At 40.9% G+C, this 262,716-nt stretch overlaps 1 protein-coding gene across 1 annotated transcript; it reads right to left on the bottom strand.

The window, feature by feature from the left end:
- Window positions 1-32,257: 32,257 nt before the first annotated feature.
- Window positions 32,258-254,761, bottom strand: RAPGEF4 (Rap guanine nucleotide exchange factor 4). Its single transcript, XM_077829663.1, has 31 exons — window positions 254,697-254,761; window positions 237,604-237,746; window positions 235,475-235,563; window positions 220,936-221,082; window positions 133,630-133,702; window positions 132,230-132,294; window positions 108,712-108,765; window positions 108,418-108,524; window positions 105,573-105,694; window positions 103,877-104,060; window positions 94,787-94,871; window positions 94,278-94,338; window positions 93,465-93,541; window positions 87,163-87,309; window positions 85,851-85,966; window positions 80,661-80,749; window positions 78,150-78,228; window positions 68,264-68,414; window positions 67,011-67,099; window positions 66,447-66,477; window positions 66,121-66,199; window positions 61,310-61,456; window positions 60,482-60,579; window positions 52,331-52,456; window positions 51,697-51,875; window positions 47,198-47,288; window positions 44,909-44,959; window positions 44,254-44,341; window positions 43,827-43,891; window positions 34,413-34,467; window positions 32,258-32,385 (listed from the first exon to the last, which is right to left on the bottom strand). Exons 1-31 carry the CDS (start codon window positions 254,759-254,761, stop codon window positions 32,258-32,260), a joined length of 3,081 nt encoding a protein of 1,026 aa, XP_077685789.1.
- Window positions 254,762-262,716: the final 7,955 nt, after the last annotated feature.

Here is a 262,716-nt window from a genome sequence, read left to right as displayed (position 1 = left end):
GCAGCTGTTTGCAGAGAAATGGTTAGAAATTTTCCTTGGATTTAGTGATGTTTCCTGCACACACTGGAGCAGCACTGCAAAAGGCTAGTGCGTCAACAGGTCCCCTAACATGAAGCACACTGACAAACGGGAAATGCACTTTCAGCTGGAGCTTGCATAGGAGTTCTGGAATCTGGAGCATGCAATCTCTCCATGTTGTGTGATCACTTCACAGAAAATATACATAGCCTAAGCAACTGAACATTCTGGCAGGAGTGCGATGTAAGCCTGAGGCCCATGTACTCTTCTCCGCACGCTGAGAAAGGTAGAAAGACATGGAAAAAGATGGCCAAAATAAAAATCTCTTCCCAAAGTAACTCAGTTATGCTTGAATGTTATAACAAAGCATAAGTGGAAAATAATTTCTCAGTTTTAATATGTGAAATCCTGAGCATACTGCCAAGAATGGATTTTACAGTTTTAAGAGATCATACCATATTTGTTGTCAGAGGAACAGAATGTCCTTCCAGTAGATTATTAGTGATAAATCCTATGGCTGTAGTAGATTTTTTAAAATGTTATTATCACCTAAGTGAGTGGCTGATCACTCACAGCCATCACATTTGTGGATTAATTTTGAATCTATTTTTATAGTGTTGTAAACTAAAAAGGTTTTGATCCTCAGTGGCGCTGCCAAGCATGTGGGATCCTGCAGTTCTTGCAAGGTTTCTATAAGATGATTTGTCAGAGGCTTGTCTACACACAAACTTGCACCAGTTTAATTTGCCCTGATTTATCTAAACCAGTTTAAATCCTCTGTGGAAAATTGTATTTCAGTTTAAGAGTGGTTTATTTTGATTTAGGTTAAACCAGTTCCTAATTAACTTCAGCTAAACCAAAATAAGTGTGTCCAGGCAGCCTCTGCACCAATTAAAATTACACCATGAGTTAAACCAGTGCAACTCTGTGTTTAAATAAGCCCTTATGTTTTCTATAGTACTCCTCAACACAGGATCTAAGCATTGTGTACTGTCTGGGGCCTGGACTATCTTCTAGGTTACATGTCTGAATAGCGCCAAGCACAAACATCACTGATTGGGGTTCCTAGGCTCTACTGTAATACTAAAAAAATGATTATGGTTCCCCTCCCCAAGATTTCAATGCGACTGTGCTATGGATTTTAGATTACAGCTGACTAGAAATCCAGTTTCAGTCACTATTTGGTTACTGCAGGTCTCCAGCTGTGAAGCAGCAACTCGTTCTTTAAACATTGCCTAGGACTACCTGCAATGTCTTCTCGGTTTTCTTGCTTATTTTTAAACATTTTGATTATCCACTGACAAAGTCCTATAAGGCTGAAAGCATTGGTTGACTATTTACTCCATGATGCAAGATACAACATAATACTTTTATCGAAGGCATTTTTTTCGAGAGGCAAATTTAGGACACAGAATTTAGAGACAAACATAGTTTATCTCCCAGACCATCTGTGAGGGAATATGGGTTCTTTTTCTTACCAAACCCTCTGAGCTGAAGTGAACTGTTGCTGGTGTGTTGTGAGCTGGGATGAATCTTAATTATGTGGCAACCTTTGTTGGTTGCTTCCCTACGCAGGTCTAGTGTTGTTATTGCATTTACTTTGGTGTTTATTAATCTTATGTGGCTCAAATCCTTTGAAACTGTGCTGTATATAGATGAAATTTAAAAAAGAAAACTTTTGGGAACAGAGATTGGTCAACCTTCCCAACATTCCAGCCTCTTTTTGGATAAACTCAATTTTATTTTCCTGCTTCTTTGCCATCAGCCCCTTATTTCCTTGTGGCCAGAAACTGCCCATTTGTGCTCTTCCCTTCAATAGATTTCACAGCTAATTATTATTGTTTATGCAGTACTACAGGTATACATGGTGCTTTATAGGCAAATGAAAAGACAAGCTCCCTACCCTGAGGACTTACATCATAAAGCCACAGTCTTGCAAACACTGATGCACCTACTTAACTTCACTCACTTGAGTAGTCTCACTATAGACAATGGAATTATTAATTGCAGTAAAGCTACTTGCGTGCTGTCATAAATATAAAGGGAAGCGTAATCACCTTTAAAATCCCTCCTGGCCAGAGGAAAAATACTTTCACCTGTAAAGGGTTAAGAAGCTAAAGGTAACGTCGCTGGCACCTGACCAAAATGACCAATGAGGAGACAAGATACTTTCAAAAGCTGGGAGGAGGGAGAAAAACAAAGGGTCTGTGTCTGTCTGTGCGATGCCTTTGCCAGGACAGAACAGGAATGGAGTCTTAGAACTTAGTAAGTAATCTAGCTAGGTATGTGTTAGATTATGATTTCTTTAAATGGCTGAGAAAATAGCTGTGCTGAACAGAATGAATATTCCTGTCTGTGTGTCTTTTTTGTAACTTAAGGTTTTGCCTAGAGGGATTCTCTATGTTTTGAATCTAACTACCCTGTAAGGTATTTACCATCCTGATTTTACAGAGGTGATTCTTTTTTTACTTCTATTAAAAGTCTTCTTGTAAGAAAACTGAATGCTTTTTCATTATTCTAAGATCCAAGGGTTTGGGTCTGTGGTCACCTATGCAAATTGGTGAGGATTTTTACCAAACCTTCCCCAGGAAGTGGGGTGCAAGGGTTAGGGGGATTTTGGGGGGAAAGACGTTTCCAAACTACGTTTTCTCAGGAACCCAGATAAAGTTTGGTGGTGGCAGTGGAAGTCCAAGGGCAAAGGGTAAAATAGTTTGTACCTTGGGGAAGTTTTAACCTAAGCTGGTAAAAGTAAGCTTAGGAAGTTTTCATGCAGGTCCCCACATCTGTACCCTAGAGTTCAGAATGGGGAAGGAACCTTGACACGTGCATAAATGTATATAGGATTGGACCATAAATTAGACAGAGAATCGTAAACAGGTGATGAAAAGTGGTTGAGCTGGAGATGACAGAAGGAACAGAAACAAAGGCAAAGGGAAAATGCTCTTGGGGGAACAGGTAAACTATTTCCTGTATTCACCATTTGCATTAATAGCTGTCAGAGCTACCTAATTATTTTAAATTATTGTAGAACCTACAGATCCCATAACCCATACACACAGAATAAGTTACCCACACAGCTTCTCAAAAAATTTACTAGCACAGAGCAAGATCTTATACTATTAAGATTTTGCTATTTAGACAAAATATACCTCTCAACATTTACTAGTACATCACAAAGGATAAATAAAACTGAATCACAGTTGTCACATAACTGAACAATGTACATTTTGTGATGCTTTTCATTCCCCTTTGTTCACTCACTCACTAATTCCCAAAATCCACAATAGGTCTTTCCCCATCAATGAAAATGTCTAAAAGTTATTTTATGTCTCCCTAACTTTACTCCTTTCCAATGCAAACAGTTTATCTGCTACTGTCTACAAGCCTAGAGACATCTGAGTCACTGGCATACTATATCATTAAGACATTTTAAAGATGACACACTGGTTCATACTGCATTCTTCAAAATATATTTTCCAATGAGCTCATGGGAGATGTATGCAGGTAACTGCTATTAATACAGGTATCTGTAATTAATGCCAACATGAGTTATGCACAGTCGCCCTCTTCTGGATGAGAGAATAGACCTATTTGACTGTTATTTCATATCTACAGTATAGCTACAAAACAGCTAATCGTCAACTGGAAAGATTAATCCCTTTGTTTTGTGGGAGAAAACAATTGTTTGGGTGTATCTGTTACTACTATATGAGTATTACACGTCATTATTAATTAACTTGTTGTCGTGTTTTAAGAGATACTTTACAATTGTGTGCCAAATCTGGGTTTATACAGTGGATCAACAGAAAATTCTTATAGTTCGTTAGGCCCCAGACTGAGTTTTTATACTTCTACTCCAAAACAAGTGCTTCACTCTTCTACTCTTGAGCACTGCATTTTCAGATCTTTTCAGACAAGAGCATCTTTCATTGTAACAGTTTTCTGTTTTGCTTCTTTCAAAAAGAACTACCACAATAGCCTGAAACTTTGTACTCCACACAGTTCTATCATTCTAGCTGTTATTGTACTATAGCGGTGGGGGAAACTATGTTAATTGGCTTTGTTGTCTATGAAGCGAAGCTGTGGCAGCTCAGTAATACTGTGAATTGTAAGTATTTGAAGTAATGGTTCAGTCATTTTCTCTCTCTCTCTCAGGTATTTCTAAAGAACCTATCACCTTATGAAAATAAAGAGTTTTCCTTTCTTGAACTTCAATTTTGATTTCTATCAGTTAACATGAGCTGGAAGTAATACAACCCAAGAACTGAAGCCATCTTCTCTTTTGAAAGTTATTTTTTTCCCTCCTTACAGCAATTTCTGCAGCGATCTTAGAAATTGTTGACTTTTGCACCAAAGAGAAGAGGATCTAAGGAACATTCTGTTGCACTTTAGATTTCTATTTTAATTCAGTAACTAGCAGTCTGTTATTGTATGTCGCTTTGTATCCAAATTGTTCGGCAACAGCATGATCAGCTCAATACAGTAATAAATTCTCAGCATGCTTAACACCATCTGATAGCTAGCCACTGTTGTCCACATTTAACTATGGGCCTCATTCACTTCTAAGTAGGAATAACCAACCTATGAAAGACAGCTCTGTTTTGAAACTCAGAATTTCCTCCAAATTCTTCCATTGGGAATGGAGGCACAAAGGATGGTTTGCTCTCTCCCATGTTCCCTTAACACACGGATCTTGTGGAATCCACAGAAGACGAAAGACACCCGCCAGATGCCCTCTGCCTTCACTCTGTCATCGAGTCTCACTAGCTTCTACAAAGAGAAGTTTCCTGGAGTTGGATCTTCTCTAATGAATGAGGGAGTCCTGTAGCACTGAATAGGAAAAACAGTGCAAATTAATTCTGTCTCAGTGTGTTTCACTGTTAGAGAATGGAACCTGATGAAGCCCACCCACTTCCCCTGTCTCTCCAACTCTGCAAAAGGGCTTGGGGAAATGGGGAAATGCTAGAGAGGCAGAACTCCCCTCTTCGGTATGTGCATAGGGAAGCACAGAGCCCTAATATTTTATCAGTTACTATTTATATTGTAGATCGAGTTGCCACTGATGGTTTAAATGTGAGAGACACAAAAAGGAACAGGATTAGCACAACTTGCACAATATGTCTGTGTCCCAATATACTGGTGTTAGATTTGTGTGCATTTATAAAACAGAGTACTGAATCTGTCCTGTTGCACACATCCCTGGAGCTATTTTAATATTCAATTGTTTGGATTACTTCTAGCAATCCCATTGCAAATCATCATAGCGAGCTACTAAATTATTCACTCCCCTCACCGCACTTTCTGATTTTGTAACATGGTCAAAGTAGTTTTCAGTGTTTTTTTGGGGTCACATACTGCCAACACTTTGCCAATAAAGTAGGACTACATTTGTACTAGCTTAAAATACACAGTAGCATGTGCCAAGTTTCCTTATTTGGCAAAACAGTTCCTTGGCTTTCAAGATCTTTGGCCATCCATTTTTAGACCATCCTCAAGTCTGATACTCTGATACTGTCTCTAGTCCTAGAAGAGGTCAAATATATTCCATTCAATAGCAAAATTTAAAAATTAAAATAAAAACATAAAAAGGAGTTGTCCATTGCCTTGTCTGACTGGAAAAGGGGCAAGGAATCACTGTGGTAATCTGTTATTACAATTATGTAATTTATGTAAGATTACATTTATGTAATCTTCATTACATAAAGAAATAAATAATGCAGGAGAAACTCTGTATATAAAACAGAGCCATCATCACCCCATTGTTTATGATAAAAATTAAAAGGATAAGATGTAAATTCCATGCAATGTTCTAAAATAAACATTTTGCTAACCTTTCTCTAATTCTTACAATAAATTAAGACAAAATCAACACTGTGCACACCTTTATCACATGATTAATTATAGTTCTACCATCTCATGTGTCTGAAAACTAAGGAATTATAAAACCTCTGTAATTTATTTCTAATTTTGTCTGAATAGCTGAAGTTTATATATCTGTTAGTTTCAGAGAATGATCACACAATTTAGTGCTCAGTTTAAATGACTCAAAACTATTCTATTTTAGATCTATATTGCATTGCATGTGGAGATTTAAGACTCTTCATGTTTCATTTTAAACAGAAAATATACACTCAGAGATACTAAGTCACTTGCACCATTTTAGTTACTTTACACTATTATTTCCCAACACTGTATTCAACAATGTACACAACATGGGTAAGGAGTTTACAATACAAGGCTTTGATTCTGCAGTCAGATCTGTGGAGCCATGGGCCTCCACACAGGCATCAGCATATCTGATTCCAGGATCAATGTCTACATACTTTGTCAGGGTCTTAATTTGTTTAGCTTCATTAGTCTCAAGAAGCCTGATCCTACTCTCACTAAATTCAACCATGCAGGACTGGGCCCTAAAGATGATTCCAAATCACCACCCCACCGAGCTACATCTGTCCCAGTTAATCCAGTATTTGCAAATTAGTTCTGCTTCTGAATTAAAAAATTAAATATCCATTGTATACTGATGGTTAACCACTGAACCTCTACAAGAATCATGCTGGATGGAGGGTTTATGGAAGAAATATAAAAATAAAGTCATATTCGAGGCAAGAAACATTACAGATGTAGAAATACCACAGCACAGAAACAAAAAGACAAGAAGAATATATTGCTTTGCTGGGGGGTGGGGGGAGATGAAGGTTAAGTTCAAGTGTTCAAACTGAGGGAGTGCAAAATGCTAGGAAAAGGCAGCGTGTGTTCAATGTGTATATAAAATGAATTCACTTGAAATCTCATTTAAAAAGGGGAGAAAAAAGGAGAACTTTCTCTTTGTTAAATGTTAACTGTCCAAGTCCTACATATAATCAGAAATAAATATTATTTTTAAAGGTGAATTTCTTATTCTGAATGGTTTGTTATATCAGGGTATCCTAGCACACACTCTCTCTCTGCCACTCACAAAACATTAATAGGACCTAACACTTATAATGTAAGCCATTACACTTTAATTCAGTTCTGGGGAACTATATATGTGCCCTTACCAAAAGCAAAACCAAAACCAAATGCAAGGTTTTTGTTTTTCAAAGAAATTGGCCTCCCTGGATGCTGAGCAGAGGACTCAGCTCCAAGGAGGAAAGGTCAGGTCACATACTGGCATACAAAAATATCTCCAAGGACTTTCAAAGTTGCTATGGCTTAGAGGGGGGGACATGTCAGAACAAGAAGAGGAAAGAGCAAATGGCATCCTTGTGCAGAACTCTGATTTCAGTTGAAATCAGGGGTCAGTGGAGTTGCACTGATTTACACGGTGCAACTGAGATCATAAGCAGGACCAGCGGCCAGTCAGAAGGAAGCAATCATACAAAAGTTAACTGTGTGTGACTGAATGCCAGGCTTGCAGGGGAAGCGTAGCTCTTGCCTCCCTTGCTCTGACTGCCAATGCTGAAAGTTACAGGGGAGCAGGGCTGGAGTTTTGTTCGTTCCTGGCATGGGCTGGGCTGGGCTAGAGCCGCAAACCCGCCAGGGCAGCGCTCTCCCGCCCCCGGGCCCTCCCCAGGGGAAGGGTGGGCTCGGGACAAAACCGCAACCCCAGGGGCGGAACTGAGGCAGCTTGACCCCAGCCCTCCGCTGGCGCAGTGAAGCCGCGGCTCGTCACCGCGCGGGTCAGGGAGCTGGCTCCTGAGGGGCGGCTGTGCCCGGAGGCCCGCCGAGCGTCCCGGGCGGATCCGTGGGAGGTGCCGCGGCCAGGGGCTCCCCGCCGCCAAAGAGCGCACGGCTCCGGCCCCCTGCCGGGAGCAGCCCGCGGCGCTCTCCTCTCCCTACCTTCTCCCCGGGAGCCCGGGCCGGCGCGAACAACTCACCTGGGCGCTTGCGGGGAGGCTGGAACCGGCGTGACCGCGTCTGCCGGCGGGGTGTCTCCCACGCTTCCGGTTCGAGTCCAGGAGTCAGCCACACACCCCGCCTCCGTGCAGCCAGCCAGCCGGCACCACCCCGCGCGCTGCCCCAGCGGGCAGGGGGCCCGGGCACCACGCCTGTCACACAGCGAAGGCCCTCAAGCGAGGAGCTAAGTCCCCCCCCGCAAGCCCAGCCCTGAAATGAGAGACACCGAACTGTGGGGCAGAGACAAAATGGGAGCGGGAGAGAATCCTCCACATGCAGGGTGCGGCCAAGCAACAGGACGGGGAAGTTTCAAAGCGGACAGGTCTTTAGCTGTCCCAGACTTGAGCCTTGTTTTCAAAATGACTGGTTCCCTGGAGTTAAATAGAGCTGAGGAAAATAAGGAACCCGCACTCTGGCAAGTAACCTGTACAAGCCCAGGAAGAAGTTGAGAAGCGATGTGCTGAAGACGCAAAAACTAACAGTGACTTTGGTTTAAAGTCCATCAGAAGCAGGAAGCCTGCCAAACAGGCAGTGTGGACAACAAAGGTGCTAAAGCAGTACTCTAGGACGACAAGCCCGTTGCACCGGTCTTCACTACAAGGCTGCACAGGGCAGATACCCACATCAGAGGTATTGTTTTTGGGTCACAAATAGGAAGTACTGTCCCAAATAGTAGAGGTTTTAGAACAAATTGATAAGCCAACCAAAATAAGACACCAGGGCCAGATGGTATTAACCGCAAGTGCTGAAGAATGCAAATATGAAATAGCAGAACTGCTAACTATAGTATGTAACCTAGCACTGAAATCAGCCTCTGTACCAGATCTCTGGATCGTAGCTAATGTAACACTGATTTTTTAAAAAGGATTCCAGAGGAGATCCTGTCAGTTACGGGCCAGTGAGCATAACTTCAGTACTGGGGAAACTGATAGAACCTATAGTAAAGAACAAAATTATCAGAATTGAGGAAGAGTTGAGATGGCTTTTGTAAAGGGAAATTGGGCCTCACCAATCTTATCAGAAATATTTGTGAGAGTCAACTAGCATGTGAATAACAGTGATCCAGTTGATATACTGTACTTGAATTTTCAGAAAGTCTTTGATAAAGTCCTCACAAAAGGCTCTTAAAGAAACTAAAGGTCCATCAGACAGGATAGAAGGTCCTCTAACGCAGTGCTACTCAAAGTGGTGGTCCAGTCTGAGAGCCATCGGCTGCCGGTCTGCGCGCACATTGGAAAAAAGAATTGCCGGTCCCCCACATCAGATAGCTTGAGAAGCACTGCTCTAATGGATCAGTAACAGGTTGAAAGGTAGGAAACAGGTAGGAATAAATAGTTTTCACAATGGAGAGAGGTGAGTCGTCGGGTCTCCCAAGGATCTGTAGTGGGAACTGTGCTGTTCACAGGACTGGCTTTAGGCACCAGCAAAGCAAGCACATGCTTGGGGTGGCACAATTCCAGGGGCGGCATTCCAGCCATCCCTTTTTTTTTTCGGCTTGGGCAATTGCGCTCTCGAAGCTTGGGGCAGCAAATTTTTTGCTTGGGGCGGCAAAAAACCTAGAGCTGGCTCTGGCTGTTCAATATATTTCCTAATGATCTGGAAAAGGGGGTCAACAATGAAATAGCAAAGCTTGCAGATGATACAAAATTATTCAAGATAATTAAGTCCAAAGCAGACAAGGAGGAGTTACAGGGAGATCTCACAAAAGTGGATGACTGGGCAATAAAATGGCAGATGAAATTCAGTGTTGATAAATGCAAATTAATGCACATTTGAAAAAATAATCCCAACTGTACATATATAATGATTGTTTCTAAATTAGCTGTTCCCACTCAGAAAGGATCTTGGAGTCACAATAGATAGTTTTCCGAAAAGTTCCACTCAGTGTGCAGCTGCAGTCAAAATGCTAACATTATGTTAGAAAAGGGATAGAAAATAAAACAGAAAATATAATGCCACTATCTAAACCTATGGTGTGCCCTCACCTTGAATACTGTGTCCAGTTCTGGTTATCCCATCTCAGAATCAAGATAGTGGAACTGGACATGGTTCAGACAATATGATCCAGGGTATTAAATGGTGTCCATCTGAGGAGAGACTAAAAATATTAGGATTATTTATTTTAGAAATGAGAAAACTAAAAGGTGATATGACAGGTCTATAAATCATGAGTGGTGTAAAAAAGTGAATAGAAAAGTGTTTGTGTTCCCTTTCCTACAATAGAAAAATGAGGGGCCATCCAATGAAATTAATAGGCAGCAGGTCTAATAAAAAAAGTACTTTTTTTACACAATACACAACTAACCTGTGGAACGCATTGCCACAGGATGTTGTGATTGCTAAAAGTATAACTAGGTTCAAAAAAGAACTGGATAAATTAATGGAGGGTAGGTCAATCAATGACTATTAGCCAAGATGGTCAGGAATGCCATCCCATCTCAGGGCAACTCTTACTATGGATCCCTCTATAATTGCTCTGTTCTGTACACTCTTTCTGAAACTCTGCCATGGGCCACTGTCAGAGACAAGATACTGGGCAAGATGGATCATGGTCTAACCCAGTACGGCAGATTTTGTATTTCTATGCAGTCAAGCACATCTATTATCCATCCCTCTGGCCAGGACAATTTATCCTTTCATTGATATAAACGTTAAATAAGAGGAAACTGAGCTGAAAACACTTAAGGTTGTGAATGAAGATCAAGTTCCTATTATTCAAGTTTATAACTTATCATTCATATTATCAATTTTCGCTTTCCTGTACAGCAGCTGCACATGTTTAAAAAACACCTTATACTATGGACTGAATACTACAGAGAAACTATAGGTAAAATTTGTTTTACAGTTACAGCTTACGTTGCATTCAGCCTCCTAATGTCCTCTCTACACAAAGCACAGAAATGAACATACAAATTTGGTCAGCTGTCTGCACGTGCTGTTTGGCTCAGAAAAACATAGTTTTTCTCAATTAACAATAAATGGGAAACTTTATTGCAAATTGATATTAAGCTGTCACATTTCTAAGGAGGTGACAAAAGAGTTTGAAGCAAAGAAAATTGTTTCCAGTCAGGAATTGCATTAAGTGGGTGTGAGTGTACCAGAGGGAAGGAAGGTGTGGCCATTAAGGCATGGGACTAGGATTCCGGAGTTCTGTATTCCAGTCCTTGGTTTGCCTCAGACTTCCTGTGGAACTTTAGGTGAGTCACAAAAGGCCTGATCCAAAGGTGCTGAACATTCACAGCTCCCATTAAAGTTATTGGGAACTGAGAATGCTCAGCACCTCTGAAAATCAGTTAATGGGATAGCAATCCTTAGAAGAAGTGTTGAAAGGCTAAATGAATTAAAGATGATGAGGCATTTAGACACCACAGTACATGTAGATCAGTATGGGACAGAGGCAAATTGGAACTAAAATGAGGGCCAGTCCAAAGGCTCCTCCTGATTGTGTGAGCCCACAAATACATCATATTGTGTTTGGTTCAAATTCTATTACAAGGAAGATGAAAACACATGAAATAAAATGTTTGTTCATCTTTCCCTCCTTTTACCCCTTCACACTCATTAGAGCTGTTGCCGAAAGCTATAGTTACAGTTCCAGCTCATACTGTAGCATAGATTTTAAGTAATGTACAAACATTTTTCTCTATATTATGCAAGAACAATATGAAAATAGCATCATATTTGAAATAACGAGATTGTCTGAAACCACAGTGGTAAAGCTTGTGATGAAACTTGTGAGAGCTGGGGACAAAGCATGCCTGTGGAACAATCTTCAAGAGCAGATCAGATGAATCCATCTTTAGGAGACCTGCAAAGCCTTCCTCTTTGAGAAAGCCTTTCCACAATGAGTGACAGTACAAATACCTCCTTATGTACCCAGCTCACACCCCATAACAAACAAACAAACATACCCTACCCCAAGAAGAGTTTTGACCCTGAAAAGTGCCAAAGGGTATGTCTATGCTGCAATATAAGCCCTGGCTCAGACTCAGGCTTGAGGCCAAATCCCGCTTCTGTCTGCATGCAATTCTGTCTGACTCAGGCCCAGGACCTTGGGGTGGGGTTCAAACCTAGGTCCCACTAGGATTCAGGCCCACATTCCATCATTCTGCAGTGTGGATGCAGCTCAGGCCTGGGGCCCCCAACTCCGGCCCTGAGAGTCCACCAATCTGTTCTTTGTCCTCTCTATCCCAAGAGAAGCAATCATCTCCCAGAAAATGGAAGCTCCGTTCCTTATTCATGTACAGCAGCTCAGCATTTAACCTTTCCATTTTATTCTGATTGCTGAGCTGCAAACACAGTGAACCTTCTGCATTTGCCATGGCCACCAACTGGAAGAAGTCCTTTGCCAAACTGGCTGCTTCCTGGTCATGGGACCTCAGCAGATTTTGGTAAGAGTTCCAGGAACAACCACATGTACCAGGAGATAGGAAAGAGGCTGGTGGCACTGGAGATTCTCCAGACTGATGACCAGTGCAGGGAGAGGATAAAGCTGATCAAGACCAACTACCGGAAAGCCAGGGATGAGAATCACGCCTCTGGGAGCTCACCGTCATCCTGACCCTTTCAGAAGGAGTTTGGATGCTGGATACTGAATGGAGCAGAGCCAATAGTGCCTCATGATGGTCTGGTTAGGCAGGATGGCAACCTTCCGCCCCCAAATCCAGTATAGGACTGGAGGGGAGCCCGAAGGCACCAGATCAGGCTAGCCAGGTAACTCTAGTATTGGAACCGGTCTCCAAGTAGGCTTTACCGCTGAAGCAGATGCAGCACATCCTGGGTTTTTACTCGGAGGAGCTTTTTGATGCCCCACCCAAGGAGCAGCCTGCAACAGAACTGACAGCAGAAATGGAAGGGACAGAACTTTATTAGAAACTTGCACATTCTTGCTAAGATGTGCCAGGGTGTTAAAAATAAGAGCCTCATATTGCCTTCCCTGTTAGTACACCACTCCCTACTAACACAGCAATGTAACAAGCCGCCAGCAAACAGCTGGCAGGAGGTTGAAATGTAGTCCATTTACAAACACAGTCCATGTAAGCTAAATGTAGTCTATAATGTGACAAATCATTTGTCCGAAATATGGCTGGGGAGTTGTATGCTGTCCAGAAATGTGTTGGGGATGGTGGTGGTATGGCTGTGGAGTTCTTTACAAGTCTGTATTAGCATGTGTGCTTGCATGCAGTCATACAAGGCTGTATCAAAAGCCATGGGGAGACAGGAAATCCATGCAGATGCTAACACAGCATCCTGTTGATTGCCCCATGAATTTTGCCCAATCCTGGGTGATGATAACTGCAAACTTTTCCTATAGCAGGAACTCCAGATAGACAGTCACATTTCAGGGAAGAAAAGGAGTCCTTGTGGCACCTTAGAGACTAACCAATTTATTTGAGCATGAGCTTTCGTGAGCTACAGCTCACTTCATCAGATGCATACCGTGGAAACTGTTTCCACGGTATGCATCTGATGAAGTGAGCTGTAGCTCACGAAAGCTCATGCTCAAATAAATTGGTTAGTCTCTAAGGTGCCACAAGGACTCCTTTTCTTTTTGCGAATACAGATTAACACGGCTGTTACTCTGAAACCTGTCATTATTTCAGGGAAGGGCGTATTTTCCAGGGCCACCTTCACAGCTGATCAGCTCGTTCCATGTGTATGTGTGCTGTTCAGTCACCTTAAGTTTGACTATTTTGATGGCATAGATGGCTGGCTTGCCACCAGAAGCTTGGAATAAAATCTCTTTGCCATTCAGGAACCACAAGAATTGTCATGTTCTCCAAAATGTGGAGTACCTGAAATGATAAAGACAACTTATCTAGTATGCCGTGGCCACCTCCCTTCCCTCATAGTCCATGGTGGTCTGCAATTTTTTTTTTTTAAAACTTGCTATTTTTAACTTACCATTCTCTGTGTACTCTTTTCTCTGCAATTAACCCAGTTGTGTCCATGGAGCTTCTAGGATCTGAAGTGTTCCTCTCATAATATATTGAAAATCAACTTTACAAACTATCATTTTTGTCCTTGAGATTCCACAAGGATTTTAGGTTTTTTGTGCTCATGCACTGAACCATTTGTAAATCACTGAGACAATAATGTTCTGTTTTATGTCCGCTTGTAGGAACCTCTACCTCTGCTGGCTGTTGTACCTCGTCAGCTCTCACACACTCCAGCACACTGGGTCTCTGTACTGTCACAGACCGGTCCAAAAGGAGGTTTTTCCATGATGACCCTATGATTGACATTCTGGAAGGGCCTACAAGCAGGTGCAATTCCAAAGAGAGGAGGTTGCACAGCAAATGGGAAGGCAAGTGGAGAGGCAAGTAGAAAGGTACCAGCAGGCTGTAGAGCTTGAGGATAGAATTGCAGCTTGGGAGTAGATACTTGCATCACAGTTCCTGGAACAAGAATATCACGTGAGGGAGGAAGACAGTACAGCAGAAAGAACTGTTTGACTGGCTGCTTTCAATAATGTCTGGAAGAGTGCAGGGTCCTGCTTCGCCCATACCCCCGCCTGCGTCCCCCCCACGGTACCATGCAGTGCACACCAGGAATGCTTTGGACAATTCTATGGTTAGAAGACTGGGATGTAACAGCAGCTGGAGAGGACAAATTTACCCCCATTAGACTTCCACTCCCATGGCAACCCCCGTGTCTGCCTCCATACTCCTGTGCAGACCCCCTCCCTCTTGTGGTCCGCCACCTCCTGACAGGCCTCTACACCCAGGCAGCAGCAGGTAGTGCGAACTAAACACACAGGAGAGGGAAAGGAGAACATGCCAGGGGACACAAAAAATAAGGGGTTTTATTGATGGCACTGTTTGCACTGTTCAATGGTTGGTTTATGCACTTTGTTTTCTTACTGGTTGTGGTGTTGGTTTATTACTCGGTGTTCTAGTGGCAGCTGGCCTGCCTGGCAATACATTAATATTGTTATTTTTGTAATATAAATAAAGGCTTTTATTTTATTAAGGAAGAATATTGCCATCATTACATGGCATCTTATAATGTGTATTTTGAATACTAAAGATAAATACCAGGTAATTGTATCCAAACACAATTTCTCAATGCATCCATGTATATCAATTAATAATGTAAATGCACAGTTCCACCCCCACATTACATTAACAGTCACGTCATCCAAAATAAAATTCATAACAATCAGTACTCCCCCACATTTACTGTGTACAGTGACAGATGCATCTGATGAAGTGAGCTGTAGCTCACGAAAGCTTATGCTCAAATAAATTTGTTAGTCTCTAAGGTGCCACAAGTACTCTTTTTCTTTTAGTAACAGTACTGCCTCCCCACCCCCGAATTTCATTGTATGTGACAATACCTCATTTACTGCAAGCATTGCTGTACAGAAATATTCTAACTTACTATTCTCCCTCTTCCATCGGCCCATACAAGTCCATAATGTGGGAGCACAGAACGTCCCTAATTTCTTTTGCCCATGTGCATTCTGCTCCAGCGATGCTCAGTGCACTTTAGGGTGGAGTGTACTGGTTCAGCAATCCATTACTGTCATAGGTCCATTCAGGGACAAATGGTTCACCTTTGGCTTCACAAAGATTTGGCTTCACAAAGATGAGCAAGCAAGCCACAATAATGCGAACAGCCTTGATGATACCAGCATCCAAACTAATCTGTAGACAGCACCAGCAGGATTTCAATCTGCCAAACGTACATTCAGCCACCATTCTATTAAGACTTCTTTTGCCAGACCTTCTGAGATCACTATGTGGTTTCATAAGCCCAGACAAAAGGGGTTACACGGGGTCCTTGTTGGGGGTTGGTTGTGTGCTCCTGGCTGGCGGTACTGTCTGGTGGCAGTACTCTGAGGCATGATGCCTAATGGTGAGAGTCCAAGGGTTGATTTCTCTGGCTGTTACAGCTCGAGATAGTGTCACCTGCTGACAAGAGTCCAAAGCTGCTCCACCTAGCAGCTACAGTTCAGGGTAGTGTTACCCACTGGTGAGAGACCAGAGGCCATCTTGCCTAGCAGCAATAGTTCAGAGTAGCATCACTCACTGGTGAGAGTAAGAGGGATGGTAGGGGAACCTAGACCCACCCTACTCTACCAGATTCTGACCCAGGGCCCTTCGAAGCTGCAGCCCTTGTACAGGGTGTAGGGCCTGATACCCCTAAACATGCTCCCTAGGTCACTTTCTACCCTTGTTCCAGTCCCTCCAGCGGCATCTTGGACTGGAGGGACTGGACTTAGACTTGGAATCCCTCCTGTTTCCTGCTGATCCATGTTCTGAGTCTCCTCCACTGGCAATGGCAAGTCATCACCTTCAGCTCCTGCAGTCAACAGGCTTCCAGGGGTTTGGCTATGAGGCTTGGTCCTGGTGGCTTCCCAGCAGGAGGCTGCTGCACCTGACTACTCTCTTCCGCAGTCAGCTGATATGGAGCTGAGTGGCTCCCTTTTAAATGCTTCCTCCACGGGAAGCATGCCTAACAGAGGTGAGGGGGTGTGATCTCTTGGGCCCAGAGCAGCTCTTTAACCCTCATCTCACCAGTGTGCGGTTGGTACACCCCTTTACAGTCTCCCAGAATAATGGTAGGGACAGTAACTCCAGCCTGCCATGAAGGTAGACTCTTGATCAGCGGAAAACCCTGGCATCATGAACCTTTGCAGTGCAGCCTGCACTGGTGTTCATAAATTGGCTCTGTGGTCCACAAGGGCATGCATAACAATGGAGCAGTGCTCTTTGTGGTTACTGTACTAATTTTCTCTCTGAGGAGGGCAAACTACGGGCACGAACCCCATCAATGACCCTGACACAGTGTAGAAAACCAGCAATTACTTCAGGAATGTTATTTATGCCCATTACCATTGGGTAAAAGGCTGATCACCTCAGAAATCTCCATCACCATTTCACCCACAGTTGATTTTCTAACACCAAGCTGGTTAGCAATGGACCTGTAGCCATCTAGAGTAGCCAGTTTCCAGACGGTTACAGCCATGTGCTTCTGGACCAATATGGCTGCCCTCACGCATGTGCCATTATGCTGGAGGGTTGGGGCAAGCTGCTCACAAAGCTCCAGAAATGTACTTTTCATGTGAAAGTTCTGGACCCACTGCTCGTCATCACAGGTCTGCATGATGATGTGATCCTACCAGTCTGCACTTCTGGCCCTGATCCAGAAGTGTCGGGCTACATAGGTGGCATCGGCGGCTATACTGAAGTCACAAGCAGCGTCAGGCAGTGTGAGTCTTCCATGTCTGTATTGTCCTCCTCGTCCTCCTGCTCCATCATTAGTACGGTCAGCTGCCTTCTGAGAGTCAGAAAATGCTGCCAAAATGTGTATCAGAATCTCATGGAAGCTTAGTCTGTTCCCTGAAACAGGAGCGAAAGACCAAGCAAGAGAAATTCTTTAGCTGGTGGCTTCTCCACGTTGCTGGCTCTGGTTGCTGGGAGAGGGCAGATAAAATGATGGCTCAACAGGATATGTGACGTGCCGTGACAGCTGGCTGAGCTGTGTGAGGTCAAGTTTTCCCACACTGCACCACAAAGGGCTAGAGCAGCCAAATTTTGGGAGGACGCTAGGTAGTCTGGAAGACGATTGGTTGGACTCAGGGCTTCATATGCAATGTGATGCTGGAACCTGGTGTGGTGCCTGGGCTCAAGAATTCTTAACCGAGGGTCACCAATGACTGCATAGATGCTCAAGACCTGGGCCTTCAAACCCAGGGTCCATGGACTCAAGTCCCACTAACCCTGGTCCTACATTACAGTGTAGACCCGGGGTGCCAACCTGTGGCTCTGGAGCCACATGCGGCTCCTTGTCTAGGCACCGACTCCGGGGCTGGAGCTACAGGCGCCAACTTTCCCATGGGCCGGGGGGTGCTCACTGCTCAACCCCTGGGTCTGCCACAGGCCCAACCCCCCCCTCCACCCCTTCCTGCCCCTGCCCCTGAGCCTGCCCTGCCCTCTTTCCTCTTTCCCTGCCCCTGAGCCTCCTGCACGAAACAGCTGATCTGGAGGTGCAGGGAAGGGGGGAGGCACTGATCGGTGAGGCTACTGGTGGGCAGGAGGCGCTGGGAGCAGGCGGTGGAGCGGAGCTGATGCGGGGTTGCTGATGTATTATTATGGCTCTTTGGCAATGTACACTGGTAAATTTTGGCTCCTTCTCAGGCTCAGGTTGGTTACCCCGGTGTAGACATACCCAGAGACTCTGAGAAGTCCCCTAGAGACTTCCCTATTGCTAGTGATTTTACATGGAAGGAGCTGAGGTACTACAGTGACAGGCAGCAGTATAAAGTCCTAACATGATAGACGGACAGACTTGCTTAGCCCTTCATTCTCTGGCAAAAGGTAAATTGGGTTTCATGCAATGAGTTCTATTACTCTGTGTGATATATGTTAATGTGTCTTGAATGAGATACCTAGCTTCTGCCCGCTCTGTGTAGACATGAAAAAGCCCACATCCCTTTTGTATAAGAGCACGTCTTTGCTGAGACATCCTGGGCTCCCTCTTCTTGTTGCTCAGTGAGCTGTGTGACTTTTGTCTGCCTGGTTGATGCCTTACATTCCAGAGGTAGCTGCATTTCAGTGGTGCTCTGTATACACAGGCTTGATGCAGAAATTGCTGGGTGAGGTTCTATGGCCTGTGCCATGCAGGAGGTTAGACTAGTTGATCATAATGGTTGCTTCTGGTCTTAAAACCCATGCATCTATACATTTTGTGAAGTGTTTCCTGATCTTTTGGGCTGAAAGGCATGATGTATTATTACAATACATTAAAAAAACCGTGATGAACCATAAAGAGATGTACAACATCACATGGAATCTATACATTCATTGTTCATCAAACTGATTCACAAAGCAGTATGGTATTGAAATGAATCAAAGAAATATACAGCATACTCAAGAGGTGAATCAGGTGATTATGAATTACAATTGTTTCACATACAAAAATATCCTTTATCCAGGATATTTTATTTATCTGGAGTCAATAAGAAAAATAAAACAGTGATGAGGAAGCTCACATATGTGGGGGCAAGAGTGAAGCATATTTCTTATGGTGCAGCTCAGTGATTACCTTGATCCTTCTGAGTCTACATCCCATCAAGGTCCTAAACTCATGAGTTCTATATATATATGAGACTGCTGGGAAAGGCGTCAAGTACACATGAGTTACAGTGTCTTTACTATGCTGCTGATACCCTACCCTGCTCTATCATATCCAGCCTTGCCAGGGCAATGAAATGAATGATCCAGTGTCTATAGGACACTGTGACCTGGATAAGGGCTACTTAGCTGTAGCTTAAGCTAGATCATCAAAACTGAGTATTGTTGGTAGGTTTGGTGACACCACCGGAAAATAAATGATCAAGAATTATATTGTGCTGCATTGGATAAACCAGAGCTAATAGCACATGCAGATCACATGAAACTCATGCTCTGAGAGAGCAGAGGTGCTGTATTATTTAATATTTTAAATATTGTGAGTAACGTGTTTATCCCTTCTGTCTAGGCAATATGACCTCACCCACATTGTCTCTCTAGTGTGCTGGGATGGACATGACTACAACAACACTGCATACAATCCTTTACCGTGTACTTTCAAATAGGTGAGCAGAAAAGTCAGTAAAAGCAAAGAATTAGGTTTTTCAGAAAGTTCCGTCATATCCATATTTAGCAGTTAGAATATATTATAATCCACCTCATAATGCTTTATTAGGACTACCAATTCAGAGACTAATGGGCAGAAAACATAGTGCCAGCATCTAGCCAGCATCTGGAATCAAAGACAATTAACCCTGAGTAGATACAGGAGAGCTATATGCCAGAAAATTAGAACAGAAGAAACACTAGACAGGAATGACAGCTTCCCCCCATTACAAGTGGGAGAGAATGTTAGTTTCTGAACAGAAGGTGACCAGCAATCTGCCAAGATATCAGGACCTGAGGGTCACTCCTTAGGGAGCAGAAGACAACAACAGAAAACCAAGGAGGACACTGGCTATATTTCTTAAGGATATCTCCAGAATGCTTCTGTGACAGTGCTCTTATACAGACAGAAGTAACCCACATATTCACCCAGTCACTGACAATGAAAAACAGAAGGGGCAGCACATGCAGGTGGCATATTCATTTCAATGGCCGAACAAACCTCTGCAGAAGGAATTGTTTTAAAAATAAGAAGTGGTGGTGTAATGAGGAAACCATGAGAGGTTGAAAGCTTGTGGTTAGGGACAGAAGCAAAACAAGAAGCAGATTACTGTCTGTCAGGATGCTCATGTGTCTACCATCACCTTTATCCTTGACATTTCCATGTGTGTTTTGTTAAGTGACTGTATTGGTTTGAGATTTTTATTTTCAGTTAGTGATATGTTTAATTTGCATTTTTAAAAGGGTAGATATAACGCTAGCCACTAGCAGAGGATACTGACCCCCTGCCATGTAAAAGAGGATAGCTTTTTGTAACTCTGACCCATGTGGATTAGGGCAGGAAGTTAAGGTCAGTCTCTTACTAGCATCCCTGTGTGTCAGACATTTATTACTTGGTTTTCAAGAAAAATGTCCCAACTTGCATCAGTGATAATGCATTTCCATTCTGTTTTCTGAGTTTTTCATAAGTTAAATTGGAATGCAGAACCTATGAACAAACAAATGGCTCTTTCTGAGCTGTCCCCTGACATTCTAATTGGTAAATATATGTGGGACATGTACTAACTGCTCTCAGCATCAAGCTGACCACAGTATTTTGTAATTCTAAGAAACAGGAAACAAGACTTTACACAAAGGCAAATATAGCGTAATCACACATTCTGTGGGAATTCCTCTTGAGCTGCTGTGCATATCTACCAGGAAACTAAAGATGCCCTCCTCTGCAGGAGATACCTGCACTGTGGGCTGGTAAGATGGCAACTCCCGTGCTGGTGCAGATGTGTCAGGAGTGGGAGCAGCTGCCGTTCCCCCTTTTCACATAAGTAGTCAGACAGCAGCAGTCTGGGGCAGAGAGAGTATAGCTGAGCTGGTGCTGAGGGGAAAATAAACTGTGCTAGTATAGGGCTGATACAGCTCACTGCCACCCTGGAGCACGGAGGAAAGTGGGGACCAAACTGTGAGTCTCGCTGAATCACAAGCCAGTCCTTGGTATGTTCCTGGGAAAGCATAAATGTGTGCTGACCCCATACTCAGAGCTCTTGGTAGGTTAACTCCACAATGTAGTCCTAAGGAATAAGGGCTTGATCCTGCTTCCTTTGAAGTCAATAGGAGTTTTGCCATTGGATGTCAATGGGCACAGGATCAGGCCCTAAATTCTGAAAGTGCTTTGTACAAGGCTCATATTGCCTTGGTCTACACTAGGAGTCGAATTTAGCAGCATTAAATCGATTTAACTCTGCACCCGTCCACATGATGAAGCCCTTTTTTTTCGACTTAAAGGGCTCTTAAAATCGATTTCTTTACTCCACCCCTGACAAGCGGATTAGCACTGAAATCAGTCTTGCCGGGTCGAATTTGGGGTACTGTGGACTGTGGGGTACTGTGGGTACCGGTATTGGCCTCCGGGAGCTATCCCAGAGTGCTTCATTGTGACCGCTCTGGACAGCACTCTCAACTCAGATGCACTGGCCAGGTAGACAGGAAAAGGCCCGCGAACTTTTGAATTTCAATTTCCTGTTTGGCCAGCATGGCAAGCTGCAGGTGAGTGCATAGCTCATCAGCAGAGGTGACCATGCAGAGCTCATCAGCAGAGGTGACCATGATGGAGTCCCAGAATTGCAAAAGAGCTCCAGCATGGACCTAACAGAAGGTACGGGATCTGATTGCTGTATGGGGAGAAGAATCCGTGCTATCAGAACTACATTCCAGTTTTTGAAATGCCAAAACATTTGTCAAAATCTCCCAGGCATGAAGGACAGAGGCCATAACAGGGACCCGAAGCAGTGCCGCATGAAACTTAAGGAGCTGAGGCAAGCCTACCAGAAAACCAGAGAGGCAAATGGCCGCTCCGGGTCAGAGCCCCAAACATGCCGCTTCTATGATGAGCTGCATGCCATTTTAAGGGGTTCAGCCACCACTACCCCAGCCGTGTTGTTTGACTCCTTCAATGGAGATGGAGGCAACACGGAAGCAGGTTTTGGGGACGAGGATGATGAGGTTGTAGATAGCTCACAGCAAGCAAGCGGAGAAACCGGTTTTCCCGACAGCCAGGAACTGTTTCTCATCCTGGACCTGGAGCCAGTGCCCCCCGAACCCACCCAAGGCTGCCTCCCGGACCTGCCAGGCGGAGAAGGGATCTCTGGTGAGTGTACCTTTTAAAATACTATACATGGTTTAAAAGCAAGCATGTTTAATGATTAATTTGCCCTGGCATTCGTGGCTCTCCTTGATGTACTCCCAAAGCCTTTGCAAAAGGTTTCTTGGGAGGGCAGCCTTATTCCATCCACCATGGTAGGACACTTTACCACTCCAGGCCAGTAGCACATAATTGGGAATCATTGTAGAACAAAGCATTGCAGTGTATGTTTGCTGGTGTTCAAACAGCATCCGTTCTCTATCTCTCTGTGTTATCCTCAAGAGAGTGATATCATTCATGGTCACCTGGTTCAAATAGGGTGCTTTTCTTAAGGGGACATTCAGAGGTGCCCGTTCCTGCTGGGCTGTTTGCCTGTAGCTGAACAGAAATGTTTCCCACTGTTAGCCACAGGGAGGGGGGAGGGATGAGGGGGTAGCCACGTGGTGGGGGGGAGGCAAAATGCGACCTTGTAACGAAAGCACATGTGCTATGTATGTAATGTTAACAGCAAAGATTACCATGAAAGAGTGTAGCCATTGTTCTATAAAATGTGTCTTTTTAAATACCACTGTCCCTTTTTTTTCTCCACCAGTTGCATGTGTTTCAAGGATCACAGGATCTTCTCCTTCCCAGAGGCTAGCGAAGATTAGAAGGTGAAAAAAACGCACTCGAGATGAAATGTTCTCTGAGCTCATGGTGCCCTCCCACACTGACAGAGCACAGACGAATGCGTGGAGGCCGACAATGTCAGAGTGCAGGAAAGCACAAAATGACCGGGAAGAGAGGTGGCGGGCTGAAGAGAGTAAGTGGCGGGCTGAAGACAGGGCTGAAGCTGAAAGGTGGCTGCAGCATGATGAGAGGAGGCAGGATTCAATGCTGAGGCTGCTGGAGGATCAAACTAATATGCTCCAGCATATGGTTGAGCTGCAGGAAAGGCAGCTAGAGCACAGACCGCCGCTACAGCCCCTGTGTAACTAACTGCCCTCCTCCCCAAGTTCCATAGCCTCCTCACCCAGACGCCCAAGAATGCGGTGCGGGGGCCTCCGGCCACCCAGCCACTCCACCCCAGAGGATTACCCAAGCAACAGAAGGCTGGCATTCAATAAGTTTTAAAGTTTTAAACTTTTAAAGTGCTGTGTGGCCTTGTCCTTCCCTCCTCCACCACCCTTCCTGGGCTACCTTGGTAGTCATCCCCCTATGTGTGTGATGAATTAATAAAGAATGCATGAATGTGAAGCAACAATGACTTCATTGCTTCTGCAAGCGGTGATCGAAGGGAGGAGAGGAGGGTGATTAGCTTACAGAGAAGTAGAGTGAACCAAGGGGCGGGGGGTTTCCTCATGGAGAAACAAACAGAACTTTGACACCGTAGCCTGGCCAGTCATGAAACTGGTTTTCAAAGCTTCTCTGATGTGCACCGCGCCCTCCTGTGCTCTTCTAACCACCCTGGTGTCTGACTGTGTGTAACCAGCGGCCAGGCGATTTTCCTCAACCTCCCACCTCGCCATAAACGTCTCCCCCTTACTCTCACAGATATTGTGGAGCGCACAGCAAGCAGTAATAACAGTGGGAATATTGGTTTTGCTGAGGTCTAAGTGAGTCAGTAAACTGCGCCAGCGCACTTTTAAACATCCAAATGCACATTCTACCACCATTGTGCGCTTGCTCAGCCTGTAGTTGAACAGCTCCTGACTACTGTCCAGGCTGCCTGTGTATGGCTTGCACTGTCTGCTGCCAAAAGGCAATAAACTGCTGCTGTGTAGCAATGCAGTACTGCGTCTGCAAGCTCCCAGGAGACATACGGTGATGGTTAGCTGAGCGGGCTCATGCTTGCCGTGGTATGGCATCTGCACAGGTAACTCAAGAAAAAAGGCACAAAACGAATGTCTGCCCTTGCTTTCATGGAGGGAGGGAGGGAAGGGGGGCCTGACGATATGTACCCAGAACCACCCGCGACAATGTTTTAGCCCCATCAGGCACTGGGTTTTCTACCCAGAATTCAAATGGGCGGTGGAGACTGCGGGAACTGTGAGATAGCTACCCACAGTGCAATGCTCCGGAAGTCAATGGTTGCCTCGGTACTGTGGACACACTCCGCTGACTACATGCACTTAGAGCATTTATGTGGGGACACACACAATCGACTGTATAAAAACGCTTTCTACAAAACCGACTTCTATAAATTTGACCTAATTTCGTAGTGTAGACATACCCATTTACTCAACAGGCCAAGGTCTGCCCTTGGATGTTGCATGCAGCTCCCGTTGGCTTTAGTGGTACTTGCACATTTGAGAGCAGAATGTGGGAGTAGTTTGTCTAAACAGGTCTTGTAGTTTATGATATTTGATGTCACTCATGTTATCATAATATATTTTGTGTCACTAATATACGGGCGATCACAGTTTTATTGGCACCTCTGACCTTTGTGAAACAAATCAAGTTTTAGTAGATTCTTATCTCCCTTTTACTTGGTTTTAACTTATCTTCATCTCAAATATAAAGTACTGCACTGAGGGTTTATGCTCAAAGTGAAGATTGGATGTTATAGAAGTTTCTGATAGTATTTTTAATGATAACTTTTAAATCTGGTCATTATTTTCTTTGATTGCTAATACATTGACCTTTGGTGACAGCTGCTGCTTGTGACTGCTAAACTTTAATGCAGAATACAGTAAAGAACATAATGATTATTTGAAAAAGCACGGTGTAATGCATTTCAGATTAACAGTGAAAGAAAACCTATTCAAGGGAGAGGTTCACTTTGCCATATCACACTCTATGCTGCTTTTCTTATTATCGGTACAAAAAATGAAATGAGAATAGCACATCTTTTAATTTTCTTCCACTATTACCTCTTGATTTGCATTCAGGTCTCCCAGAAGAAATACAGCTGAATTCAGAAGAAGTCTATTTAAGCTGCGTGATGTTTAAAAATTGCTGCAAGAGGTTAAGGTACTATATATTATGCTGTTGACCTCGCTAAGAAGCTATGTTAACAATTTAGGCTTATAATTTTCTGCAGTTACATTGTTAAAATATTTCTTTTTCATTTCATTTCTTTAAGCAAAACTCATTATCTCTCTATGTACTCCTGCAGGTTAAACCTTTAGATTTCTTTCTAACTTATTTTGTACAATTTCTAAATTGTATTAAAAGTTCTTGTACTTTTCAGGATTGTTTGGTCCCTGTCTTTTTGAGTAGAGGGAAATGAATTTTTGTCTCTCTTGCTCTCTCTCTGTTTGTGCTTCATCTGTGTGCTTCACTGCCTGCATCTTCTTAGCAGCAGAAAACTGCGATTCATTCAAATCCAAATCTAGAATTCATTCAAATCCATTGCAGTATTTTCTCTGTAGCTCTCATTTTTATGACAGGTTAGAGTTGAAGAAGGTGTCCAGAGAAAATATTTTGGACACCATGCTCATTGAACAATAGTACACTGGGAGAACACTGGATGTGCTGTAATGGATCAAAACATTGTTCCATTGTCCTACCCAGCAATGGCTAACACCTGACATTTTCTGAGAAATTGAAAAAACAAAGCAAACAACCAACCACCAAAAGCAGCAAAATGTGTGTGTGAGACAGCCTCATTTTTTGCTATCAGTTGGTCCCCATTATTTCTATTGTGGTAGTGCCCAAAAGACGCAATCAATTTTCAGGCCTCATTATGCTAAGTGCTGTTCAAAATACACAAGAGGATCCCCATTCTGCAGATCTTACAATGTAATTGGTCCTCAGCTGCTGTTTGTCAGCATGCACTCTGTCTCCTGGATCATATACCCTAGAGCCTGGATCATATACCCTAGAGCCTATTCTGGGGTGAGGTTTGATGGACCCATAGGGGCTGTGTCTCCACTTCTGAGGGATCTCTTTTAATGACTGTGAGAATGGCAGTCCAGGTGCCTGCTCTTACCAAGGCTGTAGGCATCAGCTGAGTACTGGCAAATTCATAGCTGGAAACCAAACCAGTTCAGTTGTATGTATGTTCAGGATAGGTGTTAGACTTGTAAGAATGTGTTTAGTCTCTATAAAATGCTTGTAAGTGGCTGTGTGCATTAATCTTACTTGTAATGTATGTATCCCATGCTATAAGGTAATATGAAAGTTTTGCTTTATAACTGTAAAAATGCCTGCTCTGAATGAACCTGGGCAGGAGGATTGGGTCCCCCACCCACCAAAAACGACTATCAAGACTTAATAGGCCAAAAGTTTGTTGATTGTCCCATCCACCCAGGAAGAAGTTACGTGCAGGAGCTCTCATCCCATCAGTTTAAACTCCGGGGGAAGGTCAGATAAAGATGCTCACAAGAAGAAACATTTATCTCTGCTGTTTGGACTCTCACAGCGACTGAAGCTAAGAAACAAAAGCAGTGATCCCCAGAGTCAACTTGGATTACCCCTAAAAGACATTCAGTGCTGACAGATTACTATAGCTCTGTCACCTTTTGGAACCATAGATTGAAACACATTTGTGCTTATATGTTAACCTGGTAAATAACTCATTTCTTTTTCCTAATTAATAAATCCTTATTTAGTTTACTATAGGATTGGCTACCAGCATTGTCTTTTGTGTGAGATCTAAGGTACAAATTGATCTGGGAGAAGTGACTGGTCTCTTGGGACTGGGAGCAACCTGAATATTTTGTGATTTTTGCTATAAGTGACCATTTATCACTAAATCCAGCTTGCCTGGGTGGCAAGGTAGACTGTAGTGCCCAAGGGGACTGTCTGTGACTCCATGGCAAGATTGTTACAGTCATCCAGGAGTTCACATCTGTAACTGAGTTGGTGAAATCTAATTATAGAACATCCCACCAGTTTGGGGTGTTTGCCCTGCTTTTTGGCAGTCTGCCCTGAGGTTGGCACTCATGGTCATGAACCACTCCAGACAGCATGACAATGACCACAGAATCAGGCTGCATCCTATAGCTGCAGCTTCAAAATAATATAGACACAGGAATTGCTCCTTAGGCCTATTCAGGCTATCCCAGATTTTCCAATAATTCTTTTCGCCACTCCATGAGTCACTCAGATGCTGCACAGCAAGTAAAAGCAACCAAACACTCTTTTGGTCTGATTTCCAGCTGCAAATGCAATGAATGGAGTCAGAGAACCCTAATATCTCCTCAGTGTCTTTCCATGGCCAGACTGGAGTTCTGTCTATTGAATTTCAGTCTAGGTATTTGTACTGTGAGCAGCAGCATCATACCTCAGCTACTTGAGGCCAGTTAGACCCCCAGATAATACTACTTATAATTTATATAGCACCTTCCAGTGGAGGATTTCAAAATGCTCTATACCTCTCTAATTAAGGCATCAATCTGCATTCATGTGTTACCATGGGGATGCCATGTGGATCTCTGTTCATGTTCCACTGGAACAGAGCCACATCACAAGGATGATCCTAGAAAGATTTTAAAAAAGACCCCCCATACCCCTCCTGTAGATTTTAAGAGCTAATAGGGTAAGCTGAGGAAAACCCATATTGAGCAAATGAGGAAATAGCCTAGATACAGAGCAAAGCTTGGCCTGAGTCTGCAGCATTAAAAACCAATATACACAAGGAGAAAATGTGTCCAGACACCAGAATGAAGCCTTGGACAAAAGACTGAAGAAAATGATGAACTGACAGAAATCTTACAACTTAAAATTAAGGAGGAAAAAAATCTGATTGTTAAATTGTTTGTACATGGTTTAATTCACTTTGTCACATGCTTTGCTTGTGGACATGTCTTGTATCCGACAAATCTCTGTGTTTATTCCATTCATATAAATATATATAGATATAAAGCATCAAATAGCTTTCTCTTGGAAAAAAGAGGCCACTTTTTGAACATTTGTCTCTACTGTGTATTACTGGCAGATTTTTTCTAGATCATTTTGAATGTCTAGCAAGATGACAGCAAGTTAAAATAGCTTCTAGGTGATAGGTTAGAGTGCTAATAATTGTGCACTAACTGTAGAGAATTTCTTAGCTATTTGTAATTGCTTAACTTGCTGTATCCAGGGACAGAAGAGAAACTTACCGGTGTAGCATCTCAGCACTTTCCTGATGGTCTCATCAGTTTCTGTAGCATTTAAGCTTTGAGTAAAAGAATGAAGTTTCTAGGCTTTATGGGTGCAAAGATAACCTTTCAATCATGTACTGATACCATATTACTATACCAAGTTGTTGTTTTTTAAGAAGGTGTAGAATGTCTCCATATATGCTGTGACACTAGCATGCCAGCTCACGCCAAGGCCCCTGGGACTCACTGAACACTGACAAATGCATAACTGGAAACCAGACTGACTCATCTGTTAGTTAAAATAGGTATTAGATTTATAGAGTGGTGTTCGGTGTTGGGACTTTATGAAATGCTTATGAGTTGCTGCATGCATTTATCTCACCTATAATATCTGTATCACCTATAATATGCGTATCCTAGTTGTGACAGTATTCACTCACCACAGCCGCGCCTCCTGCTGGCTGGGGATTGGCTCTGCTAGCCAGTTCGCCGCCTTCTGGTGGTTCTCACCACTATCACTTCTGCTCCAGGACCCACATTACCCACAGGACCATTGCGTCCTCTTCATGACACAGCCTTCCGGCTATGTCACGCGCTGTTCTCCCCCATTCCAGGGGATCTGCAGTCTGCTGTCCAGCCGCTTCCCTCAGTGGCAACTGCAGCCAATTGTCTGGCCACTTCCTCAGAGGCAAGTGGGGCCTGCCCACTACTCGAAATCCCAGCCCAGGGACCCTGTAGATGGCCGCCACTTGCTGTGTCCCCTCCAATGCCTCAGTTCATTTCCCTGGGCCACTTCCCCGCAGCTCCTGGCACCCTCTTTGCCCTTGCCTCAGGGCCTCAGCCTGCGAATGCCTGAAGCCAATCAGGAACTGTCTTTAACTCCCCCCAGTCACTGCTAACAGCACTTCTCTGTCCAGGATGCTAGTTCCCTTCTGGCAGGCAGGAGACTGATATTCCCTCATCAAGCTCCAGTCAGCTACTGGACTTGCTCTGCCCTGCAGCTCTTCTTATATGGATCTGCCTGGCCCTGATTGGTTGCTCCTTGCAGCCCCTTTCCTATTGGCTGCTTTTTGTGCAGCTGCCCTAGGCCTTTATTAAGCCCTAATAGGCCAGTGTGTGGCAGGCGCCCCATCACAGTAGTATTTAAGTGTTTGCTCTGTAACTATGAAACTGGAAACCCCCAGAGTCAGGAAAGAAGCATTACTAAGTGTGAAATACTAGTTTACCATAAGAGATGTCATCTCCTGTCCTACAAAGACCTATAGACACCAGACAAATCAGTGGACAAAAGACTTTGTTGATTGTTTTCTCCACACCCATGGAGAGGGGACATGCACAAATACTCATTGCATCACAGCTTGAACTCTGGTGGAAGGGCATTAAAAACCTTGTCAAGAAGAAATAGTCATCACTATGCTGCTGGGAATTCAAAGAGGGCAATATTTCTAAGCATAAGCAAGGGATCCCCAAGGTGCTTAGCTTGGGTTAGCCCTAACAGACATACAGAGCTTGCACATTACAGCAGCTGCAGTTACATTCTGGAGCCTAAGACTAACTCATTTGTGAGTGTGTGTATGTTTACCTGCTTTAAACTTGTAAAGAAATCTTTTCTCCTTTTCTTAGTTAATAAATCTTTAGTTAGTTTTTTACAGGATTGGATACAAGCATGGTTATTGGTGTGTGATCTGAGATGCAACTGACCTGGGGTAAGTGACTGGTTCTTTGGGCTGGACATACATGAAAAATCACAACAATATTCAGCTTGAGGGTCCATCTCTCACAAAGGCAGCCTTTGGGTGGCAAGATAGACTAGAATGCCTGAGGAGATTGTCTGTGACTCCATGTTAAGGTTGTTTTAGTGCTTGAGGAGTTTACACTTGATACTTAGTTGGTGAAATCTAATGATAGAATACACAAGGTTCGTGAGCCACTCCAGACAGCTTGACATATGCCAGTGTGTGTTAGCTCTGAAGAATAATGATGACGATAATAGTCACTTTTAATTCACGGTTGATACATTTATCACAAACATCCAGGTACTCTGAGACTGTAGAGGTATGTGAGTGGAACAGAGAAGAATATCACTATGTCAAATGTCAGCACTATTTTGCAGCCTTCTTTTGGTCATCCACTAATGCCTGCACAGCACAACGGCTGTGCAGCTGCCCCCATGGATTATTCATGCTACCATAAGAGATCCCAGTCAGAGAAAGTGCATAGACAACCCCGTGGATACATGGTAAAACACATTCCCCACTCCCATCACAACCTAGTTTGTTGCTCTGACTGCAGAGGATCTACAGAATGTAAACTCCATGAAGGGTGGGAATCAAGAGCAGATGGAAAAGTAGTTGACACTCACGCAGTTGCCTCCCTGGCCTTGTCTTCACTGAGTGGAAAAAGCATGTTCTAACTTGAATTAGTTAACTCAGGGCAAACTCCTAATGAAGACAAGCCAGTTTGTAGTTTTCACAACTAGCAGGTCAAGTTAAAGAACTAACTCACTCGGGTTAAGAACACAATATTTTTATATTTACATTGCAAGGATTTGGCTTGGGATATTGTAATAATTTTCCCCTTTCTATAATAAAAAAATCTAGTATCTTATTTCTGAAATATTTGAAATGTATAAGGTTTCTAGCCTCATGTTGATTCAGAGGGGGAGTTTCCTCTGGAACCCCAAACAAATGAGCTAAAACAAACCTCTTTTCAAGCTGTTCAGCTCCCAGAGATGGTGATGGGGTTGAACAGGTTTAAATGAGGACATAATTGACTATTGCGTGTAGAAACAGGAGGACCCTATTGCAGTTCAACACCTAGCAAAGTTCAGTTGAAGTTCACTCCACAAGCCTGCTAACATCATCTGTTTTTATGCAGGAATGAAGACTGGAGTACACACAACAGATGTTAAGGACAGTGAACAAATCTTTTTAAGCATTTACATTTAATTAAGATACTGCATGTTATTTACAGAAAACACATTACACAATTCTTACACATAAAGTGCAGACTAAGTGTAAAGACAGAAAAACTGTACTTCAATTACATGCTAAATAAAATAAATAAAAAGCAATTATTTTGGCACAATACTATTACATAAACAAATAAATACTCTAGAACATGATGAATTAACTTTTCTATTTACAATCTACTTGAAAGTGCAAAACAATTGCTAAAAATTGAAATATTTGTAAATGTTTAAGCCCAGAAAGTATGTTTTAATCATCCACAACTAATTGTAGCTGATATTTAAAGTTATAATGTCCAGGAAAATATTGTCTTTGTGCATTTTGTGCTCTTTTTGAACCAGTCTCTTGCTACCTTTATGCTACTGATTTTATGAAGCTCATTGCTTCAAATTGAAATTTTCTAAAATCCTGGTTGGTAGTTTAAGAAAACCTCAAAAGAAGTAAAATTACAAATATTAATCTATTTATCATTGAAAATATGGCAGTTCAGTCCTACCAGGGTAACTTAAATGGCCAGAGTACTTTACAGTTGTATGCAAATGTGGTTAAGATGTGAAATTGTTATTAATACATGTAGTATTTAATAAGTAAACTTTTTTTCAATAGCTCCCTGAATACCAAACCCTGGAAATATACCATTGGACCTAGCTTGGGCCCAAATTATGTCACTGGTTTCTTACATACATCTCCCATTGAAGTTAACATGAACTGAACATGCAAAACTAATGGCAGATTTTGGCCCCAAACTGGATAATAAATCTTAAAATATTGTATTTTTAATTAGAGAAAAGAAACACTGCTACATTCCTTAGAACTATTAGGAGTTTTTGGTGCATGTTTCACCAGCTATTCTGGCTATTTTATCTCGTTTTTATTTTCACTATTTACAGGAATTTTGCCTCACCTTAAAATGAATTAAGAGTACACAACATGTGCACCCTCCCAGTTACAGTGTATAAACTCTTCATTAGTCAAACTTCTCTGAGGGCTGGTACATTGTGCGTTGCCTAGGATTTTAGAATATGTTTTTGCTTATTTTTGTAGTGGCAGTGCAGTAGCAGAATAAGTGGAATTAATAGGTGACCTTGACTGGAAAAAAATAATTTCTTGTAGTCACTTAAATGTTTATGCTCGACGTGGTTCTAGTCGGTGAGACATCTGTGATAAAGTTCTCTGGTTGTCAATCACATTTAATTGTCGTACATAGGTCCGTACATCCTGATGGTTCTTATTAGTTAGAGCTGCGTCTGGATCTGAAGAAACAGAAATGATGTAGGATTGGTACACTTGGTCAAACCCTGAGTAGAATATATAACTCTTCTTTTCAGAAATCTACCATAAGTAAACACCAGATACTGCTGCAATAACAATAAAATGGTTAGAAATCTATCTTCCACTATTCTCTTCCATTTGAATTCACTCTCCCCAGTGTATTTTTATTATCTTGTATTATTTTCCCCATAGAATAACTCTGCTTCCTGGTATCCTTGGCTACATTCTCTGAAATTGATGGCCCTTGGTGAAGTTTTATACCTAGCTTAATAGTCAATAGTAATAATTACACAGCTAGTTGGCATAGTTTAACAATTTAGTAATATCTACTGTTGACCTAGGAGAGTTCACCCTGGCCCAAAACTGTAAAATTGCTTTAAAAGCTAAAAAGTAATCCTTTTGCATCACCACAACTGTAAAATGAGCATCTAATAACAGGCACATCCAGTCCATAATCTGGTTTATGGTTGGAGAGCGCATGCCAGGAAAATTATGAACCAATGTAATGGTCCTTTATGAACCAATGTAATCCTTAATTCATTATTTAACATTTGCAATGCGGTGGTGCTTAGTGGCCAAGCAGCTTCAGACCCATTATGTTAGGTGTTGTACAAACATATAATAAGTGACAGTCACTGGCGTACAATCTAAAAGCTTCCTGGGCCAGATTTGTCAAGATATTTTAGCTCCTGTATATGGAGATAGGTACCTAGTGGGATTTTCAAAAGTGACTACCACCTAACTGATTGGTTTCAGAAGGAGTTAGGTGCTCAGATGCTTTTGAAAATCCCACTAACTGCTTATCTGCATCTTTAGGTGCCTAAATATCTTGAACAATCTGACAGCATACACTAGAAATGGAGTACATACCCAGGCTCCAAGTACTTGGGTGGCTAGCTTTTGCTGAAGCCTGTGCCACCACATCTACGTTATTATTGTTACTCACAGTAGTTAGATTAAAGTTAGCATGGGTACCCGTACCCAGACTACCATCACACCTTCACTTGCAGTGTAGCAAACCCTTAGGCGGAGCCTAAGCTACAACCTGATCCGCTAACACAATTGTAAAGGCATTAAACTGTGTCTACGTGAGGTATAAGGGCTGTTTTAAATCAACTTAATTTTTAAAAGCAATTTAGCTAGACATGCCCTAAATGACTACACAAGGCAGTAGCCAGAGGAGAATCAGGTCTTTTGTGTTTAATTTAATCACTTTTTTACTTTATTTATACAATATAATGTAATTGCACTGTATGCATTCCCGCAATATTTATTAAAGTATTGCTATATATTGTTCCATAGGCTGGTGACTTCAAAGCTGAGCAACTGCTGCTTCACAGCAATATGCACTAGGTGCTTTACAAATGTTCACTCTTCTTTTACAAAAGATGATGATGCAGAATCTACACCGGGTACAAACTAAAGGGTTTACTTTATTCTTAATATATGTGCATTTGTCTATGGACTTTAACTGAAGATATGTGTGTGTTTAGATTTAGAAGATAATGAGAGTATATTTTAATTTCTAAATCATTTATGTCTGAAGGTCTCAGAGTACTTAATCAATCAACATTAAAAAAGAGATATGTCCCAGAGATATGTCCCAAAATTAACAAAGAGATATGTCCAACTGAGATGCTGGCTGGAACAAAGAAAAAGTTTAGTCAACATGAGATTCTGGAGCTAGGATGGAAAAGATCCCATCCCATTATAAGTGTTTCTTTTTACACCATTTATTCTGCTTTCTGTGAAGAAGGATGGGAGGCTGCTCTGTTAAAAAGAAAATCAGAGACTGAGTGATGCTCTTTAGCAGAGTGAGGCTGAAATTATCCAGTGTAGTTGATCACATTTCTGCCATTGTGCATGACCACAAAGTATGGTGAAAATATTGAAACAATAGCCTCAAAATGCATTATCCAGTATGTCTCTATCATCCACAACAAACTCATTTTTAACATTCCAATTACCAGTGATAATTCTGACAATTCACATATTGCAATTCACTTACTGAAAGATTGGCTTCGGCAAAATTTCACTGTCCTTGCAGTGTTGGCGATCATACGCTGAAAAGAAAATGTATTTTAAGTGTCCTTCGTGGTGAAGGGTGCAAACAGAAAACAAACATCGTATTTCATCATTTGAAGTAAACACAGATCTGAAGACACTGACAAAATCAATTAAAACATTCAAATGATGTTAAAGTTTCAGAATTTTAACTTTGCCCTGACATTTTGGGTCTGATTCTCATTTACACAGGCTTCAAAGTGGGCATACATGTGATTTCCATTTCCTAAGTGGTGTAAAGGGGCCTTAATATAAGAGAAAATCAGTTCCTTTAATGTTTAACCTTGCTCACATCTTCAGATGAAACAAAGGGGTTATCCCAAACCCCTCTGCACGTGAATACTCAAATTTAATTTTAAGGTCACTAGTTCCTAACAGCAAGGACATTCTAGAACACATTCCATTAAATTGCTTAGCACTTTAAGATATTTCAAATTTTATTAAGGGTTTGAGTTAAAATGCAGCTCTGCTTTGAAAAGTGACTGTAAAAATGGCATTCTGGGGATCCATGTTTATTGATTTCCTGATGAAATGTGCTCAGTTTATGATTAAAAAGCTGATGGGTGGAAATCTGGCCCTACTGAAGTCAATAGGCGTTTTGCCATTGACTTCAGTGGCGCCAAAATGTCACCCATGATTTTTCTAACTACCAGCCCTGCAAATTCAACCTGGATTCTTTTTTTTCCCCCTACAGCTAGAGTTGAAACTTATTTTGTTGATAATTCACAGGAAGGAACAGAATCCAACTCAGTCCTTCCTAGATGTGCTTGCGCTGCAGTGGAAACAAGAGTAAAGTGTAGTAAAAAATTATTGTAGTTACTGAAGTAAGCCACAAAGACTCAATAAACATGGGGAGTAGATCTGATAAGGAAGAAATGCCATTTTACACTAATGTTTCAGAGTAGAATTGCTGCTGATAAAATAAAAGGAAGGAAGTTGAAATCTAATTCTGCAACCCCAAACTTAACTCACTGGCTCAGTTGTCACCTGATAGATAATGTTCTCCTGGCTGAGCAAAGTATCAATTAAATTACAACATCAGGAGTAAATCTGAGTTTCCATAGTTGGGGAGTTTGATTTAGGCATGAAGGCTTGTAGTTTAATTTACTTATGTAAATTAAGAAAAAGAAGTGGGAAAAAAGTTTCAAAAGGCAAAATTGCTATTGCTACAAGGAATCTGAAGTTTGTTCTCATGTGTTCCAACACATTTAACATGTTAAAACATGTTCTAATAGTTATATGTTAACATATTTTCACAGCATATTCTCAACAGGCTGTTTTACACACACTGGAAATTAAGATGATCAAGAAAATTATAAATCCATACAGTGGAATAGCCTATTTCCAACTAGTGAGTAGTGAGAGAATTTGTCTGGTTAAATTTAGATGCCTCACAAAAAAAAAAAAAAAAAATCCACAGATTAGGCTTTTATGTGAAAATGAAATAGCTCTTAATACAACAGCTCAGAGGCAAATGGTAAGCACTACTCCAGAACAGGCTTGTAACTGACATTTTTCATACACATGAATGGAGTAATCTCAGACATTTTAATGCATCATGTGAAGTATACCAAGACTGGCACGATTGTTGATCAGCATCAGAAATCTAATACCTGCACAATAGGTAACTAGCCTGTGATAGTGCCCAAGAGGTGCCTGAGTGCACATCACAACTTTGCCAACATTTTGGAGCATATGGACCAAGGATTTTTTTTATACTCTCTAGATAAACAGATGCACAATTAAACAGATAAAGAGCCCTCAAGTAAAAGTAATTTTAACGCTACATTACCTTAGTTCTTTTTACACTTCTCCAAACCATTATTATTACTTGTCTAGTACTACAGGTGTGCATGGTGTTCTCTTTTAGGAGTTTACAATATAAGGCTCCAATCCTGCAAATTCTCTTGCATGTGCTTAACATTAAGCACGTGAGTAGTCCAACTGACTTCACTAGGACTACTCAGATACTTAACGACAAAGACATATCTAAGCGTTGTGCTGGATCAACCCAGAGTGCACCGCGCCAAGTAGGATCAAGCCTGGAAGTCTAACCTAATCAAACTGGAAAACACTTGAGTATGCTCTGAAATGTTACAGACTTCTGTGGAAGTCATGTAGTTTTGGCCAACACACAAGTGATGTTGCTATTTTGATCATACTATTTCAGGAAATACTCCCTTAAAATAAGTACTTCCAGGAGTGGTATCATAAACGTTGAACAAGGCTGGCTGACTAATGCGTTGATGCAGCTTCCAGAATTGCTTCTTTTAGGGGAGGCACTTCTGAAAGTTCTGTCTTTCAAGATGATGGTTAAAGTTGCTTGACCTGTATATTGCTGGGTGTTTGTTGGAAACATTCAGTCTTATCTTTCTATACTTATAAATCTTCAGCGTCTCAGGCCTCAGTTCACAACAAATTTGAACTGAGCCATGAAGTTTGGATCTAGTCAAGAGCAATATTCAAAATTCTCCAAAGTTTGATTAGTTTTGGATCCAACTTTATGGTTGAGAATCTTTCCTTGTGGTAAGAGACAAGCATCACTAAAACTTTTTCACCCCATGTATTTTCTTTATTTTGCGGATGTTCTGTATATTGGAGTAACATTTGGGATCAGGATGAGTCTATTGTATGCAATTCAGAAAGATGAAAGAAATCAGGAGTATGAATTTCCAAAAGTTCTAACTCTAAGTTTCTGCCTTTATGGACTATCCAAAATTAGGAAACTGGAAGTTGTGCATTAGCCTCTTGTTGGGATAGGAGTATCTTCTCTCACTGAACTGTCTGAAGAATTCCATTTTAAGGAGCGGTGTTGCATGACTCTAAAGATAGTCTCATCCAATCCTTTTCATTCAGAAGGCTGCAGGCAATGATACAACAGCAAAGATTTTGGAAGTGGGAGTTAACACAGCAGAATATGTTGCTTCAACCCAATGAGATGACCCCAGAAGCACACCATACATTCTACATAAAGCCCCATTCCATGGCTCTTTGTTTGTCCCGTACACTCTACAAGTACTGACACAAAAGGTGTGAGTTGGACTTATCACTGGCTCATAAAGAGAAAACAGATTTCTTTTACCATTGCCTTGCAAATGTGGTGGATTCTCTTCTTTTGATCCATTAATAGCAGAGTTTTACTACATGTAGATGAAGGGTTGTATTACTGAGCAAACATTATCATAGAAGTTCAATTGTTAGCACCTTAAACTTTTCTTCATTTTGGGATTGCCTCAGGTTAATATCTCCAAAAATTAGCCTCTGTTTACTCACTATGCTAAGAAAGGCCATTATTGAAAAGCCATATATCCTAAACATGGAGCCATCTGAAATAGAACCAGCCACGTAACACAGTAGCAACTGCCACTATCAGCATGCTATATATATATATATATATAAACTATATATAACAATACTGTTTCAAGTTTTATGCTGCCTAGAAGAGTGGCAGCAGGCCAGCACAGTATCTGCTAATCCATTCCTAGCCTAAGCTTCTAAATGTTATAAATATTCATATATGCCATAGAAAACTACCAGGGGCTTTAGTCACACGCTTTCTGCATAATCTTTATGTTCCAAAAATGAAAAGAATGTTTGCCTTTTTTTTGCATAAGGATCAGAATGTGAAATCCCTTTTGTTCATAACCACAAAACCTGAAAACCAATATGCACAAATTCTTTAATCCTCATTTCACACCTCAAGGTTGAAGAGCCTCAATAAAAGAAGAACCAGTGACCAGCTTTGTGGCCTGATGGTATTGTCTTGTGGTGCCACAGGAAGGTAGGCCTTACGTTTCAGAGCCACCTTGCAACTTCTATTCCCTCTGCAGGTGCCACTTTTGTGACATACTGGGAAGCAGAGTGTGCAGAGGCTGCCAGGTAAATTGATCTCTGATCACACTGCCAGATGATTTAAGGAATAGTGTTGACATAAGCTCCAAAGGAAGTGCATCCCCTGCCTTCCCTTATGAAGACATGATGCTGCAATGACAGTCACATGAACTCGGGTTAAACAGGGAATGCGAGGAAAGGATGGTAAATAATGGCTTTCAAATGAACCATGAGGGAAAAGATAAAGACCATGTTTGAATTCATTTGAGGACACAAATGTGGTATGGAATATAGCATCTCCACATGGAGAGCCAGCCCCTGGAGCCTCCCACAGAACAACAGATCTAGAAAAGGGCCTGCCTGGCATATCCCATCTATTTACAAAAACCTGTGAAACTGGTAAAAAATGGACAGGTACAAAAGCAGTACAACTTGTATGTAATATATTGTTATGCACTGGTTTGGTAGGTTGCACGTTGCCCTCTAGTGGCTAGCCCACAGGGAGTAAACAGGAACTTCTACTACTAACAGCTACGGGACTTCTCCTTTGCCTCAAATGGTAGAGGCTTGTTTTTGGAGCTGAGAGATAAACGTGTCTGAGGTGCCTAATTGTTGCATTTGTGGTCTACTACAGTCCTCTTCACTACTGCTTTACCTTCCTGCAGCTCCTAAATTGTATGTGCTCAACCTTGCAACAGCAGCATTTTTACAACTTCACAAGCTTAACAATTCCTAGTTCCCCCAGATAATTATGGCTTCATTTTCACTGCCAAAAAAGATGCTTTTTTCCAGTACGAAAGCTAATGCATGGTGTGTAAAAATCCTAGTGGAGATAAGTCACAGACAGCTTTTACTGCAATGTAGTTAGGTGAGATCAAATCTGGGTAGAGGGTACAATATTGACGTTGTCTAGCTACACTGCACTTTTCTCCACTACGATTTTCAGCAAGATAGCAAACACATGGTAGTTATTGTAAAAACGGACCTTTTTGGCAGTGAAGACAAAGTCTATAGGGCCCTAGTAATGGTACTTTTCCCTCACTCACAACCATTTCAGATTTGGGGACAACTTATACCTTCAAGTCAGCGGCACTGCTTGGGTACCTGCATGGACCCACAGTATGCCAGTATTTTTATGGCTGACTTAGAACAACGCTTCCTCAGCTCTTATCCCCTCTCCTCTACTTGTGCTACATTGATGACATCTTCATCATCTGGACCCATGGGAAGGAGGCCCTTGAAGAATTCCACCTGGATTTCAACAATTTCCACCCCACGATCAACCTCAGCCTGGACCAGTCCACACAAGAGTTCTACTTCCTGGACGCTACAGTGCAAATAAGTGATGGTCACATAAACCCCATCCTGTACGGGAAACCTACTGACCGCTATACTTACCTACATGCCTCCAGCTTCCATCCAAGACACACCACACGATTCATTGTCTACAGCCAAGCCCTAAGATACAACCGAATTTGCTCCAATCCTTCAGACAGAGACAAACACCTACAAGATCTTTATCAAGCATTCTTAAAACTACAATACCTAGCTGGGGAAGTGAGGAAACAGATTGACAGAGCGAGATGGGTACCCAGAAGTCACCTACTACAAGACAGGCCCAACAAGGAAAACAACAGAACACCACTGGCCGTCACATACAGCCCCCAGCTAAAACCTCTCCAGCACATCATCAACGATCTACAACCTATCCTGGAAAACAATCCCTCACTCTCACAGACCCTGGGAGGCAGGCCAGTCCTTGCTAGCAGACAGCCCCACAACCTGAAGCAAATACTCACCAGCAACTACACACCACACCACAGAAACATTAACCCAGGAACCAATCCCTGTAACAAACCCTTTTGCCTACTCTGTCCCCTATATACTCTAGCGACACCATCAGAGGACCCAATCATATGAACCATCAGGGGCTCATTCACCTACACATCTACTAATGTGATACATGCCATAATGTGCCAGCAATGCCCCTCTGCCATGTACATTGGCCAAACCGGACAGTCTCTTCGTAAAAGAATAAATGGACACAAATCAGATATCAGGAATGGTAACATACAAAAGCCAGTAGGAGAACACTTCAACCTTCCTGGACATTCTATAACAGACTTAAAAGTAGCCATACTTCAACAAAAAAACTTCAAAAACAGACTTCAAAGAGAAACTGCAGAGCTACAATTACTTAGCAAATTTAACACCGTTAATTTGAGTTTGAATAGAAACTGGGAGTGGCTGGCTCACTACAAAAGCAATTTTCCCTTTCTTGGTATTGACACCTCCTCATCAATTATTGGGAGTGGACTACACCCACCCTGATTGAATTGGCCCTGCAAACACTGGTTCTCCACTTGTGAGGTAACACCCTTCTCTTCATGTATCAGTATATTTATGCCTGCACCTGTAATTTTCACTTCATGCATCTGAAGAAGTCAGTTTTTACTCGCGAAAGCTTATGCCCAAATAAATCTGTTAGTCTTTAAGGTGCCACCAGACTCCTCATTGTTTTTGTGGATAAAGACTAACCCCTCTGATACTGGTATGCTAATAATTCAAACATCTATTTACTGACAAAAATATTGATCATGCCCCCATGAACCTGGGGGCCAACTCCTGCTATCTGCTGCCCCCTCACAGCTTCCCATAACAGGATTACAAGGGCGCACAGAAAGCAGGCTATGATTTACTACTTAAGACTTATGAGAAAATAATATATGAAAGAGTTCTCACAAGTCTGAAAAAGTATCAGTCTTTTAAAAAATACAGTTGAAACAAACAGAAATGAGAGTGATTCAGAAAGCTGTGTTGGTTGGAGGGATGTAATTTATTCTGCTAGGTGCTATTTCCAGTCTGGGTAGCCGATTGCAAGCAGACAGTTGTCAGTAACCTATCGGCTGTTGGGACTGAAACTCTTTGGTGAGAATTCAGACACAGCACTGTAGTTACGCCAGAAGCAGAGGAACACCCTTTTTTAGAATTAAACAAGGATTTCAGTAGGGATCATCAAGAGATTTTTATTTGTAAGAAGAATAAAACTTAAAATCTCATAATCAGGGTGGATCAAAAGAAACTGTTTTCCAAAGGATGAAGAAATTCAGGACAGATCAATAATTCCTAACCATCAGAAGCAACTAGAGTTAACTATATCTGCTAGCACCATCAATCAGTGGAACAAATACCTAGAAATGACAAGTGGCTAGATATGGCTCCTAGAGAAAATCTGCCACTGCCTGTTTTCTGGTTTCTAGCTAAAACTACATGAAAGTAGCAGAATATTGACAATGGTGTTGGTCAGAATTTATACCAGTGTAAATGACAGCAGAATTTAGCCCGTAGTATGTGACTGCATGGCCGTGTCTTCACTAGGAAAAAAAGTATTTTTTAGCTTGTGTTTGCTAACACATGGTAACTAACATGTGACCAGGCAGTTGTAGTTGTAACATGAGTTAAAAGACTGAGATAAACAACAGTCTCCCCCCATTTATTTATCTTGACCTGATAACACAGGTGAAAACTACAAACTGCCTTGTCCACGCTAGCATTTTACAATGTGTTAGCTAGCACATGCTAAAAAAAAAAAAATCACCTTTTTTCTTACTGTGGATGTTCCCTGTTCATCAGGTGCCTTTTATAGCTGCGCACTAATCTGCTCTGTCTCCTATCTATTACAAATCTTTCTCCTTCCTTTCCCAATTTCTTTTATCTCTTAGCACATTAGCTCAAGCAGAACTAGCATGTGTCTGTCGACCCACGCTGAGAAGCACGCTCCCAGCTGTAGTGTAGACATACCCCAAGAGAGAGCACTTTTGGGTACAGTGTGGGCTGAAGAAGAGGCTTGGAACTGTAAGCCCACAAACTGTTTCCTGTTTGATTCTTACTGTGTTCAGGGGAACAGGACTGCATCAAAGAAATGTGTGACTCCATCATCTATTTCCATTCCTATCAGAAACAATCCACAAGACCCTAAATATTGGATAACTGCTTGGGTCAAAAGGGGTAACACTGTATTGCTGTATAAAACTACCTCTAAAATCTTCTAATCTACTACTAATAAAACCAGGTTGTGGAGATACACATTTGAAAAATTCCTTCTTATGGCTGGCAGACTCTATAAGTCTTGAGACAAACAATGGTCTGAAGTCAGTCGTCCGCTTGGAATTGACAACTGTATATTACAGCAATAGGCAGCCAACGTACACACATACACACACAAAATCTGAATGCTCTCCTGATTCACTGTTACAATAATTACCACCACAAATATATATGGTCACGGCAAAAGGTGTTAATGTTATGCATGTTATGAATCATCAATATATAAGCATTCAGTATGAAATCTTGCATAGCAAGAACTAACTGGATGGCCTGGACCTAGAGATACCGTACAGTAACCACATCCAGATTATCACTAAAGGGATTAAGCACTTTCTTTTGTCAGACTGGAGACTGACCAGAAGCCAACTCCAGGCAAACCTGTCCGAGGTTCCTGTGTATTGCACAGCTACTTCAGAAAGGAGAGCTAGCACCTATGCCCACCTAATTAAACCATGAAATTCTGGTCAAACAGTTCTTTCCCAGGAAGAAAGCTCTGGGCTGAGGCAGGAGAAGGGAACAGAGTGTGTTTATATGCAGTTAGGGTATGCTTTTACCGTAGAACTAACTCAGGCTGCTACCTGGGCATTACCCCCTAAGCCTTCTCCACCCCAAAAAGAACCTCTCACCTGAAGTTGACAGTGCTTTTAACCCAGGCTAGTTGGCTTGTCTGGGGCTGTAGGCTAAAATCTGAGTGATGCATTCAGTTGGGATGATAATCTGCCCACATTGCAGTGAGCACACAGGCTAATCACTCAAGTGCTGATAGTCCTTCAAGACCTTCCCACAATTCCCCCAAGTGCTTGAAGGGCAGACAAGTTCTCCCACAATTCACTGGGAAAGAATCAGAGTGGCTCAGCTTATTGCAGCACAAAGAACCATGGAATATGCTCCCACTAGTCCTAGTAGCACACATGGCAGAGTGCAGCAAAGAGGAGGACACAGTAACTTGGGTAGGACCTTGCAATGTGGTGGTTTACACTGGGGCTAGGCTTGATCATCTGAGTTAACTGTGAAGTGAAGACATACCCTGAGTAACCAATACGGACAATGACAAAACCCCCACTTTTCAGAAGCAGGAAAATGTCTCTTAGTTGAGATTTCTGCAAAAGGAAATTGCCTGCATGCAGTTGTTGCCACTTCTGTTCTAGGTAAACAGGACTTGTGTACATTTGTAAATACATAAATTACCCTGGAACATAACCCTGATGTTGTGTCACCGATTCCCCCTCCAACAGGAAGGAGAGCTACCAAGCCTGGAAGCTTGCCCTCAAAGGGCCAACAATGCAACTCAGATTCAGAAGAAACTGAAGTTTGTGTGCCTATTTTGTACATAGAAGTGTCTTATATAAAACCATCAGTTCTCTTTTGCACCACTGTAAATCTCAACATACAACCACAGCTGAGAACATACTGTACGTACCATTTTTTCAAAGTTTACTAGATTGTCAATGAATGTCTTGTTCCCCTCGTGAGTAAACGTCATGTCTGCATAGAAATAAATGCAATAGTCTTATAGATAATTGAATTATGACATACAAAACAGCAGAGCACTGTATCTCTATCTCTTCAGTTACAACAATCAGACCATTTAATTGTTAAAAAACATGCTCCTTCTATTAGAGTGAAACTTTGAAAGATTTCTCACTAAGGCTAATGCAACTGGAGTCTGACTTTCAGATTTACTGAAAACTCCTTCTCCGATCTCCATGTCATGATTTTTTTTTAATAGAAAAGAGGATTGCACCTTCCACTGAGATTGAATTTTACTTTCTCTTACTGCCTTTCACTCTTCAAATATCTGACAACTAACTTTCACATGAATAAGGCTGGCAGATTTTCTAGATTACCTTTTATAAGTAAGGGCATGAAGGGAATTATAGGAGGGTCCAGTTTAGCTACAGTAAGCCTGTAGGCCCTATGGTTTCTTGATGGATCCTTAAAAAAAGAAGAGATCAGACAATTATTAACATGGATCAAAAAGCAGACACTGTATAGCTTCATTTAAAAGACATGATGTTTATTAAATGTAATTACTTTGTCTTGCAGCTTTAAAAAGTGCAGCTTCAAAACAAGGACAGCTTTCATTAAATTTAACAGTTCTCCTATCAAATGGCAAGATATAAGTGTGATTACAAAACAGCTTATTTGAATAGAAACTTCACATTTTCCCTCCCTCTAATGGATTTGCAGACACCAGAATAAAAAAAAATCCATGTTAGAAAATACAATTTCCCATATGTACAATGGGAAAACATGTTATAAATCTTTTCAGAGTGTCCCAGATTGACCTTAAGTGATACAAAAATTCTGTCAAAGTAGGTTCCTAAGGGTATAATTTATTAGTCATACATGCTTATTTTAGCAGCACTAAAATGGGATCATAAACTTCTTAAATTCAAACAAGGACATATAGAATGTTCTGTATCGAGGAATTCAAATCAGTTACTCAGAAACTGAATTAGTACAGATTGTGCACAGAATAAAGGATCTATTGCCATTTACCATCAAGCTTTCAAACTCTGCATAGATCTTCTTAAACTTGCTTGGAAGTTTCTGTTAATAAAACAAAAACAACAGAAAACTGTGTTAAATTTAATCTGCATTCAGTATAACCATTTTACTGTGTATGTTTCTTGTAAACATCCTTAAAGTAGGAAAAACTGTTCTTTCTGGAACAATGTGGTAACATAAAATACAGCACATCTCCTAGCAACCAGATTATAAATAGAGATGGGACTGAGCTACAAAACCTGGATCCTGATTTGGATCCAATCCTGAAGTTACCCAGTTTGAGATGTTCAGATTCAGACATTGAATTGGCCCATTACTGTGACATGCTGCAGCCAAGTAATTCACTTTCATATCTGGATCCAAAGTGCAAATGAAAGTTTAATTCAGTGTTCCAGTTCAGTCCCATTCTTAATGACAGCCTGTTTGAACCAAAGCAATTTACAAAAATACCTTGGGCAGTATTATTTCAGCTGGATCATTCACATAAATGACTGTGTGCCTTTTGGAATATTCACAAGTCAGTCAAACCCCACCTGGGCATTTCCAGGAGATATTGTTAAGCCAAATGTATCATCAACTATTACACAAATCCTTGATTTGCCTGGCATCCAAGGGTCAGTATTCATTTGTTTGGGTTAAGTTAATTAATAACTTTTCAGTTCACAATAGACACTGAAAATGAACTTTTGTCAGCTATGCCCACAGTGAATAAAGGATATGGTGGAACATTACGAAATAGTTGCTTTCTATCTCACATTATACTATAATAAATAAATGTTGAGCAAGTATACTGGATGTGGATACTGGTATGTGAAAAAGACAGCCTCTAAGATCACAGTAACTTTCATATATCAAATTAAAACATGTCAGCTTTCTAATTTGCATTACAAATTTGAATATATTTTCTGATCAAATCACATTACAACATTTAGTGGGCATCATAAGCAATAAAGAAATATTTCCTTAAAGTCAATTCTGCAGTAAAGTATTCCTCTATTTAATAGGCATATTATAGCAAGATAGAGTACACAACAAGGGCCTCATTTCTAATGACATGAACAAATTGTGTGCCTATTTTCCATACGCATACAAATCAGGTATTTGTGAATGAAGTGGCCATATGCACCTGCAAATACCCGACTTGTGTGTGCAACTGACATACCTGCATATGAACATTAAGAATAAATATGTAGGACCTGCTTTTTACTAATGATGTTCACGTATATATCCTGAAAAAAACCAGTAGACATACTCTTAGATTATGTCTTGATAACCTGAGTGCTCTGCTGAACAAAAGAGTGTGAAAACATTTATCTGAATACAATATCATACCTCTTTCACTTACAAATTATCTCTTCCCCCTTCCAGCTCAATCCCCATATCTACTGTAAATTCCAGCTTGTTGTACACAGTAAATTAATTAAATTCCACCTCTTGTCTGCTTAGAACTTCTGCCCTCTTAAAAACCTCCAGCAGATAGAAATAAAGGGCCAGTTATTTAGAAATTAGCCTTCAAATTCATGCCTTCAGTGTTAATTGTGAGAAGGTTTATGCTGGTATTCAGAAAAATAAATGTAGGCTTCTCTGGCTGCAAATTGAAGGTGTACATTTAGATTTCAGGTTGAGGTCTTTTTGTAAACTGCTGCCTTCTGATGATACCTCGAATCCCCATTTTCAGGCCAGATTTTAGAAACATGTTAAATGCAATCGGTTATATTTTGGTTTCAATTACACCAGTAATATATCACTGACATATCACAGCAACCTGGCCAAACATTTTTCTATTTTTCATGAAAAATGTTCACAGAAATATCCAAAAAATGGGCAACCAGCATATACAGGTCAACATTTTTATAAAAATGGAAATTTCGATGAAAATGTTTTGCTAAAAAATTTCATGACAAATCTTTCAGAATTTTTGGAGGAGGGCTACACTGGGGTAAAGGAGAATTTGGCCCATGAAATGTAATTTCACCTTGCTTCCCCCAATAATTTTGCCTCTCTCTTTACCTCCTTTTTTGTAAAACAAAACAAAACACAGCAGCTCAGTATTGTGCTACACAAATGCTCATTAATGGTATGGGACGTCTCCAAGCTTTTAGCCTACAGTAGTAACCTCTCCTCTCAGGAACTGAATTACAGTCGTGAAGAATGGCATGCCTCCCTCTCTCCCAGTTAACCATGTTAATTCTAGCAATAACATGGATGGATGGATGTTGTTGCTTACTAAAAGCAGAAATTACAACCAAAGGTCTCAGAACTGTTGTAGCTATCACTTACCTCCCATGTTAGTGAAAGGCGGCTCACAGCAACATTACTCAGTCCCATGATAATAGCGAAAAAGGAATTAAGATTTTTGTATTCCTTACAGCTGAAATACAAGAGATCCAGACTTTTAATGTTATGCATATAATCAGAGGAGAAGTAAAACTGAGGTCCTGAAGAGAGTGGAATACAAGCCTTTGGTTTGAGTTTGATTACGTTCTGGCAAACTTCACCAGTGGACTTGAGACACATCATTTTGCAACCTCTTTCCCCCTGAGTTTTGTTTGAATCTCAGACTCAAAGCATAATGAGAAGCTTGGTAAACCCAGGATAATAGTATCTATACTGATCAAATTCACTTGGAAACTTCTGTCCCCTCATGCCTCAAAATTGACTGCCAGTTTTCCTCTAATCTGATGTCATTTTTGGCATACAGGAATCCATGGCATTTTAACACCTTTCCCTCCCACCCGTACACTATGGGGCATCTCCTGACACTAGACTAAGTTAAGGCCCAAGGAATGCTAAAAACAGTGGGAGAAGCATAGTTTACACTCCCACAGCTACAGAACTTGGTGGGCTGGCAGGTTGTCTACACTGCAGAAGAGTCTTACTCCAGATTCAAGGGGCAGATGCTCAGAGATGGCTGTGTTTCAGTGACCCCTGTATACATAGTCTGTAACCAAATTGTGCAGTTTCTTGAACTCTTTGGGATCTTTCAATTAAATAAGTGCCAACTGTCATCTTCATCATTATAAAGACCCTTTACAACATATCCATTGCACATACTAGGTGCACTAAATCTGCCCTAGCCTCCAATACAAGAGTGCTCCTTCATTAGTGCTCAGGAGAGACTGAAGGATGTAACTGCATGTTACAGAATATCTGATATGCCACATCTTTGCAAATGATTTGCTATGTTTGTTACTATAATTGCCCAAAGTAGAAATCTTTAGGCCTATGCTTCTTTTGCTATTTGATTTGCAAAGGTTGGGTGGTAGGATATTAAGGAAACTATAAAAGCAAGAGATTCAAACTGTGATTCTCAAATATTATTCTCTACTTCAGTTAAATCTTGAATATTTTATCCTCTCTCAGATATCTCATCTTGTATGGCTGATCTTCACCTTAACTCAGCATGGCCAAGACTGAGCTCATAGTCTCTCCTCCCAAAACTATCTCTGTAGTATACTATACTAGTGAACATTGTCACCATAATGCCATCACCCAGGTTTGTAACCTTGGGGATTAACTTGGCTCTGTTTCCCTCACGTCCAAGCCACGGCCACATCCTGTTGCTTTTTCTTCACAACATTTCAAAAAACATACCCTTTCCTTTTTTTCCTGATGGTCAAATCGCTTGCTCACAACCTAATCATCTACTGACTACTGTGACCACTTCTGCTCTCGGGTCTTCTTTTTAACAAGCTTACCACCCTCCAACCTTCCAATGCTGCTACCAAAATTATTTCCCTCACATGTTGCTTTGATGATGGTAACATGTCTTTACTTGTTCTGGGAGACACCAAGCATAAATCTGGGTTCAGTAGAAATAATAACTATTCAAATACTAGTATTCAAGTGTAGTGTGGGCTTATTTAAGGAAGCTGCAACTTGCAACTATCCTTTGGCTGAAATAGGGGAATGTTTTGTGGGTGTGCATATGGAGAGAGTTTTTTAATGACTGTGTGTGAACTAGTGTGTATCGAGATGAGAGAAAGGAGGCATAGAAGAGTGAGTGGATATCTTTTGTGTATACGCATAAAGTGGTTCGTTTAAATAACGTGTATGTAGAGACAATACATAGAAAGTCTATGTGTGTGCATGTGCACGCATGTATCTGTGTTGAAGCACTGAAAGACACCACTGGAAATATAGTTAATTTCTTCCTTTATTTCAAAGACTCCAAGCTTGTGAACCTGGTGAGTTGCGCACTTTTACCCAGCAAGTGGCAGGAGCAACCACTGCACAGTAAGCTGAAAGTACACCAGGCTCAGTACAATGAGCCCGCATCTGGTTATGCAACTTCCCCTAGGGGCATGAGCACCAATAAGGGTGCATTTCAAGGCATAGACAACATGCCTATTGGAAAAGTGGGGACCCCTCTTTTGGAACCAATATGGACCCAAGGCACAATATGGAACCAAGGTGCTCAGCAGCCATTATCTCTGAATATCAGCATGCCAGGAAAGCTGCAGAGCCACACAGTTTCACCACCAGCTACCCAGGAAGATTAACAGTGCTGTACTGAACTGAGTTCCCTCCCTAATAAGTCTAGTGCACCTTCCTCTGCTCTCAGGAGGGATTCTACTCTCATTCGGCTACTGGTTTATCAAGGCTCTTCATGTGCAAATTTAGACAGGGATATTACTTCAAGGCCTGGGCCCACCTTTTTTTAACCCAGTCCCTTGGCTCGTTTTGTTCTAATTCTTCCGCACATTATATTTGTTTCACTATGTTCTGTAGCACCTGTTACCATGGCAACAATTTATATGGTAAAAAAGAGCTCCATAATGTTTAAAGTTCTTTTGCAGCCACTGAAAATAAATCTGCCAGCTCAGTTTTTATTTCGGAAAATCTTGTGCTTCAGAACTCCCTGCCTTTAGGAGACACAGAGGTCTCAGTAGAGCAGGTCAGGTTTAGCCATTTATTTTTAGAACTGTAGTGAGACCAGAAACATGGAAGTAAACAGGTCATCAAGCTGATCTAAATAGCATAACCCTGTGACACTGGGAAATCTAATGGGTCTGGGATACTTTATGATTATTTTCCCTGTTTTTTCTTAAGGTGAAGTTTAACTGTTATTTTGAAGATGCTTGATTTTAAAGGTTTATTAAATTTACCTTAATATCTTCATTTACTTGCATTTATGCATTTTCCCATTTCACACTACTGATCTGAGGAATAAACCTTCTTCATTTGTGTGTATGTATCCTACTGCCCTCTACTGGACAGAATATGTCAGACCTGCTTTCTGGTTTACAATTTCCCTTTAAAGAACGAGATAACGTTTTTAGAGACTACAGGAGTATGTTCTATTTACCTTACTAGGAGTCTGATCCTGTGAGATGCTGAGTGCATCTTATAAGATGTTTAAGGAGCCTTAAACTTCCCCTACCTTTTGTGAATGTTGAGAGTGCTCAGCAATTTCCAGAACGGACTCAGTACCTTGCAATATCAGGCCCCCTATGCAGCAGGATTGGTCATGCTAGTGCTTGTGTACAAGTTGTATGTGGGCATGGGTTTGCGATATGAAAAATTATGATTTCTGGAGCAGAATTCAGAGTTTATTTTATGGTAATCCTTTCTTCCCCCACTCCCTCACGACACTTTTAAAAATGGGGGACTTGTTTTATAAAATGCAAAAATATTTTTTCATGTTTTAAGAGTAAATTACTTATTTGTATTATAATAGTACCCAGAGGCCCCAGTCAAGATCTGGGTCCATCATCCAAGGCATTGTACAAACCCATAGAAAGACATAGTTCCTCCCTTGAGGAGTTTAGAATCTACTCTGAGACAATAAGCAACAGGTGGGTGTAACAAACAATAGCAGGGATTGGGAGGAGGGAAGAAGAGGGTAACAGTGCTAAGAACTCTGGTTACATAGGCTAGTTGTGGCCCTGCTCCCTTTGAAGTGAACAGAAAGTTCCTGCTGAATTCAGTGGTGAGGAATCAAGCCCTAAGCGCACAAATTGAAGGTTCCAAGTAATTTTAAGTTATTTTAAATGATGAGATATTAACAAACAAGTAAGAGATCAGCAATCCCCACCGGCAAGGTACCTAGCCAAATATACTTTGCTTGCAAGTGAGCTTACATTTTGCCTATTTTGGGGGTCAATTGTCTGTTTTTCCTCACAAACTTATCTGTTTTCACTAAGCCATACTTTTTGGGGGGCAAAACTAGGATAATTTGCAATATTCCAGCAAAATGTGCAAATGCTTAGTTTTTGTAATGAGTCACCCAAAATGTATCACTCAGCTGGAGTATTGCAGAATGTTATAATAAGCTTTAATTGTGAAGTTTCTCCATGTGTCCTGCTGCTATCCATCTTTAAGCTCGGTAGCTGGAAAGAGAGAGACAATAACAAAGTTTGGGTGTCTGAAAAAATACCACAGAGTGAGGCTAACAGGAGCCTTTCTACACTTTCACCCTGCTCCTCTCCTGCTCTACTTTCACTCTGCTTGGGGGACTTCTACCTCAGAAGAATGTAAATGACGTTATCCTGCAAGTAACATAAGTGGATTGGTCCCACTGAACTCAATGAATTACTCATGTGGGTGGTTGCAGAACAGGGCTCTAAGAATTCAGGGAGCAAGGGTAAATAGAGGAGATGAACAGAAAAGGGGAAGACAAACAGTAACAGGGAACAATCCTGCATTAACAGGCATGGGCAAGATTAATTAGGCTTTTTCAGCTCTGTTTGATTCTCTGTAAAAATTACAAATAACAAATATATTAAAAACGTGGCATGTATTTCAGCCTCTTTCTGTATATACTAATGTATACTCACTGGGCTGCTATCTTAATGAATTTCTTTAACAGCTGAACACGCTTGCTGAGTTGGGAGCAAAGACAAACCTCTGTGACCACCCAGAACTGGATTTCATTAAATCTTCTCAAAAACAAGTCCAAATTTGCTGTGGTCTTTTTAAAATTGTGCGTTCCAAATGTGTGGTAAATCAGCTCCAGCTAGGAGAGAAAAAACAGGGTTGGTTTTCAGATGTCTGTTTTTTCGGGGGGTGGAGAGGAGTAAGACGTCACTATTGGTTTCTAAATTATTCAAGCTTGAAACTTGCTGTGCAGTAAATGTGTGCATGATACAGCTGGCAAGGATTCAGCTTGCATTGCAAATTCAGTAGACAACCACTAAGGCACATTAAAAGCATAAATATAGACTAGGTAGTAACAGTTTAATACCCTCAAGGAGACATATCAAAGTAATTCAATATAGAATGCACTATTAGGCGACATTTCTTTTATATACTTTATATTTTTGCTGTGGCTGGAATAGTATTTAATAGTTTCAAGGCTTGCAACTGCTAAGGTTCTACAAGTTAAACTCAGAGAAAATCTGGCAAACAGTATCTGCATCTACACTAAATGTTTAATAATAAATACTGAGATGCTATTTAGATTCCCCATACCTCATGCACACAGTTGAAGAGCTCCCAATCATAAATTGTCATCTGGTAGGCTAGGTCTTTGGAGCTCATGAGTTCAAAAGTTCCTACAGTTCCAGCTGATGGGCCTTCTTGTTCTGGCAGTGGTGTCTGTGAATAAAAATAATGACACAAGAATATTTCAAAGTGCTAAATTGCACCACCAGTGCTTCGTCCTCTGCAGAACTCCTGATTTTTTTTTTTCCAATGTCACCAATTTCTGAAGGGGGTTTCATACAGTGGAACTGCAGTCTGCTTTCAACTATAGGTAGCAATAAAGCCTCTATTATCAATTCCCATTTCTACATGCACAAGGATCCGAACCACAACATACAAACCTAATGTTTTTGCAACGAACAGATTTTAATGATGTGAAATTATTTCCTTTATTATAATTTAGAAAGCTGTAACAATCTAATAAGTCATCTCATACTTTCTCTTTCAGTATACATTCAATATATTCCAGTCCTGGGATCATTATCGGACATTTGTGATGGTATAACTCCCAGTTGTGTTATTGGGAGTTTTAAATGTTCACAGAATACATTCCTTTGAGTGATTAAAGTATTAATTTTTAAACGGATTTTCATATAACCTAACAAAAGACGTGAGCTGCTGTTTTGCACAGAACACAAATAATTCTTAAACTAAATCTATTTAAAATGTGCGCTGGGATGATTCCATGTTTGGAGTCATCAACTGTATATATTAGGGCCAAACACTCTAAACCATCCATACAAAAATTATTCAATTGCCAAACAATATACCTGTGGCCAATTCACATGCACCTTGTAAACACATCCTGGGACTTCTGAAACAGTGCTTCCTGTGAACCTACATTTTAAATTGCTTTTGCTTCCAGGAGAGGGCAGTGTCGTTCACTTACAATTTTTTCTACAAATTCCTCCACACTGTGTTTAATTTTTAATGACCCTAATCTAATATGTTGAAGATTATGATAGAAAAATGTGCTGTCAACAGAACAGGTCACATTCTGAGTCCAACCTGAACCAGGGCTGCAAGATGAGGCCCCATATTTCCACAGACTATATTTCCGAACAAAAAAGTTAAGATTACTACATTCTTCTGCATTTACAAAAGAAATTATGGTTGCAAAATTTAAAAAAATAAATAGAGCTCTCTGGATTAATATACCAGCAGGCCCCTAAGTAATACATAAGTATAGTAAATTTATTTCTGCTAGAGTTGCTACTTTTTGTTCTCTAGGATAAACTTGCATCACAAACAACATAATGACACAATCACATCAAACTGATCCAAAATAATTTGTAATACACTACTGGCATTATGGCCCTACAAGCCTAGCTTTTCATTTTTACCTTCAGGAAGGAGTAACTTTTGCACAAAGTGAAATAGGTTTTCGTTCCTAGTCAGAGCACCCGTCCACACGATGAAGCCCTTTATTTCGACTTAAAGGGCTCTTAAAATTGATTTCCTTACTCCACCCCGACAAGTGGATTAGCGCTTAAATCGGCCTTGCCGGCTCGAATTTGGGGTACTGTGGACACAATTCGACGGTACTGGCCTCCGGGAGCTATCCCAGAGTGCTCCATTGTGACCTCTCTGGACAGCACTCTCAACTCAGAAGCACTGGCCAGGTAGACAGGAAAAGAACTGCGAACTTTTGAATCTCATTTCCTGTTTGGCCAGCGTGGCAAGTTGCAGGTGACCATGCAGAGCTCATCAGCAGAGGTGACCATGATGGAGTCCCAGAATCGCAAAAGAGCTCCAGCATGGACTGAACGGGAGGTACAGGATCTGATTGCTGTCTGGGGAGAGGAATCCGTGCTATCAGAACTCCTTTCCAGTTTTCGAAATGCCAAAACCTTTGTCAAAATCTCCCAGGGCATGAAGGACAGAGGCCATAACAGGGACCCGAAGCAGTGCCGCGTGAAACTGAAGGAGCTGAGGCAAGCCTACCAGAAAACCAGAGAGGCGAACGGCCGCTCCAGGTCAGAGCCCCAAACATGCCGCTTCTATGATGAGCTGCATGCCATTTTAAGGGGTTCAGCCACCACTACCCCAGCCGTGTTGTTTGACTCCTTCAATGGAGATGGAGGCAATACGGAAGCAGGTTTTGGGGACGAAGAAGATGATGATGATGATGAGGTTGTAGATAGCTCACAGCAATCAAGCGGAGAAACCGGTTTTCCTGACAACCAGGAACTGTTTCTCACCCTGGACCTGGAGCCAGTACCCCCCGAACCCACCCAAGGCTGCCTCCTGGACCCAGCAGGCGGAGAAGGGACCACCGGTGAGTGTACCTTTTAAAATACTATACGTGGTTTAAAAGCAAGCATGTGAAAGGATTACTTTGCCCTGGCATTCGCGGCTCTCCTGGATGTACTCCCAAAGCCTTTGCAAAAGGTTTCTGGGAGGGCAGCCTTATTGCGTCCTTCATGGTAGGACGCTTTACCACTCCAGGCCAGTAACATGTACTCGGGAATCATTGTACAACAAAGCATTGCAGTGTATGTTTGCTGGCGTTCAAACAACATCCGTTCTTTATCTCTCTGTGTTATCCTCAGGAGAGTGAGATATCATTCATGGTCACCTGGTTGAAATAGAGTGCTTTTCTTCAGGGGACACTCAGAGGAGCCCATTCCTGCTGGGCTGTTTGCCTGTGGCTAAACAGAAATGTTCCCCGCTGTTAGCCACAGGGAGGGGGGAGGGTTGAGGGGGTAGCCACGCGGTGGGGGGAGGCAAAATGCAACCTTGTAACGAAAGCACATGTGCTATGTATGTAATGTTAACAGCAAGGTTTACCCTGAAGGAGTGTAGCCACTGTTTTATAAAATGTGTCTTTTTAAATACCGCTGTCCCTTTTTTTTTCTCCACCAGCTGCATGTGTTTCAATGATCACAGGATCTTCTCCTTCCCAGAGGCTAGTGAAGCTTAGAAAGAAAAAAAAACGCACTCGAGTTGAAATGTTCTCCGAGCTCATGCTGTCCTACCACACTGACAGAGCACAGACGAATGCGTGGAGGCAAATAATGTCAGAGTGCAGGAAAGCACAAAATGACCGGGAGGAGAGGTGGCGGGCTGAAGAGAGTAAGTGGCGGGCTGAAGACAGGGCTGAAGCTCAAATGTGGCGGCAGCGTGATGAGAGGAGGCAGGATTCAATGCTGAGGCTGCTGGAGGACCAAACCAGTATGCTCCAGTGTATGGTTAAGCTGCATCAAAGGCAGCTGGAGCACAGACTGCCACTACAGGCCCTGTGTAACCAACCGCCCTCCTCCCCAAGTTCCATAGCCTTCACACCCAGATGCCCAAGAATGCGGTGGGGGGGCCACCGGCCAACCAGCCACTCCGCCACAGAGGATTGCCCCAAAAAAAGAAGGCTGTCATTCAATAAATTTTGAAGTTGTAAACTTTTAAAGTGCTGTGTGGCCTTGTCCTTCCCTCCTCTACCACCCCTCCTGGGCTACCTTGGTAGTCATCCCCCTATTTGTGTGATGAATGAATAAAGAATGCATGAATGTGAAGCAACAATGACTTTATTGCCTCTGCAAGTGGTGATCGAAGGGAGGAGGGGAGGGTGGTTAGCTTACAGGGAAGTACAGTGAACCAAGGGGCGGGGGGTTTCATCAAGGAGAAACAAACAGAACTTTGACACCGTAGCCTGGCCAGTCATGAAACTGGTTTTCAAAGCTTCTCTGATGCGTACCGTGCCCTCCTGTGCTCTTCTAACCGCCCTGGTGTCTGGCTGCGCGTAACCAGCAGCCAGGCGATTTGCCTCAACCTCCCACCCCGCCATAAACGTCTCCCCCTTACTCTCACAGATATTGTGGAGCACACAGCAAGCAGTAATAACAGTGGGAATATTGGTTTTGCTGAGGTCTAAGCGAGTCAGTAAACTGCGCCAGCGCACCTTTAAACGTCCAAATGCACATTCTACTACCATTCTGCACTTGCTCAGCCTGTAGTTGAACTACTGTCCAGGCTGCCTGTGTACGGCTTCATGAGTCATGGCATTAAGGGGTAGGCTGGGTCCCCAAGGATACATATAGGCATTTCAACATCCCCAACAGTTATTTTCTGGTCTGGGAATAAAGTCCCTTCCTGCAGCTTTTGAAACAGACCAGAGTTCCTGAAAATGCAAGCGTCATGTACCTTTCCCGGCCATCCCACGTTGATGCTGGTGAAACGTCCCTTGTGATCCACCAGAGTTTGCAGCACTATTGAAAAGTACCCCTTGCGGTTTATGTACTCGGCGGCTTGGTGCTCCGGTGCCAAGATAGGGATATGGGTTCCGTCTATGGCCCCACCACAGTTAGGGAATCCCATTGCAGCAAAGTCATCCACTATGACCTGCACATTTCCCAGGGTCACTACCCTTGATATCAGCAGATCTTTGATTGCGTGGGCTACTTGCATCACAGTAGCCCCAACAGTAGATTTGTCCACTCCAAATTGATTCCCAACTGACCGGTAGCTGTCTGGCGTTGCAAGCTTCCACAGGGCTATCGCCACTCGCTTCTCAACTGTGAGGGCTGCTCTCATCTTGGTATTCATGCGCCTCAGGGCAGGGGAAAGCAAGTCACAAAGTTCCATGAAAGTGCCCTTATGCATGCGAAAGTTTCGCAGCCACTGGGAATCGTCCCAGACCTGCAACACTATGCGGTCCCACCAATCTGTGCTTGTTTCCCGAGCCCAGAATCGGCATTCCACAGCATGAACCTGCCCCATTAGCACCATGAGGCATGCATTGGCAGGGCCCATGCTTTCAGAGAAATCATGTCTATGTCCTGATCACTCACGTGACCGCGCTGACGTCGCCTCCTCGCCCGGTATCGCTTTGCCAGGTTCTGGTGCTGCATATACTGCTGGATAATGCGTGTGGTGTTTAATGTGTTCCTGATTGCCAAAGTGAGCTGAGCGGCCTCCATGCTTGCCTTGGTATGGCGTCCGCACAGAAAAAAGGCGCAGAACGATTGTCTGCCGTTGCTCTGATGGAGGGAGGGGCGACTGACGACATGGCTTACAGGGTTGGCTTCAGGGAGCTAAAATCAACAAAGGGGGTGGCTTTACATCAAGGAGTATTTCAGGCAGGACTTCACGGAGGGTTCCAATAAGAAATGGTGCACCTAAGTTATTGTTCTTATTGGAACAAGGAGGTTAGCATGGCCTCTGATTCATACATGGCTAGATTTACCTCGCTGCACCTTCTCTGTGAGTGACTGCAGTGTGACCTAGAGGAATGAGTCCCCTAGACAGGGGAGGCGGGGAAGCAAATGAGTACAAAACAAATCTGGTCTATTTCTTGTTTTGATCCACTCCATCTATCTTTTACATCTTTGGCTGGCAGCAGATGGTGCAGAAGGACTGCATGCCATCCACATCTCATGGCTGCTAGGCAGAAGATGGTACAGTACGACTGCTAGCCATCCTCATCTCTTGCCTGCCCGGCAGAAGATGGTACAGTACGACTGCTAGCAATCCGTATCGCCTGCCTGCTCACCATAAGATGGTTCAATAGGACTGACTGCAGGACTAAAGAGAATGACCTGGTCAAGTCACTCCAAATTTAGTCCCTACGCCCATGTCTGCCCAGGCGCTCCCAGCCAACGTGGCCAGGAGCACCTCGGACACGACGAGGACGGCTACCAGTCGTATTGCACCGTCTGCTGCCACAAGGCAATGGGGTTGCTGCTGCTGTGTAGCAATGCCGTACCGCGTCTGCCAGCACCCAGGAGACATACGGTGACGGTTACCTGAGCGGACTCCGTGCTTGCCGTGGTATGGCGTCTGCACAGGTAACTCAGGAAAAAAGGCGCGAAACGATTGTCTGCCCTTGCTTTCACGGAGGGAGGGAGGGAAGGGGGGCCTGACGATATGTACCCAGAACCACCCACGACAATGTTTTAGCCCCATCAGGCATTGGGATCTCAACCCAGAATTCCAATATGCGGCGGAGACTGCGGGAACTGTGGGATAGCTATCCACAGTGCAACGCTCCGGAAGTCGACTCTAGCCTCGGTACTGTGGAAGCACTCCGCCGAGTTAATGCACTTAATGCACTTAGAGCATTTTCTGTGGGGACACACACACACTCGAATATATAAAACCGATTTCTAAAAAAACGACTTCTATAAATTTGACCTTATTCCGTAGTGTAGACATACCCAGAGATTATCACAACACATTACTGTGTTACCATTACAAGCAGCTGGCCCTAAATACATTTTCCAAGGCCGGAGAAGAATCATTTAGACTTAGACACACAAGATATTTGTAAATTCATCCATTCCAGAATAACCCCCTTATTTTCACAAGGGGCTTGCCAGGCAAAACATCAACAAATTCACAAATTAGAAAGTGCATTCTTAAACAGTAAAAGGTGTTTCATTTTGTGGGATTCTGCTAGTTGTTAACACCATTCTTCAGAATACTGCAGGAATGGTCAATATGTAGACTTCTTTTATGGAGAGCTGAGAAGCAACTATAAGATGCGTAATGTCCTCTATTCCTCCTGAAGCCAACAGGAGCTGAGGACAGTCAGCACATCACAGGATTGGGACCTTGTCACATTTGAATGGTACAATAAAGTGTATTTGACATATTCAGTCCATCCTGAGTGGAGATAGCAAAGATAGAAAAGGCAGCCAAGGACTGAAAATTTACAACTTCGTTTCTAAATCTAAAGCGGAAGCAAAACTCAGATTTTGCAATATCTAGAAACGAAAAAAGACATACATACTAAGTAACTTGTTAAAAGCATACAGGAGGTCTGGAGTAATAGAGTTTATGCTGACATGGCTTGGCAATGACAGTTTTTTTTAATGAAGTAAAAGGAAAAAAAAGTACAGTCAAAATCAAACTCCATAAAAGCAGGCCCCATGGACATTGTTAAAGTTACTGTATGAACAAGTAAGTACTTATGAATAATTTTACTTAAGGAAAACCAGACTTTCTACTTAGAATATTTTCTGTGATTCAAGTTAGAATCATCTGTGATTTTGACACAGTATTTGGGGGGTCAGGCAGAGATGGGTTTAAAGCACTTACTGCATGAATCAAGTCTGTATAATATTTTAATTGATAACATCTAACTTTTATATATACAGGAATGGGGGGTGGGGAGAAGAGAATTCTATAATCAGATCTGGGTTATAATATGTAGTAAGCCTACATGCTTACTTCCATTTAGAATATTGGAGTCCAGATCTGCTGTGTGGATAAGAGAACAATTTTTGCCCTAGTTTAAGACGTGATACTATTACCCTGGTTTTTGATAAGGGCGCTCTTCCCACAGCACTGTGACAAAATTTTAGCTTTGAATCTCTCAGATGAGCTAAAACATTCAAAAGACAGAATGGGGCAAGAAACTTTTGAGCTAGTGTTCAAAATACAGTAAAAGCTGTGTTATCCGGCACTTGATCGAACAGAAAGCTCTATTAACCTGCATTTCTGATATCTCCCAATACAAATCTTCAGTCTAGTAACCGGAACTAGTATACTGCCCAGGAAGTTATGCAATTGAACATTCTGCACTCTATTTTTACGCAAAAGAGGCAGAAGACAAGTAAGCAAGCTGATATCAGGGATTTATTCAAAAAAGCAGTTTCCAAGATGTGTCATAGGGTCATTACTGATTCAGCCCACTCTCCTACACCTTCTACATCTACAATGATAATTGCTATTGATAATGATGACCCTGAGGCATGGCAAGATCCTGAAATGCCTTCTGAATCATCAAAGAAAGATTAAATTATGTTCACTACAGTTTTAGTGTTGTGTATTTTTAATGATCTAGCTGTACGCCATGCACTGCACCTAGTGATATGTAATGTTATAAGATAACCTACTGTATAGAAAACTTTACCAGTATACACCTAAGCGCTTCAAGAAACCAAGCACTCTGCAGTGCAGTACTTCTACTGGATTGGTAATTTCCTGTATACTATTTTATACTTTATTCGTTTTTATTGTATTCTAATTCTTTGAAAATTGGTATTCCATTGGTAAGTATAACTCTTAGTTAGCCGGAATTTTTGAGTAACTTGCACCCCCATTCCTCAACATGCAAGATAACAAAGCTTTTACTGTATCTGGAAAGTTAAGTTCGAAAGAAACTCTCTGATTTGCAATGCTGAGAACAGTATACATACATACCAGGGAATCAAACTGGTCTCGTGGGCAAGCGAACAGACGTCCATTAACACTGAGAGTCGTAAATGCTGAACCATCATTAGGTTTGAGCACCACCTTTTCTATAAAAATGAAAGCATATGATTGCCTATTAAATGCATGTGGAATTAACAGCAGCGACGTAACAACAACAAAAAATTAGTAAGATATGTGCATTACTTGAATGAGTGTAGCGAATGCCTTAGATACAAGGTAGATGACTGTAAGAACCCACTGACTGAAGAAAAGTGACATCAATATATCAAAGCGCAAAGCTCAAATGAAACTCCCATCGATCTGGGACATGGAATCCTAACCCCACAGACTGAAAACAAGAGTCAGGGATCATGCACAACAGCAACCTTGAGAATCTACCACAGCACCAAAACCCAACAATAATTAAGGGCACAGATCACCATTGTCTGGGCAGAGAGAGATTAAATAGCTGTTCTTATTCCAAAACGGACTGGAAAGTCAGTAAGTAAGTGCATTCCACCAGGCCCTCGGGCAATTGTACTCAGCCCTCATTGTGGCAGTCCTAAAAATTGGGGTGCAGATCACAGGTAAAGAAGAGCTGATCAGCTGATTTATGAGTCACTCTCCCAGTGTATGCTAAGAAGGCTGCCTGCCACCCACTTCTGAAACAAAAAATGCTGCAACTGCAAAAAAGTGGAACAGGATTTGCGCCTAAGAAAGAACTTTCATACTAGTTGAACATGTATTAAAATTTATTGGAATAGCCTTTACCAAACTAGTATTGGTTTTGTGCTTCGTTTTAAATGAGAAGCATTAAAGATCATGCAAAAACCATACCTCCGCCTGAACTCATCTTTACTATGATCAAGCCTTCTCCAGAACCCAGTTTATCTGCCACCGCACTGACCACTTCCTTAACAGAGGCCATCACTGGCACGCGGATAGTAGTGTAGGTGTGGTCGATACAGTATACCTTAAACAGAACTAAAGACAAAAGAGTGCATTGTGACTGCCGTACATAAGCGAATGCAGTTTACAGTGCAAATTACTTGCTATACTTCAATAACGCATTGCTCACAGATATAACAAACACTAGCAGATCGCAACAACTTTATTTGGTACTGCAGCTCCAAGATTGCTAATTGTTCTAAAGTTTGACTAATTGCAATGACAGATTTGCAGGAACTTCTAGCAAATTATATGATATCAGAAATTCCAATGTTACCATATTATTCATAAAAGGCAGCATCACTTGGCGTTTCCTTAACTTTCAAGCCACTGGATAGTCAAATATTCAATAAGTGATTTTTATTTTGTAAGAAGTTAAGAAAAATTGGCTATGAATGCTCTATATACAATATAAAGAGTTTACATACTGTATTTACAAAACCAGATTTGATAAGAGATTCATAATCAAAATCAAGGCTTAATTTAAGCTGCATTGCATTTGTTCTAGTCCCCTTTTTTTAATATTTAAATGTGTTATTGAAAAATCAAGAATGTTTCAGAAAATGAAGGGAAATGCCCTCACAACAAATATACAATTGTAAAAAATTAGGGCTGTCAAGCAATTAAAAAAATTAATCATGATTAATTGTGCTGTTAAACAATAATAGAATAGCATTTATTTAAATATTTCTGGACGTTTTCAAATATACTGATTTCACTTACAACACAGAATACAAAGTGTACAGTTCTCACTTTATATTTATTTTTTATTACAATATTTCCATTGTAAAAAAAAAAAAGAAATAATATTTTTCAATTCACCTAATACAAGTACTGTAGTGCAATCTCTTTATCATGGAAGTTGAATTTACAACTGAAGTACAGAACTTAGAACAATGATGTATATGAACTTAGAATTATGTACAAAAAATAACTTAATTCAAAAATAAAACAATGGAAAACTTTAGCGCCTATGAGTCCACTCAATTCTACTTCTTGTTCAGCCAATCGCTCAGACAAACAAGTTTGTTTACATTTGTAGGAGATAATGCTGCCAGTTTCTTGTTTATAATGTCACCTGAAAAGTGAGAACAGGCATTTGTGTGGCACTGTTGTAACCGGCATCGCAAGATATTTACGTGCCAGATGTGCTAAAGATTCATATTACCCTTCATGATTCAACCACCATTCCAGAAGACATGTGTCCATGCTGGTGATGGGTTTTGCTTGATAATAATCCAATTGTGGACCAACACATGTTCATTTTCATCATCTGAGACAGATACCACCCGCAGATGGTTGATTTTCTTTTTTGGTGGTTCGGGTTCTGTAGTTTCCACATCAGAGTGTTGCTTTTTTAAGACTTCTGAAAGCATGCTCCACACCTTGTCCCTCTCAGATTTTGGAAGGCACTTCAGATTCTTAAACATTCGGTTGAGTGCTGTAGTTATCTTTAGAAATGTCACATTGGCACCTTTGTCAAATCTTCGGTGAAGGTGTTCTTAAAACGAACATGTGCTGGGTCATCATCAGAAGACTGCTATAACATGAAATATATGGCAGAATGCATGTAAAACAGAACAGGAGACATACGATTCTCCCCCAAGGAGTTCCGTCACAATTTTAATTAATGCATAATTTTTTTTAACAAGCATCATCAGCACGGAAGCTTGTCCTCTGGAATGGTGGCCGAAGCATAAAGGGGCATACATATGTTTAGCATATCTGGCATGTAACTACCTTGCAATGCTGTGAAGGAGGCTAATGAGGGGGAAGAGTGAGGTGTGCAGTTAGCTGGGGGAAAGACAGAATGGGGTCCCTGCTTTTCAATTTTTTGGGGGGGGAACCCGATCCCACCAAAATTTGAGGAGCCTAGTATCTCCTTATTGTGATTTTCCATGCTGGAAAGGGAGAGGCAGCTGATATTTGGTCAAGGACGTGCAGATCTAAAGGAGGGCAAAAGAAGAGGGAGACCATGTTAATATAGTTTTAGAAGTGAAAAAGCCAAAACCCAGAGCTAGACTGTAATACGGCAGCCATGGCCCCCTGTCCCAGGGCAAAGTGCCCTAAAGCCAGCTTAACCAGCTTCCAGAGGACAGGGGCCTTCAGCTGGCACAGCACTGCCCTGTGGGCTCCTATGCATACAATCAGGAGACCAGTGCCTGAAGCATGGCTGAGGAAAGGCGGCATGGCCAAGATGTCTCTAAGCTCTTCTGATCCTTAGCTGCCGTAATGGCACTTAGGGCCATAAGCAGCTGGTGCAACTTAGTTCAGGCTGTAAATTCTTCTGAGTTGCACCCAGGGGCTGGATTGGTGCAGATACATCCGAGGACTGGGGGGATGCAAGGTGATTTAAGGACACCTTTACACCCATTCTTCCTGAGCAGTGCTAAGCGTGCCTCAGCTGTGGTGTAGGTTCATGCCAAAGGTGCCAGTTAGTGCTGTTCCTGGGGTGCTTTAGCCTATGTAAGTAGACCACTTCTACTGGAAGTGCAAGATGCACGGCTCCATCATTGAGGAGCCCCACTTTTTACTCTGCACAGTCATTCTTGCCGCTGTGCAGCTATTATAACTGTCCACACATCAGTCTCTGTCTCACTCACACCATTCATGGAATATGAAACAAAACTGAACTACAACACTTACCTGGCAACCGTTTTATTCCATTTTTTATTTTGAAAAAGTAATTTTTGTATTTTGAAATTTCTTATGGAATTCCTTTGCCCATTATCCAAATGAGAGTCCTGGGCAGAGTTGAATATAACACCACAGAGAATGCAAACTACATCAGACTGAGCATATATAGCAGAGGAGCCATAGGAAAAATATGAAGGGTCATATCCTCAGCTGGGGTAAATTGGGGTAGCTCTATTGACTTCAGTAAGGAGGCAACACAGACAAATGAGATCAAGTTGTTGATCCATTAAGTATGTGATCCTGGCTCCTGCAGTGCCCATTCCTACTTCACAAGAAGGCAACTCCCTTTTATCAATAATGCACCTAGCCAACTGGCAGTGCTGGACATGGGCAGGGGGGAATTCCTTAGTGTTCTCTGTGGCCATCAGCAAATACCTTCAGCCATGAGAATTGATTACTCTAACCTTAGCATTCATAATTATAAATGTCATTACTCATAAATGGATTTTAAGGCCAGAAGGGACCATTATGATTATATAACTTGACCTCCTGTATGAAACAAGCTACATAATTTCTCCTGGTAATTCCTGCAGCAAATCCAGTCAATTGATGGGCTAGAACACATTTTTTATCCAGTCTTGATTTAAAGGCTCCAAGTGATGGAGAATTGACCATATCCTTTAGTAACCTGTGTCAATAGGTAACTATCCACACTGCTAAAAACTTGTATCTCATTTCCAGTCTGAATATTGCTGACTTCAAATTCCAGCCACTGGATCTTGCTGTGTTTTTGTCTGATAGATTAAATAGTCCTCTAATATCAGATAACTGCTCCTGGTGTAGGTACTAATAGACCATCATCAAGTCACCTCAAACTTCTCTTCCATAAACTAAATAGATTGAACTCTAAGTTTCTCACTGCAAGGCATGGTTTCCAGACCATGAGTTACTCTTGTAGGTCTTCTCTGAGCCCTCTTCAACTTTTCGGCATCCATTCTAAAGTTTGGATACCAGAACTGGGTACAATGTTTCAGCAGTAGTCTCACAAATGTCATATACAGATCTAGTGTCACCTCCTTAATATTCTTCACCTTATACAGCTAAGGATTGTGGCACCCCTTTTTTGCTGTAGCTTCACACTGGGACCTCACATTCACTTGCTTACCAACAACGACGTCCTTTTCAGATCACTGCATTCCAAGGTACAGTCTCCCATTCTATAAATCAATTTTTTGATCCTAGATGTACAAACTTGCATGTGGCTGTATTTTTACTATTATTGTTCATACAGTAATCCAAAGTGTCCCTTGACTGACAGAACAATGCTGGGTTCGAAGCTGGGGCAGCTTTTATTGTGAAGATAAATTTTAACACCCATTTGAAATGTTGACTAACAGCTGGGACAGGATTTATGGGATTTTTAAAATATCTTTGGTTACAATGGATAAACCACAGAGCCAGGTCTCCAATATGCCTCCACACAGAGGAGCATCTCCAGCCCAAGGTAAAAAGAAGTGAGTAGAGTGAGTAGAGCTGAGGCACTGATGTAAATTTTATCTTCAACGCTGCATGGGAGTCAAACTAAAGACAAAATGGTTCATGCGAGCAAACTAAAGCTTCTATTTAATAGGCCTTCCTGTTATAGGCCAGAGATCCAAAGCCTGCCTCTCCATTCTATTTACACACATTTTATGACAATGTAACTCCAATGAAATCTACAGAGTTACACCCGTGTGTAACTAGTGGGGAATAAAGCCCCCAATGTCATGTGTGTTACAGATCACTCATTGCACATGTACTACACACCTACATATTACTAGTGCTGTTTTTTAAACTACTTTGTTTATTAATTATTTTAAAAGAGTGTATTTTTGGGTCTGAGGAAGTTCTATTAAAATCAGTGACTAAGCACCACGTTAGGCGAAGAAATGCAAACATGTTTTTGCCCCAGATTTGTAAATTGTGGATACTTATGTTTATTTTGATCTCTGCCTCAGGAGTGATAAATTTATTACAAACATCAGAAAACAGAGTGCCGCAAACCCCTGTATGCATATACTTACTTTCGTCACTCCCCCTGATCGGCTGGCGTTTTTGTGCTCTGTCATCAGTTGTGTTAAACTGCTGCAAAAGTATTTTGTGCTGCCAGAAACAAACAAAAAAAAAACCCCATAATCATAAATGCAAGAAGAAACATGGAGTAGATCTAATTAGACATACTGTATCAAAGATCCAGGTGAGAAAGTAACACAAAGAAACTTGCAGTTTAATTCTTGAAAATATTTCAATATGTGTTGTTCTAATAAATTGTATGTTACTGAAGAGGAAAGAATGTAAGTCTTAAAGCGAAGCCTTTGTTTTAGAAGATTGCCAAATAAAGTCCATTTACCTTCTTTTGTGGTGCCTTAGTTTCTTCCGAACTATAGAAAGCAGAAAAAGCACACTGTGTCATTAAATATATTTTGGACGATATTCCCTACAATATATCAGTTTAGACATTGACCACTCTCCAAACTATTGTATTTAGGTATTCATATATGTTTTATACTAAGAAAGTAAAGAAAGATTATCATAGTCTAAACTAGGATTGGGCAAATATTGCAAAAATTGTACACAAATATTAATTTGCAATTTTGTTCATAGCTTCATAGAATTTAAGGCCAGATGGAACAATTAGATCATCTAGGCTGATCTCTTTGCTTCAGTGGAATTTCCTTTCATATTTTTTCTGTGAACGTTTGTGAGTGAATTTGGTATTCACAAGAATGCTCATAGAGAGAAAAAGTGTCACATATGCTTGTCTGAACATGCATGCATGGAAGCATTTTTCTTTTATAGCAGCCATCTTGAAAGCTTCCCATGGACTTGGGGAACATTTTCCAGCCAGCTCTAAGATAGACATTTTTCACTGGGTATTTAGTTGTAAAATGAACCAAAAAAGGAAAGACCTTACATTTGTTTTACAGTCTTCTCTAGCTCTGAGAGTTGCTCTTTCAGTGCTGTAATAATTCTTGCATCATCTGATACAGATACATAAAATTCCTGTAAATGATACAGAACAGTCTTTGAACAATGAAACAATAGACGAGTTGTACCTAAAAGGATAAAGGATTAGTGAGCTTACATATGCTAGTTTACTGATTACTAAGAGTAAGACCCAGTTTAGTGAATAAGGGAACAATAAGATGCCCCACAACACTCAAATTCTGGCCTATTCCTGTATCCCTTCTATTTGTGTAACTCCAGCTGATTTAAATTAAAACTGCACAAACAGGAAGGAAGCATAATGGTAAAAATGTGAGACAGATGTGGAAGTGCTTTTTCTCGTTAAGCACTGCACTGCCAAAGCCCATACTCCACATTTTTAGAAGATCACAGAGAAAGATTATGGAATTCATTATTTTTTCACAAATAATGTGGTAACATAGGTAATTTTATACATAATGCAATGGAACACTGTTACAGTTAGGTCATTTTGTTTTAAAGGAGCAATCTCACTTTTGTTATTGTTGTCATTCCTTATATGACACTCCAAATGTACTGTGCACTGCAGAGCAAAAACAAAGGCATGGTACCTGCCCCCAAAGAGTTTACAATCTTCATAACAATTGACACTGTTATGGGTCAAATGCTGTAGCTGGGTGTGTATGGGAGATAGGCAGGGACCTTGGAGGCAAGGACTCCAGTCTACAGCAGCCAGTGTGGCTGCAGGGCAGCCTCAGTTGGGGACAGAGTGGTCTTTGGCGTCACATCGTGACAGATCCTCTAGCCCCTCCCTGGCACAACCCAACAAGATTCAAACAAACCATCTACATGACAGGGTTTAGGAAGACCTTTGTGGCATGCAGAGGGTCTATTCTCCCTTGGCAAAATCCTGCCTCTCACCACTGCACAGCAGAACTACAATGGTTCCGCTGTTGTCAGAGCCCTCTTCACTGCGCGACAGAGCATCTTACAAATACCCACACGGCAAGGATTTGTACCTGCTGGCTCTGTAAGTGTTGTGCATTAAAATAAAAACCAATCACGTGTGTACTCTGCAGCCAAAACTGAGAAAGAAAACACAAAGAGAGCTTTGCACTTTAAAATGATCTATGGCATCTACATACTTGTCAACAGAATTCTAAAGGTTGTGAAGTGGACTGATGCAAACCCTCTTCGGTAGCTGCTCTTCAGTATAATGATACAATAGCAATCCCACTGTACCTCCAGAAAGGCTACTGCTGCTTCATCCTCTTGCAGCAGATCTCCATACGAAGCAGCCCACTGTAGAACCAGTCGGAGGACTCGCCTTTTATTATTAAGTGCATAATCCATTTTCTCCTGCTCTGAACCTTGGGAAGGCTGGGCATGGTAAGTGCCAAGGTGTCAAGGAAAATATTTACTAGTTAAAATATCCAATACAGTAAGAACTGAGGAAACTATTATTTTCAGGGGCTTTCCAGCAGGAATTTCATGATCAGTGAGGTTGGAGGGTCAGATTTACAGACCGTTTTTGTTTCTTACCATATTGTAAAGGTATAACGAAGCCTCTCAGTAGCACTGTTCATGAAACAACAGAGGGCATTTTCTAAGGAATGTATCAAGAATCACAATCAGACTGCTTGTCACAGCTTTATAATGGAGCAAGAGAGATGACACTTAAGAGCCAGGGAAAAGATGGTGAATCATTTCATCTAAAGAGAACATTCAGTCCTGTTCTTCTGGTAGAATAAGAAGGAATCATGGAAATAAAAGAATAAAAACTTTCTCCCCCCCCCTTTTTGGTTACAAATTATTTCAGCTTCTATTTGCAAGAGATTTTACCACCTGTTTACATGCAGTAAATCTTTGGTATTGCTACTCTTATTTCTAATTTTATTACAGTATTCCCAGGAGTCCCAGCTGAGTTGGAGCCCCTTGTGCTAGATGCTATACAGACATCTGTTGAAAGATAGTCCTTTCTCTGAAGAGTTTACGATCAAAACCCCAGACAAAGGGTAGAAGAAAGGAAAAATGCCCATTTTATAGATGAGGAACTGAGGCATAGAGGAATTAACTGATTTGGCTACAGTTATTCAGGAAGTCTCAACTCTGTCACATAACTTAGCTGCGTATCATATCCTGTGCACAGCACGTTGTGACATGCACTTAACACCATAAACAATAAAATATAAAGCTACATATTTAACAAAGGGTGGCTTTACTTTTTTAAATTTTTAATTGCAAAAACATGGAAATTAGATGCAAAAACTTTTTTTGGAAAGGAAAAAAATGTAGAAAAAGATAAAGATAAACAAACTGCACCAAAGCACAGTTCCTGTGTGCACATGTCTTGTAAGTATCACAGAGGACAGCAAACCTCTGAAGTGCTCACTCCTGTACCTACAACTGTAATATAAAGAACGCTGGGCTTGTTTAAAAGACTGCACTGATGCCTCTACAAATCTATGGGGAGCAGACTAGAGAGCATGGGTTGGCCTGTGGACCCTCTCCCCAACCAGAGGGAGGAAGGTTCAAGAGATTTACTGAATCACGATTTTATTTTAGTAACATTAAGCCAATGCACCTCTGGTGTACCTCCACGGTAATGAGCAGATGTCCAATGGGGAGAATTGGGCCCACTCAGACTAGGTATAGGAAAACATTTTTTTAAAATATTGTATTGAGTCATATCATGCAGGATTAGATCAAATAACACAAATGTAAAGTGCAATATGTAATGGTATATAATTTGTGTACGCTGTAAATTCAATTGGCCTGAATGTTATTTAAAGGTTTCATTCAGCTTGACCTTAATCTCAGGCTGCTTAGCCACATAAGGGGCCTTATACATAAATAAATAAATAAATAGAAAGCACGTCTATGGAATTTGTAAACAGAAAAAGCTCCCTTTTCAGGTTGGAAGTTTGGGGCCAGGGAAGCTTTATTTCAATTTGCAGCAGGGAAAAAAAAAAGGGGGGGGGGAGGAGGCAGTGAAGCTATCTACATGGTCTCACAGAATCTTATTAGAAGAGTCTGTCTCAGAATCACTACAAAGCAAAACAAATTTCACACATAATAAATACAGAGAGGTCTACTTTTCCATACCTTACGGGAGAGACCATCAGGACAGCTTGCTTGCCTCCTGGTTTATTACCTCTAGGAACGGCAGGATTTATACAGTCTCCTTATATCCCAGCAGGCCTTCCCTCATGCTCGCACTACTATCCTGCCCTAAGGATTACATTTCCAAGCCTGTGGTGCTCTCCTGGTTCTGACAGACATACAGGCAGGACCCACCAAGAACCAACTTGATCTCTCACCACTGAAGGGAGAGGGAAGTTCCAGCACGCCTCTGATTATACAAATCTGGGCACTAAAACCAAAAGCATCATCAGCCCACATGGCTTTCCCAAGACTTCTTCCTCTCCGTCAGTGACCTCATTTCTTGTCCCAACCGTCCTTTGTTGAAAACCTGGCATGGGGTAGTACTGGTCTCATAAATCTTAAATTGCCTGTACACCCCATTATAATCCTTCTGCTGACATTAATTCAGGTCTGATCCTGCTAGGGTTGCTAACTTCGTAATATTTAAAAACTGGACACTCCAGCAAGTTCCAGAACCTTCCCTTCCTCCCAAGGACCTGCCCCTGCCCCACTCCTTCCTCCTAGGACTCACCCATGCCCAGAGGCCCCACTCCTGTCCTGCCCCTTCCTCCTGAGGCCCTGTCCCTGTTTGCTCCTCTTTCCCTCTCCCTCCATCGCTCACCGCTTTTCCCTTCTTCCCCCCTCCCTGCATGGGTCAGGAGAGACTTGCCTGCAGAACCGGCGCTAGGAGCTGCAGCCACCTAATGCAGGTAGGAGGTGGCCCTGGCTAAGTGGGGGCCTGCAATGCCATGATGATGACTTGGCGCCTCCCCGCTTCCCTCTCCCGCAGTAACCGGACTTTGGGAGTCTGCTCAGTATATCTGACTGGACAGTCAGGTTCCTTTTCAACTGGACCCCTGGCCCTCCTAGATCCTGCTCCTGTTGAACTGAATAGGAATTTCATCATTGTCTTCAGTGGGAGCAGGATCAGACCCTTCATGCAATTTGCCTTGCCTCTCGTTGATTTTAGGTTAATAGTATAAATTGTGGGAGGAAAAATTGCTCCCAATAAACGGATGTTTGTGTGTGAATTAGGGAGAGAATGATTGTGGTGGTAACTTGGAGTTGCCTTCCTTGGAAGAATTTTTGGCCATGGCCTCCCCCACATATGATAGCTTTGATATGAATCTGGACATAGTGAACTTTAAGAATTCATTTATTTCCATTGTTTCAGCCAAACCAAAGACTGGGGTTCATTCAGGACACTGTTTCAAGAGTTCACCCAGGAGACTTCAAACTCTTCATTAGAAATCAAAAGGTCTATATTTCAATCTTTTCATTTGAAAATGACACCAAGGGCTCTTGGTTTTTTTTCACAATAAAGCATTATATAAATAAAGCATTAATTGGAAAAAAGACGGGCTTATGAACATGGAATTTTCTAATATCCCTCTGACCAAAAATACCCATAGAGATTAGACATTTCACTAGGATTATTCGGACAGTTATATGACTGCTAAGCTTTTGAGTATGAACAGAGATCTGCATTCTAATTTAGTTTAGAATGGATTTAACATGACTAGGGAAACAACATGTCAACCTATTTATGTGAGTGCGTAAGTCCGAGGATCACAGGAAGTAAATAATATATTGCAGGCTATGCGGTCTAATGTTTCAGGCAGCAAATTTAACATTCCACTGAGTCATTTTCCTCATGCTGTTTCTACCTTTCAAACACTTATTATTTCATATATTTTTACCTACTTATTAACTGACTCACCACAGGCAACAGTAATTTTTACTGCTCATTTGCTTATTTTTAATTTGGCTCACAATGGCTCCTTTATTAATGTTATCATGGTGCAAGTTAGTGAAAACCTCCTAATTCTACATGTTGTAGATGCATTACAGTTTGCAGTCAGAAACACAATATTATGTATTTTCGCAATAAGTAAGTGTCAGATATGCAGTTAATTGTGAAACATGAATTAACACCAACATGGTTAAAGCTCTGTACTTAGATATCAGTTATGTTGACATAAGATATCGTTGCTAGGAAGCAGTAGCAAGTTTTGAGTCTGTTCTTCCATCTATACAATCAAAATTTAACTACACTAATAACTAATAATTGTGTAAAGCCAATGTGCATCACTGTGATGGAGTGTAAATTCTTGTTGATCTGATGGTAAATAAAGTTAACAAAACATACAATGTATTTTCTGTAGCTGCCCGATGTAAGTATAAAGGTCTAATGGCTAAACTGTTGTTGTGTTTACATGAGACACAGTTTTGATTGGATGATTACAGCTACTTTACACTTTTCATTGGAGGCTCAGAATCAGGTGAAATCAAAAACACCACCCTCCAGGCTCGTGAGTTCACAACAATTTATCTGTGCAGTGAAGAGCAAACTCTAAACAATCTGCTGAAAACTATGTCACTAAGTTGTTGGTAAAGCCGGTAAAGTGCTTCAGGCGCGGAAGTCAGTGAAGCTGTTGACACTGGTGTAATATTCGAAACAAGATCCCTACATCATGATCACATTCTGGATGGAAGATTTTGTGAGAGTTTTTGAGAAGAGAGAGTTGAGAAATGAAGAGAGAGAAACAAACATGACTGGCCCCAACATAGAACTTCTAAAAGCTGTGTGTTTTCCTGAAGATTTTGTATTCAATTCATATTAAAAATGGTCCAAACCAAACTGCAATTATGAACAAATCCTGACTTTGGGATACCTGGACCTTAATGTTTGTGGCTTGAGCCCATTTCCTACATATATAACGTTTGTTTACTTGTGTGTGTGTATTAATATACATATATTTTGGTACCCATGTACAAACATACACACACACGCGGATGCAAAAGAGAAACGGACTAGTGTTATTGGGTACTGTTTGGGAAGCTGCTGTTTTCTGGCTGGGAAGGTAGGCTCAACTTTCAACCCTTCCCGGGTTCTGCACAGTCACAACCTGTAGGCCTCCCTGCTTTTACTGAGTGGCAACTCTCAGGGATTCACACTTTGAGTCTTCTGGATTTCCAGAAGTTTTATTGGCATCCCCAAGGACCCTATTTAGCCACATGATCTGCCTGTCACATGACTTTGCTAATTTTTTCCACCTGGGGAGGCAACCTAAGTGTGTCATGGATGGAGCTGTCCCGCCTCTCCTTAGAGAACCAGTCACCTGTTACATTCCCAATCAGTTGACTTGTTTTCCACAGATTAAAGTCTTTGGATAAAGTGTGAATCCTTCATTATCTCAAACTCCTTCAGAACTGAATGAGGTATGAGATATTGATCAATGTTTGTTTCATTTTTTCTTAGGTGCATGATATTGATAATATGGTAATTTGTTCCAGCTTAATGCTGTACAATGCAAGTTTTAGTTTCCTTTTTGTTTATTCAGATACAATTTAGAATTCCTCACACTGCTTATTAAAATTTGCTGTAGATTATTATTATTGTTTATATTATGGCGGCTAGATGATTCAACCAGAGCGGAAGCTCTATTCTGTTAGGCACTCTATAGACATATAGTAAAAGAGAGTCCCCTGCCCCAAAGAGCTATAACAATCTGAGTTAGAGAAGATGCAACAAGTGGGTTAATGGAGTGATGGTGAGCAATATCCACCGGTGTAGTAAGACGATCGGTCACAATTATGTATAATAATGCAGATTTTTGGTTAATTCTCAATTAGTGGTTTCAGGGATGGTGAATTTCATTTTCTCCATGTAGTAATAATACCGGTGTTGCTGAGAGCAATATCTGCAAGGAGAAAGTTCACATTGTGGGGGGAGACCTCAATATTGATGCAAAATGTACGGCAATAAAATTAGTGTACTAATTTTATTTTAAGTCATGACAAACTTGTTTGCATCTGTAATGAATATTAAGATACAGCAATAAGAATGTCATAACCAAGATGCCTGGCTTAGCTAATTATGTGACAAAATGTTAAAAGATAATCAAAGAAATTCCAAAAGATTTCTGCTTCTAGCTCCCAAGGACAAGCAAACATCAAGCAGACAAACCATGTCAATTCTTTTAGGAAGAAACTTGATTGTGAAAGGAATGCAGGATTGTGTTACCAAAGCAAGCAATAAATCTACAGGTAAAGTGAGCCTATATCAACCCCCAATCCCCACTTTTCAAAGAAAAATCTGAGTTTTAACCCACACAAAGAATTCTTTTGTAAACACATTAGAGTCTTCATTCATTCTTAAATGGTGTGAAATGTTTTACAGAAGAAACTGGTTACTTCAAACCAAAGTTTCCACTTAAAGGTGAAAACCTTTGTTGTTTCTCAAATACTTAAGGTTGCATAAGCTTCTTTTAATATGTATATTTGCAAATATTTTGTATCTAAATGCAATAATTGCCTGATATCATAATAATTGCCTGATATCATTGTTATATGACTAGTAAGATGTTTCATCTACTAATATAGGAAGGTCATTTGATGCCAGACTAATTACTAATGTAAGAAGCCATTTAACCATAGAATATTTACATTAATGGGGAAATAATTAATGAATTACTGGCAGTACATTATCAAACCCTCACTCAATGCAGGAAGACAAGAAAATTATCATTCCAAAAATTGCCATGTGGAGTCAGCAACTTCGGGTAATGACTTTCCAAGAGTTATTTAATTTTGAAAGATTATTTTGAGAACTGAAAGCTCTTATATAAAGAACAGGAGTGTTTGGACTTTTGGAAAACAGAATCTCATTTCCTGTCAAACTCTAATAAAAGTTTTAATAAACTCATAAAACGTTATAAGTTAAAAGAAAGAGTTAAAACTAAATGTAAAAGTTATCTGGATCTTTCCTGCCACAAGAAGAACAAAGGCAATTAAAGAAATGTTGCTTATTCATTAAACAGACTGCATATTCAGGAGCTGGAACTGTCACATAAGCCAACCGCCAAGGCAGAGAACCAATGAAAGAGTGGCAGCAACCAACTTGAATCTAAACTACCCCATTTGTCCCCACATGCTGTCGTTATCTGAATTGTTACTGTAACTGAGTCATTTGGAAAAGTAAAGTAAAGTGATTAAAACTGATGACCAGAATTACATGAGAAATGTCCACACTTGTCACAGAGGAAATACAGAGTACAAACACTCATGAAATGTGTTTCTGCCCTTCCTGGCTTCATTGTTTAGCATCATTAAATTTAACTGAAAAAGCAATGTTCTGGCAAGAACTTCAGTCACCTTCTGAAAATAGAAAAGGAGTACTTGTGGCACCTTAGAGACTAACCAATTTATCTGAGCATAAGCTTTCGTGAGCTACAGCTCACTTCATCGCAGTATGCATACGATGAAGTGAGCTGTAGCTCACGAAAGCTTATGCTCAAATAAATTGGTTAGTCTCTAAGGTGCCACAAGTACTCCTTTTCTTTTTGCGAATACAGACTAACACGGCTGTTACTCTGAAACCTTCTGAAAATACAGTCAGATAAACCCTCTGCTACTTGTAATTAATATTCTCAGAATAAAATAATTATAACAAAGTGATTGCCATTAAAACAATCAACATTTGTCTACAGTTAACATACAACCACAGCTATTTCCTATTCCATGTATGGAGAAAACTGGCATGGTAACATGGACAATGCTGACAATTTTAACAGCGACCACTCACCTACTCTAGGGATACTTTTGTTCTGATGTTTTAATTATTCTGCTTTCATTTTGCACAAAAAAGGAACTGCTGGCTGAAGCAACCACTGACTTTCATCTACTCCAGGTGCCTTAAGAGTTCAGCTATCATGCCAAAGGGATTGTTTTAACTTATAGGCACCTAATGTCTCTCAGTGGAATTCAGCCTGCAGGATAGGAAATCTCTAGCAGGAAAGACAGAGTTTTCAGGCTCTTTATTTCACCATAGTATGAGTATGTACTGTGACACTATGCGCCCCATATTCACTATAATGATATGATTATATGGTTATAATATAATTATGACAGGTTTCAGAGTAGCAGCCGTGTTAGTCTGTATTCGCAAAAAGAAAAGGAGTACTTGTGGCACCTTAGAGACTAACAAATTTATTTGAGCATAAGCTTTCGTGAGCTACAGCTCACTTCATTGGATGCATTCACGAAAGCTTATGCTCAAATAAATTTGTTAGTCTCTAAGGTGCCACAAGTACTCCTTTTCTTTTTGTGAATATAATTATGATGCATCTTGTACAAAATATGTCATGTGAGGTTTCAATGGAAAAGTTATGGTTTGCTGAATATGATTATCCTATTTGTATGCATGTATCATTTTTGTATCTGGAGTTATGAATATTGACTATGCATCTGTATTTCAAATGTGTTTGCTCCTGGCTAACTCCCATAGGTCAGTTTACATCCAGTCTAGCCAGCACATTGTGAAGGGAATATCCAAGGTAATGGGCCATCAATGAAAACAATGGGACCTGGAAAAAGCTTATCCTCACCTGTGGACGCTTCAGTCAGCATATGGATAATAGCTGCCATGACTTACTGAAGCATGCAAGAGCATGTGACTAGATCAGGTGATACTGAATTCCATTTTAGCGCCTCTAGTTTTCCACAAACTATGTTGGGGGCTTGGCTTGAAACAAAGAAGTTCCCTCCATATGGAAAAAACTATAAGAGGGGGAAGTGACATCACCACTGGGCCTCACTCCCTACAACACAACCTCTGGAAACACCTTAGGAATAAAGACTGAACTGAGCAAGGTGGGGTCCCAGGTGGGAAAAAAGGAAACCTGCCTGTATATGAAAGTTTGGTGGACTGTTTGTACTATCTAACAGGATGAGACACGGCTTGATTCAAATCCTATCCAGTTTAGAGAATTTAGATTGAATTTTTGTTTATTTCCTTGGTAGTCTGCATGCTATTACTTATAAACACTTAAAATCTATCTTTCTGTAGTTAATGAATTTGTTTTATATTTTTTACCTAAAACAATGTGTTGTTTGAATTGTAAAGGGAAATCTGCGCAGGAATGGGGGCTGGTCCATTGTCCTCTCCACATCAAGGGAGGGGCGGACTGCGTAATCTTCTTTACTGGTCAGGCTTTTGACCAGGGTAAGACGGTACAGCCCTGGGGTCCTAGGCTGTGGAGCTGGGGCAGGAGGGGCAGTGCTGGCTGTAGCCTCTCTATTGTTAGTTCATGAGTGGCTGAGGAGAAGCACTCACATAACTACAGATGGGTGTATCCTTGTCTGTGTCAGTGTGTGTGTGACTGCAAGTCCTGGAGAGGATTGTAGATTGTCACAGCATCAGTGTGAGAGGGAGTCCAGGCTGGGGAGTCAGAGAGCTCAGTGGTACCCCAGTTCCAAGTTACATCACAGGGGGGGACCCTCACATGTACCACTTGCTGGCAGCTTAAACATACATGGGTAGGCTTGGCAAAAAAAAATGTTTTAAATAATTTTGACAGGTAATATCAATGTTTATTTTAAACATTTATTTATTTATCAATGTTTATTTATTTAACAATGTTTATTTTAAGCATTTATTTTTATCAATTTAAATGTTCACATTTGAGAAAATTATGGGTTTTAAGCATTTTAAATATTTTTTGTCTATTTAAATCATCACAGTTGCAAGAAATTATGGGGCTTGTGTCAGGCAATGGTGAGGGGGCAGACAATTATTTAATGACTGCAGATATTGAGATTCAAAAACTTAAAGCTTTATATCCATTAAAACACAAATTATCAACATCACATGTCAAAACCTACAAAGTAAATATCCTTAAATCAAACTCTTACATTCTTAAGCAGCATTTAATGTTGATTACTATCGATGGAAATATTTTTTGTTGGTTTGTGTGAGTACAGTGAAATCTACATTACCAATGTTTACCAATAAAAATCTAATCCTTCCAAGCCTAATTATGAGTATTCTGTCATTCACACACTGGGAGGTAGGCCATAAAAGTGAGGCTCCATTAAACTTTACTTGTCTTTGGAGACCTATGAGTTTTTCAGAATGTATCTGTCTCTTTTCTAATAGGAATGATCTTAAAAGAAATGTAAAATTTTCATCACAAAAGGATATTGTGCCATCAAGGCTGGGCAAAGCTGACTATTTGGCATAAAAACACAGTGCATCATAACAAAATCATTTAAAACAGAATCTGTGAAGAGAAAAACAAATAAAGCAGAAAGTTAAGTTCTTGCAAACAACTCAGGGTTCATAACAATGATGCTTCTTTCAGTTAAAGATCTCATTGACTTCCTGAAGACTGTGAAGAGATCAGCAGTTGACTCCGTTTTGTATTTTTTGGGTACAGTATTAAACTTGAGTACAGAGAATCTATGTATTTATCATGAAATAATGATTTATTTGCCTTCTCGGAATTGATTCTGCTGTTGTTATGCTTCTAGATTTGATAGGTGCCTTGCTTTAGTAGATGTACTACTACACAGTCTCCATCAAATGAATCCTTGCCATGAAATACTGCACTAAGGTTCTGATTCAGCAAGGTACGTTAGCATGTGCCTTATTTTAAGCATACATTTATATCCATTTGACTTCAATGGGCTTATAATAAATACTTCAGAAGAAGGCATCCCACACATCACAATACTCCCGTACAACAGTAAAATATTTGGGCATAATTCTCATGTACACTAAGATCGTCAGTGTAATGAGAATGAGGCACTCTACATCTTGGTACCTAGGAAGCACCTATCAATGTATCAGCATAACAATTCCAAATAGAATACTAAGATGGGGAAGAATTCCTTGCTGACTCCAGCTGACATCAGCAAAAGACCAGAAATAAGTAGATTGATAGTCAAAGATCTAATTTATATTTTGATTCAAATCAATTCACAATTATGAAATTTGAATTAAACATAGAAAACAGATGTATAATGAGATTAATAATACAAATATAACATTTTTAGGTTGGAAAGAAATGAAGGTCTAACTATACCATGCACTACATTCTGGCAACTGAAGAGATACCTCTTCCCTCCCAATGAGATGTTAGTGGGGTTGCACTGGTGTAAATGAGGGCATCTTTTACCCTTTGGACTTGTGATGATGTATAAGCTGGACTGATCTGGATTGGCTTTCAGAGCCCAGCATAAATCTGAGGGTTGGCAGTTTGTTTTAATTGTAAACGAAGCAAATTTTATATGGAATCAGTGAAGCACAATAAACCCATTACCCCGGGGAGCCATTTTATAGAGCCACTTTTTATAGTGTAACAACAATTTAAGATCTTGTAATGGAGGGCTATCAAGGAAAACATGGCGTGACAGCTGTGCTATCCATACTGTACCATTGCTTCCACTCTTTATATAATTTAGCATCTGGAAGTGTCTCTCTGTTCGAAGTATATAAAATCCTATGGACCTCAGCCAGAGTATTCTTTGTATAATTCACAAAACAAATGGGTTTAGTTGTTTTTAATTTAAGAGAATTGCACAAATGAAAAATCAGTGGTTTCAGAAGTTTGTGCCCCTACCACTTAAGAATGACTTTGTTTGTGAAATGTGATATTTTGCAGGCCATCAGGCTGAAATATGGAATTTTGCCACTGGACGTTTTGGAAAAGAAATGTTTTGAAACAATTTAAAAGTTTAAGACTATTTAGAAAGTTAAAGGATAGGGATGGTAAACTTGCCATCAGATGTTTTCAGACATGAAGTCCCTATGCCCCACTTTTGTTGCTAGATGAGTATGCAACTGTATGGCAAGCTTATTTTATTCACAAAAGCAATTAAAACAGAGAAGTTAAAAGTCATCATGCAATCTTTCAGCACACAGGCTGATGCACTGATTATATCACTACTAATCTATGAATTATTTAAGAATGCCTTTACACTCATGCTTCCTAACCATCTGTAAGGTCAAAAACATGCTTACTGAAGGGGTGTCCTACTTGATATACAGTAACATAATATAAATTGTCTGTGCCAGTTTACAACTACTATTATTATGAGAAATCCTTTTTTCTTGACTTTTCTTTAATGAAAAGATCTCCAAGGCATAAGATAGCAGACACACACATTCTTGAATCTGACAACTCCGCTGGTGTAAACTGCTGCAGCTCCGTAGGCTTCGATGGAGCTGCAGAAATTTACACAGCAGAGGGTTTGGTCCTTGATGGTGCTGAATTCCTTGTTTGAATAAGAGTCCATTGAAAAAGTATAATAAAGAAATTTAAAGTGATGCAGGAGGGATCAAGGTTAGTGCATAGTATTATGTGGCATGCGTCATGACAAGTACATTCTGTGGTGGCAACGTCACTGGGTTATGGCAGGTCTCCATTTATCATCATAGCTGTGACCAATAAAAGCAATTGGCTGTATTACAACATCTTGTGAGACTTTGCTGCTTTGCTATCAATAGACACTCCAAACCCTAAATAAGGATGGTGGATCATCGTCTTAAATTTTGAATTTCCCAGCTTTTTAAAATTTGTATCTAAATGTTGATTAGATTAATTTCTGCAGATAATTAAAGGCTGCATTCCCAAGCATAACATTTTCACTTACATCTCGAGAGCCTATCTTATTTATGAATAGAAATACAGCTTTTGTCAGATAATTCTACCTGTCGCTTCATTTAAAGTTGATTCAAGGCGCATAGTTTCTAGAAAGTGCTCTAAAATTTTCTCTGGAGTTCCTGACATCACAGTATACCTGTGGAAGAGAAAAGAAGCAATTAATTTTCTAAAGGCACAATGAAAATGTCAACTGAAGAAATAATTGGTACTAGAGAGAAGTGGAACCTAAGACTTCTGAGCACAGGAATGGAAGTCAAGAACAATACAAGAGAGCAAATACCTGCTCTGACACGGACTTTCTGTGTGGCCCAGGGGAAAGAATCACTCAACCTCTTTGCTTCAGGTTCCCCATCTGTAAAATGCGAACAATAATACTTACCTTCTTACCATGAGGTCTAAGATGATAAAGGGCCCCATTCTCCACTGCAATACTCCAGTTTTACACCATTGATTTCAATGGAGTTGCACTGGTGTAAAACTGGAGCAGAGAAATGGTGAATCAGACCTTTCCGAAAAACACTGTCAGTGCTAAGTATTATCAAGGACAAAAATCTCAGCAACAACAAAATTGCTGAAAATGTAGGCTTTAGATGGATTTAAACAGAGTAACTCTTAGGGGGAGATGGGCACTACTATTTATCATCATCAGTGCTCAAAGGGAAAACAATGAAAGCAAACGAATGCCTGCAGTACTGCAGGTCTGAGCTGGGGAAAGGACATAGTGGCAGACAGTAACCTCCAGCGGTGGAACTTCAAAACTTGCCAATTGCCTTAGGTAACTGCAGGAAATAAGTATCTGCTTAACTTCAGTACTTGCACCACTTCTAACAGTAAATCTTGTGAGATACGGATAGTGAGGTTATCATATGTATTGCAGGGAACACTGACAAGATTTATGTACCACTCCAGCACTATAGCAGAGGATATTACAGAATAGAGCTGCACGGATTAACTGTCCTCTCTTTCCTTCTTTCCTAGTGAATAGGATTTCTTTTTATCTTCCATTTCATTCTTTCAATCTTTGCATCATTCTTCCACGTTGAAGTGAAAAAGTATGAAACTTAAAAAAAACCCCGAAACCCTAGGAGAAGTGTAGGTGTTCTGCTCCTGCTGAGAAATAAGTGGTGGAGCTGAGCTCCTGTGAGCTCCTCCTCACTTTGAGCACTGACCATCACAGTTCTTTTACCTGCCAGCCCCTTTGGAAGAACTGTATTGAAGTCCCAAGAACACAAACACTTGTTAAGCCAGTGCACATCCTTGTAGAGATACTAACTAAGTCTGTAGGTGAGTGAGGCAGAGAGAACCCAGTTTGCTGCACTTTGAATATGAAAGTGAAAACGAAGCAACGAAGTGGCCTACAGTGACTGTAGACAGCAGCAACGCTCTGAGAGGTGTCAGTCAGTAACACTGCATGTGTGTGATCACCCACGAAGAGAGAACTTAGAGCTTGGAAGAGAGAACTTCAGAGTTAGCTCTTCGTAGCAAGCCTGTCATTCTTTGAAACTGTGGCTCAGTGAGCTGCAGCAGACGAGGGGGCGGGGAGGGACCCAAACTGCAGTTCAGGGCATCTGGTCCCAAAATGGAGCCTTTCTTAAGATTAAGAGAAGAGAAAAAATAGTTCTTGACAGGATGTCTCAGGGAACTAACAATACACTACACAGTGTTTCACCTCTATACAATTTAGTAGGGATCAAAAGTCTGAAGGTAGTTTAGTATCTTATATAGTCACTTGCTTGTCTTATTTTACTTCCTAGGGAGAAAGTGCCCACATCAAAATTGGTACCTTTGTTGACAATCTCAGCAGAGAAGCTAAGGTTTGAATGGACAGGGAGAACGAACCACCCTCCCAGCCAGAGAGGTGAGCTCTCCGACTCAGGCCTGAGCAACACTGCTGGGGCAGTATGGGGAAGGTTGCATGGCCTCTGCCAGAATGGTTTGACCAGGACTTTCAAAGGTGGGTACTTACAGTTAAATTCCTGACTTAGGCATCTAAATAAGTGGCCTGATTTTCAAAAGCACTGAGCACTCACTAACTCCCAAAGACTCAGCATTTTGGAAATCAAGCACTTATTTAGGTGTCTAAATATGGACTTTGAAACCTAACGTTTGCCACTCACTCCATTTACTACGTCTTAGCAGAAACTAGAGATGTCACACTCACAAGTACTAATTGAGTTTAAAAGGTTTAAGATAAAAATACTTTATCAAACGTTCTGTCAGTAGAATAAGCTGGACTCTGAAAAAATAATTTGTGAATGCTTAAATTTTAAGCCATTTTGTTTTTTCTCTGCTTCTGACCCTTTTGTGTTTGCTTTCTGTGAATGTTCGCTGGCAGGAGTGTTCACAGAAACAATATATTTAAGAAAATTGATAAAATATTTCTGAAAAGCAACCTTCGAATTTTCATTGAAAGTATTCACCCTGGAAGCTTGATTTTGAAAACTATCCTCATCTAGCCAGGGAGCACAAACATACTATATGACTTATCTGTTCAAATTTTGAATTGTTAAATGTCAGATACTAGAAGTAATACTCATAGCAAAGAGTTTTCAAGAAATCCAGTGTTTGAAATATGTTTGCATAAAACATTCATTGAACCGTTTAAGAAATGCGCAAAATTATGTGGTCACAATCAAGTCACAAAAAGCAAAATGGGTAAAATCTAGAGGACCAAATTCCCTGCTGATATAAAATAGTGCAGTTCCACTGACTACAACTGAGTTTCACTCATTTACACTACTAAAGAATTTGGCCCTGTGGCAGGGTGGACTAGGCTCAGAAGCCTCCTGCTGGAGGCCTCGCAGCCCTGAATCACCCTGTCCCAGAATAGAGCAGCGAGGAGTCCCCTAGGCAATCTAGAGAAGAGCAGACAATCAGAGGGGCTGCTGGAGTGACCAATAAGTGGCCAGAAAGGCCAGATAAAAGGCAAGCAGCTGAGCAGAGCCTTCAGTTGCTGTGTGGAGCTCGATGAGGGAGGATCGGGTGCCTGGCTGGCTAGACGAACAGCAGGACTGTGGACAGCTCACCGCAGAGAGCTCACCAGACAGAACTGAGCCCAGCGAAGACTGCCAAAGACCGGGTGCCTGGCTGGCTGGATAGTATAGCAGCAGAGCCATCTAAAGGTCACTGGGGGCAGGCTGAACCCAGGGGACTGAGCACAAAACCTGGCCAGACCAGACGAGGGTACCGAGATGGGCTCCACTGGTCTGGTTACAGACTGAATCTAGGGAGGGCTGCTGAGAAGGACACCAGCTGAGGGTACCGAGATGGGCCCCGGCTAAGTGTCTGAAGAAGGCAGTGCCTCTGGGAAGAGGCCTAAGAGCTATACCATACCAGGGCCGTGATAAGAACTCAGGACTGTATACCCCAGAAGTGGGGGACAGCGTGTGCAGCTTGGACGGAGGGCTGAGTTGCCGAAAACCAGTTGAGAGAACCAGCAGCTGGGGGATGCTCGCGAGAGGCGGTTGCCACCCCGCTGAAAGAACAAAAAAACCCAGAGCAGGCTCAAACCTAACAGAGAGAAAGGGGGCCATTCATGAGAGGTGGGTGCTCCCCTCCCCTGAAGAAGAACTGTGTTTGCAGGCACTACTGGCCAAAGAAAAGGGGGCCCACATGAGAGGTGGGTACTAACCCTTTTACAGGCCCTAAAACTAAACTGTTTGCTGAGAGGGAATGCCTGGGTCTAATAACTTAGTCATAGGGTGTGATGACAGATTACATAGCAGATGAAAAATGTGTGTAAAAATATAAGGAATACTTTATTTAAATCCCTACAGATAAAATATCATTATAAATACTGTAACAGATGGGCGGTAATCACACATCAGAGGAAAATTGTACTAAAAATGGGCAGTGCCAGCACTAACCTTATATCTCATCTTAACTAATAAAAAATCCCTCAAAATAGAAGGAAAACGAGTTCCTTATCTGAGTAAAAGTGAGGAGCAGAAAAAAGGCTCCAGTACTTCTCAATACATAATGTTAGCTGTGGTAGAGATGCCAACCTTACTGGATACATGATGGCAAAGGGCACATCCATTATTGTCCAAGGAAACTGGCACAACATTCCTGTGAAATGACAATACTTGGGGGCGGGGGGGAAATCACTGCCATCTCCTGCTGTATTTTGCCACAGCCTAGAGTTAGGACACTCTCCTGCAACGTGCGAGATCAATTCCCTGCTCCACATAAGACATAGAAAGGGGAACTGAAGCAGGTCTCCCACATCTCAGATGAGTGCCCTAACCACTGGACTAAAGGTTAAAAGGGAGGTACCAGCTTTTCTGGCCATTTTGTGAACATCACGCTTTATTTCCTTTGCTTTTATTTTGAAAATGCCCAGAAATTAAATGTTTTATTCAACCAGAAACAAAACTTTTATCAACTTTTTCAATTCACCATTTCCCCCACCCCAAATTTTCAGTTTTAGTTTAACCCAATTTTTTTTTTTCAGAACTGCCAGGTATTTGTCCAGCTCTACATGTGAATGCATGTGTGTGCAAAATATGCATGTGGATGCAAATGTGTGTGCATGAGGTCATTACCTCTTTGCTGGGGAATTTAAACTATTGAAATACAACCTGACTGTATTTTTCAAGTGTAGAAAACCAGTAAGTTTCACAGCCCCTGTCTTGGGGATTTTTTCCAGCAGTTCCATTCGTTTGCAATATTGATAACTTGACTTCCTTGGACACTCCTACTTCATTTCAGAATGGTGCTTCCTGCTTCTAGGTAAGAAGGCAGGGGAAATGTGGTGAATATTATAGAAAATAATGCAAGCCTATTCAGGGAGTTACTTTCCTGTCTGAATTCTTCACACTGTGTATAAATTGAACCTAGCAAATTTTTATTCAAATCCTGAATCTGAAATCCAAAGAGGAAACATCTGTACTTAGTAACAAAACAATGTACTTTCCCCATGCATTTTACACAATTGCTCTGCTTAATGGGGTTTCATCATTCCCCATGTGCAATCTATTTAAAAGTCATTCATGAGATGAATATTTACAGTTAGAGCCTTAGAGAATTATTGTGTAAAGTTGTACACCTACTGCGTAGCTGGAAATTGATATATTATGCACTACAGGGCATGTGATTAGCTGATGCTAAAAAAACAACAACCCTTACATACATTGAATTCTTCCACAGAAAGGGAGAATATGCTATTGTTTAGATAATAATACTGTATGAAAAGGTTAATCACAGTCTGACATTTGCACTATTGAATGAAAACATACTTGTGCTGAGGTTGTGAGTTTCCTTGATTAGAAGCTCTGTTTCCTGCTGGGATCTTTTCCAATACCAAGACATCTTGGTCATGTTCTTTGAGTCTTACTGTATTTGCTTCAACATCCTGCAAGACAAGTTATTTTTAATACAGTTACTGCACCTGACTTGGCTGCTTAATTACTTTTTAAAAACGAATGACTTTCATTATAACTTCAACAAAAACTGAGGAGCCAAGTCTCTGTGGCTGGTCCTTCCCATGTTTGTTTCCCTCTCTGCACCCTTTCTCCCTGCAGGCAGAGTGAAGAGGATCTGTAACTGGACTCTCCTGGTGGGCATGTGGAGAATCACAGGGAAGTCTAGTGCAGCAGCCTCTAGGAAGGGGATCACAGGTATGAGGTGGGAAGAAAGCAGATTGCCAGAACCAACCCTTCTCCTCACCTTTAAAATGTAGTCATTTCAACCCCTGCCCTTCCATGATCATCATTATCCATAATCTGGCATTTGTTGACCATTCATTTTTAAATACTGTTCTTTTGGAAGGATGATAGAAGAATTATAAATCCTAGCCCAATAAATTGTTAGAGCTACTCAGAGTGTAGGGTGGAAACATTTTTATATACAAGTAAAACAAAGACAGAGCCAAAACTGGTGCACATTTAAACACAAATGAAAAGCAACCTGGCACCCAGGTTTTACTACATCAGTGCAGTCTTTGAAATCCTGCTAAAATCAGACAGCAAGAGCTACATAAAACTCAACTGGAGTCTCCAAGACCAACCAGGTCTCAGTACCTAAAGCATCTCACTCCTTATTAGTTCAGGTGCCACTTAGTAGCAGCAAGAAAATTTTCATGTACAGCGCTATCTGAACTGATTTTGTCATCACTCCAGCAGGCACATAGACATTCCAATGTAGGGTAATGATGTTTCTGGCCTTGTGTATTGTGGGATGTTCCCAACCAATCACAATCAGATCATCTGGGCCCAGGTTCAAGTTATAAACACCACAACTGAGCTTTTCTTCTAACATTAATAACCACAAAAATTGGGCCTGTACATCTTTCCAGATCCTTTGAGAAGGGGTCAATGTATTTTTCTGTAGTTTACTTAATGTACTACTTGTGTTTTTGGTTTTTTTTCTAGGATGTCACGTCTCTCTTCTTTAATTACAAGTTATTTCAAATGATGCTTTGGGTTGATTGTCATTTATTGATACTAATGACACAGGTTCTGAAAATGTTTGCAAGGTTAGAAAGCAGGCCACTGGAGGTGGCAAATATCAGAGGACCGGTGTTCGTGTCATGTCTTACCCAACACTTACCCTAAGTATTCTATTAAAGTCCTCCTTGTCTACTCTCAAGAAGTGGCAGTTATCTTCTCGTAAAACAATAGACGCTGCTCTTGGAGCATCATTCACTAGAGCTAACTTGCCAAAATCATCTCCTTCGTGTAGGGTACATACAACACCCTAGAAACAGCAAAACATTTATACACAAAAATCATCATTATACTTCATCCCATTGAAATGCCATGTGCAAACACCAGACTTCAAAATCCAATATTAAAACAAATGTATTTGGCAGGAAATCAACAGCAAAAATAATGACTAGGAAACAATACTTGATAACTGCTTATTACTATTACCAGAGAAAGGCAAGAACAGAAAAGAATGGGCTTGCTCTCTGAAATTAGACTCAGAGCAAAGGACTCTTCTGGCCTTGCTGATGACAGCAAGCTCTTGATTTAAAAAAAGAGACCATGCAAAATACAGATCTAGTTTACTGAAGAACAGATTTTGAGTGAAATTCTCTTCTCCAACAGTGTCAGTCTCTGTTACCTATTCTGCTCTTTTCCCTAACGCACATGCCTATGATGGATGTCCTGATCTAATGATAGGAGACTCTAGGTGGAATGGAGGTACAAATTTCCATCTTCCAGTTTAGGTAAAGGAGGCTGATCATTCCTCATATACCAAGGAGGTCCTCACAGGAGGTGGGAAAACCACTGTAATAAGTCAACAGATTGGTGGTAGAGGATTTGATCATTAGAAATATGAATAGCTGGATATGTGATGACTGTGAGAACTGTTCAGTGACTTACCAGCTATATAGATGACAGAGCTCACAAGACATCTAGATATGCCTCTAGTGAGGGCTGGAGAGTTGCTTGGTCATTTTATCTACTGACACTAAAGAGACAGAACCAGATCTTCAGCTGGTGTAAATCAGCATAGCTCCACTGACTTCAGCGTTACACCGATTTAACAGGCTGAAAATTGGGCCCACAGGGTGGAGTGAGAGATGACCTAGAAGCTAAATCTGGATGAATAAGAAAAAGCCTTAATAGTGGGACCTCTATGGTAGCTCTCACTGAAATGCTTAGAGTTCCACATTCAGGTCCAGCATGAGAAAATGTCAGGGGAGATTTTCAAAGGCACAAAGTGTAGTTAGGTGCCGAACTACCATTAAAAGTCAAAAGGTTTTAAGAGCTCCCATATTCACCGGTGAAAATCTCCCTCATAAAGAGGAAATTTATTAGGGATACTTTCTGCGCTTTACCTTAACTAAAATGAGAACAGATTGCTGTCACAAAAATTGACAGTTTTGGAGGGTTATTTAAAGTAGGAATTGAAGGAAAACTGACGGGTACAGAGGAGCACACAGGTCAGATAAAGACATCAGCTAATATAAGTGAATATGGTGGTAAAGGCCCGGACAAAAAATCCTGATGAAATGGAGGAGTGACAGCTCACCAGGACTGAATGGTATTCATCCAAGAGTTCTGAAGGACATAAGAACAGAATGGCTCAGCTACTAATAAAAATATACACTCTCTCATTAAAATCAACTACTATGCCAGAGAATTGGAAGGTAGCCAGTGCTGTACTTTAGTTTTCTAAAAGGTAATGGCCTGATGTTGCGAATTACAGACTAGTAAATCTTTCTCAGTGCTGGGTGAATGCAGATCTGCCAAGTGTACTATTTTCCACCATACAGTACAATTTTTTGTAACTTTCTATAGAGAAACTTGAGTGATGTACTAGTTTTTCTGAGGCACGGCTTAGAGTTCAATGTGTAGGATTTTATATGGAAGTTTGTGTGTGGGAAGAAATAAGTGGTGACATTAAAATGTTTCAGAGTCATTTGTCTCCTTAACTTTTCAAAATGTAGGTTTATTGGAATCCAGATTCCTCAGTCTCTCGCAAACATCTCCCTTTAAGCAAATGTTTTTCTCAAATAACAACAACTTAGGGAGAGTACTAACAGGTCCTCTTCCCCACGATTCTGCCAAATTAAAGAGCCATCTTCTATCAGAAAACTCTTCCCCATGGAAGTAACTGAAGACTGTGATCAAGTCACCTCTTCACCTTCTCTTGCATAAATTAAATAGACTGAGCTTCTTAAATGTCTGACTAGAATACAGGTTTTTCAGACCTCAAATCATTATTAAAGCTCTTTTCTGAACCTGTTCCAATTTTTCAACTTTTTAAAAAGTATTCCAGTAATAATCTTACTAATGCCATACACAGAGATATTAATTCCCTACTCTTACTTGATATCCCCTGTTTATCCAAGGATAGTGTCCAAGGATAGTGTCCCGCTTCTTAGCCATGGCATTGCAGTGGGAGCTCACATTCAGATGCTTATCCACCATTACCCAAAAATCCTTTTCAGTGTCACTGCTACCCAGGATACTACATTTTTTGTTTCTAGATAGATGACCTTACATTGGTATATATTCAAATAAGCCCATACTTACCAGGCGATCCAGATTTGTCTGTATAACTGACCTGTCACCATCATTATTTACTATGCCACAAATATTTGTGTCATCTGCAAATTTTACCAGCAATGATCTTATTTTTTATCATTGATAAAGATATTGAATAGCATTGGGCCAAGAACAGACCGCTGTGGGATCTCACTAGAAGTGCCCTCGTAGGATGATGAGTCCCCATTTATGATTATTATTTTATTTCTAACAGTTAACCAATTTTTAATCCATTTAATATGGATTACATTGACTTTGTATAGTGCTAATTTCTTTATCAGATGTCTGTGGGACTAAGTCAAATGACCAGAAGAAATTTAAGTGTTGCTACAGCTGTGTTGGTCCCAGGATATTAGAGAGACATGGTGGGTGAGATAATATCTTTTATTGGACCAACTTCTGTTGGTGAAACAGACAAGCTTTCGAGTTTACTGAGAGCTCTTCATGTCTGGAAAGTACTCAGAGTGTCACAACTACATACAAGGTGGAACAGATTGTTTAGCATAAGTAGCTAACACATATTCTAAGAGAGATAAGGTGGGTGAGGGAATATATTTTTTCTCTCCTTACACCCCCCATGACTGGAGAGGTGTTAATGGACATTTCTCCTTGAATGGTCCATTGAAATATTTCCCAGACCTGAAGAAGATCTCTGTAGAGCTCAGAAGCTTGTCTCTCTCACGAACAGAAGTTGGTCCAATAAAAGATATTATCTAACCTGCCTTGTCTCTAATATCTTGGGACCAACATGACTACACCACCACTGCATACATATTCTAAGAGACCACTCAAGGTGAAGTGACCCATTAACACCTCCTCAGTCATAGGAGAAAAATCCTTTTCACTGTCACTGCAATTCAGGATACTGTCTAGTCTTTTTTCTCCGATGACTAGAGGGGTGTTAATATCCAACTTCACCTTGAAGGATCCCTTGAAATATGGGTTAACTACTTATGCTAAACAATCTATTCCACCTTGTATTCAGTTGTGACACTCTGAGTATCTTTCCCGGACCTGAAGAAAAGCTCTGTGTAGCTCGAAAGCTTGTTTCTTTCACCAACAGAATTTGGCCCAATAAAAGACCCACCTTGTCTCTTGCAGAAATTTAAGATTCTTTATCAGTGACATTTATCAATCAAAAATTCTATCATGTTTATTTGACACCACCTATGTTCCATAAAACCCTGCTGACTGGCATTAGTTATGCTATCATCCTTTAATTCTTTACTGATTGCATCACATATCTGCCTTTCCAGAATTTTGCTCAGGATCAATCTCAGACTAACCAGTCAATAGTTACCTGGGTCATCCTATTTATCCTTTTTACAAAAGTAACTTTATTTGATTCCTTTAGAACTTCCCAGTAGAAGGAGTCCGAAGATGGAAGACAAATAGATTATATGTGTGGAAAGCTTCCATACGAAGAAAGACATTAGGACTGTTTAATTTAGAGAGGAGAGAAATCAGAGGCATGACAGTGATATAGAAAATAATGAATGGCATACAGAAGGTAAAAATCAGGAACTTTTATCTATATACCCTTTCTCAAGAGAATGAAGGATAATTTAATAATATCAAAAGGCAACATATTTAAAACTGAGAAAAGGATATATTCTTTTTACACAGTTTATAATTAATCTCTGGAACTCTTTGCCACAATGTATCACTAAGGTGAAAAAGATCAGTAAGATTCTGAAAGGATTTGACATTTATATGGTTAAGGAGAGAATGCTCAGTTACATGAGACAGGATAAAAAAATTCTTAGAAGGGATATAAACCGTTATGCTTTGGGACATAAATTGACTATTAACTGCCAGGGATTAGGAAGTAACTTCCTCTATGAGCAGGTTATTTCCTATCTGAGCACTATAGGGATTCTTGTACCTTCCTCCAAGTACCTGGTACGAAAGCAGAATATGTAGTAGATATCTTCACTCCGTTTTCTAACCTTTACTAGTGTGAGTTATCCTTACCCACATGAACAGACCATTTGAAGCCACTTAATGGGAGAACCCTTGTGGGGGGAGAGTTGAAGAATGCACATCAATCTGTGTCAATTTATTCAGAAAGTACTATACATATATATATATTATTTAAAATGGAAACATACTTAAAGGGATCATTTTTAATGGTTTATCAAAGGACATTAAAATACTCTAAAGAGAGGTGACACATTAATTACACTGAAAATACCTATATAGCTTCTTCAACATTAGTTATACATGCTTAAATAATTAGACATGAAATGGCATAAAAGGAAATACAGAATTATATCTCCATGTTATGGTAAAAGGTTGGTAAGATGAACAATATTTTTTTGTATTTAAAGTTCCTGTATACAAATGATTATACTTTGTGAAGCGATAATAAAATTTAAGCTAACATATGATGGTTCATATGTGATTATGCTCACAAATGGTAATACTTGTGAATGAATGACCAGTCAGAGAAAAGTGGAAAACCACTAGCCAATGGGCAGAGAGCCCGAGGGTGGAGTTAAACTGACAGGACAGCATATGGTGTTGGATCTGTTCATGGAGAGTAAGAACAGCATGCAGAACAAAAGGAGAAAGTTAGGGTGAACCTCAGGCTGCAAAAAGGAAAAGTTAAGAAGGATTTTAGCCTTCCCAATAACCAAAAGTGAAGAGATTTAATGATATTTTCAGGATAAAAATTCGATAGATTTCACAAAGCTAGAATCTGTTTAGATAGATGAAGTAGGGTGAACCAAAGGCATTGGCCTTTAGAACAGGGCAAAAACGGCCTTGCAGGTATAAAAGAGGTGATCCACTAATTGAGGGTTAGTGGTTGGAACCAGGGAGTGTCAGACTATGACTGCCAGAATCATTTGGCAGCAGATCTGAGAATAAATACAAGTCTTGGAATCATTTCCCAGTAGAGCAATGGGCCCATACGATAGACCAAAGCAACAACCCAGAAGGAAGCAGTTGATCTTACATCCCCAAAGGACTGTGGCAACCATGATGTGGCCACAGGGCTTAGCTAAGGCTAGGAAAGTCAAAGGGATGTGGCTACGTCTACACTATGAGCTAGGCGCGACTCCCCTGCCCATGTATGTATACTTGCGCTAGCTCGAATACAAAGAGCAGCACAGCCCCAGTAGCACAGGGAATGGCAGAGGAGGTACAGCTAGCTGTGCCAAGTACAAACCTGCCTGAAACCAGTGAGTACATCTTCAGCACAGCAAAGCCAGGCCTCCGCTGCCGGTACCCATGCTGCTGCAGCTACACTGCTAGCCTTCGATGAGAGCTAGTGTGAGCACCTGTACGGGAGCAGGGGAATCACACCACAGCTCATTGGGTAGAGGTAGCCTACATGTGAATTTGGGCCTTATTTTTTGCTGTGTTGAATGTAGCTACATAGGGATTATGATGCTATAACTTGGGGCAGTTTATCAGTGAATGAGAACAAAGCTATATTCAGACAATGTCAGCACTATGGTGTGACAGCTACTATTGCAATTAAAGCAGTAACTACTGCTAAGTGCTAAATATGTGTGATATTTAGCTAAGGAGTCACTGAGTATCTTGGAGAGGGTATGCTATGACATAATGTTTGTGTTTGACTTAAACCACTTTGTAGTACAAGGTGGTCTATAATCTTGAAATTGTAAACATACAAGCAAATTATAGTCCTGAAATTATACATCAGTCATGTAAAAGCATCATAAATAGAATAATTTGGAATAATTTCTTGATTAAAGACTGAAAACAATATTCTACTTTTTACCCCAAACAACATAATCTTGCTGTAAATCAAACTGTATTCCAGGAAAGTTTATTCTTACAGTCCCAGTAATAAAAAGAATAATAAAAGGTTTTCAAAAATACCTTGCCATAAATGACTACATTTACCGATCCCTTTAGGATAATGTACCAAGAAGTACCTTCTTCTCCCTGATTGAATACTACAAAAAAGAGAAAAGATTTTATGCTGAGAATATAGGTGCCTTTTAGCATAAGTGGGCCAGATTCTTCCCTCAGTTACACCAATATAAAATAACTACACTGAAGTCATTTTAGGTGATCTTACTATCTTGAAAAATGTCACATTATGATTTAAAAGCAATTTTCTTTTGATTTGAGACAAAAAAAGAATACTAATAATTTTATAATATTTGTATGAAGCCCTCTTTTTTCTAAGACAATACTAGAAGCAGCTGTAATTTGCCATTTCTTTATAGGTGTCTTTATGAACTTTATGTTATCAATTGCTAACTGATACATAGATTTGGATCTTACAGGATGCTGAGTGATCTAACCCTAATACTTAAAGTGCTGAGAACCTGACATTAATTTTCCAGTGCTTCTCTATATAAAAAGTTCAAAACAATCGCATTTTAAATATTTTTATACACAAAGCTGGGCTTCTGAATACCATGAGAATAACATTTTCATTAGTGTATGATACAACTAAAATCCATTTTAATTAGAGATGAGTCCAAACCAAAACCCCAAATACAAACACCCCCAAACATTAGTGGGCACAGAAGTCCAAATAGCAATCCACAGACGTTTTGCAACTGGCCACTCACATGTTCTGAACAGCCAGCTTTGGAGTATTCAAGTTTTGCATAGTAATTTAAATACTTGTCTAAAACCACACATGAGAAGAAAAGATATGGTTGGATCCCTTTTACTTACAGACAGTTCCTGCTTTGGGATGTGACTCAAAGATTAGAACACCTGCTAATTCTCGCTTTACCTTAAAATAAAGAGAGAAGAATTATAGGTTTTCTGTGTACTGCATTTTTGGTGCTAAATGTAACAGTTTGCCAATGGGCACCATTCTGCTCCCATTGACTTAACTGGGAGCAGGGTCAGGATCAACATGTATTAAATTACATACAGATTTGGGGCCAGACCATGGTTTAAGCCATTGGTCACAAATAAGGGAGATGAGGAAGGGCTATTCAGAAACAGAAGTCCCCAAAAGAATTTTAGCTGACTCAGCTGAAAGTCCACTTCTAGACTTAGAAGTGGCATTGGCAACACACAGTGCCCGTGTTTGGTGCCCCAACTATGGGTAGCTTCTTGGCATGGGATGGAAAGAGTCCTGGGACCCTCAACCTCCACCAAAAAGGGCCAACCACTATTCAGCCCTTTTTTGGCAATGAGTTATAAATAAAAAAAACAACAACCAAAACACTTACTGTGGTAGAAAGATGAGATAAGGCCTTAATGTGAAGAAGTTCTTCATATATAATTTCTAGATCATCTACAGTTCTCTGGCCAGGTCTACAAAGGAAAGACAAAAACAACAAAATACCAAAAAAAAAAAAAAAAACAAACCACCAACCCCCACAAAAACCCACCCCAAAACAAACTCCTAAGGAGTAATGTTTGTAGAATGAGTTCAAGGGGTCAGTTAAGTGCCTTTATATTTCTTAACTATAGAAATAAATTTGCTCTGAATAAGTTTTATATCATAATAAACTCTAACATAACCATTTAAAGTGTTTCTTGTTGGGAAACAAAATGTAACTAACAAGGAAAGAAGAATATTATGTATGCTGTACATTTGAAAGTCATCCTTCAACCTATGTGGCTAATTAGAAATGGACGAGAACCTTAACGCTGTTCTGTGAATATACACTTGGGGGGAAAAAAGGAATAAAAGGAATTTTCTGAGCTATTTTTGCTCCACTTATTGTTCATTATCTTAATATTCCAGTCAACTAATTTCTAGGAAGTATGTTTATGGAATCAGTGAATTTTAGAGTGAATTTTGAATGTGTATATGTGAGTATTTATACTAGAAACCAGGTTCTAAGTGTTATGTTTTTCCAGTCAGTAAACAAAATATCATGTAGCCTGTGTGTCCAATCAAAACCAACCCACACAACTTGAATTGTGAATATTGAACACTCACAATAAGCTTCTCATAGATACTCTATAGACCATGAATTAGTCAACAAATGACTTGAACAGAGAATAAATTTTGTAAGTTGCTCAGAGACAATTTGTGAACAAACAAACAAACAAAAAAGCATGACTATGCTAAATCAATCATTTTCTGCGAATTTTCAGCTCTAAAAATTATACAAAACAATATTTACTAAAGAACCTAATGAGCTTTTTCAAGGTGGTGGAAATTTTGCAAAAGCATTTGTACCAATTAAGTGTGGAACAATAAACTTTAATGAAAACATCCTAAAATACAGTGGAAGACTAATATCACTTTTGAAAAAAAGTGTTTTTAACCTTTTTTTAAAAAAAGTGGGAATCAGATGGAGACAGATGTTCTGAAGTAGTGAGTTCTACACCCTAACATCCTCCAGATCAAGAGTTCGATTATGTATGTTCTTAGCAATGAAAAGATTCCCAAATGGAGTTAGCTCACAGCACTATTCTTTAGTTTTGTATGTTGATAAGGGCCTCTTTTATTTACTACCTCTACAAGGCCCTACTCTGGTCAATTCATGCTGGAAGCTCCCATTAATATTAATGGCAAACATATTCGATGAGAGAACAATCCCTCCACAGTGCAATAGCGAAAGAGAGTCTCCACACTGATTGGGGTATTTTGGAAAGTTTCTGGAAAGCACATGTAATTGGGATAATTTTGGGGACATTAACAACTAACACTGACGTGCTCAGGACTGATGTATGCTAGAGAGGTTACCTTTGAGTAATTCCACACCTAAAGGATACATTAAATTGACTATGATTAAGGGCTGTAGGGACCTCTGAGTATATTCCAACTCCTTTCCCCTCACCAGAACCTCTTAAGTTTAAATGTGCACCACAACCTTATTTTGTACAGGACCATTCCTCTGTGATGTAACTCCACTGAGGCCAATGGAGTTACACCACAGACAAATATGGCACAAAAACTGTTTCACAAACACTTTGGAGCAGTGGTTCTCAACCTTTCCAGACTACTGTACTCCTTTCAGGAGTCTGATTTGTCGTGCATACCCCAAGTTTCACCTCATTTAAAAACTACTTGCTTACAAAATCAGACATAAAAATTCCAAACTGTTACAGCACACAATGGCTGAGAAATTGCTTACTTTCTCATTCTTACCATATAGTTAGAAAATAAATCGATTGGAATACATTGTACTTACATTTCATTGTGATACTTGAGCCTGTTTTTCACTTGTCAGCCTGTCTGAAGCCTGAGCTCCGTCGCCCGGGGCTGAAGCATGTAATAGTTTCAAGCAGCCCCCTGTGGCATGGGGCCCCAGCAATTGTCCTGCTTGCTACCCCCTAACACTGGCCCTGCATTTGCAACCCCCTTAAACCAATCCCGTGACCCCCTCCCAGGGGCCACACCCCCACATTGAGAAACACTGACCTAGATGGAGACCTCTGTGTACCCCAAAGGTTATACATTCCCCTGGTTGAGGATCACTGCTTTACAGCACCAAATAATTCCACAGTATATGGTATAAATCACAGAAAGCAGTGATACAAATACATTTCGTGGCAAATAAATTATTCAATCATAGGGCCAACAACAGAGGGAGGGAGCAATCAGAAGGTATAAGCAGGGGAGGAAAGCAAGGTTTTAAGATTAGGTTTGAAAAATGGGAGGAAGGTAGGGAGATACAGAAAGCTTGGTCTAGATGGCAGGAGCCGCAGAGAAGTTTTCCACACCAGTATTGAAAACAGTTTAGTGCAGGGTCCTTAACTCTAGCTTTCTGCTACATATGACATCCAAAGTGTTAACAATACAGTTGAATCTTTGAACAGCCCTCTAAGATATGTAACAATGGTGCTTTTTGAAAGAAACTTTTCCAAAAAATATTCAGTACAACAGGAGATGCCAGTATCTAGAGGGTCAGAGAACCACATTAAAAATGAATATATTGCTCTGTAAGTTCTAGGTCTAATCACCTGTTGGAGCAACAGACTAACTAAATCATTTATGAGAGAGATGGGGAGAGATTTGTTGCAGCACCTAGCAATCTTTTCACTCTGGAGTTAGGGTATTTCATTTTTTCCTAAAAAGGAATTGGTTGGAGATGTCTACTGGTAAAAAGTAGTAGTGAAGAGATCATACAAAATATAAGATAAATAGACCTCTCTTGTTTGCCAGGCAAGCTAAATTTTTCATTTGTTCTGCATTTACCAATGGCTTGTACTTATTATTATTATACAGATGGAAGGACACCTTAGCATAAAGATAGCATGGATGGAATTATGCTTTTCTTACACAGAACAGAATAAATTGTACAGGGAATAACAGAAATTGATTTGGTACTGCTCTGCCTTCTAGTGACGCTTAAAATGTTCACTTTCCCGTTGCTGTTACTGTAAACAATTGGTCAAAATTTTGCTCTCAAGTACAAGAGTGAAGCCCCCACTTGGTTCAGTGGAGATGCATCAGTATAAGTGAGAGTATAACTCAGCCCAATGTGCCCTCTTCAGTAAAACAAGCTCTGTATCCTAAGCTAGTACATAGTGTCTTTCACTGTGTATTCGTCTGCCATAATAAGACAACATGAGGTAAGGCTTTAACAGTTAAAACCGATATATTCTTTAAGTAAGCAATAGTATTAATCACACTTGATGTGTACAAAGCTACATGTCTGGATAAATGAGAAAAGATATACAGTACCTCAATTAAAAAATAACGATTATCTCCAATTGCTTGAGATCTCTTCTGAGAAACAGATATATTCTTCTGTCAATGGGTTCATTTGTCTTCCTTTAGCATTACTCAGACTATCACCCATGACATGGGGAGGAGTGGAAATCTATAGTGGATGTACCCAGTCTTTATTTCTGCTTCTCCAGATGTCACATGGAGAGATATTAGGCATCACTGCTTCAGTTAAACCTGTGTGGTGCCCCACTGATATAGATTTGTAGGATCCTGCTGTGTAAAGACCTAGTTTCTGCAGGAGACGCATTCTAGCAGCAATGCCTGGTTACATACAGGATAATAAATGGGGATAGATAGAGAACCAGACTACTCATTAATGGATGGGAGACCTCAGGTGATATTAAGTGATCAATAAATACTGTTCACTGTTTGGGGAATTTATCAAGGTCAGAGACACTGAGCTTCTCTTTACTAGAATGTGGACAAAAATACGGAATTTGCTTAATCATCAAGAAACCATGTATGTGCTGGAAAGGTCACTTACTATTTTTATTACACTTCTGATCCCAAACTTTGAGATGATAAAAACTGAGTTGGGACTAGCTGAGGGCCAGTATAACTTTATTTTACACAAATATAAACATATAAACACATTACAGTGGCAGCTAAAGTGAACACAGATTTCATAAAGGTTCATATATTTTCCGTAATGATTCTAAATATTGAATCTTTCCGTGGTATGCCCTCACAGTGAAAGCAAGACAATAGGCTACTTTTAGCTGTCACTAATATATGTGTGTGTGTGTGTGTATGTCTCTCACCATATTATGGAAGAAGGCCATTTAAATCTGTCTTCTTGATTCCAGGCTCCTGGACAATTTCCTTAAATTCCATTTTATCACATATTTATCTTGTATTATCATGCAAACCTCAGTAAGGGGGAAGGCAGAAAAATATCTGAATTTTATCTCAGTGCTAATTTTTGATTGATTTCAAGCTAATGGTGAAAAATCCCATAGAAGAATCAGAATATGGCCTTTAAGGAAAAAAATCACTATAGTTGTGTCCACTTAAAACCAGGCTGAATTTGGCATTAGAATCAAATTTTTCCGGGGTAAGAGAGTACGTTCATGGTGCTATATAAATGGTTGTTAGCAATTACAACATTTATTTTGCTATATATTGTGTCCTCTTCTATTTTCCTTGTACAGTATACTTTTATTTTCCTTTCTATAACATGATGCATACCCACCATATTTTTAAAAGTGTGAGCCAAGGTAAGGTCCCCAGGACACAGAGAGTTTATTAGTGATCACATGTGTACTTATGAATACTGAGAAGAAATCTGTAGCATAGATTTATTGTTTTAAGAGTCGTGCTGCTAACATACTACAACTTAGAGTATAAGACTGCAAAAGAGAATATATATTACTGTATCACCTCCTAAGTTAAATACTACAACTAAGGCTCATTTTTCACCTTATAGACAGACTTCTGTCATTAGTGTCTGGCTTTATACTATATTTATACCATGTTTAATTAGGTCCTACCATCATTCATGCTACAGCTAAACATATTAAACACAAACTAAAAAATATAAAGAAAAAAACCCAACCCAGTTTCAGGATGTCATTCTCATACTGAAGGATTGAAGAGCTTGCAAGTTAGAGCTATGTTAGACCTAAAATATTTTCCCAAGAACCTACTACAGGTCTCCAGCTGTGATAGCAGGCATTGTGAGATAGCAGGGAGCTATGTTTGCAGTTTCAGAAAAAGCTAATTTCACATTCACAATGTATGTGTGTTTTTTTCAAATACCAATAGCAACAAGAGCCTGTCAAAAATTTCCCTGAAGCTCTATTCTGTTTTTTAAACTATAGAACATTCTTTCATAGTTTGACAGTTAAAATGCTGCAGTTAATGTAATAAACAGAGAATTTTTTAAGTTGGCTGTCAAAACAAGCGACACTTTTTACTAGAGAGTTGCAGATTGCGAACAATAGAAAGTACCTTTCAAGGCAACAGCTTCATTATACAATCAAATTCTCAAAGTAATTGTCTCATCAAAGAATATTGTCTAATTTGTTTCCTGGTAATTATCTGAGCTTTGCAACCTCTCCGGAAATGGTGACTATTATAAAAGCAGCTGTGTTGGTTTGCAAATTGGGGGTCCTGCTCAGGTTGACGCAGAGCCAATGTCCCTGAGGCCCTGACATATCCTTGAACTCCTGGCAGGTGTAGTGGTGTCTAATGAATACTGCTAGGCTTTTGAGGATCCACTGAGGTTTCAAAGGCATTGATACATCTTAGTACGGACAGGATGCCCAACTTCCAGTAATGTAATGTACGAAAAGTGAGCTGTATAACAGTTGCTAATATGGTACCATAGACTGAAAATATGAAATATGTTCTCTCTGTTCTCAACACCTCATGGAATATCCTTAGAGGATTTTCCATGGGGCTCTGGCCTGTGGAGGTGATGAGAGGACATATGGAGGTGGAACAGACACTATCCCCAGCAACATTCCCCCACCCTCCTCTGAACTGTCTGGAAGGAGTTAGGGTGATAATTATCACTGATCTTGTCAGTATTAACTTATATCGGTTGTGCTGAGTCCAGTGAAAGCCACCATATGCAGAAGGATTTGGTGGGCACGTAATCATCGTAGTCCATGGGAACACTTCTACAGAAGCCATGCAACCATCAGGTGGTGAGGGGCTAGGAAGTGGTGCAAAAGAATGTGTCAATAGCAGAGATGGTTCTGGTCTCCATCATTCTCAGGTAGTCCCTGAGTTTGATAGGTCAACTCCCATCTATTCATGGATTTGAGGAGTTTTGCTCCCCATCTCCATGGAAAACAGATAGGAAAACTCCATGAGTGAAAAATGCTGAGTTTCACTGACCCTAGATAGGTTTGCAGAAGCATCAGGCTCATGGCTTGGCTTTCCTTTAGTGTGTGACACAGGGAAAGCTCCTTTGATTTTCAGTGCAGTAGTGACCTCTAGCATTAACAAAAATGGAAGCTATCTATTTTAAAGTACTGTCACACTAGAAATCATCTTCTACAAGACCAAATATCTGATTTCAATGCTTATACTTCTTGAAATTCAATATTTTTATTAACCATTTGTTGTTGTTATTCATGTTGTGCTCAAAAATGTGCTAACTGCTTCACATACGTATAATAAGACAGGCCCCTGTGCCAAAGAGCATTCCAAACAGACAACACAGAGACAAGAGAGGAGGAGGAGGGAAAGGATGAAGAACAGAAATAGAACAAGAGCAATGCACGCCAGGTTTGTATAATTTTTGGCAGTGCCCAGAAAGCGTCCAAGTCCTGCCCCCACACACCTGCCTTGTAAGCCAATATACATATTTTTAAATAATGTAAAAATGGATTGGAAACAGTAAGCATTTAACAGTTTCCCTATATTGCACGGTGTGTGGGGATGCAGGAGCATATGGGCTCTGGGGTGTGGGAGGGGGCTTAAGGCTAGGGCAGAGGGTTGGAGTGTGGGGGGATGAGGATGAGGGTTTGGGAGGGGGCTCAGGGCTAGGGCAGAGGGTTGGGGAGCAGGGGGAGTGAGAGCAATGGCCGGGGGTGCGGACTCTGGGGTGGGGTCGGGGATGAGGAGTTCAGGCTGCCCCAGGACTGGAGCCAGAGGAGGACTCTCCCCAGCCCTCTTCCCACGAGCAGCACGGAGCTCCTGTCCCAGCCGGCCAGACTCGCTGAGAGGGGTGCTAAAGGGGGCAACTGCCCAGGGGCCAGGGCGATTTAAAAGGGCCCCAGGGCCCTGGCCGCTGCAGCTCTCCCGGCTCTGGGGGAAAGCGTCACTTGATTCAAAGACGTTTTTGATATGCCCCATGCAGGTTCCAGGGTGGCTGAGGCAGCGGAGTAGCAAATACCATTGTCTCAGCCGTCCCGGAACCTGCATGGGGCATAACAAAAGCGTCTTTGAATCAAGAATCAAGACACTCACCCCACATCACCAGCCTACCGCAGTGCTGTGTGCGCACTGCCCAGCGCCGGGAGCGGGGAGGAGAGGAGAGGAGAGGACGATGCGCCCAGTCACCAAGTGGCCTGACTGGTGAAGGGTCAGCGCCCGGGGGAGAGCGGGGGGGGACGGCGGGCTGCCATCACGTCACGTGTGCTGCCTCCCTCTGCAGACAACAGCAGCTGCCTTAGCCCGCCCCGCTCCCTTGTAGCTGGAGTGGTGGAGCAGTGCGGGTGGGCGCGGCGTGAAAGGAGCCAGCCAGTGGCTGGCGAGGGAGCACAGCGCGGGGAGTGGCAGCCAGCCGCTGCCCAGGGCGCAGGGACACTCCGCGGGAGGAGCGTGGGGCCGGTGGACGGGGCTGGGGGAGAGGCCTGGCCCTGAACATTGGTGGAGCCGGGCCCACGTGCTCTGAATATTGGTGGAGCCCGGGCATAACCCACCGCATAAGAACAAGAGGACTCTTTTGTCAAATAGTTCTATTGTATTCACACAATTTTTTAGTAGGAAAACGGTCATGCTACATTATAGGCCCAGGTCAGTTCCCACAAATGCAAAAAGAATTTTGCCAATGATCTCAAAGGAGGCAGGATCAGACCTTGTGTGCATATCTTTCTTGAACTGACCTTTATGAAATCAGAAGTTCACTTGAAAAAATTATTCTCAGTGCACTTAAAAGCCAATGAAACCTATCATAACCAGTCACCAAAATTCATGTGCCTCATAAAGGGGTCTTTAAATAAAGGTTGAATAAACTTTGTATTGGAAGCTTTGCGGTCACTACAAATTGAGTATTTAAGACATAGCGTTGCCTATGGGAGGAGGACCTTGGTGAGGGTTTCACTGTACCTGGAGTATATTAATAAAAACATGGACTGAACCAATGGTTTTGAGACAGAAGTTTAGCCTGGTGGGTATGAAGGCAAGACCTCTTTATGTGACCCAGGTTCAGAATATTTAAAAATATATATTGATTGTATAACAATAAAAAGCATATCAATAAACCATAGTCATGGAAAGTTTAATATTTTGCTAGTAAACACAATAAGCCAAATTAATCCCGGATATAACTCTAGTGAAGACAATGAAGTTCTACCACAGATGAATTTGGCTGAACGACTGCTACTTAACATTACAGGTAAGAAACGATCTGCTGTGTTGATATCTTAACATTCCGTTTATTTTTAATGGTTGACAGCTAGCTGAGGGGCATGCCAGCTCTGAGAGCGTTAAACGTAGCGGTATTCTGAAATTGCATATTCGCTTATTCCTGTGAAGAGTGGCAGCAGAAATAAAAGTTCGACATGCTGTACTTCCCACAGAGGTGAACACAGTGATTATTTACAGACCTGCCTGCTCATCTTGAATTCACAGCCCAACTTATAAACAGTGATATGGGCTAAAACTGGATGGATTTTACAAGACACTTTTACATTCTGTACAGTTTCAATGGACCGATGCTGAAATGGAGTAATCAGCCAAAAGGAAGCCTATCAATATGCCACAGCTCCCTCATAGTTTCTCTTGTTATATGGAGAAAAAGGCTTGCAGAATTACAAAGATTTTTTCAGAGGCCAGAGGCATGAACCACAGGAATTGGCTATATATTTGGGCCAAAATTTTAACCCCACTGTGTTGCAAAGTTCAGGGGTGTTGAGACTGATCTAAAATATTAACCTATTAATCTGCTTACGGTTTTCTGAGAATCATCCTCATATGGGCATCTGGACCAATCTGAGATAGCAAAAGCAGAGTATCCTGCAGCTCCTCATCACATTCTTTCTTCTCTTCCTCAGTTGGCATTGGGGCATCTTCATGCTCATCATCCAAAAATCGATAAAACAAGTATTTGTCTTGGAAATGATGTTCTTGATCCACTGAAAGCAACATCATTGACATCAGGTATCAGTATTAAACTCTCCTCATTAAAAAGGAACCTTCACAGAAATGGTGTATTATGTGGTGTGGGGCAGAGACATAATAATTTAACAAGCAAGAGAAAATGGCAGAGAAATACCAAGAGAGTGAATTGCCCTTATTCTTTCTGATACACGTTAATAGTTTGTACAAAACTGCAGGTCTAGGAACTTTTCCTTAATTTTGCACTACAAATGCTTTCTAAAAGGATTCTATACTTGTAGCTTTCTCACACACCTTTTTTTCCCAAAGCAATTCATTCAAGTGAAACTGTCCACACTGTATTAATAACAACTCTATTTAAACAAAGCTGTTCTAACAAGACCCTCTAATATGATTTCCTTACCCAGTTGGTGTGGCCAAGGCCTAAAGGTAATATACTAAGAAGTATCTAAACTCCTTCTAAGCTACTCTAACAACCTGAAGGCTACTGTGTATATTGGCAGGGCCAATTTCACTGGCACAGACACTCGTGGAAGGCCTCTGAGAGCAGAATGTCTGCCAAGATAACATTACAACGGGGGAAAACAGGCACCCACAATCTCCCCTCCAAGCAAGCAGGCAGTTCCACTCCAAATGTGGGAAATGCTGATTTAACAGGGGGAATGGCTAGAGTGGTAAGGTGCTGTGCTGATTCATGGCATCCATGCAGCAAACACTGCAGGTTCTGCGTAGCCCTTGTCAGAAGTTAGAGCTGTAATCCCTCTCAGGGAAGAGCAGTGGAGAAAAAACTCTGCCCTCCTACAGGGATGAATCCTCTCTGGAGTGCAAGGGACAAAGGAGGTAGATGGAGGTGCAGTTTGGAAGTTCAGTGATTTGCACACACAAAACCTCGGACACTGAACCTGATCTGAAAGGGTTTGTGATGTTAAAGAAGGGGAAGGGTGTTGTATAAAAATCCATTTCCACAGATAACCTACAATGGTATATGTAAAGGCTGGTGAAAAAAACAGATAAACCCAAACCAAAATCTAGATCTGAATATTAGGATGTTTGAGATCCAGATCTGAAATTTTTTAAGTGGTCCTTATAACTGGCCAACCCAAAAACATAGATCCAAACACCTGGAAACATCTGGATCCAGGTCGCAGTGCTGTCGCTCAGGCCCACCTCTATTTAAAATCCATTACTTTAATGTCATTGTGCCAGCACATCTCATGGGTTTTTTTTCTGTGTATACAAAGATGACTATATAATCACACTAACTGTGAACTGTGAATAAACACTAATAACATAATTAGAATTCCTGCCACCATTAGATTGCAATTTAACATTTCCCTGAGTTACAAAGACATATTGGCGGAATGCTGCAGTCAACACTCCTGAATTTACCCTAATCAATTAAGACGCAATCTGCTGTGTTCCTAATGGGATCACAATCCCTTCTCTTTTCATGAAGGAGGCCCATAAAGACTTTGATGGGAGGCATTTCCAACATGTTAGCTGGCATCTGACAAAGAAGTTTATCTTACCATGGTTCAGAACACCTTCCTCCAGTAATACTTGCCACATGCCCACAGCCTGTGTTCGTGAATGAACACAAGGACTTTGTTGCATCATCCAGTCGACCAGTTCTGTTCCTACACAACATTGCCTGAGGGTCAAAAAATCATATTAAAACAGGTCAGTAAAAGGAGATTGCTTAAAGTATCTGTCAAGAGTAGCAGTATCAACAAACTGCATCAGCAGGACTAGTCAGACCCCATTATAGAAAAAACAATGCTGAAGCATTCACTATCATCTATTTATACTTGTTTGAAAGACCTGTCAAAAATGCTTAATTCTGAGAGAATTATTTAAGCAAAACAATCCAAACCTTCTGGAAAATGGAATTCTAAGAACATAAGAGCTACCCTGTGCCATACTGGATCACCTAGTGCAGTATCTTATGCCCCATACTTCAAAGGAAGCCTTAAGTACCTAATACCACAGATAAAGCACCTAAATTTGCAATACTATACTGAGATGACAATAGTTGATGATTAAATTTTATCTTGAAGCATAATGACTGCTAATCATTATAATGTACTGGTAAAGGACTATATCTTTTTTATTTCTGTAAATAATAAATAATAACAACACCTAACTCTTATACAGTGCTTTTCATTAGTAGATCTCCCAAGCACTTTACAAAGGTGGTCAGTATTATGATCCCATTTTACAAGTGGGGAAATTGAAGAGCCATGCACATTTGAGGTACTAGCTAATTAACAACAGCAACAACAATTTTTAGCCTAGCTAATGTAACTTTAGATACTATTCTTATTCACATAAATATCCAATTCTTTTTACACTTACTACATTTCTTTTAGCAGTAAATTTCACAGATTTATCTTACACTGTAGCCACATCTTTCTATAATTTTCCTGAGAAACAAACTAACTCAGCATTTCAAGGCCCACTCAGAACAGAGTTCCAAACTCCATGTACACAGTGACTAAGAAAGCTTTCTACAAATTATCAGGCATTAAAAAAAAAAAAGGGGGGGGCGATATGCTTTATTCCAGTAGATATCAAATGTAACAAGTTTAATATGAGACAGTTGGCTGATAAAGGGCACTTGTTGCCTTTGAATGGGGCCAGTCTCACATTTTGCAGGGCCCTCGGTGAAGACAGATATATTAGGCCTCAAGCACTTGGCTAACCAATGGAGCCCAAACAGGAGAAGCTGAAGAGAGATTATTAAAATGGTGCTCCACAATCTGCATTAGTTCCCTGATTACTACTGGATTTTCTGGTATTGAGCTAAAAAGCCTTTTGAGGAATTTTCCTTACACTCTTCTCTAGGACCCCCCATGCTAGCTGTAATTATCTAACAGATCATGTCTGACACATCCCACGTATAAGCTCCTGTGCTGGAGGAAAACCCTTCTCAACAGCAGTCCCAAGGCTCTGGAATAGCCCCCCCAAAGAAGATCAGAAAGACCCTGGCTCTGACTATCTTCAGATATAAAGGCCTACTCTTTGTCATAACAACAGATAAAGCAACAGAGCAGAAGAAACCCCAGCAGCATAATTAAAGCTAGAAAAGCTCATAAATAACCACATACAAAACAGGAAATGTCTGGTCCATCTGGACAAATCTCACTATTCTACAGTTCATGTACAGCTTCTAGATATGAAGGTGATGGGGCTACTGAAATGCTCGTATTTAGGTTAGAGAGTGACTTATTTTTGAAGACTTGCTGTAGGTGTATCCCAATTCAATCACAAGAAAAAATATTTCTCATCTTAGAGATTTGTCCCCATGACATAAACAGCACTCACTTTGACACAGTTCTATAGCACTGGTAGTCTTTATTCAAGAGGCCGAAGAACAGAATATCAGGTGTATTTTGCTTAAGGTACATTGGCAGAGTCGTATGGAGGAGCTTCCACAGCACTGACCTGCATGCACTGTGCATGCTGCCAAGGTATCTCACGTATAAGTTTTCTGAAATAAGGAACTATAACCTCAGAAACTCATGTTGATACAACCATTCAGATAAACACAAGTATTCCAAATTTCTCACTGGTTTATAATACATCAAATTAATGTCAGTCACTTTTAGACTGAAATCTAGTGGAAAAGTATCTCTCTGAAAAAGTAGATCAGTGATACACTGATTAACTAAAGTGGAAGTACTTAGAGATTGTAAACCACTTTCTGTATACTCAGAATCATGTATGAATCATTTAGATTAAATATTAAACAGTAAAGCTACTCAAATGTTTCTTAATCCAGCAAGACAATACAATGAAGAATCATTTATAGTTCTAGACTTTCAACGCCTATCTTGCCAGTGTCACAAAAGTCCCCTTTCAGCAAGACAGTGCTGCCACCAAAAGGAAGATTAGAAAGACAGACTATCAACTGAAAAGTTTAATTTCAAATAGACCTGAGAATTTATATGATGTGAGAACCGCATTTCACCTTGTGAACTTTCAGAACTCCACATTGAACAAAATGGGTGCAGCTCTTTTGGGATCAATACAGTAGCATAGTGTTTTAATGAGATTTTCATTCATTATTTAGTGACACACCAAAAGACCTGAATCTATATTTTCACCCTGATGTGTAAAATATTTCAGCTAACCGTAAGATTAACTTTTAAGGGGGTATTATATGTATGCTTCATTCATAATCAATTTCCAGTCAAATTACCTAGAAAGGATTTACCAAGCACATTAAACACTGCATAACACCCAGAAACAAATATCATCCCAGAATAATTTCAGACCTTTTGAGACCTGCAGGCATGGTAAGACATAAATCACAAGTCAGAGGATGGTAAATGTAAAAGATCCAAGACCTTTACGCAATCGGCTCACACACACCTGTAAGTCTTCAGATGATATTTACGATCTCTTATCATATGAGGTGCTCGGGAAAGAATTGCATTGCGTAAAATCTTTCCAGCTCTGAGAATCTTTTCTGATGGCACCTTGTTGAAGATGAAGAATAAAGGGAACAAAATGAACGGATGTTAAACATTTTTAATATCTGACTATACAGCTTGCTAAAAGAAAAAATACTACCCAAACTCCCATAAAATAAAAGCCTCTGCACAAATGGTCAATTGTGAAGAACACTAAAATAGTGACAATAAGTCTAATCTATGTCCACATTACCTGTGTAATAGTTTTAGCAGGACGAAGTGGAATGTGAGGTTCAATGAGAGGTGTCTGAAAAATAAAATTTAAATGAAACAAATAAAAAAAAACCAAGAAAAAAAAAGCTTAAAAATGATTAATTCATTAAAACTAAAAGGATGAACAATGTAAGGAACAATGCTTAGGGCCAAGCTCTGCTCCTGGATGTGTGTGGAAGATTTCTAGTAAAGTATGGAAATCAAATACAGGCATCCCAAAGAAGAACTTTAGTGGTTAGCACTTTAAAACAAATTACATGAAATGTGAAGATGTATAAACAATTATTTACTCTTTAGGGTTTTTAAAATGTAACAAAGGGCTTAATGATCATCATAAGAGTTCAAAAGCCAAGCCTAAAGGCAGTTAGGCACCAACTCTCACTATTGTGATGTTTCTAGGCTTAGGTGCAAGATTGCTTCAGGGGAAACACAGAGGCTCCAGCTACACGTGATGGTCTCTGCCTCTCAGCCCACAGAACTGGTTGTAAAGAAATAAACAAAGGGGTCTTGTAAAGAAATAAACAAAGGGGGCTTCTGAGTTCCAATGGCAGTCTCTTCCCTTAGCTACTTTTTCTGATTAACTCACATGAGACAGGATGAGAAATGGGAATGGAGAAGAAGATACATTCCCACTGAGGAGGGGCTTTGCAGTTCAGAGAGCAGAGAGTGACCAGATCTTATTTTAGCTTCTCTGCTTTACAGGAGCACACAGATATGTCTCAGGTATCAATGGATTCCTCTGGTAAAAAGTGGGGTAGAAGCACCAGAGATGAGAAGGTGTCAGAGTAATAAGGGAAGAGGAAAGAGGACAGAAAATCCTGAAACAGGACGAAGGAAGTGGAGAAGGTACTGGGAGAAAGAGAGTGAGAGAGAGAGAGAAGAAGAGGAGAGAAATGGGAGAAAAGCATGAAGAGAATGAGGAAAAAAGGAGAAAGAAAGATAAGAATAAAAAATGGGAAGCAAATCTCAGAAAAACACAGATACAAAATTAGGAAAGCCACCAGGACTGAAAATGATGGAAGAAGGATGAGGAAAAAAAATAAGTGAGACCCAGCAACTACCTCTAAGTGGCAGGAAAATCCTTTGTTTTGTAAGGACAGGTAGTTAAATGACTCAAATATCTGAAGTTATATCAGGGATGAATCTGGGGGGAGTCCTGTATAAGATTAAGGGCCAGACTGTACCACAAGGACATGGCTCACAGAAGGGACAGCATGCTGCTGACTCAGGGAGGCACAATTGCCTCCCTGCTCCCTACTTACTCCACAGAAGCTAGTAATTTGCTGCTGGCCTATACTATCACCAACTTACACATCTCCTTCCTCTCGTACCAGCTCAGCTCCTTTGGCCAGCAGACTTTGGCCAGCAGAGAGAGAGAAAGACCTACCTACCCTAAGCACAGGGAACAGGAAGATTCTCCTACAATAAGTCGGAGGGGTGGTAGGAAGCATTAGGAGGCTCAGGAAAGTCTGTGGGAAAGAAAGGTCCAGGGAAGTGTAGCAAGGGATCAAAGTTGCTGGACCATCTCTACTTACCACAGAGTGCCTAGCCTTGGACCCAGAGTAGAGGGAGGGTCTGGATTCCTTACAATGTTACTAAGGTATCCAGAAACCCCCTTCGATGAGGGGCAGAAGGGCTACTGAGCCTGGAGTAAGGCGGCAGACCCAGTGCAAGGTTGATGAATGTCTGTTTTGTTGTGTTGGACGTCTGTTTGTTAACTCCAGATGGTAGACTCTTCCAAAGGGCTAACTCACCTCAGTAATCCACTAGTGCTGAGAGCTGAAGGACTACCAAGCGAGACGGCAAGTCAACCAGAGTGGGGAAATGGAGGCAAGCACATGACTAGAAGTTAAGGGAGGTAAGTGATCTAGTCACACAGGCCCACTAATCAAAAACTATTTCAGTCACTTCCATAGAGGTGGAAAACATTGCAAGTTCAACTTTAATTATGGTTATATCTTACAACAAGCCCTTGCAAAGGTAAATTAATAAAATGAAATTGGGTTTGTATATTTTTCTCCTATTGATAAGACTAAAACATTTGCCAAAAGAGTTGTATCAAATTATACACACTTTCTACTTTTAAAAAATAAATCTATCCAATGTAAATTCTGGGCATTTCCCCCCTTATTTTCTACACAATGTATTTTTGTAGTAGGATCAAAGGCATGTTTGATATGGTCTAATTTTTTGTTTTGGAGAGAGAAACAAGTAAATACATACATACATACATACATAAAACAGTTTTTGTTTTAAACTAACCATATTCTTTTTTTCAGATTTTTCAGTTCAGTCATTGAATTGAAGAATCAATTATTAGCTTAGCTCAATTTATGAATGAATAAGGATTTGGAAACTCAGCAATACAAAAGCAGAATCAAATAAAGGAATGAGGAGGGGTCATAACTTACACCGTCAGATTTCAAGGTTGGGAACATGACTCAAATTAGGAAGAAATAAAATAAAATCCACTGAATCATATTTTCCCCATGACCTAGTCCAGTCCATCTTTGTAAAAAAAACAAACAACAACATGCTGTATTTATTGGAGTTAAGCGTGGCATTTGAGATTACCAGCAAGAAAAGAACAAAACCATCAAAGAGCAACCTCGGGTATTTCTGCTAATGTCCATAGGTGAGTCAGCAACATCTCATGATCAACAAATGATAGATCTAATAATATCAGCACTGATCCCTGATCTTTATCACTACTCCAAGAAATCTTGGACCCTGTCAAATTCCAAAACTTAATAATAGAAACTAACCAAGAGTCCAAAGAATAGAAGAACTAGAGCTACAACCAGTCTTTGAATATAAGAAAAGGAGAAAAGCAGTGTATCCGATGAAGCGAGCTGTAGCTCACGAAAGCTTATGCTCAAATAAATTGGTTACTCTCTAAGGTGCCACTAGTACTCCTTTTCTTTTTGCGAATACAGACTAACACGGCTGTTACTCTGAAACCTGTCTTTGAATATAGCTATAGACCCTCTTGCACCCAAGCACCTTCTCCTGGACCACTGCCCACACAGACCACCATGGTTCTCAGACAAGGACCTGTAACTGGAAAAGCAGGAAGGAAGAAAACTTCAGCACTGGTAGCGGAAAACACAGTCTGGTACAAGTTCAGACACAAACTGTTTCTACAAACTTATTGCACTGCCAGAAAGACAGCAAAATTACACCTCACACAAACCTTCTGGACCATAAATCACTTCACATTGTCCTGCAGTGTTTGTAACCCAAACGCTGCAATGCATGACACCCAGAAGCAATAACTAACTATAAACTAAACAAAAATGAAATTGACTAATTAAAATTGTAAGGACTAGGAATCTGCCATTAACTTGCTTTGTGACCATAGGCAAATCACATGTCTCTAATGATACTTATCTACCTTTGCAAAGTGCTTGAGAACTACAGTTTAAAAAGCTGCTAGAGGATACTTAGCATTATTTTAAAATCTATTTTTATTGTTGAATCTTAGCAAACAGCAAAAAAAACACAGCATAAATGGTGCAAATTTAATTAGTTTAAACATTGTTTGCATCTTCATTTAAGTTTATTAAGAGCACAGGGAGGAATACTTGTCCCTTTAAATACCTGAAGTGCAATCTATGCAGCAAACTTATATTAGAATGTTAAATTAGACAGGCATTACTTAGCATTTTGCACTGTCTCCTTGACAAACCATAACATGATTCAGCCATTACCAAAAATGATACTTTACTGCAAATGTCAAAGGGAAAAAAGAATATTGAAGCAGAATATGACCAGTGTACCAAAAACTTGCGAACATAGCTAATGATGTCTTATTTTCCTGTCATTTTTCTACTTCCCTGCTACAGTGAAGCAGCTGTGGTAACTACACTGAATGCATTGAATAAAATGTCCCTGAATGCTAATTCCACTGAGAATGCACCGGATAGTCTGATAGAGGCATACAGTTGTCATGGACAGTCTCAACTAGGAGATGTGATTAATTTGTCTGCCACAGCATTTGTTTTTACCTTAAGGAAGAATCATGAAACTTTTTTCCACCGTATCTCACTAACATTGCTGTGTTTTTTTGATCTCTGCAGCACTATTAATGACAAACTGGTTTACCTGATATCATTTACATCTCCAAAAGCAATATATGGTACTGCAGATGAAAAATCAAAGTTATAAATAAGGCAGAGTTTTTTTTTTAAAGAATCATTTCCCAAACATGTTTTGGTTTATAACAAATATTCAAAATATTGGCCTTGGCAAACTAAAATAAAGTTATTGTTTAACCATCTAGTAAAGGATTCTTCTTGGGTTCTTTGGACACCCACCACCTATATACCTACCTCCTCACCCCCTCTGTAAGAGGCATGTGTGGGGAGAAGTGGGCATGGATGAGGCACCCCATACCCTGGCAATCCCTAGATACCAGCACTGCCCCTCGAGCTTTAGGGAGATGGATATAAGTTTGAGCAGGCTCATGCCAAGGATTGGCCTGATGCCTTGCTGCACCAAGGAGCATCAAGAGATTAAGGAGAGGAGGAGTCAAGGGGTGAAATTCTGGACCTACTGAAATCAGTGGCAAAATTTCCATTGACTTTCCTAGGGCCAGGATAGCACCTAAGGTGATATAAGGCCACCCTTGCTTCCTGGGCTCTCCCGCTACATTGGCCAGCAAAACTTCTCTGTCTGTAAAATGGGGATAATGATAATTAATCACCTTTGTTTTTGAGATCTAGGGATCAAAAACACTATCAATAAATCATCGACATCAGTGATTTCAGTGAGGCCATGTTTCACCCTAAGCTTACAGTGATTTTTGCCAAAGAAAATTTCATCAAAGTGAGACAGATCTCCTGAGTTTTAAAAGCTTCCTACAAATCCCCGAGCAGCAGGCATCAATGGTAACACTGTCCGCCCGCTGCAGGGTAAATCTCTCCTTTAGCAGACAGGGCAGTGCTGGTGCAGGGAGCATAATTTACAACTCCTTGTGCCATCTTTGGTGAATCCAGGCTCCCACTCCCCCCAGGTTTACAACAGTGCATTTTGCCCAGCTTCAATTTGCCATGCTGTGTGAAATGAAGATAGAAGAAAGATTCTGGTGGTGTAATACAGCTGCCTCAGATTCCAGCTGTCCTATGTACTCCTCATTCCTCTCCTCTGTCAGAAGACAATCTTTACCTTCCTACAAATACATTCTTTAAAAATAAAACAAGCTTTTAAAAATGAAGCTGAAAAGGAATCTGACTGGTTCAAGACCTCCTATTACACCTTTTTTATCTACAGTAGATCCAATGATTCTTTACAATGATGTATTGTTTTCCACAGATGTAGTTAAAGTTCCCTAATGCATGAAAATTTCTTTCAGCCAGGCATGACTTTTCAGAACAGTATATTTTTTCATGTTACAATGGCCTAAAAACAAATATTATGGTTATGGTAAATATCCACAAAATTAACTCATTATCTTCTTCAGATCCCTTCTTAAAACTCTCCTTTTCCATTTTTCCATTCCTACAAAAAACTTGGGAATGGTTAGGCTGTTGGAATGCTGAGACCACAGCCTACTCCACTGACCAATATGGACTCATTATTTCCTTGTCTGTCTGCATCCCTTGGTTGTCTCCTGCCTTATATTTAGATTGTCAGCTCTTTGAGGCAGGGACTGCCTTGTTGTTCTGTGTTTTTACAGCATGTAGCACAGGAGGTCCCTAGTGCACGATTAGGGCTCCTAGGTGCTACTTTAATACAAATAAACACTAAGAAGAATGCTCTGATTGTCAGAGCCCAGGCAGACAGTGAAGACCTATCTTTGAATGATCAGGTTTGACAGAGAGATAGGAGAGTTGGCCCCAAAAAGACAGCTAACATGGATCTTCCGTGCAACTTCTCTTCAGTTTCATCATTTCTGTCTGCAATGGCTCGATATGGATTAATGGGTGAGGTCTAACTAGGGTGATCAGACATCCCAATATTATCGAGACCATCCCAATATTAGGGGCTTTGTCTTATATATGCAACTCTACCCCTCCCTCCCATCTTCCCTTCCCCCTGAAAAAAGTGTTCCAATTATTCACTGTTGCTATCTGGTCACCCGAACTCTAACAATACATATTAGTAGGAAAACATCAGATATGAAGGCTAGAGAGAAATCTTGCTTGTTATATAAAACCTGATCATAATCTTATGGTCAAGAAGTTTATGATATTGAAAATAAAGGACACTAGATAAAACAGTTTGGATTAAGTATCTTATACGCAAAGCAAATACTATGAAGACAAGTGTGATTAGCATGAAACTGAATTTATAATGGTGTATAAAATCAGTAAATGCTGTGATGTCCTAGTACTTAATAAGTTTGGCAATCAGTGTATTGACTTCATGCCAGTAAAGATATTTGAAATTAACTTATTAGATATGGGTGTGTATTAAAATGCATGGTTTGCCTGGCTGTTCACAGGAACACCCGTAACACTGGAATAGCCAGTAGGTAGGCTGGAAACCATTGCGTTTATCTGCATCTGCAGGTGGTATTTATGGGAGAGAGGCACGCAACAAGAAATAGAAGACAGCAAACAGTGAAAGTCCTGAATGTATTTCACATGGTTTTGAACACAAATATCTATTGTTCAGAATTTCACTTCAAGTTACCTCTTAACTAGTGAATGACTGGCACAACTCTGAATAGACAGCAATCTATTTCCATTTTTAAATTGAACTCTTTTTTGTTAAACGAGAAAAATTTGGCTAAAAAAATATGCCCAATTAGCAACTTCTAATCCAACAGCACTACAAACAGATAAATAATAATACAGTATTTGACACTTTTTCACTCACTATTACCCCATTACATTCCACTACAACCTTAGCAAGTTTCTGAAGAATGTGGCTTTGTCTTACCTCTACCAGTACCTATCAAAAACTTTATAAATTCTGCCAGTCTGGCTTTCAAGAATTTCACAGAATCACATCTGTCCTTGTGGGACAGTTAATGACCTACAATCCTTGTTTCTTCTTATCGTACTTAATCTCATTGTTCATTTTAATATCATTGCAGACTGTGTTGTTCCATGCAACTGGAAGTCTGTCCCTTTTCTCCATCATTAAATCTAACCTTAAACCCTTCCTTAATTTATGATTGCTTTTTTTAGTGAAGAATTTTGTGGTATAGTATATAAAGGATGCTAGATAAAACAAACTGGATTTGATTAAGTATTTTATCCTCAAAGTAAATACTGTGAAGATGAACCGTTAATGTCTGCTGTCCCAGATGTTAAGTTTAATTACTGCAATCTAAAACAACTTGAGTGAAAATATTAAATGCAGATGCAATATTTTCAACTAACTCATAAATCTAAAAATCATAATTCCTGCAATGCTGCACTAAACAGTCCCTCTAATTACAAAGTGTGCTTGAGAGACTGTCATGAAGTAACATGATGTCTCCTGGTTCAGTACACTACAATATTATTATGGGAAATAATGTGTATAAATTGCCACAGAGTCACAGACTTTCGAGGCAGTAATACATGTTGTCTGCCCCCCAGGAGCTTACATTCTAAAATAGACAAGAAAAATACACGCACACACACACACGTTGACAGTTCAAGGACAGAGTTTTATAAAGTGATTGCTGCTGAGAAACTAACAGACTTTGTGATATTGATAATATTTAGAGATTCTAGCACAGTAACCTCCTTGTCCTTCCTTGCAGTTTGCATGCATATATTCGGAGCATGAAGTTGTCATTATATTGTACCATTAGTCCCAGGAGTGTCAGAGAGTTGTTGCTGAAACTTTCAAGTAAAAGATGCATTAAAAACCCCACTTCTAGGGCAGACTTTTATAGTCTTGCCTACAATCAAGTTTTTGTGAAATTTTCCCACCACTGATATAGTATCAACACAGCTCTTCTACCATCAGCAGTGGTTAGTGCAGACCATTCACCAATGGGTTGTTTTGTTTTGTTTTACCAGCATGTCATGTAGACCTGCTCTGAACAGGGTTAGATAATCTAGGGTTACCAACCCTCCAGGAATTAAAGATTAATCTTTAATTAAAGTTTATGTCATGTGATGAAACTTCCAGAAATACATCCAGCCAAAATTAGCAACCCTAGACAACACAGAGGTAAAAAACCACCTTTGCCCAGATCTGAGCCAGTACTACAGCAACCATGGGAAAAAAACTCACCAAAAACCTGAATCTAGACACAGCCCAGAGATTGATACTATGCTGTTTAACCTGCTGTGGTTTTGTCCTCTGGTGGTTGGAGGTTTGACAAAAGGATTTTCAGCTACTAAAAGTCCTCTGTTAGTTGACGTGGACTTTTGGATCCAAGAGTCCTTGCTTCAGATCCCAACATGAAGACAGTCATGGGGAATTTACTGCAGTTTTATCAGATTAAAGGGACAGATTTAATGGTGATTTGCACTCCCATAAACAGGCTGTGGTATTTAATGGGCTAAGGGGCTTTCAGATGTTGCTACACAGAAAAACACATCAGAAGAGTGGAATGATGGTAGGGCTTTCTCCTTACTCTTCCTCAGACTAACACCTGACTCATTAGCAGCTTCAAAGAGTGAGGAAAGACTAAACACCATTTTCTGATTTGCAGTGGTTTATTCAAAGTTCAGTTTTGTTCTCACTCCTTTAAGCTGCTCCCTTCTCTCTTCCTTCCCAGTTATAATTTAAGGTAATGGTACATCCTTGTTTTAGGGCTTGATTCTTCAATGGGTCAAGTGCCTCCTACAGGGTTGTACCACTGCTTTAAATGATAAAAACCCTGTTTCTGTGACATGAAAACATGTGGTAGTACCGTAACCCCAAGTTAGTATTGTACTGTTGTACAGTAACTGGTGTTGGGAACATGACTTCTTCCTTTATGGCTTTTGTTCCGGAACCAAATGCATTCCTTTCACTTCTGTACTTGCAAACTCAAGTACCTATGTGTATTTGTACTTCCTCACTAACTGATATCTTCAGTTTAATTTTCAATTCACTGATGATGAAGCCCCAACACAGACATCAAACACATTAAGGCTCTCATGTCAAGCTTTCTTCTAGACAGAAACTTACACAAAGAATAATGAAGAAATCATAAATCTTTAAATACTTGACTAGCACTTTACCATCACTAAAAGAATAGGCTAGAACTACTGTTCAACTGTGTCTTAGACATCTGACACTTCTGTCTAACATTTGTAACTTCTTATTCAGAATTTTTCTCACAGACGGCAGTGAAAATATTCTTGGGGGTTTGGCTGAGCCTTGTCCCACACTCATCCTACAGAGGTAGCTCCTGTTCCTGCTTGGCCCATTGGTACTCACTGCTCACAGATTCGGAAGAGCTCACCAGAGCATCACTTGACATGCGTATCCACACACAGGCGGGGCCCTCCTCCTGCGTTGCCCTGCCCCTGGCACCACTGGATGTGGTGTCTCAGGGTACACTGTTACACATCACAACCCGTAAAGACATGCACATATGCTCAATTTAGCTCTTGCAGTTGAAAGGCAGGAAAAGAGAGTGGGTGATTACAGTGAGGAAAAGGGTCGTTCTTTCACCGTTCACGCCTTCAGACAAATCAGGCGTACACAAGTAACACATTTCGCACTTAGATTTGAAGCAGCAAATTGAGTTTCTTGAATCTTGTAATTATTCTCTCAAGTTTGGTAGAAAAAATTGAATCAGGGATCTTAAAATCAGATTTCGTATAGTCAGTCGTATCATCTCCTGCAGAGCATTCTGTCTACCTGTCTTACAAGTAATATACTTTCATTCTGGAATTTATATTCCATAAAATCAAATGTCATCCTGACCCAGTGAATAATCATTACACTGAGGTAATAACTGGTGAGACTCTTCTTCATCTATATATTGATGACAAAGATTTGATTGATTAATAATTAAGGGTGGGGGGAAGGAAGCTGTGAAATGATTTTATTATTATTTTATTTATTTGTATTACCATAGTGCCTGTGCAACCTAGTCAAGGACCAGGACCCTATTTTCCTGTACAAACACGGAACATAAACACGAAAAAGAAATGATTTCTCTCTGTGACATTCATTTAAAACAATCAGAGGCTGTGGGTAGCTAGGGCTAGAAGGTGCCTGCTTAAATCTGTTTCTGAGCCACACTGCTGCCCACACACATGCCCAGCTTGGCAGGTAGAGCCCCATATCCAGCAGCACTAGGGCTAGGCAGGGAGAAAGGCAGTGCAGGTGAGGGCCCCGCCTGCGCACTGGATTCCTGGCAGGTGGAGCTAGATTCTTCAGTCCTGGCAGGGGGCACTGACTCCTGAGCAGCACTTCTCGAGAAAATCCTCTGCGATCGGGGAGAGTCCTGGGAGAAGGTGGGGATCTTGAGGGAAGGGGTGGGGGGAGAAGGGGAGTCCTAGGGAAGGGAGGAGATTTTGAGCTGATGGGGGGGTAGGGGAGAGAAAGGGAGTCGTGGGGGAGATCCTGAGATGATGGGGTGGGGGGGCGTTTATAAGGGCAGAGTTAGCAGCTTGGGGCCTGCCAGTGGAGCTGTGCTGCCAGGGAGCCAGGTGAAGGGCAGAGGCATAGGGCCTCCACACGGATGGCCCATACTTCCAGTGGATCCCCATGGATTTTGGGATGGGTGTGGGACATGGAGGGTTAAACCACCCTTTGGAGGGTTAAACCAGCCTTTGTTCATGCAATGGGGAGTGAAGGGAGTAAATTCTGCCAGCTCCTCAAGGGAACAAAACAAGGGAAAGTTCATCACCTATCCATACAGTTTCCGGCTCTCTACAAGGGTTTTTCCTGCACAGAGGACATTCTGGGCCTAAGATCCTGCATTACAAATACAAAAGGATGGTTTACTTAGCTTAAATCACATATTTAAAACAGACTGACAAATTTGGCTCTTATTTACACCAGCGTGCTTCCAGAGTAACTCCATTGATGTCACTGGAGTTACACTAGGGATTAATTTGGCCCATTGTATCTGAAAAGAGCAATTGTATGCAATCCTATGTATCTAGGCCAGTGATTCCCAAACTGGAGAGGCAGGGGAGCACCTGGTGGTGGTCTTAGCAGGGTGTTGGTGCAGAAGCACCTGATTAGGCCCTGCCCAGTCAGTTCCAATCAGGGAAAACAGATTGGGGCTGAGGGAAAAGGCCTAATGCCGACCTGAAGATTGGCAACACCTGCCATCCTGACATGCCAAGGCCTATAAAGGCTGGGAGGGAGCCAGATGGAGAGGGACAGCAAGGGAGAAGTCAGTCAGGGATGGAGCTGGAGGCCTCCTAACTGAAGGCTGACTCTGCCTGTAAGGGAGGTAACCAAACCTGTAAAGCTTGTATATAGATGGACACTGGTGGGACAACGTTAAGTAAATAAAGACACGGGTGTTGCACAATCCTGAGGCCTCGCTGAGCCTTACTGGGGAGGGCAAACAGGCTCCAGGAAGAGGGGTGGGTCGTGGAACAGTGTTACATGGTCCCATGATGTTGGCTCTTCTTATTTGCAGAAGACAGAAAAAAGAACAGATGAGAGAGGAAAGATAAAACAAAAAGCAAAAGAAGACAGTATGATTAGCTTTGTTCCAAAAAGACAACATGCTTATAGACAACGACAGCTAACAATACATCTATACTTATACTCTTTCATGTGTGAGCAACTGTAGTCGCCACAGGGATGTTTCGCAATTGTGAATGGGAGAGGAGGTGGTCACAAGACAATCTCTCTCTTTGTGGCCCACACTATAAAAAGTTTGGCAACCAGTTTTAGGTGCTTCTATTGCACCTCGCTGTGGTAGCTGAAGGCATAGAAGAAAAATCAGAGCAGTGGTTCATTGCCAGGGCTTCCCAAAGGAGAAATGTAATTTGGACTAGGTTTTTAAATTACTATATATACACAAACACACCTATGCAGATTTAATTCTATTCTGATCTTGTTTGGGATTGTTGTGAGAAGATAAAAGTGAAGAAAATGGTATTTCACTGGGACCTGAGAGTTGTGAGGTTCTTCCCTCCTCAGGAAAAAAGATTCCACAGCTGAAAACCAGCCACCAAGAAAGTTCTGTCTCCATCTCTCATTAGTCTTACTCTTGCTGTAGACAGCTCCATTGTTCCTGAGAAGTGCTGCTGTGGTGGAAAGTCCTGATTGTAGGAGGAGAGATGATCTTACTCATGGGAAAGTTTTGAAGATCAGGACTATGATCTTGAACTAGATCAGGTATTTGATGAAGGGCCAAGTTAGTGACTATTAACATCCATGTTGGTTAACTGACATGCTGTGGCATTCTGGACCAGCCGGAGTTTTTTCAAAGCTTGTGTTCATTCCTGGTATAGCAATAATCAAGTAACAATCAATAATTAATCCTGCAAGTGTCAACAGGATGGAATACCCTGGTCAGCTTGGTGTCTGTCACATTAGATCTTAGTCTCCTGGTCAACTACAAATAGAAATTGTTCATGGCAGCCATCACTATTTGGGTCTCCACGATCAGTGAGGATCAGAAAGACCCCAAAGCCCCACACCTTTTTGGATGATTTGTCAGTTGACTTGGATGACAGGTGATGCAAGAATGCTAGCTAGTTCTTCGAAGCACCTCTCTTTTCCTACCAACACCACATTTTTCTTGCCTGAGTTCACCTTCAGCCAGATACTTCTCATCCACATACTGACTTCACACATGTTTTGGGACAAATGGGTTCTGCATTTGATGTTAAGGAAATGTACAACTGTGTATCATCTGCATACTGCTGACATTTAAGTCCATGGTGTCTTTCAGTCTCCCCTATTGACTCTCTAACAATTTAGCTTACGTAAGACAAGTTTATGTAAAACTGCAGCCTTTCTAATAATGTTGCTTATCTAAAGAGATCTGGCGACATATAAAGACCTGCACATTTTTCAAGATGAAGTTTATTACTAATGTATAAAAATGCATTTGTCACAAACGCCTTCACACCTCACACCTCGGTATTTATTATCTCTCCCACCATATGCTGCCTCCAGTGTGACTCACTGCAAAGTGACTACAGTCACTCACACAGTCTTTAATAACAGCCAAATTGCTATGGAATCTGATAATTACTGAACCCAAAGCATTTCCACAAAGTGCAGAATGAAGACATCTAAGAAAATTATATTTTCATATATCTGATAATGGATGCCAAAATATTATAGCAGACACCAGAAAGAACTATTATAGTTCAGGTTGCATAAAAATATTATTTAGAAATCATTGTGTAAAGGGCATATGTAACAGTTTTTAAACAGAAAATACAAAACTATTACCTTTGCTATCCTATGCTGACAGTGTTTAGGACAATAGATTGTGGCACACAGCCCAAGAAGGTTAGGACTTATAACAGTGCATATACATTGTAGGTCACTTACACAAACTATGTAAATGAAGAACATGAACACGCACTAGGGAACTTTTAGTCTGCTCCAGCAGGGATTACACGGGCTATTTAGTGCACACCACATTGGTGCACTTTAGAATTCACACCTGTCTCGTGCACATTGCCACACTAGGTAGACAAGACCACAGAAAATTAATTCAGTCAAAACTACAACACACAAATTTCATTCAAGAGCCACACTGAGATCATCACTTTCCAAAAAACTCTGTCATCGCCTCTACAATCTTGCTACAGTACTTCATGCACTCACTTTTACTACAAACCCAGTATTTTACAGTAGTGTCAAAATTCTCCATAAGAATTCTGCTAGGAGTCAGACAAACCCCAGATTTGTTAACCTATTGGATATGTTAAAAGGTAAGCATTCTCCTCAGGTATTTGGGAATGGTAAATTGAGAGACAATATAACCAGAGGTGGAATTACTGTGCTTATTACTACTGTGGTTATTATAGTGGACCAGTGTGACTATTATTGGTATGTCATATGGGCTGTTCAATATTGTATCTGATGAATTTAGCTTTGTAAACAGTACATTTTACTTATTTTAAAGTGCCTAGAGCTACCAATAAGGGCTTAACAATTAAAATAAATTAATATTAATTTGGTTGTTTATGTAGAAAATGCTATCATTTAAATGATTAATACTCAGATTATACTTTTTCTTTCTACTAAAAGTTCTTTTAGATATTTTTATTAGATATATCTAGAGCTGACAAAATACCAAATACTGCTTTTCCACCCATGCTACTCCAATTATTTGAATAGACCACATTCTGTTCTCAATTACACCAACCTAGAGCCTTGATCTAGCAAGCCATTTAAGCACATGCCTAACTTTTAGCAAGTGAGAAGTCATAGAATCATAGAATAACAGAGTTGGAAGGGACCTCTGGAGGCCATCTAGTCCCACCCCCTGCCCAGAGCAGGACCAATCCCAACTAAATCATCCCAGCCAGGGCTTTGTCAAGCCTGACCTTAAAAACTTCTAAGGAAGGGGATTCCACCACCCCCCTAGGTAACGCATTCCAATGTTTCACCACCCTACTAGTGAAAAAGTTCTTCCTAATATCCAACCTAAACCTCCCCCGCTGCAACTTGAGACCATTACTCCTTGTCCTGTCATCTGCTATCACTGAGAATAGTCTAGATCCATCCTCTTTGGATCCACCTTTCAGGTAGTTAAAAGCAGCTATCAAATCCCCCCTCATTCTTCTCTTCCGGAGACTAAACAATACCAGTCCCCTCAGCCTCTCCTCATAACTCATGTGTTCCAGACCCCTAATCATTTTTGTTGCCCTCCGCTGGATGCTTTCCAATTTCTCCACATCCTTCTTGTAGTGTGGGGCCCAAAACTGGACACAGTACTCCAGATGAGGCCTCACCAATGTCGAATAGAGGGGAACGATCACGTCCCTCGCTCTGCTGGCAATGCCCCTACTTATATACCCCAAAATGCCATTGGCCTTCTTGGCAACAAGGGCACACTGTTGACTCATATCCAGCTTCTTGTCCATTGTCACCCCTAGGTCCTTCTCTGCAGAACTGCTGCCTAGCCATTCGGTCCCTAGTCTGTAGCGGTGCATTGGATTCTTCCATCCTAAGTGCAGGACTCTGCACTTGTCCTTGTTGAACCTCATCAGATTTCTTTTAGCCCAATCCTCCAATTTGTCTAGGTCCCTCTGTATCCTATCCCTACCCTCCAGCATATCTACCACTCCTCCCAGTTTAGTGTCATATGGGACAACAGCCAAAAAGCCAGAAATGCTATAATTTATTAAAGATATAATACAATTTTAAATTATTGTTTATCAAATAAATCAAAGAGGAAACAAAACAAAAAGATAACTTCCAAAGAGATATGAGTATGTATTGTAAAGGTCTTGTTAAGAAAAATGTCCTCAAATTAAAGAATTTTTGATAAAATTACACTCAGCAGGATTTGAATGCATTACCTTGAAAGAAAAAGCAGACAGTAGCCATTGTGCTATTTAGACATTACCTAATGTTAAGGGTATTTAAAGGTATTATGTTGACCACCAGAGGGAGCCCATGTTGTTATTTTAATATAGTAGAACTAGAAAGAGACTACATGGGAACACATTAAAAATAGAACATAACAGAGAGTTCAAACAAAGTATGCTCCCAAGCTCATATCAAGATCTACATGCAAAAAGTCATGCCAATTACATCTAATTTATTGTGTATATAGATTCTTCAGCAAAAGCAGTGAGAAGAAGAAAAATGAAAAATAAGAACTTTCCTATTTTTGGGATATATATTTTTCCATAAACAAGGCATATATTAAATTAATTTTCTATGCAATGTTAGAGGAATTAGGCTGTACCAAAACAAAAACAATGTGTCAGTGTTACTGTCTGAGGTTAGAATTTATAATGTAAGGGGTCCCACTGAAAAAAATAATGTGATTATGTAATTAAAGCCCATAACATAATACATACACACAAGAGGCCTAATTAAAATTGTACATTCTGACATTGACTAACTTTTGAATGCTTGACTTTAATGTTCTTATCACACAGTTTTTTGGGTTTAATTTCCTAATTCAAAAACAAAAAACCCAGAAATCCCAGCCTGAGAATCCATATTGATCCCCAGAATAGGACATCAACAGAGTTGAGATCTTTAGGTCCATAGCACAGATCTCTTCCACATGAGCTAACAGAGTAAATGACAAAAGTTGTAGGGTGTTATCCTCTATGGGACCATCACTAGAGAAAGATAAGACACATGCTTTGGCAGAGGGTTTCACAGTTAATTGCTGCCAGGAAAGGAATGCAAAGACTGAAGACTTCCGAGTTCAATTCCATGTTCTGTAGGAAAGTGGTTAGAGACTCTATGCGCCCAGCTTGGGTTTTTCTCTGCTCCTATCTACCCCTGCCATCTTCCCCCTACTGTTTTGGTCCTGCAATTCCCTCTTCCCCTATCTCCATAACCCCTGGGAATAGTCAGCCAGCTTCTTCCTGCTTCTTCTCACTGCCAGGGTGACAACAGGAGATGCACTGAGAGCACAAAAGAGACAGTCTTCCTCCTCTCAGTTCCAGTGCCTGTCTCCACAGAGGCCCCTACCAGCTGGGAGAAACAACTACAGAGAAAGGCTTGTTCAGTTCCTGCAGCCCTGAGCTGGCATGCATGTGCAGAATGCACCCAGTGCAGATGGGATCTTTGGAGAATTTAGCTATCGAACACTTACAAATCTGTCTAGCAAGCATGTGCGAACTGAGATTTTTCAGAGGCTTATAACTTGGGCAAAGTGTTATGGGGATGGCAAAAGGTGCATCCCTGATGCCAGCGTGACACCCACTGATAAATTTCAAGTCCCTGCATGGAGGCCCTAGAGCTTCTCCAGGAAAAGACAAAGAATTATTTTTTTTAACATGGACAAACATATTTTCCCCCAACCTCATTCTCCAAAATGGCCAAACCAATTTAGCTGAAACTTTCAGCCTCAGGCAGACCCCTGGCCTGGAAAATATCAACCCAAAAAGTTAAAGATTGGAAAAGTTATAAGCAATTGAAAATAGGGTCCCATGATGGAAAGTGTCCAGCAACCTTAAATACAGGCATGGCTCCCAGCTCCACCTGTACACAATCAGGACTCTCCTGTGTTCTTCTTATTCTTCCATAACTTTTTCCAAAATGTATCTGAGATTATCATTGATTCTGTCACTTAGCCTGGAAGTTTAAGTTCAACTACTAGACCCAGTCATTTCTAGGTTTAGTTGTATAAGAATTTTCAAAACTATTTCAAGAGACACTATCATACAATTATTAAACTTAACTAATCCAACAGAAAGCATTTATGTTCTTTTTTTTAAGAAAGAGAGTCTAGAATTGATTGTTTCCATTCCCCAAAATATAACGGATGGCATTAACACAATCATTTCATATTTTGTTTCAGTTATTTTATGCTCAGTTTAATTGTGTCTTTGTATTAAATAATGTGCACTAAAGTAACCTCAGATGTAAATGAATTCCTTTTGGGTACCAGAAAATCACTTTGCAGCTTTCTTCAGACAGAAACGCATTTTTGATCGATTTTAATTGAACCAGGAATACCAAATGCTCCCATATGGTGGGATGCTTGGAAGGCATACATTAGAAGAAAAATCGTATGTTACTCATCAAAAAAGAAGAAGGTGACAAAAGAAAAAAATTAAGCTATGAACATACAGCTCAAATAATTAGATGGTGAATATGGAAAATCATCTATTCTGGAGCTATTAAAAGAATTAACATAAACTGAATAAGAGATGAATACATTTCATACTTAAAGAGTGAAATATATCCTATTTAATTTGAAGCACACTTATGAGCCATGTGAAAAGATTTGTGAATATGTACATGCAAAATTAAAACAAGCAAGTTCTACGAAAATAATAAAAACAAAAAATTTGGAAATATGTCAGGATCCATGCAGGATGTTTTCTTACAGCACATAGTATTTTAAAGAGCTTCTTTTAAACCTTATCCACCTCAGCGCTTGGCTGATCTTTGAAGGGTGCTCTAAGCCAGTGGTTTTCAACCAGGGGTCTGAGGCCCCCGGGGGCCCATGAGCAGGTTTCAGGGGGTTCTCCAAGCAGAGCCAGTATTAGACTTGCTGGGGCCCTGGGCAGAAAGCTGAAGCCCCACCTCATGAAGCCTGGGCCCATGAGCCCTGCCACCCAGGGCTGAAGCCAAAGCCTAAGCAACTTAGCTTTACAGGGGCCCCTGTAGCTTGGGGTTTTTATAGGTGGCCTCAGAAAGAAAAAGGTTGAGAACCCCTGCTCTAAACTGCACCTACCGGCAGCATCATTAAGGGCCATTCCAGTAGCCTAGGATAACTGTGGCATAAGGATACTCCGGACATGCTCCATTTTCCCTGCACATGTGCTTCTGCACGAACCTAGTAGCTGTTCAAGTGGTTCTGCATTACCCAAGGATTCATCTGTACAGGGGGAATACTTCTCTGGCTATTAATGTTGGATTTAGGGCAACTTTGCATCCTGGATCAGTGCAGAGCTACCCCCACACATCTGAGACTCTGGAGCTGCGGACATATCTTCCAGGTCAATCAAATCTTTAATTGATAGCAGGATATGAGAATGGTACAAGTTGTTCAGGTACTATAGTATTGGTATAATTCATAAATGCAGATAATAAATCTGACATGCAGTAAACTAAATATTTGTGCATTTACATATTGTTTGGTGCACTTGCTTTTTTACTTTCGGTAAATAAAAGGAAGTATGAATGTGTGGGAAAGGCATAGAACTAGGAGTCATGAGCTATTCTGTTCTACATAGGTTCTTATACCACACTCATCACCATAGTATCTGAGCATCTTTCAGTAGTACACTGAGCAAAGTGACTAACATCTCATGTTTGTTCTCTCATCTCTCTGAAGAAGAATTGTATGCAGAGTGTTTTGTTTTGGAATGTTCTTAAATATATAATGTGTGGCTATATGTTTATGTCAGAAAACTCAATATCAAAGAAAGGCTCCTTTCACTTAGAGAAGAAGGTGATATAATTTCTGATGGTCCTTGGTTCCTGGGGGAGTTCATCCCCTGTCTTGGACTGGCCCCCAAGAAAGCTCTGGGCCTTGCACAGAGGAGCTTAACCCTCATTGTAGAAAGTTACATTGTGCCAGAGAAGTGAAATTGTCAACCACATTCTTCATCCCAGTGCTTTAGCTGATCATTTAGATAACTTGGACCCAGGCCATTGAGCAACTTGAAGATAAGGGCTGAGACTTTGAACTTGACTTGACATTCTGTGGGAAGCCAGTGTAGCGTGTGGAGGACAGGTTTGATGTGTTCACAGTAGTCTGTGTTGCTGAGGAGAGTAGCTGCAGCATTCTGGACCGAGTGGAATTTCCTAAGAGCTTGTGATAGGGTACACAAACTCCACAATGGTAACAGAGGGTTACTAGGCTGCTCTGGGCTTAGCCAGCCCCACCCCGCCACACCTGCAAGAGATGCATGGATTGAAGGAGGAGCTAAAAGGGAGCAGAACAGCTCACTTGAGAGCAGGCCAGGAAAGAGACTGGTCCTGCAACTCACAGCTCCTGAGAAAAAAAGCTAAGGGAAAACTGGATCTCTCCCTACAACAACTGCCCAAAAGTGCCTCCCTGAGGGAAGAGAGACTCTACTAGGGTTGCCAATTTTTGGCTGGATATATTCCTGAAGATTTCATCACATGACAATCTTTAATTAAAGATTAATCTTTAATTCCTGGAGACTCCAGACTAATCCTGGAGGGTTGGCAACCCTACTTGCTGCAGATACTCCCTGAGGGGATGCATTCCCCTCTCTCTCTTATAGACTCAGTTTGTTTGCATTAAATTCCCCTTTTTTTGTCTATGGACTAACCCAGCAGGGGAGAGACTGAGTACTGACCTGGCCCAGGGCAAAGCCACCAGACGAGACAGCTGCCACCCTGAGGAGGAGCCCCCACACCATGCATGGCCACAAGAGGTGCCAAGCGGTGAGCTGACCTCCTGGCACATCTCCTTGCCACAGACGGCGAATTTTGGACAATACTGGGATAACAGAAAGTGGCTCAGCGAGGGCAGCCTTAAGATTTCCCAGGTGTCAGACCTTTGATAGGCCTCACAGGGCCCTGAGCTGGAGTCTGGTGGAGTGGGAGGGCCTGGGCTCCACTATCAAACCCCGCCTCTGCAGTTTGAAGGGCCTAAGCCCAGACTACGAGGCAATGCTCCCCACAAGCGAAGGCCATCATAGTGCTGAAGGCTTTATGCTCAGGTATATTGTATTTCTGTAGGCCAGCCAAGAGTGACAAAGGTGTGGTCATCATTTGCCAGAATGTGATGGTGTCTCCTAGCCAACTGGAGACAGTAGAAAGCATTACTCACAGATGCTGCTATGTGAAAACTTAGCAGCAGTGAGGAATCCAGGAGCATTCCTAAACTATGGACTGAATTGACCAATTGTGGATGTGTACCTCCAATCAGAAGTGATTGCACCATTGCTGCAAACCTTCCAAATGCTTTCCTTTGCCCACCAGCATCACCTGTGTCTTGCTTGGGTTCAGTTTTAGCCAGTTCATCTCATCCCTGAGCTGATCTCATCCACCCATATGTGGTGAAAGATAGGTAGAGCTGTGTGACATCTGCATATTGCTGGCACCTGAGTCCATATTTACCTAGTGGCTGCATGCAGATCATTGAATAGGACAGGAGAGAGCATCGATCCTTGTGGGATTCCACAAGTGAACTTCCGCTCTACTACTGCGCTTCAACTCTGCTATCGACTTCCTGTGTGGTCTCAAGTATGTCACCTAGCCTCTCTGTGTCTGAGTTTCCTCGTATGTAGAATGGAGATGATCATGCCTCACAGAGGCGTTGTGACCTTCATTCATAAATGTTTTTAGAAATCTTTTAGAATGGAAGGTGCTATCAGAGTGCATAGGATTACTATTAATAAGTTCATGGAAAAGTGTTAATTTTCATGCAGGATAAGGCTGGGTCAGGAAGTGTTATGCTGTTAGTGAATAACAGAGCGGAAAAAGGAACTGCGTATGCAGTAGTGTCTGTATGCTTAATAAAGGCTACAAGACATGATTAAGAAAGGTCACTATCTCTGAGGAAGAGGGACAGGCAGACAGGGAGAGGTGGAAGTGAACAAGTAAGAACAAATGCTTTCCTTTTTGAATTATTTCAGAGTAGCAGCCGTGTTAGTCTATATCTGCAAAAAGAACAGGAGTACTTGTTGCACCTTAGAGACTAACAAATTTATTTGAGCATAAGCTTTCGTGGGCTACAGCTCACTTCATCGGATGCATACAGTGGAAAATATAGTAGGACAATTTTATATACACAGAGAACATGAAACAATGGGTGTTACCATACACCCTATAACGAGAGTGATCAGTTACGGTGAGCTATTACCAGCAGGAGAGGAAAAAAAAACCCTTTTGTAGTGATAATCAAGATGGGCCATTTCCAGCAGTTGACAAGAACGTGTGAGGAACAGTAGGGGGAAATATAAACAAGGGGAAATAGTACCTACTGACTGCTATACTTATCTACATGCCTCCGGCTTTCATCCAGACCACACCACACAATCCATTGTCTATAGCCAAGCTCTACGATACAACCGCATTTGCTCCAACCCCTCAGACAGAGACAAACACCTACAAGATCTCTATCAAGTGTTCTTACAACTACAATACCCACCTGCTGAAGTGAAGAAACAGATTGACAGAGCCAGAAGAGTACCCAGAAGTCACCTACTACAGGACAAGCCCAACAAAGAAAGTAACAGAACGCCACTAGCCGTCACCTTCAGCCCCCAACTAAAACCTCTCCAATGCATCATCAAGGATCTACAACCTATCCTGAAGGACGACCCATCAGTCTCACAGATCTTGGGAGACAGGCCAGTCCTTGCTTACAGACAGTCCCACAACCTGAAGAAAATACTCACCAGCAACCACACAACAAAAACATTAACCCAGGAACCTATCCTTGCAACAAAGCCCATTGCCAACTGTGTCCACATATTTATTCAGGGGACACCATCATAGGGCCTAATCACATCAGCCACACTATCAGGGGCTCGTTCACCTGCACATCTACCAATGTGATATATGCCATCATGTGCCAGCAATGCCCCTCTGCCATATACGTTGGCCAAACCGGACAGTCTCTACGTAAAAGAATGAATGGACACAAATCAGATGTCAAGAATTATAACATTCAAAAACCAGTCGGAGAACACTTCAATCTCTCTGGTCACTCAATTACAGACCTAAAAGTCGCAATATTACAACAAAAAAACTTCAAAACCAGACTCCAACGAGAGACTGCTGAATTGGAATTCATTTGCAAACTGGACACCATTAAATTAGGCTTGAATAAAGACTGGGAGTGGATGGGTCATTACACAAAGTAAAACTATTTTCCCATGTTTATTTTTTCCCCCTACTGTTCCTCACATGTTCTTGTCAACTGCTGGAAATGGCCCATCTTGATTATCAAGATTTTTTTTTTTCTCTCCTGCTGGTAATAGCTCACCTTAACTGATCACTCTCGTTATAGGGTGTATGATAACACCCATTGTTTCATATTCTCTGTGTATATAAAATCGTCCTACTGTATTTTCCACTGCATGCATCCGATGAAGTGGGCTGTAGCCCACAAAAGCTTATGCTCAGATAAATTTGTTAGTCTCTAAGGTGCCACAAGTACTCCTGTTCTTTTTGAATTAGTTATATTCACATGAATGAAATGGACTAAAGTATTCTTTTGCTTTATCTGCTGTCGAGAGGTTTCCAATGTCCACTTAAAAATTCTCTAATTTTTTTAAATACAAAGTAAATGAATCATTTTAAACTACTGTGTTCAGAAAGAAAAACATCCAAGCAACATTAAATATCCCTGTAACTCTCCCACCCAGGCCACAGCATGAACAGACCCTGATACTATTATTTCTTCCTGCTATTGTGGTTATTTTAAACCCAGACAGCATTACTCATAAATTATCGTATGTGTGTTCCAATTGGTTAGTATGAAGGCAGAGAAGCACTTTCTGAAAGGGAATTGGGATTACAGCTATTCTGTGCAGATAAGGTAAAATTCAGCCCTGTGCAAGGGGACAGTACAAAGGCTATGCATTACGTAAGACCCACTTAAATCCTCAAAATAGGTCTGAATTAGGACTATAATGGTATCTTGGCTTGCACTGGCCCGCTTCACAGGGATGCATTTCACCCTCACACTTTCATCCCTGTGACTTTATTATAGAGATGAGCCCCAGATGTGAAGTTCTACCCAGGCACCAGCTGTCACCAACTTCAACAGTAGCTGAAGATATTTGAGATAACAGACTTTTTTTTTCCTGTCCTGGTCCTGGACCAGTAATGAGAGAGAGAAAAGTTCAGCCACTGCTCTTTGATCCTGCAAAGACTAAAGCCCACTTATAGCGTGGGATTTTCCACGTGCAATAGTTACACATGTGTTTTAAGCCTTTGCAGGACTGGGACCTTCCCCCCCATCCCTTTTAATTGTATTGCTGTTTTTCCAATTTAATGCTATATTTATTCTTTTTTATTGTCAAAGTAGTGAAGAATGATGTGTGATTTACCTTATTACAGTTTTTAGATACTGGACAAAGAGTATTGCTAGACATATTCTCCTTGTCAGGCATCCCTAAAAGAAAACAGGAAATACATCAATACAGCATATTGTGCATTCTCTAAATACTAAAGCAGCCATTCATGAAAGTAATAAAAAAATTAGGAGGGTCTTAGCAGTTTGAGTACATGTGCATTTACTTATGAGGTTTAGTAAGTTAGAGTAAGTTTGAAATGAAAAATGTACTTCCTACCTACATACGAAGGCTATAAAGATGAAATGCCCATTAAGAATAAAAAATGTGTAAATCCTACATGTATCAGCAGGTTAAGCAGGCCTCCAATTTTAAGTTTTCAAGACTGTACATGGGCATTTGGCTGGGCACACATAAAACTCAGATATAAAACTCACATAAAACTGTGTTTTAATATTTATAAAAAAAAATAGCACGGCCCATAACAACCAATTTTTCTATAAAACATAACATATTGGTATGTGTTTCTTTAGAAAAATGTTCTGTGTTAAGACATCATATGAATCCCATGGAACGCAGCAATGAGCACTGCAGATACAACAAATATACCAAATGTATAAATGTACTGGACAACGTTAGCAGATTTGAGCAACTAAAGTTAGACATCCTACATCCATATTCAGGCACCTAAATAAACGTCCTTGATTTTCAGAAGTGCTGAGCATCTACAGTTCCCAAAGACTTCATTTCCCACATGCTCAGGGTTCAGCTGATTGCCATATTTGGGGTCAGGAAGGAATTTTCCCCCAGGGCAGATTGGCAGAGGCCCTGGGGGTTTTTCGCCTTCCTCTGCAGCGTGGGACACGGGTCACTTGCTGGAGGATTCTTTGCACCTTGAAGTCTTTAAACCACAATTTGAGGACTTCAGTAGTTCAGACATAAGTTAGGTGTTTGTTACAGGAATTGGTGGGCGAGATTCTGTGGCCTGCGTTGTGCAGGAGGTCAGACTAGATGATCAAAATGGTCCCTTCTGACCTTAAAGTCTATGATTCTATGATTTCAATTTAGATATCTAAATGTGAATTTAGGTACCTAGATAGGCACACATGTTTGGAAATGTTGCCCTCAGCACTTAATACAAAAACTGAATGTAGTCCTCAAATTGACTGGTGTGTAGTAGGTAATTGTGCCAGGCTATCCCCCACTTCTCACTGCCATCAGTTGAAAAATGGGTAGGTAAAAGAAAGAAAGCTGGGGCACACCATCACTTCTGGTTTTTTTTTTGTTTTTTTTTTACGGTGGACACTGACACCGCTTCCTGCCCACACTAAAAAAGGATCATGCATTGCAATGCTTAAAGAGAACAAAACTCCAATATCTAAAGAGGAGGGACTTTTTTAAAACTGATTTTCAAATACATATATATTTTTACTTACTGTCATTGTTAGAGCCAGTTTCCATAACACCATAAGGAGGAGCCAGAAGTCCTGACATATACTGTCGATATTTCTGAAAAACAGTGAAAAATTCAATAAGATACAGATATACATTCCATTTGTTGGGTGATGTGATGTTTGCATTCATGAGGTCTGCTCTCTTGTGCTTCACATGCACCTGAGCTGTATATTAATGGCCAGTGAGAAATGCCCTATCTTAAAGCTATAATAAACGCTTTATCGTTTAAAACAAGTGCTTGCTCTTTTGAACTGTGTTCATTGCACTGGCTTTATCAAAAGTCATAATGCATTTCCACTCACCTCCCTTCCTGACCCACCCAGAGTATATGATTTCCAGCATAAGTTAATATAGTACACAGAACTGTGACACATGAGTGTTTATGCACCTTTTTGTAAGGCTTGCTTGAAATTAAACCAAATTTAACAAGCTGTTTTATCTTAGAGGGAGGAGGGAAGGCCACTAATTAAGAAAATATCATAAGAATGGCTATACTGGGTCAGACCAATGGTCCATCTAACCCAGTATCTTCGCTCCCTCTGAATGGCACTGGCCATGGTAGGAAGACAACAGAACAGGGCACTATATAGAGTGATCCACCCCTGTCATCCAGTCTCAAATTGTAGCAGCCAGATGTTTAGAGACGTCCAGAGCACAGGGTTGTGTCCCTGACCATCTTGGCTGATAGCCAACAGTAGACTTATTCTCCATGAACCTATCTAATTCTTTTTTGAACTCAGTTATACTTTTGACTTCACAACATCCCATCACAATGAGTTCCACAGGGTGACTGTGCATTGTGTGAAGAATTAATATAGTGTACATCAGTAAGAATTTTTGTACTGCATATTATTATCTTGCCTACAGTTTTTAGGCTAGACACAGTATAAAATATAGGTCCCAACAAACTGTAAATTGAGGGTGATAATTCTGAATTAATTATTCCATTCCATTAAATAAACAGCAGATTCCAAAACCACAAAAAGCATAGTAAACACATTAATACACTGTTTCAATATTTAAACTGCAGTAACAGTCTGAACTTTGGATTGATGAAAATAGTGCCCACTACATCACTGTAAGCTATACAATCATAACTGGTATACAGTAATTTATATTGTTCTTCAGTGAATACTAATACAGTGTAGACATGATCAGTAGCACTCAAAGCTTATGTAACTTGCTGTCTGGGATTTAAGTAACTCCCCACTAACCTGGGAAATAATACTATGGGAAAAATTGTCCTATTTAATACAAAACCATAGGGAATACATACAGGCGGTTTTGTTTTCAATCATATAGTGCTGTCATGCTTAAGGGTAAAGTTTTGGAATGGTCAGGCAATCAGCCTGTACCCAAGGGAATACTAACACTAATTAATAGGGTAGGCTGTATCTTTTAGCCTGGCTATGTATGCACTGAGTTGAATTTGAACAAAATAACTAGTTTAAATGCATGTTGATGTCAACTAAGTATACATTAACAACTGAACCACAAAACTTCTCTCATAATACAATTTTAATTAAAAAGGCTTATACTTTGCCCTGTGGGACTGGCTTGATGTATTTGCTTTAAATATGCTGTCTGCTGGATTTTAATGGATGCCTGAATTACTTTTTCAAAATTTCTTCTGTGTAGAATTGGACATAAAAATGCCGTTAGTTCTGGCACTAAAAGAATGAATGCCTTGTATTCTAAACAGTAACAAAAGCTACAAACTGGTATATTCATCTTAATAACCCAACCCTATTTTTAGACAAATTATTACACAACTAAAAGCTTAGTAATATATCATTTAAACCTCACCCATAAGCTACCTACAAACTATGAGAAGCAAAATATTTGCAATCATAACTAAGTATTCCTGGGGCGTTAACCCTTACAAAATTCTCCTCTCTTCCATCTTGTGTATCTATTCTGCATGCCACATTCAGCTCCTCCTGTGTATGAAACTTCCAATGACAACACTAAGAGACCCACAGAGAGCAGCAGAGAAGAGAATTTTGCCCTTAGTTTTTAAAAAATGTGCATTTCTCACCATCACATCATGTTCCTTGTCAACTGCAGCACTGTAGTTTGTTCTCTGGCTAATTCTTTAATATGCTTCCTGACTTACCCTGCTTATGAAAGCAAACAGGTAATATACGTCATTTCCAAAAATGATTTGGGACTAACTCAGTGAAAAATACCTAGAGAACTCTTAATGAACCACAGCCACATACACACAGACACTAATGCTGTCAGCGGGCATTCAACCTTCAGCACCAAAAGTGCAAGTTTTACACTTCTGTTGAGAACTCTTTGCTGTGGTATGTAACTAGCCTTTATAATTGCTAGGGTCAGCCACAAAGCGAGAGATATAATCACACACAAGCAACCAGTGATACCCAACACCACAGTGAGCTGATATGTTTGGGCTGCTGGAATCCCATGGGGCTTTCTGTGCTATAGAAACCTACCATTATTTAAAACACAACCCCAGTTCTAAGCACCCCTAAACTTCATAGATGGTCTCTAGCAGTATAAGAGGTCCAATATTTCAGCTCAGCTCTGATATTATTTGCTTAATTATTTGGGTTCACAATGCTTAAACTTTGGAAAATCATTCACTATCTTCCTTGCTTATGTCCAGCCATAGCCACATGCAGCCCAGTGTTCCAGAGGAAGCCACAGCAAACAAGACACAAAGCTTGAAAGGCAGATAGTCGGATTTATGCCACTAGAAGACCCTCCCACTGCACTGGGGTGGGCCTGCTCAGGGGAACAGTACAGCAATGCAGTAAAGTCAACATTATGGGGGAGGCACTGATTCACTGCCTCCCCTTAGAAATCTGTACTCTAAATGACTTTAGGGGCCTGAATAGAAACTAAAGCTGCCCTCCCCCCCCTACAGCAGACAGCTTGAGAGAAGGCAGGCATCAGTATCATCAGTGCTTTCCTGTCAGCATAATCCTCCCACCTGGGGTGCAGGCTGCCACAAGGAGGTGCAATTCATGCCACTTTGTATTGGCTTTGGGTGAATATGACTCAATGTAACTAAAAAGGAGCCTTCCCTCAGTCAAAATTAATGCCAAAGGACATTTACTCACAGAGAGGTTAGATTATCCCATGCTGAGGAAGCGTGTGTGCTAAGGATAGGCTGCATAAGATTCACAATATCAGGGTGAGTAATGGAGTCCCAAGCATGCCATCTTTCAAAGCTGAGATAATGAGGAAAATACAATATTCAATGCAAGACCTAGCTTGTTACTGCCATGTCTGTAAATAAAAAGAAAATGCGATAAACAAAAGTGCTCTGCTTGGGAACATTTGCAATGATCCCACAGATTAAAAGAACCAAATATTTACAGAAGATTTTTTAGAATGCATTCCATTTGTGGTACGAGCCCTAAGAAAAAGTGTCTTACAAAAGGTTTCAGAGTAACAGCCATGTTAGTCTGTCTTCGCAAAAAGAAAAGGAGTACTTGTGGCACCTTAGAGACTAACCAATTTATTTGAGCATGAGCTTTTGTGAGCTCACGAAAGCTCATCCTCAAATAAATTGGTTAGTCTCTAAGGTGCCACAAGTACTCCTTTTCTTTTTGTCTTACAAAAGGCAACAGTAGCTTTCAAATCACCAGCAGCCTGCTTATTACTAGGAGCCTTGAAAATCTGTAAAACCAACATGACAGCAGGTTTTCAAGCTACACTCAGGTTTCAGAGTAACAGCCGTGTTAGTCTGTAGTCACAAAAAGAAAAGGAGTACTTGTGGCACCTTAGAGACTAACCAATTTATTTGAGTATAAACTTTCGTGAGCTACAGCTCACTTCATCGGAGCTGTAGCTCACGAAAGCTTATGCTCAAATGAATTGGTTAGTCTCTAAGGTGCCACAAGCTACACTCAGTGACCTATTCATCGTGTCTTCATTACACTTTCTAAATCTACGAATTTACAAACTCCATGATGGAACAGTTTATAGATTAGACCCTCCCTGCATTTTCTGTGCAATTCAGGACCCTGCAGATTAGCATCAATAATAAAGACACTGTTTTTTCTTACAGGTTTCTTACAGCACTTCCATAACGTCCACGCCGTAGAGAAAATTAAACCTGACACTTTTATCTCCTTAAGCAAAGGAGAGTTTCAAAATGCAAACATTATGGGAAAACTAAGGAGGACAACATAGTCTTCAGAATGGGAGGTCGGGGGGTATGATGCTAGTGAATTTTCACATGCTTATAGTTTTTAAAGATACACACAATGCTTTTCAGAGCATCCCACACACACTGTTAGTTGGATCGTGTTCAGTCCTACTTGGCTGCTGGTTTCAAATTATGTTTTCATTATAACTAGATTTCCTTCCACAGCATTAACATAATTTGGCAAAGACTCTTACATAACAGCTTTTAAAAAGAGGTTTATTTATTTTTAGTGCCAACATAAATTCTTTGCAAGCTCATTCAATGCTATTTGGAAGGACAGTGATTGTGAACTATTTGGGGATGCCTGGAGGATAAAATGTGCTAAATTAGCACCTACTCCCTTCCCTTTTCTGTTGCAAACCTCTGAAGCCAAAGAATGGAAAGGACGCATGATAAGCAAACTACAAGCAAACTAGTACAAAAACTACAAATAAAATCATTTGATATTTAATAACGTGTCTAAGTAAAAGATCCTCTATTTGCTCCCCCTCCCCATTGCTTTATAATATGTAAAGGGAAGCAGAGCCACAAAAGTCCTGCGAACAGGGGTCATGCTGATGGCAAATTCTGCTGCACATAGCTGCCTCTGTCTGTTCCACAAGAACTATGAAGAAGCTCAGCTCTAACCAACAAAGAGGTGCATACATCACAGGGGAAAGGATGGAATTGGGAAACAATCACCCTACCTGGTATGTTCCTCATTCCAGTATGAGCCACACATTATGCACCAAAACAGGAACTATTACTGCTGCTTGGATTGACAAAAGGCGAAAAATACAGAGTTCAGGTATTGGATAGAAGCCAATAGGTACCGAATTGGCCAGGGAGGGAGAGTTGCTCTGTCTGCCTGGCTGAAGATCTGTGGAGTTTAGACAAGGTATTTCCCATTAATCCCAAACCTCCAAGGTCCTTCCTGTCCCATTTGCTTCTCTGCTGGCCAGCCCTGGCAAGGGGAGGATGCAGCAGAGAAGCAACTGTTCAAAAATGGGGTGGTTGGGGGGCTGGGGTATGTGCATGTGCGTGTGTAACCCAGTCCACAGGTTCAGAAACGAAAGATCAAATCCTCAACTAAGTATCTTTCTTAGTCTTTGAAATCTTCTCCAGATTTACTCATTACTTTATATTAGTCAGCTATATTCAGGCTCTGTACAGGTGAGCAACAGCAGCTGGTTAAAATTCCTTAACGTGGCGGGTCAATCTATGCCAGTGCTGCCCCGACTGGAGCCCCCTAGCAATTGGTCTCAGCGGAGTGGAGCTCTATACTGGAGTTGGTGGAACTGGCTCCACCAGCTTTATGTCAGCGGGAGTTCCTTTCCATCAGGGGAATTCTCTGTTGGCAATTTTCAAGCACAATCTGGTTCCTGAATGGAACAAAAGGGCCCAATCATATTAAAAAATCTAGCCTGAGTTGTCTATTTTTTTAATACAATAAATATTTGATCAGTACCGATGCCCTCAAAAACTGCTTTTTCTGAGCTTTGGTCATACTGCTCGTATCATGTAAAACAAACGATTCAGGCTTATATGGTATGTTGCTACTTCCTGTGTTCATATAGAACCTGAATTTTCTCCAAAACTATCCTGAATGATGGAGAATAGCCAAACGAGATGCATTAAGTCCCCCTTCTTACTATAACACCAAGCACAGATCATTCTTTTCAAAAACAAACTTTTACCATATGGCTAGTATTCTTTGTGTTCCGAAGGTCACTCTTCACTGGACTAAAGGCAGACCTAAGTCTTGGATAAATGGCCTAACATTTCTGCATATTCTGTGATAACATTGCATTCATCAGCAGATTCTGATAAAGCTATGCAGGAACATTAGGCATTTTCTCACTTTCTATACAATGCGTGTTCCTAAAGAAAAACCGTATGACACATTCACATTTATACAATATTATGTTCTGAGACTTGCAGAAAACTCATTGGCATGATTCCAATTTAAGATATTGCCTGCTCAGTATATTAAGGTAATTAGTAAGTATAAGTGCAAGCTCAAATAGAAAAGAAAAAAAAAAAAACCCCACACTGCAAGTCAATGCCACTTAATTGAATGGCATAAAAAGGACTTGCCCAAAGGCTATTTATTATTGGAAAGTAAATCCTTGACTGAGGTTGCAATAATATCACTACTACTACTGCCATGACTGATTCAGATGTTAACCCAATCTAAACTGGAGTGGTGATAAGCACCTGAAAAAACTATTCAGATAAGGGCAAACTTCCAGGAAGTGAAGCAACTCGGGTTCCTCAGCATCAACGGTTCAAAACTTCACCTACTGATTAAGCAATTTAGACTTTATTTAAAAATTGATCTTTACAGCAAAATTGATTCCAGCACAAAAAACTGTTCACACCACATGCTTGATGCTCCCTCAAATGGGGCTTCAAGGCAGTGGCAAAGGAAGTAACCCAGGCATGTAAGAAATAAATAGGGATTCTTGTGTGGATTTCACTCTAAAATGTGCTTTTGAAAAATATCTGTCTGAATTTAATTTTTCTCATATCTCCAAAGGGGAGGATTAATCTGTGTCATTCCATTACTTATAGACATCTATTAAACAGCACGCATCATAACAGAATCCAATTGGCCGATAAAAATTCCATCTTCCGGTAGTATCCATGTGACCTACAGTCAAGAGAATCTAATGAAAATAGTTTGAACATTGTTCACAAATACAAAGCAGCTATTGGATGGTAATAAAATAAGATACAATAAGTATTTCACATTATTCTGTCACCACACTGCATATCAAAATACTCAATGTTTAGTCACGAGTTATGGAGCAGATACACTGTACTATGGGATAATCAGAAGTATTTTTATGTCAGTACAAAAGGAAGCTAGGTACATAAACTACATACATACATGATTTGTGTTGGACAGTGTTTTAAAATATACTATATATTCCTAAATACTAGCATATCTACCATGCAGCCAATATAATGAAATTCAAGTATTTTCTAAAATAATTTAAAAAAATTAGAAAGGAAAATGGAGACTAAATTAAATGAAAATAATAAGGCAACAAGTAAAGATAAACATATTTTTCCTGAAGTGCAGAAAGAGAATGAATAAAAAGTGATACTAAAATGTTTTATTGGACAAGTACAAAACAGACATTTTTGTATTCAAATGTTCTCTAAATATGTCAGTGCTACTCACAAAACCTCAAGGCCAAAAGTCAGTTGACTTCTGATCCCAGAATTAACCCAGTACATATTGTACCATGTACACACAAAGTAAATCTTGCACATTTTTCCTTGTTTATTTACCACTTTCCAAAATGTTTTCAGCTTGGTTCTAATCAAATTCGCTTTAGCTTTTATTTCACTTCTGTGTCTTGGGGACACATTTTTTCTGCCACATTCCTCCTTAAATCAATTTACTGTGCTTGAAAACCTTTGTGTGCAGAATTTGCTTGAACACAGAATCTCCTCGGGTTTAAGTCAAGAAGAAAAATGTGCCCAGATCATTGAAATCATGCCAAATAAAGAGACGTGGATAAGATATAAATTCTAGATAAAAGTGCACTGTAAAAAATCAGCTCCCAGGAAATTAATGCATGAGCAATGATTAAACAAATTACTCAGCTCTACTCTGCTCCATCTAATTTAAATAATAGAAATGACATCATGCGGCTCTCTGGTTCTAAACTCAGCATGTTTAATTCTGTTTCCTAGAGGAATCCACTCAGTAAATGAATTTGAGGGGGATTGTGCATGCTCAAATGAGGGCAGAAAAAAATATATAAAGGAAAACAAATGACCCGTTTACATCATGTATACTTTCACTACACTTCTGAAATTGTGGCATAAATCATTTACTTATACTAAGTAAGTTACAACTAAATATTTTTAAAGTGCAGTTCAAGTAGAAAGTACCTATAAAAAGAACATTATGGGATTCCATATATATTCTCTCTCAATGATCTGCATACTGAATTTGTTCAACAGACAAATCAGATGATGATTTCTCTAAGTGCCCTGGCTGCAATCTTAACCCAGTATCTGAAAATCAAGCCGTGTTCTTTCTGCCTCTTTTATTATCACTTGTAAAGATTCTGAAAATCACAACCTGGCTGGAAATGTTCTGAATGATGCATGCAGCAGAACAGTATCTATCTCCCTCTTCAAGCTGTTCTTGAGTGCTAACAATTGTAAAACTATGTTTTTAACAGTGAAATCAACAGATATGACTTGAAAACACACACAGAGCAGAACTATTGAGTCGGAAAGTGCTGTTTTAACATAATCGTTTTTCTGACAATGGTCATCCTTTCAGTCCCAGGCACAGCACTAACTCAGCAGAACACCTTAGATCTCGCCAAGTCTGACAATATTGCCAGGGTCCAATTCTCACAGGGGGGAGCTATTCTGGAACAATTTCTTCAAACTGTTGGATATAAAAGGGTTCTTTTTGACATTAGGTAGGTGCAGTTCCTTTTTCCTTTTTCTTTAATGATAAGAGTACTGAAGAAGTGGTCTTACAGGTCAGTTTGATGTGGCTGGGTAGCCTGTAAGAAGGTGCAGAGACTCTTGTGAGAAGCTAACAAATAGGTGGATGAGGCCAGGGGCACCCCTAGAAATTTTTCACATGATACGCACTGCCAATCCCGTGGAGCTATCTCTGCTGCAGCTGCTGGCCCCAGTGCCTTGCCCCCCCCCCCCGCCCCCGGCTTTTCAGCCCGGCCTGCCCAGAAGCAGTGTCACGGGCTGCTGGAAGGAGGGGAGAGGTTGGGTAGGCCTCCAAGGGGGGAAGGAGGGGGCTCCATGGCAGTGGCAAGGAGGAACAGCATTGGCTGCCCCACTGCCACTCAGGTTTGGCCCCACCGGCTCTCCAGCATCATACGCAGCGGGGTGAAAACCGAGTGAGTGGTGCTGCAATCTAGTGCACAGCAAATCCAGTGCGACTTGGATTTGCCAGTCCCTCCAAATGTGAGCGGCGCTGCTGCCCCCATGCACCAGGTTGCAACACCACTCATTTAGCTTTGGCTCTGCCAACACTGGTCATGATGGAGGGCCAGCAGGGCCAAACCTGAACGTGGGACAACCAGCGCCGCTCCTTCTCACCACTGCCAATGGTACACACCATACTTAACGTGCATATTGCTACAGGTGCCACCAGATGAGGTTGGCATTTGTCAGGTCCTAACAAACATCTGTGGGCTGCCTTCTACACTACACTGTCTAACACACGGAGCCCCTCCCTGAACTGATCCATTTGGCCCTTCCTCGAGCAGATCCTCAGCTGGTGTAATGTGTCACAGGCCCACTGACTTCAATGGGCCTGTGGCAATTTACATCACCTGAGGATCTGCCCCTCTATCTACTCCTCCTCCATGTTGCTCTTCTGCTGAGACACCTATAAGAAATCAGTCCCTTAATTATGGATAAGATGAAGAACAGATGGGCATACAGCTGGCATTATATGAGAATACACAACTTAAAAAATCAAGTATGTATTTTCAAATTTCAAAATTATATATACTTGATCATATCCTGTCTCCTCTACAGCTATATGGCATTTGCAATCTTAGATTTAGATCAGGGACTATGTGTGTGTACATGTACCGTGGCTAGCACGATGGAGCCCTATCCCTGCCTGGTGCTCCTAGGTACGATGGTAATATAAATATAGTAAATATGATATTGTTGTTATATTTCATAACAGTTGTTGGGTAAATCCTACTCTCTATTAATGTTCATGCTCTTCTGTATCCATCAAGAGAGCAATGGAGTATAGGATCTGGTCCACTTCAAGATCCCTGTGGCACGGATAAAGTTATGCAAGAAAAATTTATATTGCTCTTTTTTCAATAGTAGTAATGTTGACTAAGGTAGACTAAGACTGAGTAGCCTGACTACGTCCCCCCCGTCCCGGCTCCCCAAGTGTATATTGGTACCAGCTGCTGGGGAAATAAAAGACAGCAGCTGATTTGCCGTCTATGTGAGCATACTGTGTTGACTTATGCCAATTTTTGGAAGAATGACCATAGCTTGATCACATGACTATTTAAAATATAACCGCTGCAGCGCAGTAAAGACACCTAACTCTTCATCCAACCTTAACAATCATCATGCCCAAGGTACATTACATAACCTATATCTCATTGTGACACTGACTCCATCCTTATTCCTTAACAAGTCACTTAACACCTCTGCCTCTATTTGCCCCACATGTATAAAAGGGGGTGGAAAAGTACTCATCGACATACCTAACAGGGGCATTTTGTTTGGAAAGCATTTTGAAAGCATTGCAAGTATTATTATTGTAATGTGCCCAACTGTTTCTGCTCTCCTCACATGCGTAGCATGTAAAAAAGGTAATAATGTGTATTGGAGAGGTTCGGAACATTCTCTGAACCAAACTCTTGTTCCACGACAACAATGTTCTCTTCCAAATGTGTTAGGACGATATACATGTTTAATAGGCCTGGGCTTGAAAGTTATGAAAAAGAGGGCTGGTCTGAACAAAAGTGAGAGGTAATTAAAAGTATCCAGTGAACGTCATGCTGAAGTGGAAGGTATAAGTTGTGCTCTTATAGAGTGAAATTCTATAGAGTCAGCACAAGGTCTATGAAGCACTTAAATCCTAAAAATAGGACTTCAGTAGGACTTAAATGGTGCATGGGGTCTCACGAGAGCCCTAGAGATCAACAGAGTGAGCTGATGTGTAATATTCGTGTTTGTATTTACAACTCTCAAACAGGGAAATGTTCCTCAACAAGCTTGTTTTCAGCTGAAAGAAAACTGTGCATTAAATCCTATCATCATTTAAATCAATGGCAAACCCCATGATGAGTTCAATAGGACAAGACTTCACCTTGAGTTTTTACCTCTCATAAACACCATTTGCCATCTGAAGCCCTTATATCATCAAATCAGTTCTTTTGATAGGTAATCCCACAATGAGAAACTAATTTCTGCAACAATTATATCTAACAAAAATGAGTTTATTTGGTAAGTGCAAGTAAGCAAATATAAATGTGTTTTCCTCCGAGGGCAGATCACTGAATTATCTTTTCTTGAATGATTTTTTAAAAATATTACTTTAATTATAACATGATTAGCTTTAATAGCAGTTTATGCATATCTCTCAATGTTGTTGCAAAATGCCAACATGCTATAGGAAAATCAAAGCAAAAAAACCAAACACTTGAGTGCAAACTGTATAATTATATTGCAATTTGTGTGTGCATGCCTTGACATGCCCAGTGCATGGAGAACAGTGTGACACTGACAAATAACTCAAAAAAATCTGATAAGTATTATTTAAAAGGTTCCTGAAATGCTTGGGCCCCACACCAAAAACACAGTCACTATTATAGCACCACTGAAGTTAACTTGCCAGTTCATGTGGCTCAGAGCCCACCACGCTCAAACATTATATAGGTTGCAGGGTAATTAGTGCCACTCAGAGTGTTTCCACAATAGTGCTCACAAGTTGCAACCATATTTCAACTATTTGCTACCACGGTTAATCCCTAGCATGGTTGTACCATCTGCATTCAGAGAACGCCATTAGCCGTCACCTTCAGCCCCCAACTAAAACCCCTCCAACGCATTATTAAGGATCTACAACCTATCCTGAAGGATGACCCAACACTCTCACAAATCTTGGGAGACAGGCCAGTCCTTGCCTACAGACAGCCCCCCAACCTGAAGCAAATACTCACCAGCAACCACATACCACACAACAGAACCACTAACCCAGGAACCTATACTTGCAACAAAGCCCGTTGCCAACTGTGTCCACATATCTATTCAGGGGACACCATCACAGGGCCTAATCACATCTGCCACACTATCAGAGGCTTGTTCACCTGCACATCCACCAATGTGATATATGCCATCATGTGCCAGCAATGCCCCTCTGCCATGTACATTGGGCAAACTGGACAGTCTCTATGTAAAAGAATAAATGGACACAAATCAGATGTCAAGAATTATAACATTCATAAACCAGTCGGAGAACACTTCAATCTCTCTGGTCACGCGATTACAGACATGAAAGTTGTGATATTACAACAAAAAAACTTCAAATCCAGACTCCAGCGAGAAACTGTAGAATCGGAATTCATTTGCAAATTGTATACAATTAACTTAGGCTTGAATAGAGACTGGGAGTGGCTAAGTCATTATGCAAGGTAACCTATTTCCCCTTGTTTTTTCCTACCGCCCCCCGACCCCCTTCAGATGTTCTTGTTAAACCCTGGATTTGTGCCCACCTTGATTATCATACACATTGTAAGGAGAGTGATCACTTTAGATAAGCTATTACCAGCAGGAGAGTGGGTTTGTGTGTGTGGTGGTGGGGGGGAAGGGGGGTGAGAAAACCTGGATTTGTGCTGAAATGGCCCAACTTGATTATCATACACATTGTAAGGAGAGTGATCACTTTAGATAAGCTATTACCAGCAGGAGAGTGGGGTGGGAGGAGGTTTTTTTCATGCTTTGTGTGTATATAAAAAGATCTTCTACACTTTCCACAGTATGCATCTGATGAAGTGAGCTGTAGCTCACGAAAGCTTATGCTCAAATAAATTGGTTAGTCTCTCAGGTGCCACAAGTACTTCTTTTCTTTTTATAGTTAGAAGCCATGCTGATAAACCATGCTTGAATCCTCCTATGAGAGCAGTCTGAAGTGCAGTTTCTTCTAATGTGTTTGTTTGTAATACAGCCCTGTCAGTATTGGGCCTCAAGGCTTCAAAATCTAGAAATGTAAATGAGTAAATAGATGCTAAGTATTATCATTATACACTGCAAAGCAACCAACATTAACAATGGTGGTTAAATCTGCTTGCAGCTAAACTGTGTTGTAACATATGAATAGAGCCAAATTGTATTGTAACCTACACAGTAACTGCCAACCGTACTGATTTGGATGGGGCAGTCCCAAGTTTTTGACCTCTGTCTCAAGTCCACCTAGGCAACTTCCTCAGACTGAAAACATTTAATTTATACTGTAGTTATCCATTTGAGCTCCTAAAGCTGGTGCACTCACTACTGCTGTGCAGCTCGAAACAGCATGACTAGACGCAGGCTCTCAGCCTACCTGAAGTGTTTTTCTCTGTAGGCAGCTTCACATGTTTCTCCCCAGCCCTAATAGCATTTTAAGCCCCCATCATAAAAGGGTGCAATGAAAGAAAGCAGGTCTTGGAGACTGGGAAGAAGGAGGGAAAACCTACTGAGGCAAGCTGTGGAAAGGCAAAAAATGTATAACTTAAGCAGAGCCTCTTTTACTAGAGAAGGGAGATGAGCAGAAACACATGAAATCAGGTAGGGGCCTTGCCATGCATACCTACTTTACACGGAAAGAATCAACATCCTGTGGTGATGGACGCTATGGAAAACCCTAAGATAAGCAGACTGAAAGGAATTGGGTTCCCCAGAAGTAGACATCACAGGTGGCTGAAGAAGAGAAAAACTGAAACACCATGGAGAGTGAATGGAATTCAGGGAACACGGGAAGAGAGATAGGGAAAAGGGAGAGATGACCTAAAAATATGCCAAACAGAGGAACAGGCCTGCCATCTATCCCTAATGGTGCTACTGGGGAAAGGATGTTTACTGGTGCCCCTCACACATGAGAGAGTGAATCAAGGAACCAGACAAGTAGGAGGAACCCAGGGCTGTTAAGACTGGCTATGTGTGAGATGGCTTTGAGGCCAGATGGGAGGTTTCTATAGGTCCAGATAAACATCCACATAAGATACTGCTCAAAACCTCTGAAAGTTCTCCCATCACTGGCTTAATCTATATATTTACAGTGTATTATGTATGATTTTACAATGTGTCATCATTGCAAAACATCAAGTTCTAAGGCAAAGTGATAATGCAATATATGGGGCAAAGGATGCAGGGCACAGGGGATTTTTTTAGAAATATAGTAGGAGTTCAGATCTTCAAGAGAAATCTGAAAAAAAGTATCAGTTTTGAGGGCTTGAGAAGATGCTCATATAAAAAAATAACATAACATTCACCAGAACCTATTTAACCTATCGATAATAAATTGTCCTATTTTAATGGGATGGATCAAACACAATTGAGATGTATTTCAAGAATTACTTTGGTCAGTTTTTGTAGGGTAGTTTAGCCAAGAGCATCAACCCACACCAGCTACAACACTGATTGAAAGCATTTGGCTAGCATAGCTAAAATTGACATGTTGAGAGATTTTGAACATGGATGTAGCAAGGGTTGGTATTCCAGTGCGGGCAAGAATTCCGAGTTAAGTACAGTACCGACCCGTTTACGCGGGAATCTGCTTAACACACAGTAGTGCCATGCCTCCCAGTGCTACCTATTTAACATGCGAGACTCGTTAACACGCGGTTCAGGAACTTGCTATGTAGTGCTACAGATTTGCTCACTAACTCACTGACATAGAAATCAACAGGAAGTGCGGAGCGGAAACGTGTTGTACGTCTTTACCGATATTGGTAAAGATGTATCACGCACGCTTAGTCATTGTCACGCTAGAGAGAGATATAATATATAGTAGTTATATAGTAATATATATACTATATTAGAAAATTTTAACCGTAGGCCTAATATAATGGCAGAGGGCAAGCGTCAGCATTCCTACACTGTAGAAGAAAAGCTAGCTGCAACAGATCGAGTAAATAGCGGAGAAACCCAGGCCAAAGTTTCAAAACATATTGGGATTGCCGAATCTACTCTCTGAGGATGACTAAAAAAATGAATCTAAACTGACTGGCTTTGTACAAAATATCGATTCTGCCATGGGGCTCAAGCAAAAACATGTGCGCTATTCAGCAAAACCCACAGTAGACAAAGCCATGCGCACGGGGTTTGCTCAGCAAAGGCTGAAAGGAATGCTGCTAAGTGGGCCAATTCTTCAAGCCCAAGCAACAAAATTTGGAAATTTAATGGGGGATGAATCATTCCAAGCCAGCAAAGGGTTTATAAGTCGTTTTAAAAAGCATCATGGCATAACGCAGGTATCGATTTCTGGAGAAAGCCGATCAGCTGATGAATCGGCTGTGAATGCGTTTCCCGCCAAGTTAAAATCTATTTTACAAAATGAAGTCTACCACAAAGAACAACTTTATAATTGTGATGAAACAGCTTTATTTGCAAAACTGCTACCTGATAAGACATTAGCCTTTAATTACAAGACACAGAAAACAGCTGGATTTAAAAAGATAAAAGATGTGACTCTTCTTTTTTGTAGTAATAAGACGGGCAGCTCATAAGCTTGCCCCTCTTCTCATTGGCCGCTTTCATAACCCTTGCTGCTTTAATCACCTCAAGAGAGCCAAACTGCCAGTAATATATGCTAACAGCAAAAATGCTTGGATAACAAGACACATTTTCGATGACTGGTTCCACAACAGCTTTGTTCCAGCTGTTCGTAAGCATCTGTGGTCAAAGAAACGCGAAGCCAAAGCACTTTTGCTACTTGACAATTGTCCAGCCCATCCTCCAGCCGAATCACTGGTATTGAGCGATGGAAAAATTCGAGTGCTATACCTACCATTCAACACAACATCAAAAATTCAACCTTTAGACCAGGGCATTATTCAGAATTTTAAAAAGAATTATCGACGGGAGCTGATTTCAGCGATCTTGTCATGCACATCTTCAGGCATTTCTGAATTCCTGAAACAGTTAAACATGAAGGAAATGATTTAGTTAGTTAAAAAAGCTTGGGACAGAGTAAAACAAAAGTCCATTGAAAACTGCTGGATGAAGACTCTCAGTGATGCCTTTTCTGTCAAAGACAGCTCAGACTCGGAAAACTCCAGCAGTGCACTGATTCAGAGCCAGACTTTGAAGGATTTTCGGAAGATGTCCTACAAACACGCACACAGACAAAAGAGGATAAAGGTAAACTTCTCTTTCAAATGATAAAAGATTTTAGTTTGGATACATCACCAGAAATCACTGCCAAGTGGCTGGAGATGGATGAAGATTGCCCGACTTCAGAATTTCTGTCCGAGGAAGAAATATTAACAGGCTGCGAGGCTACGTTGTACCGTGAAAGTGATGGCGAAGATGTTGCTGAAAAAGGTCAAAATTTCGCCCACAGAAGCCCTTAGTGCTGTAGAAACTGTTGTAAGATTTATGAAGGAGCAAAATGCGGAAAATATTGAAATCATTCATCTGCGGTGAATGACAGACTTCACAAGAAAGGAAAAAAATGCGAGCCAGAAACAGCAGTAAATAATGGCGTTTTTTTCTAAGTGAATCATCGACACTTTTTTCAGCATGGCCCTCTTAACCCGCGGTCCGTTAACACGCGGTCGTGATGGCTTAACTCCCGACATCTGCGCATAAATGGGTCTGTACTGTAGTACTGTGTTCTTTCTTTTAATGGGTTTTTCCTTTCACAGCGCATTATATAATCACAAAATGGTCACTCCGTTTTCCTTTCTTGTAATCAGCCTTCATTCTCACTATGATCTGTCATGGTTAAGACCAGAATGGCATTTAGTGATATGCAGATGGTCACAGTAATGAGGAAGCACTGTAGATTTCTTACGGAAAAAAACAGCAGCAAAAAGAAATTAAATCAGAATCCAAGTGTGGCATAAAAACAACCAACAAGAGAAACAGGAAAAACTGGGAACAATTCACAAAATAGTTTAGGATAAAGAGAAGAACCTCATTTGATACTGATTTGTAAAACATGCTCTAACCACATCTCAGGGTGCATATACTGAATATTTCACTGTTGCTTCTTTTCTCCAAGGAACAAAAGGAAAAGAGAGTGCGACATAAAACCTGTCCTTTCACCCAACAGAAGCAACTGGAACCCAAAAACAGAATCGGGGCCCCCACTGTGCTGTGCTCTACATAAAGAATAAAGGGCTGGCCCTGCCTGCAAAAGCTGACAGTGTAATTAGGGACAAGATGCAGAAGGTGAGGGTGTAACACAATTGGTGGAGTTAGGAGGAAGGCAAGGGTGACAGCTATAAGAACACAAGGTTGCATAGATGACTGAGGTCAATGTGAAATTTTTGTTTTTGTTTTAAAATAAAGTGAACAACAAAACCCACAATGAAAGGTAGCCATAAAGCATTCTCAGTAAGGGCGATCCAGCTATGGAACAATCTTCCAGAGGAGATCAGGTGAAACTGGAATCTAACCATCTGTAAGAAATGCTGCAAAACCTTCCTCTTTGAAAAAGCCTTCCCACCATATGAACGACACTCACAACACTGCCACCCCCTCGACCCTTATGCCCCCCACCAAAAAAGGAATTTTAAAAGAAAACAAGTCCTACACCAAGCAGAGTTTTGATCCTCGAAAGGTAGAAGTGCCAGAGACTACACAAAGTCAGTTAGAGGCTTTGCTATTTCCAATAAATTTACATAGAAGGAGCTCAGACACAACAGTGGGGATGACAGTATAAAACTCTAAGATAAATAAAGAATCACTCACAGGCCACCTTGCCTGGCCATTATCACTAGATAGTGTACTGGATGCATGATGACAAAGTAGTAGCTATGCAAATCAATTTGGTGAGGGAACTCCACACCAAGTAGCAGGCTTGGCTTAACAATAAGGGAATCAGGTTCAAAAGCTGGGGGTGCTCCAGGAAAAATGCCCTACCACCTGTCCCAAAATCTAGGGTCTGATAGGCCAATACTGGGGTGCTCATGCTATCAGGTGGGAGTCAGTTTTAGGTAGCTAGTTGGAAGATGCTGTCTATGGAACTTGTTTGCATTAATGAGTTTGGTTTGCTACTCTAGGAGTCACTTCAACGTATATTTCAAAATTGTGCTTGATTAAAAAATGTTGATAAATACTAAATTAGACAAACAGATGGCTAGGAAATGAAACTCCTATTTTGAGCTTCTGAGTTTGCTCTTCTAGAGCAAACACACATTTCTTCTGGGCACTGTGAGGGGGTATACAAACCCCATCTTGGGCAACACAGGCTTAATGAGCTAACATGGGCTCAAGTGGCCCTCCCCACTGCACCTGTAGGAGGTGTCAGAATTGGAGGGAGGAGCTCAGCTGGTAGTATGCCACTGAGGAGAGCAGATCTCCCAGGCCTCAATTCCAGGGGCAAGGCCTGGCTAAAGGCAAGGGCTCCTGAGCTGCCCGGCAACCCATCCTTGAAGGGAGGGAGGACTTGCTGTGGATCCACTTATGATGGGACTATTCTTTGACACTAGCCTATGAGCCTAGATAGGGCCCACTGTTTTACAGGAAGCCCTCTGAGGAAAGAGGTCTCTTGTCACTCCAATCCACCAATCTATCTGTGGGATGTTCATTTGTGTTTATTGACAAACCCAGAGAGGGATGGACTATCTGGGGCTCAGCCACAGGGCTGAGCTTCTTAAGTCCAGACTGATGTAATAAAACCCCCAGAAACCCAGAGTAGAGGCCCGGATGAGTAATGGGGGCACAGCATCTACACATCACATGGCAGAAAATCATTTTAATCACACATTAAAGTCTTAATTCTCCACCACTGAAGTCAATGGGACTTTTGCTATTGACATCAATGGGAGCTAGGTTGTGCCCTAAATTATCTTCCTCACAACCAACAGCACATACAGTAATCAGTCATTTTCTAATTAAAATGGTATCATTAGCCCAGTCAATTCAGTTGTTTGTTGCTCCGTTTTATTTGTATGTTTTGCTAAAACATATCTACGCAGAGTCTTTTTTCTTTTACAGAATGATATGAAACTAGGAAAATCTACATGCCACAGTAGGCAGCCCGAGAAGGCTTGTCACCTGTGTCACATGAACCCTGACAGTTCTTATTCCAAACCCTCTGGAAGAAAAGCATTAAAGAAATGATACTGTCATGAGCTGGTGAAAACCTTGTTATGGGTTGAGTTAAAGCCTCGCTGAGATTTATTGGGGGGAATGCACCCTTTAGTTTATGTAACTGTGTGGATAAATTTATCACCCCATCCCCACTTAGGACAAAAGGGTTATGTGAACAGACCCAGGAGTTTTGGACTATATGGGCAGTGTGTGTTTTGCTGAGTACAGTTTGGGAGAATGGAGTGTATATGTGAGAGAAAGTGGAACACACAACTACAGTGAGACAGAGAAAGAAGAAATCCCAGCAGAAGCCTGTAAGCACGATTTGACCCTGAGAGAAATCTAGAGAGAGATTCTGGTCTGGGGATGCTCGCTGAAAAGAAGGTACGGCCTGTAAACCAAGAAACTACTTTTTTGGCCTTTGATTCCTCCTGTGTTTGGAGAAGCAGGACTTTTACTTTCCTTGTAAATAAACAAGACTGCACCAAAGAAAATACCAGACTCCATCATCAATTTCTACTCACAACTGGAATATCCCTAGGATGCTGAACTTTGATTAGCCAAGCAGTAACAATATTTATATATAGGAAACAGTAGCACTGGGTGCACACACTACTTTACTGTATACACAGAAAGGAAATTAAGAGCTTTTGGAGACAGGAGGTTGTAAAAAACCAGTAGCATAGTACATATTTATGTCATATTGTTTCAATAAGATTAACACACCAATATGAGTATGATACTTAGGTTATATATTGCTTGTTTTCACTTTCAAAAGAACATTATGAAGATGAACTAATCCATCCTCATACGACCCCTTTGAGGCAGGTACAATAAGCAAGATGAAGTTATGATTTTGCAGTGATATATTAGGATGGGAAATATTTTCCATTTCTTTTCCTGTTAATTTCTCCGACAAAGAGTTCCAGATAACATCCATTCAGCTTACATATGTAGGAACTTATATGGCCCCGATAACCGTAGTATCTGAACATTAATGATCATTTATGTTATGATCATGCCCACAATATGCTGGGTGCTTTCTAGACAAGAAGAGAAATTTCCCCCTGAGGAACTCAGAGGCAAGAAGACAGAGGTTAGAGAAAGAGAAACAATAAGTAGGGATTTTTTTAATACAAGTTAGTTTGATTTATTGCAGGCAACACTGTAGAACTGCATCCTCAAAAGGAACTAGAGGAATTTATCCTCAGAACATCCCCAGGAGGTAGGAGAGTATTACAATCACATTACAGATGAGGAACTGAAACAGAGAAAAATTAGGAAAGAAATTTTTGAACGTGGCCACTGATTTGGGACACCTTAAATATCGGTTACCCTATCTGCAATGTACTGAGCATCTGAAGCTCCCACTGACTTTTGCTGAAGCTGTGGATGCTCAGCACCTTTGGAAAATAGGCCCCCGAGTGTATCAAGTTGGGCATCCAGAATCAGTGGCCACTTTCTAAATCACTTTCCTGATCTCAGTTGAACTAGATGCCACGGTGCTTTTGAAAATCCCATAGGCACCTATCTGCATTGTTAGCTGCCTAAATACCTTTGAAAACCTAGCCCATTGACCTTAGTGACTTGCCAAAAGTCACAGAGTAGTAGAGCCAGGAATTAAACCGTGATTGCCTGAGCCCCAGTTCAGTTCCTTAATCACAAGACCTTCCTTGTATTTAATGAAGACACACTGTATATTCCTAGAGGTAGACTTATGAGCTTCAGGTTCGGGAAATCCTGAGTTCTAGTCCTTCCTTGGCTACAGACTCAATGTCTGACCTTGGATAGGTCACATCACTCCTTTGCCTCAATGAGCTTTTACTCCACACATCAGAACCACCACTACCACTACCGAAGGTAATTATGAACTGTTCACTTAGATTCTCTGTAGAGAGTTTTTAAATTACGAAGACACTAATGATGCTTGCACCTTCTGGCTCTAATGGCAGTGGTGTTTACCGACCTAGATTAGTGCACTTCTCTGTATTTTAAAACCTGAATCTATACCTTATAAACGACAGATGGGCCTCAACCAAAATATTAAATCCCAACTCTCCTGAACTTTGAGCAAGTTCTGATTTGGACCCAAACTTCATCACAGTCCCCTCTTTGTATAATGGTCTCCACCACAGCCCCCTAACCAAATATAATCATACTTTGGAGAAATTTCAATCCAGAGCTGAATTTGTCTATCAGAACAATTTCTAATGATATCATGGAATTCTTAAGACAATGACTTAGTGCCTATATTTTTGCTACCAGGAGATCCTTTCTTGATGTACACTCTGTGTTCCACACATTCAGACTAATTATTGTCCTAGCAAATAAAGACATTTTCAAAAAGTGATTCTTTTCAAGAAAAAAAAACGAAACAATAAACACAACATAAAATAATCAACAATAAAGTCTGCAGCTGACACCAAAATTGGTGAGTGGTAAATAATGAAGAGGACAGGTCACTGATTCAGAATGATATATATCACTTGATACACTGGGCACAAGCAAACATTATGCATTTTAACGCAGCTAAATATAAATTTATACACCTGGGAACAAAGAATGTAGGCCAAACTTATAGGATGGGGCCTCTATTCTGGGAAGCAGTGACTCTGACAAAGATTTGGGTGTCATGGTAGACAACACTGTGGACAAAAGAGCTAATGCAATCCTAGAATGCATAAACAGAGGAATCCCAAGTAGGAATAGAGAGGTTATTTTACTTCTATATTTGGCACTGGTGTGACCACAGTTGGAATACTGTGTTCAGTTCCAGTGCTCACAATTCAAGGAGGATATTAATAAATTGGAGAGGGTTCAGGGAAGAGCCACAAGAATGATTAAAGGATTAGAAAACATGCCTTATAATGATAAATAAATTGAGCTTCTCGAGTCTAACTTAACAAAAAGAAAGTTAAGGAGCGACTAGATCACAATTTATAAATACTAGGAGGAATATCTAATAATGGGCTCGTCAGTCTAGCAGAGAAAGGTATAACATGATCCAATGACTGGAAGTTGAAGCTAGAAAAATTCAGACTGTAAATAAGGCATACATTTTTTTTCCCCTAAAAGAGTAAGAGTAATTAACCACTGGAACAGTTTACTAAGTGTTGTAGCAGATTCTCATCACTGACAATTTTTAAATCAAGATAGAATGTTGTTATTTTAAAATATCTGCCCTAGGAATTATTTTGGAGAAGTTCTATGGTCTGTGCAAAACAGGAGGTCAGACTAGGTGATCACGATAGACTCTTCTGGCCTTAGAATCTATGAATAAATACATGTTAGCATAAATGCCGACTCCGTGGGTGTTCCGGGGCTGGGGCACCCCCAGAAAAAAAAATAGTGGGCGCTCAGCACCCACCAGCCACAGCTGTTTGGGGGAGGTGCTTGGAGAAGGGCAGAGAACAGCAGGTGGCCAGGGCCTTGGGGAGGAGTTGGAACAGGGCAGCAATAGGTGGAGTGGGGGCGGGGCCTCAGGGGAGGGACAGAGTGGGGCAGGGCCTTGTGGTGGAGCAGGTGGGGAGCGCTTCCAAGAAAAAAGAAAACTCAGGACCTATGCATGTTAGTACAAAAAAATTATAGGGCCAGATCCAAATTCATTACATCTGTGATGCTTCAGACTTGAAGCTGACCTTATCGGCTAGCTGAGATTCCATTGTATAGAGAAGTCCTCTAGTGGCACAGAAATGGATTAGTTAGCCCTATATTAACCCTATCACAGCCCAAGTATAGATAAACTAGTTGGGGACCGTTGGAGCAGCCAGAGCACTGCTATCTTTACAGCTGGATGTAACTTGGAGTAGCTGGGTGCAACTTAGAGCAGCCCTGAAGCTGCGCTTGCACCAAGGGATCAACTGCCCAACAACCCAGGATCAGCAGGTTGTAAAGATGATAGATAGCCATCATTCTCCTCCCTCTCTCCCACTTTTGGTTTTACACTAATTGCAACTTACATGGACTTGGAGATTAGGTCTATATATTTTATTATAAATTAGCATTAGGAATTAGAGTGACCTAGGTGACTATGATGAGTTTTACCCATGCAGTTATAGTGCTTACCTGACTGGCTAGAATCTCCTGAACTTGACTCTCTGCATAGAGACTTTTAACTTATTTTTATAGTCTTCATTAGTCCTTTTTTCTTTTTTATATCCAGGATCCATTTTAGAGCAGCAATAAGGTACTATTGTCCTACAGTCACACTTCTCGGGTTCCTGAAGGGATTGGGCACCTGAGGTATAGAGTTCTGGGTCAAGAGCATAGTCTTCTGTTGTCTGTTATTGCTATAATAAAACATATAAGTGGACATTCTTATACACTCATGGATGTAATCTCCAAGATATATAGTGCTTCTCAGTCAAGTAATTTCATACATACTTTCTTTAAAGTAACTGACAGCAAAAAGAAATTACAATATTATTAATACTTCTAGCAAGTATATTGATACATTGGGATGAGAATTTTCTTCTTTCTGGAAGACAGTATAAGAGGAAGCCAATGATAATACAATATCAGAATGCTTCTTGATCTAAATGGTGGCTCAATTTCAAATGAACAAAATGCCAATTTATTTTTTATTAGCTTACCTCCCTGTAGTGACTCAGGACTGACAGAGCAAGTTAACAGATTTTGTATCAAGTATCCACTCGCTGTTCAAAGAAAGTCTTTGTATAGAATTTGCAGTAAATAAACGACAGCATGCGTCAAGCTACAAGAGAGTCTATGCTTTGTGTGCATTATGAGGCACACGAGGAATCAGATGAGTTGCATGTGAGAAAGAAGCATTATCCACCAAGCCTCAAGTGTAATTATGAAATGGCCTCAAAGAAAGGTTTAATCAAAAGACACAAAATGCTTCCTTCAGGTTTAAATCTCTCTTACATAATTGTTCTGCCAAAGATACTCGTTTCTAGCACAATTTTAAAATTACAATGTTTATAGTATGTATTTAGCAAAGAAATGCCAGTATAATATTGAAAGCAAGACCAGAATGTTTCTCATGTAATGCATTTGAAAGGGTTTTGGGGTTTTAGGTTTTTTTTTTTTTTTTTAAAGAGCGCATAGCATGGTAACTGTCGTTCATGAAGTCTGTTTGTTTTCCTCTGATAACAAGGGAATGAAAAAGCTAATGTGTCTGAAGAAGCACTATGAATATACATATCATGTTTCCACTTAGAATACAGCTCATAGTTTTTTTTACTAAATATCACCAAAATTCCACCTGTCTGATCATTGTAAAATGCCATTTAATTATAGCAGTCTCTCCAACTTTGTAACGTTTGGCAACAGTAACTTTCTGGATTTCATGACAAACCTTGATAGCTTTTAGATATGATTTTCACTGTTTTCTATCTGATCCTATAAACAAGTTAATTTGTCTAACACCTTAAAATCTCATTGATAAAAGCAAATTCCATTACGTATAGGTAAATCAGACCAGATCCTTAGCTGGTGTAAATTGGCATCGTTTTATTGATCAATGGACCTATACTGATTTAGACCGAGTGAGGATCTGGCCCAAAGAAGCTAAGTAATTAGTCATTTAAGTGGGAAGGAGCATCGTCTAATGATTAGAACAGAGGACTATGCATCTGGACTTCTGCTTTCTATTCCCAGGTATGCCATAACCCGGAGCATAACCCTGTGGAAATTATGTGTAGCCTTTTATTTTATTTAATGTTAATTATACCACAGTGGGTTTGGCTCTGGTGGCTACAGTCTTAAGTTCAATAGAGTTATCTCTGGTTTCAGAGTAGCAGCCGTGTTAGTCTGTATCCGCAAAAAGAAAAGGAGGACTTGTGGCACCTTAGAGACTAACAAATTTATTTGAGCATAAGGAACACATGAAACCATAGGCAAGTAACACATACAATCACAAGACCAAGGTTCACTATCTTTTAGTATTTTTATTAAAAAGTTACCAACAAAGTTATAAATGTCACAGCATATACAATTCCTAAATATATCCATGTACCAGTTAAACTACAGACATACTCACATACTCTTAGATGGTGTTAGAGTCTGATGGCCTTCTTATGGATTGATCATCAATACAGGAGGGGTTTCTGCTGGAGGTTTCCCATAGGAAGCTCAAATTGTCTGCTCTGGGCCCCCTTTTTTATAATGTGATTCTGTCTATACCTGCATTCTGCGCATGTACATGAAAGTGTCAACCCTCTATTTTATTGGTCTGTATCCCCTAGAAACATAAGGGGATAGGCTGTGTAGGTTCTCATTAACGTTGCTGTATCATCTTTATCCTGTGGTTAAGACATATGTTGGAGACGATATTTGCTGTTATAGCATTTTATAATTTAAAATTTAATCTTCCGGGTAGACTTTTGCAATATTACCAGATGGTACCTCTTTTTGCATAATCTTAGAGCATTGGGTTATTTGTTGGTCATTTACTTTTGTCAGCATTTCACATCACCAAGGCTAAGCTAAAATCATTCAGCCCTCAGCCTACAGGTTCTTACATTTCAGCTTGTTTTACTTATGTCTAATACATGATTATTCTGAATACTGATCAGTCAGTTACTTCTATAACTCTACAAATTAACTCTAACATACAATGAATATCTATTATATAACATGTTGAATAATCATAACATTACACAATAAATGAATAATAAACTAAAAACATTGGCTACACGTCTGCACTTGTACCAAAACAAAATAAGTATCTTAATATAGACATACTTCAAATGGGCTGGTGTGATAATCAGGGTGAAATCCTGGCTCCATTGAAGTCACTAGGAGTTTTCATTACTGGAATTCACTTTTTGCGTTAGGTAAAAGGCACTACATAAAAGTGTCAGGTATTACTTTCATCTGTGCTAATTTAGCACAGCAATTTAGGTAATCATGGCAGGTTCCAAAATCAGGCCGTTATCAATCTCTTTGGAACAAGTATTAAAAATACTTCTGACTTTGGTTCAGATGAGGAGCTTATACAGCAACCTGACCTGGGGGCAGAATGCAGTGATGTAGCATCATCAATATAAGAGCAAAGCTTAATGAATTTGGTAGGTATCACAAACCTGATGTGATAAAAAATATAGAGAGCATAGTGAATTGGGAAGCCTACTGATTTATGAAAGATCACATTGTCTGACCAGAGTGTTAGTGACGTCAACTTTAGATAAGTTTATTCATTTAAATGAACAGAAACAAGTAGTCAGGTAGGGAAAGCATGTAGAAAAAGGCGGTGGTTTTAGGATATTGCATAGTGAACAGAAACCCGTTAATGGTGGCAAGGATAAAACAAGTCCTCTTAAGAAAAACAGAATTTCTAATAGATACTAGACAGTGTTCAAAAGTTCCATTTCAACAAAGCAGTGGGCAATGAAGAGAAGGTGGAAATTAACTAGAATGCCCAATCCTTCATAAATCACCAATATAATAGTCTGTTTCTCTGCTTTTCAAACCGACAGAAACTAAGGGCCTGATATATTAATGTGTTCATCCAGTTTAGTATATCAATGTGTTCATCCAGTTTTACACCAATGTAAACTTATTTTCATTTCTTTTGGAGCCGCACTGGTATACAACTCAAGTAACACAGAGATGAATCAAGCCACTAATGAGTCAGACTAATTAGATACATTGCGCCTTTAATTGGAAAGAAGAGATTTCCTACATCTGGAGTGCATACTGGGAACAGAGACGTGGCTATGGCAAGAGGCACTGTTTTAAGCTAATAAACAAAAGGGTGTGTCAAAAACAAGACACTGAACTGGACTGTGTAGCTCCGTGTGCTTTTGTTGGAGGAGCAGATCTTGTGGAAATAAGTTGAAGGCCTTTTCCTTACAGCTGTGTTCTATTAAAAAACCTAACCAGGGACCTGCGTGAATAAAGATAATAAAATGGCTATGACAAACATACATATCTCTCTGTTTACCTATCAGAGCTACATAGTCAGTTCTCAGTATGGCTGAGAAAAAGCTTGTGTAATAAGGCGAACTGGAGCTTCTCTGAATTTAAGATATTTATCAGCACATTCTATCAGTTCTTGCAAGAGGAGGGAGGCTTCGTTGTAAGACAGAGCTACACTCTGTTTGGAGGGAGAAAGCTGTAGAATATAGTGATCTTATGAGACGATCCTAGGCTACTGCATCATCATACATACAACCAATTTTTAATTTAGAGGGAGATGAATTCTCAGTGAGGATGTTCACTTCACTTCTTTAAGGAAGAACTAATGGCTTCATAAATGTTTACCATGTAGTACTGTAACACTGGAAAGCTGTAGTCAAAAGCCTGACCTGCTCACATTTGGTCAGTACTAATGCACACACAGCAAAGACATTACTGTCATCTTGTTAGCTGTGGTCCTCCCAAAACCTCTAAACTACAAGAGTATCCATCAGACAGTCTCAACGATAACACATCCTTAGTTTGCAATTTCTCAATGTTACTTTCTGCTCACATCCACATGTTTGATGAGCACCATCAGGACTCTTCTTTCATGACACACAGAGAAGAGTGCTGGATGCAGTTAACGCAAGGGATTGGGAGGTAGGACTCTTGGATTCTAGCTCCAGCATTTGTGCATAACAATTACCCTTGGGAATCAGGTGTTTATTTAGTATAATCATATTTATGTGCTCTTCCCCATGATATCTGGTTGCATGACATACACTAAAAATAAGCAATACATTGGAGCAAACACATCTGTGTAAGTCTATTGATTTAAATGGTTTTATACTAGAATGAATTTGGCTGATTAAAATAACCTCCCCAAAACAGTCAATGGAAACCTTTCCCAAACACACCATAAGAAAAATTTCCCTAGTGATGACCTACAATGAAGCAAACACTTGACCAAAGCACTTGTCTGTCTATGAATCATCACCTAGGGAATTTTTTTGAGGGTGCTGGCTAGCTTGATATTTGTAAAATACTCCAACTTCTTTGGATGTAGGGTGCTTACAGAAGTGCTAAGCAAAAGACTATTATAATGATACTGAATTTCTTAGGGGACAGACATACACTAAAATACATAATTGGAGTGATATCCTTTTAAATATACATCATTAGAACTCCAGTGAGATACACATCAGTGTCAGTGAATGTATGTACAAAGAGCTATTCATCTGATTCTCAAATAATACAAAAATGCATGCATATATCTATGATGATTATACATTCAGTGCATTCACTGTAATGTCAGCACATCGTTTGAGTCTTAATATTCATTGTCACATTCAGTAATGTTTGTCTTGACTGCTCCCTATCTCCCACACTTCATCTGCCTACTTAACCTCAGCACTTCTATAAAACTTGTCCAAATAGGTTTTAAAAATACTCCTCTTCTGCAGGATAAGCAAGAAGTGACTATATAATTTCCTGCTTTACCTACACATCTTGCGTGGTAGTGAGAATCACTGCAAATCCCATCAGAGACAGCAGAAAAATAGCTGAATATCGTTCTATATGAAAGGCTTTTGCAGCATTGACTAGAAAACCTATTAAATATTAAATAAAAGGTTAGCAGATTTCCTAGCAGAATACAATACTGTATGCAGGATTGGTTTGTTGTACAGATATAGAGCACTGTGTGATGGAGCCTTCCAACAAATACTGAATGATGAACCTCAATCTGCTTCTCTCTGCATTAAATGCAAACTGTCAAGGAAAATCTGACAGGAGGCTTCCTAATGCCAATATACTGAATAATAACATACACAACATTTTTCAACAAATAACCTTCCACGAGTACCTGGCAAACAAGAAGAAGGGGTAAAGTTTCCAAAAACACCTGAATGCTTTAGGAACCTAAGCCCCATTTTCAAAAGTGACTCAGGCACTCAGGGATCTAAAGTCTCATTGAACATTAATGCGTCTCCTATGTGATGAAGTCACTTTTGAAAATGGGGCTCAGGTTCTTAAGTCACACAGCCCTGGTCTACACTACAAATTTAGGTTGAATTTAGCAGCGTTAGATCGATTTAACCCTGCACCCGTCCACACGATGAAGACATTTTTGTCAACTTAAAGGGCTCTTAAAATCGATTTCTGTACTCCTCCCTGACGAGGGGATTAGTGCTGAAATTGACATCACTGGGTCGAATTTGGGGTAGTGTGGACGCAATTCGACGGTATTGGCCTCCAGGAGCTATCCCAGAATGCTCCATTGTGACCGCTCTGGACAGCACTTTCAACTCAGATGCACTAGCCAGGTAGACAGGAAAAGCCCCAGGAACTTTTGAATTTCATTTCCTGTTTGGCCACAGTGGTGAGCTGATCAGCACAGGTGACCATGCAGTCCCAGAATCGCAAAAGAGCTCCAGCATGGACTGAACGAGAGGTACTGAATCTGATCGCTGTGTGGGGAGATGAATCCGTGCTATCAGAACTCCAGTCCAAAAGATGAAATGCCAATATATTTGGCAAAATCTCCAAGGGCATGATGGACAGAGGCTACAACAGGGACCCACAGCAGTGCCGCGTGAAAATTAAGGCTCAGGCAAGCCTACCAAAAAACCAAAGAGGCAAACGGCCGCTCCAGGTCAGAGCCCCAGAAATGCCGCTTCTATGATGAGCTGCATGTAATTCTAGGGAGCGCCCCTACTACTACCCCACCCCTATCTGTGGACACCTGCAAGGGGGGAGTCTCACGCAACAGGCATGAGGATTTTGGGGACGAGGAAGATCAGGAGGAGGAGGAGGATAGCACACAGCAGGCAAGTGGAGAAACCATTCTCCCGAACAGCCAGGAACAGTTTATCACCCTGGAGCCAATACCCTCCCAACCCTCCCAAGGCGGGTTCCTGGACCATGAAGCCGGAGAAGGCACCTCTGGTGAGTGTACCTTTGTAAATATAATACATGGTTTAAAAGCAAGCATGTTTAATGATTAATTTGCTCTGAAGACTTGGGATGTATTCGCAGCTAGTACAGCCCCTCCTTTTAAATGGCCAACCCAACGGGGGCTTGGTATGGGAAAGGAGGGCGCTGCTATTTGAAACCATTCCCACATGTTATGAAGGCTGAAGAAGCCAAAAGACTGTGGCTTACCATGGTTGCCTGCAAGACGAATTCTGTTGCCCGGCCCTGTGTGTGTGATCTCTCACACCAAACTGGCAGGCCCTCAATATAAGAGGCCAAATGTGACCTTAATGAGAGGAGGCAGGATGCAATGCTGAGGCTACTGGGGGATCAAACTGATATGCTCCGGCATCTGGTGGAGGTGCAGGAAAGGCAGCAGGAGCACAGATCGCCGCTGCAGCCCGTGTAACCGCCCGCCCGCCCTCCTCCCCAAGTTCCATAGCCTCCTCACCTAGACGCCCAAAAATGCAGGGGGGCCCCTCCGGGCACCCAACCAGTCCACCCCAGAGGACTGCCCAAGCAACAGAAGGCTTGCATTCAATAAGTTTTGAAATGCAGTGTGGCCTTGTCCCTCCCTCCTCCCCTCATCCACCACGCCACCCGGTGCTTCCCTCCTCCCCCACCCCTCCCAGGCTACCTTGGCAGTTATCCCCCTATTTGTGTGATGAATTAATAAAGAATGCATGATTTTGAAGCAACAATGACTTTATTGCCTCTGCAAGCAGTGACTGAAGAGGGGTGGGCAGTTGGTTTACAGGGAAGCAGAGCGAACCAAGGGGGTGGGTTTTCATCAAGGAGAAACAAACAGAACTGTCACACCGTAGCCTGGACAGTCATGAAACTGTTTTTCAAAGCTTCTCTGATGCGCAGCATGCCCTCCTGTGCTCTTCTAATCACCCTGGTGTCTGGCTGCATGTAATCAGTGGCTAGGCGATTTGCCTCAACCTCCCACCCTGCCATAAACGTCTCCCCCTTACTCTCACAGATATTGTGGAGCACACAGCAAGCAGCAATAACAATGGGAATGTTGGTTCGCTGAGGTCTAACCAAGTCAGTAAACTGCGCTAGCGCGCTTTTAAACGTCCAAATGCACACTCTATCACCATTCTGCACTTGCTCAGCCTACAGTTGAACATCTCCTGACTACTGTCCAGGCTGCCTGTGTATGGCTTCATGAGCCATGGCATTAAGGGGTAGGCTGGGTCCCCAAGGATAACTATAGGCATTTCTACATCCCCAAGAGTTATTTTCTGGTCTGGGAAGTAAGTCCCTTCCTGCAGCTGTTCAAACAGACCAGAGTTCCTGAAGATGTGAGTGTCATGTACCTTTCCCAGCCATCCCATGCTGATTTCGGTGAAACGTCCCTTGTGATCCACCAGTGCTTGCAGCACCATTGAAAAGTACCCCTTGCGGTTTATGTACTGGATGCCAAGGTGGTCCGGTCCCAAGCTAGGGATATGCATTCCGTCTATCGCCCCACCACAGTTAAGGAATCCCATTGCAGCAAAGTCATCCACTATGACCCACACATTTCCCAGAGTCACTACCCTTGATAGCAGCAGCTCAGTGATTGCACTGGCTACTTGGATCACAGCAGCCCCCACAATAGATTTGCCCACTCCAAATTGATTCCTGACTGACCGGTAGCTGTCTGGCGTTGCAAGCTTCCAGAGGGCTATTGCCATTCGCTTCTGAACTGTGAGGGCTGCTCTCATCTTGGTATTCTTGCCCTTCAGGGCAGGGAAAAGCAAGTCACAAAGTTCCATGAAAGTGCCCTTATGCATGTGAAAGTTTTGCAGCCACTGGGAATCATCCCAGACCTGCAACACTATGTGGTCCCACCAGTCTGTGCTTGTTTCCTGGGCCCAGAATCAGTGTTCCACGGCATGAGCCTGTCACATTAGCACCATGATGCCCACATTGGCAGGGCTTTGAGAGAAGTTTGTGTCCATGTCCTCATCACTCTCGTCACAGTGCTGCTGTCACCTCCTCGCCTGCTTTTGCAAGTTCTGGTTCTGCACATACTGCAGGATAATGCATGAGGTGTTTACAATGCTCATAACTGCCGCAGTGATCTGAGCAGGCTCCATGCTTGCCATGGTATGGTGTCTGCAGGAGAGCAGGAGAGTAGAGTTGTAGCGGAAGCAGTGGCTAAAGACAGATGCCACGAGAATAGATATTTATAGAGAACGATGAGAGGACCTGCGAGGTGGATTAATGAGAGCAGGAGAGCAGAGTTGCAGTAGAAGTGGTGGAGGATGACTGTTAATACCGCACACATTTCCCGAGGAAGAACACACATACCCGGAAGCCCATGACAGACAACATGGAGACATTCGCTAGTGAGACAATAGCAGCAGAGCAGAGTTGCAGCGGAAGAGGTGTATGACGACAGTTAGCAGCACCCAGCAGGACCAGAATGGATCCCCTGAGCTGCAGGAGAGCAGAGTTGCAGCAGAAGCGGTGGATGACGATGGTTAGCAGACCTACTGCACCGTCTGTTGCCAGCAGCACCCAGGACACAACAGCGGCGGTGTCGGTGAGCTGAGCTGAACGGGCTGCATGCTTGCCATGGTATGGTGTCTCCGTGGAAAAAAGGCGCGAAATGATTGTCTGCCATTGCTTTCACGGAGGGAGGGGAGACTGACGACATGTACCCAAAACCACCTGCGACAATGTTTTTGCCCCATCGGGCATTGGGAGCTTAACCCAGAATTCCAACGGGTGGTGGAGACTGCGGGAACTGAGGGATAGCTACCCACAGTGCACTGCTCCATAAGTCAATGCTAGCCACGGTAGTGAGGATGCACTCCGCCGACTTAATGCGCTTAGTGTGGACATACGCAATCGACTGTATAAAATCAATTTCTAAAAATTGACTTCTATAATATCGACCTAATTTCATAGTGTAGACATACCCACAGGGACAGATTTTCAAAGGTGCTATAAGGTACAGACAGGTTCCTAGTGGAATTTTCAAAAGCCACGAAGCACCTAACTCCCAGGTGTTTCTGAAAATCCCACTAGGCACCTAACTGCACCTTTAAAAATCTAGCGCTTAGGCACTTTTGGAAATACTGGAACTTCACAGTGTGCCTGGGAAGGGCCATGAAAGAATGAGGTTATTTGTTGTACTGTTGTTTGGTTAAGTGCAATATAGTCATATTCAGGACTTAGAAGCCAATTCAATGTTTTATTCACAGGGAAATTCAATAAAACTCTGGAGTTTCTCTGGAAGGGCATGGGGATTCCAAAGTGCTCAGTATTGGCCTAACTTGGTTCCCACTGATTTCAATAGAAGCAGAGTTAGCCTAAAGCTGAGAGCTTTTGAAAATCTCACCTCCAACCTGGAAGAGCTGTTCATTGTGATTCCCATCTGGCAGAGCTGCACTTTGAGAATTATGAACATGGATGAGGGCAAGAAATCTGACTCTAGAAGCAAATATATGGAGTGAGACACAAGAGCTATTGAGGGCAGGGAGATGACTAGCACCTTCAGCATGATGGGGAGACCTGTCCCCATTACTGGGTCAGCTGTTGGAAAGTCAGAGAAACCCAGTTTGACTTGGGCAAATCAAAGTTCAGAAGGGTTCTGCACAAAAAGGAGTGCCCTGCCCAGGAACATTGAGGAGACACTAGAAGAAGTTTCTGTAAGTGACAATTCTATTACAGCGGAAACAAAGTTTTGTTCAGCTTCTTAGGCCAACATTTCTAGGCCTTCACATTCCTCCCAACCTCCCCTCCCCATCTCCACCACTTGTTCAGAATTCAAAATCTATAGTACACATATCTGGGAATTTAAATTAATCTAGTAACTTATTCTACAATGTATTTTATTCCTAATATAGTGTCATTGTTTGTTGAGGTGTGATTTTTTTTTTTTTAAGTTTGTGATGGGGCAGCTGCCCCTCACTGGTAAAGCAACCCTGGGGAGTCTGCACAGGAGGCAGCCAATAAGGAAAAAGCTTGTAGTGCCAACCAATTAGGAGAAGGTTTTTTTGGAGGAGCCAATCAGGGCCAGGCTGGCCCATATTAGAAGGGGCTGCTGAGTAGAGCAGAGAGCAGTCACTCCCTGGAGTTTGAGGGAGGAGAACTGGCTGCCTAGAGGGCTGGAGCACCATGGACAGAGCAGTGCTAGGTAGGGTCAGCAGAGCATAAGGAAGTTCCAGGATGATGGCTGCCCGACTGAGGCCCTGATACAAGGGGAGAGGAGAGGTGCCAGGGCTGCAGGGAAGTGGCCCAGGGAAGGAGACGGCGGAGTTGGAAAAGGGGAAGCACACAGCCACCAGCTATAGGGTCCCTGAGCTGGGACTCAGAGTAGTGGGCGGCGGGCCCGGGTTTCCCCCCCACACACCCCACTTGCCACTGAGGGAAGTGGCCAGTGTATGGACTGCAGTTTGCCACTGAGACGAGTGGCTAGAACCTGGACTGCAGTCTGCTACTGAGGCAAGTGGTTGGACTGAGGACTGTTGGTCCCCCGGATGGGGGGAAAGAACCAAGTGGGGCACAGCCGAAGGGCTGTGTCCAGAAGAAAACGACACGGTCTGGGAAGTGACGCAGGTCCTGGAGATGGAGACAGAAGTGACGACGGGTGAGACACTACCTGAGGAGGGCGCACTGGCAACCCTGAGCTAATTCCCAAGATGGCCAGCAAAGGTGCCGCGGTGGTGAGTTGAACGTCCCCATTACAAAGTTTTACAAAATTAAGAAAGGGTACACTTCATACCCAATGTCAGACACACCCAATGATGCACCAAAACTGTTGAGGCTATTCTGCACTGGGCACTATATCAGATGCCCTCCTGCCACCCAAGGGCCACAGGTGAAACCCTTGAGATTTCCAGGAGGACCCAAACTACCATAGAACGGTGCAAGTCTTCAATAATGAAGCCCAGCTGGCCTGATATGGGATTTTGTTACCAATCTTAAAGTCAGGCTGAGCCTGCTGAAAAAGGGTTGCTGAGATTCAAAATGCCAACCCTGAGCTGAGTTTCAGACAAACCTTGAAGGGCTGCTAAAAAACTCATTCCTGGCTGTCCAATGTTACTCTACGAGAAGAACACAGGTCATAAGCTGTGAGACGATCAAAAACTGATTGATAGGATCAGGGAGTACTAGGGGATTGACTGCTCCTGGAACAAACATATGGACTTTTCATAACGCAGTGTTAAACTAGAGACGGTCATCAGAGCACCACTGGCTGCTGACTTATTTAAGTCTGGCAATAGAAAGTTCTGTATCATGTCCTGTCCTGTACCATGAATAATAATATCACCTAAATGAATTTTTAAAAATACTTTTGCCCCCATCACAGAATAGGGCCTTCTTCAGCAACTTTTCCAAACTCTAGCCTTCCACTGAGATAGAGCTTAAAGAGAAACAAACCTCCCTTACTCTTCAACAAAGCACACCTTAAGAACTGAAGCTGCTACAGGATGCCATAACCCTTGCAATCATTTCCCCTCCCCTGAAAAGTTTCTTACCTTCTCTCAGCATATAATTTCTAAATTTAGGCTACAATCTATTTGCAGCAGGGAATTTGACCAAATTCTGTGGTGAAGTGCAACGTTGTAAGTGTGTCTATCAGTCTCAGCTTGTGTAACTTACATGCAGAAGGACCACTGGAAGGTATAAATTATACCAGCTTGACTCCATTGCAATGCCCTTACACATTACCTCTGAATTTGGCCCAGCTATGGTTCCGCATAAATAATAAATGAAAGTAATACACAGAGTATAAAATTAATAAAAACAGAGTACCTGGTAGCAGATTCCATGGTAGCATTCTCATATTATAATTATAAGCGATTTTTACAACTTATATCTAACAATAGTCCCATAAAAATTCTTTCCATGCAAAAATACCCACTAGGAAATTAAAACAGCTCTCCATTACCTAACTTTTTGAGTGCAGACTTCTTCGGCAGTACATGTAACATTTTAGTGCATGTAACTGAACATTCAGATCATGCAATGAAACAATCTGATTACTAGCAGCCAGGAAAGGAAAAGGTATTTCCAGTGCCCCAACATGGAGTATGTGATTATTGCTTAATCAATATAATAATTTGATTGGATAGTCTTTCCTTCTAGTAAAACAGAGGCCCTTTACCGCTGAAAGAAAAGCTAAGGAAATAGTTGACTCTCCTGTCCTCTTTGAATTATCAAGCAACATCTCATTTTCACCAATTTGTACACACATGAACACGGACTTAAGTCTTCCAAGTCTAACTGCCTTTCCTCCACCTGACAGAGCACACAAGTGCCTCAGACTGCGGCTGGCACTATCGTTCTGTGGCCTTCACACAAGGAGGGTCTAGGTACTGCATGTTGCCTCCTTTCTTCCCAGAGACTGAATATGTCACTTCCAAGAAGTACTCAAATTATGGGTCAAGAGCACCTAGGAACTGGCAGTTGTCCTTTAGTTTTAAATCTTCTATTTCATAGTAGCCTACATCGCTCTGTATCAACTCAACAGCAGAAATACATTCAGAAAACAAAATGTTTCAAAGGACACATTCGAGGTTGACAAACTCAGCACTCTTTGCCACACATACAACCACAGGGCCCAGTTCATGTGAACAGTGATTATAAAATTGGGCCAATGCACACAAGAAAAGGGATATATTTGCCTCTTGACATATGTATTGTACATAAATTCCAAACCATTCATGCTATTGGGAGTTACAAAAATGGAGAGGTGAATAGATTCCAGTTATACTTTTGTTTCTAGAGTGTTCCAACAGTTACATTTCACACCACTATCAGCCCCTAAAGTGGGCTGCAACAGAGGTAAAGTCCCAGAAGCACTGTAAGACAACAAACCTAGCCACCATTTCCCCTGCCTGCTCTATTTTAGCGCTTTCTATAGAGCAAATCACTGTATGTAAGCACCACTCTGTCCTTGTGAGCCATCCAAGTATTGAAATGGACAAGAATTTAGGTCTCTGGGCTCTTTCAAGGTAAGATTTCCTTCAGTTTCAGGACATGGGCTCAGAAAGAAAGGGGCAGACAGAGCAGAGGAATGGTGTGACAACTGCATACTCATGTTATACACTCATACACTCATGACTAAGATCACCACAAACCCAGCATCCTGCTTTTGATGTTGGTCTGAGTTTTTCCCATTACTGGAAAGAAATTTTAAAACCACACATTTCATGTGTGTCTTTAGTTTATTTTCCCCCAAATTGCATCTTGTTAATCTTCATATTATGTCAAAGATAATAATGAATTTATTAATCAAATGGTTCCCCAGTACCCCTCCATCAACCCATCAAAACAACGACAAAAAATATACCAGTTAAAAACTAGCCCCTCTACAAGTTCACTAGTCAGTCATTTATAAAGAGACAGACACAGGGCACCAATTTTAACATTGCTGTCATTTTTAATCAAACACTGACCCTTTCAATCAAACACTGACCCTTAGACTTCAAGGAAGATATTATCACTTTGACAAGCCCATTCTTAAATAAACAAAACAAAACCTTGTTTGAGTTAACAGTTAACATCTTAAAAGTATAAACAGCAAGCAAATAATAGATTAAATAGTTTCTTAAAGAAGATTCAGCAAGACTCAAAATGTACAGACAGTGATTCTCGGGGTGGGGGGGGTTGTGAGATGAGGGGGCAAAGGGACACGCATTAACTTTTTTAAGTTTGCCATTGTCAAATTTAGGGACAGCTAGCATGCATGACAGCGCAGGTCATCTGCCGGCGCGGGCACCTTCAGCCTAGGGGCTGCAAAAGCTCACTGTCTCCTGGCACCAGAAGTTCCATGAGGAAATGTGACTTGTTCTAATTTTGGAATCTGGAAAAAAGACAGACATCAGGAAGGAAATTTTAAAAAAATATATCTGGAAAAAAATCCTTTCAAAGAAAAAGGAAACTCAAGTCAGATACATTAGAATAATAATAAATCCACAATCAAATGTGTCATGCTGCTTTAGAAACAATATACAGATCACTAGTCCCTCCATGGAACACAGAGCATGAAATGATGGGTCACATGCATCCTTTGATTGCTCTAAAGCAGTGGTTCCCATTCACTCTTACATGGACTGGTACCTCAGGCTTGCTTTTGTATGAGATACTCAAACTATCATAATAATGAGCCTTTGAGTTAGGCTCCAACACACCCGACTGGTCACCATCCATTCAGCTGGACATACCGCCACCTGTAGAACAACTGAGAGACTAAGGTTTGGAGAAGCCCAACCTCCAGGGAGAGGCAAAGCAGGCAGAAATGAATTGGATGCAGCAGGTTTACATCCGACATTGGTAAGGAAAAGGAATAAATGAAAATAATCTACTTTTGGAATACTAGAATACATTTTTGATTTTTCTGTCTGCCACATAAACGTGGATGTATATACATGCTAGCACCACCTGGCAGAATCTTGCACTGATTTCAGTGGGAGCAGTTAGGGCAAAGCTTTACTCTTTTGAAAGTCCCACCCCGTATATATTTGTTGAAAATAAGCATGTCCCCCTCGGTAAACACAATTCCTGAGAAGAAGGAATCATTGTCACCTAATAACGTTACATTCAGTGACACCTAGAACTAGGCATAAAAGGAAGCTAGAGTGCACTGGAGCAGAGCTCTGCCAAGGAACAAGAATCAATGTAGCCCTCTCAGGATGGATCCCCAGTGTTCGCTGGGGCCTCTAGTGCTACTGTGAAACAACAATAATAATAATAATAATATAATCAGTTTAATTATCAAGTCCCATACAAGGGAGGGAGCTAGAATATTTAAAAAGACAAATATTTATAACTTATAGTACACAGGGGGAAAAATAAGACAAGCATTTTTTAAAACATACCTTTATAGAGCCTAAGACTATTTTCCATAGATATTTTTCAATAGCTGGGAACCACTTTACTGGGTCTATGCTTCTCTACCTATGCCTAAATAAAACTATCACTAATACCAATGGGAGTTACATCTATAGAGGAAAAAGACATGAACGAACTAACTTATCCTTTTCACACTCCCAAGAATTTTTAAATACGAGGGAAATGAGTGCTCCTGTGAAAATCTTTTCTGAGGTGTGAGGCTTTTGTTTGTTTGACTGATACCAAGATCAATCTACCTAAGACTTCTCTTCTATCATTGTAGGCCCTAAACATTTGTCTGAGGATTTGTTCTTAAACTTGCAGCTATAGGACCCTGTGCTGTGGTCCACTTGGAACTTGTAAGCTAAAAACATGGTCCAGAGGAAACAACATTGAATGCTCAAAGCATTGTAGGAAGTGTAATTTATGGATAACACCCTTCCTTCTGCATCAGTACTGAAACTGCTTCATCCTGGTTTTAGGGGTTGCTGTAGTGTTGGAGATGACTTTTTCAGTTGGCATGTGCGATTTATGTCCTGAGCACCAGCGGTAATTAGAGATACTATGGCTATCCCCACCCGACTCCTTTTTGTCTTTTTAGACTAGTTTACCATGTCCTAGAGAAATACAAACTTAGCTAAATTCAACAATAACCTCAGCCTAGGGCCTTACATAGGGATTAATGACTGGCTGGAATTAAGGGCCAGTGGTTGTGCCTCAGGCTATCAACTCCTCTCAGCTACTCATTAATCCCTGGAGATGCCCTAGTCTCCTTTGAATCATTATTTAAAATTAAAAAAATAAATCTTTCTGCATAGATTTATTTATATATTTGTGGGACTAAAAATCCAATGAGTTGGAAATAGAATATTTGTGTAGAAAACAGTATTGATATCCTAGAGGAGTATGTTCAGTTGGAAACAAATGCTCTCATATTGGGAAGTAATGCAGGTCTGTACCTTTGAGCACTCCCTCTGTGTGGAAACCTATATTTCACTGATAACTTTCTGTTATTCTTCCATTGAGTTTGCTCTTCCTGAAACTAAATTGTTCACCGTAAGTTCAGTCATATTATTTCAAAATACTTTGAAATGCCACCACTGAAGCTACCTTAACGTCTATGGAATCTGTTGACTGCTCAGCACTTTTCAAAGTGGTCATAATATTTATTTCAATGCTTCACAATAAAATATTTATTGTAGCGCAATAACTGTTATTATTTGCAAGATCTGGGCCTTAATTTGAAAAATATGTATATTAACTATTTTGATCCTTGGCATAATCATTTCTCATTTTGCTTTCAATTATTAATTAAATTAATATTTAATTTATACAAAGTGGAACAGTGGGAACACATTCCAGTCCCTTTTCCAATGAATATTTAATTATTCATTTAGCCAAATTTTCTAAAATATTGACCCAAAACTGATTTTTTTTCATTTTCTTCAGAACTGTCAATGTCAATGAACCAAAACATCAGTTATTCTCACAGCTCTATTCTCCACCTATAATACTTAGTGCTAGTTTTCACCAGGCTTCTTTTGGAGTAGACTGCATGTACACTACAGACTTTTGTCAATGAAATTTTTATAAAATATTGGCTGTTATCCAGATCTGAGTCTCTTGAAATTGCAAAACAAAAGAAAAACAACAACAACAAAAACTTCAGATCCTTCCCCAGGAAACCACCACTCTGAAGAATAATCCATTTGACTAAGATGCAATCTGGAATGATGCCATTTGCCACAGCAGTAACTCTCGATACCCAGTAACAAATGGAACCGAAAAGAGATCTCTTCGAGTACTGTGCAATGCATAGTATCCCCCCTGCCAGAAAGCTGAACTCCATGTTTATAATCAAAAGCTCATTATTACAGCATACTCTGTATATGGAATAAAGAATTCATCAATTTACAATACTGCTTTTTCATAATGTACAAAGAAGTGCGCTCAGTCTTATATGTATTAGAGCAGTGGTAAGTGTGTAAGACCTGTCCAGATTGTTTGCTAAGTCAAAACCATACTGGGCCAAATTCTGCATTCAGATATGCACACATTACTTATTATTTGTATCATCATAGTGCCTGGTCACAGACCAAGACCTTACTGTACAAGCACAGAATAGCCCCCAAGAACTTACAATCAAAGTACAACTTCCACTAAAGACCATGGGAGTTGTGCATACATATTTGCATACATGAGGACAGAATCGGGCCTCCTGTAGCTGAATATTTGAAAAATCTTGACAGCACCTTCTCAGAGGTAGTTTCATCAATTAATGAGCATACTTAGGGTTTTTATACTGATCACAACAATCAATTGTATATGCACAATGCACCAAAGAGCAGTAACCAACATAAAATAAATATATATCAGCTAGCTAATTCTGAATTGTCTACCAACTACTTAAAGACATGGGTCTGCACTGAAGTAACATTCCAGTGTAAAATGGAGTTGGCAATTCTCCTTCTGCTTATCATGGCCAAGGGAAGTCATGCATTTGTGTGCAATTATTAGGTTTCCCTAAATTGCACTGTCTGCAGGTGCTTGTTGCTGCTGCTGTTAGGATGGCAGTGTTACTAGGATGACTAACTTCCTTCCCATCAGAAACAGATAAATGCTCAAGTGACAGAATTTCCAATTTACTAGATCTTTAAAGAATTTCTGGCAAGCAGACCAAAATGAGAAATGTAACCTCTGATAATACAATAGCCAACTCTACTCTGGGTTGCCCCCTAAGCATTTCTCAAGTCCCCCTATTGGATAAAAAATTCTGGTGTTTAAAACATCTGTATCTTTCTTGTTTTGATTATTAGAGACTTTATTGCTTATGACAAAAAACATGATTAAAAGAAAGAGCCTGTTCCCAGATTTCTACTGTATCCTTATACAGTTCAGCATAGTTACATTAATGCTTCAGTAGCCCAGTACCGGTATTACAGGGTTCTCGTTCTCTCTCTCGTTGGTATCGCTAATGTACCTATCACCAAAGTGGCTAAGCACCGGACGAGAAATGCAAGAGAACTGTCCGTTAAAGTTCTGTTCAGCACTCCCTGAATTTTGCCACTGTTACTGAGAAGTATATTTCCCCTTTTCTTCTTCAAGCCCCACCCCCTTTCTCTCTGCGTCTTCCTCCTCCCTCCATCATTGCCTATCCAGGGAGAATGATGGCAGGCTATTCATCGGCCCTTGCTAACATGAGGGGTTTTTTTACAAAAGGAGGTGACATGGTTGTGTGGAGACCTGAAGAAACCCTCAACCTTGGGCTTCTACAGTGAAGGACCTGCTGCTCCACTCCCTTCTCCAAAGAGTTTCACCTAGGGAGCACTAAAACAACAAAAAGCACATACAGATAAGGCATGTAAACTGAGCAACGATAATTTGGTAGTTTTGCTGGGATTGCAAATAAAGAATTTTTGACTACACAGCACCTGTGGTCCTCAATGGGGAATTTAAGTGGGCCATTATTCAAATTCAGTACCCAGTGCCACCCTGCATTCTCTTGCAGTAGCGTAAAGCTCTGACACAGATTCCAAAGTCAGTATGGTCAGTATTGATCCCCAGCATAGACCCTCATGGTGAACTCTCTTCTTCTTTCCACTGTAGTTTTCCCTCTCTCATCTTTTAGATATTTATTTGGATTTTTGCAATTCTACTATAACGGCGTAGGGATCTAGTGCTCTGGGTTCTCAACAATCTTTTAACATATACCAATAAACAAAGCGACCCACCAATTACCCCAGATTAAATCAACAACCCACTGACGACATACAGATAACAAAACTGAGCTAACCTCTTCACAGAATCCCCACTTGATTGACAGTGCCACTATCCAGCCCTACCTAACACCCATCCCCAGTAATAGATGGGCCTTGCCACATGCCCTGAAGGTTAACAAATTCGAGATTATGTCGCAGACCAACAGGGGAAGCTGACAATGGCGAGGCAGATGGTGAGTTGCGGCCCCATCTTAATGAACAATTATTTACTTGCTTTATTGTTGCGTTGTCCTACTTCCTTCCTGCCCCACCTTGTCATAATCTAGACTGAGTATTTTGGGTCAGGGACTGTCTCTGTTTTCTGCATGTCCATGTTTCCGAGCCCAATTGGTTCCCCATCCTTGGCTAGTGCCCCCAGAGACTACTGTTGCATCAATAATAAATGATAGTCATTATGGCCTGAATTCTGCCTTGCTCTTTTGTGTGTGCATGGAGCAGAAGAGGCGGCATAAGGAGACTTCCCCACACTTTGTACATGTAAGGGCTGGAAAGTATTGCAGCCCCTGGCTCCCCTAAGAGCAGGGGACTGCTCCCCAACTAGTCCATCAGGCCCATTGCCCAAAAGAGGCAGGGAGAGGGAGAAAGTAGACAAAACCATGCTTCTGCACCCCTCCCCCCCTTGCTGGCTAGCAGAGTTGATTGGCGGCATGAACATGCTGTGCCCCTCAAACCAAGTAGCAGTGCAAACACTCCATTTGTGCAGGAAGGACCTTCAATGCAAGGCCCCCTCAAGAGCCTAAATGGTACAGGTTAGACCTTCATGGATTCAATTTTAAAATGAAATTGTTGATTTTTTTTTGTAGACAGAAATGTATAAGAAATGCTGTGTAATCAAAACATGCTCCACAAATTACAGTCTGAACTTTGATGATGATGATGATTATTATACTTTTTTCACTCTAAACCCTTTTGATCACAGGATATATTGGTGTGGGACATGTGCTCCTTTAAGATTCTGGGCCCTCTTGATTTCACTATAGTCAATGGCAGCATTTCCACTAAGCTCAGTGGGAGCAGGAATGTTCTGTAGACTGTTTGGATGAATAGCACAAATATAAGAAAAATTTAATATGCTAAAGCTAGCATCAATAAGTCACCCGCTGCTCTGAAACTGCAATAAATGTCCAGTACCACATGTTTTCTCTCTTTTCTACACAGAACACAAAACTATATTTAGATAACATTCAAGTATTGACTAAAACAGAAAACAGAAATAAAAGCCATGTGCATGTCTAGCAAAATAGCCACTGTTTACACTCAAACACTCACCATAATAAATAAATAAATGGGCCAGAGTTCAGCTCTGAAGGAAGAAGATGTGCCTCTCATTGATTTATGGGATGCACGCATTCATTCCAAGGTCAAAACTGGCCCACAGACAGGCACCTTATTTAAAAAAAAAAAAAAAAAAGATGGTAAACTCCAGTCTCTTGGGTGAAAAAATAAAATCCCTGAAATCTGGAGGGAAAGCAATTAAGCACAGCTTTCTCAATATGCAAAGCAGCAAATTGTTAGGTAGTGGCTCTAATTGAAGTCCACTCATTTTATGAAACTTTGTAGGAAACCCATAGTGGCAAACATTTGTTTTAAAATCTCATTGTGAAAACAGCTGTATTCCACTTTGGAGAATGCAGCATTGCTGACCCATTAAAAATAATAATCCTGGCAGAAATCTAAACACATTGTAACTGATTACAGAACTAAAAAGGAAGATAAAGCTTTTAATTGTTGTGTTACGTTTTAAAAGTCAGCATAATCTCCCAAAGTTTAAGCAAATGCAGGTCACAGAAAGTAGGATTGCTTTACTTTACTAACAGAACCCTGTTCCATCAGTTTGAACCAGGATTGATTATACTACTGTGATGTCTGCAAAAGGGGAATATTGCAGTGTTTTCTGACTCTCCTCTAAAAGTAGTGCTGTGTATTCACATACTGCACACTGATATTATAGGTCCAACAGGTCACTTCAAAACGAAGTCATGTTCCCCAAAAAATCGTTAAAGTTATCTTTTCTAACCCTAACTCTGGATTGAATGGAGGATGCTACTACATCCTTCATGATTCAGCATGCCTTACATAGCCACAACTCCCTTTGAAATAAAGGGGAATTTTGGGTGGGCAAGGTATGCACAACTGGGTCCTGAGACTCACAGATCTATACCGTATTAGTTATAATACTATGAGGAAATGAGTACTATAGGAATAACAGTAAATAAAAGCCAAGTAAAACTGTAAAATCAGAAACCCTACCAGCAACAGTACTGTTTATTTTAGTTTCTTAGAGTCACTTGTGCACACAGCATAGACTGTATGAGGTACAGTACGTCAAATGACAAGAGAACACTACATTCAGCATATGTTTGCCCAGTGAACCTAATCTTTTACAATAGAGGGGTTTTCTACGTTTCAGCTGGGAGATGAGACCCCCCCAGCTCATGAAGGCATTCCTGTGCTAGCTCCGTTTGAGCCTGTGCCTCAATACAGCAGCATGTACCCGGCAGCCCAAGCTGTCTGAGTACTTAGCCATGAGGTCGGGCAGGACTGTACTCAGGGCAGCTAGCTTAAGCAGCCAACTGTACCAGACACATTGCTATTTTTAGGAGGTAGCTCAAACAGAGCTAGTACAAACACATCTACACCCAGAGCCAGATTTAGGGGCAGACAACGCAGGCAACTGCCTGGGGTGCCGGGCTTCGGGGGCACTGGGCTCGGGGGGTTATTTTTGTTATTAGCAACAAAAGAGAAAATGGAATGTTTGAAGTAACATGTTTCAGGTATTCCATGCATGGATTCATTTTTCACTAACCTCCTAGAATGTTCTGGACCTTTGTAGAATCTCCTACGGTATTCAGAAGTTTAACAACTGGAGGGGGAGGGGAGCTGAAGACGCTCCTTCCCTGGGGCGTCATTTGGCCTAGGACCGGCCCTGTCTACATGAGCTGGGAATCAGACCTTCCAGCTCAAATGTAGATATACCCAGACAGCCACCTTCAGGCTCCCCTGATCCAAAAGCCAGAGAGTGAGTGGATCTGTCCCCACCTTATAGTCAGAGCAGCCCTGGGGCTTTTCCAGAAGCCATGGATCAGCCAGGTATAGGGGCTGGCACCCCTTCTGTGTCTTTTGCTCCAGGGGCCAGGAAAGGATAGCCTGGGAAGCTGCTACATATAAGCCAGCCAGGGCTCTATGCAGTGTTTTCCCCAGGAATTGAAATTAGGGGGGGTGTTCAAATTTGCAGTGGGGGGTCAGGGCTGATGAAGGGTGAGACTGTAAGGGCACCATAGTAAAAACTGAAAAATGTTTCATGACCATTTTATTAGATTTTAAAATCATCACACAAATTGAAGTTGGCTACTCGAGCCTTCTATGAAGCACTACATCTACATCCTTCTTGGTTTCTTGCTATAAATTTTGCACAACTCTGTTAATGAACTTCTTGAATGCAATGCATTCATCTTTGGTGGCTTCTCGTGTGTCCGGTATTTCCATTCCTTCAGTTGATATGCTCATTAGTTCATTCACATGATCAGACAGAAGGCAACTTCTTTCAAAACACAAAATTCTATTCAATGATGAAAAAGAACACTCAACTGTAGCTGTTGTGACTGAGAGTAGCAAGAGATGAATTCCAACTTCTTTCAGCCCAGGAAACATAGCATAAAGATTGGGTCGAGCCACTAGTGAAGATAAAAAAAGAAGTTGAAGTCAAATCTTCATTAATTCGTCGTATGATATTCCACTCTGTGTTCAAATTCTCTATTCTGACCTGAGCACATGGCAGCCCCATTGCTGGTAGTGCATAAACTCCACTCAACTGTCGGTGTTTTATAGGACAGGGATCTCTAAAAGCTACATAGAGGTTGAGTAGAATCTAGAAGTTGCTGTTGTAGATTTTTAAGAATCAACTCTGTGTACTTTTTCAGTTGTCTTAACAAACACTTCTTGTCCTCTTCACTTAAGGATTCAATATAAATGCCTTCATTAGTCTACTTCTGGACTGAAGTCTTTGCTTCTTCCAGTACTTTTTCAGTGGATAGCTCTCTGGTTGATCCAAATGCAGCTTCTATTGATGGACAAAGATCTACCACTGTTGTAGCAGATGCCTGGATGACATTGTTTAATGACTTACATGGTTTCAACAGTAGACTTACAAGAGAGAGAAAGGTAATAGTCTTCTCTGAACGTAGTAGCAAAAGTAATCCACCAGCCTCACTACTTAGATCCATCCCATCTTGGTAGATACTTTCCAAAGCCAGTAATTATGGCTGGAGTAATTTTAAGACAACAGCCAAGGATCGCTCATGAGAAAGCCAGAGGGTTTTCCCAGGTTGGACTAATTTGAACTTCAGTCCCAGTGTATCTTCTACATTTTCCAAGATATTCAGTCTTTTTGGACTCTTGCTGAAAAAAGAATATAATGAAGACATTAAATGTATAGCTTTTTTAATGTCTTTTGAAGAGTCTATAGCTCGTACTAGCACTAGTTGGAATAGATGACCTCTGCAGTCTGTATAGGAGAGATTAGGGTTGCACTTTTCTCTGAGGAAAGCTTGTGCTCCACCATGTCTTCCACAGAAGTTTGCAGCTCCATCAAATGCACAAGCAGCCATCTCTTTGGGGTCCAACTGACAAGCATTTAACTCTTCTAAGATGTGGGTTGTCACAGATGCAGCCAATCTGTCTTATATAACTTGAACATCTAGAAATGCATCTACTGGCCTACTACTGACATCAAGATAACGTACACAATGACTTAATACTTGATGCCCATTTGCATTGGTGCATTCATCAGCCATATATGCAAATTTTTTGAATGTGGTGAGAGAGTTCTTCACTTTTTCAACTGTTGAGTCTTTTACTGTTGCAGCACGTGTGTCTAGCCAGTCAGTTGAGTTTCTTGCAGAAAGGTAGTGAGCATTTGCTGGTCTTGTTTGGAACCAGTGTTCAACTTCAGGATGAACAAGTGACATTGCACTTAACATTGGCATCCAGTTTGTAGTGTGTGGTATCTCTTGCTTAAATAGAAAGTATGATGCCACGGCCATGTTTGTTCACATGAACTCTGTTGTGTCTCCAGCATTCTTAACAGCCTCATTAACACTCACCAGTGTTGTCCTTGGTCGGTGGAGACTCAGAGTTCAGAGGTGCTTTCACATGAGTTCACCTCCCAGGTGGGGGACAAGAAGGTACCTTGTTCGTTCTGCCAACTGCTCACTGTCCACTCTGGCCACTGTTGTTCATTGTGCCACCGTTCACTCCATCGCTCTGTTGCCAATGGCCCTGCACCATCACCTTCTGCTGCCACCTGCCACTGTGACCTCTCCGAGTTGGTCTCTTGAGCTTCCACCCAGCTCTCAGTAATTTCAGCTGAGCTCTCAATGGGGGAACCTCACTGCTAGTGCAGACTAGGCCATCTCTTCCACAGAAACACTGTCCCCACAACAGGTCTAAGCACTTAGACCTAATTATCAGTGATTTCAGCTATAGTGGTCACTTAACAAAACAAAAGACCATCTATGGAGCCTAATCAGCTCTGTTTTTAAACAGTGGAGAGGGACAGGTCAAATAGTACTTGGGACTCAGGCAGACCATCAAGCAAAACACCTGTCCCCACCCCTTCTCTTGATGCCCTATATCAGCAGAGGTTAAGTACAGTTCTACTGCCCTTAACTCATACCATAAGATTAACAAGATTTCTTTACCCCTGCATTTAAGTCATTTGTAACCCAACCCCAGCCAAAATCTATCACTTGGGCAACACAGCTCTATTTGCTGGATACCTAGGTAGATTAGGTGTGAATGTAAATACAATCTGGTCCTCAAGCCTTTCCCCCCAGCCCCCAGCTGATCACTAGCTCTCAGGGAGAGCTCATTTAGACTTAGCTTACCAATCATAATTTGAAATTATTAGGTTGGCCAACATCACCAAAAGGAATGCATTGACATTGTCATAAAAAAAACAACAGCTGTATAAGGAAGCTAGTCTATGTTCATAGTTCTCAAATCTATTATACTTTTTCAGATACACGTATTTATCATACACTTTATATGCTTTTAAAGTGTGTGTTAATGTTTCAATTTCAATTCAAATTTCCAAACAGTCACTAAATTGGCAACACTCCATGTAACTACTTCACAAAACTGCGGGGGGGGAGAGTTGTTGGAAAAATTCGGGGGGGGGGGGTAAACACCCCCATGGGGGGGTGTGGGGAAATCCCTGGCTCTATGCCATCTAGGGATGCCCCTTGGCAGGGGGATTCTTCAGACAGCAATTTAAGCCAGTTTTACAATTGGCTCTGTGTTGCTGGAGCAGCGCAAAACAGCCCGAGTAGAGGTCAGGATCTGCCTAATAATGCTCTATACCTGTATGTTATATACACATATGCGTACACATATTATATGATACTTTAATGTTCAGCAACATTCCAAACCACAAGGAAAGGCAGCTACTAACATAAAATGGTCAGACTTCACAGACATGCAGATTTTGTACAAACTCCATTTTGAAAATTGAATAAGCATCTCAGAACTAAGAATTGTCTTTTTTAAGTAGTGGGAAGGATAGATCCCCTTGGGGACTTGAAACTTGACCTGAGAGTCCACAAGACTGGTCACACCAGTGTTGTGGCTGATCTCTTGTTCATTTGTTAGGCAATCCTTGGCTTAATTTTGTAGCTCCTAGAGAAAATGTGTAACTCAGGGGATGGATGGAATAACTAAGGGGATTGGTAATGGGATAATACTGACTTAATACTAACTGGCCTACGTGAAATGTGTCCTTCTCAGGCCATTCCCAACAAGAAGGAACTGTATGCACATTATTAACACACCATCACCATCATTAACTGGCACTGTTCTGACAGTGTCAACAGAAGGCCAAATTGGCCATACTGTGAATGAGTAACAGCATGGACCCTTGTTTGCTTCCGAGGAACAGCTACCAGCTTTCTACAGCTGGTTGGAAAATAAATATTTCCCCACAAATTTTTTTTCCTGACTTTTCGGTGAAAAGTTTATCAAAATATTGCCATTCAGAAAAATCACCATCCTGCCTTATTCTCCTACTCTCCTCAATAAGCCAGGCTACCTGATCAAACTGTATCCTCTATGATGCTCTAGTTTCAATTTTCAGGTGTTAAGTTTTTCAACAACAACAAATTCCAAAGAAAGCGGACACCGTTCACAAAAAAATAATTTACCGGTAATCTAATTTTCCATTCAAGAACAGAAAATTTTCAACCAGCCCTAGTTCTGTCCCTTACTTGACAAAAGCAGTCTAACTCATTATAATATATTTTATGTTATGCCACAGATTTATATGGCAGTTCAAAGAAGAAATAAAAATAGAGGACTGCCCCATAGAGTTATAAATTTAATACCTCAGTTAGAGCATCAGAATGACAGTGAAAAGGGATTAAGGCAATTGATGAGCGCTCTCAATCTCTCTCACACACACTCTCTCTCTCTCTCACACACACACACACACACACACACACTTTTAAAAGCCAATTTTCTAACTTGAAGCATACCTCGTTCGACATTCGCCCCAGTTGGCCATTTACTCTCCTGGGAAGGAGAACAGGCTACCACCATGTTATAGCACGTCACTTTCCCCTTGTCCATTCTAGTTTTAATAAATGTGGGGAAAATATCAAAAGCAGCTCCTTCACTCTGCTTAATGCTTCGCCCAAAGCAAGACAGAGAAAACGGGAGGCTAAAATGCAGTTGCTGAAAGTGAACAGGGCAACAGCTTCACAACCATCCACAACATTTCCAATTGCTTCAGAGAGAAGCCAATATTAGAAAATATACATTTAGGCTCTGTTTCTAAGCTTCCTTTGTTTATTATATTTGGCAACACTCATATCATTATAAAATAAACGGACACTCATGTATTTTTAGATAACTCCAGGCTTACTTCATCAACAGTTCCAAAAATTAGGAAGCATATGTCTGCAGAATCAAAGGCATAGAATATATTGTAGCTGGGTGAAGGTTTGTTTTTTTACTAAATAGTAGAAACAGTAGTCCCAGTTTTATATTAAAAAGAATAATGCACTTATTTAAAAAGAACTGCCTTCCACAGAAGCCCAGAAAAGCGCGAGTTTCCCCTCAGGTCTGCTTTTTACACTCCATACATTAGCTTTCCTGAACTGCTACCCCACTGTAAAGGAATATTTCAATACATCATTCAAACTGGTTTCTTAAATACATTTCAAAAATTTTCCCACCCTTGGGGCACACAGCAAAGTCATCTGTAGACTTTCCCTCATCTTTCTCTGAAATAGTAAGAGAAACTGTGAGTTTACATTTCTGTACCTTTTTAAGTTCATACTTCTATCTTTGAACAAAAGCACCTCCTCAATATCTGAACAGTAAAATTCGTTCTTCCCTTTTCACTTGCCTATGCATTATTTAAGAATGCTGCTCTGAATTCTAGCATTAGGGTTTTCCTTGGAGCAACAATCAACAACAGTTTTTTAGTCTGGTACAGCAGGAAATATAGGATATCCAGGATAGTTTCACATATTTGTTTGCTATGTTCATCCTCAACAATTAAATATGATAATCCAATTTGGTGAAAAATAAACTGAAATCAGATCTGCTGCAAAAACTTTTTAAATGTAATTTTCAGCCTAGCAATCAATGCTTATTCAGTTTCCATGTCATCTCTGTCTTCTCGCTTTGCAGATGCTCAAGTGATGTTAAATTAAACAATTGCACAAAATTTAAGAACTGCAGGAAAATTACCATCCACACTTAATTCTGGAATACAAAAAGGTCCTTAGAAAACACCCTTCAACGATTATTTTTCCTTATAGCAAAAATAAAACAATACAAAGACTCTCACAGTAAAAGTAGAATACATTTGAGACATTCTTCTTGCATCTTACGTCATTTCAAAATATAAGACTACAACGGTGAAAATGAGGTACCCCTAAAATATATTAAAAGACTGAGCTGCTAATGAAAAATGTCTAACCTCTAAGTGAGCTGTGTATTGAAACAGACAGCAACACTAAAGTACGTATCATTTACAGACACACACAACATCAAACTATTATCTAGTTAATACTATACTTTACTCCAGGACATTTACCTTAAATTTGTGTAAACTGAAAACACAGGCTTGTAAACCACTGGCTCAAATCTGTAATTATAACACAAAGAAAAAAAAATAAGAAATCTTAAACTTACAATGATGAGTTATCATAAATCCAGCACAGCAAGTAGCCCTAAGGGTACATTTTAGATTTTTTATCCATGCTCTGTTCTCTCTGATGTGACTATTTGGGCACATGGTCAAGTTGCTATCAGCTTCTCTCTTAGTGCTGTATGAGAGCTGTGCTGATTTATCTAGTCTTTCTGCAGCAGATTAGCACTAATGTTTCTGCTTCTGCATCCTACCTTTCTTTAACAGTAGGCGCTGCGTTATCATTGGCAATCCAAATTAAGGAGCCAGTAAATGTAGCCCGGGATTTTTTCTTTCCTGTGAAACAACTGTTATGCAGTTAGTCTCACACAAGAATACCACTGTTTAATCTACTGACCCTCCTTTTCAATATCCCTGCTGAGAATGGTAGTCAGAGACACAGAAGGGTGGGTCCAATCAGACTGCTGTAGTCCAAAGGTCTTTTTATGATTTATTCTATTACAAGGAATATACTCTTGTGCAGATGGCCCCAAACAACGGACAGCTGTAATACAGATATTCTTCAGCCGGCAACATAGGATTTTCACTATTTGTAACACAATATGTACAAATACAGTGAAATCTAGTTTATTCAAAGAACATGGCCAACATGAAATTTAGACAAACAAGGTTTTTTAAAATACCAAGGATGCTGGGGAGACATGAACTCATGTGAATAGGGAAGATTTCACTATATTACAATATATGTGCTTGTTATAAACTCTCTTTCCTCTTGCTCCTTTTTTGTTTCTAAAATGATATTTTTAAAACATTTGCCCCCTCATTTTTTCTCATGTTGTCCGTAGATTAGGAATATTTTACACTGTAGAACTGATGAAATCAGCATACTTCGCTATAAAATGGTGTAAGAACAAACTGAATGACCGGTTTTATCTTTCCAGTAAACCAGTAATATTTTATCAGTAAAATGCCATTTTTAATTCATGACGTTTTCAGTTCAAGCCACCCTGAGATACAATAGTTTAAATTTTCATAAAGACTTTTAAAAATATTAGGAAAAAAGTAAATGTCTGAGAATATTTATTCATGGAAATTTTGAACATCCTGACAAGTTTGCTCATATCACTGCTCTTCCTAGATGGTTTCCCCTCTTGAATACAGAAAAAGATTAGTATTCCTCTCTGCCCTTAAGAAAACAAACATGGTTCTTGAATATTATTAAATAAGCATCCAATTCATGCCACTTAAACACTAGGAATATCTGAGAAGCAGACAAGATTCTTGGAGCCCTGATCTCTGATTATTACCGGCATTAACTTTAAATACAAGTTACACGGAGCATTCTAGGCAAAGCATGAAATCACCAAAAAAAGATTTACTATTCTTTTACTATTTTATAATAAGCCCTAAAACAAAACATAAAAAGCTGCTATTTTAGTTCACTTATTTAAATAATAATAGCAATTAAAAATGCAGCACCTTTCATCTTCTCAAGTGCTTTACAGATTTTATATATACACAAGAATTTCTTCACAACCAATGAAGCGTAGCTGATGGATGCAGCAATGGTTAAAAAGCATGCAGCAACACTAAACAACACTTTAGGACATGAAACAAAGAAGAATGCTATATCCAACTCAAACTGACGGAGGAATTTTAAGCAGGCACAATGCAGTTACCCAAATTGGGATTTGTCCTGGACAGATAGATAAACACTTCTACCCTTGTTGCAAAAACGTATGGTAGAATTTTTAATGGCTACAAATAAATAGGCCCTCCCTCTTTGAAAGATGGTATCCTTCAGCTACAAGAGCACCCAGACTCAATAGGGCACTGAGTTAATATTGATTCAAAAGAATCACCAATACCACGCTTTTCAGCACTTAAGAACTCATTGGAAGTTCTTCCATACAAGTATTGTGCAATACTAAAAACAGAGTCCAGTTACTATTGCATTGCAGTGGTACATTAAGTCCAAATTATATCCATAGTTATTCAAGTGCACAAATACAGTACAGCACTTGCAGACCCTTTGGGATGAAATTGTTATACAAATAATACATCTTTACCTATCAGAAGTGTGGTCCTTTAGGGTATCTCTACACTATAGCTGGGGAGTGTGATTTCCAGCTCAGGTATGCGTACTAGTGTGTTAAAAAGAGAAGAATAGCTGCAGTTAATCCAAGCCATGGCTCATGCTGCCATGGCCACCCTGCTATTTTTAGCATGATACTTGAGCAGAGCTAGTGCATGTAACTCTACCCGAGCTGGGAATTACACCTTCCAGCTGAAGTGCAGACATCACCTTAGAAAATTAGATTGACCCAGCCATGTCACTCAGGAATGAGAAAAATCCAACCCCCCTAACAATGTAGTTAAGCCAACGTAAGTCCCCATGTAGACAACACTAGATCCTACCTATCACTTCTTTGGGAAGTTGTCATAAATATAAAGGGAAGGGTAAACACCTTTAAAATCCCTCCTGGCCAGAGGAAAAACCCTTTCACCTGTGAACAGTTAAGAAGCTAGGATAACCTCGCTGGCACCTGACCACAATGACCGATGAGGAGACAAGATACTTTAAAAGCTGGAAGCGGGGAGAAACAAAGGGTCCGGGTCTGTCTGTGTGATGCTTTTTCCCGGGACAGAACAGGAATGGAGTCTTAGAATTTAGTAAGTAATCTAGCTAGATATGCATTAGATTATGATTTCTTTAAATGGCAGAGAAAATAAGCTGTGCTGAATGGAATGGATATTCCTGTTTTTGTGTCTTTTTGTAACTTAAGGTTTTGCCTAGAGGGATTCTCTGTTTTGAATCTAATTATCCTGTAAGGTATTTACCATCCTGATTTTACAGAGGTGATTCTTTTTTCCTTTTTCTTCTATTAAAATTCTTCTTTTCAGAAACTGAATGCTTTTTTCATTGTTCTTAAGATCCAAGGGTTTGGGTCTGTGATCACCTATGCAGATTAGTGAGGATTCTGATCAAACCTTCCCCAGGAAAGGGGGTGCAAGGTTTTGGTGAGGATACTGGGGGGGAAAGACGTTTCCAAACGAACTCTTTCCCAATAATAAATACCGGTTAGACGTTTGGTGGTGGCAGCGAAAGTCCAAGGGCAAAAGCTAAAATAGTTTGTACCTTGGGGAAGTTTTAACCTAAGCTGGTAAAAGTAAGCTTAGGAGGTTTTCATGCAGGTCCCCACATCTGTACCTTAGAGTTCAGAGTGGGGAAGGAACCTTGAAATGGTGGCAGAGCGGTGGGATTAACTTGAAATCATTTTGAGATCAATTTGAGATTTTTTTGAACCAGAAGCACAGATTTGAAAAGGAAATTTTCTTTTCCTTTGGGCTGCTGAAAAGCAGGGTTTTGGCTGAAAGCAGTTAGGTTTTTTTTCTGTTTTGGGGCCAGAGCAGAGACAAAAGGGAATTGTCTTTTGTGAGCTAGAGTTTTCTCTACCTAAAGGCAGGGTAGTTAATCTCCTGCAGGGAAATTCACCAGTCTTCACAGACCTGAAGTTGTTTTTACCTAAGAGCAACTAGAGGGGTTTTCTGCCTATTTGCCTGGAGACAAAGGTGTTAGGGAGTTTTGTGGGGGTTTTTTTGGATTTTTTTTTGTTTGTTGGGTTTTTTTTCTTCTGTAGGCTGACAATCACGATCAGAAAATATAGTATCATATTACAGCACAGCAAAATTTTACAAGCCAAGTTTTTTTTGTTTGTTTTATTTCTAACTCTCGGGTTAAAAACAGAGAGGTAAAGACGACAGAAACCAAGACACAACACAAACTGGAGTTAGCCAGACTGGAGGCAGCAAAGAGGCAGAAAAAGCCCTAGAAGCTGCCCACAGGAGAGAAATGGAGGGAAAGGAAAAAGAAATGGAGGCAAGGGCCAAAGAACTGGAGGAGAAGGAAAAAGAGAGGAAGCATGCACTGGAGATGGAGAAGGCAAAGGCTCAGCAGAATATACCAACAAACCCTAGCAATCCTTCTTCAGGTACCACTTCCCATCCCAGAAAGTTCCCCACCTACAAGACAGGCGATGATACCGAGGCCTTCTTAGAAAACTTTGAAAGGGCCTGCCTTGGGTACAGCATCTCTACAGACCAATACATGGTAGAGCTGTGGTCGTAGCTCAGTGGACCCTTAGCTGAGGTGGCGGCTGAAATGCCTAAGGAACACACGAACCAGTATGAACTGTTTAAAACCAAGGCGAAAGTCAGAATGGGGCTAACACCCGAGCATTCCCGTCGGCGATTCAGAGCCCTAAGGTGGAAACCAGACGTGTCATTTACCCGACACGCCTACCACATTGTGAAACATTGGGATGCCTGGATATCAGGAGCAAGTGTTAAATCTCCAGAAGATTTGCTCTTCCTAATGCAAATGGAGCAATTCTTAGAGGGTGTTCCTGAGGAAATGGAAAGATACATCCTAGATGGGAAGCCCAAAACTGTAATCAAGGCAGGGGAGATTGGAGCCAAAGGGGTGGAGGTGGCAGAAAAGAAAAAAACTGATCGCAGTTGGAGCGGATACCAGAAGGGACAACCTCAGACCACCCCCTATTACCGGAGGCCGCCCAAGGCCTCAACTACCCCGCAAGGAACCCTCCAGACACCTTATCGTCCCGCCACACCGTTCTCCAGCAACCCACCTCGCTCCAGTGACCCGTCAGCTGGACGATGTTTTAAATGTAACGAGTCAGGGCATGTAAAGGCCAACTGCCCCAAGAACCCCAACAGATTACAGTTCATTGCACCGGAATCACACCAGAGGTCCGCAGGCCCAGATACCTCCCAGATACCCTTGGAGCGGAGGGAAACTGTGAGTGCGGGCGGGAAGAAGGTCACCGGGTGGAGGGACAACGGAGCACAAGTCTCAGCTATCCATGATTACTTAGTGGACCCCAATTTAATCAACCCAGAGATCCAAGTGAAGATTCAACCCTTCAAGTCCAACTCTTTCAATTTGCCTACAGCCAAGTTGCCTGTCCAGTACCAGGGCTGGTCAGGAACGTGGACTTTTGCAGTCTATGATGATTATCCCATCCCCATGCTGTTGGGGGAAGACTTGGCCAATCATGTGAAGCGGGCCAAGAGGGTGGGAATGGTCACCCGCAGTCAGGCTAAACAAGCCGTGACACCTAGCTCTGTTCTGGAAACTTCTATCAGGACCCGGTCAGAGGTGATGGACCCGGACCCCAGGCCAATGTCTGCAACAGCAGTAGTGGATCCGGTCCCAGAGACCCAGACGGAACCAGTCCCAGAACCGGAACCAGCCGAACAACCAGCACCAGACCCATTGCCAGCACTGAATCCAGTACTTGCAACCCCAACACCAGAGGGCCCCACCGAACCTGAACCGGCAGCAGCCGATAACTCTACACAAGAGGCTCAGCCAGAGCCTGAACCCCAACATAGTGCACCAGCGGAGAGCGGTTCACAGTCAACGGAAACAGCCCCATCCCCTACATCGCTTCCAGTGGGACCAAGTATAGGTCCACAATCCAATGAGGAACTGATGTCTCCAGCATCAGGGGAACAGTTCCAGACCAAACTGGAAGCAGATGAAAGCCTCCAGAAAGCTTGGAGGCAGCACGGAGCAACCCACCGCCTCTCAGCTCTTCTAATCGATCCAGGTTTGTTGTAGAAAGAGGACTTTTATACAAGGAAACTCTTTCTGGTGGACACCCGGAAGACTGGCATCCTCAGAGACAGTTGGTAGTTCCAACTAAGTACCGGGTCAAGCTCTTGAGCTTAGCCCACGATCATCCTAGTGGCCACGCTGTGCTGAACAGGACCAAAGACCGTTTGGGGAGGTCATTCCACTGGGGGGGAATGGGCAACGATGTTTCTACCTATGTCCGGTCTTGTGAGGTATGCCAAAAAGTGGGAAAACCCCAAGACCAGGTCAAAGCCCCTCTCCAGCCACTCCCCAGCCACTCCCCATCATTGAAGTTCCATTTCAGCGAGTAGCTGTGGATATTCTGGGTCCTTTTCCGAAAAAGACACCCAGAGGAAAGCAGTACATACTGACTTTCATGGATTTTGCCACCTGATGGCCGGAAGCAGTAGCCCTAAGCAACACCAGGGCTAAAAGTGTGTGCCAGGCACTAGCAGACATTTTTGCCAGGGCAGGTTGGCCCTCCAACATCCTCACAGATGCAGGAACTAATTTCCTGGCAGGAACTATGGAAAGCCTTTGGAAAGCTCATGGGGTAAATCACTTGGTCGCCACTCCTTACCACCATCAAACAAATGGCATGGTGGAGAAGTTTAATTGAACTTTGGGGGCCATGATACGTAAATTTGTAAATGAGCACTCCAATGATTGGGACCTAGTGTTGCAGCAGTTGCTCTTTGTCTACAAAGCTGTACCACATTCCAGGTTAGGGTTTTCACCATTTGAACTTGTATATGGCCGCGAGGTTAAGGGGCCATTACAGTTGGTGAAGTAGCAATGGGAGGGATTTACACCTTCTCCAGGAACTAACATTCTGGACTTTGTAACCAACCTACAAAACACCCTCCAAACCTCTCTAGCCCTTGCTAAAGAAAACCTACAGGATGCTCAAAAAGAGCAAAAAGCCTGGTATGATAAACATGCCAGAGAGCATTCCTTCAAAGTAGGAAACCAGGTCATGGTCTTAAAGGCGCTCCAGGCCCATAAAATGGAAGCATCGTGGGAAGGGCCATTCATGGTCCAGGAGCACCTGGGAGCTGTTAATTATCTCATAGCATTCCCCACCTCCAACCGAAAGCCTAAGGTATACCATATTAATTCTCTAAAGCCCTTTTATTCCAGAGAATTAAAGGTTTGTCAGTTTACAGCCCGGGAAGAAGATGATGCTGAGTGGCCTGAAGGTGTCTACTACAAAGGGAAAAGTGCTGGTGGCGTGGAAGAGGTGAACCTCTCCATGACCCTTGGGCGTCTGCAGCGACAGCAGATCGGAGCTGTGCACTAGCTACACGCAGACGTTCTCAGCCACCCCAGGACTGACTGAACGGGCATACCACTCCATTGACACTGGTAATGCTCACCCAATTAAAGTCCAACCTTACCGGGTGTCTCCTCAAGCTAAAACTGCTATAGAACGGGAGATCCAGGATATGTTACAGATGAGTGTAATCCACCCCTCTGGCAGTGCATGGGCATCTCCAGTGATTCTAGTTTCCAAACCAGACGGGGAGATACGTTTTTGCGTGAACTACCGTAAGCTAAATGCTGTAACTTGCCCAGACAACTATCCAACGCCACGCACAGATGAACTATTAGAGAAACTGGGACGGGCATAGTTCATCTCTACCTTGGACTTAACCAAGGGGTACTTGCAGGTACCGCTAGATGAATCCGCCAATGAAAGGTCAGCCTTCACCACACATATTGGGCTGTATGAATTTAATGTACTCCCTTTCGGGCTGCGGAATGCACCCACCACCTTCCAAAGACTTGTAGATGGTCTCCTAGTGGGATTAGGAGAATATGCAGTCGCCTACCTTGACGATGTGGCCATATTTTCAGATTCCTGGGCAGAACACCTGGAACATCTACAGAAAGTCTTTGAGCGCATAAGGGAGGCAGGACTAACTGTTAAGGCTAAGAAGTGTCAAATAGGCCTAAACAGAGTGACTTACCTTGGACACCAGGTGGGTCGAGGAACTATCAACCCCCTACAGGCCAAAGTGGATGCTACCCAAAAGTGGCCTGTCCCAAGGTCAAAGAAACAGGTTCAATCCTTCTTAGGCTTGGCCGGTTATTACAGGCGATTTGTACCGCAATACAGCCAAATCGCCACCCCACTGACAGACCTAACCAAAAAGAAACAGCCAAATGCCGTTCAGTGGAGCGAAGAGTGTCAGAAGGCCTTTAACCAGCTTAAAGCGACACGCATGTCTGACCCTGTACTAAGGGCCCCAGACTTTGACAAACCATTCCTAGTAACCACCGATGCGTCCGACCGCCGCTGCCACCAAGGCAAGGTTCCTTCCCCACTCTGAACTCTAGGGTACAGATGTGGGGACCTGCATGAAAACCTCCTAAGCTTACTTTTACCAGCTTAGGTTAAAACTTCCCCAAGGTACAAACTATTTTAGCTTTTGCCCTTGGACTTTCGCTGCCACCACCAAATGTCTAACCGGGTTTATTTTATTAGGAAAGAGCCCGTTTGGAAACGTCTTTCCCCCCAAAATCCTCACCAAAACCTTGCACCTCCCTTCCTGGGGAAGGTTTGATAAAAATCCTCACTAATTTGCATAGGTGATCACAGACCCAAACCCTTGGATCTTAAGAACAATGAAAAAAGCATTCAGTTTCTGAAAAGAAGAATTTTAATAGAAGAAAAAGGAAAAAAGAATCACCTCTGTAAAATCAGGATGGTAAATACCTTACAGGATAATTAGATTCAAAACATAGAGAATCCCTCTAGGCAAAACCTTAAGTTACAAAAAGACACAAAAACAGGAATATCCATTCCATTCAGCACAGCTTATTTTCTCAGCCATTTAAAGAAATCATAATCTAACGCATATCTAGCTAGATTACGTACTAAATTCTAAGACTCCATTCCTGTTCTGTCCCGGGAAAAAGCATCACACAGACAGACCCAGACCCTTTGTTTCTCCCCGCTTCCAGCTTTTAAAGTATCTTGTCTCCTCATCGGTCATTGTGGTCAGGTGCCAGCGAGGTTATCCTGGCTTCTTAACCGTTTACAGGTGAAAGGGTTTTTCCTCTGGCCAGGAGGGATTTTAAAGGTGTTTACCCTTCCCTTTATATTTATGACAGAAGTAGATTACCTACACCAACTGGGGAACCTCTCCTGTTAGGGGTAGACAGTGTTTACACAGAAGTGCTACAGCTGTAGCATTTCAAGTTTACACAAGTCCTTACGTTTTGTCTAGACTAGACTTTCTCGTCCTGTTGTAATGAGTGAATCTGAATAAACTGGCTGTCAATTAACTAACTCCTTTGTAAATGTTAATCTAGATACTTCTGGAATAAATATTTGTGGGGAAAATATCTACAAAGGTGTTAGTTAATTTGAGCTAATTGACACTCCGTTAACTCAAATTACTACAGGATCACAAACTAATTTAGACAAAGCTTTCAGGCACATCTATATTAGAAATTTATGCAGGTATTGCACTGTGGGTAGGGATATATGCAGCCATACACCTTAGTGTAAATGCAATTATACTGGTATAACAGTGTAATTGCCAGCACAGATTATTTCATTCACTGAACCAATACACACTGTACCAACAAAAGCACTTTTTTGTTAGTATAAACTGTGACTACATGAGAAGGGTTTGCTGCTATAGCTATACCGGCAAAATTTTCTAGTGTAGACTAGGCCTTAGATAGGCTGGTACGGCACCTAAGGAAGTTTGCATGATTTACTACACCTCTACCCAACTGCTGACCAAATAATGGTACCTCTTAGCTTAATTCTTCTTTAGCTTAAAAATGAATTTAGTGTTTGTGATTTATACTGGATTTACTGCCTTGGAGCTTGAGCATTCTACCTAACCACAGTACTAGGACAGCACAGAAAACTGTTGTGTAGGCTTTCTGATACTGACCTATCTATGTGTCCCAAAACAGGTCTGGAGAAATCACCACTTGGGATGAGAAGGTAGATAAGGCTCCAGGTCCATCAGGTCCTTGGTTTAATACTGCCGACAAAAGTGCCAATTACTGACAATTATGGTGATGTGGACACCATTTCATTAGGAAGTGGACTGAGACCACAATCTATATTTCATATAGGCCTTGTCTTCATTAGGAAACATGGTGCGTTAAACAACACATGTTGAAATCGTAGTGTAGACATGGCAAGTTTTAACACGTGTGAGCTGGTGGAGGTAAATCCTAGGCTTCCCACTAGGTTTATCTCAACAAGCTAACATGCATTTAAACGACAACTGTCTTGTCTACCTTAGGTTTTCAACATGTTAAATACACGCCTTTTTTGTACAATAGACATGGCCATAATGTAGATCATAGACTAGGTATCAGATTGACTCAGTCCAAACATGTATCCCCCTTGTGGCCTTGTGTGCTGCTGCAGTTGCCTGCCTCAGTTTCCCTTCAGGTTCATGGAAATAATCCACTCAAAGCCAAAAGTCTTTAAAATAATATTCCTCTCTCTTGGGGCAGGTCTTCACTACCCGCCAGATCGGCAGGTAGTGATCGATCTATCGGGATCGATTTATTGAGTCTCATCTAGATGTGATAAATCGATCCCCAAATGCACTCCCCATCGACTCCGGAACTCCAGCTCGCAAGAGGCGGAAGCGGAATCGATGGGGGAGCGGCAGCGGTCGACTTGCTGCCATCCTCACAGCCAGGTAAGTCAACCTAAGATACGCCGACTTCAGCTACGCTGTTCGCATAGTTGAAGTAGCGTATCTTAGATCAGCCTCCCCCCTAGTGGAGACCAGGGCTTGGAGTCTAATTTATTCTATATAGTCCAGCTCCCAAAAGAGACATTCTTTCACTCAACCCTAGGTTCAGGATTGCCACAGCCCTCCTTTTGGGACTTTGTTGTGGCAGAGTCCTCCGCTCAGAGAGCTCTTCCTGACAGAATGTGGAGACTTTTTTGAGACACCACTCACTCCCCATTCATTACTTGACAACTCCCTTGACCCTTCCAAGGTGGTTCTAATTACAGTAGAACCTCAGAATTACCAATGCCTCAGGAATGGAGATTGTTCATAACTCTGAAATGTTCCTAACTCTGAACATAATGTTATGGTTGTTCTCTCAAAAGTTTACAACTGAACATTGATTTAATACAGCTTTGCAACTTTACTATCCAGAAGAAAATGCAGCTTTTAACCATCTTAATTAAAATGAAACAAGCACAGAAAGTTTCCTTACTTTGTCAAATCTTTTTTTAAAAAACTTTCCCTTTATATTTTGAGTAGTTTAAGTTTAACATAGTATTGTACTGTGTTTGCTCCCGCCCCCACTTTTTTGGGGGGTCTCTGCTACTGCCTGTATGCATATTTCTGATTCCAAATGAGGTGTGTGGTTGACTGGTCAGTTCGTAACTCTGGTGTTTTACTCTAAGGTTCTACTATACCCCCAAACACCTGTCTGAGCCAGTTGGGAGAACTGGAGTCTTGCTCAGTCCACTCTACAAGGTTCCTTTAAAGGAACAATGGCCTGGTCTTCCTATGTCATCCCCATCCCAGACATTAACTATTCCTTGAGACCATCTTCCTCTCACACAGTGTACGTTCTGGTTATTCTTTCAGCTTTCATTCACCTTCCTCAGACACCTGGAATTAGGTAACTGGCCTCTCAAACCACCTCCTCTGGCCTTAAAGTCCCAGTATCCCATTACACACTCCAGCATACATTGAAGTGAACTGACTACATGTAATAAAATGTGCATCACATTACCAATGCTTTGAGCCATCTGATCTCCAGTTTGCTTAATTCCTACTTATTTATTAAAAATTATCTTTGAAGGCTTTAATCTTTTACTTAAACATTGGTTTGGATAAAGAAATTTTGTTCCACATACGTACAGCAAGGGCAGAAAGAAAGACCAGCGCATCACCATTTTCTCCAGAAAGAGTCATCTGTCCTTTCTAAGCCCCAGTGATTTGCATAAGTGTTACACATAAGCTATGCAAATGTATAGTTCAAACATGTATATGGATTATATGTACATTTACAGGAAATAACTAAAAGGAATTTTGAGTGTAAAGTCAAACAAATTATCATCTATAATTGAATACATGCAAGTAAGCTTTAATTAAATGTGACTTCTCTGCTGAAAAGGAAAACATTCAAGTCTCACAACAGAAGAAGTTGGCCAACTGAGAAAACAAGCAAGCTTGGCTGCATGAAAAAAATATTTAAAAAAAACAACAACCCACATTTCAGTTTTTTTCCAACTTACTCTTGATTCACAAAACCAAATCCCTAAGACACAACAGTGCTTATAAAAAGGTGACAGGCTTGCTACCAAGATCAAATATTAGATATATACAGACAGGGCAGAAAGTTTTGGGGTAAAGGGACCAGTGAAATGATTCCTTGGGACCTCTTCATCATATTCAAAAATGCATGGAATCTTCAGGCCATAATCAGATGCCTACCACAGAAATAGAACCCAGCTGCTTTTGCTGGGCCCATGGCATGGGGGCCAACGTTTAAAAATGTCCAAATGATAACTTGCCGCATAGGATTGGAGTTTGTGGCCTATTTAAGGGCTATGTGTTTGCATACAGTGATTTTTAATACTTATAGCATTTGCAAAATTAACACATCATCATGACACCCCTAAGAGGTAGAGAAATATGATTGTCCTTATTTAGGAGAAAGTAGTGTGGGAAAGGTTAATTGACTTGACTAAGGTCACATAGGGAGAACACATCAGAGCCAGGAATCACATTAGACCACCTTTCTCCTTGTGGCCAAGGATCACTATGACTGCTCAGCAGAAGAGGCAGCTAAATTGCAAGCAACTGTCTGGGAGGTGAGAGGAAGTTTACAATGACCCTGCCACTACCAGGGACAGCCCAGACAGTACTACCAAAACAGCCATGAATTAGTTTGAGGTCCCCCAGAAAATCAAGGGATTATAACCATGGGTTTCACTGGTCCCAAAGGGCAGCCATGGGCCTTGCCTATACTAGAAGGAATTATAGAATGGCTACACCACCAAATCCTTTTAGTGGAGATGCAGAGTGCTTTTGCTGGTATAGTTCATATAAGTTTTCTGAACAAAATAAACTATACTGGCAAAAGGACTCTCCTCCCCCCGCAACCCCCGGAATAACCGTATTTACACTAGGGCTTTTGCTGGCATAGCTCTGTCTGGTTTGGTGTGTGATTTTTTTCCACACTCCTAACTAACACAGCTATGCCAACAAAACTTTTACAAGTAGACCAGGCCTAGGTGACTTTAGGAAGACTGTGAATAATCAGTGATGTTTAAGGGAAATCAATTAGTAACAACATTTCAACTCCAGGGATCAGTTTACATTTTCCAGACTTTCTTTGCGAGGCAACTGGCAAGAACATTTTTCTAAATGAAAGATGAGATTAGCCTTGAAATGTGAGTTCAGCTTTAAAATCCTCCACTCAGTCAAATGAAACGACCTTTCTCCATGGAAGGTGAGCATGGCCCATCAGCAACCACTCCGATGGACACACTGCTCTGTGAAAAGTGGTCTCTGAGATAATATGTTAAGTCTTTGAAAGTCAGTTACTAAAGGCCGCTTTATCCTTAATGGGCCACCTCGTAGCTCTTGTTTAGACAAAGCCTCAGAGAAAGCAACAAGTCCAAATCCCCACTGTGGGTGTAAGGAACTGGGATAAACTGCCCCCGGGCTTATCTACACAATCTTGTTAGTGCACAACGCACTCTAGCCCGCCTCAGGCTAACTGGCCCTATTGACCCTGCTACTGTGCACTAGAAGTTTGATAGTGCACTTGATGTCCTACTGTGAAAAATGGCATGTCTTGGCCTGCAGGCTAACCCAAAGGGCACAGCAAAAGAAAGCGGGGGGAGGAGAGAAGGGGGGTATCTGTCACTCTGGACAGCATGGGGCTGGAACTCTGACTGGGAGGTGAATGCCAGGAAAAGTTCTTTACATATGTGACCGCATTTTTTTCTACATCTTCGAGTTCTTGTCTAGTTTATGAGAAGTGTGTGGTGGGGCCCGCTTGCTCCTGCCTCTATTCAAGTTCACAAATGGCTCAGAGATCTTTTTTGCTGGTAAAATGCCTAGTGCGGTTTATTTACAATATTAGTTTCCACCACCCTTATACACTCTATAGCCTTACCCCTAGAGTCCAAGGGAGCCCCTTCCTGCGAGAAGCAGGGAAGAGCAATGACTCTCTCTTCCTTTCCTCCTCTCTTTTTCTGCATTCTCCCTCTCCTACTTCCCTCCTTTGCCTTTCCTACAATCAGCCCAATGAGTCTCTTAGGTCTCCTCAGCTCATCAGTTAGGCACAGCTCTTAATGAGGTCTGCTCTGGAGTAATTAATTAGAGTTGCAGTGACCAGAGTGCTGACTCAGTTGCTGTTGCCCAGAACTCTGTCACAAAGCATAAAATCTAGACTTTTTTATTTTACTCCATTTTTTTTTCAATAAAACTTTTTACTAAGAGATTTAATATTGCGGGGAGGATTCTCACTCAGTCCGTCTGAGAGGAAAAATGCATCCCGCAACTTCTAAGGACAGATACTAAAGTGGTAAAAGTTTCTGGAACCTAAACCCTCACTCTAGTCTCACGATCAGTGAGGTCTGGGCTTTAATGTTCTCTCGGAGGGAGGTGCATTGCAAAAGGCTAAGGCAGGCTGTACCAAGGGCCCAGCTCCACACCCATCCTGGGATATTGCTATATAATAAAGTTTAAGGGCTGCTATAGCTCTGTGGCTCCAGGCCTCCAATTCTCCCCTACTCTGATCCTGTCCTCTTCTTTGCTGTCTCTGCCTGAGCAAATCCCTGCATTTTGCCATTCTTGTCAGACTGATGTTAGGAAAAAAATTGAAGAGGTTTCCTTGCTTCTGTGGCTTATTTTTGTTGCTTTTAGGGAAGCAAGGCAATTGGGGGGAAAACCGAACAGCTTGCACTATGGAGACCCTCAGGCTAGGACTCAGAGAATGGACTTGTTTGTTTCAGCTATGTCAGTAATAGAGACAGATAGAGCTTCTGGGGCGCATATTCCCATTTACGAGTTCAAAATTCACTGTTTTGGTGAACAATCTTGTTTAATAAACTTTCACGTGAATATTTACAGAAATGAAACAAAAGAGGACGGAGTGTAGCTTTTTTTAGCAAATGTATGTCCTCGAAAATAAATTTCAGCTGTTCACTCAAATTTACTGTGTATGCATGAAAAATCACAACTTCTCCAACGTATAGGCTGCAATTGTTCTATTTCTGCTTATATTCCTGACCTTTAATTGCTTATTTGCAAAAGCCAAGACAAATAGGAGAACAAAAATTGGGCAATGAAACAAAAAAGGGAAACTTTGAAGGTGAACTTAAGGTCATGCCAAATGAAGAAGAGGTATAGTAGAAATTGATCATTCCATCTTCTTTACCCAGCCCTGGAACATGGGAACAAGAGAACATTCAATTGCCAGACAATATATCTGTAACCTGTAGTGCAGCCTACAGTTAATCAGTAGAATTCACTGCCACAGAAGATCCATTAATAAATTTAATTTGGTTTAGTTATTTAAAAGTTTATACATCACACCTGTTGCCAAGGAACCAAATTCATAACGGAAGGTAGTTGGGAAACAGGGTAAGTGTCAAAACACTGTAACTTACTATAATTTGGAACTCGGTGGGTAGGCAAATCAAGAATGTAAAATAAAAGTTGTATCAGTTTATGCCAGGGTTGAATTTGATTCTGGGACTGTTGGGGGTAATGCAGGGACAGGGTAAAGTATATGACGGGGCAGAAAGAGATCAGTGGGGCTGCTTTTATTATGCACTTCTGTCAACAGCTTTTTTCTATACCTTTCCCCTACCCCATGCATGAAGTTACACTCACTTTTGCACACCTTCCAAATGCCAAATCAGTGAAAATTCCTCACTTACACCCATTTTCTAACAGCTTACAGCCAAAAAGTAATTTATACCACCAACGCTGGCACTAAAAGATTTGGTCGAAAGACTTCTATGGGAATGACACCAGCGCACTCCAGGCTGCATTTGACTTAAGGTGTCTAGGCACCTTACACTTAATATAAAAACAAACAAGAAAGTATTTAAGTTATCTAATGGGTGAATATTTATGGATACCATTGCCTTTACAATGAGGCTCCTCCGCATTGCTTTGATGTTAATTAATTCATAAACCAGTTAAATAAATCTTACCAGACAAACATGTGGGGGAAGGGGAGATTCTTTTAAAAAAAATCATCACCAGATTAGTGGATTACGGAAATTCATTTGCATTTCATTAAGGTATCTGATATTTAATGTCATGAAATTTCATCTGAAAAATTAACTGAAAAGGACTTGGAGAGAAGCACTATCGTGGATTAAAACTGGCTAAATGAACAAAAACAAAAGGTGATTAAACATGGCAACGTATAGATAGGGTATCTAACAGATGTGGCAAATTGCCGGTACGATTATGATGGGTCCCGCACTTCCTCTTCTTAGGGGGTGGTTCAGGGCGCAGTTTCCTGCCCCTGAACTAGGGTATCTACTGTCCCACTAGTAACCCAGAGAAGGGTAGTGGAGACGGAGGGACCCAGGCCCGCCCTCTACTCCAGGTCCTAGCCCAGGGGCCCTAGGGATAGTGGTAAACCACTTGAACTAGTGCTTCCTTCCCCTGGGCTACTTCCCTCTCCTGCTCTTCAGCTTGTGGGGCCTCCTGCCCTCTCTCTCTGCACAAGCCGGGTGTCTCTTTACCTAGGGTCTTGGTCTTCTAGCCAGCCACGGCACTTCTCCAAACCGCCCTCTGCTCCAACTCCTCCAAACCACCCTCTGCTCCAGCTCTTTCCCCTGGCTGATTTCGCAGGCGTGGGTGGGTGAGATTCTGTGGCCTGCGTTGTGCAGGAGGTCGGACTAGATGATCATAATGGTCCCTTCTGATCTTAATATCTATGAATCTATGAAGCTATGATTGAAGCAAGGGGTTTTGACCAGGTGACTAGCTTCAGGTGCTCTAACTGGCTTCAGGTGCTTTTAATTAATCTATAGAAACCTTTCTTCCCTCTACAGGGAATAAGGCTTCTCCTCATCCTGGGACTCACATATCTCTCCTGTATCACTCTCCTGCTGCCTTCTGTATCACACAGAGTACCACATGAACTGGTTTTAGATCCTGTCCTATTTAATATTTTCATTATTAATTTACCAAGAGAGAGTAAACAGCATGTTTGTTAATGAAATACAGATGATCCTAAATTGGGAGGAGTTCTGAACACCTATAAGGACAGGAAAATAATACAAAGGAACCTAGAGAGGTCAAAAACTTTGGGAGAAAATAACAAAATTGAGGTTCAACTTGGAAAAATACATTTTTCCTGGAGAAACAATCTGAAAGAGATACTCAATGGGAAGGAGAAACCTGGGAAGCAGTAATGTTGAAAAAGAACTGAAGTGCATCAGTCACCACTCAAATTTCTACCTTTACTATCAGACACCACACAGTTACCAAGCTATAGCCTTTCTAAATATAAGGGGCAAATGCTATCATCTTAAACACTAGTGAATGGTAACTGTTGGCAAATAATGACTCTTTAATGATGACCACTGCAGGGGAGATAGTAGACAGCAAATTAGACATGTGTTGCAGATATGGCTGCAAATAGGCCAGTGCAATATTGGGCTGTATACAAAGAGTCATCATGTCACAGAATAGGGAAGTAACAATCACACTCCTTGTGGCTCTGTTATGACCACATCTGGAATGCTGTGTTAATTTCTGGGCACCATACTAACCAAGACAGTGACAAATTGAAGTGAGTTCGGGTTATATCAACAAAAATTATCCAGAGCTGGAGGAACTAGGCTTTTCAGGAAAATTAAAACAGATATCTGTAAAATTTGTTGAGAGATGACAAAATGGAGACAACAGTATACAAATATCTGAAGGCTGTAAATGATGACAGAAAGGAATCATACGGTGATTTAAGTAGAAATAACAGGATGAAATTTTAAAAGAGAAAATTTAGTCTGAATATCAGAATACATTTCTTAAATAATGTGAGATGCATTTGATTGTGGAATATTCTCCCAAGTGCAGGTCCCATCACTTATGATATTTAAAATTAGACTAAACAAAACACTAGAGAGTGAACTATATATGAAACAATTCCCCTCTGGCAGGGAGATGGAAAGCATGATCTAATAGGCCTTTTTCATTGCCATTTCTATCTTCTGTGCTATGACCCTCTTTGTTTTCAATTAATTACAAGTCTGATTTAAAAAAAAACATATTCTAGTTCTAAAAGAAGGGATGAGGCCAAGTCAAGTCCTCAGGGCCGAGAGGAAAGAAGCATGTCAGTCTTTTTATTTATCCAATTCCAGGATTCTCTCTAAGCATGTTGTTTCCTTTTCCCTCTGTATTTAGCACTGCATATATAAATGGCAAGGTTCATTAAAGGTTCCCTCCCCCCTGCCCCCGACCTTTCTAAACTATCAGGTATTGATTGCTGCTGGAGATAGGACACAGGACTAGATGAAGTCTTTGTATGATGTGCTAGCAGGGGTTCTCAAAACTTTATTTCACTGCAATCCCCTTTGGACAACAAAAATTACTACATCACCGGGGCGGGGGATCAAAGCCTGAGCCCACCCAAGCTCCTCCGCCTCGGGGTGGGGGGGAGGGGAAAGGAGTAAAGTCATGGCCCAAGGACTTCAGCCCTAGGCGGGGGACCTGTAACCTGAGCCCCACCACCTGGGGCTGAAGCGCCTGGGCTTCGGCCTTGGAAGGTAGGGCTCAGGCTTTGGCCAGCAAGTCTAACGCCAGCCCTGGCGACCCCATTAAAATGGGGTCACAACCCACTTTGGGGTCCCAACACAGTTTGAGAACCGCTGTACTAGATCAAACACTATGGACCAAATTCTACCTTCAGTTACAATTATATCAGTGGGATTGCATGGATGTACTTTAAATGAAGAAAGAATGTCACCCTATGCTTCTACTGGAAATACAGTTTTTATGATGATGTAATTTGCCAGCTCAGTCCAAAAACCCTTGGAATATATAATCTTTGCTGATGCTCCTTAACTTGCCACTCACAGCAACTGACAATATAAGAATTCTATCCCACTTCTCTTGATGGAGTAGTCTGATTAATGACAAGTGCAAAAGAAGAGCTTTGATGTGGCAGTAAAAATGACAAGATACAAGTCCACAATCCAGGAGATTCAAGTCCTTGTAACCCAGCAGAATCTTTATAGTTAATCTTTTAGTTTACATAACCAGCATTTTCTTCTGAATTGTATCAAAAACTTCCATATATATATTTCTAATTATTTTCTTCATGCTGGGCAATCCTGATTTTGGGGAGTGTGACATGCTTAGAGTTTCCTATTACAGCAAATCATTCTTATACAAAGAAAGCCATTCAAATGTGTTCACTTAAAAAGGAATATATTTAATATAAAGACAGTATTAATTATTCTTTAACAGTTTTCAAAACAGGGTTGCTTTTTCTTTTTACTATAAAAGCTTCTTTGGGTTTTAGACTGTACAATTTATAATGCATTTCTGCAATGTGGCAATAACTTTGTCAGTATTCTGTGGCCTCACATATCCTTTTCGTAAATGAAATATTGGACAATTTAAATAAAAATACCTGAATTTTGCAAGATTTTTTGTTAATTTTAGCTAAATTTTGACATTTATCTGCCAGTTACAGAAGTAGTTTAATAGAATTTTGGCTACATTTTTAAGCAAAAAAAACAACAACAAAAAAGCACTATGCAATCATTCTGTCTATAAGATTTTATAAAAACATAGTACAGATAATACTAAAATGGTTAAATAAAAACGTCATTTGATATGGGATCCATTTATCAAAGAGTTGTAATCAATCCTTCACAGTTGAAATTCATAACTAGAACCTTGCAAACACTATGGGACAAATTCTGCCTTGGATACATGAGCAGCAACCATTGGGCTAAAGCCACCACTGACATAAGCAAACATCTTTCCATTTGACCTACTGACTTCAACTAGAAGCTGTTTCATTCGTATCTGAGAGCAGAATTTGACCTTTAAAAAGTTCAGGGTTGGTATAAAAGCCCCATGCTATGTAATGATGCTTTCTGGCCCTCCACTTCTCAATTCAGACGTAGCTCTAGTCATTACAAAGGTCCATGGAAATCATCCTATTCCCCACAGTAAGACTGCAATTTTCCAAGTAAACCATAGGTAAAGTTAGTCCACCAAAAACTTTCCAAAATAAACTCAGAAGAGTGACCTCTTTCACTTCTTAAGGGCGGGGAAGGGGAAGGGAGAAAACTGTAGCAGATTTCCTAGACTAAAGCAAGGGAATTCTCTGACTACTGCAGTGAAAGTGAAATGCCAAGAAGTGAGATAATATCAAAATTAGAACGACAACATGTAACAAGCTATTTACACCATCTTAGAATCTGGCTTATATAGAAATTGATCTTTCTTAACAGGCTCCATTGACCTCTAAACATGTGTTTCCCTTGCATAAAGAACTTGTCATAACTAACACTTTAAGAGCCAAACTGAGTCTCAGTGTAACTGAGACAGACTTTATGCCAAGTATGAATTTGGCCCTTAAAATGTTAATGGAACTTTATGCATGCCATGAACACTGAAAGAAAGATGTAAATCTTTATCCACACAGAGAGAATCTTTATGCAGGATATTTTTTTACTCTGAAACAAGACAGAAACATAGCACACAGGTTGGATGCAGAGAACAATAGCCAACATGTATACAGCAACACAGGTGTATTAGTACTTTATGGATATATGCAATCACTGCTCCAGAGACAGTTTACAATGTAAGGGTCTAATCTTGAGAGATGCTGAGCACCTGTCACTCCTATTGACTTCAAATGGGCATAAACTGGGCAACAGAAGCACTTTCTTTGGGGAGCAGTCTCTGCTGAGCTACTATCCCACACACAATACACTAGTCAGCACAGATCACTTCCCCTTGGAACCATGTGGGCTCTTGTCTGCTCCTGTGCAGCACATCTATGCACTATGTCATACTCAAGAGAGATTAACTGATAATCCTGCCCGAAGACACTGCCCAGTTAATGGACACCAGCCACACAGTAGATGGAGCACAGGACTGGGCTTCACAGGCCTGCTGAGCGATCCTCGGAAAGTCACTTCTCCTCTCTGTGCCTCATTTTCCCCATGCATAGAAAGAGGGATAACTATATTGACTTTGTTTGTAAAGTGTTTAGAGATCTACTGATTAAAGGTGCTATATAAAAAGTAGGTGTTTATAATATAGGGCATCTGGGTCCAACTAGTACCATCATGTAAGACTATGATTGCTCTGCTAGACTCCTGAGATATTTCCAGTATATCCTGCAGGTCTCAACTGTATAGAAATTAAATCTGATTTGAGAGCACAAAGTTGTCAACAATTCAGTTAAAATACAAATACTTACGACCTGACTGGTACCATCTGTCGCTTCCTGAAGTCTCATTATATTATTCATCAGAAAGGCACAGAGGCAGGAAACCCTTCATTTTGTTGAGGAAAAACAAAAGAAGTCAATGCCTCAGTGCAAGATATTTATTTATTAAAATGGGTATCATTCTTCATGGGGCAACTCCCAGTACAAAATTAATATAATCACATCTGACAGAAATATCCTGCTAAGAGTTTCAATGTGAGTCTCTACCATCATCTCATAATATATAATCTTTTAAACAACCATACTCCAGGCACTAACTACTCTGAAAAAAATAACACACACTGATATACATCTAAAATATATTTTAGAATTGGGTCACATTTATGTAAAGAAATTGGAGCTGTGATTCATTCATATTGCCAACATTTACTGGTAAACTTTAGTGTTATAGAATAGAATTTGGTTTTCTATCATAGCTTTCATGCCATACTTAATATGGCCCAAAGCACTCTGCACAGCTCACAGTAAAACAGCAACTCAAAGGTAAATGCTCCAGCCATTCTATGTTTTAGTATAGTGTAAGATGTGATTCTAATGTGAAAAGGCACTATGTAAAATGGTGTCTTCTAAATAATCAAATCTGCTACTTCTGTGACTAAACTTTTACTACTTTGTACACCCGCAATCAACACAGCTGAAAGAGTGTAAGGGCTTGTCTAACTGGTTGGGGAGTGTGAATCCTGGGAAAATGAAGGAACTTGTTCAGCCCTCAGGACTGTACTGCCATGCACCCATTTACTGGCCCCAAAGGGCATTTCCAGCAGCCAGGGATTGCCAGAGAGCTCAGGACATGCTCCTGCACCACTGAAGTCAATGGGAATTTTGGCTTTGACTTCATGTGGGATAAGAGTTGCAAAGGTGGTGTAGAGTTCTGAAACATTTAAAATCTAATTCATACGTTTGGGGAAGAAAAGTGAACCAGTAAAATGGTTATGTCCAGGAAATGGCGGCAGAAAGGAAATAGGCTTTTGAGTGTCTGTATAGATATAGCTATGAGAGAGAGAGAGAGAGATTATAGCATTATCTCCAGAGATAATTAAACAAAAGAGCATACATCAGCCAAAAAAAAAATTCCACAAAATTAAATTTAAGAAAAATACAATTTTTTTAGTGTCATAGGAGGATTTAGTTGGCCAGGACCCAATTGAGATAAAAGTCAGACTGCACAGCCCAAAACATGCCTCTGAATATGTACACAGATGAATGTGTACAGCATAAAAAAAATAAATGATTGGTCTGGGGGCAACAGCAGTAAGATAGCCAAAGACTAAGAGTTTATTTTTACTTGAGGACAATGTTCATTTTTGTTTATTCTTTCCCAGAGCTCTAATGTTGGATCATATTAAAGAAGTTCTGTATTAAAATCACAAATGAGTTTGATTCCCCATAGTTTAAATTCCAGTGTATTACTAAATCAAGAGGTCTCTCGGTTTTTGGTCTCTTATTTTTACTGTTTCTCTCGCTCTCTGTGTGAAACTTGCAAGCTGCTAATTGTGTTAGTACATCCTAAGACAGAGTCTGTTCTAAAAGCAATACTTTGTAACAACAACTACTCACACAGGGAGAGACTCAAAGCAATACTCTGTAACAACAGAAACAACACATAGAGACTCCCCGCCCTTTTATTGTATTTATCTCACTTTGTTAACAATTGTGATTAAAACAGATATTAAAATAGGATGTATGTGGATAATAAATGAATGATCAGGGAGGTGCCAGCCTAAGAATCCAGTGTCGATCGGCTGAAGAAGGCGTCAAGTGGAAACAACCAGAGGACCCCCAAAGGGCAGACTGGAATCCACCCAACAGCCTCAAGGATGGAGAACTGAAGAACAAAATAACATCTGGCAGCACAGAGCTGTCAGGAATGTGCCATCTGCTGATTGATTCAGCAACAGCATGATAAAGCAACCTCCATAGACTTGTCTTAGACCAAAGACCTATAAAAACAGAACCAAGGGACTGAGTTCTTTGGGGTCTGATTCTGCAAACCAAGGAGCATCAGATGTGCATCTGACAAGGCCCTACTCCCTCTTCGTGTCCAGGCTACCTGGCCAGTGGCTTGGCACGAGCAACTCTAAGGCTGGTAACTATGATAACAACCTTGCAGATCCTCTGTGTGTGTGTGTGTATGTGTGTGTATGAATGAATGTGTGAATAAATATGAGATTGAATGGAATGTTATAGCTATAACTAACTGCTTACTATGATTCTTTCTGTATTTACAGTAAATGTGGCATTTTGCTTTATCCCTTTTAATAAGAGCCTGCTGGTTTTTATTTTATTGGTATAACACTAAGAGAGTGAGTCTATAGTGCTGAAATCACTTGGCAGATAGGTGGCATCTTCTGATACTGGTGCTCTACATTTTGCTCGTGGAATGAAGAGCTGGAGCTGTTTTTTCAGCCTGCAGATTCCAACTGCTGGCTCCAGCCTCTGCAAAGCTACATGTCAGATGTCCAATGAGGATTATTTCCTTTCATGCTTATGGTATTGCTTTCAATCAGTTACTGAGAAAGCAAGCACAAGCTATATCATTTAACAAACATATATATAGTTATATTTAACACGCATATTGTATTAATCACACATGTGTGCACACGCAATACATATAGATATTACACACATGGTTAAATAGGATAACAAAGGAATATATTTTTTTGAAGACTGTACACCAGGCTAATCCAAGATCCAATACATCATATAGAACAGTGGTTTTCAATCAAGGGTATGTGTACGCCTGGGGGTACGCTGCGGTCTTCCAGGGGGTAGATCAGCTCATCTAGATATCTGCCTTGTTTTACAACAGGCTACCTAAAAAGCACTAGCAAAGTCAGTACAAACTAAAATTTCTTACAGACAATGACTTGTTTATACTGCTCTACAGACTATAACTGAAATGTAAGTACAGTATTTATATTCCATTTGATTTATTTTATAATTATATGGCAAAAATGAGAAAATAAGCAATTTTTAAATAATAGTGTGCTGTGTCTGATTTCATAAGCAAGTAATTTTTAAGTGAGGTGAAACTTGGGGTACACAAGACAAATCAGACTCATAATATAGAAGGGGCACTTTGCCTACTTCTCAACAAAATATTATTAGCAGAATGCTGTAGTGAGGATTCATCATGTTGATTTTATTTTTTTAAACATGCTAAAATATTCCAATATGAAAGATTAACTCATCAAAATTAGATTATACAACCCGATAGTAATAATTATAGTTATGTAATGTTATGTTACATAACATTATATCTAATATAATATACTAGTTGATCTAGAGTTTATTTAGCTATCTATTTTAAACTGTGTGTAGAAAAGGCATAATTAGGTTGACTGATGTGTTTGATAAAGAAATATCAATATCTTTTTCAATGATAAAACAAAACCTATGATATTCCAGCTTGTCATTTCTGCCCATTTGTGTTACTCAAACAATATCTTAATACAGTTTGGGGAAATAACTGAATGAGTCTCAGCTATATTTGGAAAGTTGAGTGATTAATATTCCAAGATGATGTTTTTGATTGGCAGTCAAAGGGATATTTTCGAAGTTCAACCAGGAGGTGGAATGCAAAATTAAAGAAAGATTACTCAGGGGAAGATTGGCGGTTGATATATAAGCGGTCTGAATTTATATCAATAAATACTAAATGTAGGAAGGGAATTTTAAACTCCGATTACATAATCGCCCTCAAACAAATGACTATGACGTATAACTCTTTTATCCCATTGGATGTCTCCCCAGCATTTCTTGCTGTGCCTCTATCTCCCATCAACCCTGGAAACTACATGTCTCAGAATTACCTTCTTGTTTGGGCTGAAACAGGAACAGAATAGTGCATTACAGTGCCAGCATGCCTTGTTACACAAGGACTCTTGAACCTTTTTCTGAAGCATTTGGTACTGGGCAGAGTTGGAGACAGAATACTCGAGTATGGCCCACTGGATAGATCCTGTATAGCAATTATCTTCCTATTAAGAAGAGATTTCCTTTTAACTTTGATACAATTTCATTTCTAAGTGTCAGATTATTCTGGTGCATATGGAATTTGTATATTTTGTAAAGCTTTAATTTGACTTACCTGAGCATATCTACTGCTTTTAATTTATATACAGATATACATATGCCTATACCTGTCTGATTTACATGGAGCCCCTGAACAACTGGCCCTCAAATCTACTGTACAACCCAACCCTCTCATTTCCTGTCACCTAGTTAAAGGTGTGGAAATAGCAAAGAAATGGCGAAAGGTATAGAGAACATAAACCTGGTGTCAATAGATTATGAGATGGCCAAACTGCAGGTCCTAAAAGGAAGCAAGAAGTGGTAATCTGGGATGAAATCCTAGCCCGACTGAAGTCAATGGAGTAACTCCGATGGACTTCAATAAGGTCAGGATTTCACCCATGGTAGTGGGGAGAAAGCAGCCTAAAGGAAAGGGCAAAGAGTCCCCTGCTTATACCCTAGAAGGGGAGAACTTCTATTTTAAAACTTGGAATATATTCTGGGGAAAGGAAAGGCTTTTAACTGAACTGTTATACCCTAGGCAGGCCAAGAAAAAAAATTAGACCATTTCTTATACTACACACCTAGATTAGATTTAAATAGTTGGATTTGTTTAGATGCAGGCTACTGAAGCTTCTGGGAAGGGAAAACCAACAATAAGTAGGTTTTGTAAGGCATGCCTTATGTATTATTCACAAAAATATTTCAAAAAACTAAGCTACACTTATCAGAAAAGTGAACAGAGTACAATCTGATGCACTATCACTGCTTTTCTGTTTGTTTGCTTTCTTGCTCATTAATCTGCAAAAAGATCTTCCACTGTGTATTGTCAAGGAACTGTATATTAATGTTTTTAAATTGCCAGCATCTGAAATGGATGGATTAAAAATGTAAATGTGAAAACATATATTGATGTAATAAATGATATATTATTATTTTTCTTGTCCATTATAAGCATAAGCACCAAGCACACAGAAGTAGTATGCTCTTTAAAACAATGCTTTTAAGGGACACACTGAAATACCCAGAACTGTAGAGTTATATAAAACAGCAATATATCTCATTATTAAAAGGAAACCGCTAACTAAGCAATGAATGTATTTAGAACCTGAAGGAACTGAACTGTCTCTGGGGTGGATAACAGATTAATTTTTTGTGCCAGATGAAAAAGAAAGATTCATTTGAAAAGAAACCAAAAGCTGAGATGGCAATGTTAACGGAGAGATTAGGAAGTGTCAATGCCCAAAATAAGCTCATCCCCATAACCATGAGGTTGAGCAGAAGAATGGATAAACTGTGTCAAATCAAAAGGTCCAGAAGTATAAGCACAGCTTTCGCAGTTGATTACTTTGGTGTCCGTTCGAAGGCGATGAAAGCCCTTGCCAACTACAAATCCAGTCAGAACCAGAGCTCCAGTCAATTTAACACAAATTCTGGACAAGATGAATTAAATTTTAATGCAGCGATTTTCTTGTTTACACATGGTACTGTATTGTTTGTTACTGAAGCAAACATTTGACAAGAAAAGTGTACATTTGGCAAGAAAGACAGACTGTTTTGAGAATCTTGAAAGTCTCTTGTGAGTCTTGCAAATATTTCTTTCATTCATTATTTTCTATCAACTGAAGTCCACAACTATGCGTCTCAAAATGGGAGTTGTGTTTTTCATACTATGTTAAATGGAGGAATAACATACAATGATAGAGATGCAATGTTAAAAATACAAGCTGCTCAGGGTCAAAAGTGCTTTTAGCATTAATTAAAAATAAAACAAGTTCATTGGGTAAAATGCAACGTTAGCTGTACAAATTCCAGGAGAAATAGCAGCCTCAAAACATCTGCAGAGACCACCCTTTTAACTGCTTAAGGAGATTCCCAAGACTCTGTCACCTTAAATCAGGAATAACTAAAGTGAAATGGAAACTGCTTTGAAATGGGAATAGATCAAAGTGCCTAAGTAACTGTTAGTGTGTAGCAGCAGGGCCCACACAGACAGTGCATGGCAGGCTAGAGTGGGGTAAATTTACACCCCCATTTGCCATAACTAGAATGTTTGTGTAGACTAGTGGATTTAATGCCATTTGGCCCCTTTGGCCTTTCGCATAAATTGCATCTGTATGGCAATACTGGATATCATACAGAAGGACACCGCGCATCAATTGAAACAGAGTAGATCACCACTGATTATGAGCTTACTGAACATAATCCCACTAACTGAAAACTAAAACATCATTTGTAAGCATTTACAAAATCAGTTCAGCATGCTCACCAGCACCATCAGCCCCAACAGAAAAATTCCTCTGGATGACTGCCATGGAAATTCTGAACAGTTGGTGATTTCTCTTCTAAGACATGTAATTACCAGTAAAGTCCTCACAGAAGAAGATAGATTTGTCATAAAGAGTGTTATATAATATACAGCATTTTTGTTACAAGAAGTGATGAATACATCCAAATGAAAACTACCAAGGTAGGCAGAATATAATTTGCCCACTCTTTCAAAAGTGCCATGTGATCTTTCATAACCACAGTGGCCAATGCTTCAGCTTTATATCTTTATAGATCTGAAAGAGCACTATAAGGCACCTCTGGTTTGCTACAGTCTCAGAGGGATAATATTCAGATATTCCGAACCACTTCTGGATAGCACCTTAGGTTTTCCCTGGAGGTCTCCCACTCAAGAACTGACCAGACCTGACCTTACTTTGTTAATGAAATCTCATGAGATGACAGATTGATGAGTGGTAATAAAAATGTATCTGTTAACATTTAATTCAAGCCACAAATAGAGAAAAAGAGTATTGAACCACCTTTCAGGTGAAACAGCCGTAAATATATACATAGTTTTGTTTGCATTCAGAGAACTATCACACGTCCTGTCACATGTACTATGTCTGATATCTGTAACGTACTGTCTCCTCAGACATAAAGAAAACATCCCAACCTCAAATGGATGCCTATTTTTTTTTCCTGCCATTATCAAGGGTTTTATCAAAGAAAGGTTTCATCTTATGTCTACTCCAGGCTTGTCTACACAGGCAATTTACAGAGCTACAACTCTCTCGCTCAGGGGTGTGAAAAAACACCCCCTGAGCACAGCAAGTTTCAGCGCGGTAAAGCGCCAGCATAGACAGTGCACCAGCACCGGGAACCGCATTCCCAGCACCGGTAGCTTTGCCCCTCGTGGAGGGGGGTTTTTAGAGCGCTGGAAGACCACACAAGCCACATTCAAGCGCTGACACGGCAGTGCTTTAGCGTTGCCAGTGGAGACTAGCCCAAAGTCCCTTAACTTATCCCACAAGCAGATGAGGAGGGCTTGGGAACAAATACTGCTAAGGAGACTTTTGCTTAAGCAAAGCCCCCTACTGAGGTACACTCTTATGATCCATTATGGCCTGCCACAGAGCCACAAAAGCTGGGCAAGTATTTAGCATTCCACCTTCCACCAGCACAGCTCCATTACTGCTGTGTTCTTACACAACTGCAGCTTCTTCTGGTGTAAGCTTCAATTCACCTACTGGGCTAAAATTTCATTCCATATTAATTTACATCTGCACTACCAGACAGAGCATCATTTATTAAAATTAAGAACTTTTCTTTGAAAATAAACTAAAGAACAAACAGTAAAAGCATATTGCAAAATAATCAAATCCAGAGTAATAGCAACACTTTGGGCCAGTTCTACTCTCAGTCATACCTGTGTAAATACAGTATTATTTCACCATCTTCACAGGAGTAACTCTGAATTTATACCAGTGTAACTGAGAGCAAAATCTGACACCAATTTGAGTGTAATAAATATTTTAGAAATTCTCCTTGTTCATGTCGGTAAAACACGTAAAAAGAGTAATATGCAAGATACGAAGGTGAGATGTTGGCTGCTTAAGAAGCTTTTCCCCACTTTCTGCCAAATCTGTGTTTACTGTCATATTAGTAATTAGCATGTGCTCTGACTTTTTTAATGTGTTACTCCAGCAACAATCTTCTGTCTGCCAATCACCACTACATTTCTTGCATCTCTCACACTAGCTCTGTTCCTTTGCACAAGCATCTGATGGTCAAGTGTGTATTTCCGAACTACACAAGACACTAGATTTCATAAGCTTGTACTTCTCCATATTTTTATTTTTCTGTAATGTGTGCTGTCTACCTTATTACATGGACTGATTCTTCTTCAGTCGGATGAAACAAGTATTTGACAGGTTGCCCGATGCTGTGCTCGGAAGGCAATCTACTATAACCTGATCCTCTTTCCATTTCTTAAATAAACCCATCTGAGAGAAATAACTATCCAGGTAGAGTTTCAGCAGCCAATGAAGAGGATGCCATTAAGTGGTTACATGTAACGGACTATTCCATGCACACATTTTTTATACTTCTGTGGGTCTCAACATTTCACTATTTTAAATCACATGATCATCCCATAAAGCTAAATATTCTTCACTTTATTAATTATATGGTTTTATATCTGTACTGTACTTACTTAGTGGAAATCAATAAATTATAGCAATGATTTATGCAATTGATTATTGAGCAATAAACTGTCAAAATAGTATACCATAAATCAACCAAATCATTTAGGCATCTGGACTTGAATTTGATTTTTCTCTTGCATTTTTATTTCAATATTTCATTTCTTATATCTAGTTTACTCTCCCTCTCAAATTAACTGTGAAACATATCAGCTATGCAATACTCAACAGTGAAAAGGTGAATTAGAAAGTGCTGATACTGACTCGAGATTCCCAGTATTCCTTACACAAGAAACAGTATTCTGAGAAAGGTTCTACTACAAAGAAAACAATAGGTTCTTTTGTACCAATATTAATGTATGTTCTCCACTTATCAAGAGGAAAGGGAAATCCTACCTCTCAGAAATAGTCTACTGTATTTAATTCCAAAACACTTAAATGCAATTTAATGACGACACAGTACTATGTAGATAAATAACTCATTTGCTGTGTTTAAGAAGAATGATCAAATGGAAAATATAAATGAGTGAAAATCTTTACAAATCCAGCCTGTTGTTAAGATCACACAGAACTCCCATTGACATAAAAGTGGTGCCTATATCCTAAGATGAAGACTGCATTAGAAAGGTCAGACAGACATCATGTACGTGTGCACTCAGAGCAAAGTAATTGCCGTTAATCTGATTATTTGAGAACCTAACCAACCCTTTCAAAAAGTTCACATCTAATACTATGCAACATTCAAGTCACTACACAGTTCAATATTTGTATTTCTTAAACAAATTTCCACTGCATCTACTTATAAATTCCTGTGTTTTCACAGAGGACCCATTTTTGACCAGCTCATTAAATGGTAACATTAGCACTTTCCAGGAGAAAGCATTTTTTTCAGAAGTTCTGATTTCAATGCAGTGAGACACACTGAGGTCCACTAGAATACCATCGGAAGGGCATCAGCAGGGCACAAGTTACACTATTATTTATCAGGCTGCAATGTGTGTAATGCTGCTGAATGCGTATAAAAAGAATAAAAGTATTCATTCTGACCTTGTAGAGGCCAGCTCTCTTTCTCTCTCCAACGTTACTGCACACCAAGATCAGCTCTTCATTTAATCATGATCAAATATCTCTCAGGGAATGTATGTTATTCCACAGAAGAGGAAACTAGCTGTTTGTACATTATCCAAGAAGCTTGAGCAATTCACAGTAGTAGGAAAGACTTCTAAAAATAAGTCACCTCCCAGCAGATGCACTTCCTTCCTGTTTTAGTTTGAGTCAGTTTGTAACTGCATGAAAGGACAAAGCTTGAAGACAGAGTAGTGAGAACTCCTATAACAGATACACCGTACAAATAAATGTAGTTCTTTCCTTGTCTGTCTAAAAGAATCAGAACATTGGAGGTGGAGTGAACTACGGACCCAACAGGATATGCGTGACCAGAGCTGCTAGTGTGTAGTCTCTGCTTTTATGTTTATTTTTGGATATGGCTTTCTTAGTCCTTTGCAGTATTCAGGGCTAGGAAGTAGCTCAGTACTATCCTGATAATGCCAAAGGGGGAAAGTAAGTTCTTTTGGGGATAGGGAATGTCTCTTAGTATATGTTCATAAAACATCATGTAAGTGCATAGTGCTAACAGAGCAACTAATGCATTCTTACACAAAGAATATTTTTTGACTGTGTTAACACTCCTTGAAGAGTAAGGCCAGAGATAAGCCAGTGCACAAAAGTATGACACTGGAGATTCTGGACTCCTCCGAGAGCTTCTTTGTCAAACAATATGTTCAGCTCACGGTAAGAACTTAGCCAGAGATTTCATCTTCTCCGATGTGCTGCCCCAGCTGTTGGTGTAAAACTAGATGTCTCTGAGGATGAGCATACTCTGAGGCTGAGCAGATGTTCATGAACAGGGTGCTGCTTAAACAGACGTAGTCATTACAGAAAAGACTAGACCATTTTCCCTGGTAATTGCTATTGTCAGGGCAATATCATCTGGCTTATTGACTGGCTTATTCCCTGATTATTAAAAATGGAGGTCATAGAAGATCTTGTCTGTATTTAAAGGGCAAAAACAATATCCTATTTTTTTCAAATATTCTTTCCCAAGGAACACAAGCTGCCTTCTCTCCTACACATATCTGGTAGAACTACTGTATTTCCACATATACAAAGTCTATAAAAATCAGGGAGGAAAAAAGACCCCCAAAAAATCTGTATTGAAGTAAATCTATTACTTTTCAGGTAGAGGGTCAAGTATTCTCAATGAAGTCCTACAGTAATTAAAATAAGAGTCACGGGTTCTGTATTAAGCCAAATACACATTAACTATGTTACCAGGTTGTGTATGTCCTGGGATATGAAGCAATATAGAAGATCAATAATATTGTTTCTTACAGTGTTGTAACTTTATACAGGCATATAACCAATTTACAATTTGATTTAAACAAATATACAGAAAAAATTGTATGAAAATAGTTCTGATTCAAAATTGGCACCACGGTGTGACTTTATAAAGATAGCCTTACTTTAAAATTCTTCCTGAATTAAGGAAATTAAACAGTGTCTCCCATCCCACCCCTGCAATTCAGCTCTAATTATCTAGAGGGCTGAAAATGGTATGCAGTGGATTTTAATATTAATTTCCTGAAGACGTTTGCTGTAATTATGCTGACATTGTTGCCTTCTTTTGTCTTTCCCAGGACACCATTGAAAACTAATCTGTGGCCCATTCTCAGTTATACAGAGCATTTTAATAAATACAGATATAGCAGTTATGGAACAGCATGGTCTTTGTTCACTGTGTCAGAACACGTTTGCCAGAATCTGCTTTGGGTAAACAAAGGTGACCTGATCTTAGAACAAGCCCTGAACACCACAAATCCCACAACTCATCAAAAAGTTACTCTAAAGGGAAAGATGTGCACTTATGGTACAAAGAAAATATCATAATATTACTAATATTTTCAGAGATTTTCATAAAGAAGTCAAATATATTTTGAATATATTCCTTCTTTGTAAAGAATAGTTTTATTTTTTTAGCAGCAACATATGTCGTGGCTTTGGAATTAATGTACTGCATACAGACAAAAGCACCCTTTCAAGTCCTGCTAATACATCCTAAACTACCAACTAGGGCTAACTTCTTCAGCATTCTTGTTGGATGTTCAGGAATATTGCCCACAAGAGAGACTTCACAAAAATTCAGAAAAAAAATGGCATTTTGGATGTATAAGTAGGGGCATAGCGAGCAGATCAAGGGACGTGATCGTCCCACTCTATTCGACATTGGTGAGGCCTCATCTGGAGTACAGTTTTGGGCCCCACACTACAAGAAGGATGTGGATAAATTGGAGAGAGTCCAGCGAAGGGCAACAAAAATGATTAGGGGTCTGGAACACATGACTTATGAGGAGAGGCTGAGGGAACTGGGATTGTTTAGTCTGCAGAAGAGAAGAATGAGGGGGGATTTGATAGCTGCTTTCAACTACCTGAGAGGTGGTTCCAGAGAGGATGGTTCTAGAGCATTCTCAGTGGTAGAAGAGGACAGGACAAGGAGTAATGGTCTCAAGTTGCAGTGGGGGAGGTTTAGGTTGTATGTTATGAAAAACTTTTTCACTAGGAGGGTGGTGAAACACTGGAATGCATTACCTAGGGAGTTGGTAGAATCTCCTTCCTTAGAAGTTTTTAAGGTCAGGCTTGACAAAGCCCTGGCTGGGATGATTTAATTGGGGATTGGTCCTGCTTTGAGCAGGGGGTTGGACTAGATGACCTCCTGAGGTCCCTTCCAACCCTGGTATTCTATGAATTCAGAAAGAATTTGATTGCAAAGTGTGCAGAGAGCACATGCCAGTCAAGCTGTAGTCTACGAGTGACATCTGCAGCATGTCCAATATTCTTTGTATAAAATTTTAACAGGGATTCAGAAATACACTGAAAAGTGTCTGCTAAAAGCTCCCAAGACAGCTCTCTCTTGATGGCGGCTACCATTTTTGTATTGGGTTGTTATAATTTAAACATTATAAAAAATAAAAGTTGCTCTGTAAAAATAAATAGCACTGTATCAACCATTTAAGTAAGAGTAGTCAAAGGAAAAACATTTTAAAAGTGCTTTGTAATTCTTGTTTGAACATCTTTAAGGTGTTTGTGACAGAGGGAAATATATTTAAAAGAATGCAACGTTCAGAATCGAAAAAAGGAACCATATGCTAAACAATTTTTTTTCCATTTATCAGAGATGAAATCCAATTACTTTGTTTTTAGAAAGGAAATCCCTTGGATATCACAGATGACACCTCTTGTCCTACATCTAGGTCAGCGATCAGCAACCTTTGGCATGCAGCGCGTCAGGGAAATCCGCTGGCGGGCCGGGACGGTTTGTTTACCTGCAGCATCTGCAGGTTCGGCCGATTGCAGCTCCCTCTGGTCGCGGTTCGCCGCTCCAGGCCAATGGGGGCTGCGGAAAGCGGCGTGGGCCGAAGGATGCGCTACCATCCCAGCCTGCCAGTGGATTTCCCTGACGGGCCGCGTGCTAAAGACTGCCAATCCCTGGTCTAGGTAAAGGTGAACTAAAAGCATTTTAACTGACAAAACCTGAGCTCAGGTTTGTTCTCTTCCATCACTAACATTCAAGACTCTATCTGCATTACAAGTTTTGCCATCTGTAAACGCAACACTAAACCAAGTTACAAGATGGTCAAGGCATGCCATAGTTAAGCGTGGCACTTAAACACTGTAAAATCTGTAGTGGAGATGGAGCCTAGAGCATTGCAGGAACAGCATTCTTCACATATTTACTCGAGTGTTTTCCTACAGCTCTATTTGAGCTAAAGACATTGGGCCAAATTCTGCTCTAAGTTACAGAAGCACAACCAATGAAGCAAAGTCTGCCACTATCAGTGTATTCAGTGACAGACATGTTTCAACAGTACTTTGGAACTCTGATGCCCCACCCGTGCTATTGTATATAAAACATGCCTGGAACAACTACGTTTACAGGTGACTGACACTAGTGATGTTTCTCTGACCAACGTTGCCAGGAAATTTTTCTGAAAGCTTTATTATAATACTTGCTAGAGGATAGCACTGTTTGGTTAATACAGGTCACAGAAAGCGGAAAAAGCCCAAACCTTGCCCACACTGGCCAAGGAAACTAAGCTAGAATGCTACAAGCAGTAATCATTGTTTAAACATAATATTTGCAGAACCTCAACGTTAGGTCACAATCTGCTACATGTGGACCCCTAAACTTGTACAGATTCTAATTAAATCAATAGGGTTCTTCATGGACTCAGCAGTCCATTTATACGGATTAGATTGCATAGTGTGGACTAGACCTAATTGGTGCCTTCTAATTACCAATAATATTTTTCAAATCTTGCAAAAATTCAGGTATGAATCACAAAATCTGCCAACTAAACATGCAAGCACACTAATGACACGTGCTCGGCAAGGACACCCAACTAGATAACAGTAGCAAGCAGATTCGAGAACCATACATTCACTAAAGAGTGAAGTATTGGGGGGCTTTGCAAGTATTCACTATGCCAAATAACACATTCATTTTTAAGTGCTCTTCAGTCAGTTACCAATTCTAAAACTCTTCCATTTGGTGGTGATAACAAGGAGGGATGAGGAACAATATGCAAGTGCAATTTGATCAGGGTCCGCTATGCGATTCGACTAGCTGGTGTCAAACGTAAATATAAGTCTGACAAACCAGCAAATGGAGAGCACAAACAAATATGTTAATCTGAGTTAGTTTCATTTTACGAAATAAGTTAAGGGGAGAAGTATACAGCAGTTAAAGTAAATTTTAAAACAAATATCAGAAAGTTATTTCTTGTTGGAGACTAATGCATTTGTGGAGTAACTTATTAAGCAAAGTTGTCAAGACAAAAAAAACAGGATGGTCTTTGAAGATATATTAATAAGGATATATAATCTTGCAGAAGATGAAGTACCAAAAAGGGACAAGTGGATTTCACTCATTCTCCAAATTTTTTTTAAAAAGGTATATTCCTCTGCTAAAACTGAACACATTAAGACACAATCATAATGTTATTATATACATACATTTCACTTTTCTCTAACCATATTAATTGTTCAATAAGTCTTTTGGCTTTACCTCCCAAAGTGCTTTGAAATCCTTCTGCTCAATTCGAAGGAGCTCACTGTATTCCCTGGTAACAATAGTAGCATGGCGAGGGGTGTTATCCAGAATTGACTCTCCAAAAGCGGTTCCTATTCCCAAGGTACATATTGTTACAGCATCCTTTGAATCAAAAATAAAAAGGACATGTATTAAATTCCTGGCTTTTGAAGGGGTCTGTAGTTTCATATCACTTATCAGCTGATTATGCTACACAGCACAGCCATAGATTCTTAATTAATTTTCTAGGATAAGCATTTTAACATTTGGATGAGAGGATATGGCTGGGTTGGTCCAGTGGCGCAGAAAGCCTTGATTTCAGAATGCGCTTAGGATTCTGTTTTCCCTGCTCACTAGCTGGTTCAGATCTGCCTTGCTGTAAAGTACAGAGAACAGGAATCACCACCACCTTTGGAAGAAAAAGTCATGATCTCTGGTCATGTATCCCTTTACACAGATGTGATGAGGAGTGTGACGTTAACCATATTTCTATGAAGAATATGGGGTGTATGATAGGAATATGGCATAACCAAGTTATACTTTTTACAGGATGGCTCATGTAAGATATTATTGGAAAGATTATGATTTACTGAATATGATTATCCAATTTGTATGCATGTATCATTTCTGTATCTAGAGTTAGGAATATTGACTATGTAACAATTACAACTGTGTGTGTACTTGGGGGGAACACCCACCAGACAGCAGGCAAACACTCTGAATGACCCATTAGGAAGAAACAATAAGACTGTGAAGATACTAATCTCTCTCCTTCCTGGGAGATGTAGCTGTGACACTACCAGGTCAGGTGATAAGATCACCTGATACAAAATACCACCTTGGACACTGCTGGTACTTTTCCTCTGTACAGGAGTGGGGATCAAACAAAGGATTCCTGCCTGAGGTAAATCCTTTTTAAGGGCTGGGGAGCAGCTTGATCTCGACACTCCTCCATTGCCTACTCAAGAAGAAGGACTGCTGAAAGAACCTGAAGGGACAAAGGAACTAACCTGAAGGGAAAGGAAGGGGCGAGTCTAAAGTGAGACAGGGTAAGAAGAAATAACTGGAACTCTGAGCTACAGAAACTCTGCATCCTGCCTAATTCAACATTTAGGGTGAGAAATTACATCTTGTAACCTGTTTCTTTAGTGAATCAAGCTTAGTTTGCATGTTTTGCTTTATTTGCTTAGTAATCTGCTTTATCCCTTATAATCACTTAAAATCTGTCTTTTGTAGTTAATAAACTTATTTCTTGTTTATACCATAACCCAGTTTGTGCAATTCATATCTGGGGGTGGGGGGCCAAGAAGCTGTGCATAGCTCTCTTCACATTGAGGGAGAGGGTGAATTTTTATGAGCTTGCGCTGTGCAGATTTTTCTATACAGCACAAGACAATAGACCATTGAGTCTACACTCCAAGGGAGGTGGGCACCTGAGTGCATGGGGCAAGCACCATGCTTGTTACACTTGAGCAAAGTATATGAGATCTTTGCCTACTTTTCCTATGAAATATCAAAACTATCTCCTCAAGCCATCTTTCTTTGGAAAATATGATTATGCACGTGACACATGCCCTTTGCTGGATCCTATGTTAACTATGTAAGTAGCTCAATTGGTGTGGCATGTAAATACTTTAATTGGAAACTAGAAGAGAAGTAGCGCTTCTAACAAACATATGATTATCTCCCAAACCAAATTACCTTTCCTCGTATAAAGAGTATTTCCCTAACAGTTTTTTCACAATGACCATACATCGTTGAACTGCTATTCTAATTTGGAAAATCATTGCCACCTTAGCCCTTACAGATAAGCCAGTAGCTTGGTAAGAGCTTCTTTTCTTAGCAGTTTAAATGTATTCTTATGTGGCTGATACTACAGGAATGTTTCTTCATAATACTGATTCTTCTGGTTCATTTATATCCTTTAGTTTCTCTGATTATATAAGGGAACTTGGCTTGAAGTAAACTGAACTACCTTAAATAGTCAGCAAACTATGGTGTTTTTAACACATCACCTTTAAAAATACTTATTTGTACATTTGTCAGAATGATACATAGCATCCAAAGGGGATAGATATAGGATGGGGAAATAATCCAGTTTTTTTAAACTGAAACAACCAAATCATCTTTCTATCATAGATTCAAAACACTAAATAAACTTAACTTTCTAATAAAAAAATACCCTCTTCTGCCCCCTTCAAAATCCTTTTTCTCTTTCTCATTCTCTCTCCTTCTGTGAGATTGCTCCCAGAGAAAGACACTACTCCATATGAATGAGGGTGGCAGAATTTGGACCTTAGGAAATAAGTAATTTCCTTTTGCACACTACAGTCTGCCATGTTTGAAAAAGAATGTTTCAGAAGAAATGGAGGAGCATACATTATGGATGTCTGGTGTTGGAGGGCTTAAATTTGTGATTCTGATCAGTTCCATTGGATGTACTACAGCTCTCTTATAACTGAGAATTTTTGAGACAACATCTTTCATCACCTGAATCTTAAACCTGCCACTGAATTGCAGTGAACCTAAGTACGTAGTCTGTGACCTGAAATCTCTATGATTTCAGTGTGTGCAAAGAACACACAGCAATGGGAACAAAGTCCTTAATGCTTCTTCCTTTTAAATAACTATGTGAACCTTGGCTGGTACCTGGTAGATAGAACCTCCTGCTGCTTCTGGGATTTTAGAGGGATAGAGCAGCCTGAGCTTCTAGCTGTCAGCAATCCTCAAGATAGTCTACGTGAAAAGCAGAAGATCCTTGAGTGTAATGTTAACAAGCCTAATAGGAAGCGTTCCTAGGGGGTGGGAGAAATATCAACAGAGAGCAGAGGGAAAAATGGGACTCTGAAGCCCTGAAGAAGCAAGATCGGCTTGCTCCCTAACTGGCTCAGAGAACCCACCTCTCCTGTAGCAAAATGGTGGCTAGAAAAAAGCTGAAAGAACTGTCACTTGACAGAATCCTGGACTTTTCTTTTATGAAAACATGATTCCTCAGGCTCCTTGACCTGAAAACCTATGGTGTTAATTTATTTCTTAGGTTGAACAGCTGCCTCATCAAAAGGTCTCTTAGAAAGTGACCCCTTGACAAACACATGTCCCTGTCTATCCTTCATCTATTCTGGTTTTAACAAGTCTTTCCTTTAATTGCTAAACCCCCCAAAATGTGGAGAGGTTTTTTTTCTATTTTTGAGGGGTAAAGAGTCAGTAATAGATGTAAATGTTGCTCATAATCTGTCTATTTGGAAAGTTTCTATTTCTTCCATTCCATTAATTTATTTCTGCAGTAAGGACAAAACAGAAGCCATTTACTGAATTTAATAAATAAAGCTGAGAGTATCAGAGTCCTTGAGAACAAAATCAGCCTGGAAAATAAAGGCATTTCTTTGTACCCCCATTTAAGTGCATTGTTTGATAATGGTTGGATAGTTACAGGATGTCACCTCTAAAAACATCATACAAAGCTTTTTCCAAGGAGAAACTTTGTCTCTGGGTATAATGGGACTCCCGTGTAACCACTATCTATATAATCTTATATGCTCTCTCCCATACACCTGGCCCCCCACTGCCCCCCCACAACTGCTCACAGTTGCCTTCCTGGAAAGTTTATTACCAACAGTTGTTAAATTTTTCCTAGATCCTTAATTCTTTTCCAAGACTATATTTATTTTATTTTTCTGACCATATAATTTTATATGGAAATATCTGTACAAAAGCAATTTGCCATGGTTCAGGGAACTGGACTATTATGGATATTTGTCTTTGTAATGCGATTACAGAACCACTTACTTGGTCTTAATAACATTTGCCTATTATCACGTATTAGACGCATGAAAGGAAAACAATGCAATTTTAAGCACAGAGAATGATGCTGAAATATGCTTATGAATCTCCCCTGGTTGATGAGCTATGGGCAAGAAGTAGGTACATTGCCAGAAATTACTGATTATATTTTGTGGCCATTTCAAGAATCCTAAATTTTAGAATTAAATCAAACCATGTTACTAATGTTATATCAAGTAAAATGAGTTTACATGCATCCGATGAAGTGGGTATTCACCCATGAAAGCTTATGCTCCAATACGTCTGTTAGTCTATAAGGTGCCACAGGACTCTCTGCTGCTTTTACATTTTCTATGTCTTTTTTGTGTGTTTTCACTGTAAACTACAACATGTGCATGTTTTTAATCAGACAGTTGGTTGATTTGGGGTCTTCATTTCTAGTACTCTGCTTTTGTTTGGCTCCAGTAATGTCATTTATTTCAGAACTATCCCAGGGGACTGGACGGTTAAGGAGACTGGACTATGGATCTTTTCAGTTCTAAGGCCCTGATCTTACAATGAGATCCATGTGAGCGGATTCCTGTGCTCGTGTGGAATCTCACCCACTGAAGTGGATTTCACTGCAGAATGCGGACCACAGTTATTAATCTGAATCCATTCCCAGTTGTTCTGGACTTGTTACCTTAAAATGCCTGATCTGTGTAAAATCAGTTTACAGTTCTAGTCCAATGTCTAATGGACTAAACCACTGGCAGATTTACTGGCAGTCTCAGCCGAAAGGCCAAGAATTGATTTGGCTTACAGAATGTACTGCCATCAGACCTTGAAAGACAGACAAATACATTATACATACAAGAGGCTATAAGTCCATTATTATTGAAAGGTGTCTTTGTTGAGAAAAAAGTTGCAGTCAAATATTCCTTCTGCTCACAGCAGCCTATAAAGGACAGAAGCTTCATAGACAAGAATTGCCTTTTCTCTCCTAGTTACCTTCTGATCACCCCTGCCATTTTTAAAGGATCTCATTGTGACAGGTTGCCCCCTTTAAGGTGCCACCTGATGTACTGGGATACCACTGAGACCACCTGTTCTGCCAGCCTGGGCCCCCTTCTAGGGCACATACCCCTGTGCTCCCTAGAGTGGAATTTATCCCCTGTCAGGCGTGGGCTCACAACTGACAGCCAGAACAGACCCTTTGCTGGTAAGCTTTGAACCCTCCTCTCTCCTTGAATTGGGTTTGCCTCCAGTTAGAGTCCAGGGAATCTGCACCCACCACAGCAGTCTCTAGGATTCTAACATCTTTTTTCTTTGGGCTTTCTGCTAGGACACATTTTTCTATGCATTTTAGAGTGAGTTCTGTTCCTTGCTTTACTGCCACTTCTTGGCAGCCGGCAACCTGGACAGACTCCCTACCGTCAGGCAAAACACTCTCTACCGTCAGGCAAAACACTCCCATCCCCTGAGGGGATAGCCACCAGACAGTAACTGGTTTTACTCACCTCCATTCCTTCATAGCAAACTGCTTTGCAGGGCTGAAGAGGAATTAAAGAGAGACTCTCCCATTTCCTGTAGTTTTGTTCTTCCCCTCTGAGGCTTCAGCACAAGATTCTTTCTTGCTGCTGACAGAGCTCTGGACAGCCTGAGCCACATTCAAAAAATCATTACCCAAAAGAATTAGTGTAGGATTATGAGGAACCACAGCAACGGATAATTCAGCTTGCAGATCCGCAGTTTCCATGTGCACTTTAGCCAAAGGCTCAAGGATTTTGTGACCTCCTACTAACAAAAGTTCTGCCAGCTGTCCTGGCAGTATGTCTTTCTCCTGAACCAGGTCTCTCCTGACCACAGAAATTTCTGAACCAGTATCTCTCCATCCAGGGAATTCTCTGCCATTTACTCTAAAGGCTGTCAGGTGCTTACTGCCTGGCTGTGCAATGTCAATCTTTTAAAAACCCTGTATGATAAGTGGCAATTGCCTGAGGTGCCTCTGTGCTCTGGAAAAACAACGAGTCTGGTGGCACCTTAAGACTAACAGATTTATTTGGGCATAAGCTTTCGTGGGTAAAAAACCCACTTCTTCAGATGCAGACTGAAAATTACAGATACAGGTATAAATATATATAGGCACATGAAGAGAAGGGAGCTACCTTACAAGTGGAGAACCAATGCCGAAGGTCAATTTAGTCAGGGTGGATGTAGTCCACTCCCAATAATTGATGAGGAGGTTGCCTTCTTTGTCCCCATATCTACTCTAGTAACACCTTCAGAGGCTTATTCACTTGCACATCTACTAATGTGATATAGGCCATCATGTGCCAGCAATGCACCTCTGCCACATACACTGGTCAAACCGGACAGTCTTTATGTAAAAGGATAAATGGACACAAATCAGACATCAGGCATGCTAACATAAAAAGCCAGTAGGACAGAGGTGGGCGAACTACGGCTTGTGAGCCACATCCGGCAGGAAGAAGTAAACCTAAACCATCCCTGACAGGTATATGTCCAACCTGTTCTTAAAAACCTTCAGTGATGGGGATTCCACAAGCTCCCTTTGAAGTCCATTCCGAAGCTTAACTACCCTTATAGTCAAAAAATTTTTCCTGTTATCTAACCTGAATTTTCCTGTCTTAAATCCATTACTTCTTGTCCTACTTTCAGTGGACATGGAGAACCATTGATCACTGTCCTCTTTATAACAGCCCTTAACATACTTGAAGACTCCCCTTCTGATAGTCTTAGACTTAAGTTTGAAGACTAAACATGCCTAGCTTTTTGTTTTTTTAAAAAAACACCCTTTCCTCATAGGTCAGGTTTTCTAAACCTTTTATCATTTTTGTTGCTATTCTCCGCACTCTTTTCAGTTTATCCACATCTTTCCTACAGTGTGGGGCCCAGAACTGTACACTGTACTTCACCTAAGGTCTCACTAGTGCTGGATAGGACAATTACCTTCCTTGTCTTACATACAACCCAGAATGGTATTAGCCATTTTCACAATACATCACATTGTGACTCTCATTCAATTTGTGACCCACTATAAACTCCAGATCCTTTTCAGCAGTACTACCACGCAGCCAACTATTCCCCACTTTGTAGCGGTGCATTTGATTTTTCCTTCCTAAGTGCTTTCCACTTTACTCTATTTAACTTCATCTGGTTGATTTCAGACCAATTCTCCAATTCATCCAGGTCATTTTGAATTCTAATCCTGTCCTCCAAAGTCCTTGTAACTTCTCCCATCTTGGTGTCATCTGCAAATTTTCTATGCATACTCTCCATTCCATTATCCAAGTCATGAATGAATATATTGAATAGTGCTGGATCCATGACTGTGGAACCCCACTAGATACAGCCTCCCAGTTTGACAGAGAACGACTGAGCACTACTCTTTGAGTACAGTCTCTCATCCTGTTGTGCACTCACATTATAGTAATTTCATCTAGACCACATTTCCATAGTTTGCTTTGAGAATGTCATGTGGGACTGTGTCAAAGGCCTTGCTAATATCAAGACATATCATCTACTGCTTCCTCCTATTCACTAAGCCAGCGACCCTGTGAAAGAAGGAAATTAGGTAGAAAATTATTATTTTCTAGGTGCTTATGATCGATGTGCCTCCCCGACTTTGGTCTGCCAAGCCCCACCCCTCGTCATTTAAATCCCACCTGTAAATTCACTTATCTGAAGCCTACAATAAGCAATTGAGTTTTTTCACTATTTTTAACTTGATCCATGTTATCTGCATATGGTCTTTAAAATCCCACCAAAATGCATACAAGCCTTAACTTAGTAACTGTGGCTCAGTCTTGCATTCTGATGCCTGCCTGCCCCTGGACTGCGGCAGGATCAGGGCCTACGTGACTCTTTTGCGGATATCTAGTCCTTCACTGCCCCATTTCCTCCATTGTCTCTTGTCCAAATTAAAATTGTAAGCATTTGTGGGAAGAGATAGTGCGTCCAATTCTGTGTTCACTGAAGTCAATGACAAAGCTCAATGGTGCAGGATCAGGCTGGCCTAGTGTCTTTTGATGTCTGCTGTTATGAGTCTAGCACACTTTGTGGCAATAAAAAACAAAATAATAATAAAGATGATCCTAAATGGCTGCTTAGAGGCCTTCTCTTATCAAAAACTTACTCACAGCTTCATTTTGAGGCATTACAGTTGTGACACTTGAAAAGCTGCCTATTTTCAAAGGGGAGTTAACAAATTTATAGTATGTGGAGGTTTCTTGTGTGTTTCTACAGCACCCAGCTAAATAGGGCCTTGGGGTGCTATCACAGTACAAATTAAAAACACTGTAGGAAAAACCCATTTACAAAACCCATTTACAATAGTGAGTAAGGACCTTATTCTACCAAACTGATAACAGGGCAAGGAGACTGTTTCTCTGGAGGAGTCTTCACTGAGTTCCATGTACAAATCCCACATACAAGTGTTATCAGGTTAGGTGCAACTAACTAACCCATAAAAGAAGGGAATAAATGGAGTAGGGACAGGGCAAGAAAATCCACTGAAAATTCTTCCGTGCCTTCCAGTGTGATACTTTTATCACTAAAACATAGACCACGTCTTCTTCCATTTCTTACACATTGCTGAACACAGAGTCAACACTTACACAATTTGTATGGAAATGCCCATACACCTCTCCAAATTTACTGGACATGTAATTCTGTCACTTTTCTGCATTATAATTGTCTTGCCCCATTTCAATAGCAAGTGAAATTATTGCAGAAATAGAGAGCAGCTAGCATCTTTCTCTGTGTCACAGGGACAGAATTACTATTAACAGAGAAATCTATTCTGGTTAAAACTCAAAAAATGAACAGATTAAATAGCTGGATGAGATTTTTAAACTAGTCATTTTGGTATGAAATATTCCAGGTTCCCTCAGAAGCTAATTTCTCTTGTTTCTTATGTATTCTAGCACTGCCCTCTTGTGATATACTATAGTTCTGCACATATTAAGATAGCTTAATATTATCCCAATGCAGGTAAAACAAGATGTTTTACCTGTCAAATCCTAAATTTGTGTTTTCCCTGTTATCTCTAACATCTAAATCAATGTGGGAAATATCTTGTTTTAATAGAACAGAAAAGAATCAGGAATTTCAACACCATACAGTTGCGTTCCGTCTTGCTGATAGTAGTTAACATCATGAACACCTACTACAAAAGAAACACGGAGCCTGTTCAGGTGTTAACAAATAAGTAAAAAGAAGAACCGATTATCCCATTTTAAATTAAAATTGTTGATTTGCCATGTTTGAGTCTATGCTGATATCTTTTTCCAATGAGATTACAAGTTTGGTTGTTAAAAGAGAATTATGTTGATGTAGTGTACTTAGACTTCTGTAAGGTGTTTGACTTGGTACCACACAAATTTTTGATTAAAAAACTAGAATATAATGTTAACCTGGCACATACTAAACAATTAAAAACTAACTGATGGGTCTCAAAAGTAATTGTTAATTGGGGAATCATCCTCCAACAGGTGTTTTTCTGAGGGGTCCTACAGGAACTGGTTCTTAGCCCTATGTTATTTAACAATTTTATTAACATCCTGGAAGAAAACATAAATCGCCACTGATAATGTTTGTAGATGATAGAAAAATTGGGGGAATAGTACATAATGAAGAGGACAGATCACTCATATAGAGAAATCCAGATCACTTAGTAAACTGGGTGCAAGCAAACATTTAATGCAGCTAAATGTAAATGCATACATTTAGGAACAAAGAATGTAGGCCATGCTTACGGGATGGGGGACTCTATTGTGAGAAGCAGTTACACTGAAAAAGATTTAGGGGCCCTGGTGGATAATCAGCTGAACAGGTTCTCCTAGTGCAACTTTTGGCCAAAAGTGCTAATGTGATCCTTGGATGCATAAGCAGGGGAATATTAAGCAGGAACAGGGAATTTTACCTCTGTATTTTGGCACTGTATTTGACACCGCTTCCCGCTGATCCCATCAGCCGGGAGCAGCGAACCACAGCCACTGGGAGCTGCGGGCGGATGTGCAAATGTAAAGCAACAGTCTAGTGGTCTGTCAGCGGATTATCCTGACAGGCTGCAGGTTGGCCACCACTGCCTTATAGTGTCAGAATTAAAGGAGCTCAATCTATTTAGCTTAACAAAGAGAAGGTTAAAGGTGACTAGATCACAGTCTATATGATCTACACAGGGAATCTACATGGGGAACAAATATTTAATAATGGGCTCTTCAATATAGCAGAGAAAGGTATAAACACGATCTAATGGCTGAAGGTTGAAGCTAGACAAATTCAGCCTGGAAAGACGACAAATTTTTAACAGTGCAAGTAATTACCCATTGCAATAATTTATCAAGGGTCATAGTGGATTCTCCATCACTGGCAATTTTTAAATCAAGACTGGATTTTTTTTCTGAAAGATACACTCTAGGAATTATTTGGGGCAATTTCTATGGTTTGTGTTATACCAAAGGTCAGAGTATATCAGTGATTTTCAACCTTTTTTCATTTATGGATACCTAAAAAGTTTCAAATAGTGGTGCAGACCCCTTTCGAAGTCTTAGATAGTCTGCAGACCACAGGCTGAAGACTACTGAACTAGATGATCACAATGGTCTCTTGAGCATGGCATCTATGGATCTATAGTCTGTTAGTGATCTGGGATAATAAATGGCTTCTTGTTGTTTTTAAACTAAAAAACTTTCCAGTTCATGTTTAAAGGTAATAATCAGAAATGAGAAAAACATAATCCCAAATCATAAATGAATCATGTAAATTGACTAGTATCTGCCATTTGATTGTCTTGATAGGGGAAGCTAGTCAGCTAGAATGCACAGGAATATTACTAATATTAGATTTTAAAAATCCAGAATTTTTAAGGTGGTACCATCCTAAGTGGTAATGGCACTTAGAGATAAGATTGAGCCAGAACATTCAGGTTCCACATTTAAAGTGTGTCTGTATCTAAGATTCTGGTTCAGATCCATCTTTCAATATTTTACTGAGAGGATAAGACATTTTGTCCTCAATACTGGAGTAATCTCATCTTTTGGGAAGTATACACTGATCTTTTTTACCTGGGCATCCACTAGAGGTGAACGGAAAGGGGACTGCTAGGAGCACATCATCATTCTATATTGTGAGAATACTGCTGCCAACCGAGCCGTACAGCAACTTGCTCAAATTAGGCTAATTGTTCTCCCTTTCCGTCTATACTCGGTACAATTAAGAAGTTATTAAAAACAGTGAAACAACAAAAGCTGTTTCTATATTTGTCACTTTTATATTGAATATGGAAATGTTAGAGGCCTATTCCCATCCACTGCAGGTGAGATATACTCACTAAAGTTCACAGATGACCCAGTGCTCCAAGAGAAGGTGAACACCCCACCCTCCCAATATGCCATGGGGGGAAACCCTTACCAACCTCAGTTTTTATAATAAGTTGAATTCTGGGCACAGTAGCAAGAATCACCATAGTTAAAGTATCAATTTACATACTGGTGTCCAAGGAATTGTCAGGTGATTTTTCTTCTTGAACCCCAGCTATCATAGGCTTGTTTACACTAAAATTTTTACACTAGTGTAGCTACACTGATGTAGCTATATTGGTGCAAACTTCGAGAGTACATGACACATAGCTGCAAAAAGTGACCTGAACTGGTTTCAGACGGGTTTCAAACTGGGGAAGCCACACAGGCTCAAGGTACTTGTTACACTAGTGTAGTACCTCTATGTCAGTGTGTCATAAATATAAAGGGAAGGGTAAACCCCTTTAAAATCCCTCCTGGCCAGAGGAAAAATCCTCTCACCTGTAAAGGGTTAAGAAGCGAAAGGTAACCTCGCTGGCACCTGACCAAAATGACCAATGAGGAGACAAGATACTTTCAAAAGCTGGGAGGAGGGAGAGAAACAAAGGGTCTGTGTGTCTGTTGGTATGCTGCTTTGCCGGGGATAGAACAGGAATGGAGTCTTAGAACTTTTAGTAAGTAATCTAGCTAGGTATGTGTTAGATTATGATTTCTTTAAATGGCTGAGAAAAGAATTGTGCTGAATAGAATGACTATTTCTGTCTGTAACTTAAGGTTTTGCCTAAAGGGATTCTCTACGTTTTGAATCTAATTACCCTGTAAGGTATCTACCATCCTGATTTTACAGAGGTGATTTCTTTACTCCTATTTACTTCTATTTCTATTAAAAGTCTTCTTGTAAGAAAACTGAATGCTTTTTCATTGTTCTCAGATCCAAGGGTTTGGGTCTGTGGTCACCTATGCAAATTGGTGAGGATTTTTACCAAACCTTTCCCAGGAAGTGGGGTGCAAGGGTTGGGAGGATTTTGGGGAGAAAGACGTGTCCAAACTACGTTTCCCAGTAAACCCAGTTAGAGTTTGGTGGTGGCAGTGGTTATTCCAAGGACAAAGGATAAAATTAATTTGTACCTTGGGGAAGTTTTAACCTAAGCTGGTAAAAGTAAGCTTAGGAGGTTTTCATGCAGGTCCCCACATCTGTACCCTAGAGTTCAGAGTGGGGGAGGAACCTTGACACAGTGTAACTACAAAGAAACAACGAATTCAAAAAAAAAACCAGTACAAATAAGCTCTATATGTGGCTTTTTCCAGGATCTCCTCAGGCAGAGAATTCAATGTGTTGACTACACTCTGGGAGAAAAGGTCTCCTTTATGTGTTTAATATAAACTTTAGATTTTGCAATTTCCAGGAGTGCCAAGTTATTGAGAATTTACTAAGTTTACCTAGTGTTTTACTGCTTCTCCTCTCTCCATACCTTGCACATACATTATATCTTGGTGCCTGGTCTAGCACACCAGCAGTCCTAATACTCTGATGTTATTACAATAGCTTCCTCATCTTACAGTGAAGGCTGCAGTGTGCAATCAGTGTCAGAGACCAGACACAATGGTGGTCATGTCTAGCAGTTGGAGCTGGAGTCAGGACCAGTGGTTGGGGCTCGAATCAGTAGCCAGGAATCAGAGCCCATAGAGTCAGAGGTCAGATGCCAAAGCCTAGAATCAGAGCCCAAGTCAGAAGTCTGGAATCAGAGCTGAGGGTAGTGATGCCAGGTGTCTTATTTTCAACCAGAACACCCAGCCAAAAAGGGACCCTGGCAGCTCTGGTCAGCACAGCTGACCAGACCACTAAAAGTCCGGTTTGCTGCTGCAGACGGCTCCACGCGGCTCCCAGAATCGGCCGGCATGTCCCACTGGCTCCTAGGCCCAGGAGGGGTCAGGGGTCTCCATGAGCTGCCCCCACAGTTTCCATTAGCCACAGTTCCTGGCCAGTGGGAGCTGCGGAGCCGGGGCTCAAGGCAGTGCCTTTGCCTGGGGCAGCGCGCAGAGCCACCCTGGCCACTTCTGTGCCTAGAATCCAGTGGGACATGCCGGCCACTTCCAGGAGCCACGCGGAGCCACCCGCTGCAGCCAACCGGGAACTGCAGCCAATGGAAGCTGTGGGGGCGGAGCTTGTGGACAGGGGCAGAGTGCGGAGATCCCTGGCTGCCCTTGTGCCTAGGAGTCAGAGGGACATGTCACTGCTTCCCGCCGCCTAAGTGCCACCAAGAGCCCACACCCCAACCCCCTGCCCCAGCCCTGAGCTCCCTCCCCCACCCCAATCCTGAGCCTCCTCCCGCATCCAAACTCCCTCCCGGAGCCCGTACCCCAACTGCTGCCCCAGCCCTGAGCCCCCTCCCACTCCCACACCTCATTTTTGGCCCCAGCCCAGAGCCTGCACCCCAGTCCAGAGCCCGCATACCATCCCACACCCCAACTCCCTACCCCAGCCTGGAACCCTCTCCTGTACTCCAAACCCCTCATCCCTGGCTCCACCCTGGAGCCCACACCTCCAGACGGAGCCCTTGCCTCCTCCTGCACCCCAACCCCCTGCCCGGTGAAAATGAGCAAGAGAGCAAGGGTGGGGGGAGAGTGAGCGACAGGGAAGGGAGGGAGATGGAGTGAGCAGGGGGCAGGGCCTCAGGGCAGGGAAAGGGTGTTTGGTTTTCTGCAAATCAGAAAATTGGCAATCCTAGCTGAGCGTTAGGACCAGGTTACCTGGAGCAAGGTAAAGCAGGGGCAATGCTAGGGCCAAGGCAGGAGCAGGGCTGAGACAAACCTAAATCATGGCTGGAATAAAGCAGAAACAAGGCTGTGAGCAAGCAGACGAGGAAGCTAGCACAGCCATGGGCAAATAGTTCGAGCAGCCACTAAACTGCTGCTAGGCTTAAGAGCTGGTCTGCTGACTCTTCCAACCAATCAGGCAGCTTACTACAGGCCAGCTGTGCTCATTAGCGTGCAGCTCTGCAGGCTTTGCTTCCTGACAGTCAGGATTAACAAACTGCAATGGCTGTGGCTTCAGTTTAAACCTCTTAAGTAAAGGACTAAAATAAACATTTTCCACGGAATTCAATTCAAAAGTTAGACCTTGAGCTGCACTTCATGCAAACCCACAATATGACAGACTGTGGTGATTCCTATTTTACATCCAGATCCTCTTTCAGATTATTAAATTTCAGTTCCCCTAAATCAAGAACACGGGTTGCCTCCTACAGGAGCAGAGAGACAAAAAGTAAACTTAAACAGAAGAAAACGCGGACAACACCAGCATGCTTATGACGGACAAAAGAGCAAACGATTGACACTATGCAGACCATTGTCATCTAGCCCTATATGTAGTTCACAGTATGTCTTTGTGCCATGCAACTGGGTTGTTTTAAAGAACAGTTGTATTTTACCTGGTAGTTGCTTGTATCCGAAACTTTAACATCCAGTGATCCTGCCAAAACAGTATACCAATTTGTTCCAATATCACCCTGACGAAATACTGGAAAGATGAAATATTGTAAATAAACACTCTTATTGTAAGCCTATCTAACAATGCTGACAAACATCACTTTCACGTTGCTGTATTACTGTACTGACTGCAAGCACCATAGAATTCGCCAGACCCCATCTGATTATTTATCTATCTGCTAAGATACCCAGTGAAACTGAAGCATAGCATTTTTAGGGTATCCATACACAGAATCTCAGTACAAATGGAAATAGATAGCAATGTTTCAGGCCACCTTTCTTGTTTGCTTTGCCTTTTCCTGCTATCCTAGTTAATAAAAAGGTTCTCTGAACTTGCGTTTACCACGGTGCCTCTGAAATTTGAAATATTTCTTGATTTCCTCGGCAGTCACGCCTTTATAAAAAGAATTTTAATATAAAGGTTAATAAATGATTAACAGATGTTTAATAAATAGTTAATCAATTTTTTTAGATAGTTATACAGTCCAACAGATCAGTAGGTTGCTTATAACCATGGCTTATAATAATTTATAACACATTCTATTTATATCTGTAATATGCTTATAACACCTACTGATCATTTGCTAACCCTTTATTAACCATTCCTAAATGGAACTTTATACTATAGTGAGATCCATATCTCTTTGGTTTCTATTCTCTATTATTTTTCATGATGGGAATCAGAAAATAGTAGCAACATAAAGATATTTAGAAAATACCCTTATCAGGAGAAATACCAGGAGATAATTCACTTTTCTCTTTATGAGGATGATCCCTATAACTCTGTTTCAGAAAAGACGGTTAAAATATTTATCTACAATGCTACTTTTGTGGATTTCTCTTGTGCTTTAATAAAGTTTATGCTGAGAATCCACTTTATTTCATGTTATTTAATATTAAAGTAAAATATAGAGGATGTATGTATTATATTGACGGGTGCTTTAGAATGGGTCTAGTTCAGCGGTGGGAAAACTTTTTCTCCTGAGGGCCACATCAGGGTTCCGAAACCATATGGAGGGCTGGGTAGGGAAGACTGTGCCTCCCCAAACAGCATGGCCCCCACCCCCTATTCGCCCCCTCCCCCTTACCATGTGCTCAGAGCAGCAGAACTGCCAGCTGCGCCACCCGGCTGGAGCCAACCACGCCGCTGCACTGCCCGGCAGGAGCTCGCAGCCCCGCCGCCCAGAGCGCTGGCGGCATGGCGAGCTGAGGCTGCGGAGAAGGGGGGGCAGCAGGGGAGGGGCCAGGGGCTAGCCTCCCCGACCAGGAGCTCAAGGGCCAGGCAGGACAATCCCACAGGCCGGACGTGGCCCGTGGGCCATAGTTTGCCCACCTCTGGTCTAGATACATTAACTAGATGTATACCAAAAACAAAAAACAATAAATCCATTTTATGACTGTAAGAGACCAAGCAAAGGCACACAAGCCTACAAAAGAAATAGATCAATGTTTGTGTGAATAATTTTTGTAGCACAGATCACCATTTTTGTGTTAATACCTACTTTAAATTGTGTTCATGCTGTGTACATAATATAAATCTATTGGATGTATTTCTCTGAAAATAATTTTAGACAAATAACTTGTCATTTTTACTGCTTGCTGTCTTTGTATTTTTGTGGCATCCTTTCTGTTCTAAAAGTCTGCGCAAGCTAATGCTGCATTGGCAACTTGCTGCAAGATTGAGGGCTTCTGTATTAACAAGGTGACTGCAGGTCACATACTTTCATCCATACATCTCAAAGCACTTTACAAAGGAGGCAAGCATCATTATCCTCAATTACAGACAGGGTAATGGAGACACCAGAAGGAGACATGACTTGCTCAAGGTCACCCAGCCAACCAGTGGCAGAGTCCTGGTCCAGTGTTCTATCCACTAGAGAACACTGCCTCCAGGGACTCAGAGTAGAACTGCATTATGTCACATAGCAGTTCAATCAACTCTGTCCCAGCAAGGTAGATTTCTTCAACAGGATTCCCCATATATACTGTTGCCTTATCTTTCCCTAGAAGGGAATCCTGGTCTAAACCTTGACTTACTAAAAGTCAAATATATTATGAAATAACAACTTACATGTGATTCCCTTTTCCAGATTTTCATAGTATCCACAGAGACATATCTGCTGGAGAAGGTTTGGATGAAATTTCTCAAAAGCTTTCACTTCTTTCAATCGGGTGAATATAATATCTACATCTTCACTGGAACGTTCCAATGGTCTGCATGAAGAAAAAAAGAATGGTGCATAAGGGCTTTATAAAGCTCATGCTCAAATAAATTGGTTAGTCTCTAAGGTGCCACAAGTACTCCTTTTCTTTTTGCGAATACAGACTAACACGGCTGTTACTCTGAAACCTGTCATTACAGAAACAGGTAATTGCCACCCACATACACCAAAACTAAGATTATTAGTTAAATTTTTTTTTAATATTTGTGAGCCCATTAAATGTGGGTTGTAGGTGCATCAACAACCTTGCAGACATTCCAAATAATCAAAATACCTAACCACTGTATCCAACTTTATTATTATCATCATAGTGCCTGACAACCTCAGTCACAACTGAATCCCCATTGTATCAAGCACAGTGAGGGAGGAACCCGTGACTGAGTATGTTCAGAAGGGAGTTTGAAAGACATTATGGAAATTGTCCACAACAACCCCCAGAGCAGTCAGGCCAAGCAAAAGGCGTGGTATGATAAAAATACTTGTAAATGCACTTTTGACATAGGAGATTTGGTCATGGTACTCAGCCCTGCAAAAAAGTTCAAAATGCAAAAATCCTGGGAGGGGCCCTTTAAAGTGGTGGAAGTGGTGATGGAGGACACTTATAAAGTTAAAAAGCCCCTTGATGATACTGTGCCCCAACTGGTACATGTAAACAGACTCAAGGCCTATCACCGTTGAGTGGCCAGGGTAAACATGATCTGTTGTGTCGAAGGGGAAACTGAGGCATACCCACTCACTGATTTGATGGCTGAATGCCAAGATGGGTCAACTTTGGAAAGTATGGAAATCTGTAGTGAGCTAACACCACTTGAAAAAGGGGAAGCGTTGTCAATGCTGCAAAGGTACAGTGAGGTATTTTCCAACAAACCCGGGAGGACACACTTGCTGTCCCACAGAATCCTCAAAAAAGGGGCTAAGCCCCCCCCCCGCCCCTTCCAGGCCATACAGGGCCACTGGCAAGGTGAAGGAGCAAATTCGGGAAGAGATACAAAGCACGTTGGACCTGTGGGTGATTAAGGAATCTGACCTGGGCTTTCCCTGTGGTCTTGGCCCCAAAAGGGATGGCACTGTAAGATTTTGTGTAGACTATAGGAAACTCCATGCTGTCACTGTAACAGATGCATACCCCATGCCAAGAATTGATGACATGCTGGAAGTGCTGAGCCAAGCCAAGTACCTCAGTACCTTGGATCGAACCAAAAGTTACTGGCAGATCCCTTCTGGAGAGGGAGGCACAACAAAAATCAGCTTTTATCACTGATATAGGGCTCTATGAATTTACGGTACTACCTTTTGGTTTGGTAAATACTGGTGCAACCAGAGACTGGTCAACAGAGGGTTAAATGAATTATAGGGCATACATAGATGACACTGCTGTATTCAGCAACACCTGGGGTGACCACAAGGAGCATCTGGGAGTTGTGCTATCAAAGCTCAAAGAAGCTTGGCTAACCATGCTCTTTTAGATTTTACTGGGCACTTCTAAATCTCCAACTCAGTTTTCTGCATACATATAGAAACACAAATGATTCCAAGAAATCCATCCCTCTGCTCCACCTCTTCTGTCCTTTTCTTTGTATAAGAAAAATAAAATGCTGTTGTATAAAAGCATGCAAGTTACGTAAGCTGGATACGAATCACTTCATTAAAAAAATAAAATAAACGAAAGTGCACCATCTCTAAACAGATACAGCCGAAATAAAAGGTATCCTGCAACTGGGAGTGAAAATAATTGGAGGTAGGGCAAGACTGTTGGGCTCAATGCCATCTTGTGCCAGTGAGTTCAAGAGAGAGCTTAGCAGGTTCAAAAAACAATTTGACATTTACATGGCTAATGTGAACAGCCATATTTACTTTACTAGAGCATTTTAAAATGAGGTTATAAAACTCTGTAATTCAGAGAATAAACCGACCACTAATGGAAGGCATTAAGAAGGACAATTATGGAAGATTCAGTACAAGGTTTCTTGCATCTTCTTGTGGAACTACTGAAACTGACCACTTTTAGAGTGGGATACTGCAATAGATGGACCACTGGTCTGATGTAGTATGGCCACTTTAATGTTTCTGTGAGATTATGTTGGAAATTCAGGTGCTCAAATTATTCTTCTACAAAGGGGTCTGGAAAATGTTAATCATTTTCAGTGCTCTTCAGGTCTACCCACTGAATCTAGTGCTTCCAAAAATCAGTTAATTTAACTTACCAAAATGCTAATTTTGCTAATTTCTTTTAAATACATGGAAATAGTTAAAAAGGGACAGAGTTTAGTTTAATTTATATATATATGTATTTGTTTCCCTCTTTCACTACAATGCAATGTTCACAGCCTAAGTGCTCTTCCTGCAAAGAGATTTCTGGTGTTCCTCTTTGGTCATTCAATGCTGGCACCAGTGCTTGCCCCAGTGAGGTATATAATACCACATCCCTCTCACTTTGTCTCACTGGCCCTCAATTTCTTATTAAACTGTGTCTGGGAGGGATTAAATCCTCTAAACTCATTTACACTCCAATTTACCTTTATTAATACATATGAGAGTAATAATTCTATGGTGTATACAGTTGCTTCTACATCATAGCATTATCCTCTTACCTACTACCATAGGTATATCCTCTTTCCTTCTTCAAACCACAGTCAATTACAACTGCTCCCTTTTAAATTCTTTCAAGCAAGGTTTTCACTCTCCCTATTTTTTTTTAATCTTTGCACTAGCTGCCAGTTATTAAGAAGTATTACTTCTCTTGTCAAAATGCTTTTAAGGATATTAGGAAGTGCAGCTTGAAAACAGAATTAAAATCCATTTATACTAGATCTCTACCTACACTATGCTGGCACTTGGAACACCAGCTCACTTCTTTCATTAACCCCAACATTAACAGCAAAGCTTGACAAGGACAGCAAAGCTTGACAAGGAAAGGGAAGACAGACAATGATCATAATTTTCAGCACAGCACACTTTTCCCAAAGAAGCCCTAAACTCTTCATGTCAAAGTCACTTTCTCAATTTTTAAAATAAATGTGTGTCATTTTGCCTCTAGTAGTTTGCTTCCTTACGTGTTGGAAACACTGGTAGGTTACACAGGCACAAAAAAAAATAAACACCAAATCAAAGCAAATGTGCTTAAAAAGTCAAATTAGTATTTCATTTTATTTTTTGCAGCATTCACTCAGTTCTACTTACAAACCAGAGGACAGTATCAGGGGGTTGGGAAAGCATAGTGCTGGGGAAAATTTACTTCAAAATATTTAATGCCTTGATCCCACAATTTGCTATATGTAAGTTGACTGTTGCATCCCTGGAGAGCCCCACTGAAGTGCAGTGGGCTCCATATGGGACCAGCAGACTGTCCGTTTACAACAAATAGCCTTAGTATTTTGTTGTTGTTTGATATCAAGGGACAAGACACAAGCAAGAAGGGTTTGCAGGTCATCTAGGTTTTTAAAAATTGCCTACCGTTGTTATCTGAGCACCTTTCATGAAAAGTAAGAACAAGAAACATCTTTCTTCCAGCCCTGATAGCAGAAACAAGCTTAACGCTTTGTTGGACTTTTTTAAAGACAAAGCGTGAGAATGCTCATTTGTTGAAAATGGTTGCCACAAGCCAAAGAGATGGGTTTTACATTTGGCTCAGAATGCAATGAGTGGGGGATCACTCTTATTCTGTCTGGCTCTGAATGCCATAGGCTTGGTCTAGTTCCAGTGAAAGTTCTCTCCTCCAACAAAGCTAGTGTTCACCTGTTGCGTCCTAAGGTCATCATACTATACCTCACGGAAGGAGGAGAACTCTGAGGCAGCGATGGTCAGTACCTGTTCAATCTTCTTTTTGATAAGACAAACAAACTGAGTTCTTTAAGTCTCAAGGCATTTCCTTCAGCCTCAGATCATTTTTGTAGATCTTTTCTTCACCTTCTCCAGTTTTTCCAACATCCTTTTTAAAATATGGACACGAGAACTGTATGCAGAATTCCAGTATCAGTCTCACCAGTGCTGTTCAGAGAGGTAAAGTCACCTCTCTGCTCCTGTTCACTACTCCCATTTATATATCCAAAGATCACATTCACTCTTTTTGACACAGCTAAGGACTGGGAGCTGATGTCAAGCTCATGTTATTCACCATGCCAGAGTCACTACTTTCCAGAATACAGTCCCCTATTCTGGGGGCAGTCTGCATGCATTGCTCCTAGATGTATTACTTTGGATGTGAGGGGTCTGCCTTAACTACACCCTCCTTTGTAACCGCACACAAATTTCTGTACAATGCCCATTCTACAGTGGGGCTTCTATAGCACTGAGGCAAGGGGAAGCATGGTGAGCTCCACCACAGCTTTAGTACATCTCTACAAATTTCAGTCCAATAATGACAATGGTAGTTTTACTTAAGCTAATTTTATTAAGCATTTATAAACTATAACAATAGCACTAGTTTTCGAAGGATGAATGATTTGACTTAATAGCAAACTGTAATGGAGCTAGTTAAGGGCCATACCTTCAATTACTTATTCCTTAAAACACCAGTGAAACTCAGGTTTGATTACACTGACTGCTTAAGTATTTTAACAAAGTAATCATCATGAAATTAAATATTAACAATCTATCTATTCTCTAAGTACAAGCTGCCTAGCAAGGAACAATGTCAATACAGTATAAAATAAATTAACTTCCTTTCTTAACGTATCTTATTAAGGGCTTGAAGATTTGATTTGATTTTAATAAATAAAGCAGGTTTTAATGTTAGATCTAACTAAGTACTATTGTAAAACTGTCTTTAGAAAGTTAATAATTGGTCCAGTAATTAGGAAAGAAAAACTAATAGCAGATGTAAGTCCAATCATGTTTAGCTCTATGCTTCAAGTGCAGGGCTCATTCATATCAATCTAAAAGGGAACACTGATAATTTAGTGTTGTGACACCAATGTTCTTCCATTGCTGAAGACAAAATATTCCCCCTGCTGTTGAAGCCATAGTGTTGTGAACTGATGACAGTAGTACTGTTGTAAGAAGATAAAAAAGAATTTCAGTGAAGGTTAAGAAGTAAATTGACACTGGATGCCTTTTTAAAAGATATACATGATAGCTCAAACAAAGGTTATGGACTTGATGCAAGAATTACTAAGTGGGGTTCTGTGGCCTGTGTTATGCAGGAGGTCAGACTAGGTCAGTGGCTCTCAACCTTTCCAGACTGCTGTACCCCTTTCAGGAGTCTGATTTGTCTTGCGTACGCCCCCACCCCACCCCCCAGTTACACCTCACTTAAAAACTACTTGCTTACAAAATCAGACATAAAAATGCCACAGCACACTATTACTGAAAAATTGCTTACTTTCGCATTTTACCACATAATTATAAAATAAATCAACTGGAATATAAATATTGTACTTACATTTCAGTATATAGTATGTAGAGCAGTATAAACAAGTCATTGTCTGTATACAAAATTTAGTTTGTACTGACTTTGCTAATGCTTTTTATGTAGCCTGTTGTAAAACTAAGTTAATATCTAGATGAGTTGATGTACACCCTGTAAGACTTCTGCATACCCCCAGGGGTAAGAGAACCCCTGGTTGAGAGCCACTAGATGATCCTAATGGTCCCTCTGGCCTTAAAATCCATGAATCTAGGCAGTCAAGTGCCACATCTTCAATCTCTCCTCCCCTCCATCAATTCCAGTTCCATCCTTTCCCTGAGGTAACTATGGTGCTTGATTACATGAGGGTAAAATTAAAATGCTCTTCAGTCAACAATATGAAAATAATCTTGCTCTAATGAGATATGTACTCCATCTTCCTGAATTTTTATACCATGCTCATCACCATGGTATCTGGGTGTCATTATGGTGTCCCAGCTGCTTGGTTATGTTTCCCCCATTTTGTATCTATGCGCTTTTTATTTCCTGTACCAGGATGTCGGTCTTCACATTTAATCAATACTCCTCACAGTCCCTGCATTCTAATCTGTTCATGTCACTCTGCATTTATCTATATCTTTTCGTGTGTTTGCTGCCCTTCCTAGATATGCTCTAGGAATTATATTGGGAAAGTTCTACGGCCTGTGTTATATTAAACTAGATGATCACAGTGGGTCCCTCCTGGCCTTGAAATCTACAAACACTGATGCTGTCTCTAAATTTGATTGTCTGAATTTATACCAAAGAAACACAGCACAGAAAAGACATAGCACCCATACAACATACGAAGTAGAATTTCTTTGTGTTAAACAAACCTTAAAGAGTCCTGTACTGGGCTAAAACTATCAGATAGCATCACCACTTGAAGACAGACTCTTCAACCAATGTGAGAGAAAGAGGGTCTATGGACCATCTGGCAATGCACTGCTGATCATCGGTGGTCCACAAACCATTGCTTTAAAGAGTTTAATGGAGTGAAGTGAGAACTAGGAAAAACAATGTAAATGCTATAATGAGAATATAATATGCCCTCTCATCCTCCCCCCCCTTCCCCAAAAAGACAAATGAAGGGGAGTATTACAATACACATTAACTACAGTTCTGAAGCGCAGCATGCTCTGTGTACTATCCCATTCCACCATTGCAAGACATGCAATAGAAACACTTCACCTGACAGACTCTAGCAATGCTTTACTTCTCTTAGGGCATCCTATCTTTAACTATGGTCACAGAGCAAAGCAGTAAAAAAAAAAAGGCGGAGGTAGCACGATTTAGAAATTGCCACCTGAGAAATGCTTGGCTAAGTCCACAAAGGAGAATTTGTAATCATTAGCAGCCAATGTTTATTGACACAATCTATTTGTAGGATGATAAAACATCATAGCCAGAAAAAGCAGGAGACTAGTTCTTCATACAGTATTTTTCAGTTAAGTCTAGTTGTGTGGCGTCAATGTGCAGACTGGACATAGCAGAAATTATATTTTGCACATAGTATTTCTCAGCCAATTTCTGGCATGCCTCATGGAAGAGAATGATAAACAGCCCAAAAGAGAGCATGTCTAAATGTGTAGAAGTAATTACGATTCAAATCAGTGAGAAGGGTGATCTTCTGACATTAAAAATTTAATTAAATTTGAATATTGATTCTTTCCGATATTTGTTGTTCTAACTTCCAAACTATTAGTCCTGATTCTACACTAGATTATACATTGCCATGTACCATAGGATTCTGACACAAAATTTCACTTAAAAATAAAGTTTAATCCATTTGCAAATCCATTTGCACATAATGTTTTCACTCCCAGAAATTGGACTGAAGCTATCCAAGGCATTTCTGCAATTTCTATCTAACAATGAAATTTAAAACCCTAATCGTTTTAGCAGTTTGCCTACTACTATTGTCCAATTCTTCAACTGCCCGATTGTTTGTTCAAAACAAAGCAAACAATAAACCTTGAGCCTTAGCATTCTATTTTGAAGATAATAGTATAGTAGCTTCTAGGATTATTTCCAACTTTGTGAATATCCAGGATGCAATGGAAGTGCTGAGCTGTTGCCCCACTTAGAGAAAAAAGGGAAAATAAAATTTAAGTTATATAAATGAAGAAATGTTGAACTTTGTCTTCATTGCTAGCTTAACAATACAGCTTTTCATCTCTCAACTGAAACATCTCTGTGGGGGAGCCAGCTTTTCAATTTCCCCCAGGTCCCCCAAAGTATGCAGGGAACTTCCCAGTAAGGAACTTTACAGCTGAGCAACAGCACATCATGGATGGGATAAAGACTGCTCTGAAAAGCCCAGAAGCCACAAATGGGCAGAGAAGGTTGGCACTGTTCAGCATTAATAGAAAAGTATAAAAAAAAAATTAAATATCAGACTGGTAGTCTACAGATCATGCAACAACACACCACTATGGGGTGCACCCCACTTCAAGATTTGGGTTGGTTCTTTGATCCTGGGCCTGAGGGGCTGCGGGGCGGGTGGGGATGGAAAGTATCTTGTGCCATTCTGTAACAACTCCTCTGGGTCAGTTCAGGAGCAGCGTTCTGGAAAATGAGGGAAATTGCATGTAGGCCTCCTTGATGTTCTTCCTTCATGATATTAGATTCTGACTACCCCAATCCATGCAATTTTTCAGTATGGACAATATTGTAAAAAACAAAACAAAGAAACAGCAACACAAAATGATGAAAATCAGAGTAGGAAATCATGCATTACATTGTCAGAATTTTGTATTTTCCTATCAGTCCACTATACACTCTCTTGCCTTGCTTATCCACTGAAGACTTTAATTATGTAATATAAATAAATAACAATTAATTTGCCTCTTCAGAACAATGGCACAGAGTTTATCTGACAGTAACATTTTCATATCCGCCACCCTCTTATTCCTCTCTCCCCAGTTTCTTGCCTGGTTAGACTGCATAACCACTTCACAGCATGCACACACAAGTGACAGCATCATTACGAATGACATAACCCTGTTCAATTATGTCAATCTCTCTCCTCTAAAGACATTTTAGCCTTGATTTATTTGATTATCAGCATCTCAGGTAATATACCTGACATTTCTCCTTGCAAGGAAGTTTATATAACAGACATTAGAAAAAGTCCTTTAGAAGCATAACTTAAGGAGAATATTTTGTATCTTCAAAAACAGCTACTCAAGTTCAAGGTTAAAAAACCACACAAAAAGGGAGAGTTGATGCTCCTACTCAGCTGTACATAATCTGGGAGAGTATTTCCCTTAGTGTACAGCATGTATCACTTTTCAGAAAACAGATTTTAATATTTTGGCTGTGTTGTTATTAATTATTTGTATGTTGCTCAGTGCTGTACAAGACACAAAAATCAGAGTCCTTGTCCTTAAGAGTCTACAATCTGTTAGACACAGAAAAATGACACAACAGGGTCCTTCACAAATGCAACTAGTCCTTCCATGGGCTAAAACTGCAACAGTTATTTCCAACACCATAAACACAAACTGAATGAGCTGACGAGTACAACTAACCACTACAGCTGAAAACCCTGCTCATTTTATTGGTGTTAAAGTATATTTTGCTTTGAAGTAGCTGCAAAAAGCAGCAGGGGTAGTCTTTTCCACCAGATGCTGCTCTCTGTGCCCTATGTACCCACTTCCACCACCTTCTGGCAGGGAGGAGGAAAGGAGAAGACAGCAGCAGAATCTCAGCAGCAGGAGAATGCTCTCCGTCCCCTACATCACGTGGGAGTCGGAGAACAATGAAGCACGTTTCTCTTCCAGACAGTTTTGGGGCTCACTGACTGGCTCCTAATGTTTCCCTTTGACTCTCTGATATATAAATGCTCTGAGAGAGGTAGGTATACGAGGACAGAATGAAAGATGGGACTTGAAATATGATGTCATGTCAGGAGATGGTGTTAACTTTAATGGAATGGAGGACACTCAGCCCCTCCCAGGAGGTGCACAGCACCTACTGAGGCAGTACTGCCAATCCCAAGCACTAAAAAAAGTCATGAGTTTGGCCTCCCAAAATCATCAGATGTTTTTAAAATAACAAAGCGGGGGGAGGGGGGAGTAATTGGCATTCAGTTTCCAAGTCTTTAGGGTTCATGTTTTCAAGCTCCCCCCCACACACACACACCCATCACCAGGAAATAAAAAAACAAAAACAAAAACCCACACCCTAAGATTATCATCTATCACATGACTCCAGGAGCTGTGGCTTTATGAAAAATACCAAATATCACAAGACTTGCAATAAACTCATGAGAATTGGAAACACCAGTAAGCGCAGTTGTTTAGATGTAAGTGTCTCAGAGCAGAGACTGTCTTTCTGAAAAAAGGTTTCAGAGTAGCAGCCGTGTTAGTCTGTATTCGCAAAAAGAAAAGGAGTACTTGTGGCACCTTAGAGACTACCCGATTTGTTTGAGCATAAGCTTTCGTGAGCTACAGCTCTTTTCCAGTATGCTGTTTGTTTACCTAGGTTTTCCATTTGACTCAACAGGATAAATAAAGCAAGACTGGTCTCTTTATAGCCACTTTCACTTAATGATTTATCAGCACTAGCCCAGGACTCAAGTTTTGGGATTTACAATAGTGCATGGGAATAGCACAATAAAAAACAATATTTTGTATCAAACACCTTTAATATTGCAAAACTGAAACGCTACATATTAAGTTCAAACTACTTGGCAGTATCCCTTGAATAACCATTTGGCATGGAAACAAATACCGTATACACTCAGGCTATTCTGCTGAACAATAAATAGCGTTTTCTTCCAACTCAAAGGTCAGCTTTCAAGCTGTAACAACTGCGAGAGAAAAATATACTTGTTGAGTAATGACATTCATAGAGATTTATCTCCAGGTAGAAATTCATTATTTGAATAGTGCAGCAGTTGCAGGAAAAGAGTTTCAACTACAGGAAAATATAGATCTGTTTTATTTTTTCATAATAAGGTTACCTTTAGGAAAATGACAAATACACTCCATATTAAAGAAAGAGATTAAAATTAAAAGGAAACTTATCTCTTTCATTTGTGAAAATACCCATTCCACATAATGCACACTTTAAAACTAAAATACAGATCAAATGTCATTGAATTAAACACGAGCTCTCATAAATATGAACTAGAGCTCAAAGACAGTTACCATTCCTTCTGATCAGAGTGGAGCTAGACAATATTACATTAAATGGCACATTTGCTTTATAATAGACATTTTGAGGGCTTTAATGTGAAGACTAGTGGAGATAAACATTGTTTGAAATGTACAACAGAACAATATGATTTAGTGACAAAAATATTCCGATATAAACTCCAGCCATGAGAATCCATGAACAGAGCTTTATCCTCATTGCCCCTGCGCCCATACATAGTCTAGCTTAATGCTGAAGTTAATAAATATTTTAACTTTACAGAAACTATAAGATAACTTCTGGAAGATTACATGGTCATATATAAATTTTGACAGCTGTTTAATTCAAAGATCATCCACTAAAGCCATTAAAGTTAATGTGCATTAACTCTATTGAAAAATTAGTAAGAATACTAAGAGTTGCTATAATGCAAAATACAGTTACAATGATAACAGAATAAAGGGAGTAACACAACACGAGCTGTAATGTACAATAAGTATCAAGATGCATAAACAACAAGGAGAAAATTAAATCTTGCATTTTGTATCAGTCCTAAATAACATTCTCATAAGCACACTGGGGAAATGTCTAAATAAAATTACTATAAGATGGGTGCATAACAGGTTGAAAGAAAATACTTAGAGTAGTTATGAATAGTTTTCTGTCAGACTGGGAGGATGTATCTAATGGAGTCCCACAAGAGTTTTGCATGGTCCAGTACTCTTCAATATTTTCATTAAATGACTTGGAAATGGAGTAGAAAGTACAGTTATAACATTTGCAGATGACACCAAGCTGGGAGGGGTTGCAAGCGCAATGGATGACAGGATTAGAATTCAAAATGACCTTAATAAATTGGAGAATTGGTCTGAAATTAACAAGATGAAATGAAGATAAGGAAAAATCAAATGCACAAATACAAAATAGGGAACAACTAGCTAGGCAGTAGTACGGCTGAAAAGGACCTAGAGCTTATAGTGGACCACAAACTGAATACCAGTTAACAATGTAATTCAGCTGCAAAATAGGATAATATTCTGAGGTGTATTAACAAGAATGTCATTACATAAGACACAGGAGGTAACTGTCCTGCTCTAGTTGGCACTGGTGAGGCCTCAGCGGAGTACGATGTCCAGTTCCGGGCACCACACTTTTGAAAAGACCTGGACAAATTAGAGAATCCAGAGGAGGGCAATAAAAATGATAAAAGGTTTAAAAATACCTGACCTATGAGGAAAGATTGAAAAAACTGAGTAGGTTTAGTCCTCAAAAAAGAAGCTGTGAGGGGACCCAATAAAAGTCTTCAAATATGTTAAGGGCTGTAAAAAAGGATGATGATCAATTGTTCTCTATAACTACTGAAGGTAAGACAAGAAGTAATCGGCTTAATCTGAAGCAAGGGAGATAAACGCTTTCTAACCATCAAGGTGGTAAGTACTGGAATAGGTTACCACGGGAGGTTGTGGAATCCCCACCATTGGAGGTTTTTAAGAACAGGTGGAACAAACACCTGTCAGGGAAGGTCTAGGTTTACTTTGTCCAGCCTTACTGCAGGGGGATGGACGTGAAAACTTCTCGCGGTTCCTTTCAACCCTACATATCTGTGATTCTATGGTCTGTTGACATGAGACCTGTGTAACTCCACTGAAGTTAATGCATTACACTGCCGCTGGAGTGAGGAAGTTGAGAATCAGGGCCAGTATTTTTAAATGAATAGTCTGACATTTATCAAGTAATTTAAATGTAATAGTTTATGAAGTACAAATTTCAAGTTTGACTAAACCTGAGAGCCTGAATTTTATTTCAATGCGTGAAGAATAAACATGGGTAGGGAATGGTAGTTTCTAGGAAATACACATTTTGGGCAGTAGATTTTCAATTTATATCAGCTATTTTGTATGTTTCCTATTGGCAGCTGGGCTGGTACTTTATTTTGTCCCTGTTGCTCATTTAGAATAATTTAGCAATAGGTGTTTGGCAGTTGAACAGCTTAGGTTAAAACTGCTTTTTGAAGTAATTGTTTGAGAAGCGCACTTTCTATAGCTCGTGGAGATGGCAAAAGCCTGATTGCTCAGGGACATGGGTTTTCTTCCTGTCTCTGCCACTGACTTACTGTGTGAACTTGAAAAAACAGTTAACCTTTCTCTGGAATCCCCATTCTTGGAGATTTTTAAGAACATGTTGAACAAACACATGTCAAGGAAGGTCTAGGAATACTTGGTATTGCTCAGTGTGGGGGACGGGGATGGAGTAGATTACCCCTTGAGATCCCTTCCTGCCCTGCATTCCTATGATTAAAAAAATAATGTCCTCTAGAATAGTGAAAAATAGTGAAAAAATATTGAAAAACAGAATAGTGAAAACTCACTGATGAAAGATCATTGATGACCACTTTGTTTTTGAGGACACAATTCTCAGTTCTCCTTAAATAAGGCTCCTTAACTAGATTTGATTAAAACTTTTTCAATTAAAATTTGTTGAAAAATGTGGTTTAATCAAAACTGACATTTGTCACTATTTTTCATTTTCAAGGAAAATATTTGGGATTTTTTTAAAAAAAGCAACAATACGAAAAATGAAACATTTCACAGTTTTTGGATTTTATTTTTACAGTCCAAAAAATAATTTATTAATGTAAATAAAGTTCATTTTCCAGCCAGCTCTACCCTTTATACTGCTCTGGCAATGCCAACATGTTTGCCAGGGCAGCGTAAAACAAACCTTACTATAAAAGACAATCAGGCCTTGGGTATCAAGGACAAAGGGAAAGGTGAGAGCAATAGCAAATGAGATGAGAAAGCTGTTATGTGGATTTTTGCTTGGAATACAAGACTTCAATGGTCAAAACCTAACAATATGCAAGAAGCAACACAGACAACTGCAGATGCATCCAGTGTAGACAGGTTTCCAGATGTCTCCAGAAAAGAAAAACCCTGGTGTTGCAGGAGAGGACACCACACATCATTTGCTAGTGCACTCGTGTGCCATGAAAAGATCCATCAGGCACATAATGCTTGTGTACTCACTTTGCCTATGTAGGTGTGTAAGGAAGGGAAGGCAGAAAGGAAGATAAGTACAGAATTAACTGTAATCCTGTATATGTAAAAATGGAAGCTGGTGTAACTGAAAGTCCACACCTTGTGATTACAGAAAACAAACCTTCTTGAGTTTACTTGAAGCACCTTGCTACTCCTGCCTTTGGCATGCATATTTTCAAGCAGAGCACCTTATAAAATGCAAAGAGGCTACAACATTACAGTATGCCCATATTAATATTAATTATCATAGTTGTAAAATGGCCTTAGGGGACAGACAGGAAAAGCTGTTTTTATTTATCATTGTCAGAAGACGGACTATGAAATGGGAAACTAGAAAACACTGGGCGAAACATTGTGATGTTGCTTCCAAGGAATTATTATAAATATAAAACTGGACTAGAAACTTAAATACATAGAAAGCAAGAGTGCTTCCTTACAGTCTTATAAAAAATATTTTTTAAAAGAAATAAAACATGGTTGTCATAACCCACCTGATCTATCCATACTATTGCTTAAGTACAAGCCAATCAAGTTCTTACTTCCTTGAGGCAATGATACATTGCCCAGGATGGCAATCAGTGAGATCATTCTTCTTTCTGCTACCTTCTTTCTATCACCATGTATTCCCCTTTCAAAATCCCAGTTCTCCACTTTAGTTTGTCTGCACAATCACTATCAGTGCTACTCCTGTTTGCATTTATCACGAAGGGTATAAAGAGCTGGCTAGGTCCCAAACATACGTATAATGAGCCAGACGGGAAATCCTGAATCAAATTTTTCGCCTGATCTTACAGTGCAGTCTTAGTCTAACTCGTAGTGAAATAAATGAAAATGTTGCCTGATTAAGGACTGCAAGATCAGTGTTCCACATGTGGTATTTTATTCTTGTTAGATCTAAATAATGGAGACCTAAAGTCTAACAGGGTAACAAAAGATACAAAAAGTACCTATGTACAATATGCCCTCAAAACACCCATTCATATCTAAATAATTCATAAACAGCTTAGCCAAGATCATTACATTCTTGACACACCAGGATAGCAAAGTTACATGATTTGCTCTGTGATCTGCTCCTGCAGTCAAACATACCAGTCAGCTAAGGCACTGCAGGTTATATCGAACACACAGGAAAGCACAGAATTATAATGACAGAGCTGAAATCTTTGGGTTATCTAATTGTTGTGAGCATTGTACATCATTAAAAAGGGTGGTTTCAGAGTAACAGCCGTGTTAGTCTGTATTCGCAAAAAGAAAAGGAGGACTTGTGGCACCTTAGAGACTAACCAATTTATTTGAGCATAAGCTTTCGTGAGCTACAGCTCACTTCATCGGATGCATACTGTGGAAAGTTTAGAAGATCTTATTATATACACACAAAGCATGAAAAAATAATGAAAAAATACCTGAATCAAATTAAAACCCACAGAGGAATAAAAGCTGTATTCTGGTTTTGTGAAATGATGGAATTCTATAAAAGACACTCAGCCTGCCCTGAACACATACTGTATATTCATTTAAAATTAAAGGTTTGAAAAAAAATGTCAGTCTCGAACTCTCTCACAACACACGTTGGGGTAAAAGAAATCACAAGAACTGCTCATAGGTTGAATACATAAAACACATTTGAACAGATTTAGCAACCTTTTATTGAGATATATGCAGATAAGACATATGGAAAAATGCTAAGAGAGTGAGCCTGCTTTTGCTCCCATAGAAGTCAATGGCAAGACTCCCACTGACTTCAATGAAAACAGGATCAGGCTCCTTAAAAGACAAATTATTTCAGAACGCAACAAGAATGTGGGTTCACCTCTTCTTGAGGATCTATTCTGTCCAGGAACAATGAAAAATTCTTAACACAACAGGATTTTGTGACTTTTTTTTGTCCCTCTGACTGTCATCTTTTCCCTGTGCTTTGTTCTTATGACATTAACATATAATGTCTTATGTGTTTTATTCCTAAATGCTGATGTTTAGCCTCTGTGTTGAGTAATGTCATCAACAAGGCAATGCAGTAAAACATCAGTAATCCTAGCCCACATGCCCCTATGAAGTAATATACTTGTCACTATAGAGGTTCTTCACTTGCTAAAAATATGCTCTCATTTTAGCTTTTTATTAGTTCTAGTTTGCCAAATACCTCAAGGAGGAACATGAAGATTTTAGACACATTATTTTGTTTGAGATGTTTTGCTACCTCTATTTAAAGTTCCATTCTTCTTTTTTTTAAAATTGGGTTTGATAATCTGATTACATTCAGTTTTAAATTACCCTGGCTCCTTCTGTCACTCTACATGTTAAACTATAAGTACTGTTTAGTGTTTACTACTAGGCCTACAGTCTGATCCAACAGAAAATTATCCTGTCAGTGTTTTGGGAACAATTACAGTCCATTGATATGCTCTTTAAAGAGACTGCAGAGAAAACTTGTATTTATACAAGTTTCTACAAGCCAAGGGTCCTTCATCTGTGTCTAGGGTGGTGAGGATCTTCTTCTTTTTTCAGCCTGGTGAATGGGGTAGCAGAATGGAGGTCTCCTTTTCTCTCCCCCCCCCCCCCCCCCCCATGGATGATGGAAGGGAGATCTGTGGGGAGATAAGGATGATCTTGATAGGATTCCTTCATGCAAACCTTCATCCACATGTGGAACAGGGCCTGTGAACACAACAAACCTAATGGGTGGGTTTCACCTGCCCTAGGCATTCAGAAGGCAAGTAGTTGGGGTTGACTTTTAGACCATTACAGTCTATTAACTGAAAGCTTCACAAGAAGGTTTATGCTGTAATCCCAATATGCAGTCATTCAAAGCATCCACTGGAGCTATTAACCGAGAGTGCACCAACCCTTATGTTATTTAGGATCAGAGAAGTTAGAGCTAGAAAAGACCTAGACCACAGTCCCACTCCCCATCAATGCGGGGTTTAACCTCTCCCATAATGCCCACACTAGGTTTTTATCATCAGCGCTGGAGGTATGCTCGTGTGCAGCTTACTGATTCCTCTGTCTCCTGCACCTCTCGGCAACCCATGCAACGCCAGCAGCAGCCCTAGACCAACAACCACTGGAACCCGGGCCGGGGGGAGGGGGGGACTTTGATACATTTCACCTCCACCACGTGCAATATTTCCGAGGCACCAGAATCCCACGGCAACGAGACCCGCCGGGCTCTTACAGTGGCACTACACCCCCTCTCCCGCCGGTGCATATACCAACCCTTCCTATGGGCATTTTCCCAGCCCCCGAACGGCCCCACGGCTCCCCCCAGGCACGCTGCCTACGACCTGCACGCCGCCTGTGTAAGCCGGGCTTATCAGGGGAGCTGAGGCCGCAGGCACAGCGGGGCCCCCTCGCACGCCCGCTCCCGGGAAGATGCTGGTACCTTTTATCCAGGCAAGCGATCCACTCGCCGGAGGAGGACGAATGGGAAGCGTGAGCAGCGACCATGTTTGCCCGGCTCTCTGCGTACCCAGGCGGCGGCGGCGGCGGCTGCTCTGCCCCCTCCCCTGCTCCCTGCCTCCCCCTCCCCCGCGCCTGCGGCTGCTGCCTCTCCCCGCGCTGAGCAATGGGCTCTCCCAGCCGCAGCTCCGGCTGCCTCCGCGTGGCCAGAGCCACCTGGCCCCGCGCCCCGGCTGCCCGCGGCTCAGGTGCTGGCTCTGAGCAGGGCGGGCCCTCGGCTCACGGCAGAGCGGAGCTGGCGGGGAGCCCGCAGCCGGGAAAGACACAGCTGGGGGGGGCGGGCACCTTGCGTGAGAAAAACTCAGGGGAAGGGACCGAGCCACCCTATAGCGCCGGCAGCCGCGTCATCCCGCCAGGCGCTGCAGGGCTGTGTGGGGCCTCAGCCCCCCACGCTCCAGTCCCAGCAACAGAGGAGCTGGACCGAGGGGCTTGAAGTGGTTTCCGTCAGGTGGCATCTCCATCACTGGACAGTTTTAAGAGCAGATTAGACAGACACCTGTCAGGGACCGTCTGGATAATACTTAGTCCTGCCATGAGCGCAGGGGACTGGAGTAGCTGCCCTCTCAAGCTCCCTGCCAGTCCTATGTGACTATGATCTACGGGGTTTACAGTTTGGGTGAATCCTCCCCCTGCCCCAAATCAGGGGAAAGCAAGTCAGTTAACCTTGGCCAGTCCACCTAGAGAGCCCAATGCTGGGAGAGGTGCCATAGACATCTCCAACTCATAAAAGCCAGTTATGTAACAATAAAATTGGCTTTCAGGGGGTTGGGGAGGTGCATACATAAATACAAGGTAAAGCATTTGCTATTGTTTTAGTCAGGAGAAACAGCAGTTTCTGAGCAGAGAAATACTCTCTTTGGTGTGAGGCAGAAAGTTAAAGGCGAGAAGCTTTTCATTTTTTCTCCCAGACAGAAAAGTAATGGAGTGTTGCTTTTCATTTCAGAGCCTTCTGTCCAGTGGAGGTGAGGCTCTCTGCTAGGATGTCATTGACTGTCAGAAAGAGGGTCCCGAACCTCCCGGGGCAAAGCAGGGCCTGCAACAAACTGCTCCAGGAGATGCAGAGGGACTTTGCTAGCAGATCATAATAGCTCTTGGAAGTGCAGAAGGAGATGCTGGAACAGGACTGACAGAAGCAGTTGCAATTGAGAGAATGTTGGAGAGGGATGAGAGAATGGTAGCCAAATACATTGCCCATGACCTAAGTTCCCTCTAATCTGCGCAGCCGCACAGCAACCTATCAAGGGCCTCTCCTGCAGCCCTGGCCCTGCCGCAGGCAGGGGAGAGGTACCCCTCCCCCTCAGCCCAGGCACTGCTGCAGCGAGAGAGGGCTGGGGGCAGTCCTCTCCCCCGCTGCAGCCCTAGGGCAGCCTGCACCCCAAACACCTCTCATCCCCGACCCCAACCCAGAGCCTGTATCCCCAGCTGGAGCTCACACCCCTTATGCCCCAACCCTCCCATACTCCAAACCCCTCAGCCCCACCCTCACCACACATCACCTCCATATTGGTGCACATAACAAAATTCATTCTGCACATGCATGGGAAAAAATAGAGGGAGCATTGCAACCATGCCATGAGGGAGCATGACTGACAACTGCAGCAGGAAGAGCAATCAACAGTTCACATATTCATGTGCACCTTGGGAAGTGGTTTAGATAATGGGCACGTGTGTGCCATCAATGGCACCAGTACAGTTTGTGAAGCCCATTCACTCAAAGACTGCCATTATTTCAGAGATATTAGCAACCTTCAGAGCCACAACTGTCTTGCAAACCTCCATCACCACACCACAGACAGCTGAGTCAGCTGAAATACAGAATGTCCTGCCACATCTGGCACACCTGAGAGCTCTGTGCTTGACAGGTCTGTGAGAGGTGTGACACTTAGCAGCCCTAGCCTTGGTTTAATGAGAGCAATTGCAAGTTTCTCCTGCCTAGGAGTATGGCCTAGGAGGAAAATGTGTAGCTAACTGCCTCATTAGTATGCAGACCAGAGGTCACTATTTTTCTACGATGTAAACCTACTGGTAAAAGAGGGGACCCAAAGGGGTGTTTGAGACTTACTACCATTTACTGCTGAGGATTATGCCTAGTGCTCAACCTTACTTGCATCCACACATACTTTCTACTAGAGTTTTTGCAAAGTCACATTCAGGAAAATGGGAAGGATTAGACTTTATTAAAATGGCTGCTGATGTTGATATCTTTCCTTAGAAACAGATTAAGTCTTTTCATCATTTATGAAATTTCCTAACATTGTCACCAATTTTGTTTCTCTCCCTGGAATGGGAGGGGAATACGATTTACTATAATCAGATTCATGAGACTTGACTCCATAGCCAAAGAGTTGGGACAGCAGCTGCTTCTAAAGGAGTCTGCTGCTGGGAAATGGACATTTGTCAACCTGAGTATCTGAAGGATGAAATGCCTTTTTAACCAGCTGCAGTTTACAAAGGACAACAGTGCCACTTAAAAGCCTTCGACAGTGAAGACCAGAAATAAGGCCAGTCTGCAAATTTTTCAGTAACAGCAAGACCTCAGAGACCCTAAAATGCAGACACGCCCAACCCCCCCCCAGCCCCTCCCGCTCCCCAGTTGTTTTTTGTGTTACTTGGATGTATGCTGAACATGTCAAATTTCAAACTTCCACCGTTCTTCACTATATCTCCGTTTTTAAAGAGCATTATCTGAGTTTTTCAAAACAGCTAGCTAGCTATTCACCCTTGACTAATTCAAACATGGGTGACAGGAGCTTGCTCAAATGTTCCAGAAAAAGTCATCTTCAGCCAGAGACCAGACTTGAAGAATTTGATCCAAAAAGGTGAAATTGTTAGCTGGAGTGTGTCACCGAGATGGCTGCCACTGCACCCCAGCTCCAAACATGCACTGTCACACCCAGTCCCAGTCAAGAAGGTTTATTCTTTTATGACAACGGTTAAAACAACAACCAAAATGCAGCCCTAAGTCAGCACCTGGCCCACTGGCTTCAGAACCACCCCTCCCAGGGGTCTCTGATACTCCAGCTCCTGGCAGCTTCCTAGCCTCAGCCATCTCTGCTCCCTCCTTACAGCAGCAGCCTCAGGTGTAAGGATTTTATTGCTGGAGGCCTATCTCATCAGAAGATCTCGGGGATCCTTCCAGTTAATTCCTGCTGAGTCCCCCTGTTAAGCCCATCTATCAGAGCTGGATTCCCATAAAACAACACACACACCAAATGTAAAGATAAACAACAACACTTTATTTAACTAAAAGAAGAGGAAGGAAGGAGAGGGGAATGGATTAACAATACTGGAGATTTGGGTTGACACTTGCACTCACACATACACTCAATGGTACCAAGATGTTCTTCTACCTTTCCAGACATCCACAATAAAGATAGCAGGATCTGGACAACCAAAGCCAGCGATGGACTGACGGACACAGACCGTGAATGGCAGATGGAATGGACAGGTATGTATCCCTGTCTTAACTGCCACCCTAATCCACTTTGCGTCGTCTGTGCATGTGAGATTGATCTAACTAATCGGACTAAGTCTGTGTATACAAGTCTGCTTTCCCCAAATAAAAGAATAAACAAACCCAAACTAATTAGTAAGTAGCTATTGCAGGCCAATAGCTATGCCAAGATGGTATCACACCACGAGAGAGAGCTGGACACTCGAAACTCTGACAACTCGAAAGATCCAGAGACCAAGAGCCCCAGGCTCCTCCCCTCACACACTTTTATAGGGAGCTGTTGCCAGGCAAACCTAGTTTCCCACCTTTGTGATTTCCCACCTTTTCTTCGTACCAAGGAACACAAACCTGACACAAAATGGACGTCACCTTGTCCTCTTACCAAAACAAAATGGCCTTTTGATTCACAGAACTTATCTTAACTTTATACATATATTTCAGTAATTTGGCAGAAGTAAACAGGGTTTAAAACCAAAATTAACAGGGTTGCTTCCCTGGAGCCCCTCTTGTTCTAGGGACTCACCACAGGAGTTAGTGCCACTCTTATGTGGCCTTTGCAACTCAGGGTTCAGCTTGTCTGAGTTCTTCCTCCCCAGGACTAGCCTCAGTCCTCCCTCTCAGCTACCTACTCACAGCCTTTATAGACCCAGGTGTAGCTCAGCCCTCTTTAATTAGCTGGATTGGGCTCGCCTACTATAGGCCAGGGCGCTGGGCTCAGTCTATCCACAGAGACCAGCTAACCTGTGACAGATCTTGAAAAATATGATTTATTAAAATGTATGTATAGGGTGTCCATTACTACAGTAGCAGTACAAAAGTCATTATGGAAATGTATTTGCAACATTAATTACAGCAGTAACTACCATACCACTGTTATAATATTGTGATAAAACTGATAACAGCAAGGCTCGCCGTGCTTTGTATTATAGTTTTAGGTGCTATCAGTGTTCTGCTCCACCAATGAAAATAAATACAATTACTGTCATGATAAATAATGAATTAGTGGTTCCAGGGCCAATAATCTGTCAATTTGCTTTAGTCTAACCTCTGCAATGCCATCTCACTTCATGGCAAACTCACTCAAAAATCCTCAGCTCCGGCCATCTGTGCTCAACACAGAACCCAAGAAAAAACAAACGTGGCTGTGAACCATCGTTACACTCCCCTGCTTCCTATGTTCTGCCTCAGGCTATTCTAACTTAAGACAGTTACATGGACTCCAAAGCTGCTGGAGATCATCAGAGCACAGCAGAACTCCTTCACTCCGACATGCCCCAGACCATACACAGGGGACTGAGAGATGGAGTCAGGTAGGACTGGCTCCACCAAGTATAAGTCAGTCAAGGATTCCCTTTACTCTAGGGGAATCCACAGCTAGTCACTTAGGCTAACTTTGTCAGCTTTGTGCTGCCAGAATGAAGTGAAGTAATTAGTGTAGGCCAGGATCTGGTTCTCAGACTCCAGCTCAAATAATGATTCATGCTGACACATCATAGACTTAAAGGCCAGAAGGGACCATCATGATAATCTAGTCCAGGGATCTCAAACTCAAATCACCACGAGGGTCACATGAGGACTAGTACATTGGCCCGAGGGTTGCACCACTGACACCTTTTCATATAAAGATACAAAAGCCTCCCCTTCTGCCCCCGGCCCCGCCCCCACTCCACCCCTTCCATGAGGCCCCACCCCTGCCCCGCCTCTTCCCACCCCTTCCCCAAAGTCCCTGCCCCAACTCTGCTCCCTCCCTGCCCCTATTCCAACCCCTTCCCCAAATCCCTGCCCCTGCCCCGCCTCTTCTCCGCCTCCTCCCCTGAGGCTCCCCACTCCTCCCCCTCCCTCCTGGAAAGCACTAAGCGCCACCAAACAGCTGTTTGGTGGTGGGAAGCGCCTGGAGGTAAGTAGAGGAGCAGGGACGCGGCATGCTGGTGGGGGAGGAGGGGCGGCGGGGGAGGGGAGCTTAGTGGCCACAGGAAATAACTCAGGGCAGGGGGGGTGGGGGCCAGGGACCTTGGCGGGTGGCATCAAATAACTCCGCCGGCTGCATGCAGCCCGCAGGCCGCGTGTTTTTGACCCCTGATCTAGTCTGACCTGCACATTTCAGGCCACAGAACCTCACCCACCCACTCCTATAATAGACCCCTAACCACTTGCTGACTTATGAAGTCCTCAAATCATGATTTAAAGACTTCAAGTTACAGAGAATCAACCATTTACAGTAGTTTAAACCTGCAAGTGACTCATGCCCCATGCTGCAGAGGAAGGCAAAACCCAGGTTCTCTGCCAGTATGACCCAGGGGGAAATTCCTTCCTGACCCCAAATACTAAACTGGTCATTTTCAGTTCCCATGCAGCACATGGTCCTGCTGTGTATCCAACATGGCAGGAGAATACATTTTAGAGTATGGTTAAACTGATGGTACTCCAAAAGATTCCTTGGGGGGAAAAGTTAAGAATGAATCTGGCAGGTTCAAAATTATGAGACAAGTTTAGCACCAACCCATGCTGGATTCAGCACAGCTAAGGTCCCAACCTAAAACTTTAAAAGCCTGACGGTCTCATCAGTGGCATATATAACTACCATTGACTTCAAAGGGATAAACAGGACCCAGCATGATAAAGACAGAAGCAAGAATAGGAGCGCTATTGGGATTTGCATGCTGCAATGGGTGCAGAACATCTGATGATGTGTGACATACAAAAGCAACTTGATCTACATCTTAATAATCCTGTCATATAAATCTTATAAGCAACATATTGGTTTTGTCCCTCATTCCATCTCAAACACTGATAAATTACAGGAAGGTTACAGCCTTATCAAAGACAAAATAGATTATTTGTATAGCATATCAATGAGAAAACATACAGGAGCCTGCAGATTTCCCCATTACCAAGCAGTCATAAATGCAAAAATGTTACATGGGGAAGGATGGCATAGTGTATCTCTCATTAGCTATTTAAACCAAAATTATGACGTCTTGGCCCCAGTGAAATCATTGGGCACTTTTATATTGACTTCAGTGGGACCTGGAACATTCCTGAAGCTGGAGGACCTAAACAGAGTTGTATTGTGGCTGTAACTTTATATACGCCCAGGTTGTACAGCTTTCCCGAGCAGTGGAGGACTTCTTGTTCATATAGGTCTTATGCTATGTATCGTTCTGTACTAGTTTTAACTGTCCTAATTTGATGTTGCCCTTTCTAATGAAAATGAATTAAAAACTTCAGGGGTTTTGCTCATACAAAATTAGTGTGGCCAATCACAACAGAAGGCTATGTTTAGCTAATATTCCTTAATGCCAAAATCACCTCTCAGATATTTAGCATCTGATTAAAATCAAGTTTGTGATGTCATTCCTCAGTAACAAAAATGGTTGTCAGAACCACCTTTTGCATTATTACTTGGCAGAAGGAACTTTAACAGGATATTTCACAGATGTTCTTGCCAAAAGTTTTGGATGCCCAATATCAAACCCTTTCTGTAAAGTATCATTTTGAACAGAGGGTTATCTGATTTCCACACATGAACCGAACCCATATCCTGGGTTATAAAAGGATTTAGAGAAACCATATTAAGGTAAGCAATGATCGTCTACTAATAATGTTCATATTCACACATTGACAACATGGGGGAATGCATGAGTGTTAGTATTTTTTATTTCAAAATTTGTTGGGGTTTTTTTGTTTGAATTTTTTTAACTCCTCAAAACAGCTTTATAGAATAGGGGAGGAAAACGCAAGTGGGTTTGAGTTTTCTCAGGCTATTTCATACCCTGGATGATGGAACTATGATAGAAAAGGCTAGTTGTCCTATTTTTTGGCCCCTTTAAAATGGAGAAGAAGAAAAGAGAGCCCACGAAAACAAAATTTTACATAATATTTAGTTTCATGATTAATAATCCGTAGTTACATACCTCATGGGATGTTATGAATATTAAACAGTTGGAGAACAGTGCTTTAGAGATGAAAGACACTACATAAATATGACTATTTTGTTATTAGGATCTACACAACTGTCAACACATTTGGGTTTATTTAGGTTTAGGCAGAAATTCAAATGCACAGCCCTACATAACATGTAGAAGGACAGCAGGAAAACCATTTACAACATTAAATATTTAAGTGTTAAAAGCACTGAATTTGTACTGTTATTACTTTTACCTTTCAGTTATCATGTGCTAAAAGTCACTATTTGTAACATCACACAACTATTATAGAAATCAATCTTGAAACTAAGAACAATGGGAATATCATATCATTTAGCTTTGGATCCATGGCTAAAGTCTCTTGGTTAATTGATGGTACCAGTTCCTATAAGGAAAGAAAAAGCTCTCTGCTGCACTGAAATAATCTGCAAGCTAAACCTCTTTGGATAAGGGGGGTTCTATATTTTAAATGAAGCAGAAGATTAAAGTAGAAAATGTTTATGTGAAGATTTTATTGTATAATATATATGCTTATTTTCAGTCACACTCCTAATTTTTTATTC

This window comes from Eretmochelys imbricata, chromosome 11 (assembly GCF_965152235.1).
Source record: "Eretmochelys imbricata isolate rEreImb1 chromosome 11, rEreImb1.hap1, whole genome shotgun sequence".
NCBI lineage: Eukaryota > Metazoa > Chordata > Testudines > Cheloniidae > Eretmochelys > Eretmochelys imbricata.
This window is presented reverse-complemented; position numbering and strand designations above follow the sequence as displayed.

Coding starts and splice junctions, on each gene's coding strand:
- RAPGEF4 (XM_077829663.1), bottom strand. CDS start 254,761: ATGGTCGCTGCTCACGCTTCCCATTCGTCCTCCTCCGGCGAGTGGATC. Junction 108,525..108,711: donor CTGCTAAAACTATTACACAG/GTAATGTGGACA, acceptor ATCTTCAACAAG/GTGCCATCAGAAAAGATTCT. Junction 52,457..60,481: donor GAGACCAGTTTGATTCCCTG/GTATGTATGTAT, acceptor TTTTATTCACAG/ACACCACTGCCAGAACAAGA.